The sequence below is a fragment of the Ambystoma mexicanum genome, chromosome 12 (assembly GCF_040938575.1).
Source record: "Ambystoma mexicanum isolate Mex_15411 chromosome 12, UKY_AmexF1_1, whole genome shotgun sequence".
Taxonomy (NCBI): domain Eukaryota; kingdom Metazoa; phylum Chordata; class Amphibia; order Caudata; family Ambystomatidae; genus Ambystoma; species Ambystoma mexicanum.
Genome location: NC_090936.1, coordinates 828,248,716 through 828,537,073, shown reverse-complemented (window position 1 = coordinate 828,537,073; position 288,358 = coordinate 828,248,716).

The following is a 288,358-nucleotide window of genomic DNA, read 5'->3' as shown; positions in this document are numbered from 1 at the left end:
TAACAGGCAGGGCCTTGGTGTTGCAATCAGAACAGAATGGGAAATGGGTTTTGAATTACCTAGCACAACTGCAATGGAAAGAATAGAAAGAAATGGGAAATTCGTTTTTCCATACCTAACAAGAACAGATAGGGCTTTAGGATTTTGGCCAGAGCAAATGGGAAAATCGGTTTTAAATTATCTAGAAAAGCTGCAATGGCAAAGAATAGAAAGGAATGGGAAATTCGTTTTTCTATACCTAACAAGAACAGATAGACAGAAAATGTAAATGGGAAAATTTGTTTTGCAGAGCACAGAGGCAATTTCGTTTTGACCCTTGCATATGCACAGGCACTACTGGGCTTCCCACTCCTGATTTAACATGAAGGTGATCAATGGGGAATTAGTTACACCTTGTGCACACACGTGGAATAAGGCTATGGGGTTAATTCTTTTGCCAGATATTTATGACTATACTGGCTCACAAGACACTGGGAAAAGAGTGTTGGTTTTGAATGCCAACAATACAGATCCTGTGAATGCAATAGGTGAATTAATTGATTTACTTTGATAAACATGCTAAGGATCTACACAGGCAAACAGGATTTTCAATGGGGAAATAACTAAAACATTGCTTGAAAAATATAGGGCCTATACAATCTAGGGCTGTGGTGGTAGTACTACATGCAGGAGAGGTCTGGACTGGGCAACAGGGAGCATCAGAACACACCGCTGAGACAGCAAGGAAGTCAGTCAAGGATCTCCTCCCATTCCTTTAGGGGGTCCCAATCAGTTTCTATGTCTCCTGGCTCCTGTCTCCACTGCAAGATTAGGCCTCTCTCTGCTGGGATGTTTCTCCCCCACAGATTTCGGCAGCAGTTCACCTCTTGGAATTAGTGGTAGATCCCTGCTCTGAGGCAAACTGGCTTAGATATAGGGAAAATGACATCACATTTTTGTCATGATTCCTGCTAAAGGGATTGGTAGATTGTCACTACCCATCTCCCACCTATGTGCTGATAGGAAAAGGGGATGGGGGAGTGATTTGGACTAGCTGCGGGAGGAGATAGCTTCATCATCTCACTTTGACAGATGGGCTTGGTCTGCATTGGGACTTAAAAATATCACCACATCGCAAGTACCCTTAATGTTCACATCTTGACATGTATGAATACATTTTTGAGAAATACATTTTACAGCGAATCAGATGAGACTAGCCTGGCCACTTCATGCCCTTCCTGTGCAGATATACAGTTTTTCCTCATTTACTCAGGAACCATATCAGTGAAAAATATGCTGCATCATAATAATAATTACCGGCATGATCATGCAAACTTTCACATTGCTTGGAATTATGTGAAGGCCCAAATCACAGTTTTATTGATAACTTTAGTTGTGTTTATCCCACCAAAATCGTTTTAGCATGGTTAGAAGGGGTTGACTGTCACCTTTCATAAAAGCCTGGAATGACCATTTAGCGATGTACGCTGTTCATTTTATGCGATTAAATAAATTTCTCCCATTTTAAGTCAATGCAGTTTCATATCTCTCTGTCTCTCTGGCCCCACCTTTTTTTAAGTTTCACTTCTTCTCTTGGTAGGCACATGACGTAAGCAGAGCTACCCAACATCCACACATTTTTTTGTTTTATGAGACTTGTGGCCTGGAGGTTACAAGTGCTTCAGAGCAGACCTCCCTTTATCTGGTGTTCACTGCATTTCTGATCTCAAAAGTATTTCTACTTGTATTTTTAAGGAAAGGCACTGATAGATGGAGGCAACAAGGCCTGTATCTCCAGGGCAACGTACAGAGGGCCTGGGGTTTTAGTTTCACATCTGAAGAAATAGCCCGCAGCCCAAGTCCTTTCAACTCACCCACAATTACTTCAAATGACATCTTGCACGGCACACAATTCAACAATATGTGCATATTCTGAATGGTACATGTACATGAGACACCATGCCCAAGCCTGAAAGTCTGGTGGGCATTTGGCTGAGCATATTATTAATTTAGATGAGGGAAAAACAAAATGACTTTCTTTTCTTTACTTTACATGTAAATGCTCTGTTTTACTGCAGCTGCTTGAACATAATTCTGGCTTCTCATTGAAGATACTGTGCAATGTTTCATATGTGTGGGTGCAGTTCTCTATGATTTTGTCAAAACATAATTCCCACATGTCTTTCTCTTCCTTCGTTAAAGGCATTTTGCATATATTTGCCTTTTGAAATTGAGGCCTACTTTCCTTCTTTTGTGATTTAGGCTCACTTGGCTTTATGTCAGACATCATTTCTGTGCTGGCCTTGTATTTTAGTGTGTCTTCATAACTGACTCTGGCCTCTTTATTTCTGGCATCCAGGGGCTATATTTCATTCACCATACAACCTGTCCGCAGCTTTCAACACAGTCGATTTTGATGTTGATAGGTCTCGATTATCACTACTGTCACAGGTATCCGATGATGCACTGAAATAGTTAACCTCTTTCTTGACAGACCATTTTCAGCAGGTCAAAGCAGGTCCATATCTGTTTGACTCATTACCTGTTACCTGTGGAATGCCCCAGGGCTCCTCTGTTTCTGCTGTTGTTTAATGTCTACATCCATTCATTGCTTAATATTTTCTCCCAGTTTGGTTTACACTATCATTCATATGCTGATGACACCCAGATCTATGTCCGGCTAAAGCAACCACTGGAGGCAATGGAGTGAGTTTTAACATGCGCAGACAAAATACAAAGCTGGATGCTGGAAAACAAGCTCCAACTGAATCCATCCAAATCTTAGATTATTGTCTTTGGGTCAAAAAAGAAGCTAGCTAACATTTTACAATCCATCCCTATTTGGGATCCCAACTAAATTTACCCAGACAGTGAAAAATCTTGGCTGCATATGGCATTGCAGCATGAGCTGCAACTTACATATTAAACAGATTGTCAAGCCTGTATATTTTCAACTTAAACCTCTCAAGCCTTTACTTCCTCTATTTTCGGAGAAGTACCACCCCCTTGTGGTTGGCACACTCACAAATTCTAAGCTTGACTTTTCGAATGCCCTTCTGATGGGCATACCTAGATACCAACTGCAGAGATTGCAGGTGGCTCAGAATTCTGCGTTGAGACTGATTTCTACACTGCCTAAGAAATCAGCCAAAAGGCTTCATTGGCTTCATTGGCTTCCTGTACAGCAGAGGATTTTGTTTAAAATCATATGCACGGTTTTAAATGCATTCATGGCTTGGCCCTAGCCTATTTGTCAACTAAGATAGTAACTAACTGCCCTAACTTATCCCTGTGATCCATAGGACAAGGCCTCTTGGTGGTCCCCTGTTCTAGGACCACAACCCGGGGGGACAGATGCTTTTCCCTCACAGGCCCTCAATCTTGGAACCCCACTCCCACTGAACCTACGGCAAATTGAATCTCTATCTTTCGAGAACAAAAACTGAAAACACATCTATTTATGTAAAATCCTTCCTGCTGTCTAAAGCAAATAATCAATGGGCCTCATCACGACTTCGGCGGTAACCCTTAAATCCGGCGGTAGCGCTATTACCGCCGGATTTAAGGGTCCACTGAAAAATTCACGCTATTACTGCCGGCGGTAAATCCACCGGCGGTATTAGCGTGAAGATTCCCCATTGCGCCCAATGAGGAATGGGCCATTCCCGAATGGGCTCAGTGGGGAATGGGGACTTACATTACCGCCGAACTCGTGATCCGGCGCTATTAGCGCCGGGGAGTTCGGCGGTAGGGCTAATACCGCCCACGCTAATAGCGTTACCGTTACCGCCCAAGTCGTGATGAGGCCCAATGTCTTTGTGACCGATGATCTGTATTAGTGTTTCATCTACGCCCAGATGCAGTTTGTGCCTGGCTCCTTTGGGATATGCGTGCTACCCATTTCGAAATCAAATCAAACCAGAAAAGAAAAAGTGTAAGACAAAGTGTATTGCTGTGCATGCCAACATCAAGAGTGTCAGGACCATCTCCCCGCTAGCTATTCTAATGATCTCAACATTATGAGCCTTTTTGGAAAGCATCTTGTCGTAGCCTGGCGCCTGTGAAATGTTGTTCTACCTTGTAAATCAACATTCCAGGTGTGTCAGTTGATTTCTTGTTGTGGCCCTGCCAGCTGTTTCTGTTCGGGGTCCAGAATAAAACTACTGATACCTACTGTGCCTCAGATCTCTTCACTGGATGGATTAGCTGAGGATGAACCACCTTGCTCTTATCACTAAGCGCACACTCACCACAATCCTTAACCATAATTTCCACATCCCGATCCATAGATGGCCACCAATATTCCACACACAACCTCCTCTTGGTTAACGAGCGACCTAAATGACCCTCATGTGCCAATGCCACCAACTTACTTCTTACACTAACAGGCGGAAATAATCTCTTGCCCCTCGACACACCCCAAGGCGCAACAGCTAGCTCATCCAACACCTGGGCGTAACCCCTTCCTTCTGGTCTACCTCTGACAACATCCCAGCCTTTGAGCAGACCCTCCTTAATCCAACATAACTCAACATCTTTCTCACTTTCCAACTCCCAATCGTCCTTGTCAACCGTAGGAAGAATACTAGCAACCTGCATATCCACCTCTCCAGCTGCTTCTCCTTGTACACCATTAGGCGCAGCCGCCGGTAAACGAGATAAGCAATCAGCCATAACATTTTTCTTCCCAGGCAAATATTCCATGGTATAATTGTACTCTTGTAATTCCATCACCCACCTGTATATTCTTGGAGAAACCGATGAAGTTCCCCGAGTGGAAAATACATGCACAAGCGGTTTATGGTCGGTCCTGACCACGTAAGGAATGCCCCATAAAAATGTTCTAAAGTGCTTGGATGCCCACGTTACTGCTAGAGCTTCTCGCTCAATCACCGAATACCTACCCTCAGCATCCCTCAGGGCCCTGGAAGCAAAGGCCATGGGACCATACTTTCCATTGCACCACTGCTACAACACAGCTCCAAGCCCCACCTTGCTAGCATCCACCGTAAGAATTGTCCCCCCTGCTGTTTAATCTGTACGTTAGGTGTCTATCCACAGTGCTCGATAACATCGGAGCCTATTTTACAAACTAAGCAGATGACACACAGTTGGTGGTGGAATTAAGTGGCTGCTATGATACAAACACTCGTAGGGTGGCAACTATTTACAACACCATTGAGAACTGGATTCAAGCTGATTGGATGTGCTTCAACGGGAGTAAAACCGAGTTCATGATCTTTGGATCACAGCAAGCACGACCCAAAGTAAGTCAGGAATATGAAACATTTCAAATCAAAAACTCCCCCATCCAAGTGCCTGGAAAAGTAAAAACACTCGGATCTACTTAGAAGCATCATTGAGTGCAGAATCACATGTTAGCTATCTGAACAGAAACTGTCAATACTATCTGCGATTATTAAAGCATATCAGACCCCATCTGAATGAAAAGAATAGTGCAACCATAGCAAGGGCCACAATATAGGAGCAAGTAATGGGTGAATTACGCAATGCCAAACCATACCGAACAACTCTCTAAGTATTGTAATGAAGAAAGCGAGACAGCAACACATTACAGCAGACATGAAAGCCCTCCACTGGTTTGCACTGAAGGACAGGATTACGTTCAAGGCTATGAGCATGGTGCATCACTGTCTATTTGGAAGGCACCGGCTTACTTGAAGGAACAGATAACCCACTACAACCTGGGCCATCCATTGAGATCGGAAGCACTGAGGCAGATTATATGTCCAACTTTCAAACGATCAAATGGTCTAGACAGATCTTTCCTAGTAAGAGCCGCTCAAATATGGAACGGACTGCCGAAATCACTGAGCCGAGAGAATAACCACATAGCTTTCAGGAAAGCTATGAAGACAGTCATCTTTAAATAGTGAACCAATAAATAAGAATATGAGGTAGTTTCCCTGCTGTCCCATTACAATATGTTTCTCCTAGTCTAAATGTATGTGCCCTGATGCCTGTGGGCTTCGGCGCAATATAAATAAATAAATAAAGATAAAAATAAATGAACATAACATTCAGTGTGCTCCAGGCAGGTAGTTTCAATGGCCATTAATGGTTCGCGGTTATCTGTTGTGGATATTTAGTTTGTTGCTGAATCTAATGGGTCCAGTCCAATTTTCTCAAGGGATGGCAGCTCCTCTTTTCGGCGTTGTTAACTGCCTAGAGAATGTTTCATAGACTCTCCATACATCGGAATGCTACGTACATTGAAATACATGTTTGATGTCCCACGTTACATTTTTTTTTTGTCGAATGCCTTTGTGTGATTACCGCAGTCGCAGGCCGTTTATTTCTATGAAATCACGCTATCACTGACACATTTCAGGGTGAGGCAAGTCAGAAGGTCTGCAGCTCTGACACCTCTTGTCATTTTCGTGGACGAATCCGAAAAAAATATGTTATTTTCCGGAACTACTCACAACCTATTCACTTGTGGCTGAAAGCTCGTTATTATTAGAATTTTCTCTTCAGACTATGCTTGTTACTTCCACATAAAACTGTTCATTTTACAGGGATTACTCTGAGTGCGAATTGGAAGGTATTTCACCCAGCTGCCTCCTGTCATGCCATAATCTCATTCTGAGCCCTGCCTCTCCTGTGTAGGCACTTGATCCCAAGGTGAAAGGTCAGCCAGCCCTGGCCTAATGCACCTCGTTAGAAGAGGGAAGCAGAACCTGCTAAGGTCATGAAATGTAGCAGAGCTGCTTTTTAATCGCTGTAAACAGTTTTTTTTTTAACACAGCAAAGAAGGTGAGCGACTTCCATTTCCTTTAATGTCGCTGACAGCCCGCGGCAATTATAGCTCTCCCTCAGAGGAAACATGCTCTAATCGCTGGAGAGAGCTGGTCAGCAAGGGCAACTATCGGGCGTGACAGCTCTGCCGTGAAACTCGCTTTCTTTATTAGGCCAGTTAGGAACTCAACACTTTGCTATGATGAGAGAAAACCGACGTGGCGTTAGCCATGTCCGGTTGACGCATCTGCAACCTATCAGTGTGCTCAGAGGAGCCAATCAGGGTTCTCTCATTTTGAGAGGTTGATTCATATGTATGGCACTTGTAGTAAATAATACATTATTATGAAAGAGAGCCAGTTGGATAGGTTGAAGGTAAGGAATCCGGACACAAGGCCTGGGAGAACAAGTGAAGGCGACTAATGTAAATAATGCCCAACTATATCACAGGGAAGAGATCATAGGGAATGACATCACAGCAATAGAATGAGTTTCTACCAGCATCTTTGTTTTATTCCTACTGCTCGCCTTGTCCATTGAGTTTCGCTGTCCCATAAAAAAGTGGAGGTTATTCTGATCCCGGCACTTTTTTGTTGTTGTTGGCAGAAACGGAATTATTGTTGCTTTTACAGCACAGCCGAATTTCGAGTTTGATATTTAAATTGAGGACTTGTCTCCATCATGAGGCTGGAGGTAAATCCTCCACTTTTTTGGCAATTTGGCGGATTTACCTGGCAGCATTACTGCTCATGATAAATCCACCAAAAATCACCATGGAGTCCTATGGACTTCAAAAGTGTGGGGTTACACTGCCATACCACCACCCGCAATCCTGGTAAATGATTTACCACCAGTTTACCACCAAACTCGTAATGAGACACATTGGGCCCCATTACAAGTTTGCCGGTCCGGGAACTACGGTACCGGTAAGCTCGTCGGTACCGTAGTTCCCGGACCGGCAAACTACGAGTTGTGCTTACGGGTGCCTTTCTGCCCCGCCAGATCCGACCTGGCGGGCAGAGCGGCACTCATGAGCACAGCATGTTGGATCCACCGGTAACTTTCATAACGGTGCCTGTGCATCCGGCTTCCCCATGAGCCCTATGGGGAATGGGGAAGAATTTTTCCCGGCACCCAGGAATGGGCAAATACCGGCTCCAGCAAGGCGTAATGACCCGGTAATTGCCTATTTCTGTGCACCGGAAAAAATAAAATACCGACGGCAGCCGTGCCTGTATTACCGCCAGCCTCGTAATGAGGCCCATTGTATTCTATTACTCTTTTATCCACTAACATTTTTTATCATCTTATATTGTGCGTGCTCTGGCACAGTTCCTCACTCTTGCTCTCACTCTGGCTCTGGGGCGCTTTGCCTCTCACTCATCTTATTGTTCACTCCTCAGACTTTGAATTTCTTACTACTCTGCATGGCTTCAAGCCATTATAAAATCTTACCATTTCAGAATACAGTCTCTTCCTGCTGTGATATCGGGCAGAGGATTAAGGATTTCATAATAAACTGCTATGACCTCAAAACAGGGTACACATGACATTTTCTCTGCCAGGTTTGTTTTTCATTTTTGCTTGGCTGCAGGGCGAGAGGGGTGGTACCTCCGAACCTGGTATTTTTTTAAGTGTTTTATATAGTTTGTTCATGCCTCCTCTCTCCACCTCTGTAATGCTGGTCTATGCAGATAGTGCACGTGGTGGAAAAGAGGCACGGTGGCATCCACAACCTACAATTATAGATGGGTAGTTTTCGACTCTGGTACGACTCATGATCCTTCACAATTGATTATGCTGTGTTGGGCTAATGGGAGATTTATTCGAAAACATTTGGAGAGCCAAAGGTTGCAGACCTCTGCACCACAGGGTGCATTCCACCCCAGAAAACAGAGTGACCTGATAACTAAATTCTACATATACTTGCCGGTTTAATTTGTTGTCTTTCATTTCCATTTCTTGCAATTTCCCTTCGTAACCCCCTTCCTTTATATTCATTCCTTTTCCCTCCCATGTCTACACCTTAAGTTCTTTTCCTTCTTTTCTCCTCTCATAAACCCCCATTTTCTTCTACTCTTTTCTCGCTCCTCTGATATGCCCCAATACACTTCTTCATTACGTCATTCCATAATTTGTCTTTCTTCTTTCTTACATGTTTTATTCCTTCGTGTATCCTCTTGTATGGTTGAAGAACTTTTCTTTTCAACTCATTTATTTCCCGCAAGCATCTCTGTGCATTCACATACCTTTTCTCTCGAGTTCCTTCCACTCCTTTCATATGTTCGATTTCAGCTTTTGACGCTTCTATCTTTTCATACGGCTCTTCCTCCGTGACTTTACACCTTCTTCTCCTTTTATTCTTTGCTCTCCTTCCAACACTTTTCTCCCTCCTATTGCTTGATCTCTGACTATTGTTTTGTTCCTTTCAATTCCTTTCCCTATCACCACTGCTTGACCTATCTTCACACACATTCTATTGCTGTATCACATACATTTTCTATCCGTTAATAATTGAAACTAAAATCACATTTATATAGAACTTTTAGCCACATTCGTTCCACTTTAAAACACTAATACCAGGTGTAATTATTTCCCTCTTTTTGGCAGTCAATGTTTTGTCGTCGTGAGGGTGAAGGGATTTGACAGTCCTAATAGGATTCAATCCTCTGGCTTGCAGGCCCGTATCATTTGCTGATCTATCTTTTCTCTTACACTTTCCATTTCCTTCTTTTATGTTTACTCTCATTTCATACATTTACTCTTTTATTTATTTCTGTATCTCCTCAAACATTCTTTCCACTCTTGCTCTTTTGCTTTTGCCTTTTACGAACCCTTATTCCAGCTTTCTATCTCTAATAAATTTACTTTCTTTTACTACGTCCTTTCTTTATTATTAATAATCAGTTCAAAGCACGTGCGAATGTCCGAGTTAATGTCAATTTAGTTTTGCCCAGGAACTGCAGCACCTTGGTCTGTTGCAACTCATTGACCGGAAAGTAGTATGATGTAGGAGAGAACTCATGAAAGCCAATTAGTAGGGAGTGGTGGGGGCCTGAAAAGTAGAGTACAGAGCGAAATATTTTTTTCCTGGGTTGAGGTAAGGTAAATTACATGGCCTGCGTTAGCGGCCATGTATTTATGGTTAAATTGCTCATCTCACATGAAGAGCACTTTTTGGGCGGCTTATGACTTCGCTCCCCCTGGACAAATCCTCACCAAACTTTGCAAAATAGGTATATGGCCCACTCTGAATTGTTTTGCAAAGTTTGGTGAGATTTGGTTCTGGGGTGGCAAAGTTATAGGGATTTGCCAAAATGTCGTTTTTCCCCATAGACATAATGAGAAAAAACTTTGCTCATGCCTACAGCCCAAACCGCTGGATGGATTTTCACCAAACTTATGGCAGGAGCGGCGGCTTCGTCCCGAAAGCGTGCTTTGGTCTAAATCCATCCAGTATTTTCTTTTTTAAATGACTAAAATGTGAGGCAAAAAAATTACTGATTTCTATGTCCACTCTGCGGACTCACTTCCCTGTTCGGTCTGCGGACTGGCCTCTGATTGGCTGTACTGTCCGCGGACTGGCCTCCAATTGGCCAGAAAATTTGCTGACTTTTGCATGGTCCATGGACATCGGGACGCGCTCGCTGATTGGCTGGTGGGAAAACATGAAATGCGTCGTTTTTTGTGAAGCGCCCGCCATCTTGGATTCGCAGACTTTTTTTTTAGGTCCGCAGACAGCGCGGTGTAAGCATTTTAAAAAAAAGCAGCATTTCACTTGTCAAACTCAACAAACAATCTCTGGGGATGTGGGAGGACGGGGGAATGAGGATTCGATTGGATATGGCAATAAGAAGCCAAAAAACAGGTTGTTTCACCCCCTGAAAGTCCACAAACACTCCAGATGTCCTGGGTCAGTCCTGTGGTGTTCGCGGACACTTCAGATGTCCTAGGACATCTGTACCTATTTCTGAATTACAGGGTTGGGGAAAAGCAGTTTTTGGATGGCTTATAACTTTTGCGCCATCCAATGAAACTGCATGTAATTTTGGTTTTGCAAAGTTTTGTGGGATTCTGTCAAGAGGGGGCAAAATTAGAGGGGATCCCAAAATATTGTAAAGGCATATAAATGTGGTGTCATTTGACGAATCTGCACAACATTTGGCAAAACGATTTTGGATCTAGGTATAAATGGTTTTCTAAAGTTTGTTGGGATTTTCTCAAGAGGGGGTGAAATTAGAGGGGAGGTCTTAACATTTTTAGATGGCTTATAACTTTGTTGCTATTTGACGAATGTGGACAAAAGTTTTGAGAACGATTATAGACCCGACCTTCAATGTTTGTGTAAAGACTGAATGGATTTTGTCAAGTGGGGACTAAGTTACATGACTATTGTATGTACATACATTTTGACACTTTTAAAAAATTAAACATGGGCGGGTTTCGAGCAAACTCGTGAGGAGCATTGGCAAGGACATTAAAGCATGGTTTTGCAATTGTGCCTGTGTTTAATTTTTTTACAAGTGTAATAATGTAGGTACAAAAAATAGTCATATACCTTTGGTGACTGAGGTATAGCCTGTGGCAGTAGCCAGATTGTCATGACGTCATGACGAGGTAATCTGGCTACTGGCCATGACTGCTAGGGACGAAACATTTTGTTAAAGTGGCTATGTTTACCTGGGACCGGCTATGTGGTAAAGTTATTCGAAGGTAGGATAAAAGTGCTTGTGGTAATATGTTCATAGGGTTTTGCAGGCTGCCATGGCAAGGGAAGAGGGGCTGTATACGGAGACCCACCTTCTCTTTCCATGTTGGCTGTCTTAGAAAAGGATTTTCCTTCCTACAGTGGCACGCCACAGGCGTCCCGCTGTAGGAAGAATAATCCTTCCCTCTTACAGCGGGACGCCAGAGGCGTCCCGCTATAGGAAGAAAAATCTATGTTTTAACACCCTGGGTTCCCGCTTTGGGAACCAGGGGTGCTAATGGCCTTTATCACCCATTTCAGGTGCTGCAATGGACGATAATGGTCTGTAGCCCTCTTTATTTATTTATTTATTTATTTATTGTGCACCAATGCCCGCAGACATCAGGCTTTGTAGTTACAGTATTTCTTGAAGTAGATGAGGTGGAGGAAGACAGCTTACCACTTGCTGAGAAAGGAACAACCTTTCTGAGAGCATTGCGGTCATTGGATTTGGTGTGGCGGCGCATGGAGGTGGTCCCATAGGAGTACTGTCCAGGTAGTCTACAACTAAGTGCACTCAGTGCATTTCACTTTGGTAGCTTTAGCCTTTGGTACACTCCCGATAGTATCAAAGAACTGACACACCCATGATTCAATCTTGGTGCTAGAAGTAGGCACTTCCTCTACCTCATCTTCTTGGTCCTCTTCATTTTCATTGTCTTTGAAAGTACTGAGCTTTTTTGTTGTGAAGATCCTCCAGCTTGTGGTGGTGGTGGCTCTTGGGGAGGAGGGATGGCAATAACTGGTGCCATTTTTAAGATAAATAGCAGTTTTGATAAAATTCTTCCAAGTATGTACCGTGTACTAGATTGTTAATGGATAATGAGTATGAACAGGTGTAGGAGGTGTGCAAGGGAAATTTTGAAGTTGAAAGTTCCTAGATCAGCAGAAAATGCAGTTCCAAACTGTCCGCGAAGGACGGATCTTATCGTGAAGTGCGGATGGGTTCTCGGACACGTCATCATGCCACGCACCAGCGCTTGGTCATGTGGCGCTGTCCTGAAGGTCCACAATGAAGTCAGATGTTCGGAGACGTCTACAGATGCAAAACTAGTTGAAATAGTTGCAAAAAGTGTATAGAAGTGTTAAAAATGATTCTAGAAGGTGGGAAATTGGACACAAATATTGTTATATTTGGTAAGTAGGATATTAGTAAGTTGTAGGAAAATTGCATACTTTGGTAAAAACACATGAAATTCACTGAAAAAACGTTGTTAAAGTGACGTTATGGTTAAGTTGGACTAATAAAAACCTATGAAATTCAATGAAAAAACGTTGTTAAAAGGACGTTATGGTTAAGTTGCACTAATGAAAATCTATGAAATTCAATGAAAAATGTTGTTAAAAGGACTTTATGTTTACAAGTAAAATTGAAAAACCCTTGAAATTAGCCAGTTATGGTAAGCTAAGCAACCATAACTCACGCCACCACCGTGCACTGCTAAGACTAAAAACCAGGACATCAAAGATGACATCACAAATATCATTGATGACATCACTAATGACATCACATGTGCATTTACTTTTCATACAAGGGGTTGTGAATGTACTGTTGGCAAAAAAGTATTAGGGATTATCGGGAAATGTGTAATAAACTACATACTTCATTACGCAGTGTAGTGTTCTAAAGAACATTCCATTGCAGTGTTCTTTCTAGTACAGGAACCTACTCATACAGAAATGTAGGTATTGACTGCAGCATACACCACAGAGGTGATATATTTGTAATTTTCCAAAGCTACATAATAAAACTGTGAATGTTCTGCATCAGACTTTTCCGTACTGTGAAACATGTACTAAGTAGCTAATAATGCATCACTTACTACATATTTCTACTAACACGCACAAAACATAAATAGACATACATAGCTTTGATTATTTCAAAACTAGACTATTGCAACACCCTCTACGTTGGAGCGACCAAATCCACCATCAACAAAATACAGATTCAGCAAAACAATGCTCTTCGAGCTGCACTGAATATCCCTAAGAGAGAACATATCTCTGAAACTAGAAGGAAGCACAAATGGCTCTCCACCTATGAGACAATTAGACTTAAAACCGCTTCCCTCACATACAAAAGTCTAAATAACAAAGCACCACAATACCTAGCAAACAGATTCTCTAGAACAGCATCTTCCAGAATAACCAGACTAGCTAATACTAATCGCCTCCAGGTACAGCGATTCAAACTCTCCACTATTGGAGGCTCCAGTTTCCCTGTCAAAGCAGCCCAACTGTGGAACGAGCTACCTACGCCACTGAGAATGGAACAATCCTTTTCCAAATTCAGGCATAACGTGATCAGCTGGTTAATAGAATCAAATGATAAATGAATGCACAAATCTGTTTTGGATGTATATACTGCTGAACTTGCTCAATTGTTACTCCGATATGGCTCATTTATACTGTCATACTGCTTAATCCTTGCTCACTACCAACACTATGTAAATTGTAACTTGCACCAAGCTGTACGTTTTCTTATGCCTTTGCGCCCTTATACTCTCGGGTCCGGTGCGCATAATAAATACTAAACAAACAAACAAACGAACATACATACAAGCCCGATACAAATATGGGGCTTATACATGGAGAGTAAAGTGAGCAAACAAGAGGCAGTATCATTAGCAACTGTGTATAATCTACATGATTGTATTCACGCACAAAAATGATTGCTGTGTTTCAGGCCTGCTTTTTCTTCTATATATGTACATCATAAGATGCAATTCAATTCTAAGGAAAGTAGTGTAAGAACATGTGAGAATAGCAATATCTATAAATGTAATACCTTTTGAAAGTTAGGTTTCTGACTGTCAGTAAATAAAACCACCTGACCTAGATATGGCAGTGAACAAAAAAGAAGGGGCTAGACATGTGATGTCATCAATGATATTTGTGATGTCATCTTTGATGTCCTGGGTGTATTAGGAGTGCACGGTGGTGGCGCGAGTTATGGTTGCTTAGCTTACCATAACTGGCGAATTTCAGGGGTTTTTCGATTTTACTTGTAACCATAATGTCCTTTTAACAATGTTTTTTTTACTGAATATATATCTATGTATAGTGTACAGTCTGAATGCTTGGGAGCTCGAGATGCTCTTAGGCTATCCTAAGTATGATTTTGGGCAAGATTGATGGTTTCTTCACTTGGAAAGAACATGTGCTTTTTTAAAGCTCTAGAAAGGATGCATAAAGGCAGAGAACAAAGCTATATGTACATATGTTGCTTATGTAAAATAAAATGAATCAATGTCAAGAGATAGTCAGAGAAGGATAATACTCAAGCATGTTGTATTTCCCAACTTGTTCATCGCCCAACTGCTTTAACTTGGCCCTACTTCCAAGTTGTTTACTTTCCCATCACCGGGGCTCCATCAGAAATCCATTGGCCTATAACAAACTTGTGCGTTTTACCAACACACTGAATCATCTAGAAGTCTAACATGTTAAAAAGTGTCGGGGGGAAATTCTCCCGGGGTCTGCTGGGCTGTCCGCGGACCCCCGGGCAGGGAGGCCCCAACTCCTCCTGCGTATCCCAAAAATGAGTATGAGGCACACGCAAGAAGCAAGGTGGTTCTGCTGTTTATTAAACAACGGCAGGGATGGGTCAAGGATCGTACGCGTCCGTCCTGACTCTCGAAATTCGTGGGGCTCGCAGGCCCTTTTTACCTCAGTATGACGCGCTACTCGCGTCATCTGGGAAAGTTAGCAAAAAACCTATCGTCACTCTGGATTGGTTCCTCGAGTGGTAGGGTTAGTATAGCATACGTATAGAGAACGCTGTTAGTGGTTAAGGGTCAGTCAGGTGGTATACTTGGGTTGTCCCTTCCATTAGATACATGAAAATTGTTACATAAAGACCCCTGATGATTGGCTAATGTTAATGGCGTCAGTGATGAGTGCCCCATGTTCTGATTGGTCCACTCGCGAGCCCCCCAGCCTGGGACCATCGTTGTTCCCAGCTCACGGTGCACCTGTCATTTGCGACAATATGTAACTATGTGTTTGTGCAGACAATGCGTGGATTTGTTCATATGCTTGAGGGCAGACTATTCCCACTGCCGTAGGTGTCCACTGAGTCGCTTCATTGTTGCTGCCTGTGTCTCAAAACGTGGGACCCAGGCGCCTCCTCCCTCCTGGGTCTGGCACCCTGTCAGGTTCGGCTTGGTCACGTGAGGAGAGACCGTGGTTGAGGCAGAATTCTGCACATTTAATGTTGCATTTTCCACTGTGTGTCTGGCTTAGTTTGCAGGTGTGACCTTGGCTTCAGCTTGTGGCATGCGAGTTTGCAACATTGTTCCCTTGGCTGTCCGTTCTCGCCGGGCTCATTCTGCAGGGTCAGCAATTGTACTCTTGCTCGTTCAATGTTCGTGGAGGCTCTTGCTTGCGGCCTACTTGGGCCTGGTGCATAGGTGGGGATGTTTGATGCACGGCACTTTAAGTTACGGTATCATATTGCTTTACCCCCAGTATCATGTCTTCGTTATATTTCTCATCGCAATGCACGGGTTAGGAGAAGCGTCAGCAAGCATTTTAGATGAGTTTGTTGTGCGTCTTGCGTTTCTGCATTTTGAAAAACCTATGTGAAAAATAATAAAGATGCGCGTCAGTGGGTGTGTCCGTCACCTACGTCATAGCACTGAATATGTTCTTCGTGTGGATTGGTGTGGGAGTGTCCAGTGTGCATGTTTGCACGGGTGTTCTGATCGTTGGCTAGGTCGTCATGGCATCTCTAACGATGTGTTTATTTACTGTTGAATGGTTCAGTCGAGTTCATCCATGCCGCAGGTATCGGCTTGGGCAGGGCAGGCTGGTGGGCACATCCGTATGTTCCTGTACCAGGGTATTTGGTCGTCTGGTAGATAGGCAAACTCCTCTCGTGGCGGGTGTCTGGCCTGCGATCCTCTAGGCCAGGGGCGTGAGGGGATTGGTGGGACTCTTTTGTCCCATTCTCCCACTTCAAAAGCATTTCAGCTTGCCTCACACCAGCTAATCACACTGACATCTGTTTTTGCTATTGGGAAGTTCACAACTGCCTCTCCTCTCGGCATCCTTTCCCTCTATCTTTTACATTTTTTAAGACAGCCTTCACTTGTGACACCATTTATTGTCAATAAAGGACACTCCCCTGACTATATGACTTATTATATCCTACTCTAAGCCGATACTCGCCCATCTAGGTAACGATGGAAGTCACAGGATTAATTATTTGAAAGCAAGGCAAGCAGGGCAGTTTCAAGAATGTGTGCTGCGTGTCTAAATTAGCCTCCGCACAATCAGTTGAGGCTTGCCAGTATGTATTCACTTACCTATTGCGTCCCTTGCCTGTAACTACTGGAATTACTTTTTCTAACCCTGCTGTGTGTTTCACATTTAACCTACCTGTAACCACTGGGTTGACATTCCGCAGCCCTGCATGGTTTTTCACATTTCACCTACCTTTAACCATTGGATTGACATTATGCAGCCCTGCGCTGTTTTTCGCATTAACCTACCCGTAACCACTGGATTGTAATTTTGCAGCCCTGCGCTGTGTTTACATTTAACTTACCTGTAACCACTGGATTGACACTTCACAGCCTGCGCTGGGTTTGCCTTCAACCTACCTGTAACCAATCAATGGATTGATATTTCGCAGCCCTGCCCTCTGTTTCACATTTAACCTACCTGTAACCACTGGATTGTCATTTCTCACCCTTCACTGTGTTAACATTTAACCTACCTATAAGAACTGCATTGACATTTCGCAGCCTGCGCTGTGTTTGCATTTAACCTACCTGCAACCACTGGATTGTCATTTCTCAGCCTGCGCTGTGTTTGCATTTAACCTACCTGTAACCACTGGATTGTCATTTCTCAGCCTGCGCCGTGTTTGCATTTAACCTACCTGTAACCACTGCATTGACATTTTGCAGCCTGCATTGTGCTTGCCTTTAACCTACCTGTTACCACTGGAAGAACATTTCTCTGATTATCACTGGCAGCCACATGCTGTTCAATTTACTTATGTATTGAGTCACTGCTCTGCTTCACTGTGCACCCACTCAAATTCTGTATTCCTGATGCAGCCATCCCGCACCATGAGGCGTGGCTTAACCAGATTATGCTACTAAGTGCCACTTGTAACCTGCTTATGTGATCTTGCACCTTTAAATATTCGAATGTTGCACTTACCTACTTGTACCTTCATACTTAATTGTTTCCTCATTATAGCCTTGTGCTGTGTCGAACCTGCCCACTTGCACTTAATGTTCCTTTCAACTCCCTCCTTCCTTATCTTTGTCACTTTCCTCCCAGACCTGCACTTCCCCTCCTCCCCCTCTCCCCTGCATTTCATGCTACTGCACTTGCACAGTAGTTTTCAATGAAGAAGTCCCAAATCACCTATCCGAATGGCACGAGGGCGCAACTAAATGTCCATAACAATCCACCAGGAGCAGCAAAGCGTCCATTCAGGTAATCCAAAAGTGTAGGAAAAAACGTGACCAGAAGGATAATATCAGCAGAGCGTCCAGTACCCTTAGTGGGGAAAATGGTGCGTGGAAATTCAACTGCAGAGCGTCCCAAATATGGAAGGAGCAAGAAAACATAGGACACAGTGAAGAATAGATAAGGAAGCGATGATGAGAACGGAACACAGGAAGTAGTTCAGTAAGGTAAGCAAACAGTGAGACTGGAGGTGCAGTAGAACGCTCTCAGGAAATAATGATGCGAGCGTCTTTACGAAATCAGAAACACAATTTGCGGGGTCCAAGCATGAAGCAGGTCACGGTAGGAGACGAGGCAAAAAGTTCCAAAGGGATTCGCAAAAGAAGCAGTCTCCGGGACGAGGCAGGAGTCAGTAACCGCTAACTTCAACAAAGGGAGGGACCTGGCGTCGGGAAACAGATAAGGCGTAAACCAAGGTTATCCGTAGAACAGTCCAGAGTTGAGGTACCAGGGTATCATAGAAAACACAGAGTAACGTAGCACGACTTAACGAGAAATGCCACAGTTAAGGAGCGCTTGGACTGTGCTAACAGTTCATTCATATAACTTTTTGCAAGCAACGGGAGGCACGTCGTGCGTGAGTCACTTGATCGTGACAGACTCTGGAATGCTGGGAAATGTAGTGCCTAAGGTGTCGGGATTGCATTAAACGCCAAGGCAACCTCCAGGTATTGTGGGCAGGTTTGCGAAACCCAGAAACGATTACAAAGCTTTTACAGAAGACGGAACAGGCCAATCCAGCACCGCTTGCACCTTGGAATGACACATGTGCACTCCTTCAGCAGAGTTACGAAATCCGAAAAATTCAATCGAAGAAGCGTGAAATACACACTTCTCTAATTTGGCAAAAAGAGAGTGTTCACTGAGTCTCTACAAAACCGAGCGAGCATGTTGCACATGTTCCGGGAGGTTTTGAGAAATCATCAGGATGTCATCCAGGTATATTACCAAGAAACAATCCAACATGTCCTGGAATATATCATTGACAAAATTCTGAAAGGTAACCGGGGCATTACATAGCCCGAAGGGCATAACACATACTCAAACAGGCCGAATTTAGTTTTAAATGTAGTTTTCCATTCGTCACCAGTTCAAACCCTCACTAGATTGTACGCCCCTCTTAAATCAAGCTTGGTGAATAAGTGGAAGAACACAACTTGTCCAACAGCTCTTAAATGAGCGGTAGAGTGTATTGATTTTTTATGGTTATCTTGTCAGGTCCACACAGGGATGCAGATCTCCCTCCTTCTTTGGTACAAAGAATATTGGTGAGGCAGCAGGAGAACGAGAAGAACGAATATGGCCCGACAACAAGGCTTTGTCTATATATTCCCACAGATGTTCTTCCTCTCTCTGGGTAAGGGAGTATATACGGCCATGTGGAATGACAGCCCCAGGTACCAGATCAATGGGACAATCATAACTCCGATGAGGAGGTAGTTTTTCAGATAAACCTTTATCAAAAACGTCCACATAAGACACATATTCAGCAGGTAACACAGGAACTGAGGTATGCGAAGTGGCGTGGATCGAAGGAGAGGCAGTAACCATAGCTAGACAGGGTGAGGATGTGGCTGCCAGAGGCTTCTGTAGACAATGTTGAGCATAATACTCAGAGGATAAAAGGACTGTATGTTAGACCCAATCGATAACAGGGTTGTGGGTTCTCAGCCAGGGCATCCCAAGGATAACCCCAAACTGTGGTGTTGAGATGAGGTCAAAAGAGACCCATTCGGAGTGTCCCTCAGAAGTGGACATTATGATGGACTCTGTACTTTCAGTGACATATCCCGAAACCAGACAGGAGCCGTCTATGGCCTGCACTTCTTCAGGTACGGTTTTAGGGAACAAGGACAAGCCGTGTTCTTTGGCTAATTGAATATCCATATAGCTGCCAGAATCCAACATAACAGGGCATGAGAAGGAATACTTAGCTGAGGTAGAAAAACACATAAACAGATAAATGTGTGAAGACAGGTAAGTACTGTCTGAACTGATCTTAAGCGGACTTATCCCCCCGGTTCGGTTCAAGGACGAGTCTTGGCATTTCCCGTCGCCTTCAACGGTCTCTTTGGGCACACACGTTTGTAATGACCTGATTGACCACAATAATACCATAATAACATACATTGTTTGCCAATCTCCATTCCCTCTCTGCCTTGGTTAGCGGGCCCGTAACAGCCCCAATCTGCATTGGATCGGTCTCTCCAGACGTGGTTGCAGTAGGGGTATCATTTTTCAATGGACGCATATTGGGGGCTCTCCGCTCACCCCTTCATTGTTTGAGCCTGGCATCCACCTGTAGTACCAAATCCAAGAGTTCCGGAAACCCAGATGGAATGGAGGGTACCACTGATAAAGCGTCCTTAAGATCGTCTGAAAGCACCTTGTAGAAAACTGCAGCCTTCTTAGATTCAGGCCAAGTTGTTTCAGCTGCCAATTGATTGAAACGGGCGATATACTGCAAGATATCTTTTTTGCCCTGGACGATAGCGAGAAACTCCAAATCAGATGCTTGTGACTTGTAACGAGCATCGAAGATGGGATTCATCGCCTGTATTAAGGTATCAAAATCATATAAGGCAGGATCATTAGCCTCCAGAAGAGGCTTGGTCCAAGCAGCAGCTTTGCCACCCAAGTGGGACAGTACAAACGCTGCTTTCGTGGTTGCATCAGGGAAAACCAGCGGTCTACAGAGTACTTTGGATCACCCAAAAAACACTCCGGTGGAGCCAACCGAAATGGGCCAGGGAGAACAACCGGCTCTGGAGCAGGTGGTGGTGGTAGTGGTTGGGGAACTGGAGGGGATGCAGCTGCAACCGGAGCATCCCCAAATTCCTCATCAGGGGGAAGAGGTTGCACAAAACTATGTAGCCTGTCCATGCGCTGGTGCAGCGTAGCATGGGCAGATGCCATATTGGTAGGTAGGGCCGAAAAGGCTTGCATCAATGCAGCCATAGGGTCCGCCCTGGGTTCCATACCGCTAGGCTAAATTTAGGCTCCTTAATCTTTCCTGAACCACTAGAACGATGAGCCTGCTCAAATTGTTTCCTAGTAGTTGGTTCAGTCGTAGCACATGGACCGATGACAGAATAAACCTTCCCCCCCAAGAGCGCAGCTTGTAGGGTAGGAAATACACCTGACAGGCCAGGGGCTTGGGTGAAAAGTCAGGAGCAGCAACAGAGCTAAAAGGGAAAAAGGGTAAGGTTACATGGTCAATACTCAGAGCATTTGATCATGTAGTGCAACTGCCAATACTCCCCCTCACAACCCCACTCTTACCTGCAGTGTATGGTGAAACTGTGAAGAACCTACTTGATAGTGGTAACAGTAACCCAGGTACTTGTATGTGAAGATAGTGATGATTGAAGAAAAGTCCCAAAATATAGTTTTCAATAAAGAAGTCCCAAATCACCTATCCCGAATGGCACAAGGGCACAACTAAATGTCCATAACAATCCACCAGGAGCAGCAATGCGTCCATTCAGGTAATCCAAAAGTGTAGGAAAAAACGTGGCCAGAAGGGTAATATCAGAAGAGCCTCCAATACCCTTACTGGGGAAAATGATGTGTGGAAATTCAACTGCAGAGCGTCCCAAATATGGAAGGAGCAAGAAAATTTAGGACACAGTGAAGAATAGATAAGGAAGAGATGATGAGAAAGGAACACAGGAAGTAGTTCAGTAAGGTAAGCAAACAGTGAGACTGGAGGTGCAGTAGAACGCTCTCATGAAATAATGATGCGAGCGCCTTTCCGAAATCAGAAACACAATTTGCGGGGTTCAAGCATGAAGCAGGTCACGGTAGGAGACGAGGCAAAAAGTTCCAAAGGGATTCGCAGAAGCGGTGTCTGGGACGAGGCAGGAGTCGGTAACCAGTAAGTTCAACAAGGGGAGGCACCTGGCGTCGAAAAACAGATAAGGCGTAAACCAAGGCAATCCATAGAACCGTCCAGAGCTGAAATATCAGGGTATCGTAAGAAAACACAGAGTAACATAGCGCGACTTAACAAGGAAATGCCACAGTTAAGGAGTGCTTGCACAGTGCTAACAGTTCATTCATATAACTTTTTGCAAGCAACGGGAGGCACGTCATGCATTAGTCACGTGATCGTGAGAGACTCTGGAATGATGGCAAATGTAGTGCCTATGGCGCCGGGATTGCATTAAACGCCAAGGCAACCTCCAGGTATTGCGTGCAGGATAGTGGGAAACCGGGCTTGCGCTCTAGTTCATGACACCCTCCTCCTCTTCACCCTTTCATTTCATGTTACAGAACTTGCATGCTGCGAATATCTCAAGGCCTAGAAGGAATGTTTTTGTTGTTTTTATTCATCCCTGTTCCCCCCATCCCTTTGTGTTGATGCGCCTTAAATCACCTTTTTGGTGTATAGGAGCAATTAAAAATAACCAATAAATAAAAAATAAAATAAATGCTGCACCAAGCAAAGTGCATTTGGTACGCCGTCTCGTACAATGATGCCAGATTTAAGTCTTTGGGTCAACATTGTTACCCATGTTACTCCTTCACTGGGGGTCCATTGGCAGCTGCTTGTAATTGTCATATTGTAGTAGTGGTCTTGTCCTTGCAAGGGGACATGTGTCAAGGGCCCCTGTGGCATTATATATTTTAGAACACCACCTCTACTACTGTGTGTTCTTAAGTAAGGGCCTGGGGATGAAACACGTCTTTTCTATTTCGTGTCCAGCCACTTCGTCTAAAAGCGCTCAGAAACAGCCAAATAGGGATACATGTAAAAGTTCAGAGGCAAGATCCTCACATCTTTATTTGCTTTCGCATAAGCCTATGTACCCACTTGTGTTCTGCAATTTTGTGACCAGCACTTCGTTTGAAAGTGCCTATAAGCAGCTGATTAGAGTATTGTGGGTACATGTTCATGTTCAGACGCAAACTCATCATGTCTTTATTTGCTTAATATGGTCACCCATCTGGACCCTTCTGCTGTCCCCTCTGATAAATCGATCCTAGAGGCACTGGAACGTTCGATTGACTGACTTTATGCAGAAAACTGTGAGGACAGCTCTAACCCCGAACGCAGCACAGTAAGTGGACCACAAGCAACGGAACCCGAACCTGGTCTGATGGAATATGCCCCTGATGAGGAGGTCAGATCCTCCTCTTGCAGAGGTCTTGGTAACACTGCCCCATCCATGACAGCACACAGGCAAACATTTTCAAGATTCCTGCTTACGATGCTATAATCAGCGAACACTCCCAAACTCAACCTAGGATGCAGGGGTTCTCGGCCGCCCCAATCACTTCTACAGTAGGCCCCAGCAAATGTTCCCCTACTGCACATTCTCCATCTGGTCCCTTGGATGCCGAAAATAGTAATTCTCAGCAGGATCTGATTGCCAATGTTACGCTTCTCCTTACTCCTCTGCTAGTGAATGCTGACTCCCCCCTAAGGAATTTAGAAAGAGCATACAGGCCCAACTCATGGAGAGAAACAACGATCTCGCTAGGTTGGACATGTGTATGGAAATTATTGAATGGCTTCTGAAAACCCCCAGCTTTACTCATGGTAATCGCATTAATGATCTGAATGGTGCAATTAGACTGGTGGATAAAGCTTGCCAGAACTCCATGCAGCCCTCCTTTGATCTACTCATACCAACCACTGACTCAGCACCTTCTGCCACCACAATATTAACAAACTCTGTGGGAATATCGACATTGGATCCCATTAAGGTCCCAGGTGTATCGATGAGGGTTAGAGAAGATTGTGTAGCCCTCTGGGAGGAGAGTGTCAAAACCTGTGATAGACCTGGCCATGAACCATGTCTTGGTGAGAGCGAGAACGTCAATGTCATCAAGGAGGTGGCAAATGTCAAAGGAGTATTTGACGGCAGATTGAGAGTTGAGGGTAGCTAAGTGGAGCTGTTTGCCACTTTTGAAGGTCTTCCAAGGAGGGGTGCAACAATGTGGTACACCCGTCGGTGGTGACAGAGAGGCCAGAGGGGTGGCAGATGGAGTAGTGGCAGGAGAAGGGAGGAAGTTGTTGAGATATGGAAGATGTCTATCAAGAAGGAGGAGGTTGGGCAGACAGTGCCATTTAGGTAGACATTATTGATGGCCCTAGAAGAAAGGAAGTATGCCAAGAGTACTTCCCAACAGGTGGCACCATTAATGGGAGAAGAAGAGAAAGGGGAGAGTACTGAGACCATATGGGGAGTTCAAAGGTCTGGAGTTGGAATGACAAAGAGAATGTCGGTGACAGTCTGCCTGGAAGAAGCATTGACATAGGTATCAGCAATGGGCAGTCCTGGATTGGAGACCAGGAGATCCTTTTTTAATTGTTTCCTTCCAGACTTCGAAAGAGGGATAGGATGGGTGATATATTAGCAGTTAGAGAAGATAGGGGAGATTGAAAGCACCAACGAGGGAGAGCACAAAGAGAGGGAGGGGAGAGAGGGAGAAACTGCCATGCACAACACCGAACTACAACACACAGCAAGGCAACAATCTAGAATCAAGTGTCCGGGGTAAAGGCAAAAGGCCTAGGCTTTAGCATACATCAGAAAAGCAAGCCACCTAGATCCTAGATTTCTGGATAGAGGGACAACAATCCTAGATAGAGGGCTCGAGGGAAGAACCGATTTTCGAAACCAACAGCAAATGCAAAAACACACAGATTAGACTTTCCTAGTTGGAGGGTAAAAGCCTAATTTTCAAATACAACAGCAAATGAAAAAAACACACATATTCGGTTTTCTTAGATAGAGGGAAAAAGCCCCACAAGGCTAACTACGACAATTCATCTAATGCCAGATATGGATAACATACAACTGTGATGTGCAGCTGACTATAAAAATAACTAACAGGAGTTAAAAGCCTGGACGTAAAAGCCTAATTTTCATGCGAAACGACAAATGCAAAAACACACAGATTCAACTTTCCTAGATAGAGGGAAAAAGCCCCACAAGGCTAACTACGACAATTCATCTAATGCCAGATATGGATAACATACAACTGTGATGTGCAGCTGACTATACCATTAACTAACAGGAGTAATGAGAGAGGATGGCCAGTTAAATAGGAGGCAGTAATGGATGTTCACCCTTTTCTTACTTTGTCAGTCGCAGCTGGTTGACAGCTCTGCTGCATGCTCCCATGGTGAACACAGGCAAACACAATCTGGAGCTGCTACTGTAGGAGCTGACCTTTGCCTCTGGCCCTTAGCCCCACTAGGCTGCATGGGCAGTGCACAAGGAAGTGCTTGAGGAGTGAAGGGAAGGGACGGATCAGTAGCAAAGGAGTGATTGCAAAAATCAGCCAACACTGGAGCAAGGGAGATGTTGTCCTTGATAGTTCTAGAGGAACAGGGGTGCACATGTTGGGATTAGACTTTCATAGAGCTGACTTGTTTAGAGACCTCATCAGGTGATATGGGATAGAAAGAAGAGAGTAGGAGGGAATGAGAGAGGGGGCCAATGGAGGCCTGAGAGAGGGGGAGGGAGGAGGGAGTGGTGTAGAGGAAAATGAGGACAGGGGGTCCTGAGTTTTAGTAATGAAGTGAGAGGCCAGTGCAGTGCACAAGGCCAGGGAAGGCAGAGAAGAAATTGAAACTGCAGTAAGATTGGCGTGTTCCCTGCAGTTTTGGAAAGGTTCAGTCCTTAAACCGTCCAGGCCGGCGGCTTTGCCTCTTTCCAGGGTCTTCAAATGAGTAGCAATTTCCTCCTGGGAAAAACAAATGGTGTCTTGAGCCTTGCTACTCTTCGGGGCTCTTGAGGTCACATTTCTCTGCATCACAAAGCACTCCTCGGAAGTGGGAGGTCTAAACTTTTTGAGAGGATTAATCCTGCATTACCCTCCTCTGTTACCTGGAAACCCCTTGCTACAAGCTCCCAAAACAATTTCAGTTTTTTTCCTTGAATGTATTGGAGAGCATATGCCATTGCACTTTCTTTTTTTAAGAAGATTTATATATGCTTGTTTCATAGCAAAAAGTTGCTGAGAGTTAAGTGATCTTGTCTGGATGGCAAAATGGAAGTTCCCTTTCTTGTGCCTACATTCGACATCGAACCAAGAGGAGTGATTTCTTAGCACTATTTTCTTGCACCCTGTTGCTTCTGAGTTGGGTGGCAGGTTTTTTCCTTAAATGTATTGGAGAGCATATGCCATTGCACTTTCTTTTTTTAAGAAGATTTATATATGCTTGTTTCATAGCAAAAAGTTGCTGAGAGTTAAGTGATCTTGTCTGGATGGCAAAATGGAAGTTCCCTTTCTTGTGCCTACATTCGACATCGAACCAAGAGGAGTGATTTCTTAGCGCTATTTTCTTGCACCCTGTTGCTTCTGAGTTGGGTGGCAGGTTTTGTAAATTTAGCTCTCAAGTCATTCAAACCGGTACACCACCATAAGCAGGCATTGGCCTCTGAGTAGTTCATCCAGGTTGCCCAGAATTCCGTCATGTTGGAGCATATTTTGCGATCTCAGATCTACTGGCTCTTTTAATTTGGCAGTCTTCTGCCAGAGTATCGTTATCCCTGGGGACATGGGCTTAATGTATACCCCATTTCCACTCTAACACCATAGGGCTGTGATCGCTCTATGAGCGGTGCTGTTCCTCAAAGCGCTTGGCTTTGAAAAAGGCAAACCGTCCACTAAAGAATAGTCTGTGATAGTTTTCCTCTACCCTGTCTTGAGGGTCAAATTTGGCGTGGCATCTCCTATGCATCTTTCATTTAATTCCACAAAGAGATATTTAGACATAAAAGAGTCTGGTTGAGTTACGAGGGTAATCCAGATATGGAACCCTTGCTCACTGTTCTTAGAGAGGCAGAGCTCCACTTCACTGACGAGGCCCAACTAGGCTGAAACACATGTCTGGGGTTGCTGTTGGCACTCTGGTTCAGAAGAGAATTGCCAGGCATTTTGGTGATGGACTGCCCTTGGGCAGGACAAAGACTGATATGCAGTGGAAATTTCTCTTCTGTGAAAGGATTGTGAGCTAAAGACTCTGTTTGAGACTCTTCCCTGGGATATAGGCCGGTAGTAGAGATACTCCCAGAACCCCCCTTAATTTTGCATATTAAGTAGTTTTGGATTTTCACCCTAAATTATGGGGGTAATCCAGAAGTGGAACCCTTGCTCACTGTTCTTAGAGAGGCACAGCTCCACCTCACTGACGAGGCCCAACCAGGCCGAAACAGGTGTCTGGGGTTGCTGTAGGGTACTCTTGTTCAGAAGAGAATTGCCAGGCATTTCAGTGCTGGACTGCCCTTGGGCAGGACAAACACTGAAATGTAGTGGAAATGTCTCTACTGTGAAAGGATGGTGAGCTAAATACTCTGATAGAGACTCTAACCCGGGATACAGGCCGGTAGTAGAGAAACTCACAGAACCCCTCTTGTTTTTGTTATTCGCACACAGCATGCCTCCATTTTTCCAAGTAATCAAGTGCTCCATGAACCCATTCCTGACATAACGTGAATCAATGATTATGACCAGCCTTTGAGTTGGTGTTGCACAGCAATGAGGATGGCTTGATGCACCGCTATCAACTCTGACACCTGACTACTTCAGGGACCTATTTTGTACCCATCAAAGGGCTCTGGGGCATCATTCACCCAGGCATTTCCAATGCCAGCTACTAGTTCTTTTTCCCTGTGATTATCAATATGGTAGGAGCACCCATTCACATAAACTGTGGGTATCCCCTGGCACATGTCTTACCCATAGACTTTGTGCGAGAAAGTAAGGTACGCCTCCATATTGTCTTCGGTCTTTAGACTTTCATCCTCAAGATGTTTTTCTTGAGCAGAGTTATGCAAGTCAGCCAAACCTTGCGCTAGGGGACTGTTCTTGTTTTGGCCATATCTGACCTTCACAGGAAAGCTTTGCGTGGACAAAATCCAGGAAGTAATTCTGGAATTGCTCATGTTCCCTGTTTGGATTGGGTTACTTTGGAGATATTGCAAGGGCTGGTGAGGAGTCTCGACAATGATGTGCTCTACCTAGATGAACAGGTGGTAATTCTTCAATGCACACACTGTTGCCAGGAGATTACTTTGTTGACCTTGTCGTGCTTTTGGTATAATTCTGCCGTTAAGCAGGTATCTAAGAACCCAGTCTCCTAGAAGAATTCCTTGTTCTTTATGGGGTATGGCAAACAAGGTGCTTGGGAAAGTCTTCTCTTTAGTTGTTTTACTGCCTCAGATTGTTCCAGACCCCACTCCCACTTGACCCCAACCTTTAATAAATGGACCAACGGTTGTGCGACCTCTGCATAGTCTCCAATGAACTTTCTACTACAATTAGTGAGTCCAAGAAGGCTTCTTAGTTCTCGCAGGGTTGTAGGGTCTTTTAATTTCAGTACTGCTTCCATCTTTTTCGCTTGCAGACTGAGACCCTCAGGGGTGATTTCATGCCCTAGAAAGTTCACGCAGGTCTTACACCACTGTGCCTTCTGAAAGGACAGTTTTGCTCTGGCTTTCTGCAACTGGGTCAGAACATATCGTATTTCAGGTATGTGTTCCTCCACAGTTGAACTCTTGATTAAGCCATCATCTACATAGGCTAGGTTTCCCCTTTCGCCTAAGTCGGGTATGGCCTTATGTAGGAAGATATTAAATTTGTTGCCAGAGTTTATGTATCCAAAGGGGGTTTGGGTACTGCTGCCCCCGAAGGTAAAGGCAAGCTTGTACCGGTCTTTCCTACTCAGGGGTACGGTCCAGTAACCGTGGGTCAGGTCAATGGTGGTATACACCTTTGACCTTTGAATCTGGGCCAGTCCCTGATCGATGTAGGGAAGGGGCCATCTGGACATGTGGACCCATTTGTTTAACTCCCTAAGGTCTATGCAAAGTCTCCATTGGCCATTGAATTTGAGTATCCCCAGTACTGGGTTGTTAAAGGTCTGTGGACTGCACAAATTAACCCACGGGATTCTAAGTTTTTAATAATCTCTGTGAGTGACTCCATAGATGCGAGATGCAACCGGTATTGCTTCACAAACATTGGAGCCATCTCAGGGTCCATAGGTATGGAGGTTGAATGTATATCTCTGCATCAGCAGTCATACAAATCCACAGCAAAGATATCCTGAAAATCCAAAAACACCTGCTTCAGTTCTGCTTTTGATCTGCGGTCTCACAGGCATCAGCGAGATTGCATTGTTCTTTGACCATCTGCTTAAAGCTTGGAAAGACCTCGGAATTGGCAATTTCAGCGGTGTCCTCCAGTGGAGTGGAGAGTTCTCTTGTTATGGTGTTGGCCTGCACATGAGGTTTCAAGGATGGGAGCTAGTCACTGTTGACTCGAAAATACCACCTCATCCTTCCTGATGTCACAGGTCACCTCCTCCACACCATAAGGGCAGGAAGAGTACACCAATAAATCCACCCCTTGCCAGGTGAAAATATTTTCCAGAGGAATATCGTCATCAAAATTGTTAACAGTCAATTGGAATTGCTCCAAGGATCTCATTACCTTAATCAATAGGATAATATTGGGCATCAACCGCCATTCTAATAAAGGTGTCTTCCGCCCCAAAGGAATACTTCTAGTGTCACTGTCATCCACCAATATTCAAATGGTGTCATGTTCTAGGTCAACTAGGGGTGTTGGATGTAAATACAAACCTTGCTGTTGGAGTTGATAATTCAAATTTATATAAGCGTCCTTGTTTTTGAGGTTCTGTCCTCGCTTAATTTGTATGGGAATTGTAAATTGTCTCACCTGTCCTGGGATGGTGACCTCTTCTCCCACTTGAACTACAACCGCATATGGCAGCAATTGAGCTGACCAAAATGCTTTCTCAGTAATGTGAAAGCCATGGGGTTAGCCCCAGTTGGAACTATGCTTTGTAATTAATTAGGTACAAATTAGTTGCAAATCAATTGAGAATGTCACTGCCTAAGTAAAAGGTGGATCGGGCATCTCTCAAAACCCAACAATTATGTCCTAAGCTTTTGTCGCCAATGGAAACTTTTAGCATGCACCTGCTAGGCAGGAGATGTTTGGAATTTGGAGTTTCCAGGCCCATTTCCCACTTATCAATAAACTTAAACGTGAGGATGGTCTGATCTTTTGGGAGCTGCTGAAGCTTCTTCCGTTATTCAAGCAGGACCCCCCTCCCCCCATATTTATCTGAATGGGGAAAAACAGCTATTCACCCTTTCTCTGGATGTTGATCAAACTTTGAGCTGGTTTTTCATTATCTTTTATCCTGGGATTTTGGTTTCCTTCTGATCGTGGATTGGTAAACAATTTCAGAGTGTTTCCTTCCAGTGTGGAATGCGACTTAAAACTGGGAGGGAGGTTAATTTTGAAAAATGGAGAAGGGTTCCCATCACCAGTTTGTTCTCCTACAGAGATGACAGTGATGTCTGGGAATTGATTGTTCCTAAAGTGGAATTCTATTGTGTTGGACCGTTCTTCAATCATGTGGCATGTGCCATTTGAACTCACATCCTGAATTTAGTTGGTCAAAGGCCTTTGTGGCCAGGACGGTAGCTTGGGATCCAGTATACACCATCACTGATAATGCACATTGACCCTGCACCTTAATTGCCTGAAATAAACCTGAAACCTTATTTCTCTTCACTTTCATTGCCATCATTCAAGTGTTACATGGAATGGGACTGTTGTCTCTGATTCCACTGTACACATGCAAGCTGAATGTCAAACAATTGCGATGGTTCTTCACTGGGCATTAGTCATTTGTCTGTGAGCATTAGATCACATTACTGATGTATCTGCCTAGTTATTAGTGAATAATTAACACTTTCATTTTTTATATAAAACAGGGTTAGATTCTGCTTCTGCTGACTGTTTTGAAGAACTTCTATTCAATGTCATTCAATTTTGCACTTTCTGTGCACTATTTTAGGCTAAACCTGTTGCACACATGACAGGCAGCATTAAGTCCGAGGTGCCCTCACTCCTGTGGAAGGATAGGGGATACAATTTTCTGAGGGAGGATGCAGCAGTTGAGATGAGTGTGAGGGATGCTGTGAGCCCGACAAATGGTAAATTGTAACAACTACAAATAAAGGCATTCGTCGTATTACTCATCATGTCCTGTGTGAAGTATCCTTCAGATCACCACAACCCCATTACAACACTGGTGATGAGGTTGGGATGTGCATTGCTTCTTAGTCTGATCTGATGTGCACAATGTCTCAGACACCCTAATTATTTATTTTCATATTGTAATGAAGTATCTTCGGTAATCACAACCTCATGGGGCCATTAGCTATGTTGTTTCAGAGTATAAAAAACCAATGCCACTCCGCAATGCTTACGGTTGCCATGACAACCATTTGTCAACAATATTGTCTAAATTAACTTTTTAGACACGCGTTGACACTAATCACACCCATAATTGATTGATCTTTTTTTGTGCCCCCCGGATGGAGCAGAATCCATCATTTTGTTTCCCACTCGATCCTAGGGCCATTCCAAGATGGCCGACATATAAATAACTACAGGGACCTAGCAACAGCGTTACCAACACTTTGCAGTCAGGCCCCTGCAGTCTCATCTGTGACCCAGCAGCCTGAGGAGCTCCAGCTCGTACTTTTTTGCAGACAGACTGCCCATGCTGCAACCCTCACAGGTACTTTAAAATAAACCCTGCACTTACTGCTATATATATGAGACAGTTGTTACTAGGTAACCACACTCACCTTGAGCCATATATATTGTTTAGCTGTGCAAGCCGTGTTTGTTTCCCACTGATACCACCCTGGATCAGCATTTTTCGACCTCCAGCGAGAGGTAAGACTTTTATCCCTGAACTTTTTTTCATGCCTTTTTAAACGGGGACATGTTTAGCTTCAACCTCCCTTTGCTTCTCTCGTTCTCTGTTATTTGCTACAGGATCATACAGAGACCAGCACATGCGGCTAGCAGATCTCAAATTTAGCGCCTGTGAAATCTATTAACCCATAGGTAAGTTATGTGCTTTTTGATTTTACATCAACCACACGTGATTCACTCAAACTAAATAATTTTGGCTCAGACACCCCCCTGACTGTAGTCTCCTTCCCCTGCAGCACAGACGTCAATCTACACAGAACTCCGTCCTGATGAAGGCCGTGTTAAAGATGATGCACACCTAGCCCACCTAGAAACGGCTGAACTACAGCACATTAATGCTGTTTACGCAAGAAAAATAATTTTGTGGACCCACCATTGTTCTATGTGTTTTCCACAAATGTTGACTTGAATATGTACACTGTAATATGTGAATTTCTTGGCAAATCCTAATAGGAGTCGGGTTTGTTCCACACACACAATTTGGAGATTGTCCCAAAAAATGTTTTTTTGGCACTGTGTGTTGTAAATATCTTTCTTTTTTTTGTCTGATTGTTCTGTTTTAGTAAACCATTTTGATGTCTTAATTTCTCTAAATGTTGGATTTATGTCTTTTTGCACACAACTCTAATATAAAAAAATGAGATTTATCTCTACAACATACTATTGAAGAGTGATTCCTTCCTTAGCAATGCAGAGTTTGATAATACATGTGGAGGTGTTGTTCTGAGCCTAGCATCTTTGGACCTATTCATTTGTATCTTTTGTTTTCCTAGTTAACCCTCCTGGGTAGAATAGGTTCCACACCAGGAGCCCTATTTTTTGATTCTATGCCTTCTATATCTGACTGACCACATTAAGTGTATGTGTCTTTAATCACACCACTGGCAACTCACAATTATCAGAAATCACCATACAAATCGTTACACTTCCTGCCTTCCAACATTCTCCAACATTCTCCCTCAGCATCTGTGAAATCACACCTTCCACCTTTTATTACCTAAGCATATAACCCCAGACTACAACACATTCTCACCCCCTAAATGGTACATGAGAGGACAACAAAAAAGTGTTCACTGTATGTACACTACCAGTTAGGTGGAATCTTTGTCTGGAGCTGTGCCGACAGAAGTCATTTGTTGCCTGAACATGGTTATCCATTTGTGGTCACCTGACATAGAGCGAATGTCAAGACACAAAACCCCTTAACGATCATCCATCTGTCACGACCCTCGCCCAAAACCCCCTCTGGCAAACCCATTGGCCAGGTGGAGTCAGGACTCGGGCCTCTAGAGCCTGGCATCCTCTTCAAAAGCCCTCATGGGGCCAGTCCTGGCGCATATGGCGCCAGGCTCATACACCATGAACAACAATGTGCTTGGGAACTACTTTATTGCATTGTCAGCCAACATGGAGGCATCCACATAGCTTGGTTCCTAAGAACCAAGCTATGCGGTCTAGTGTTTTGGGTGTGGCAGGCCTGGAACTACTTTCCCTGGTACTACTTTACCTGGGCTATATAAACCACACCCTGACTGCAGAACATGCTTCGTGTTACTTTGCAGCTTGCAACGTGATGCTCACCATGTACAGTTATTCCCTCGAACCTCGGAGAAACAGAACCTGCAAGGACACAAAAGGAACATAATTAGCAGCAGCATCTTACCTGCAGTCTTCATCTTTAAACACTCGCAGCTACTGAGAACAGCTTCCTCGAATCTGCACGCCTCCTGGACCGAACAACCTGAAAGAGGAAGATAGAGGCAACATTAAAGAAAGCTGTAGAGACATTTACAATTACGAACTGCTCAAAAGGCTTACCTGGCTGATCGCCTCTCGGGTGGCACCACTCCGGACATTCCACTCGCGCTGAAGAACACTGCGACCTACAAGGAAGGAAAACACAGGTTAGCAAAGGCAAGACTTTGCAGCGCTGCGCATAGCGCTTACTTACCGCATCATATCGCTCTTAATGCGCCATCATTTACCAGCGAGGCTCAACCAAGCCAGTTCACCGCGCTGAAGCTCTGCATACCTAAAGGAGAAAAAAGAGACATTTTAAACAAAGAAAGGCATGCAGGATAGCAACAAAACTAAAGAACAGCAATAAGACCTACCTGAACAATATCAAACGGGCCGGCGTCAGTGAAGTAACTGGACTGCCCTCGCCCATGAAAGACAACGTGCCCCTGCAAAGAAGGCAGGACAGAGAGCACGCCTAATTCTACCACAAGGTGAGGAGAGGGCGCCAGAGGGAATGAAAGCATACGGGGGTGGAGGGAGGATACTTACCCCAGTCGGTCAGTCTTGAACACAGTCCTCCTGTATTTTCAGGAAGAACCTTCCCTGCAGACCACATCAGGGCAAAGCTGAGAAGCATACCAGCGAATAACCCAGCTGGGTGGCATCCCTGTGGATACCAGGTGAGCGTAACAGATGCCTACCATAACAAATCCACCTGGGCGCCATGGAGACATCAGAAATGGACCAATTGGCCCAATTACTAGGAGAACTTCGTGCTGAGGTTCATTCTGCCCGACAAGAGACTAATGCCCTCCGGAGAGACCTAATAGTGACCAAAGAACGCACTGAAGAGATTAGCAGGCAATACTTGCAATCACAGGCAGGACAGACGCCTCTACCTGGAAGCAATCCAACAATGCAAAACCCTGCCATACCACCCACTCTGGTACAGATCACATTACCTGGAACAGTGCCCCTGGCACCACCAGAAAGGTTCTCAGGTGACCCACGGAAGTATGCGTCATTCATCAATCAGTGCCGCCTTCATTTTCTTTGTAGGCCTGGAGCATTTCCAAATGACCAAGTTCGGGTAGCTTTTGTCTTATCATACCTGAGTGGTAGTGCAGCAGATTGGTCGGTGCCGTTGGTAACCCATGACGATCCTCTATTACATGACTTTGGGGGGTTCCAGAGAGAAATGGAAAACTTTTTGCTCGCCATACCCGGGAACAAGCAGTAGACAATTATCTCTTGTCCCTCCGACAGGGGAATCAGGACTTGTTAATGTACATTGCTACCTTCAAAAGACTGGTTGCCGAAGCTAGGTGGCCAGAAAACAAAAGAACCACGTTATTCCATCAAGGCTTATGAGGCGAATTATCGGACGTCTTAGCCCAGGTGGTTGATCCACCCAGAGACTGTGCAGAATTCATAAATGTGGTTGTGTAGCTAGACCACCGGTTGCAGGACCGAAAGGCAGACCGGTCTAAAATGGACCTTCGGACCGTATATGTTCGACCAAGGGAAAACACACCCTGTGTACCTGAAAATGCTGTAGAACCCATGCAGATTGGAGGGATACGGCCTCCATTAACAAAACAAGAGCGGGACAAAAGAAGACAACAACAGCTTTGTTTGTATTGTGGGAAACCAGGACATTTCCTGAAGGACTTGCAGTAAAACCCCCAACAAGAACAGTCGGGCCACAGAGAAGGATGAAGCTAAGGAATCGGGAAACTACCAAGCTCGACAAACGTAGAGGTCAGTTTGTCGAGTGAGAAGAAAGGGTTGCTGACCACGCACTTTGCAATACCAGTGATCTTAATTAACCACCAACAGTCGTCAAGAATGCATGCTGTTGAAGCATACATCGATAGCGGAGCAGTTGGAATTTATATTGATCAAGAACTGGCAGCAGAGATGGGGCTTCCTTTGTGTTCTAAGCCAACTATGGACAAGGTAACCACCGTGGATGGGACAGAAATCACTTCCGGACCAGTAACCCAGTGCACAGCCAGGGTAAACTTGCTGTGTCAGGACGGACATCGGGAGTCTATTTCATTCGATCTCATCAAGGCACCTAAGTTCAGGCTAATACTAGGGATGCCATGGTTGGTTGTTCACAACCCTTTGATAGACTGGCGGGCATGAAAATTACCTTCCCGGGGAATGCTCCCCTGCCTGCTATTACCAAGAGGAGAAAGCTGATGTCTGTATCCCCATGACTCCCGCAGCGGCAGTATCAACCCTGGGAGCAACTAATACCTTGCCAAGTTAATACCATGATTTCCAGGATGTTTTCCAAAAGGACCAAGCCAATACATTGCCGCCGCACAGGCCCTATGACTGTCAGATCGACCGTGTTCCTGGTGCACAAATCCGTTGCAGCAGGATCTACGCTCTCACAGATCCAGAAAACCTTCATTTGAAATCCTATTTAGACCAGTACCTTGCAAACGGATTTATACGTCCTTTGAAGTCCCCCGCAGCCAGTCCTTTGTTCTTCGTACCGAAAAAGGAAGGAGACTTGAGAACCTGTATTGACTACCGTGCATTGAACCAGATCACTGTGAAGAACCGCTACCCCTTGCCATTTATCCCTGAGATGCTAGACCAAGTTAAAGATGCCCAGATTTATACCAAATTGGACCTTCGAGGAGCATACCACCTGGTCCGAGTCAGAAAAGGAGAGGAACGTAAAACCGCCTTCTGCACTAAGTATGGCTTGTTTGAATATCAAGTCATGCCCTTCAGGTTATGCAACGCTCCTGCGGCATTCCAATATTTCATGAATGACGTCTTAAGGGAGTTAATTGATGTGTGCGCCTTAGTGTACATAGACGACATCTTAGTATACTCAGCCTCGGAAGAAGATCATGTCAGGCACGTTCGTTCAGTCCTCACCAAGCTCCGTCAACATCGCTTGTTTGCAAAGCTTGAAAAATGCTTTTTTCATGTCACCGAAGTAGAATTTCTTGGTTTTATCCTTACTCCAGGAGGCATCAGAATGGACGTGCACAAGGTAGATGCCATTCTGAAATGGCCTTCACTGACATCTCTGAAAGGGGTACAAAGCATGATGGGCTTTGCGAACTTCTACCGCCGGTTCATCCCATACTTCTCTCAGGTTGTGCACCCAGTAACAGTACTATTACGAAAAAACAATAAAAAGTTTGCTTGGACCGAAGAAGCAGAAGAAGCCTTTCAGGAATTTAAACAAAGGTTTACCTCCGCTCCAATCCTGCAACATCTTCGTGCAGACCTCCCTTATGTCGTTGAAACTGATGCGTCCAGTCTCGCAATGGGTCTGTCCTTTCACAAAGAGACCTGGAAACCGGCCAGCTACAACCTGTGGCCTTCTGGTCGAAAAAAGTTCTCACCTCCAGAGATTAATTATGCCATCACAGACAAGGAACTCCTGGATATCAAATCTGCCTTTAAAGCCTGCAGGCACTACCTTCTGGGGGCCAGACACACCATTACAGTCATCACAGACCACTGAAACCTGCAATATCTCAAAACAGCCAAGGCCCAGTCCTCGCGCCTATTACGGTGGGCCCTTTTCTTCGCCCAATATGATTATGTAATCACATTTCAACCAGGAGTCAGAAATGGAAAGGCGGATGCCTTATCTCGCATGGGCATAGATGAAATATTATATACAACTCCAGACCCAGTACCTATTATACCTGAAGACAAACTCTTGGGTATCACGACAGCCTTAACACAAGCAGAGCTACGAAAAGAAATCCAACGGACAATGAATCCTGATGCCTACCTCGCATGGCAAACTCAAGGTGAACAATATACCATCAAGGACCACCTACTCTTTTTTAGGGATCGCCTATATGTACCCAAGAAGGAATTACAACAGCATATTATTTCAAACTATCATGATTCACTGATCGAAGGGCATCCTGGGATCACCAAAACCCTAGCTAAGGTGAAAGAGAACTTTTGGTGGCCTACCTGGCGTAAGGACATTGTTCAGTATATTCAGTCCTGCGGTGTCTGCGCACAAAATAAATCACAGAAACAAAAACCATCTGGTCTCCTACAACCATTGGATATTTCTCCAGTTCCATGGCACACTCTTTCCCTTGACTTCATCACTGATCTACCTCCAAGCCAAGGATTCAACACCATCCTTGTAGTTGTAGACTTATTCTCGAAGATGGCCCATTTTATTCCCCTCAAAGGCCTCCCAGACGCAGCCAATTTAGCAAAAGTGTTCCTGGAGGGCGTGGTTAAGCTACATGGCTTCCCTCCGGTTCTGGTCTCTGATCGAGGCAGGCAGTTTGTTTCAAACTTCTGGAAAAAATGCTGTGCAATGGCGCAGATCGACGTTCGGCTATCTACCAGTCACCTTTCCCAAACGGACGGCCAAACCGAGAGAACCAATCAGACACTCAAGCAATAGTTACGGTGTATGCTGCACCACGAACAAATGAATTGGAAAGACCTACTATGGATAGGTGAATATGCATATGACGATTCTTTGCATTCAAGTACGGGACAAACGCCCTTCTATACCCTTCATGGCAGACATCCACGTACCTCTGAACTAGATCTTCCAGCCAGCTTGGAAATGTCAGCGGTAAAGACTCTACACACAACCATTACTCAGGCTTCCAAAAGGGCAAAGGAACACCTTATTCATGCCAAAGAAAAACAAAAGAGATTCGCCGACCAACACCGGAAAAAGGCCCCTGATTAGCAAGTAGGAAACAAAGTTTGGTTAGCCGCTAAATTCGTACCCATCAAGGGAACCCGGACCTTTCATCCAAGATTCTTAGGACCCTATACCATTAAGGCAAATATCAACCCATCAGCCGTGAAACTGGATTTACCACCTAATCTACACATCCACCCGGTATTCCATGTGTCCCTCCTGAAACCAATGCAACCCGGCACACGGATTGGGACACCACCTAAGCCCATACTTGTTGACGGAGAACCAGAATTCGAAGTCAAAGATATCTTGGACTCTAAATACTATAGGACCAAGCTATATCATCTCGTCGATTGGAAAGGATTTGGACCACAAGATAGATTCTGGGAGCCCAGTGAGAATATCCACGCACCACGTCTAATCAGGAAATTCCATCGGAACTTCCCAACCAAACCTGGGCCAGACAAAAGGAACAGCCTGGGAGGGGCTTTAGGGGGGAGTGCTGTCACGACCCTCGCCCAAAATCCCCTCTGGCAAACCCATTGGCTAGGTGGAGGCAGGACTCGGGCCCCTAGAGCCTGGCATCCTCTTCAAAAGCCCTCATGGGGCCAGTCCTGGCACCTATGGCGCCAGGCTCATTCACCATGAACAACAATGTGCTTGGGAACTACTTTATTGTATTGTCAGCCAACATGGAGGCATCCACATAGCTTGGTTCCTAAGAACCAAGCTATGCGGTCTAGTGTTTTGGGTGTGGCAAGCCTGGAACTACTTTCCATGATACTACTTTACCTGGGCTATATAAACCACACCCTGACTGCAGAACATGCTTCGTGTTACTTTGCAGCTTGCAACGTGACGCTCACCGTGTCCAGCTATTCCCTCGAACCTCGGAGAAACAGATCCTGCAAGGACACAAAAGGAACATCATTAGCAGCAACATCTTACCTGCAGTCTTCATCTTTAAACACTCGCAGCTACTGAGAACAGCTTCCTCGAATCTGCACGCCTCCCGGACAGAACGACCTGAAAGAGGAAGATAGAGGCAACATTAAAGAAAGCTGTAGAGACATTTACAAATTACGAACTGCTCAAAAGGCTTACCTGGCTGGTCGCCTCTCGGCTGGCACCACTCGCATTCCACTCGTGCTGAAGAACACCGCGACCTACAAGGAAGGAAAACACAGGTTAGCAAAGGCAAGACTTTGCAGCGCTGCGCGTAGCGCTTACTTACCGCATCATAGCGCTCTTAATGCGCCATAATTTACCAGCGGGGCTCAACCAAGCCAGCTTGCTGCGCTGAAGCTCTGGATACCTAAGGGAGAAAAAAGAGACATTTTAAACAAAGAAAGGCATGCAGGATAGCAACAAAACTAAAGAACAGCAATAAGACCTACCTGAACAATATCAAACGGGCCGGCGTCAGTGAAGTAACTGGACCGCACTCGCCCATGAAAGACAACGGGCCCTGCAAAGAAGGCAGGACGGAGAGCACGCCTAATTCTACCACAAGGTCAGGAGAGGGCACCAGAGGGACTGAAAGCATACGGAGGTGGAGGGAGGATACTTACCCCAGTCGGTCAGTCTTCAACACAGTCCTCCTGTATTTTCAGGCAGAACCTTCCCCGCAGACCACATCAGAGCAAAGCTGAGAAGCATACCAGCGAGTAACCCAGCTGGGTGGCGTCCCTGTGGATACCAGGTGAGCGTAACACCATCAACCTCCAATCAGACGTGCATTTGATCATCCTTCCCATGGAACACACCTCCACTCCTTCTACTATCACCACGTGACCCCACACTGAACAAATTCTTTTGGGACCCAGAAACTCACCCACTTGGCATTTGGCATTACATTTTTGATTCCACGCCAGCACCCAGTCTCCTACCTCCCATGGACTACACTTCATTGTGTGGTCGACATCAATGCAGGGTTCAATGCCATAATCCCAACTGTTGGTGACTACACTGAAAAAAGCAAAATCAAAAAATAGTCCATAGCCGCCCCTCTTTGAGAACGAACACGGCTAAATGACCGGTTCTTTGTGAAGATACCCACTCAAGAGTCAGCAGCCACACTTTAGCTCACTGTACCTTTCACAGAAGGGAAATACCCATTTGCATATCAGTCTTTGTCCCGCTCACATGGAGAGTCCGGCACCAAAATGCTATGGCAATTCTCTTCTGAACAAGAGTACCAACAGCAACCCTATACACGTGTTTCAGCCTTGTTGAGTCTCATCAGTGAGGTGGAGCTGTGCCTCTCTGAGCACAGTGAGCAAAAGGTCCACATCTGGATGACCCTAGGAAATTTAGGGTGACTAAACCTAAGTCCGTAAAAAAATGAAAAAATAGTCCATTGGCACCCCTATTTGAGAAAGAAAGTGGCTGAAATACCTGTTCTTTGGGAAGGTACCCACTCAAGAGTCAGCAGCCACACTTTAGCTCACTGTACCTTTCACAGACGGGAAATACCCATTTGCATATCAGTCTGTGTCCCGCCCACATGGGCAGTCCAGCACCGAAAAGCTTGGCAATTCTCTTCTGAACAAGACTACCAACAGCAACCCCAAACACGTGTTCAGCCTTGTTGGGTCTCATCAGAGAGGTGGAGCTGTGCCTCTCTGAGCACAGTGAGCAAGGAGTCCACATCTGGATGACCCTAGGAAACTTAGGGTGACTAAACCGAAGTCCCTTAAAAAATCAAAAAATAGTCCATAGGCACCCCTCTTTGAGAACAAACATGGCTAAATGACCTGTTCTTTGGGAAGGCACCCGCTCAAGAGTCCGCAGTCACACTTTAGCTCTTTCACACTGAAAAAATATTATGGTTTTTAGGCTGATTTTGTGTGGCCTTCAACAGCTGGGATTATGTCAATTTCAGGCAGTATTACACTTCTCTCCACTGTTCCTTTTTTCCCTGCAAAAATCATTGTACCCAATGCCGCACCCCTTCCTACCAGGGACATCATTTCACCAAAATTCCTGGGGTAGCGAAAGTGAAATCACATGAACCTTGACCTCTGATTACATCACAGGAAGTGATGTTATTTGACCCCACCCCAAATTGACATCACAGGAAGCGATGACAGGAAGTGGCATCACATAGCATTGTTCCTAAGTAGACTATGAAAAATATGTTTACAATATCAGTGTAACGTGATAAACATTTCATACAAGAACGGATCACCATATGTATCGACAGCAAAAAACATCTTACAGCAAAAAGCAAAGTACAAAGTCCAAAATGGATGCTTATTCTGCTGTAAATGCTTTTTGGAGTATGTTGGCTACATTTTTAAATTGAGGTGTTTAAGAACAGACTAACCCCCTGTAGTGTACCTGAAATAAACCTTTAATGAGTCTAGTAATTATTGTATAGAATTCCAGAAAGACAAAATATTTATTATTCCTATTCTTTCTTTGGTTCACTGCTCAAAGTGTTGCACTTGTGGAGCCCCCTGTTTTTTTAAGAAGCCTGAACACTCTAGAAACAAAGAGCCAGGCAAAGGTATTTGTTCTGTTTTGCCCGCAATCAATAGATCATAGGAAAAAGGCACAATACCCAAAGCACTGCTTATAATTATAATGTGCCTCCTGAATAGCTTTCATGCTTATGGGTCTGTCCACCCTGACTGGGTTTGCTAATCCCACCCAGTTAGGATATTGCAATATGCCAGGTTCCCTACACTTCAGGGAGATAAAATGTGATACCTGTGTTACCATGTGTGGTGTGGTGTTGTATGTTCGAATCATTTGCCTCAATACTCCCTTCGAAGGCAGACCCACCTTGACAGCTAGTTGGATGCCATCCTTTCCAGCCTATTCACTCGCAACACTAAAACGCTGGTAAGGGGTAGTATTGACCAGTTATTGGGCCTCATTAGGAGGTTGGAGGTAGCCTTGCCGGTTTTACCGGCAAGGCTACTCCCAAACTCGCATCCGTCTCCGGCACATGCGAAAGGGGAATCACCGGGCCATTCTGGCCTCGGCGGACCTGGTAATTCCCCTTGCGCAGGTGCCGGAGCTGGTACGTCCCCATTTCCATTTGCATAGCTCTCAACCATTTGTGTTGCAAAGGCGGGTGAAATCACCCGATTTTGTTTTTGGCGGGTGAGACGCCCATTTGAATGAATGGGCGTGCAGGAGGCTTGGCGGGTGAGTCAGCCCTTTACAAGGCGGGTGACACCCGCCAAAAGCGTGTGAGTTGAGAGCTATGCATTTGAGCCCCCATAGGGCTCAATGGGAATGGGGAGGATGGTAGCAGCTGTACCGTTCATAACGGTACAGTTGCTACCATCAAGTTTTGCTCCCGGGTGCCGGCACGGCCACCTGTTCAGACCAGGTGGCTGTAAGGGCACCCGCGAGCAGAAGTCCTAGTATGGCGGTACTGTAGCAACGGTGCCGGTAGCAATACCAGAGCGGTTGTTGCCTTACCACCATATTCCTAATGAGGCCCATTGTGCGCTTAATAGCTGCGTAGTTCAGGAAACCTGTCATAGCTGCAGAAATAAATTGCACCTTATTATCTCACTCCATTTGGGATGGTAGTTCAATTAGACAAAAATGAACCTTCTGCCCCAAACCACACCATGCATGGGTCCCATCACATACCACCACTTCCACCCATGGTTCTGACGCTACCTTAACTGGACAAAACAGGGCCTTCCTGGTGACATTTGTTTTGTTGTGGGAGGAGTACACCTGAAACCCCTTTAGAATTTTATCAGCCATTAATTAAATCCATACATGGCCACCAAACGATTTGCCTTAGCTGCCCCTTGATGAGACTGCATTTTATGTGTCCCTTATGTGCTAACTGTACTATACTTTCATCTAAGGTCTCTGGGGAACAATCTTACTGTTTCTTCTTAGTTTGCTAACTATTAGGCATAATTCCTCCCTGACCTCATACAAGATCCAGAACTCCTTCTGCAGATTGCCTGGTTCAGCCACCCACTGACCATCCATTACTTGAGGCCCCTTATAACTCTGTCTCCACCCTCAGCCACATCCCATTCCTCTTCAGAAGAGGCTGGTAATCCTACACTCATTACAGTCCCTTCACTGTCAGCAAACTCATTCCATTCCTGCACCAAAGTAATAGCAAAACAGGAAAAGCAATCAGCAGCTGAATTCTGTTCCCATGGCAAATACACAGCAGAAAAGTTAAAGGCTTTCAGTTACAGTCCATCAGACAATACCTGGGAGGTCTTATTCCATCCCTTTCTGGAAAAGACTTGCAGATGTGGCTTGTGTTCACTTAACTAAGTGTACTGTCATGCAGTACATCGTCTTGAAATACCATTGTGTTCGTCAATCCCTTGAGAACTCTTTCCCTGAGCCTTTGAAAACAGCTGCCCCGAGTGTAGGCCAAGGGGCATGCATCAGAACCTGAAAGCTCTCAAAGGGGCACAGAAAGGAATCAAGTGTGGGATTTCTCTGAGAGTTGTACTGATGATAAGCTGATGAGGGGTCTAGCACGCCAAATACGTTGGCCCTTCTCAGGGTCGCCAAGGTCTCACTGATGTTGGGTGGGTAATGTCTATTTACCCATATGCTGTTGTTAAGACCTGTGAGATCAATATGAACTCACATTTTGCCATGAGGTTTGGTGTCCAGTACCATCATATCTAGCCATTCTGACCTTTCAATAAGCTCAATCACCCTTCACTGCCACATGGCGTCCAATTCTTGTTCTAGACCACTTTGAATTCTATGTGGTATCAGTTTGACCTTATGTACAATTGGCTTAGCATTCTCTTTCAGTTTGATATGATGCGCAAAGTTTTTTTTAACACTGCCAGGATGTTAGAGAATAATTCAAGGTAATCTCTTGACCATGAATCCATCACTTCGGAGACGTACACCAGAAGCATAGCACAAGCATGGAAGCAGAGATAAAGCATCATTTTCCAGCCTACTAGAGACAAACGTTTCTCAGCCACTTATATTCATGAATGTCATACTTGATCCTTGTGAGTTGTGTTAGAACTGAACCTTCCCTTAAGGTCTATACCCACCCCTCCACACACCATCGGGACTATGTCTGATGGCAAAAGTTTGTCTAGAGTTTATTGTAGTTCTTTGGTGTATGCTGTTTTCGAAATTATGGTCCACCATGATCAGTATCAACTTCTATCATTATCTCAGTTCCATCAATCTTGAAATTGTCTAAGGTTTCCTTATGACTGCACGGAATTGCTACTTCAAAGACATGCCTCCCAAATTCCACTGTTGCCTAATCAATGCAATTATCTTATCTGTCAGCTGTCCCCTAGTTTCTTGTGCAAAATGCCCCCATTTTTGCATCTAAGGCAAGTGGCTGATTTCATAGGGAAGAGCTGACTAGGGGTGAAATGTTTAGGACTCCCACATCAAAAACATTTGGTGTCTCTAATCCATTCATTCATTTTGTTCTCATTGGATTCCACCACAAATATTGAATCATTCTCATTCTCGCCTATCTTCATTTGTTTGATGTATGTGGCTCTCTGCTCAGTATTACCGGATACTGTTATTGCTTACTCTAAAGATTGGTCTTTAGACAAGATGTTTTCATGTTTTCAGGGGTTATTAGTGCATCTCAGAAGTTGGTCTCTGATGAGAGACTATGTCAATTCGCCAAAATCACATGCCTAGCTAAGCCCCCTTAAGGCAGCCACAAAGTTTATAGTTTTTGAATGGTTCATTTGGGCCTTGAGCACTTTGAAATAAAGTGTGTCATTCAAAAATTGTTTTAGTCTCCGGACCAAAATGACTTTGTACTTTAGTCTCAGCTTCAACAAATTCACCTCTGTCTCCTGCACTTTTTTTCAATGGGGTCTGCTAGTCCATTGTAGATACTGTATCTTCCGGCACCTAAGGTATGCAACAATATACCTTCTCTTCTGGCAACCGACAATGTTTCGTCCGCCATGGCATTCAAGTAAGCATCAAAATGTGTATTAATCTCTTCCATTGAATAGGTGGAGGACCTGATTCAAGTACAAATGTGGTGGTGGTAGCGCCATGCTTGCTGTAGCCATTGCAAGGACTGTGTGAAGGTGCATTGTGCCTCGCTTATGGGATACTGTATAATTTATTGCAAGAGTGGTTTCTTTGTAGGAAGTGTTTCCAATTGATACGCAGTTCATATTGGACTAATCATGTTGAATTGAAAGGCACAGTCTAGTGTTCACACAATATGGCTGCCAGCTCCATAACAGCTTCACTTTGACTGCAAGGGCTGCTGCGGTGCACTATTGCCAGCGCTAGCTTGCACTTTGAAGGAGGAATTTTCTTCCCTGTATTGGTGTCTGCTTCATGGTACTTCACAGAAGTTTTGTGCGCACCCTGAGCATACAGTTTTTGTGGAAGGTGCAACACGGGGTGAGGTGGCTGTGCTGTGAGGGCCTGGGGAGTGTTGAGTGCTGTCAACCCCTCACGACCCTCATCATAAAGTGATAGTAAGTAAAATTTACTGTAGCCTTCAAGGTAAGTATGTATGCCTTTAATGTCACCACTGGCAACTCTCAGTTATCATCCATCACCATTCAAACTGTTACCCCCTGCTTCCCAACATGCTCCCTCAGTTCCTATGACATAATGCCTTCCACCTTCAAAAACCCCAGACTACAGCAACAAGATCAAGCATTCTACTAGAGGCGAACAGCTCCATATGACTGGTGTATGCTTAACCCACAACCATTAAAACATTAAAACAGGAAATTAAAATGTACTCTGAAACGTACACGCTCGGAAACACATGTGTATGAGTGCGATACAAATAAAATATCATATCATACTGCTATAAAGGTGTGAAATGGAAAGGTGGTGCCACATGAGTTGCCCCTATTCCTGCATCCCGTGTGCCAGCATGTTTTTATTCAGACCACTGTTATCTCCAGTTTACCTCCAATGTCAGATACTTAAAGGAATGGTTCGGTCAGAAATATTATTGTCCCTATGGTTCGGCCATGTGCTTTTAACCATAATTCGATCAATCGTACAAACATTTCATATGCACCTTACCCGAGTTTTCGTCTCATGAACACAAGCAAAATCAGGCAGCAGGGCACGGCCATCTCGTGATAATCTTATCACTTGCCACATCGCCCTGGGTGACCTGCGTTTGCGGCACTAAATCATATCCCCCGCCACTGAGCCTGAAATCACCAAATCATTTATATTCTCCGCCTCTCTCTGTGACGTTGCTGGGCAGTGTGGCCAAACGTGCCCAGTCGTCACCTACGCGACTAGACGTGGAACCCGGAAAACATCACACATCGTCTCACAGCGCGGCGCGTCACAATTAGAAATATGAAATTGTACTTTAAAAGGAAACAACAAGACTGTACAATTGGTAAAGTACATTTATTTCACATTAAATGTTTCGATAACATTCGGCGTGTGACCAAATCAATTAAAATGGAACTTTTTTTCTTTGCTCTCGTTTCATAAATCCGCAAATGTTTATCGTGAGTCATGTGCTGTTCCTTTTGGGTGCACAGGGTGCTTGTTTTGGGTAAACAAAGCACTTCAGTCGCACGGTGAATTGCAAGGCTGGTGCTTCAACTTGCCACTAGACCACCGTAAAGGTTGTTATGTTGCTCCTAATCGCCGGTACCGCGTGCGGACAGATTGGACCTTGTCTGTCGTCCCAAAATACGGTCAAGTAGATCCAGTGATTGACATGTAGCTGCAGCTGGTGGTTGAAGAAGCCATCGGTCGGGTCTGGAATAGATGACAATCGCAGAACGGCACGATGTACCTGTTTGCAAAAGATAAAAATCGAAAAGTGTCTCAGTAGCCGATCTTTATTACAATTAATCATTTCCTTTATTGGTGCAGAGGTGACACAATGTGAACCAAGAGAATACAACATGAAATATCAAAGTACTCTGCTATTTTCTTCCGAGGATAGTGCGAATGAGAATGTTGAGCTCTAAACATAATGCGTAAACTGGGGCAAGATTTCGAGGTGCAAAAACAATGTAATGATTTATTAGTGCAGAGCCAGGTAGAAACGAGTGGTAGTCTACATGCGTCTCGATGCTGGCCTGCCCATGTGCCCGGTAGATAGCCCTGCACACAAAGGTTGTACTAGCACTTCATTGCAATATGCCAAACAGAATTAACAAGTACAATGTTGCCCAGCAGTAATGGTCAGCTATTCGTATTTCGATTAGTTCGGGTATGAAATCGGCTTAAGAGAAACTTACATTATATTCGGCCTTTCCATTCTCTAGGTGTAATGCAGACCGTAATGCAGACTCCTCTGTTCGTGTCAAAGTTTTCTCATAAACTGAACATATATGTAAGTAGGTGCAGTTTTGGAATGGGCAACCTTATCATATCATACGTTATTACACCCCCCTTCAATTCAATCCCTTTCGGAATGGTCCCTGCCTCTCAAGGTCAAAAAACAATAGATCCTTATACTGTGCGTGGGAGGTGTGGGCCTCCCAGCTCCCAAGCAAAAATTCAAAGCTGGTGACCTTCACTCAATTTGAACATACATTTTTACTTTGCAACAGCCCGTGTCAACGCATCCATGAGAACATGAATTTTGAAGCACAGGCACAGAAAATTGGGGGCTATCATTGATCGCTGTTCGTGACGCTGCTCAGCTGTAGGTGAAATTTGCCAATGACAGAATGCCCCCTATTCCCAAATTATAGTCGGTGTAACCCAAAAACGGAGTCAAAATGTGTCTAATAATAGGGCCACCGCTGCTTATCTCATGGCCTCCTACCGCATGGCATATTTTCACAGTCAGTACTTCTTGCGTGCCTAGAATGTTTTGTGGCCTAGGTTTAATCCCTTTTGTAGGTCCAGCAGTTATTCAGCTTTTTGTGGAACTTTACTGCAAGTCAACTGCCAAAACCCAAATATTCTTACACACTGTTACCCATTGGTCATTAACACGAAAAATGAAGGTCCCACAATACCTGAACTAAACTGTGAAATGTGAAAGCAATTGTAATAATTGTAATATATTTTTTAAGAAAAGGACTGAGAGGATAGATTTCAAAAGACAAAATGCATACTTTATTTGTACAGTTTATAGAAATATTTTTTGCAAAAATGAAAACAGACGGTAATCATTTCAACCGGGATTTGAACGATTTAACAAGCTCTGCTTTCGGTGGACATGGCACGCTGGCAATGTTTTGTGGCAATGTATGTGTGCTCTGAACAGATTTTTGCGCGATTCCATGCGTATGCATCTCAACGACATTAACAATACGATCTTTCACAAAATCAAATTCCATTTTCTCATATACTGGTCTGACAACCCATTTTTTGCTTCTTTTCATAAAGGCCATAGTGTAGCAAAGCATACCTAAGTTTCCTGCAGTCCTAGATTGTTCCCAGCCCATATTCCTGTTATGCGCTAATACCGCAAGTAAAGTCCGACATTTCATCCCCTGGATGCCAAAATGCAATCTCTTTGGCCTGTACTTTAGGCACATATTGTGGAACACCTCCAAATCTCCTGTGTGAGAGAATTCTGTGAGTCCCTTAAGATCTCTTGATAGAGGTTTATCAAGCACAATCTTCTCAAGGGCTTTGTGTGGCGGTGAAGATGGGATTAACCACTTCTTCTTCCGTGCCTGCTCTGGGGACAAAGGGCCATGTTCACATTGGTGGAAATGTTGGTTGTCTGTCCAGTGGTGAACGTTGGAACAGTGGTGCATTAGTAACCGCCCTTTTTCCAGTATAATTTCCACAGACCGATCACATGTTTTTGAGCTCCATCAAAGATGGTTGCTGAAAGACTGGGACCATTGCGAAATACCTTCCAAACCTTTTTTTTTTCCCTGCAGCCAAGATTTTTTTATTGATTGATTTGGCAATATGCCATACATCAAATTGATGTTTAATATTTGGATACTGCTCTCTCATTGTCTTGGCTATTGAAACGTGTCTGTCAGTGGCTATGAGGTCGATTTGTATTCCCCTCGATTGTAGATCTTCTAGCGATTTTATAAAACCAAGTTTCTCCATGGCCACCAAGGATTTACATTGGGACACCTGCACGACCGTCGAACACACAATTTTCTTACTTTCCATGTCCTGAAGATGGTAGGTGCAGTACTTAGCAGAAAATCCGGGGCTGTCACACTGTCCATCGCCGGCTAGCCTGAACCGTTTGTTGGGGAATGTACTTTGAATAGCCAATTGTTCAATTCTCCAAGCATCACTAATGGCAGGGAATAGATAATCACGTTGGTATTTGTAGTATTGCGTTTTAGAAATGAAATGGAGTCCCACAAACTGAAAGAAACGGATAACTTCATGAAACTGGAGCCACTGAAAAGTAAAGCTGCTGCACACAGTAGATTGCCAGCTGGCAGTTTTGCCAGGATCGGTTGAGTGGACCATGAAAATGCTTTATGTGACTTTTCACAGGTGGCATGTATTTTGAGGTTACTGCCTTGTGTTAGACGAGTCACGCTCACCAATGGCTTTCCACATACTTCCCCTCCCACTGAATGCACACATTTCAGCATCGGTATAATCTCCATCAAGCTGCTGTCGAATACTATGTGTTTGGCCTCTTATATTATACAGTCATCTGGCAACATTGTGGTTTCGGAGTGAACCGTTGTGGACATATCAGCCAAACCGGACATACTATAGTCGATATCTTTGTCTGTTTCGTCGGTCAATAGTGTTGATGCTTCAGTTTCTGTCATTTCAACATCTGTTACTTGACGATGGATAGGAGAAAAGATCAATGTGCACTGTTTTTTGGGGGCATTTATTTGGCGGGTGTAGATTGTGTCAAGTGCTCATCTAATAATGTTAAACTATCATCTATAAATTCAATTTCACCTTCCTTTGGCGGAGCGGGCGCATTGTAGCAATAGTCCAAGAACACTTTGCTGGAATCGCCGGTCTTATTAAATTCATTTTCTGGCCATTGAACATAGGCATCTCGAGTGTGAACACGACGCGCCTCAATGAATAGTTCCTCCATGGTGAAAACAGTTTGGCAAGCAGCATCTGTCATTTGTATCGCTGTTTGTGTCTGCATAGTCCATACTCCATCGGGCAACTACAGGAGAGATAGGAAAAGGGATGTTCAGTGTAAATCCAACATACAGTGTTGTAAAATTGACATTAAAAAAGCATATAATGAAGGCCTTAACACAAAACTATTGCCAACAATAGAAAGTGTTTATAACTAACCTTATTTTTATTTTTTTTCTCTGAAACCTTCTTTTCTATAACATCAGCAAACTGGTGCACCGACTCAGATACATGTTCCTCCGGTTCAATATACAGTTCTTGTATACATCCCTACAAAAAATAGTATCCATTTAAAATAAGTAATTGGCATTGCACATCTAATTAGACCGACTTTCTTTCATTCGATGGTACTGTCAGTGTGCATACCTCTGGGTCCAGATCAACTGTAAGGTCTGATTCCGGAACAACCACAATGGATAATGTAATTGTAGAGGACGCTGCAGCATCTCCCTGAAACACAGTACTTGCATTAGTAAGGACGAAAAGATTGGAAATGGGACACACAATTTGGAAAGACGACAAAGGTACATATCAATAGTAAAGTAGGAATGAAACATTGTGTAAAACAATTACACAATATGAAAATATGATCAGATTGTCTCTTCCTATTGAGCTATGAAGACTCATACCACTGGCACCGGATCGACTAAGAGGGATGTTCTAATTGTAGTGGACGCTGCAGCATCTCCCTGGAACACAGTACTTGCATTAGTAAGGACGAAAAGATTGTAAACAGGACACACAATTTGGAAAGACGACAAAGGTACATATCAATAGTAAAGTATTAAAGAAACATTGTGTAATGTAATGATACGTTGCGAAAATGTGATCACATTATCTAGAATTCCGTGCATAAAACCAGTCTGGAACAGAATAGCTAGGTAACATTACCTGATACACGCTCGAAGTGGTTGATGACTCCAGGCAAGACATGGATGTTGAATCTTATTCCTTCATATTCGGTGGATAGTCATGGAGTGGTAAAGGGAAAGTATTATTCGATTTAGAAATTCCAACATTACAAAATGGCATGTAAGGAGACTGAATACGAGAAAATTACACTTATTGAAATGCATAATATAGAATAGTTATCTGTCCCCATAAATCATTTTCTATGTGGTTTCTACAAAACAAGGACTGATGTTTAGCAAAAAAGTCATTATTTCAACAGCTATTCAATCACATAAATATGGAAAGTACTATAAGTGGCATTTACACCGAAAATACAGGCGTAAAGCTAAATCTGGAAGAGTGACTCACCTGTGGCGGCATTTTCACGAGTAAAGTCGGAATAGCGTTTGGGAGCAATTTCCAAGTTGTTGTCAGTTGATTCCTCTTTGTGTACAAGGATGTGTCGTACATATCCGGGGAGAAGTGTAGGCTGCAGATGCGGTATCGATGACCCCTCTTGTCCTCCAATACTTGTTTGGCTCTACTTTCAAGGTCTTCCAGTGGATATCCGCAACGTCTGACCCATTCTCTTATTCCATCAACAGTCTTAGGGAATACATGCATTGTAATGCCTTCGGATTTGTCATGGGTCTTCGAAGGGCAACCCCTAAAATAGAACATGCAGGCATTGCTGTAAATTCTGCAAAATAAAGGTCAACATTCTTAAAAAAATATTTTGCATAAGCATGTGAGAAAGAATGAATTGGACTATACATTGTTCATTCCACGCTTTCTTTTGGGCACCACAGCAAATCCAGTACAGTGTGTGCGGCTGTATTATAGGATAAATTTCAGAAACGATTCATTGATGTGTTGAAAATCAGAACATGTTGCTTGTCCCTTGAATGTTCTATCATGCACGAAAAGGAAACATGGTTATACTATAGAAATGGTCCGCGAAGGATGCAATACGATGCCAATTGACACTTATAAAAATTGATATATCGATAACATAACAAAAGAAACTCAAGTCAATAGCAATGATACAAATTAACATAGCAGCAATACAGAGTTAGATACATCGGAATAGTTATAAATTTACAAATGAAGGAGATATGATTAGGATACATGCCCTTACCTTGACCAACAAACAGTTGGATTCAACAAGCAGAGTAATTAGTGGCAGGAGAACAGGGAGATGTTCACAGGTAGCACACTGACGAGTTTACTCGAAGCAGTCACAGAGTAGCACGTTCACCAGTTAACTTGCTGTGCTCAAAGATGTTCTCATGGTAAATATCCAGTGGTTTATAAAGAATAACAAAAAAGGGGTGTGTTTGTGAATGAATGATGTGTATATGTCATGGTATTATGTGGATTGCAGGGGCACGGTCTGCTTCAGGGGAGGCCTGCCTGGAGACACGGGGTCTGAGGAGGCCATGTGAGCAGTGGCCCCTGGGCATCGGATACCTTTTGAAGTGTACATGTTGTTTGGCACCTTGGCCGTTCGTGCCCCTGACAGCACTCCATGGCAGCGCACATCCACTGGTGCGAACTGCCTTTGATAGTGGGGGGTGGGATGGATGGGCTTGGAGGCGTGCAGACAAGGCACCGGAACACTGCTGAATGAAGACACACTTATGTGGATTGCAGGGGCACTGTCTGCTTCAGGCGAGGCCTGCCTGGAGACACGGGGTCTGAGGAGGCCATGTGAGCATTGGCCCCTGGGCGTAGGATACCTTTTGAAGTGTACATGTTGTTTGGCACCTTGGCCATTCGCGCCCCTGACAGCACCCCATGGCAGCGGACATCCACTGGTGCGAACTGCCTTTGATAGTGGGGGGTGGGATGGATGGGCTGGGAAGCGTGCAGATAAGGCACCGGAACACTGCTGAATGGAGACACACTTGATACCTTTTGAAGTGTACATGTTGTTTGGCACCTTGGTCGTTCGCGCCCCTGACAAGCCCCAATGGCAGCGCACATCTACTGGTGTGAACTGCCTTTGATAGTGGGGGGTAGGCTGGATGGGCCGGGAGGCGTGCAGACAAGGCACTGGAATACTGCTGAATGGAGACACACTTGATTCACTTAAAAACTGAAACAACCATTGATAAAAAATATGTTGCGTTTTATTTGGTTTCTTATTTTGATGGCACAATAATACTAGTGATTGTAAAGGTCTGGTTGAAGCTCAGCGAAGGAAAATCCCCTGTACTGACCACTGTCGCTGGGGAAAGTTTTTCTAATTGCGCCAACAACACAGGCGAGTATTACTCATCGAACGCGGTGTCCAAGCCTCCCAAGAAGCCACCATGTGTACAAACGATAGGCCACCAGCCGGTACCACCTATGAAAGAGAAAGATACAATCATTTTTTAAAAGACCAAGATAAGTGTATTAAACCTTAGTTGTCAATGACAATTCTTGTATGCAATGGCATTTTTGCCTTGAAAAATGCTAAGTAGACACTGCACAATATTGAACGACTTTTATGCGACTATTACTAGAGAATTGCAAGACTAAACAGATATGACAATGATATCTTGAAGTTACGAGAATATAGGGGACAACCAAGAAATAATAGTGGCCTAACTGACATCACAACCAGACTACACTTACTTGTTACTTGGATTAAGAGGGCGAACTGTTGCGTGAAGTTCGTGCATAAGCACCATCAAAATCCTCAACACGGACTGTGTGAGACAGACTGCCGTGAAGTCTGGCAGCTCGGTAACGCATTGCGGCTGTGGATCGCCTTGCGATATGTAGGACAAGCATCCAGAGTTTTCTCGGCAGCAGCAGTTCTCCACCTCGGTTGGCATTAACGCGCACTGATTGCAGGTACACCAGGTGTAAACACCGTCCATGCGACTAGGCCCAAGCTCTTCATCTGTTGAAACGTCCACCCAACTGTTGTCCAAATCCCCATAGTCTACAGAGCTTGCTCTTTCCAGTAATTCCTCCTCGAAATACTCGGGCTCATACAGGTAGGGCATTATTTTTGCCATTGTGTGGTAAAGAAACTAAAATAATTTATAGCGGTCGTACTGGTATCTGTTCACACAGGCTACAAGCAACAAAGGTAGCTGACCAGAGCACAGAAACGAGTCACAGAATACTCAAAGAAATACAGCGAGAGGAATGGAAAAGAAAATCTGCTGTTGTGTGTTGTGAAACGCTCTGTTTATACTTGTCGAGGAAAGAGGCTTCCTGCCGTTTCCATGGCGACATGTCATTAGCTGAGGTGCAGAGAATGTTGACAGGAGTTGTGAAATGGGCGGTACGCATATAGTGATGTCAGGCTCAGGGGCGGGGGATATGATTTAGTGCCGCAAACGCAGGTCACCCGGGGCGATGCGGTAAGTGATAGGATTATCACAAAATGGCAGCGCCCTTCTGCCTGATTTTGCTTGTGTTCAAGAGACGAAAACTCGGGTAAGGTGCATAGGAAATGTTTGTACGATCGATCGAATTATGATTAAAAGCACATGGCCGACCCATAGGGACAATAATAATTTTTTGAGCAAACTATTCCTTTAACAGTGTCTTTCTGTTGTTTTCAGAACTCCAAATTTAGAAGCAAAAGGCAAGGAAAACCATTGAAATTAAGAAACTGAAGAAAGACTCAAACTATTGCCAGACTGCTGCCATAATCAGCAATAAAGAAAGCCCCACAGTGAAAGTGAAGCCACTACTTGCAGGGCTTAATAACAGCCACCGCACACAAAGGGAAATGCCAGGTTAGGCCTCTTATTTGAAATACAATGTTCTTATGGCAAGGCACCCCTGTGAATGGAAAGTTTGCCTTAAAACGTCCATACTGCTAAACGTGCCTAGTAAATCCAAATACAGGTAGTTCTGCAGTTGACACAGGAAATAGGTGAAGATGGAAAAAGCACATTGTTGGTTGAGAGACAAAAAGTGGCATTTGTCATTGAAACTGTCACACTTGCATATGCTGTGCACCCTGAAATGTAAGCAACTAAAAAACTGACATTATGGCAAATGGGAAGGCATGTGCTTTTTGCAGCTACAGTCACAAATACATGGAGTAAAACTGTTGCTGAGGATGAAAATGCACATGGTAAATGACAATAAACAGCAGGGTTTCATTTTCCTTTGCCCCATTAATAAACCAATGCTGTGCAAATCAAGAAGAAAATACACTGATTCAAAAGTGCATTGAACAAAAACGCAGTGGGGATCTCATCAGAGTTCAAAAACTCTGCCCTCTTCACTAACAGAAAGTAAGTTATTGTCATTAAAGTAATAGGGTGCATTTATTTCTCCGGTCAAACCCAGACTTCTATAAAGAGCAGGGGTTTATTTGTCCCGAAATTAAATTCCCAACTGTTACCACTTACCAAACCTTGCTTTTAAACAAAAGGGTGTTTTTGTCCCAAAACGAAATGTTTAAACTGTCCCCACTCCCTAAATCTGACCTTTAAACAGAGTGGTGCCAGCATTTTCAAGTGTGCAAGGAAACACTATTGGCCTCATTACAACCCTGGCGTTAAGGGGTTAACGGCGCCGTAAAAGGCTGCGGCGCCGTTAAACCCTTAACGCCAGATTCACACTTTAACGCCTGCTTTTTGCAGGCGTTAAAGTCCAAGGCGCTAAGCGACCTTGGTGCTAATTACGGCACCGTAATTTACGGTGCCGTAATTAGCACCTTCCCTATACCCATTGAGCCCTATGGGGCCAAAATGGGAATGGGGAAGGGGCAATGGTGAATGGGGATTTACCGCCCCGCCAACCTTGGAATGAGGCGGTAAATCCGCCATCCACCATGGCTGAATCCGGCATGGACCATGGTGCTAATAGCACCATGGTCCAACGCCAGGGTTGTAATGAGGCCCTTTGTATCAAGCTCTGCATGTGTAATCTGTCACTTGCTTTAGAAACCAAACTGTGCTTCATGTTAAATCTAATGTGTATCAAGTGACATTTATCTGCTTATTACAAAAAGGAAAAAAGTGTGTTACCTTGAAGCTGTGTTTTGTGCCACAGAGAAGGTGGTGTGTGTAACCATTAAAGGAAATTATTAATTCAACCTATACCTTAAACAAAGATATATTTTCTCTATACCCCGGCCTGGTTCTCAGCTCATAGTTGTAATGGGGGAGGGATCTCTGTGGCTCTTTATGGGTCATAGATAGTGCTTGCTGAACCCAACATGAATTATATATTGTGGGGCATCATAATTGTGGGGAGGGTCTCTCTATGTTGAGCGTGGTCTCCCAATATATCGTTACACTACCGGAGATGGCTTGAGGCTGAGAAAGAGAGAGATGCACAGCTGAGCCAAAACCAGAGACAATGGTGCTCTGTGGTGGGGAGAAGCAAAGCTGTACAAAGAAGCCACCCTCATACACAGCAGACCAAAGGACCTCAAAGAGCCACCGAGCTACAATGGTAAGCTTGCACAAGAACCCAGATGCCCCCTTGACCATTGGTGATCGAAACAGGAGCCATATCTGCCTTCTCACAAAGAACTTACTTTGGGACCAGTCAAAACCGAGTACTGGAATCCGAAAAGGAACACTAGCATTCACAGGCCAGCATCTCTGATAGGCGGTGAGACTGCATGGAAAAGTGAGTGGTGATTAACCCATTATTTATGACTTTCCACTTCACACACACCCTGGGTGGGAAAGACATGATTAGATTGGCCATGGAAAGGGACCAAACCTGTCTAAGAGAAATGGCTATAAGCAGGAAGTGAAGACAGCTCATAGGCAACATGTTTGTCTTTGAATCAAGACAAGGCAGAGCAATACAGGTTTGAATCCTGGTCCCATGCTTAGAGACTGGTCTCTGGTACTAAACGTGTAATAAAAGATTAACTAATTAATTAATTATTCGGGTGAAGCCAGAGGTGGAGCACGACCAAGAGACCAAGAGGAGGGGGGAAGAAGCGACAAACAGTGGAGGGGATGATTTATTGGTTATAGAGTGGAAGTTGTACTGGAGTGCGAGTGTGCATGTTTGTGTGGCATTTGTGTGGAAATGTTAGTGTAAACAGTGGTTGGGAAGCACATGCTACTGAGTGAAAGGACGGTGTTTGAATAGTAGTGGTGAGGAGGAGGGAGTAGTAGTAAGGAGGGGGAGTACTACTGGGGAGGAGGGAGAATCAGTAGGGTGAAAGGAGTATTAGTGAGGTCAAGGACTTAGTAATATGAAGGAGTGGAGAGAAGCTTGGCACAGGGAATAAAGAATTGAAATGAGGAGTAACATCGCAGGGAAGAGGCAATAACTAGGATGAGTGAGAATATCGAAAGGATAGCAGATTGGTGGAGGAGAAACGTGAAGCAAAGAATCGAAAGGGAGAGGTGAGAGTGTGCATGTTAGACTGCCTGAACCAAACAGAGTCCATGAAAGGCACAATTCCACACTCTGATGAGCACACTAACTGCTGGCTAGTGTAGGGAGCGTTAGGAAGCCCGAGGTTAGTGAGATAAGGCAATTGGCCTTTAGGTCCTCATCACTAGCGGGAAATAGATTTAGACAGTATGGCTCAATCGTCTGTATCTACTAACCTGGCGTCAGGGACCCCCTGGCTTAGGGTGGAGGTTCAATGCTAGACGAGAGAGAGAGATGAATGGCCCCAGGCCCCACAAACCTTTTCATAACAACGCTTGATCTGTCTCAAAGATTGGGAGTAATGTTTGTGCCATCTGTTACAGCAGTTCTGAAGTTACATGCAAAAGTGTATTTCATAGGGTCACTCAACAAAAAGCTGAATTCAAAGTTTCGACCATTTCCTTGTGTAATGTGGAGCCTGGTGGCCAGTTAGGAAAACCGCTGTGTCATTGTCCTAGGCTTACATTTCAGGTTATCTCATGTTTTAAACTGTGGGGCCTATCAATGCACTAACATGCTTTTAAGTAATTAGAGAACCACTGTGAGTTGGCATATTCAAATCAATATCAATACCTTTAGGAATGGTTCTAAAATGAGTTGTTAATGTTGCCATAATAATACAGGACATATGGGTTTTAGTTTATTCATTCCATTGAAGATTTAGTAGTTTTGTGAATTTGGCAGCCTGAGTGATGCAGGGTGGGGGGGAGCAATTGAATGCTGTACAGAAAGGGAATTCAGAGAGAGGACAGTGAGAGCCAGAGTAGTTAGTGGGGGCCAGGCACAGTTGCTATGCTAAGGACAACAAGTGATGAGGTGGTCCTTGAAAATGAGGATATTCTTTTCCCTCATTAATTGCCAGAGGGATGAGACCAGACTGATGTGTATTGACATCCAATTCCAGAGTACAGGTGGATAGCAAGAGGAAGTATATTTTCTCGCTCTATCCTTCTTATATCTCCTAGAATCTAGCCTGGTGATGTTGCAGCTATTGGTGGCGTGGATCATGATGCATCCAACATAGGTGAGTTTCTAGTGATGTGGGATGGAACTTTGTTTGTCATAGCCTTGTATGTGATGCATTTCATTTTGAAGGTGATGTACCTGTTTAATTGCCCAAGGATTGTAGTGACATGCTCCTAGTTCTTCAGTCCACGATGGGACAGGCTATGTGTGCTCGATAGCTTTCATCGAGGCCAGCAAGGCGGATGGGATTATGCACTCAAGCGAAACTCCCACCCATTATCATGTAGTTTCAAACTCCTCAAAGCATTTAAATCCTTACAAATACCGTTGCCCATTTCTGAGCACTATTTCGGGCGTTGGCATTCCACAACAATATTCTGAGCACAGTCAATTGTATGGAGAAAGAAAATCACACATAACAATCTCCAAATAGCTGAAGGGTGTGTGTCCTTTTCATACCATTGTCCTTGTCCCCTGATTACTGCATCATATCAGTCTATTGTCTACAGTTGTGATGTCACTAGATGTTCAATTAATTTAGATAAAACAACAAGTTGTTTCTCCTTTAGAGCGTGCCACTTGTAACACGAGAAACATGAGTAGAACTTCTTGGATTCTGACAAAATCGTAGAAAATCGTAGAAAATCCTTTTCATTTTGGGAGGCAAATCTCAGACCAGAGATGTGCCACATCTGTGACTGCAAATTAAAGGCAATGGGCCTCATTACGAGGTTGGAGGTAACCATGCTGCAATTTGCGGCATGGTTACCTCCTTAGCGCATACTGGGTCCGGGTTCCTCAAATGAGGACTTACCGGGCCATTGCAACCTTGTAGGACCCGGGCCCATTGTTAGCTCCCTGGTCTCCTCGCGAGACTTGCTAAGGATGCCTGATTTTACCCGTGAGGAGACATCTTAATAGGGCGGTAAGGGGTTAACGGTGCCGGCACCATTACTGGCGCCGTTAACCCCTTACCCGGACTTCTATGGTGGGGTAATTTCTACCTGCTGCGGTGGCACCCAGTTTCTATAAAAAATTAAATGTTCTTCTATCGTACTAGCATTATATATTTTTAACCTCGACATAACTTGCACAAGTGCGTCTAGTGATGGGTATAGCTAGGTGAGAGGGAAGAATTGCTGCCCCAACTTTGAATACGCTTGATAGATTGATTGATATTTTATTTCTATCGCGCTCATACACAAGTGTTTCAGAGCGCGACCAGGCAGGGAAAGGGAACAGGGGAGAACAAAAACAACGATCTTACTAGGCCCAGTGACATTGAGAACATGCAAGTGCAGGGTAGAGGGAGAAGGGGGAGAAGCGCATGGAAGGGGGAGCAAAAGGAGAGTGCGGAGCGAGAAGGAAAAATAAAATAATAATAATAAAATAATAAATAAAAAGGCAGCAAACAATGGGAGTGCAGCCAGCAAGTGGCAAGTGCTGGGTTTATGGCAGCAGGCTGTGTAGGTCTGAAAGTGCAGGAAGAAAAGGGGAGGGCTGTATGGGTACAGATACAGACCCCAGTGCAGGGGGTGGCCCTGAGGCAGTGTGTGAGGCTGGCAAGGTGAGCAGGTACCTGGGCCCAGAGGACAGAGGGTGGCCAGGTTCATGGTGCCGAGGGAGAGCAGAATCAACAGGGGAGAGGGGAGGAGAAGGCAGAAGCAAAGAGGAAGGTTTTGAGGTGCTACCGGAACCAGAGATGGTTCTCCTCAAGTTTTAGAGTGGCAGGAAGGCTGTTCCAGAGGGAGGCCCCAGCCGAAGACAGAGATCTTGCCCCTGTATCCCTTGATGTTAGGTCAAATGACTTTGAAGTCGGTTTCTGGATTATGAAGATGTAACTGCTACTGTGGAGTCACTGAATGATATCGGCAAGAGTGTATTTCAGCATGTGTCCAGTGTTTTTTAAATGACATATCTGGGGTGCCAATTCACTTGGGACTAGTTTATGGTACAACACACCACTTGGGTAGAATGTTCTAAACTTGAAGGAATATGGGTAACATAATATTTAGTGCTGCAAATATCACCTCATCATTGGCGATGAGGTCTAAGCCACTTGTTAATCAGGGCATGCACTTAGCAATTGATTCTTTTAAAAAGGGCCAAATCAGACTCTTCGGTCCATTTCCGGCATGTGGTGTGTAGACCACATACACAGCAGCCTTGCCTTTTGGAGAAAGAGGAGGGGCACTAGTCAGCTAAATTCAGATGAGGCAAAGGGTATTATTTGGACTACCTCAAAGCAAATCTTTGATGATGTCACACTGCTGAAAAAGGTGTGCACCTCATGGTCATAGATGGATAATTTAGAAAGGCTCCAATGAGGATGAATCCCAGAACATGCCTTCACATTGTCAATGTGACCTGACCTCAAGCCTGCTATAGCCTTTTGGGATGCACCAGCAACTCAACTTACAAGAAACCACAGATGACAGGTCTCTATTCTTATCTGTCAAATATACCTACTTTCCAGAGATGAACCACTACGTTACAATTACCCATTTGAAAGGACAAGTGAAAGAGATTCCTCTGCATGTCTCATGACCTGCCTTGGCGGCTGTGCAGCTTCTTGCCTGACAATGCATGCCTGAAGCACTGGGAGAGCCAGGGTGATTCAGTTGTCAATCACTGAAACCTTGTGCCTGGCAGAAGCCCCTGAGAGATGAAGAGCTATAATCTAGCGCTCTATGCCTGGGTGGGCCAGCTAGAGTGTTGCACTGCTTGACTTGCATCCTACAGTGCCTCCGGTCAAGTGGTCTGTGGACAAGCAAAAGCGTCCCTGCATTTAGATCTGCATGCCCTGAGCAACCTATTTATACTTCTATGGGTAAAACATTGAAAAGAGTTTTTATCATCCAACATCTGAGTTGAGGGCCATGTTAATCTGCAAGTGCAATGCCCTACACGTAAAGGGAAATACAGACTGCGAGAAACGTGAGGATTCCATGTTGCTTTAGTGATTCTTATATAAACAGGTAACACCACCCAAATTAGCACGTGGCTTACACCACAGAGCTTTCCTCTCTACTGTCTGGGCAACCATACAATGGGTATATAAAGAAGAGAGGACAACACACAAATGAAACAAAAGATACGAGCGTCTCCCATCCAAAGCCCTAACATGCTTCTGTACGCAAAACTATTTTTCATTAAACACATTCTTTTATTGTAAAAATTCATATGTTTAGAAACATAGTTACAAAAAAGGTAACATCACAGAAAACCCACTGCACATAAAAAACACATATTGCACAAAATGCATGTATACGACTAATCATTTACATTAATAGTCAACAAAAGCACCAACACGTAGGCCCAAGTATAAATCTATCATGGACCATACTGTGTGGTAATGTAAACAGCCCGACATTTTTCAGCCCCCAAACACAAATACTGGGACATTCTTCAAGGCATTATCTGCCGTTTCCAAATTCTATGCACGATTCAGACGCTGTGGAGGGACTGATTTGTGCACAGAATTTGGAAACGACATATTATGCCTTGACTGATTTAAGAGTGTTGCAGCTACCAGGAGCCATTGTGCCGAAACTAACAGGCCGATTCATGGAATAATTAGCGCGGCGCAAGTGGGCAAAAACGTGCGAATCGCAGTGGAATAGCGAAAATCGCAGTGCAAGTGCGAAAATCGCACGAAAAGCAGCGCACGTCGATTCATGGAAGTCTGTGCGCGAGAAAACCAGCGGATGTGCGATAAAAAGTGCGCCGCGCACGTTGGTGCACAGGCCATCTAACAGCGTGCGCCAGGTCACAGCGAAAATCGCACAGGCCACAGCGAAATTCGCACATAGCGCGGCGCATGCAACAAAAGTAGGCGGAACACGGGCATAACACTCGGAATGGGGAACAACTTGCAAAAACGTGGGCGTCACGGGGGAAGTACAGGGCACAAGTGCGCGGAACGCCCACACGCTCGCCTACAACACGTATTCATGGAATAGAATAGGGCAAAAAAGCGCACGCTCAAACCAGCGCACAGGCACAAACACGACCGCCACAAGAAAGCAGGCGGTAGCGTCTCTGCGGCTGTAAGAAATGTGCGCCAAAAGGTGCGCCAACAAATAGCACCCATATACTGCCATGATGAATGTCCAATACTGTGGCCCTCCAGGACAAATGACGTGCAAAGGGGTACCCACAAACACGGACACGCTGACAAAAAATACGTGTGCGTGTATACCGGGGTGCGCGGGAAGTCTCACACGCAATTTGGCCGGGTACGTGGATTTCAGGGGTGCGCGGGAAGTTCCAAACGCGATTCCATCAGGGTAGGTGTATTTCAGGGGTGCGCGGGAAGTTCCACACGCGATTCCATCAGGGTACGTGTATTTCAGGGGTGCGCGGGAAGTTCCACACGCGAATAGCCTGGGCGCGTGTAATTCAGGGGTGCGCGGGAAGTCCCACACGCGATTCCATCAGGGTAGGTGTATTTCAGGGGTGCGCGGGAAGTTCCACACGCGATTCCATCAGGGTACGTGTATTTCAGGGGTGCGCGGGAAGTCCCACACGCGATTACAGCAGGGTACGTGTATTTCAGGGGTGCGCGGGAAGTTCCACACGCGAATAGCCTGGGCGCATGTAATTCAGGGGTGCGCTGGAAGTCCCACACGCGATTCCATGAGGGTAGGTGTATTTCAGGGGTGCGCGGGAAGTTCCACACGCGATTCCATCAGGGTACGTGTATTTCAGGGGTGCGCGGGAAGTCCCACACGCGATTACAGCAGGGTACGTGTATTTCAGGGGTGCGCGGGAAGTTCCACACGCGAATAGCCTGGGCGCGTGTATTTCAGGGGTGCGCGGGAAGACCCACACGCGAATAGCCTGGGCGCGTGTATTTCAAGGGTGCGCGGGAAGTCCCACACGCGAATAGCCTGGGCGCGTGTATTTCAGGGGTGCGCGGGAAGTTCCACACGCGAATAGCCTGGGCGCGTGTATTTCAGGGGTGCGTGGGAAGTCCCACACGCGATTACAGCAGGGTACGTGTATTTCAGGGGTGCGCGGGAAGTTCCACACGCGAATAGCCTGGGCGCGTGTATTTCAGGGGTGCGCGGGAAGTCCCACACGCGAATAGCCTGGGCGCGTGTATTTCAGGGGTGCGCGGGAAGTCCCACACGCGAATAGCCTGGGCGCGTGTATTTCAGGGGTGCGCGGGAAGTTCCACACGCGAATAGCCTGGGCGCGTGTATTTCAGGGGTGCGCTGGAAGTCCCACACGCGATTCCATGAGGGTAGGTGTATTTCAGGGGTGCGCGGGAAGTTCCACACGCGATTCCATCAGGGTACGTGTATTTCAGGGGTGCGCGGGAAGTCCCACACGCGATTACAGCAGGGTACGTGTATTTCAGGGGTGCGCGGGAAGTTCCACACGCGAATAGCCTGGGCGCGTGTATTTCAGGGGTGCGCGGGAAGACCCACACGCGAATAGCCTGGGCGCGTGTATTTCAAGGGTGCGCGGGAAGTCCCACACGCGAATAGCCTGGGCGCGTGTATTTCAGGGGTGCGCGGGAAGTTCCACACGCGAATAGCCTGGGCGCGTGTATTTCAGGGGTGCGTGGGAAGTCCCACACGCGATTACAGCAGGGTACGTGTATTTCAGGGGTGCGCGGAAAGTTCCACACGCGAATAGCCTGGGCGCGTGTATTTCAGGGGTGCGCGGGAAGTCCCACACGCGAATAGCCTGGGCGCGTGTATTTCAGGGGTGCGCGGGAAGTTCCACACGCGAATAGCCTGGGCGCGTGTATTTCAGGGGTGCGCGGGAAGTCCGACACGCGATTACAGCTGAGGTACGTGTATTACTGGGGTGCCCGTGAAGTACCACACGCGAATAGCAAGGCGCGTGTATTTCAGGGGTGCGCGGGAAGTCCCACACGCGATTACAGCAGGGTACGTGTATTTCAGGGGTGCGCGGGAATATCCACACGCAAATAGCCTGGGCGCGTGTATTTCAGGGGTGCGCGGGAATTATCACACGCGATTTGGCTTGGTACGTGTATTACAGGGGTGCGTGGGAAGTTACACACGCGATTAGGCTGGGTGGGTCCTCACAGGTGTTCCCTGTACACCCTCGACGGCCCCTGCAGGCAGCCCACAAAACAGGGGACTACCCTGCACACCTGCTCATGCCTCCCACCACCCCCACCATCCAGGGGCACCCTCCACCAGGCCCCCACTCATGTCTCCCACCACCCCCACCCCCCAGCAGTGCAGGGGCAGCCTCCACCAGGCCCCCACTCATGTCTCCCACCACCCCCACCCCCCAGCAGTGCAGGGGCAGCCTCCACCAGGCCCCCACCCATGTCTCCCACCACCCCCACCCCCCAGCAGTGCAGGGGCAGCCTCCACCAGGCCCCCACTCATGTCTCCCACCACCCCCACCCCCCAGCAGTGCAGGGGCAGCCTCCACCAGGCCCCCACTCATGTCTCCCACCACCCCCACCCCCCTGCCACCATGGGCACCCTCCACCAGACCCCCACTCATGTCTCCCACCACCCCCACCCCCCACCATCCAGGGGCACCCTCCACCAGGCCCCCACTCATGTCTCCCACCACCCCCACCCCCCAGCAGTGCAGGGGCAGGCTCCACCAGGCACCCACTCATGTCCCCTATCACCCCCATCCCCCCAGTCACCAGGGGCACCCTCCACCAGGCCCCCACTCATGTCTCCCACCACCCCCACCCCCCCAGTCACCAGGGGCACCCTCCACCAGGCCCCCACTCATGTCTCCCACCACCCCCACCCCCCAGCAGTGCAGGGGCAGCCTCCACCAGGCCCCACCCATGTCTCCCACCACCCCCACCCCCCAGCAGTGCAGGGGCAGCCTCCACCAGGCCCCCACCCATGTCTCCCACCACCCCCACCCCCCACCATCCAGGGGCAGCCTCCACCAGGCCCCCACCCATGTCTCCCACCACCCCCACCCCCCACCATCCAGGGGCAGCCTCCACCAGGCCCCCACCCATGTCTCCCACCACCCCCACCCCCCAGCAGTGCAGGGGCAGCCTCCACCAGGCCCCCACTCATGTCTCCCACCACCCCCACCACCATGGGCACCCTCCACCAGGCCCCCACTCATGTCCCCTATCACCCCCACCCCCCAGCAGTGCAGGGGCAGCCTCCACCAGGCCCCCACCCATGTCTCCCACCACCCCCACCCCCCAGCAGTGCAGGGGCAGCCTCCACCAGGCCCCACTCATGTCTCCCACCACCCCCACCCCCCCAGTCACCAGGGGCACCCTCCACCAGGCCCCCACTCATGTCTCCCACCACCCCCACCCCCCAGCAGTGCAGGGGCAGCCTCCCCCAGGCCCCCACCCATGTCTCCCACCACCCCCACCCCCCAGCAGTGCAGGGGCAGCCTCCACCAGGCCCCCACTCAAGTCTCCCACCACCCCCACCCCCCACCATCCAGGGGCACCCTCCACCAGGCCCCCACTCATGTCTCCCACCACCCCCACCCCCCCAGTCACCAGGGGCACCCTCCACCAGGCCCCCACTCATGTCTGCCACCACCCCCACCCTCCACCATCCAGGGGCACCCTCCACCAGGCCCCCACTCATGTCTCTCACCACCCCCACCCCCCCAGTCACCAGGGGCACCCTCCACCAGGCCCCCACTCATGTCTCCCACCACCCCCACCCCCCAGCAGTGCAGGGGCAGCTTCCACCAGGCCCCCACCCATGTCTCCCACCACCCCCACCCCCCAGCAGTGCAGGGGCAGCCTCCACCAGGCCCCCACCCATGTCTCCCACCACCCCCACCCCCCAGCAGTGCAGGGGCAGCCTCCACCAGGCCCCCACTCATGTCTCCCACCACCCCCACCCCCTGCCACCATGGGCACCCTCCACCAGGCCCCCACTCATGTCCCCTATCACCCCCACCCCCCAGCAGTGCAGGGGCAGCCTCCACCAGGCCCCCACCCATGTCTCCCACCACCCCCACCCCCCAGCAGTGCAGGGGCAGCCTCCACCAGGCCCCCACTCATGTCTCCCACCACCCCCACTCCCCCAGTCACCAGGGGCACCCTCCACCAGGCCCCCACTCATGTCTCCCACCACCCCCACCCTCCCAGTCACCAGGGGCATCCTCCACCAGGCCCCCACTCATGTCTCCCACCACCCCCACCCCCCAGCAGTGCAGGGGCAGCATCCACCAGGCCCCCACCCATGTCTCCCACCACCCCCACCCCCCAGCAGTGCAGGGGCAGCCTCCACCAGGCCCCCACTCATGTCTCCCACCACCCCCACCCCCCACCATCCAGGGGCACCCTCCACCAGGCCCCCACTCATGTCTCCCACCACCCCCACCCCCCCAGTCACCAGGGGCACCCTCCACCAGGCCCCCACTCATGTCTCCCACCACCCCCACCATCCAGGGGCACCCTCCACGAGGCCCCCACTCATGTCTCCCACCACCCCCACCCCCCCAGTCACCAGGGGCACCCTCCACCAGGCCCCCACTCATGTCTCCCACCACCCCCACCCCCCAGCAGTGCAGGGGCAGCCTCCACCAGGCCCCCACCCATGTCTCCCACCACCCCCACCCCCCAGCAGTGCAGGGGCAGCCTCCACCAGGCCCCCACTCATGTCTCCCACCACGCCCACCCCCCACCATCCAGGGGCACCCTCCACCAGGCCCCCATTCATGTCTCCCACCACCCCCACCCCCCCAGTCACCAGGGGCACCCTCCACCAGGCCCCCACTCATGTCTCCCACCACCCCCACCCCCCCAGTCACCAGGGGCCCCCTCCACCAGGCCCCCACTCATGTCTCCCACCACCCCCACCCCCCAGCAGTGCAGGGGCAGCCTCCACCAGGCCCCCACCCATGTCTCCCACCACCCCCACCCCCCAGCAGTGCTGGAGCAGCCTCCACCAGGCCCCCACTCATGTTTCCCACCACCCCCACCCCCCACCATCCAGGGGCACCCTCCACCAGGCCCCCACTCATGTCTCCCACCACCCCCACCCCCCCAGTCACCAGGGGCACCCTCCACCAGGCCCCCACTCATGTCTCCCACCACCCCCACCCCCCCAGTCACCAGGGGCACCCTCCACCAGGCCCCCACTCATGTCTCCCACCACCCCCACCCCCCAGCAGTGCAGGGGCAGCCTCCACCAGGCCCCACCCATGTCTCCCACCACCCCCACCCCCCAGCAGTGCAGGGGCTGCCTCCACCAGGCCCCCACTCATGTCTCCCACCACCCCCACCCCCCACCATCCAGGGGCACCCTCCACCAGGCCCCCACTCATGTCTCCCACCACCCCCACCCCCCCAGTCACCAGGGGCACCCTCCACCAGGCCCCCACTCATGTCTCCCACCACCCCCACCCCCCAACATCCAGGGGCAGCCTCCACCAGGCCCCCACTCATGTCTCCCACCACCCCCACCCCCCTGCCACCATGGGCACCCTCCACCAGGCCCCCACCCATGTCTCCCACCACCCCCACCCCCCAGCAGTGCAGGGGCAGCCTCCACCAGGCCCCCACTCACGTCCCCTATCACCCCCACCCCCCTGCCACCAGGGGCACCCTCCACCAGGCCCCCACTCATGTCTCCCACCACCCCCACCCCCCTGCCACCATGGGCACCCTCCACCAGGCCCCCACCCATGTCTCCCACCACCCCCACCCCCCAGCAGTGCAGGGGCAGCCTCCACCAGGCCCCCACTCATGTCTCCCACCACCCCCACCCCCCAGTCACCCGGGGCACCCTCCACCAGGCCCCTACTCATGTCTCCCACCACCCCCACCCCCCAGCAGTGCAGTGGCAGCCTCCACCAGGCCCCCACTCATGTCTCCCACCACCCCCACCCCCTGCCACCATGGGCGCCCTCCACCAGGCCCCCACTCATGTCCCCTATCACCCCCACCCCCCAGCAGTGCAGGGGCAGCCTCCACCAGGCCCCCACCCCTGTCTCCCACCCCCCCACCCCCCAGCAGTGCAGGGGCAGCCTCCACCAGGCCCCCACTCATGTCTCCCACCACCCCCACCCCCCCAGTCACCAGGGGCACCCTCCACCAGGCCCCCACTCATGTCTCCCACCACCCCCACCCCCCAGTCACCAAGGGCACCCTCCACCAGGCCCCCACTCATGTCTCCCACCACCCCCACCCCCCAGCAGTGCAGGGGCAGCCTCCACCAGGCCCCCACCCATGTCTCCCACCACCCCCACCCCCCAGCAGTGCAGGGGCAGCCTCCACCAGGCCCCCACTCATGTCTCCCACCACCCCCACCCCCCACCATCCAGGGGCACCCTCCACCAGGCCCCCACTCATGTCTCCCACCACCCCCACCCCCCCAGTCACCAGGGGCACCCTCCACCAGGCCCCCACTCATGTCTCCCACCACCCCCACCCCCCACCATCCAGGGGCACCCTCCACCAGGCCCCCACTCATGTCTCCCACCACCCCCACCCCCCCAGTCACCAGGGGCACCCTCCACCAGGCCCCCACTCATGTCTCCCACCACCCCCACCCCCCACCATCCAGGGGCACCCTCCACCAGGCCCCCACCCATGTCTCCCACCACCCCCACCCCCCAGCAGTGCAGGGGCATCCTCCACCAGGCACCCACACATGTCCCCCTGCCCCCAGGTCCTGACGATACTCAATCATGGCAGTAATGGGCAGCATACCCAGCACAAACACCCAGGCAAGGATTGCATCCACCCACATAGTGAATGCAATTACATGATACAACCCCAATGGCAAGTATGTAAATGAACACATGTCCGTCACACACACATACACAACGGGTGCAAGTGAATGTCAAAACCCATATCATGACATGTATGAAACCAATGAGAAAATACCACAAGTGAAAGTTAAAAAAACATGTATTAAAGATGAAAAATAAGAAAACAAATGAAACATACAACAATGGGGATAACAAAATAAATGGTCCATGTCCGAGAACAAATGTAAAAATATAAAAAAAAAAGTAATCCAAAAACAAATGTTGTCCAAAGCAATGTCATGTGGAAGGAAAATAATGAAAAACCATTTCCTCATGGTGAACACAATAATCAATAAAAAAAATGTTTCTTCAAAAAGCAAACTATATACACGAATATTCCAGGGTCCATGAGCCCAACACCATAAATGAAACCTACTACTACCTAATGAAAAAAATATCTACAAAAAAGTGGCCATTGTCCGAGCGGTCCAAAAAAATAAAAATGAATAAAGGAAACCTAACACTAACTAACTAAATAACTATATACAAAGGCAGCGGGCAAGTCCTGCGGCTCACTCGGTGATGTTGCTGGCCAGGGCATCATCGAACTCCATGTCGATGTCCTGGAGGCGGGACTCTGTCCTGGCCCCGAGGTCTCGCAGGGATAACCCCATGTTCAGCTCAAACTCCCTGCGAGCTTCCTCGAGGCACTCAGCCCGCCTCAACGCCCGACGCATGGAGAACTCCGCCCTGACCATGGTGAGCCGCTCCTCTTCCGCCCGCTGCCGCTCCGCACCTATCCGCTGGACCAACTGCTCCCACACGGAAGACACCACCATCCCAGGGTTGCCCTGCCCTCCGGCCGGTGCCTGCCCCTCTGATCTTGATGGCCCCGAGCCATGATGCCTCCCACGTCGAGCCTGCTGCTGCCTCCGACGCCACTGCCTCTGCCAGCACAACGGCATCCAGGCTGATGGAAACCACCGACGCCGTCGTGCACGTGCCCTGCCCGATGATGCTGTCACATCTTCCATCTGCTGGGGTCCAGTTGCTGTGTTGTCCACCCCTGCTGGACCTCCGACTCCCAACTGTGGCAGGGATGGGATCCCCACCGAGCTGGCTGCATTGGTCGGGGCAGGTCCACAGGGGGCCCTGGTGTCATCTGGGCCGGAAGACGGCAAGGAGAACGACTGGTGTATAGCCTGCACAGAGGAGGAGAGGGCCGCCAGATTGGCCAACACATGCAGCAAACCCCCGAACATGGCCGATCCCAATTGGGCCACGTCGGCACGGTGCACTTCGTGATGACGTGCGTGCTCCTCCCGGGAAGCATGCACGGCATCACGAATCACAGCCGTGCGCATCGCGACCCCAATCAGGACCTTCTCCACACGGCCAGGGGTTCCCACGTCCGCAGGTGGAGGGGAGTCAGGTGACATGGACATCCCCTCTACCTCCGGACGGGCCTGGGACGGGGCATCCCTGCTGGTGCATGGTGGTGCACTCACAGGGTCAGGGACAGCGACATGCACAGGCCCCTCCACGGTGACCTGTGCTGCCTCCTGCCCCTGGCCCTGGACTGCACCACTTGCACCAGCAGGGATGCCCCCACCAGGCCCCATGTGTGCCCCAGTGGCGGCCTCCTCCTCCTCTGTGCAAACCACCAACCTGGATGGCTCCTCACCATCTCCCACCATAGCAGGCCCCTGTGGGGGCTCACCCACCCCTTCCGCTGCAGCCGTGGGGGCATCCCCGCCGCCTTGCTCCACAGCGCCGTCTCCGCCCTCTTCTTCACTAGCCGCTGTGTAGAGGGAGACAAAGAACACAAGCATCAGGGTACTGTACAATGGTCCCCTAGACAGGAAGCAATAGCAGATGAGCACCACTGTCAAAGTACACTTCCATCATGTCCCTCCACAACACATGGGTCAGTCCAGGCAAAACACACACAGTAACAGGCATGGTGCATGCCATGGACATTTCCATGCATGTCCAATGGACTCTTGAAACATTCAATGATATGTAACTCACATGCATCATGGCTCATGCCTATCACATGCACACACTTCACCTCAGTCACATCCATCTGGCCCCAAACACACCAAACACAGCGGATACAAGGGTAATTTGGCTGCTTCCCTGAATCTGTGCATTGTCACACACATGTGTCATGCATCCATGGCATGCACAAGTCACAGACACGCAGGTCAGGCACACAGACATGGCTACCATATATGTACCTGGCATCAGCACCCATCCCTCACCCCCACCCATGTCCAGGTACAGAGACTGGCATGCTCTCATGTTCAAAATATGCATAGGGCTCCCCATGCGGCATTTGAACACATGCAACAACCATGTGGGTCACACATCACTGGTCGCACATGCATTACTATGATGTCCCTGCACACATACATGCATACATGGCCTATGGCACACATACAGGCAAGTATCATAGAACCAGCACACCGCAACATGCCCTGTCTCACACAGTAATGCTTGGACACTTACCGCTCAACTCCAGACGGGCCTCCCTCTCAAGGATCTGGGCGTGGAGCGCTGGGCGTACGCGTTCCAGGACCCTCATCTGGATGGAACTCATGCGGCCCCGGCCCCCCTCCACGAGGCGCCGGGCCTTCACAAGGGTCCTCGACCTCAAGTCCTCCCAGCGCTTCTTGATCTTCAGGACGTTGCGGGTTGCCACCCCCTCCGCGTTGATGGCAACCACACAGTCGGCCCAGATCCTCTCCCGTCCTTCCTTGCTGGCGCGGGACGATCCAAAGAGGGCATCATACTGCCCCAGGACATGCTCCACCAGGACACCAACTTCGGTGGCAGTGAAGCTGGTGCCCCTCTGCCCCTCTGGCCTGGGGTTGCCACTGGTGCCAGATGTGGAAGTGCCCGACATGGCAACCCCAGAGGCAGGTGTGGGTGGGCAACTGGGTCCTGGGGCTGGGCTGTGGAGCGATGTAATCCCAGTCGGGAGTCTTCAGTTCCAGCAGGGGTGGACACAGCAACTGGACCCCTGCAGATGGCTGATGTGCAGGCACCAAATGGCAGGGCACGGTGGCAGCAGGCAGGCAGGCAGGCAGGCAGCAGCAGATGGCACGTGGGAGGCTGCTCGGGGCACTGGGGGCAGTAACTCGGCCTTCTGGGCAGGAGCGTGGTCTTCCGTGTGTTTTCGCGTGGCCAGCTTGATACGGAGTGATTTGGCACGTGAAAATCCTGCACGTCAGCGTGAAATCCGAGGAAAGGCCCTTAGCGCGTAAGCGCGTCAGCACGCATACGTGATTCTATTGGACCAGAGTCCCTCGGCGCGTAAGCCCGTCTGTGACGTGACCCGCACGGGTGTTCCCCACTCAGCACGTGATGACGGAGCACACGTGGAAATACTGCACGTCAGCGTGTAATTGGACAAAAGTGCGCGTACACGCGATTGGCCTATGTACGTGTATTTCATGGGTGCGCGGGCACTTACACACGCAAGTACGTCAGCGCACCTGTATCCCGTGGTGAGTGGGAATTTCCACACGCTATTGGACTGGGAACTGGATTCCAGGGGTGCGCGGGTCACACGCTCGCCTAGAACACGCGCAAAGCATAAATTTGCGCACTTTAACAATAACAAGCTCAGACGCCAGGATGAACATACCGTTCCTAGCAGCAGTGGCAGTGGGCTACCAAAGGAGGAGGAGGAGGATAGTCAGGGCCAGAATATTCACACCCAGAACCAGCCTTTTCGGGATGCCTGATGACCAGGTGTATGGGAGGTACAGGTTTCCACCACACATAATACTGGACCTGGTGAGTGAGTGGGAGGATGACCTCACATCACCCACCCTGTGCTCCCAAGCACTCAGCCCCCTGGAGAAGGTCCTCAATGTACTGCACTTCTTAGCCACTGGATCATTTCAGCGGACAAGTGCCATAGTGGGTGGGGTGTCACAGGCCACCCAGTCACGCTGCCTACACCAGGTCTTGAACATCATCACTGCACGCCCATCAGTCCGCAGGCACATATACCTGCCCAGAACACCTGCAGAAAGGCATGCTGCCGCCCTGGATTTTTACGGTGTGGCACGATTCCCCAAAGTGCTAGGTGCCATCGACTGCACCCATGTGGCTCTCCGTCCCCCCAGGGCATCTGAGCACATCTATAGGAACCGCAAGCACTGGCATTCCATCAACGTGCAGGTAGCATGTAATGCCAAGGGAATCATCACCTCAGTATATGCCAACTATCCCGGGTCCACCCACAACAGCTTCATTTACCGAATGTCCACCCTAAGCCGGGACCTAGAAGCTGGGCGGCATGGCGAGACATGGCTGCTTGGTGAGTATGTATGCCACTGCACATGCATGCATGTTGGATACTGAGCAAGGTCACAACCCCACCAATGATACCAATCACCACCTCCACAGGGGACAGTGCCTACCCTCTCACCCCCACATGATGACGCCAATTCGGAACCCCACCACGCCACCCGAGGTAAGATATAACACAGCCCACATTACGACCCGGGGCATAGTGGAGCGCACATTCGGAGTGCTAAAGTCGTGCTTTCGCTCCCTTGACCGTTCTGGCGGCCAGCTGTTATACGCTCCCCCAGTAGTGTGCAGGATCATAGTGGCAGCATGTGTCCTGCACAACGTTGCAACACGCCGGGGCCTGGCCGTGGACATGGTGGTGGCCCCACATCCCCAACCACATGCACAGCCGCTGCGCATGGGAGGGGAAAGGGCACGGGGGGAGGCAGCCCGTACACAGCTAGTAGCTAATTACTTCACATAGAAATCACACCCCTGTGGAGTGCACACTGCCCTGGCACATTCCATCTGACAATCAATGATGACTCAACCTGACACTGATCCAGAATGTCTGGAGAATGAACCGTGAATACCATATCAGCCTGAGATTGTTCACCTGGAAGTGTCACAATGTGTGCATCCCTACCCACACAGACACCACCAATGCAGTTTGGTGGAGTTACACATTCAAGCAGCTAAAAAGAATACCCACTTGCAAAATGCAACAAGAGGACAGTGCCATGTCAGCCAACCCAACCCCAGCACCACCACACGACACACCATGCCATGTCATGCTATTTGCAGGTAAACAAAGTAATCCCCACAACATGACACTAGTGTCACTATGGACAGTGTCCCTATTAGAAACCTGCAACACCTGAAATGCTCACAGCAATGCCGGACCAACAACATACTTGAGCACGTACTACCATTAACATGACATCACAAATGTTACATATTAGTAGTCTCACCACCTGGAAATGCCTGCACTCCCACCACTACCAATTGTGCAGTGTTGGCACCATGTTGAGTTGTAGGTGCACTGCTGCCAACATGGACCCCATCTCCAGACTAGAGGTCCTTGTGTAGACATGAGGAAGGGACCTGCAAATTGGGAGGTAGACACAGAAGATGAGTTACACATCAATGCAACATGCAGTGTACAACACAACAGCAATATGCACTAGGAATGTATACACAGTATTGACTACAGACTGCCCACACAGCTCATGGGAGTCCAACGTCACTGTGTAATTCACTGTCACTTGGGCACACCCTTTGCAAGCCCAAGGAAACGGGAAGCAGGAGGGGTGTGTGTGACTCAAACCCAAGCATCTGAACCAAATACATTACAAGCCTGCATGTGCCCAGCCACAATGCAGCGTATGCCCACAGGAACCACGGAAGCCAACAAATCGTCCAAAAAAATAGGGAATAAAATAAATAAAAATAAAAATAAAAATAAGAAACAATCAAAAATGGCCATTGATGGGCCCGGGGGGGTTGGGGAGGCCACCCAGGAGGTCCGAGGACAGGATGCACACCAGAACCCACCTGCGTGGATCCTGGGAAAATAAAACACCTCCATGGGCTCATGGCCCACACGGCTACCCTATTCTGGGAGTATCACTGCTGTCGCTATTATCACCCTGTGCAGCTGCATCCGGAGGTGGTTGCACTATGGGAGGCAGCCCACGCAAGGCCCTAGTCTGCTCCTCCATGGCTGCAAGCATGCGGGTGTGGTAGGTCTGGTTCTGGAGGATGAGTGTGCGGAGGTCCCCATGCAACAACTCACGGGATGCCCGGACCTCCGCCCTCGTTGCCTGCATCTCAGCTGAGAGCGTACGGGTGAGACGCTCCAGCTGCTGTTCTGTCCTTTGGTGTGTTGAAGCCTCAAGCTCAACAAGAGTCGTCCTGAGGTGAAGGAGCTCCTGCCTCAGGGCTTCCCTGTGGCCCTGGGACTCAATGGAGATGGCCTCCTGCAGAGTCGCCAGTGCCGCCCGCCTGTCCCTGTTGGACCCCAACATGCCCTCCCTGTGTGACTGGCAGATGGAGTCGGTTGCCTGCTCTAGTCGCTCCATCAGCCTTTCTGGGGGGACAATGGAAGTGGCCACCCTATCCATGGCCTGAGCCATCATCTCGGATGATGCAGCCTGTTGGGTTGCCATACCGTAAATGGATTGCTCCCATGCGGTATTGCCAGGTGGCGTACGGCCACCACGTCGGCGGGCACCACACCTGTCTGGGGCAAGGCGAACTGCGCCTTGCTGTGCCGGCACTGCCTGAGGCTGCAGGACTGCATTCCCCCTCTGATCTGCTGGCCCAGGAACAGGATCAGATGTCGCGGAGTGTGACCCTGCATCCGTAACCACCAAAGGCGTAGCTGCCAACACTGACATCCCCATGGAGGGTTCTGACCCTGGTGCAGGTGGGTGAGACAGAACAGAATCCCTCCCTGGAACACTCACCTGCGACGGCACGTAGGTCTCATCCGAATCAACACCTGAGTACAGCTCGGGGGAGGTGCAGCCAGAGACACCCCTTGAGAGCACGACCTGCAGCAGTTGTGGGTTCTCCCCCACCACCACACCACGTCCCTCACTGGTGGTTGGTCGGCCCTCGGACCCCTCCTGGGTCTGCACCATCTCCACAACCCCAGCAGTATCAGGTGCGTCTTCCCCTGCAAAGACATGAAAACAAAGAAATGGAAACAGGCATTAGTACCATGGCACACAATGAGGGCTGAGAAGCAAGAGAACCAGTACTTGATTGACACATGTCCCACATGACTAAAACCCTCCCATGCATGCACCCTCACTGCGTATGAAGTGCAGGCAAATGGCACACACTGATGACACCAAGATGGAAGATGAACACATTTTCTGCATGCTGCCTGGCAGTGGCATCACACATTGGCCTGTGATTGCCAGGTGAAACACACATGCCATCACACAGATGGCATGTACCATTGCTATTGAGTGAAGATGGAGAGGAGGGCAGCACCTATTCATTCAGTCCAGTTCCCGCATGTAATTGCTTTTCTAATTCTAACAGGTCAGATTTTTCACCTGGAGCTGCCAGTCTGAAATGGTCCAATTGCACAGGGACATGTGTGTACAAATGATATCCAGGTAACAAAGTCACTCCACTTTACCATAGCCATGTCAGACATGTGACTAGTGGACAGCGTCATGGCTAGTAAAAGTGGGGGAATGCAAACAATCTGACTGAATGAACAGTGAAAAATAAGCAACTATGTTGTGGCAAGGTGACACTTCAAGGGCAACTGGCGTGCAGTTGGGCTTGATGTCTACTGTTGGCAGAAGGGATACTGCTATGGCCAAATGCAGCTGCGCAGGAAGTATTGCATGAAGCACATGGCTGACCCATACGACTCAGGCGCACACACTCTCACCTGGCACACAAACAGAAGCCCTCACACACACACCATGCACATGGATGACACACACATGCATGTGCACTCACCGGACAATGCCTCGTAATCAGCCAGATCTCCCACGCCTTGGATCTGTTCCTCCGTGACGTAGGTCCCAGCGACTGACTCATGTGGAGTGAGTTCCATGTCTACTACTGGAGACCCACCTCCAGTCACTAGAGTTGCGGCATGACTTGAGGCCAGCTTACTCTTTGCCCTGCGCTTAAGGTCATTCCAGCGCTTATAGCAATCATTGGCTGTGCGCCTCACGATTCCAAGGGCACTTATGATGTCCGCAACGGTCTGCCAGTGTGCCTGGCGTTGTGCAGGTGTGGTCTTGGATCCTGCAACAATGACCATCTCGTTGTCATGTCCGGACACATACTCGACAAGTGCATTCAGTTCGTCATCCGTGAAGCTGGGCTTCCTGGACGGGCCGGACTGTGTAGCCGTGTCTGGGGCATCAGCCTGTGCCGGACGAGCACTCTTCCTCTTCCGCTTGGAAGGTGGTGGTGATCCTGAGTGTCCTGCGCCGCTCTGGACACTAGGGGCAGGAGCCCTGGTGGACTCTGTATCAGGAGTGTGGGATTGCACACTCAGCATGGGAGTTGGTGCAGGCATTGGCTCTAGTGTGATGGTGTCAGGGGGAATGTCAGCAACATGGACTAGGACCGACACTGTCCTGGCTGGGTGTGTGAGGGCTGGGGTGGATAGAGCCGCAGCTGCCCCTGCAGCCTCTCCGCCCTGCCTCCTTGGTGCAGCAGATGACCTTGCTGCCCCAGATCCACGTGGCATGATGGCATCAACGTGCACCAGCGCACGTGTCGTAGCCCTGCTGACCTGGAAGTCAGCCATGGAGTCAGCCAGGTCTGGTGCCACAATGGGCTGGTCCAACAAGGGCTGAGCATGGATGGTGTCAGCCACATCAGCCTCAACGGGAGGGGGGGAGGTGGGGGGATTATGGGTGCCCGTGACTGGTCCTCCACACATGGGGGGACAGGCTCACCCTGCAAGTTACGACCACGTCCCCTACCGGATCCACCACGGCCACCACTTGTGGCTCTTCCACCTTTGCCACCCTTACGGAATCCTCGCCTCCCCAGCCATGGCACTGATGTTAATGTGCGTATGGGAGTGGATGTAGACTATTGTCCTGGGCAATTGGGGGTCAAAGGGGTTGGGTACCAGATGGTAATTGTACCCTAGTGCTCTAGCAAGGCTGAATGTAACCCCTGGGGAAAGATGACGGGTCACGCAACGCACAGGAGGCCCAAAAAAGGGAGATGACGTGCACGCAACCCCTCCTAGACCACGTGTGCAGAAAGAAAAACCTGCACTACGCTGTGGCACCCAGTAACATAAGAATGAACGTATGCGTGTCACACGCAGCCTAGAATGACCTCTGAAGGGGTAGGCTACACATGGGGCAAGCACAGATGTTAGATACGTGCGTGACTCACCGTCTGCCAGGTAAAAGAGCGTGAAAAATGAGCGCGTTTGGTTGGCAACACCCCCGCCAAAAGAAGATATGTACGCTGTCTGAGGAGACAGGACAACAGTAGAAGGGAACACTGTTTGAGGGAACAGGCCCAGGTAAACCAGTACAAGAGAAAAAATAGAAAAAGCTGTCAGAGGTAACAGGGAGTACGAACTTGAAACGCTGTGAAGTAAATCGCGTGTGAAACGACAAGAAGTACAGAATTCACCCACTCGCTCTCCACGAAAAGCAGTACAAGGAATTGGTGTTCTACACGTACCTTATATGCAGGCCCACACGTACAGCGTCACTTACGCGGCGTGTACGTGCTAGGGCCATTCCCACCAATTACACGCTTTGTCACTTCTGCGTGTAGGTCCATTTGCACCAATTACACGCTTTGTCACTTCTGCGTGTATGTCCATTTGCACCAATTACACGCTTTGACACTTCTGCGTGTAGGTCCATTTGCACAAATTACACGCTTTGACACTTCTGCGTGTAGGGCTATTTCCACCAATAACACGCTTTGAAACTCGGACGTGTCACGCAACTTTTTCCTACGCGTGCACGTGACTTCATAGACGCGCATACACGTTTACGCGCTAAGGGCCTTTCATCGATTTACACGCAGACGTGTGGGATTTTCACGTGCAAAATCACTCACTACGTATCAAGCTGTCCACGCGTTCACACACGAAAGACCACGCTCCTGCCCAGGAGGCCAAATTACTGCCCCCCAGAGCCCTGAGCACGCTCCCACCTGCCATCTGCTGCTGCCTGACTGCCTGCTGCCCACGTGCCCTGCCATTTGCTGCCTGCACATCAGCCAGGGGTGCTGTTGCTGTGACCACCCCTGCTGGAACCAAAGGCTCCCGACTGCTTTTCCATCGCCCCACAGCCCAGCCCCAGGACCCAGTTGCCCACCCACTCCTGCCTCTGGGGTTGCCATGTCGGGCACTACAACATCTGGCACCAGTGGCAACCCCCGGCCAAGGAGGCAGAGGGGCACCAGCTTCAGTGCCAGGGAAGTTGGTGTCCTGGTGGAGGGTGCCCCTGCACTGCTGGGGGGTGGGGGTGGTGGGAGACATGGGTGGGGGCCTGGTGGAGGGTGCCCCTGGATGCTGGGGGGTGGGGGTGGTGGGAGACATGAGTGGGGGCGTGGTGGAGGCTGCCCCTGCACTGCTGGGGGGGTGGGGGTGGTGGGAGACATGAGTGGGGGCCTGGTGGAGGGTGCCCCTGGTGGCTGGGGGGTGGGGGTGGTGGGAGACATGAGTGGGGGCCTGGTGGAGGGTGCCCCTGGTGGCTGGGGGGTGGGGGTGATAGGGGACATGAGTGGGGGCCTGGTGGAGGGTGCCCCTGCACTGCTGGGGGGTGGGGGTGGTGGGAGACATGGATGGGGGCCTGGTGGAGGGTGCCCCTGCACTGCTGGGGGGTGGGGGTGGTGGGAGACATGAGTGGGGGCCTGGTGGAGGGTGCCCCTGGTGGCTGGGGGGTGGGGGTGGTGGGAGACATGGGTGGGGGCCTGGTGGAGGGTGCCCCTGGATGCTGGGGGGTGGGGGTGGTGGGAGACATGAGTGGGGGCCTGGTGGAGGGTGCCCCTGGTGGCTGGGGGTTGGCGGTGGTGGGAGACATGGATGGGGGCCTGGTGGAGGGTGCCCCTGGTGGCGGGGGGGTGGGGGTGGTGGGAGACATGGGTAGGGACCTGGTGGAGGGTGCCCCTGGATGCTGGGGGGTGGGGGTGATAGGGGACATGGGTGGGGGCCTGGTGGAGGGTGTCCCTGCACTGCTGGGGGGTGGGGGTGGTGGGAGACATGAGTGGGGGCCTGGTGGAGGGTGCCCCTGCACTGCTGGGGGGTGGGGGTGGTGGGAGACATGGATGGGGGCCTGGTGGAGGGTGCCCCTGGTGGCGGGGGGGTGGGGGTGATAGGGGACATGAGTGGGGTCCTGGTGGAGGCTGCCCCTGCACTGCTGGGGGGTGGGGGTGGTGGGAGACATGAGTGGGGGCCTGGTGGAGGCTGCCCCTGGTGGCTGGGGGGTGGGGGTGATAGGGGACATGAGTGGGGACCTGGTGGAGGGTGCCCCTGCACTGCTGGGGGGTGGGGGTGGTGGGAGACATGGATGGGGGCCTGGTGGAGGGTGCCCCTGCACTGCTGGGGGGTGGGGGTGGTGGGAGACATGGGTGGGGGCCTGGTGGAGGGTGCCCCTGGATGCTGGGGGGTGGGGGTGGTGGGAGACATGAGTGGGGGCCTGGTGGAGGGTGCCCCTGGTGGCTGGGGGGTGGGGGTGGTGGGAGACATGGGTGGGAGCCTGGTGGAGGGTGCCCCTGGATGCTGGGGGGTGGGGGTGGTGGGAGACATGGGTGGGGGCCTGGTGGAGGGCGCCCCTGGATGCTGGGGGGTGGGGGGGGTGGGGGTGGTGGGAGACATGAGTGGGGGCCTGGTGGAGGGTGCCCCTGGTGGCTGGGGGTTGGGGGTGGTGGGAGACATGGATGGGGGCCTGGTGGAGGGTGCCCCTGGTGGCGGGGGGGTGGGGGTGGTGGGAGACATGGGTGGGGGCCTGGTGGAGGGTGCCCCTGGATGCTGGGGGGTGGGGGTGATAGGGGACATGGGTGGGGGCCTGGTGGAGGGTGCCCCTGCACTGCTGGGGGGTGGGGGTGGTGGGAGACATGAGTGGGGGCCTGGTGGAGGGTGCCCCTGGTGGCTGGGGGGTGGGGGTGATAGGGGACATGAGTGGGGGCCTGGTGGCGGGTGCCCCTGCACTGCTGGGGGGCGGGGGTGGTGGGAGACATGGATGGGGGCCTGGTGGAGGGTGCCCCTGCACTGCTGGGGGGTGGGGGTGGTGGGAGACATGGGTGGGGGGCTGGTGGAGGGTGCCCCTGGATGCTGGGGGGTGGGGGTGGTGGGAGACATGAGTGGGGGCGTGGTGGAGGCTCCCCTGCACTGCTGGGGGGTGGGGGTGGTGGGAGACATGAGTGGGGGCCTGGTGGAGGGTGCCCCTGGTGGCTGGGGGGTGGGGGTGGTGGGAGATATGGGTGGGGGCCTGGTGGAGGGTGCCCCTGGATGCTGGGGGGTGGGGGTGGTGGGAGACATGAGTGGGGGCCTGGTGGAGGGTGCCCCTGGTGGCTGGGGGTTGGGGGTGGTGGGAGACATGGATGGGGGCCTGGTGGAGGGTGCCCCTGGTGGCGGGGGGGTGGGGCTGATAGGGGACATGGGTGGGGGCCTGGTGGAGGGTGCCCCTGCACTGCTGGGGGGTGGTGGTGGTGGGAGACATGAGTGGGGGCCTGGTGGAGGGTGCCCCTGCACTGCTGGGGGGTGGGGGTGGTGGGAGACATGGATGGGGGCCTGGTGGAGGGTGCCCCTGGTGGCGGGGGGGGTGGGGGTGGTGGGAGACATGGGTGGGGGCCTGGTGGAGGGTGCCCCTGGATGCTGGGGGGTGGGGGTGATAGGGGACATGGGTGGGGGCCTGGTGGAGGGTGCCCCTGCACTGCTGGGGGGTGGGGGTGGTGGGAGACATGAGTGGGGGCCTGGTGGAGGGTGCCCCTGCACTGCTGGGGGGTGGGGGTGGTGGGAGACATGGATGGGGGCCTGGTGGAGGGTGCCCCTGGTGGCAGGGGGGTGGGGGTGATAGGGGACATGAGTGGGGGCCTGGTGGAGGCTGCCCCTGCACTGCTGGGGGGTGGGGGTGGTGGGAGACATGGGTGGGGGCCTGGTGGAGGGTGCCCCTGGATGCTGGGGGGTGGGGGTGGTGGGAGACATGAGTGGGGGCCTGGTGGAGGGTGCCCCTGGTGGCTGGGGGGTGGGGGTGGTGGGAGACATGGGTGGGAGCCTGGTGGAGGGTGCCCCTGGATGCTGGGGGGTGGGGGTGATAGGGGACATGGGTGGGGGCCTGGTGGAGGGTGCCCCTGCACTGCTGGGGGGTGGAGGTGGTGGGAGACATGAGTGGGGGCCTGGTGGAGGGTGCCCCTGCACTGCTGGGGGGTGGGGGTGGTGGGAGACATGGATGGGAGCCTGGTGGAGGGTGCCCAAGGATGCTGGGGGGTGGGGGTGATAGGGGACATGGGTGGGGGCCTGGTGGAGGCTGCCCCTGCACTGCTGGGGGGTGGGGGTGGTGGGAGACATGTGTGGGGGCCTGGTGGAGGGTGCCCCTGGTGGCTGGGGGGTGGGTGTGGTGGGAGACATGGGTGGGGGCCTGGTGGAGGGTGCCCCTGGATGCTGGGGGGTGGGGGTGGTGGGAGACATGACTGGGGGCCTGGTGGAGGGTGCCCCTGGTGGCTGGGGGGTAGGGGTGGTGGGAGACATGGGTGGGAGCCTGGTGGAGTGTGCCCCTGGATGCTGGGGGGTGGGGGTGGTGGGAGACATGGGTGGGGGCCTGGTGGAGGATGCCCCTGGATGCTGGGGGGTGGGGGTGGTGGGAGACATGAGTGGGGGCCTGGTGGAGGGTGCCCCTGGTGTCTGGGGGTTGGGGGTGGTGGGAGACATGGTTGGGGGCCTGGTGGAGGGTGCCCCTGGATGCTGGGGGGTGGGGGTGGTGGGAGACATGGGTGGGAGCCTGGTGGAGGGTGCCCCTGGATGCTGGGGGGTGGGGGTGGTGGGAGACATGGGTGGGGGCCTGGTGGAGGGTGCCCCTGGATGCTGGGGGGTGGGGGTGGTGGGAGACATGAGTGGGGGCCTGGTGGAGGGTGCCCCTGCACTGCTGGGGGGTGGGGGTGTTGGGAGACATGGGTGGGGGCCTGGTGGAGGCTGCCCCTGCACTGCTGGGGGGTGGGGGTGCAGGGGGACATGAGCAGGTGTGCAGGGTAGTCCCCTGTTTTGTGGGCTGCCTGCAGGGACCGTGGAGGGTGTACAGGGAACACCTGTGAGGACCCACCCAGCCTAATTGCGTGTGATAATTCCCGCACACCCCTGTAATACACGTACCTGGCCAAATCACATGTGAGAATTCCCGCGCACCCCTGTAATACACGTACCCAGCCGAATCGCGTGTAGAACTTCCTGTGTACCCCTGTAATACACGTACCCAGCCAAATCGCGTGTGATAATTCCCACGTACCCCTGTAATACACGTACCCTGGCCAATCGCTTGTAGAACTTCCCACGCACCCCTGTAATACACGTACCAAGCCAAATCGTGTGTGATAATTCCCGCGCACCCCTGTAATACACGTACCTGGCCAAATCGCATGTGAGAATTCCCGCGCACCCCTGTAATACACGTACCCAGCCGAATCACGTGTAGAACTTCCCGTGTACCCCTGTAATACACGTACCCAGCCAAATCATGTGTGATAATTCCTGCGTACCCCTGTGATACACGTGCCCTGGCTAATCGCATGTAATACTTCACGCGTACCCCTGTAATACACGTACCCTGGCTAATCACGTGTATAACTTCACGCGTACCCCTGATATGCACGTTACCCGCTTTGCGTTCCTTGTTTGGCCGCCCTGTAGACTGGTCCAGGGTTAGCGCAGCCCTTTGCGATGATTTAGCGATTTTGATGGCTTTTCCTTGCGCGAGGGCGTTCTTGGGGGCGTTACTGGCGCTGCTGCAGGGTCGCTGCGATACTCTGCGCCACGGCTGGTTTGGGAGCCTAAAATCCATGAATACGCTGTGCGCGGAAATCGGTTTTAGCGCACGTGCCTGGCGCAGACAATCGCACGCGGACACTCTGCGCCAGCCGCTTGCGACACTTTTCTGCGAAATTCTATGAATTACCCTGTAAGTGTTTTGGTGTGGATGATCTGGTGATGCCCTAATGAAATTAATATCAGTCCTACTTACGAGGAGCATGCCTGCTCTGATGCATTAAAAGAAATACCGAGCATTGGAAGCAGTTCATGGTGTGGGTGCTAAGCTGTGGAGACCAGTCGTTCCCACTCGTCAATCTGTGTAGAACTGTGTCTTGTGAGCCTCTGAGGAATGTCCCAGTATTTGTGTTTGGGGACTGAAACATGTCTGGCTGTTTACCACACAGTATGGTCATCTCACATCACACACGGGGGCAGCTGCACAACTTTAAATCCTGTTTGATAAACTCAGGTCAGCGCTGCCCAGACACACACATATTGTGACCCAGCAGCAGTAGTCCGAGGCCAGGCACATCTATTGTTTTCCCTTCACCCCAGCCCTCACGCTTCTGTAATACAATCCACACGTTTTCACCCAGGAGGGCAGATGCTGAAACTCCTGCCCTGTGATTATTTATGTGGCAGGTTTGGGGCGCTTGAAAGCAGTGCTGACAGGTCACCTTTAGCACCGTGCCACATGCAAGATATGTAGCCAGCCTTTGCTTGGTACCCCACATAGCCATGCGGTTTGTGCATTTCAATATTGTGTTTACAATGTGAAAATGAAAATACAAATACCAGAATGCAAAGAGAGGCATGCTGAATGAACAATTCTACATTCTTTGGGGAGCGTTTTTTGGGAAGAGCCCATAGGTGGTTGTGGTTCATGAAGTGCAATTAAATCGGACACCCAGCTAGGACCAATCAGATGCCATTACATCTTATATTAATATTGTAGTTGAATTACACATAAAGCTAAAAGAGAGAGCGAGGCAAATCGGGCTCTGAACTGAGAATATCTGGTTGACATAGCAACCAGCAATGCCACACCTACATCCCACTCACTCTACGCCCAACCACCCATCCTACTCTCACCCGCCCTACCTCCACTCTCTCTTACCCACCCTATCTCCACTCTCTCTAGCCCCACCCAAACTTCACTCTCTATCCCCACCCACCCTACCCCCACTCTCCCTACCCCATCCAACCTACCCCCACTCTCCCTACACTCTTGAACCCCACCCTACCCCCACTCTCTCAACCCCCACCCACCCTACCCCACTCTCTACTGCCACCCACCCAACCCCCACTCTCTCTAAACCAACTCTCTCTATCCCCACCCACCCACCCTGCCCTCATTCTATCTCGTCACCCACCTACCCTACCAGCACTCTCTCTGCCCCACCCACCATACCCCCACTTCACCTCATCCACTCTCTCTACCCCACTTTCTCTACCCTCACCCACCCTACCCCCACTCCTCCACCCTACCCCTACTCTCTCTACCCAACCCATCCTACCCCTGCTCTCTCTACCCCACCCTCTCTACTCCTCTCTCTCTCCCCTTACCCAACCTACCCCTGATCGCTACCCCAAACTGTCTTCCCACACTCCCCCTACCCCCTCTTTTTTTTACCACCATCCACCCTACCTCTACTCCCTCTACCCCCACCCTACCCCATTCTTTCTACCCCCACCCACCAACCCCCAGTCTTTATACCCCTACCCCAGGTCTTTCTATCCCCACCCATCCAACCAACCCTGACTCTCTCTACCCTCACTCACCCTAACCCCCTCACCACCCTATCCTCCCTCTCTCGCCCCACCCACCTTACTCAACTCTCTACCCTCACCCGCCCTCTTTCCCCAACTCTCTCTACCTCCACCCAACCAACTCTCTCTACCCCATCGATCCAGCCTAGCAGCTCTCTGTACCCCCACACGCCCTACCAACTCTCTCTACACCGACCCACCCTACCCCGTTTTTTTAGCCCCACCCACCCTACCTCCAGTCTTTCTATCCCCACCAACCCTACCCCCATGTTCTACCCCACCCACTCAACTCTGACTCACTCTACCCTCACCCATCCCACCCCCACTCTCATTATCCCATCCACCCACCTTACCCAAATGTCTCACCTCTCTCAATCTGCACCCACCCTACCAACTCTCTCTACCCCCACCCACCCTACCCTCACCCTCTCTTCTGCCACCAAACCACCCCACCCTCTCTACCCCACCCACCCGCACTACCACCTTTATCTCTATCCCCACCTACCCTACCCCTAGTCTCTCTACCCTTACCCAACCTACCACCACTCACTACCCCACTCACCCACACTGCCCTCACTCTCTTCCCCCACGCACCCTACCCCCTTGTTCTACCACCACCCATGCTACCTCCACTCTGTCTCCCTCCCCCACCCATCCCCTACTCTTCCTACCCGACCCACCCCACCCCGTCTTTCTACCACCATCCACCCACCCCAAGTCTTTTTACCCCCACCCATCCAACTCTTACTCTTTTTCCCCTCACCCACGCTACTTCCTCATCCACGCTATCCCCACTCTCACTACCCCCACCCAACCAACTTGCTCTACCCATCCACCCAGCTTAGCAACTCTCTCTACCCCCACACACCCTACCAACTCTCTCTACCCCCACCACCGTACCCCCAGTCTTTCTAACCCCCACCCACCATACCCCAGTCTTTCAACCGCACCCACTCGTCCTGCCACCACTCTTTCTATCCCCATCCACCCTACCCCCACTCTTTCTACCCCCACCCACTCTGACTCTTTCTACCTTCACCAATCCTTCCTCTTCACCCAACCTTGCCCACTCTCATCACCCCCAACCAAACCCACCCTACCAAACTCTCTCTAACTCCACCCACCCTACCAACTCTCTCTAACCCACCCACACTACCCTCGGCCTCTCTTTCACCACTAAACCACCCCACCCCCTCTCTCTACCCACATTCACCCACCCTACCACCTTTATCCCTATCCCCACTGACCCTAACCCCTCCTTCTCTACTCAACTCTACCACCTCTCTCTTTACCCCACCACCAAGGCTACACACTTTATTTCCCCACCTTACCCCATACTACCTCCGCTATTCCCCCACCCACCCATCTTACCCCCTATCCCCTCTCATCCTTCCTCTCAAACTCTCGCTTTATTTCTTACCCTTTCTAGCTCACATTTCCTCTTGTTTATCATGATGGCACACGCTATCAATGGTTTCCTCCCTTGCTCTGTTCCCCTTCTCATTCTACTGCACACATGCACCCCTTATCGCACCACCCTTTGAACCTTTGCACTCTCCTCCTTGCACCCTGTTGCCAATAAATGCAAAATGCAAAGAACAGCAATAAACACCAAAACTATTGGCATTGCGAATGCGTGTTTGATTGGTTAATTGCACCTTTCTTTCACAATACCACATCTTCCTCAGAGTTAGCTTTGCTCAAGCTACCCCATGATGTGCCAATGATAGTTTTGAGTTCTTGGAATGCGTTCATGAGGTTCCCTTAAGCTTAGCTATCACAGACATCACAGTATTTTTTCGAACTCTTGCGCCCCCTTCAGATAGCCACATGGCCTCCTGACATTCTGTATTGTAGCCTCTCGTGTCAATCGATACATGCAGAGGCTCTTGTGTTCATTGTTCCCTGCCTTGACAACGAATACTATGATGACTACACAATTCTCTTGCTGCAAGGTGTGTGGGGGTACGTTATGAGGATTGATCTGTGCCACAAATTAGATTATTTAAAGAAATGCTAAAGAAAAGAGATTTACCAATAGTATTACTTATTTGCTGATCAAAAATGTCTAATGCCTATCAAATGGACTCTTTTCAGCATACTTACTTTCTAACCTCCATAACTACGACAGACCAGAGAAACTTTAATGACCCTGCATTTCTCTCTTCTGCCTGCAGCATAAACAAACTCGCTAATGACCCCCGTGACTGCTGTCTTTTATTTTGAGGACACAATTGCTCCTCCTTTCTCACTACCCTGCACTTTTCTAACATGAAATACAAATTCTAAAATATTCCATGGCCCCTTACTTACCTGACTTCCGCTTCTCTCTCCTTGCTGCCTCTCTTCCTCCTGCATTCAGCACAGACCAAACTTTAAACGACTTCAACCAAGCCCCGCCCCCCCCATTAAACTTTGTTGCCCTGCCCGCACCTTCACCCCTTAGTGTACCGTAGTGTGCTGGTTGTTTTTCACAGCCAATTGCGAGTGTTAGTTCTGCCATGTTCACCCATCATTTCTGTCGAAACCTGACAGCTTAAGACGTAAAACGATTCATCTGCCTTTACTTAGGTAGCTGACACCCATTCCTGTCTATCACTCTCCTTACTCTCAAGATCGCTCATGTAACTTTACTCACTATTGCCCACTCCCGCCTTTTTACTTCCCTCTCTTCTTTCTCCTTTCGTCCCCAGAAGCTATCATCTCCCGTTCAGACTCCACGTTTGCTGCATTTCATCTTCTCTCCCTGCCAATTACTTTGCCCTTTACTTTTCCTCTAAAATATCCACGAATTATGACATCCTCACCACTCTCTTTCCCTCTCTATCGTCCCCCTCAAATCCCTCTTTCATCTTTCAACCTGCCTTTGTTCCTTCCGCAGTAAGTCAACCACTGAACTTACCCTTATTCTCTGAACTGCTAAACCAATGTGTACTCTGATTCGTGCACCCCTCCACTCAATAGTTATTGCACCTTTTACCTGCAGATACCTCTCCTCATTCTTTAACCCCTCACCATCGTCAGGCATCTTTTCACTGCCTTTAAAATTGCTAATGTTTTACCCACCTTTAAGAAACCTTAAGAACCCCTCAGTTAACCCAGATAATTCTGCTAAATTTTGGCCCGCCGCTCTTCTCCATCACTATCAAACGCATGACATTTATAGGATCACCCACTACCTTGAGTAAACTAGTCTCTCAGAGTCACTGTGATCAGTGTTACACCGTCTCCACTCAACCAATACAGCTCTTGCCCATGTCTATAACTTTCTCACCACTGTTCATTTCAAACTCTCCCGCATTCTCCTTTTAACCCAGCAATCCAGGATACAGCTCTCACATGCATTGACTCCTACTTCTTAGAACCACCCTTCACCATTTCTTGAAACACAATATGCTAATGCTAGCCCCTGCCTATCAGAGATGCACAGAGATCTGGCCGCCCCCTGAGCCCTTGCTCTTAACCTTGCGTGCCTCTATCCTAGGTAAGCTTATTTCCTCGTTAGGCTTCTCCTGCTATCTCTTTGCTGGTGATTGCCAGATATTTGTATAATTCCATATCTTCCCGCCTAGCTCTCTCAGAAAATCTCTGATTGCCTCTTGGCCATCAGCTACCGGATGGCCCTCCAGTGCCACATGCTTCGCTCCCCTTTACTCTTCTCCAATGACATTCTCTCCCTAGCCCCCAAGGCTCACATATATGCGATCCTCTGACTTCAAAATCATTCCTCTCTCCAACCTTTCCTCACCGATTGCTCCCTCTTCAAATTCCTACTCCTAATCTTAAAAAACAATTCACATATCATCGCTATTCTCTTCCTACTCTTCTACTCATTCCCTCTGATCCAGAAGTACTCTTATCCTACAAGTACCTCACCCTCCCTGTGCTGCCTCCCATTTCTGTCCTTTCTGTCTACTTACTCTTCACTCCAGACATCAAAAATGCCACCAACATCCATGCTTTTTTTCTTGCACTGAAACGCCTCCTGAAAAATGCACCTACAAACTGCAGGCTGATCTTTCTACCTCTCCAATCTCCCTTTCCTATTCTCATTATGGCACTCCTTTCGTCCCAGTGCATATTCTCCTAGGTTTTTCAATCGTGTCTTTGTTTTTTGTCCTGTGTATCCCCCTTGAACAATGAGTTTCCCACTCTTGCTCACATTGCTCTGTAAGGCCCCTGGCAGCCTGATTATCTGGTTGATGTACGTATGTGAAGAACACGTTTCTGTTATACGCAGTGTTCTTTTCATTAAATACAAATGGTGTTTGGATACGAGCTGTTGCAAAAAGGAAAACATACAACATTGATGGTTTTCCATGCCAAATATCTACAAGCATCCAAAGTAATTGTGTGATATGTCCTGGAAGATTATGACAGTGGGCCTCATTGCGAGTTCAGTGGTCCAGAAATAAGGGTGCCGGTAGCAATGACGTACTGGCACCCTTTCCAGACCGCCAAACTAAGAGTCTGCTGGTAGGGGCACAGAATCCCGACAGGCCTGACCTGCCGGGAGTTCAGTCCTCTCCCGGCATGCTTTTCCATGAAGCACGGCACGTTGAGCAAGGGTGCCGATGCTTCAGTGTCCCCATTCCCGCTGAGTCCTGCGGGACTCCACGGGAATTTGCAGTTTCCGCTGCCTGCCATAACATCCCGGTGGCACCGGGAAGAGCTCAGTGGGTTTTACCGGCAGCCCCGTAATGGGGCCCAATGTCTACTTGTTATTTTCTAGAGGTCATTTCTGCCGTTCAAGGTCATAGAACATAAACGTTGCACCAGTGCAAGTTCAATTCGCACTAGAGATCACATTTCCCACTGGGTTCTGCAACCTTTGGTCTCCAGATGTTTTGGACTACAACTCTCATCATACCAAAGAAGCATAGTCAATAGTCCAACATCATGGGAATTGTAGTCCTAAACATCTGCGATCCAAAGGTTGCAGAACCCCACCTTACAGCACAAATAAGTATTCTTTAAGTGTATTTTTTCACTAGGCCCACAGGCTAGGACTGGGGCAAATCAAATATTTCCTTGGTTAAAAAAAAAAAACACTGAAACAATGTGTTTTAATCACTTGACATTTTTGCTGTGGCTCTAATTGTAATTGCCACCCGTGCACATTTTCTGTAAAACCGCCTGATATGTTTACTGTCATGAACAGTAGGCACGTGCCCTGCAGGAAGTACCTTGCAGTAATTTCACATTCATTACTTGCCCACATTCGAGATCCTTTACAATTCGTCAATTACGCTCGGTAGAATATGAGGCATTTAGAGGTTCACGGATTGAAACAAAAAAAACAAGAATTGTACAATATGCGATACAAGGGATTCGATTTAGTTAGCATTTACAGCCGTCCATGAAATATTTTTCATGGTGAGGAAACGATAAAGCAAAAACCAAAAGCACCCTATTCTGCTACCACTGTTTTCAATAAAAACATAATTCGTTTATATTTGTTTTCATATTTTGCAGCGTGCAAGAGCCACAGTGCGCAACTGCGGCCAACTTTGAAGAGGCACTATGAATGCACACTGATATAAACATTTAATGAAAGTAACACGATTATAAAATGCCACACCATTTTGAACGAGGAGTGAAATAATACTGAACGTGTTTGCTTTTACCAAGACACCACAGAGCAATAAAAAGCCATTTAAGATCGTTCGGTTTTATGGTTTCCAAGTCACTCGTTTCAAATCGGATTAAAAATGTGTTTAAACTTAGCCCTGGAATGTGTATTCTTTGAAAGTAATGGGTGTGCAAAGCCAACTTGCGGATTGAAGAATGTGTTTAATATGGGCGAATGGAGAGATGTGAGCTCTGAAACCAAAACAGCTCAGGAGTGGTCCAGGTTGAGATCAACCCGGAGCAGAAGTAGCGGCTTGAGCCAGGAGAAGAACATGGATGGACTGCCAATGTCCCATGATGACATGGGGCTTCATTATGGCTATGACGCTCATGCTAAAACAGACAGGGCCAGTACTGTCAAACGGTATTACGGTTCCAGCCGCCTGATATGCCAGAATTACCAGCATTTTACAGGAGGCGGGAATACCAGTAAATCCCCGGGCCTGATTTACTTCCAGCTTTTGGGTCTTGGAGGTACACCAGGCTACCTCATCGGCAAATGGTCTAGAAACGTTTCCCGGTAAACAGAGTTACCGGCACGTTAATTTCTGGACCGGCAAATTTATAACGAGGCCCAGTATTTCAAAATAGTGCCTTTTTCAGCACTTGCCTAATTATACGGTTTGCAACCCATGAGCAAAAAAAAAAAAAACCTGCTTCTGACTGGAGGCGTTAACTCCACTCAAAATGCTGGAAGATGTGTAGACGGTATTACTGCATGGTTCATACCAAGGCTTTTCAATTTAGCCCTTTGGGACTTCAGAATGGGGAGTAACAAACACCGAAAATCTGACTGTGAACTACAATTACCGCTGTCAGTATTAGCAGTTCACTTTGGAGTTATTAGCACCACTACATGGCATGATATCCTGTTCTGTGTTTTTTTCCCACTTTGAGACTCCGCAGCCATCGTTTTTAGCTCACTGTACTTTTCACAAAGGAGGAATATCCATTTGCATATCAGTCTTCGTCCTGCCCAACAGGCAGTCCAGCACTGAAATGTCAGGCAAACCTCCTTTGAACAAGAGTACCAACAGCAACCCCATATACGTGTCTCAGCCTTGTTGGGCCTCATCAGTGAGGTGGGGTTGTGACCAACCCCACGTTCCCTACAAAAATACAAAAAAAGGTAGCGGGCGCCCCTCTCTAGAAAGAACATGGCATGACAACCTGTTCTTTGAATCATAATGAGGTCCTAGGTCACCAAGACCCATGTTAATGACCGGGTTTAGAAATTCATTTGTATTAGGCCGTGTCGCTGCCAGGGATACACTGTTTGGCTGCATTCGCAGGAGAGCTACTAATTATAGCCCAGACTGTTTTCTTTTTTTTTAAACGAGACTCGCCCATTGGAAATGACCTGGTGGGTGCACTTACCAAATGTTCTCTATAGATAAAACGCAGTAATCCCGTGGTAATGGCTTCCAGACTGCAGCTACTGTTTCTATCTGGGCTAGACGCGCGTATCTCAGCTCATTGTTTTCTTAGGCTGACTAATTGTCTTTGCCTTTAATGGCCCTCCTCTGCATGTCTGCTTCATGTTTTGCAAATACTTCATCATTTCTTTCTTTTATCACAAAGGACCTCCTTTCCTCGGCCCATTGAAGTAATGAAAAATAACCCAACAGCAGATCCATTGCTGAAGCAGGAGTGGTGCACACTCGGCTCCGTAGTACGCCGACGATCTTGCTGTTTCATTGAGCTGTTAGTGCTTCAAGTCGATATTTCATTTTTTTTTAAACAGTCTATATTTCTCACACATTGAAGCGTCAAGGGACCGTCAAACGGGCAATGGATGTTTGATACAATATCAGTGTGACACTATCCGTTTTTATTTTAGGAGGTCGGATTTGAAGGTGCCCACGGGCAGAACACATAGCCTGATGCTCCCTGCAGACAATGCAGCACCTCACCTGCGAAACATTGAGAGTGGGAAGGACATTGTCATTGTAAAAACAATTTATGGTTGGAATAGTTCGTGTAGAAAGGAGGCTGTATTCTATCTCTTAAAAAAATGTCTAATAGGTATATCAATCCAGCATTATCAATAGGAAATATTATTTTATGAATCACTCACTTGAGACTTTGATAATAATCCTAACAAGAACCAATATTTCAGTATTTATTAAATACAAAAAGTTGGTGAACCTGAAGTTACTGAAGCTGTGTTTGGGAATTCCCACTAAGTTTCCAGAGTACAGTGGGGCACAACTGAAGGTCATCATTTTACCACTCATTGGGCCTCATTACAAGAGTGGTGGTCTCGAAAAAAGGGTTTACTGGCACCCTTGTTTCTGGACCACCACACTACGAGTCTGCCTTGGCCGCTGCGCCTGACAGGTCTGACGGGCAGGCAGAGTTCCTATGGAAGCACTGGCACCGTCAGCAGGTGCTGGTAAACCGAGTCTCCATTCCCATGGAGTCCTACGGGACTCCAATAGAATGGGGACTTACATTTTCCAGCGCCTGACTACCCAGACCGCCGGGACTTGTAATGTCCGGGTGACACTGGGAAGCTAGGTGCCGAAAACAGTGTTACGAGGTCAGCGGCAACCCACTGGTTGCACCGGTGGGTTACCCGAAAACCTCATGAGACCCATTGACTTTTTGATTGTTCTAAGCAGACTGGGCCTCATTACGAGCATGGCGGTCCGGGAACTACGGTATGCATGCTGGTACCATAGTTTCCAGACCGCCATACTAAGGGCTGTGCTCGTGGGTGCCTGACAGCCCGCCAGGTTTTTCCTGGCGGTCTGACCGGCACCCGCAAGCATAGCACGTCGGATGCACCGACACAACTCTGCATGTGCCGGTGCATCCGACGTCCCCATTCCCATTCAGCCCTATGGGGCCGAATGGGGATGGGGAGTCCCATGTTACCAGCAACCGCAAATGGGCAATTACCGGGTCCGCTGAGCTCAGCATGGCCCGGTTCTTGCCCATTCACGGGTGCCATAAAAATCGCAACTCCGGCGGCAGCCGTGCCGTTTTTAACGACACGGCTACTGCCAGATTTGTAATGAGGCCCACTGTATAGTAGTCACGCAAGCTGTCACAAACTTCCCCCTACCGTTTATCCCTTTCATACCTATAAACCTTACAGATGTTATTAATCTTGCTACCCCCATGTCCTTTCTCCTCCGCTTCTTTTTTTAGTTTGTTGAACTTCCCCCAAACAGAATTACTGTTACCGCCACTTGGTACAGTTGATTTATTGCCACATTACAAGTGGTGGTAGGTGGTGTTAGTCCCCATTTATTGGAGTCCATAGGACTTCTTGGGGACTTCGGCAGAATTGCTGCTGGCCCATTTTTGGCACGAAAGCAGACGATTCACCTCCAGCTTTTTGATGTAGGTGAATCCTTCACTCTACTGCAATACCTATGGTATGGCGGTGCAGTAATGCAGTGGTAATGCAGTAGTAACTCAATTACTGCAACATGACTGCCCCGCCATACTCGTAATGAGCCCCCAAGATCTAGGTGCTGTTGAACGGGCACACTATTCCACTTTCTGGACAAACCTTAGTGGTGTTAGACCTCTTCGGTCAATACTGGTGCAGTATCGAAAACTCTTAACCTAGCATAAAAAAAGTCACACAATTTATTTCTTTTGAATGTCATAACAACCACTTATATTTCAAAAGATTTTTGCAACCATTAAAAAAGGGACTACAATACCAAATGTCCCTTCACATGTATGGAATAAATATTTATATCAAGTACCCCAATTGTTGTATTTACAGTTCTATTTTGGGAAATGTTGTCACATTCAAATGTATTAGTGGTTCTAGTATTTAGGACCAGACACATGTCATGCAGGGTTTATAATATATTGAGGAACCCATTCTCCTAGGTCAATTTTGGGAAATGCTGTCACTTCCCAATGTATTAGTAGTTCTAGTATTTAGGACCACACCCATGGTATGCAGATTTTATAATACATTGAGGAACCCATTCTTCTATATCTGAGTCTGGTGGGCTTTCAGTGCTCACTGTTAAGAGTTTGTAATTAGTACACTGAAAATAATTTGAAAATAAATCTAGATAAAACAAAATCAATGTACAGAACACAAAAATAATGTGCTAGTATATTTATTCAGCTAAACCCGAAACAGAACGTAAATGCTCCATATTCCAGACTGCAGTTTAATACTGTGTGTCATTGAAAATCCCACAGAGAGAAATAGCAAATAGAGAGAGAAATAGGAAATAGGAGAATATAGGAGAATTGCTGGGAGTTGGGATGTTTATTTATTTCATTATTTTATTATTTATTTATTTGGCACTTGTAAAGCACGCATAACCCGTAGGTAGATATCTGGGCGCTGGACAGATATTTACAGACATTGTTACAGAAACATAGAACATAACGAGCATATAACATGAAATAAAGTGTGATTTGCAATGTAAAATATTTACAGTTCTAGCAGATATTTACAATAAGCCAAGTTGTTTTCTAGGTACTAACGTTTGAAAAGGAGGAGTCAGCATTTGTGTTTTCTGCAGAAGGATATGTGTGACGGGTCAGATCTGATGGCCAATGGGAGAGTTTTCCATTCTTTGGCGGCTATTACTGGAAAACTGTGTCCACCTGACTTGGATCTTTGGGGACTGTGAGGAGAAAGTCTGTGGAAGCATGTGTATGTTTCATGGTTTGTGAGGGGCTTAAGAGGTTAGTCAAGTATTTGGGGACGGTGCTAATAAGGCATTTGTGTGTAGTTGCCAGAATTTTGAATCTAATTCTGTCTTGGATCGGTAGCCAACGTGCTTTGCGTCTTGTCTCTGAGATATGTTCTCTCCTAGGGAGGTTTAATGCAGCTCGAAGGGCGTTATTTTGAGTAACTTGATTTTTTTTTTATACTGTTGTTCAAAGCACCAGCCAGGAGGATGTTGCAATAAGCAAATTTGGACATAATAAGGGCTCTTGCTAAGGTTAGACAACTGTCAGGTGTGAGGTAAGGTCTGCAAGCATTAATGAGCTTGTCTGTATATCTTGTCTGTACAGGAAGCTGAAAAGATACTAGCGTTAACTTGTCTTGCTTAGGTTAATGAGGAGTCCAGGTATACCCCCAAAGTTTTGACCACTTTTGAGAAGGTGATGGTGTTCCTGTCTATTGTGAAAGCTTTACACTTCGGGTCTAGTTTTTTTAGGCAGGTTTGTGTGCCGAATAGCAGAAGCTCAGTTTTGTCATTGTTTAAACAGAGTTCGTTCTGGGCCATCCATGTTTGAAATGTCATAGTTTCCTGAGAGGTGGAGTAGGATCTGCGTGTTATCCTCGTAATTAGTGTATGACACTCCAAGTTCCACTAATCGATCAAACAAAAGCTTGGTAAAGATGTTGTAAAGCGTGGGTGACACGCAGGATCCCTGAGGCACTCCATAGAGAACTGCGGCTGGGGCGGTGCTTGCTAGGTTATAATATTAGGATATAATAATATTTTTAGTAAAAATGGCCAGGGGTATAATTGGGCTGGATTTCTTTGGGTTCCATGTGTATAGTGTCAGATTGCTGTAATATGTAGTTTGTGCACGTAACCACTATAAAGCAGAATATTACTGTAGCCCTGTATGTTTCCCTTTTCACAAGCAAATCACTTGTACTCAATGAATAGCCCATAGCCCCTCCTACATTGCTCTGGCCATTAGCCCCTCGGCATGGTAAAGGATGACTGGTGGAAGAAGTAATACACAAGTGGGACAGGCTGGATCTGAACTTGGTTGCTAGCATGGCGTTCCTCAACTCATGGAGGGAAACACTGTAGCAATTAATTTGTATATGTGATGTTTGTCTTGGAGCATAGCTCATGGGCAACGTGCTCGCCTTGGAAGCAATCCACAGGTTCGATCCCCGGATCTGCACTTTGAAACCTCTGGGTATTAAGCACATTATAAATAACCTATCATGTCATATGTTTGTATTTTAAATCAGGCTGTGAAGCATAGGGGGTACTGTTGGATGCAAAGGAGGTGCACAGGAGAAGTCACTGCCTCTCTCCCATCTTGGCCCTAACACTGAGCAAGGACAAAGTTGGGGGAGGGGACAGGGGAAAACAAGAACTGTGTGGGGCCAGCCAGGAAAACACAGGGCATGGGAGGCTGCAAACACAAAGAAATAAAGAGAAGCATTGTTACGCAACCCTTGCAGGACTGTCTATTGAGACAAAATACAACAGTGCTCTTCAAATTAACAATGGTTTACCTCCCATCATTGCCTCCTCATCTACACAGCAGAATTACCGACAGAGTTGCAAGAAATGGAAACCCATTTATAGCTCAAGTGGACCCAAACACAGCCACCTTCACCCAATAGCATGTCAACCAAGGAGCATCACTACTGAAGGTATACCATGTGTTCCCTGCAGAGAACACAGGTAGTACACAATCATACATGTAAACAGCACATTTAATGTATGAACTGTGCATGAAATAACACTTTTCTCTGAAGCCAAAGTAAAAATGCAGCATATTATTATAGAAGAAAATGTAGTGAAGCCCATCCACTCGCGTTTCTACTTGCGTCAGGGACAATTATAAATAAAACAAGTGCAAGAAGTCCCAGCCAGAATGAAAAACAAAAATCAGAACTGAAAAAGCAAATCGGTCCAACATGTAGCAATTTGTGAACTTTGCCGATGCACAATATCATATGAAATTAAGCCTTCATGGCTAGAAATGTTCGCATTTTACAACAACTTAAGACTTTGTTCCATTATCATCATCCATATTTTTGTTTGTTTATAAATAAATAAATCCCCTTGCTGTGACAGAATGCCATCTATTTATTATTACTATTCAATTCTTATTCCGCACCACATCCCCATGGATCTCAGGGAGCACACATAACAATTAAGGACAGACAAGTAGACAATTACATAGAATGAAGGAAAAAAGGTGGTGGTATCATATCTACTCAATCCGGCATCAAAGAGAATAGACAAGTTTTGATGGCTTTTTTAAAGACGACAAGGACGAAGACATCCTCAAGGAAAGGGGAAGGGCGTTCCATTCTTTGGGCGCTTGCATGTCGAAGCTCGTCCTGCCAGGGGCGTTGCTATGGGGGGCCAAGGGGGCTATAGCCCCTGATCTTTTGGTTGTAGCCCCGGATAGAATCTCAGGAGCTACAGCCAAAAGTCTAGCCAGCCCCCAGTCCCAACAGTTCCGACATCAGCGTAGCCCCGGGTCTTTTCCAGACTTAGCAACTCCCCTGCGTCCTGCCAAATTTCACAAGCTTAAAGCCGTGGTTGGAAAACATTGTGATTATCACTGGAGCGCAAATTACACCTGGGCTGATCAACTGCCAGACGACTCATTGGATATTGAGGAGCCAGAACTGTCTGACATTTATATGTCAACAATAGCAGTTTATGAGTCATCTTGTGCTCCACTAGGAGCCAATGCAGGGCCCTACTTGAAGGTGTAACATGATCACGTTTTGGTAGACCATAGATGGCCCTAACAGCTCAATTTTGCACAGTCTGGAGATAATGTAGATTAGTTCGAGGAAGTCCAATCAGGAGACTATTACAGTAATCACATCTTGTATTGACAAGGGCGGATGCAAGAAGGGATCTGTTTTCAAAGGACAAATGTAGCCCTATTAGGTGCAAGAGCTTTGTGACATAGCCACAAGAAGAACGAAGATGGGAAATATGAGGTTTCATGGACAACACAGCATGCAAGTAAACTCCCAGTGTTTTAACCTGCTTGACTAGTTATCTCACAACTCATAATTGTGTAATGATTTTAAAGTGAGTCCCGTTTCTTTAACCGAGGGCCAGAAGCAATAATAAGCTCTGTTTTTCTGCCATTGAGGGCCAGGGATACGAGGGCCATCCAAGATTGAATATAAGTGTAAAATCTATTCACAGCCTTGGTATCTTGGGAGTGGTTACATGATAGATCAAGGATAACCTGCGTATCCTCAGCATAGTTGGTGTACTGTAAATCCAGATTATCCAGGATATTGAATAAAGGGTTGCCGATAACCAGGAGCCTTGTGGTACTCCACAGGTGATGATAATGTGGGATGCTTGTGCCCGCTCAATCACTACTCTGAAGGATCTTAGGCCCAGAAAGGAATAAATCCACAGAGGCCCGTAGCAATGAGTGGTGCCCTTGAGTCTGTTCACCAGGAGAGTGTAGTCCATGAGGTGGAATGCTGCTGAGAGGGCCAGTAACATCAGCAGCCCGGATGACCCCTCTCCACAATACTGGGGATATTGGACTTTAAGTCCAATAAAGCAGTTTCAGTACCAGTTTAGATCGAAATCCCGATTGGCGTGTGCCTAAGATGTTATTTGCCTCCATGAATTCCTGGAACTGAAGGTATGCAACACAGTCGAGGATCTTCAGGAGGTACGGCACATTGAGAATGGGATGATAGTTTTTTGCAATAGAAGGGTCCAGGCTGCTTTTCTTTAGAATTGGAGTTATCCAAGCTTCTTTGAGACATGAAGGACCTAGACAATCTTGGAAAGAAGCATTCATAATCTTTGTGAGCCAAGAGACCCACAAGTCAAGGGACTCCTTGAAAATGTTAGCTGTGAAAGCATCTCTGATGCAAGAGGTCAGTTTGAGGTTCAACACTATCATGGCAATTTCTGCTTCAGTACATTGGGCCTCATTACAAGTTTGCCGTTCTGGGAACTAGGGTACTGGTAAGCTTGCCGGTAGGGTAGTTCCCGGACTGGCAAACTACGAGTTGTGCTCACGAGTGCCATTACGGCTGCCAGGTCTGTCCTGGCGGCCGTACCGGCACCCGCGTGCAGAGGATGTCGGATGCACCAGCACCATTTTGAATGGTGCCGGTGCATCCGACCTCCCCATTTCTATTGGGCTCTATGGGGCTCAAATGGGAATGGGGAGTAAAGGTTTCCGGCCCCTGGCAATGGGGAAATACAGGGTCCACCAGGGTTGTAATGGCCCTGTATTTCCCCATTGCCAGGGGGTGGAAACATTTGCAAGTTTGGCAGCAGCCTGCCGGTTTTACCGGCAAGCTGCCACCAAACTTGTAATGAGGCCCATTGTCCACGTTTAAACTCAGGAAGGTTGGACTTGATGTTAGGACTACAAGTAATCTGTGAAGGTTCTGTATCTGGGAAGAGTCTTTCAACCAATGCTGCTGAGATATAATAATTGCTTATTGATGGTCTGGAATTTTCCTCGAGAACTCATCCTGTATTTCCTGACACCAGGCAGCATTCCTTAATACTGTGGGTAAACGGGGGATTTACCCTCAATCTACTTCAAGATTTTAGAAGGTTCACTCAATCTAGACCTGGCATTATTAATTCTGGTGTTGACACTGGTACATTCAGTCTAAAAAATTACACATTTAAAACGCAGCACTGATTCCTTATAGGCAGCCAGTGTACAGAGACAGGGATTTTTTTCTCCAATCCCATTCCAAGGCTTTTATCTGTTTCCTGGCCAGAATGATATCATCACTAACCATGAATACTTAACAATCTCTGGCTTAATTGATTAGATTTTTTCTGGCGCTAAAAGACTAATCGTAGATGAGATAGAATGTAACGGATGTGATACCAAATCAGTAGGATCGTGAAGCGACTCCAGGGCTTTTAGTTTTGGAGTTGAAGTTGCTGCGAAGGCAGATGCCATCATATGCTTGAAATTCTTACTCTTTTTTTTTATCATTCTAGGCAATTTATCCCTTCTAAGAGGTTTTGAGGGTAATCATATTGGGAACTTGATTATTACATGGTCCGATTATGGGCAAAGAAGCGTGGTAGTAGGGGAAATAGTAACATTCTGAGTCGGGACCCAATCTAACGTGTGACCATCTTTATGTGTTTACTCGTTAACTGACTCAGTATAGCCAGTATTTTCAAGGGTGGCAAGTAATGATGACGGCTGAACATCCTGCTTATCCTCTGCCCAGAGGTTGAAGTCTCCCAGCACAAGCACCGGTGATTGGGGCTTGGTAACATCTTTAAGAAGAGCAAGAAAATGTTCCTCAAACTGCAGCATACTGTTAGGAGGATTATATAACATGAGAATACTCACTGATATATTCTGATTAACCCTACTTTTTGCAAGCAGAATTTCATAGCCCTCAAGGTTTACTGTGTTAACTGAATGATAGTGTAAATGCTCTTTTATAATCAGAGCAACCCCTCCACCTCTCTGCCCAGATTAGTCTGACCTAAACATCTTATAATCAGGCGGGAGAGCATGAGAGGCTGTAAGAAAGGCCACTTCATGAAGCCAGGTCTCTGAGATGGCTAAATTTGATGTAGCAAGATAGTCTGCAATCTCAACGTGTATTGACTAGGGCGATGGTAAGATGCTGTTCCTGACAGATGTTGTTAACAATCAATGGGCCCAATTAAATATGTGATGGTTCTATTCTAACCTGGTTCTTTTCTGAACATTCAATAGTAAAAATAATGTGTCCGTTTTGGGTGTTAATGACTTAAATATAGGGAAAGAGGTTGACCCAGATTTATTCTCACAGAGTGAATTTTTTCTGGAGGGCAATAAGGAAATAGCCTGCGAGACACACCTATAAAATTGCAATGATTCTCCAGATTCTTGCTGGAGTACCATGACGTTACTAAGAGCGGTTGCTTCAGGGTAGTTTTTAGTAACTAAGGCAGCCGACTCGAAGGGATTTTCATCACGCTGTGTTCCAATGATCCGAGATGAAATATCCCACAGCAGTTTTAGATCCTCTAAAGTGTGTACTTTCCTAATCTCACTAGTGTGCCTGGTGTCGCCCTGGGGCAAAATCCTGTAACCAGGTTTTACAACTGAGAAAGAAAAATCCATGGGCAGATAGCGAGATACAATCGCTGCATGCTTTGTGCGTTGTCTGGTGTTTTTCTGGTGAGGGGCGGTCACACCCGTGTAATGAGGCATATTATCTAGTAAAGCCAGGATGTCAGACATAATATCATGCGGCAACAAATGCATCTGAAAGAATGTGCATATAGCAGGTCAGCGGGCTAAAGTGAAAATAAGGCACCAAAATACCTGACCGTATCAGAATCTGAACAGTAGCTGTCAGTCCATATCAATGTACACACGCAAACCAGATGCAAACTGGATTGGCAATGCACAGGTGGCAATGCTCCGCCAAGGAGAAAAAAGCAGCTTCTGGGTTGCTGGGAAATGTAATTTCCTTAGTTATAACCAAATAACGTGCCACACAATTGTACAATGCATAGACAGACAATTCCCTAACTCAAAATGATTCAAATAATTCTGCTAAGCAATCTAAGTGGCAGTAAACAAGTAGAACACAAATTAGGAAGCGAGCAACCTGCTGAGTGAAGTTGGCTAGCTAGTTAACATAGCTAGTGAAGACCGGCTTGTCATTGTGCCAGTGCTAATGCACTGCGAAGGAGAACAAAGCAGCACCTGTGTTACTGGGAAATGTAGATTTCCGAGTTATATCCAAACAACGTGCTACATGATTGTGCAATGCACAGACAATTCCCTGACTCAAAATGGTACAAATAATTCTACAAAGCAAAATAAGTGGCAGCAAACTAATAGAAAATAAATTAGGAAGCAACATAGCCTGAGAATTTTGATTTTTATTAACATAAAATGATGAAGCTAAATATGTTTTTGAAAGGGAGTCCTGCTAATCAGAGCCCACTTTCACAAACACTCTCAGGAAAAATGATAGTGCATATATGTGACTTTGCTGTAATCAGTCTCCTGACATCTACAGCTCCAGCTCTGCAGTGGCAGAGAGCAGACTCAGACCAGGTGAGAATCCATGGCAGCTGCTGAGACACAAACTCCCTGTAAGTAGTGCTGACTGTTTACTCTCCCGCACCGATGATGTAAATAATAATGATTTGCTTTAGTCAGTCTGGTGGCATGTCAATCTTTAAAAATAGGTCATACCATGATGTGGATTGATGACTGGCAACAGCCCACAATTATACAGCCATAGCAATTTGACATTACACTAGTGTCCGCTCTAAGAGCAGGGCCCAGGTATGACAGGATTTATGTTTTTTAGTGTCTAAACTGACTGCCTCCACTACAACCACATGAAACAAGAGCCAAGATGCTGCCCTTTTGATTCTCCTACAGGAAAGGTAACAACTTTGCCTATATCATTGGAACTTCTTCCAGGAAATCTCCCGGGAACCAGTACTTCAGAGGCAGTACTGAGATAACAAAGCCACACACACGACAAGGTGTAGGCTACTAGAGTCTATTTGAAGTCAGCAGGCATGGGAAGGGTGGAGGTAGAGTAACCAGAAGGGGGAGGTAGGCCAAGAGATAGGTCCTACCATCTTGATTTCTGTTAGGGCTATCTTCCTTTTACTCTCCCATCCATTTCCTGCAGGCAAGGTACTTCGTTGAGATGCCACGAGGCAAAGGGCTATTGTTGCAACAACCTGAATTGTATCCCTTATAGCAAGCATGATTTGGACCAATGTCCTGTGCAATTTTGCCTATGAAACGAGAGGGGCACCCTCTCATTTTTGTATTCATCTTTGCAGTTCAAAAAGGACAAGAAGAGTCCATCTTGACCACTGCTGGAGATACAGTATTTCCCAAAGTCCCATACCAAAAAAGTGAAGACAGAATGCATCCAAGGCAGGAGAGAGTTCTGTCCCCTAACCATCCCCAGGGAACTGTGGGAAAGACTGATTTTGGGCCAAGGCCTGTGTACTGGCAACTTTCCCTAGAGTCCTTGGATTAGAACTTCAAGCAACCACATAACAAAGAAGTGATCCTGGCTCTTGATGCCTTTGATGCAGTCCAAGCTGCTGCACTGGATCCACAGAGGTCCTCACTGATCTCAATGCCCAATGCCCTCTGCTTCTATGGATTCCCTTGACACTGATGCTGAAGCTCCACTGTCTCTGCATCTGGGACCTGCTGAGTCTTCTAGCATCTCCAACTTGGGTACCTTCGACACAGTCAAAGCTGCTTCACAAGAATCACAGTAGTCTTCTCTAACCTCAATGCCAAACCACCTCCATGTGTCAGAGTTTTGCCTGCACCAACTCCAAAACTACACTGTCTTGGCATCTGAGAACCACTGGGTTTCTAGCATCCCCAACTTGACACTACCTCCGGATCACCAGATTCATTGAGCTCCAAGCCAATGCCACTGCAATACCCAGATGATGTGATGAGCCAGCCAGTCTGCTCACATCGAACTACAGCCTCTGCTGCTGTGCACCCGCTCCTCGACTTAATGCAGGCCTGATGCTGAAAGCACCTAAACTCTTGGTTTGAAACTGAAAAGCCTGACCTATTGCTGTTGATCCCCAAAGACAGGACCATAAGGTACTGTGAAGAGCCTGTGCCCGGTTGGTCCAGCTTTCGGGACCATCATTACTTCTGAGCCCCCGCACTCCATCTTGTCCTTCAAGACCTATCTTTGAACAGTGACATTGTCCAATGTTGTGAATGAACAAAGCGTCTCATCTCCCCAGAATGCCAATTTCACAAAAGCTTGCATTCTATGTGTTCTTTTGCAGAGATCGTTTTTCCCAATGTTTTCTGGTTAGTTGATTGCATTTTTCTGTTAATTTAAAAATCTATTATTGATTCAATATTATTTTATTTTGGAGCCATTGTACTTAAGTTGTTTGGGTTGCTACTCTTGTCTGGTCACACCCCTCATGAATGGTATAGCCTGCCCTCGTCCTGCACTATAACAAAAGGAGAAGGAGGTACACCTGTTGGGTTGTGCCTTTTTTCAACTTTATGATTGGATCCCTGCTGGTTTGACAGTGGTCTGCGGTTGAGTATGTAGTTTTGCCAGTACTCATCTGTGTCCTCTTTCAGAGCAATAGATATTTTGCCACATTTATACATATATATATTCAAGAAAAAAACTTTTTTTGCATGGACGTTAAGGTGAGAAATTAACACAACAACACCCCTGAAATTCAGTTAAAACCACCTTCAACTTCATGCCCCCTGTTGAGCAGCCTATGACCACAATTTGTTAAGCTGCAATTCCCCCCTTTTTCTCAGAAAAAGACATTAATTAAAAAAAGAAAATACCAAACAAAATATATTTTCTTTTCCTTATATTTCCCTTTGTTATATGTTTCTTGTGTTTTCCATCCCTGTTCAACACCTTTTTTCCTTCCCCCAAAACAGCCCTTTGACGGGCCACCGCCTAAGTCACCAAAATAGATAAAATTAAACACAGACTGCTAAAATATATATATATATATATATATATATATATATATATATATATATATATATTATAATTTATTTCATGCAGTTTCAGTGACTAATGCACAGACAATTCCCTGACTTTTTACTTTTAGCCGTGGTTAGAATGATGCAGCGTGAGCCAGTATTCACGGGTAGAATCAGCCCAGTCATTGCTCACCTTAGTCGCGCCTACAAATACCTGCATCTCATTGGCTGGTGTTGTAGACACAGCTATATATATATTTAGATAAAAAAATACAAATCTTTGTGTATACATATGTGGATTGTACATATATATTATATTTAAAAATATGTCTTCATACCTTTTGCATATTGTTATCTTTTATGTTTTATAATATTAATTCGGAAACAGAATGAAATGTATTGTATAATAAAATACAAAGAAGAATCTTGAAGTTTTTTTTTCTAATACTAAATTATTCCTAGTAGATAGTAAAATATAATTACGATATACACACATAGGGGGTCATTACAGCTATTAGCGGCATGTCTACCCCTTACTGGGTAGCGGGTTCGGGTTCCTTAAATGAGGAGTTACCGGACCATTCCAACCTTGGAGGACCCGGTAATTCCTCATTCAAGGAACCCGGACCCTGTACCTCCCCATTCCCATTCGAGCCCCCATAGGGAATGGGAAGAGTGCTAACAACAGGCCCGTTAATAATGGGCCCGTTGTTAGCACCCTTGTCGGCTTGGGGGAAACCAGGCGCCCATACCGGGTACTGCGAGCAAACCTCGTAATGCGGTGGTAGGGGTTTAACGGGGCCGGCAGCTCTACCGGCCTCATTAAACTCCTACCGCCAACCTTGTAATGACCCCCACTTTTAAATGTGCTCTAAAATGTATTCCTAAAAACCAAAGTGTACCTCTTTATGCAGCAAATTCTGACAAATAAATAATTTGGGGATTCTTTTACATAATCAGAAATGCCACTACTGAAACCATTCTAATGCTGGTTATCTGTCCATATTTAACTAATACGCATATTTTGACTAACATTGCATATTAGAAAGTGGCTGACTTTGCCTTGCAGTAGAACTGAACAAATGTAATCACAAGCTGAACCCTATTGAAGAACTGAAGCCAAATGAACCAGGTCAATGGTTTCTGAAAAAATGTGAATCAAAGTGAAGCAGCTGATCTCACAGTCGCTAAGGCCTCATACTTTGCATTTCAGCTTGTCTGCAGTAATCTATCAAATGTCTTTGCTTCTTTTTGTATAGGTATGACCTGGCAAATCCCATAGTTTTTGCTTATCTTTCACTTCATATGTGCATGCTTTATCTTGAATTATTAGTATAGTTCTACATGGGGCATTTTTTAATAGTGCAGCACTAGCTCTCTAATGTAATCATTGTATTATGTACCTCATCTAGGCACAATTTCCTCACCAACAATAAATGCAGGGTGCAACATTTCAAGTTATAAACTACTAGACACACATAAAAATGACTCAACCTCATATTTAAAAGATGTCTAATGGATGACATGAGCGTGCACACACCAATACTTAATTGTTTTACAAGTGTACCCCTACCAACAACCGTGACGAGTATGTATAATCCGGGCTTCCACACATCACAAAACTTGTGTGATCCTTTGCAAATAAATTTATCGCAATGCACTCAGTCCACGTGTAGAAAAATAATTAATTCATACGACAATGACCTTAAAAAAGACCTATGCTGTATACAAACTAAAAAGAAAATTGAGGGAGTGCCTGACAGTGCTTTACTTCCAAATTATAAATGGTTTAACTAGGGAGGTTTTGCTCAAATCTTGGATTCCCCGACTGTCCAAATTATGCAGTAATCCTGGGCAAACACCTTCATCTCACCATAATATTTTCACAGGATGTTAATACTAGGATAATATAAAAGCTTTCAGTGCTGAGCTATGTTAACATTTCCTGACTTGAGGACCTCAAATTTGGGGATCCCGCACCCTCTGTTTGTGCTCAGAGAATTAGTATACCATTCCACAAGGAATTGTTTTTTTATCAGAAGCAACTTTGACAAAAAGGCAGGAACCACAGTTGTAAAAACATCAACTGCAGAAATGCAGCAGTGCACATTTTCTGATTTAATACGTGTGTGTCTTTTGTGATTATTCCCTCTTCATCTTGTCAGAAGTAGATGGAGCAGCATGTAAATAGGCTGTAGTAGTTCCCCTCAAATCTTTACTCGTCATGTCCTATTCTCCCAGCCCTTTCTGTTTTTTGTGGTTGTCCACGTCAACCAACATATCAAGTGCCAGTATGTGAAAAGTGCAAGCAAACAAGCAAATAAAAATGTATGAAATTATTTTTCTTGATTTCATTTATCAAAGCCATTTTTGCACATGTGACGCTATGCAAGTGTAACATTTTGAGTCACTAATATTGCTGGGCTGCTTTGGGTATCTTATGGGACTCATGTTCTTTTAATTTTAATAGGATTGAACATCTGTTCTGTGCACTCTTTGTTCCTGCTGGTATTATCTTTCAGTTCAGAAACAGACTGTTATGTTTTTTGAGGAAGAAGATCAGATGTTACATGCACAGAAAAGTGAACTCCCTGTTTAGTCTTTATATACAAACTGAGAAAAGGATGGGAGACTTGGAGAGCCAACAAGAGGAGATGGACTTTGGAGGCTGTAAAGACTGGAGGGAGGTATCTGTACTTCTGCCCTCAATACGGTAGGGTAAAGGTACAGAACAACCCCAGCAAGGCTCTCAATTTAGTATAACGTGGAGAGCAGCCAGGCTTAAGCTTTCAGGAGGTGATGTAGGCAGGTTCTTAAGTATGGTGTTTCCCCAAAGCCCCCACAAAGGAATGTCCACGCACTATGTTAAGTGAACGCACAGCTTCTGTATATACAATAAGGTTTAGCAATATATACACATATAAATAATAACACTTTGTACTTGGAAAGACTTATTCAAAGAATGGTAAATATATACACTTTATGTGGTACCACACAAGTTTTAAATTCAGTAATATCTTCACTAACTGCAGACAGTTGTAAATGATAGGTGAATTCTTAAATACAGTGTAACCAGCAAAGACTAGGAAAGAAAGGCAGGTTAGTTATAGACAGTGGCAGAATGCTTTATTTAGACTAGACAAGTAATTCTGAGTGAGGATCTCCCCACCTGAGTAACCTGTAATAGAAAAGTTAGGAGTAACTAATGTTGCCTTTTACAGCCCAGTCCAATATTGTTAATTAGCGTTGTGCTTTCTTTTAAAAGGTTCTACCACTCCAAAGTACCCGAGACGCCACAGGGAAACAGGATCCAAGACGAATCTGGGGCCCCTGAATGACTCCTGAGTCTAGAAGATACTCTTCCTTGTCACAGTACCCCTGGTGCCTTGGCAGGCGAAGTGGCAGAGTTTCTCGGCTTTACTTGATGATTCCCTCAGAGGATGGACCCCCTTTGGAAGAAGGAGCCACTGGGATGCTGAGTACAAGAATGAAAAGGAACCAAAGTCTTTCGGAATGGCAGCAGTTTGGCTCTTCGCAGTGCTCTCCTTTGGACAATGATTTCTCTGACTGTAGAAGTCCTGTGAAGAAGAAACTTGCTGTGGCCTCTTTAAAGGATTGTTGGATGAAGAAAATACCCCTAGGACCATTTAATGACTTCTGCCGGCGACGGGTTCATAGGACACTTTTGTTGTCAGGTTTCAAAATATCGCATTTTTCAGCTTTCAGTTCTTTAGTGCTGCAGCCACAGAACAGATGTCTGGACAGCTTCAGGCAACCTGGACTCCACCACTGGAGGGGACCTCAGACCCTCACAAAGTCTGGACCCTCAAGACAACTTTGATAGCTTCTGGTGGTGGGAAACCCACCAAGAGACCTTCCACGGCACCCAGCGACTCTAGGCTCTCTCCGGTGGGAGAAAGTGGTCAGTGGTGACTGCAAGGATGTCCTTTCAACTATTCTTAGGCAGTTTGGAACTTTTGCAGCTCTGTCTATCCAGCAGCACTATGCCAGGGTATCTCCTCTTCTGCGCAGTAGACAGCAATGGCTTTCAACGGTCACAAAACGCACCTCCGGACCCTGGGTTGCACCAATGGATTTTTCTGGCTTTCCTGGCACTCCTCTTCTGGACTTGAAGACCCCTTCTCCTATGGCAGGCACACAGGATTGGCTTCCCGGGATACTTCAATGAAGAGTAGCTGTTTTGCACGATTGTCCTCGTAGCTCGGGAGAGGCCTACTTTGCAGGTCCTCACTGGATCAGTCCTTGGGAGACACGACAGCTTTATTGTTGAAGAAATGCAGCAGCAGATTTCTCTTCCAGCTGTGCTTCAAGGAGCAGCTTCTTCTTGCTAAGCTTCGACTTCAGCTACTGAACAAATTGGTAAGTGAGATGTCCACAGATATACACATCTGTCATTCATTGGCTCTGGCTGGGTCAGGCTCAGTCAGCCAATCTCACAGTAGGGCATGTATGCAGGCAAGCAGCCAATCAGGCTCACAGGCATTCATGCCATTCGCTCAACCCAGACACCCATAACAAAAGATGCTGATTGAGGCAAGTAACCAACCTTTCAGCACATTACACTGCATATATGTCAGTTTCAAGCAGGGCTGTCTCATTCATTGTGTCTCACACACACATAAACCAGACACCCACAACAGAGAATGTGAGTTTAATTCAGACTCCATTCACACAGGTCCCACACCTAGGGTGTCACCACAACACACAACACCTGGGAAGGCTCCAGTCAGACTGACAGCAGGCAGCCCCAGATACATATATAGTGTTTCCACCCAACAGCCATTCAGGAGGAAGGAACAGAGTCAAGGCTTCCCAGGACGTTGGGAAACAAGGTAACAGGCAATAGAAACCAAAGGGCCACAGGGGCCCTCTTGCCTTCTGTCAGGAACCCACTGATTCCTATGGCAGGGCCTGGGTATCCCAAAATGAAGGACACTAAGAGCCACTGTCAAGTCAGCCTGTAGCTGACGCTATGCAGTGATTATGTGGAATCACAAAATCACAAATCCAATTACAACTAATCCAAAATAACAAATTCTGAAATAACATATTTTGGGAAAAATTAAACAGGGTGATGGGAGTGGTAATAGTGGTTTTGGAGGTGGGGGAAAGTATTAGAATCAAAAACAAAAGGGGGATTCTGGGGGGACTCCCCTAAAACAATGAAAAGGGAATTTGTTATGTTGGAATTAGTTGTTTTGGTATTAGTTGTAATTGGGTTAGTTATTTTGTGATTCCACATAATCACATGTAACCGTAGCTTCCACCAGCCCATACCCTGCTCTGTGGGCAACACACAGGTGCCCAAAAACACACATAAGGGGTATAAGGGTGTACCCTCACCCCCCATGGGTGCCAGAAGAATATCCCATGGGTGATGTTTACCGAAAGATAAGAATCAGGAGCTGCGCTGCCAGAGGTCCAAGCGGGACCTCAGTGGCAGATAACCTAGATAAAACACACACAGAGAAGTGGTAGGACAAGGACAGGAGGCCCTGTCCATCATAAGGCATTTTCAGCATCACCGAGGCAAAGTGACTCAGAAGAAGGGAAAAAAAGAGGCAGAAGGGCTGAGTTCTGAAAGGAGATAGGAATTAATTAAGCCTTTAAGGATGAGGAGAGAGAAATGTTTAATTTTGGATTAGGATTCAAAACCCAGCCATTGCCAACACAACCCCACATCCATGTGAGATCAATAAGAGTAACTGCCAATAACCGAGTGTTATGTACAAAGGGAGGCTTTCACATAACCAGTAGTTTAAAGGTAAAGAACCTTTTATTTGCAAGTTGATGAGATAAGACGACCCCCAGCAGGAGGAGTACAATCTTCCCACTAAGGCCCTGCTTCTTCACTGGCTCTCCTTGGAACCCTGCTACATAAGATGCAGTTCTATGTTCTATAGTATCTAAGTGACAATAGACATAGTGAAAGAAATATTATACACTCATGGTTTAACAGGTAAACATTGGAAACACTGCACATCCTAACACCTCTCCTCCTTAAACATAACAAGTAACTGTGTGGGTGAGGACCCACTAAAATTGAAACCTGTAAAACACATATTGAACAACTGAAATTGAAACCTGTAAAATAAATATTATACACTCGTGGTTTAACAGGTAAAACATTGGATGCGCTGCAAGTCCTGGCACAAATCAAGAGCATAGATATATGACATCTAGTGGTTGATTAGGTAGAGTCACAAGAAAGTCCCTGTCTCCAACTAACTGAAGACAAATTAACATTGAAACGGAAAAGCCACCCTTTCCTTATTCCAAATAGCTCCTCCTTTGACCAACACTGACGAACCCAAGTCTTTCACAACTTGCTTGGGTTCAGAAAACAACGAGGCTCCTTTACGAACTTTGGTGGGGAGCTTGACTTTAATCCAATCACCCTCTTTGACCTTGAGTTCCCTACAACAATTCTTCTGATCATACCTCTCCTTGGATCAAACTCCAGCTTCAAAAATTCTCCTTTTTACACTCTCTAGATCCACATCCACCATTTTTGATTTGCCCATCCAACCTGGACATAAATGAGTATTTGGTTTTCTTCCTCTCAAGATCTCAAATGGACTCACGCCTGTGACACTATGGGTAGTTAGCCTATACTGGAACGTGCGTTCCATCACTGTTCTCACCCAATCTCCTCCAGTAGCCACCGCTATCCTAATAGCCTCCATCAGAGTCCTATTAAATCGTTCCACACACCCATTACTCTGGGGATGATATAAAGAAGTATTCACCTGCTCAATCCCATGATTCTCTAAGAATTCTTTAAACTCTCTGGAAACAAGTTGGGTCCCATTGTCAGACAAACACTTTCTTGGAAACCCTTCTCTCCAAAACAGTTGTTCCAAAAATCTGATTATACTACTACTGGATATGTCCTTGAGTACACATACCTCCGGCCATTTTGATAATAAATCTATGACTACTAATAGGTAGCTATCTCTGCCACCACCAATATTAAATGGACCGAGGAGATCCAACGCAATTTCGTCCCAAGGGACACGCGGGGACTCCCTCACTACCATGGGAACTTTTTGCACTTTCAAGCCTTTGTTTCCCTCAATACATTCCACACAGTCTTTGACTTGTTCCTCTATGTCCTTGTCGATACCAGGCCACCAAAATTCAGACCTCACAAGTCCCTTCGTCCTGGCCAGACCTAAATGCCCAACATGGGCCAACTCCAAGACAGACTTCCTCATACCGACTGGCACAACCATCTGGTGACCCTTGTATAAATAACCATCCTGAATCCATAGCTCCTCCCTCACTTTGGCGAAACCATTCATCTCGCCCCTGTGGCTCTTAATTTTACCTTCTGCAACCAGAGCAAGTACTCCTTGATATACAACATCCTCCGTGCAAGACACATCCCACTCACTTTTCTTTAATGTTTCATGCACCTGGAATATTTCTGCACTCTCCTCTGAACTTGTAAAGTCACTATCGTCAGAAATTTCCCTCTGGACAGATCTAGACAAGGCGTCTGCAACCACATTAACCTCCCCCTTTACGTGGAGCATGGTATACTGTAACCCTTGCAATGCCGTGACCCATTTCATAATGCGTCTTGACACTCCCTCCAAACCACCTTTTGTAAAAATTCCAACCAAGGGTTTATGGTCAGTGCAAATGGTGAAACTCCTCCCCAACAAGAATCTTTTAAATTTCTCGACACCCCAAACGCATGCTAGAGCCTCCTTCTCAATAACTGAATATCTAGATTCTGGGCCCTTCAAAGACCTGGACGCAAAAGCCACAGTCTGTAAACCTGTCTGATCCTCCTGCATCAGAACAGCCCCAACACCATAATCACTGGCATCAACAAAAAGCAATGTGGGTTTACTTTCCTCAAATATTTTCAAAATGGGAGCATTGACAATAGCCTCTTTTATCATCAAAAATTCTTTCTTGCACCGGTCACACCATTTAAAAACGACTCCCTTGCGAGTGAGAAATCTCATATTCCTCGACATTTCTGCTAACCCCTTGACAAATTTGCCGTAAAACTCCACCAGTCCCAAAAATGATAGTATGTCCCCTTTAGACTTAGGCTCCTCCATTCTTTTTATGGCCTCAATAGCCTCCTCCTTGGGTCTAACCCCTTCCCCAGTGATCTCATGACCCAGGTACACCACTTTGTTGGCTTTAAAAGTACATTTTTCCAAGGCAACGGTGAGGCCTGCCTCCTTCAAAATATCCAAAACTCTTTTCAAACGAACATCATGCTCCTTCTCATCGCTCCCACATACACGAACATCATCCTGATAACACATCACCCCTTTTTCACCCCCAAGTAATTTATGCATAATACTCTGAAACACACTTGCGGCTGAGACCAAACCAAATGGCATGCAAACACACCTGAACAATCCAATCGGGGTGATGAAGGCGGTGAGATCCCTGGAATTAGGGTGCAATTCAACCTGATGGTAGGCCGATTTAAGATCTAGTATGGAGAACACTTTTGACCCAGCTACTCCCACCATCAGATCATCTATTCGGGGAAGGGGAAACCTGTCTGCCACAACCATGCTGTTTAGATGTCTAAGATCTATACAGAGCCTCAAAGACCCATTGCCTTTTCTGACTACAACTATAGGACTGACCCATTCAGATGCTTCTATCTTTTCAATGACACCATCTCTTTCCATTCTCTTGAGTTCTTCCTCTACATCTCCTCTAAGAGCAAGAGGAATAGTTCGCAGTTTTGCAATCTTAGGGACAGCTCCTTTCTTTAGGCGAATTACATGTACAAAGCCCTTGAGACACCCCAATTTCCCAGATAACGTGGTTTGTATCTCTGTGGGCTCTCCTCCCGCAACAGACATTACCTGCTCGGGATGACTTGCCTCAAGCCTTATCTTCAATTCAGCTTGATCACTCCATGACAACAATTCACCCCCTCTGTTGGTAACATACACACAACCTTTGGCCTTCCTGTCCTTAAACTGTAATTCAGCATCAAAGCAACCTATAATATCTATGGGAACATCTCCATAAGCATTTGCTTTAACAGTATTTTCCCACAGAGTACAACTATCGAATTTGTTCCTCCACACTTCCGCACTTATCAAGGTGTAGTCAGCACCACTATCCATTAGCATGCGTACGGGTACACCTCGAATTACAACCTCAGCATAAGGTTTCTGCATTTTCACTCTGCCATTGACAGCATTCACTGTAAATACCACTTCTCTGCCATCCTCACAATATGACTCATCTTCATAACTTGCACTTATTTCATGCACTTGATTTGACCCAGCATTAAAATTTCTACAACATCGGGCAATGTGCCCTCTCACACCACACTCATTGCATATGATATGAATAGCAAAGCAATCCTTATCAGAGGCTATATGCGACAAGCTTCCACATCTAAAGCATCTTCTCCCTGGAAAACCTCTGGATTGTCCTGAATCCCTAACCATCTTGAAAGAATTCATGTCTTTGGGAATCCCTCTGCTATCTTTTGCAGGAACCCATTGACGCCATCCTCTGCCAGTTGCCGGTCTGTTCTCTTCGCTCCTTTTAGCATTCTGCGAGGCGCGTCTTGGATTCCACGTACTCTGCCTCTGAACAACCTTTGACACCTTCAGCACTGAACCCTGACTCTCATCCAACTTGGGTTTACCATTGTTCACAGTATCCGATTGAAGAACTTCAATGCACTTATCTGTGTGTTCCACCATTTTCGCTATCTCAATTGCTCGATCCAAAGTGGGGTTCCTCTCTTTCCATAGTTCTTTCCTAATACTGTCATTGGAACATTTAATCATTAGCTGGTCTCTCAAGTGCTCATCCTGACAGTGAGTGAATTTGCATTTCACTGCTAAGCCCCTTAAAGCCGTGACAAAATCCTCGATACTTTCCCCATTCTTCTGCTCTCTCGTGGCAAATTTATATCTTTCCAATATAATGTTCTCCTCCACTCTAAAATGCCTGTCCAGTTTGGCTAATGTCCTTTCATATGGACCAGCATCCAAAATGTCAGAAGGCTCCGGCAATCTCTTTAAGACCTCTTGGCCTGCAGTTCCCAAACAGTGAAATAGCAATGCCTCCTTGCGCTCATTGGAGTAGTTGGCACCAAACACTGCTAAGGCATATTTGCTGAATCCTTCCTTCCAGTCTTCCCATCTAACCCTGGGTTCACCTGGCACTGCCAGAAAAAACACAGGAGCAGGCACATTTGCCATGTCTCAAAGTTGCAGAATAGAATAACAAGCTTGCAATTCTGGTTTAACCAATAGAGCTCCCACCCAATCAGGTAGGTGACACTAATTAAAAGATAGCTGCTTGGTTATGTACTCACCCTGGAGCGCCTCACCAGGGTCATCGGCGGCGACTCCTTTCTCAACCTTGCTCAGTGTGGGGCCAGGGTGTCCAATGGCCGCTCAGAAAACACACAACCCAAAATCCAATTATAAAAGTGCCAAAGCCGTGTCTTTGCCAGCCCAGTCTCCACAAGTTCAACAAAATTGCAGGGGTCCAATTCCAGCTCCCACAGACCACGGAGCCTCCAGGGGTTTTCCTCTGGCGCTAGCAATGTCCCTCCGGTGGATGCCACACACTGGATGTCAGGCCGTCAATAATCCACTGAAAAAGGCCCTCCCTCAGGCAAGTCAGGCTGGCTCCGCTCCACAGCCAGCACACTAGATCTGTAGAAAAGGCGCTGGGGGTCGTCCTCCGGGTCCCAATCCCATCCTCGTCGCCAAATGTTATGTACAAAGGGAGGCTTTCACATAACCAGTAGTTTAAAGGTAAAGAACCTTTTATTTGCAAGTTGATGAGATAAGACGACCCCCAGCAGGAGGAGTACAATCTTCCCACTAAGGCCCTGCTTCTTCACTGGCTCTCCTTGGAACCCTGCTACATAAGATGCAGTTCTATGTTCTATAGTATCTAAGTGACAATAGACATAGTGAAAGAAATATTATACACTCATGGTTTAACAGGTAAACATTGGAAACACTGCACATCCTAACACCGAGCAACAAACTCTTGCCCATAAAATCAGTCGATTTACGACACAGTAAAAACACTACCGGCAAATCAGTCAAAATCCCCATGCACTACAGAAATGGAGAACTGCCACCATGTGTAATCCTTTGGTAAACCCTCATATACAAGTGTAGGTAACGGTCATCTAGTTTGGTGGTAATTTTGTGGATTTACTGCTGAATTACCATGAAACTCGTAATGAGACACTTTGTCACATTACAAAGTAGCACATTATATCAAGCGCTACAAATTAAAGGCAAAGCTAGAGACCATTCTTTGTCAATGCAATGTGGGCCCTTCTGTTGTGTTTGATAATAGAAGCTGAAGGTGTTTTTTTTTATTAACTTTGCCTAACTATTGGTTGCATTTTACCTGCATATTTAATGCTGCATTAGCAGTGCTCAGGCTTTAAAATGTTTCTAAAATAACTCATCACACATAGCCGTGGCTAGAGTTCATTGACTTTTTTCCTACCCGTGGTTACAATATGATACCAAAAGAAGCAAGTCACATAGGATTTTATACATATGTACATATTTAAATAATAATTCGTAGAAAGGACTCTTTCAGCGACAGAGTACCTTTTTACACATTTAATCCTATAGCCGCGGGTAAGGTCAAATAAAACTGTGGTTACGACCCTCCCCAGTCATTGCTGTGGTTGACAGCGCCTCTGAAATTCAACACCTCATTGGACGACATGGTAGCCGCGGTTATGCATCTATGTTTAAACAAATATATATCTTTCTATCTTTAAAAAAGGAAATATCATTAAAGAACACACATTTTCAGAAACATAATTTAATACATGTTTTTATGACCTTCATATCTCGTATCCAGTGCATCACATGCACTATATAGGATACAACATGTGTGCATACAATACTGTTGTTCTCTTTGCACATACTAATCATTGGTTCATTTGGAAACAAATTCCAACTTGAATAAATAACAAATATACTAATATAAAAAAGTATTAAAACTGTCACTACAATAAACAGTGATACATAAACTGGGCATGAATAAACAGTGGAGATTATACTAAGTAGTTGTAATAGAACGGATGAGGTAGGGTAAGTAAACTTGCAGACAAAGAGAATATTAGTTGGTGTAAGTAAACATGGAGAACAGAGGATAGAAAGCTATCATACAGGTAGAAACACTAGAACTTTAAAAATATTTTTTTTCATTTTTTGTAGCATTGTCTTCCACTGCAATAGTTGGAAATATTTCAAGATAAAAGAACACTGTTAAAAAGAAAATGTACACAATCCGATGCACCTTGTTCAAAAAGACACTTAGACGTGGGCATCCAAATGTAAAATTTCAAATATCCAGTTTCAGTACGACGCCACCGACAGTGAATGAACCCTGAACTATTGCAGCATTGTCAATCCACCTGTTCCAATTTGACTGGCTTCCAAATTTTCAATTATGAGATTAATGTGATGCCTAAGCCACAAAGGACTGGTTTCGAAAGATGCCACACTAACCCATTGGGAAATGAGTCTCTCCAAACATAATGTACATAGCCATCACTAAATCACTATCACATGCCACACTAACCCATTGGGAAATGAGTCTCTCCAAACATAATGTACATAGCCATCACTAAATCACTATCACATGCCACACTAACCCATTGGGAAATGAGTCTCTCCAAACATAATGCACATAGCCATCACTAAATCACTATCACATTAGGGTACAATACAAGTATTTAAAACGATTACTATAATCAATGAACATACATATATAAAGTGGGTGAGAACAAACAGGGCACATTATGCTAAAGAGGTACAATAGAGTGAATGGAATAGGTTAAGTAAACTTGGAAAGCAAGAGAGGATGGGGTAGATTAAGTAAACTTGGACAACATGGTAAACAAAACAGTCACATAGGTAGAAACAGTACCGATGACCAATCAGAACCAACCATCTGTTACAGTTACAGAGGGACAATGAATGTACAAAAGCAATACCTCCTCCGTCCACTCTTATGTTTTGAATATGGGTTGGCCTTTCACAGGAGTTAACTGTAAAACATTTCCAAAGACAATCACATATGGTACAGGTCCACTAGAACAATGTGATTAATACTATCACGTTGCCCAATTACATGTAGCATGCACTCTCTATGACCATGCTTCTGAGCCTTTAAGAACCAAGGTTCGGACCCTCTGCGGCAAAGCCCTCACAGGACAAGGCCACAGTGTTGAGGGATGCAGGTGTTTGGCGACGATGGTGTAGCAAGGCATATTGTGAGCACAGATGACTTCACCCTCCTTTCAATGGCCACAAGGTAAGAAGGTATGGGGAGCGTTAGCACTGCTACACTTCACGCACCCCTCTGACCTTGTGCCCCTCCCAACTTGCAACTGGTCCTCGCATCCCTCATCCAGGTCCTCACACCCCTTCCCCCATGGACGAACCTTCTGCCCTGCCTATTTGCGCGCCCTCACCCTCCAAGGTCACGTGTGCTCCCTCACAATTTAGGCCATGCACACTCCTTGCTACTCAGGCCGCATGCGCTTCCTCTCATCAGGCCGTGACACAACTTAGGCCACTTGTACTATCTTGCATCTTAGGCTGCGTGCACTCCCTCGCAACCTAGGCCATGGGCGCTCACTCGCTACCTAGCCCGCACACGCTCCTTGCTACTCAGGCCGCATGTGCTACTTAGACGGCGTGCACTCCCTCGCAACCTAGGCCCTGTGTGCTCCTTCGCATCCTAGGTCCCTGCATCCTGCCTACGCTTCCCCTCCCAGCGTTTTCCCTTTCTGCCTCTCACATCTTCACCCCTTAGTTCTCTGAACTATTGCATTGATTTCCCCTGTGCGGTGTTCCCTGGTCATTCCATTGTTTTGTTTCTCTACTGTGCCTTGCATTGCCTGCATTCCTCTACTTCCAGGTTCCTTATTTGTGTACAGTGCCTTTGTTAGTTTTTTCCCTACTGTATTGTCATTGTGTTGTTCTCTTTGGTATTGGCACTCCATTGCATTGCCTGCATTCTTTTCTTCTAGGTTTCCTTGTTTGATTATTGTGCTGTTGATGGTTTCTGTAATGCATTTGATTTTTTAGGTTGACATTGTGTTGTTCTCTTCATTTTTGGCATTCTATTGCATTGCCTGCAGGTCTGGCTGGATGAAGCCGAAAAGAGGCATCCTGGTCCCGAACCCAGGCCCCCCTATCGCTGATAACTACCCCAGTGCTTCCTCCAGACAGACCCTTACCGACATACTCTTTACTCTTTGTCGTTCCCTCTCCAGGCCTATGGACCCCCCATATGGTCTCTGTTCTATCTCCTTTTTCCTCATATCCCATTAATGGTGGCACCTCCAGGCCCCCTTCCACTCCTCTAAGACCATCATTCATTTTTACCTAAATGACACTGTCTTGGTCCATAGCCCTCCAGCCAAATTCCTTCTCTTTGATAGATGCTTCCCGCACCATATCAACTTCCTTTCTCCTGCTATCCCTACTTACCTCTCTCTGGCTCCTCTGCCGCCTCCTACCTTTGCCATCCTCTCTGGCACCATTTGCTGCTTCCTTGGCCACCCTGTTGCCTCCTTCCTCTGCCACCTCTTGGCTCTCTTCCTCTTCTCTAACTATCCTGCCATCTTTTCCTTCTTCCTCTGCACATTCTCGGGCGCCTCCAACACTTTTGCAGGGCGTACCTCTGGCCTGTGCTCCTCCATGGAAGCCCTTCAAAGGTGGCAACCTGTTCCACATCGCTACTCTCAACTCTCGCTCTGCTGTCAAACATTTCTCTGACATCTGCCGTCTCCTGGAAGAACTTGATTTGGATGTACTTGGTCTCACTGACACCTGGTTCACGGCCAGCTCTGTCACAGGTTTTGACACTTTCCTTCCTGATGGCTACAAGATCCTCTCTGAACTCAGAACTAACCATCCCAGCAAACCTACTTTGAATGCATGGTCTGCAAGCTCTATATCTCTCCTGGCCTCTCTCTCACTGTGGCCACCATCTACAGGCTGCCTGGCCAGGTCAGGTCACCCTCTTCATCTCTGATCGACCTCTCCTCCCTCCTTGCCTCCACCGCTCACATCTTCTACCCAGACATCTGAACATCCACCTTGATGCTACAAGCCCCTCTTCTGGGCTCCTTCACAACCTCTGTGACTCTCTCTCGCTCTCTATTCTTCCCTCTGGCCTCACTCACTCTGCAGGGTATACTCTGGGTGTTCTGATCTCTTCAGACCTCTGCTTCTCTAACCCACTCACCACTCCTCTCTCTTGGAGAAACCACTTTCTTCTTACCTCCCACCTCACTCTCTGTAACCCTCAGGCCAAGCTGACCCCAGCACTGCCACCTACCTTCTTGGTCATCCAACCCATGAAGCGTGTGTCACTTGAGGCTTTTGCCACTACTTTCTCTCCTCCTATACCTTTGACTGACTCACACCGCCCTCTCTAACCTTCATCTCTCTATCTCTAACACTCTTGACGTCCTTGCTCCTGTCATGAGGATCCGCTTGTAGCCCACGTTTGTAGCCCACTTCCAAGTGCAACTCTTTGGCATGATTAAACGCAAGTGTAGAGTGGCAGAGAGGAAGTGGAGGGCATCAGGCGCACCCCTCAACAAACTGGCCTGCCTCCTGCTCAAAGGCAGTACAGACTCTCTGTCCTCTCTAAGAAGAGAGCCTACATCGAAGCCCACGTCTGTGCAGGATCCAACAACTCGGCTGAGCTTTTCAGAATATACAAGGAGCTGGCCACTCCTGTTGCAGTCTCTACATCTCCTTTCCCCTCCCAGGACCTCTGCACGTCCCTGGCATCTCATTTCACCACTTAAACTCTGGAAATCCTGTCCACTCTTCCTCTATTATCCCTGGCCCATTTCATCAATTTCTCCTCCTCCATTCTCCTCCTTTCCCCTGTTCACCCCTGACGATGTTTCTAGACAAGTCTGATCTATGAAAGTCTTGTCAAAGCAGGCTCTCCCCTGCTCATCCAGAACCATCAAGGACCACATGGACACCCTTGATCCAGCCTTGGCCGATTTCTGAAATCAATCTTTTGCCACTTGAACCTTCCCCTCCCCCTTAAGCACTCCCTTGTGCACCCCCTTCTCAAGAAGCCCTCCGTCTATCCTTCCTTTCCTGCTATCACCCGATCTTCATCACTCCTTTCCTGGGCAAACTCCAGGAAAAGCTGGCCATCTCACCAGCTTAATCTTCATACTGAATCTGTTGGTAGTCTCCACGACCACCAGTTTGGTTTAGAGCTGCAGAAGCACATAAACTGCTCCCCTGAACATCCGTGAAGACTTGCTCTCTAATCTTGACTTTCACCTTCCTTCTGTCCTCATTCTCCTCGATATATCCTCTGCTTTGACACGGTCAACCCATGCCATCCTTCTCAATCCCCTCTGCTACAATCTGTATCACTTGTCAGGACCTGGCCTGGTTGACCTCCTTTCTCACTGACTGACCCTCCCAGATCCAACTTCAGTCTTTCCTCTCTTCTAGCTCTCCCTCTACTTGTGGTGTTCCCCAGGCGTCTAACCTCTTTCCATGGCTTTTCAACCACTACCTGGTACCTCTTGCCCACCACATTGATACTTTATGCTCTAACTTTCAGTGCTATGCAGATGACACCCAGCTCCCCTTCAGGCTCCCCTCAGCCACCTCTGCTGAAACCTGACTGTCCACAATTCAGGAATGGTGTGCCACCTATGATCTCTGCCTTAATGCTAGTAAGACTGAGATCCTGCTCATCGGGACACCTGCTTCCTCCTTTCCTCTCTTTCTCTGGCCACACACCCTAGGCCCTCTTCCTGCTCATTCCTGTCAGGCTAATAATCTTGGCATCATCTTCGACTCTGCCCTCTTCTTCTCACACCTGTGATGTTTCTAAGAAGTCTCACTATCAGCTGCATCTCCTCAGAGGTACTCTGCCTTTTCTCACTCTCCCCCAGAAGCTCACTGTCTCCAGAATCCTGTTCCTCTTTAGGCTGGACTATTGCAGCAGACTCTTCCTTAATCTGCCTGTCTCTACTCTTTGACATCTACAACTTATCCAGAACAGAGCAGTGAGACTTGTCCTTGGCCTCAAGCACAGGGATTGCATCCCTCCAGGTCTGAAATCTATCCACTGGTGCCCTGTGGCTGCAAGGATCAAGTGCAAGACCCTTTGCATCATGCACAAGGCTTTCTGGGGCCTCGGACAGCTCTACCTCCAATGCTCTCTTCCTAAACACCTTCCTTCTCGAGCCCTGTGCTCATCCACCACCAACTCTCTGAGGGTCAGTTGCTTCTCCAAGCAGAGTGGTGGGTAGATCTCTTTTCCTCGGCTGGGGCCTCCCTCTGGAACAGCCTCCATGCCTCTCTAAAACTTGAGCAGAACCACCTCTGGTTATGGAAACAACTGAAGACCATCGTCTTCCCTTCCGCTTCCTCTCCCTTGCTAATGTCCCTGACAGCTCCACACACTGGTCATTTGGCCACCCACTGAAACTCAGGCCCAGGCTCTTGCATGTCCAGTTACCCTTGAACTGCCTCTGGGCTCCCCCAACACTTAAGGGTCTGTATCTGCAACCCTACAGTCCCGGTTCTTTCTGCACTTATGAGCCACCATCCGGCAGCACTTATTGAGTTACCTGCACCCCTCTCCCTTTGGCACTTCTCCCCCTCCTCCATGCACTTGCACAATCTGATTGATACAAGGTCTAGTAAGATTATTGTTTTGTCTGACTTCTATCCTCCCTCCCTGTCTTGCTGGGCCTAGAAACACTTGTGTACAGGCGGATTATAAATATCATATCATAAACACAAAATCAACTAAGCCAAACTTCAAATAAAACTATGCAACACCTAGGCACATAGAATAACAAACACAAATAAATGTATAATCCACATAACAATATGATTATTTCACAGAAAATGTATGGTTTGATAGACGTGACTATGCATAGCCGCGCCTATAGGTGCAACTAATAAAATTATGGACAGCATTGATGCACCTTCGCATAGGTTTTTTCGGTTGTAGAAAAGCCCCATCATGGCCGTTTGCTGTTATCAACGGCAATACAATGCAAACTATAAATATAAAAACGTTCTTCCCACTCCCCCAAACTCTAAACAAGTGTCCTTAACTTGCCTACCAGCCCCCATTTCTCCCCCCATGGGCCTCCTCCACTCCCCTGGTCTCTCCCAATCCCTCAAACACTCCATGTATTTATGGAGCTGCTCACCCAAAACTTTGGATAGCCACAGATACCACGTGTTCACAAACACTTGATGTGCTATTTGCTGGTATATAGCTGTGGCTGCTTGGCACATCACATTTACCTGCAGCTACCACACATCCACAAACAGACAGTGTGGGCCTCATTACACGGACGGCGGTAACCATGGTGCTATTAGTGCCATGGTTGCCGCCGGTATTTTACTGTGTCCGCCTTGGTGGATGGTGGAATTACCGCCCTACTCCAAGGTGAGCGGGGGCGGTAATTCCCCATTAACCAAGGCACTTCCCCATTCCCATTTTTGCCCCCGTAGGGCATAGTGGGAATGGGGAAGGAGCTAATTACGGTACCGCAAATTGCGGTACCGTAATTAGCACCAAGGTCCCTTTGCGGCACCCTACTTTAACAGCTGGTAAAACCAGCCTTAAGGTCGGTTCCCGCAAACGGAACTCGTATTAAGGCGGTAAGGGTTTACTGGTACCGGTGCCCTTACCGGTACCGGTAAACCCTTACCGCCTAACGTGTAATGAGGCCCTGTGTCTTTTGCCGGCATAGAGCCATGGCTGCACGGGGGTGTCACTTGTACCCGAGTAGCAAAGTTGTGTGCCAGTTGATTGTGCGGTAGTCCTGTGTAAACACCCCAGCTGTTGCTTTTGCTAAGCGCGATCCTAAATACACCAATCACCTCCCTTTTTGTATAGCTGTGGCTATAATAATTCTATTTTTTAAAAGAAAATAGGAGTATGGAATATAAATGACGAAAGAGACAGTAGTGATACAATGGTACTTAAAAAGTGTAAATACAATAAATGACTGCTTATGGATACATTTAAAGAGGATGATGATAAAGAAAATTATGGCGTTTATACTTTTCAAAATCAAAACCACAAAAATAGGACTATATTTACTAACCAAAACACTAAAATGGCTGACACATTTTGACTGTAACCTATCACAGACAAGTCGAGAATTGCAACATCAACCAATTACAAACACAAAAACACACACATCATACATACCCTACTATTACAAATTACTATAAAGTCAAAACAGAAATAATTTTGTGGAAACAGGGAAAGACTGCAGATATCATGGCTGTTCTGAAAACGGTGTGGCTGATCAGAGACAGTTGACTGTTTTGGTTACTGGCTTTTTGTGAGAATGAATAGGGGGTCCTCTTCCCATGCCATCAAGCTTCTGGCATGTATGTACACTTCCCAGGGACAGAGACAAAGGGAAATCAGGACCTGGCAGTTTTTTTCAGCATTCTTTATTAAGTGTGGTTCCACAACACACTCTGGATCAGCACTCAGCAACATGTTGTCTTCCAACTGCTTATATAGGCTACTTGGATGATAGAACATCCTTATGCAAATGACTACTTTGTTTGGAGCATGTTTCTAATAGGTCCTCTTAACCAGAAAAAAACCTCCTTCACTGCGATTGGATGACTTATCTGATGCACATCAAGCCCACATTAGCAAAGTTTGCATCCACTATTTTTCCCTGACGCACAAAACTGAGAAGCTTATTCTTAGACTTGGCTGGACATTATGACAGTTCTCAACTCCTGCCAAAAAAAACTTTGTTACACCAATGTCTACACCTTATCTGATTTTCGTGGTTAAGACAAGTTTGTTAGTACCTTATACCATAGAAAAATAGATATGCTCTATTATATGTTGCCAATCAATACAGCTGGTCTCTCAAATAGTCTGCAGGAAACACACTGTGCCCTTCTCATTATGAATTTTTTCTGCTTTTCCTGCCAAGTTCCATTTTTGGCTAACAAACTCAATCATCTCACCGCGAGATGCTGTCAAATACTATTTCAAATGTGCCAGCCTCTGTTGCTTATCAGTATGAGTCAGGGTTTTCAGACTTGCCCTTAAAACTAGACACTATTTTGTGCTTGAGGTATGCATTTTGAAATATATCTCTGTCTGCCACTGTATTAATCCTTCAGGGAGTCATTATTTATTTATTTAAGCATTTCTCACTTTGTATCCCATTTTCACAATTTATCGTTTTATACTCATGATATGTGTGTGTGATATTTAAAGCAACCTTCACTTCCTGGGTCATTTTAACCAAAATATGCTCAGTGCCATGTGCACTTTTTACCTGATTTCTGCAATAATGGAACCATTTGATCCGCCTATCATGTTATTTGTACTCAGTTGAAGGGTGAGGGGTTGGCACCCCTATACAACCCCCTCTCGTCGATATGCAAACACTGTTTAATATACAACTACTACACCTAGTGTCCACATCACCCATATACAGTGTACCTATGCATCCCTATCTCAGTCACCCACTAATTGTAATGCTCTATTTTAACATGATAGGTTACTTAAAAGATACTTCTAAAGAATCAACAGTGCCTTCAACCATATTGTATTCTCCTAATCTAAGATATATAGGTATGTATTTTTTTCTGTCAAAAAAACATTGCATATGTTTTGTCCTCTTTTAATCTCTGCATGTAGATATCCCCAAACAATAACTTTGATCCTATCTAGAACCCACCCCTGTTACCCAATTAAATATAAAATAACATGCACAACAAGTGATTTCAGCCACCACGAGAATCAGGAGAGATCATTCCTCGAGGGAACCCACCAGCCCATTTTCTACTGTTCATTCTGTGTGCAACATTGTACTGTTCATATACGCTTTGTCCTTCCTTCTGACCCCACATCACTACCTTGGTCCCTACCCTTTCTCCATGCATATTTAGTTTCGTCTTCAACATATTTGTATTCCATCAGCACATCTTCCACCCGATCCATCCTATTTTCCTTATTCCAAGTCCAAGGACTTTCTTGATTCAGTCTATACTTTATTTTATTTGTCTTTTGGGCTGTTTTGCAGCAAGTTCAAGGGTCCCTTAATTCATAGGCCAGTCTGTTTGGATTCACTGTTCTTGTAACCACAGATGACTCAAACTCTCAATGTTCTTTATTCACATAAAATAGTCGGGGGCATTTGATTGTTTCTGGGGAATGCAAGGATGGGGGAGTCTCATGGAAAAAAGGTCTTCAATTGTAGTTGCAACTGGGCATCTGGCTGGGTCCCTCAAAACCCTTTTCACGATGGGTTTTTCTCCCTGCTCACAGTATCTGTTGTCGTCAATCACCGGGAGTGCAGGTACCTCCAGCCCATCTTCAATATAAAAAACTGAACAAGTTCCTTTAAGAATAAGAACATTTTCATCATCAGTACTGCCTCCTCAAACCTAAACCTTATAATAACCATGTCCTTCCTTTAAGCATTCCTACCTCCTAAAAACAATTACTACTGAATGTTCTCTTTTTCTAATATAGAATGACAGCTTCTCCTTCCCTTTCCTGTATATCTTAGTATCACCTATGCTTCATATATACTGTCTGATACCAGAATATGGCTATGACATGAGACCATAAAGCACATATGATTTGCTTTTTCTTTTTCTCACTCGATATTTTCATGGACTTCCATTCCAAAAATGTTGTAGTGGACTCATTTTCGAAGTGACAAAAAAAACATTTTCTCTGTGGTTGTGTCATTCTTCACACTAATAGAGTTTATGCAGTCTCCTTCTTCATGATAAAAATAATAAAAGAAAAACAAACAACTTAACAAATTCAAAGGATTTTTTCAAAAAGAGTATGTGGTCTTCAGCCGCTCCCTACCTTTCTTCTTGGTGTATCTGTAGCTGAAGAAGAAGACAACACTGGTGTGGTTTCTTGTGTCCTGTAGAAACCAAAATAGATGCAAAGTCATGATAAACTGGAAAAGTGATCAGTTACTTTCTTAATGTAGGCCTTTGTTTTTTTCCTTCGCCATGATGCTACTGAGGTCATCTCTTGGCATTCGCAGCCAATAAAATGTAGGCTTGCTTTTTTGGAAAAATAGAAATGTTGGTGCACTTTTAGTTGAATTGTTATTAGTGTAGTAACAGGCCTGTTTAAGTCTCTTCTGCTATGCTGAAAATGTTCTCTGTACTTTTGGAGTCCTCCTCCTGATGGCGTGGAACCACACTCCCTTCTTTATTTGCAGTATTTATTCTGTTGAGACAATTAAAACTTTCCGTTGCCCTTCCTACACTAATCTTACCTATCTGTGTTATTTGAAAACAAGCACTGATCCTATTAAGTTCATGCAAGTGTGGCACATAGATATATACTGTTTTGCATATCCTTAAACTTCCATGGATTTGCCAAATGTATATATATGGCATTTCCTTATCACCAAGATTATAAAAAGGTTGCTCCACCTTCAATACAAAAGTCATCTTCATTCTCGTCATTAGATATGGCCATAATCGCATACATGTGCTATCCTACACTCACACCTGCTAAGACATTTCTTGGGACAAATACTATCTATTAAAAGGACTGCATCACTTACTAGCTTTTTTCTGTACTCACATGAGTCTTCTTACTCCTAATAATGATCAATAAGGTTGTTCACATGCTTACTATGTCAACTGGTACTTACTTTTTCATTCTCTACTTGTCCACTTGTACTTACTTTTGTCATAATCTTTCTTCTCATTATATCGCTATATTCCACTAAGGCCATATAGACATTCCTCCTGTGCTCCAAAAATGACAATATTTTTCATCTGTGATACATAAATAAACATCTTCATATAAACACAATGTTCTTGCTACTTACTCTCATATGTTCCTTTGTGCAGTTCTACTAAAAGTTCTCTCATACTGTTATATCAATCTTGGCCATCCCACACCTTCTTGGCCTTTCATTAATCACATTTTATTTTCATCAAATATAGTACACTGACCAATTGAAACAAGCACCATCCATTGTGCTTATTATTTGAAATCTTAATATTTGACCCACACCTTTCTCCATCACACTTGTCTGTCAATGTTACATTTTGTACCTTTATTTACACCTTCTATCAACGTGTGTTTTTGCTGCTTTAATATCCAGTCATTCATTCAACATTTTGTATTTACTTATTTATTTATTTCACCCCTGGATTGACATCAATCATTTGGTTTTGAACTTCTTACTTCAGCGCTTTTAGTTTTAACTCTTTATTATTATCTTATGTTAATTAGTATAATCACAACACAAACTCTCATATTTTACATATTGTAATCCCTTACATGTGTGTCCTTTTATTTTGTTCCCCTATTCCTTTCAATAGACCCATGTCATAAGGGCATGTGGTCCACAGGACACTCGGCACCTTTTCCAAGTCCTCCTGAAATGATGCTGGGCACTACCGCATTATTGCCATATGCTGTGAGATTTCCCTCTTCTCTATTTTTATACAATATGTGATGCTCATGAAAAACACCACTTCATTATTTGTTTGGTCTTCTCTAAACATGTCATCATCAGTGTTGTCAGTCAATCTATACCCTTCTTCAAGAGCTATTACTGTTCGGCATGGTCTACTCTCATCATCTTTTTTTAGCAAGAGATAATGTCTCTAACTGGTATTCCCAATGTAAATCGAAAGCATCCTATGTGTGTGTGTGTGTTCTCATTGCAGTATTGAATTCCTTCTCTGACTATGTAAATGTGCTTTTATGTGAATTGAGCCTGTGATCCATTGATTGCCTGTGCTTTCGCAAAATCATGTGTGTGTGTGTGTGTACATGTATGTGCATGTGTGTGTGTATGTGTGTGTGCATGTGCACATGTGTGTATGTGTGTGCAGGTGTGCATGCATGTTGTATGTACATCTATGTGCATTTGTGCATGCATGTGTGCATGTGTGTATGTGTATGTGTGTGTTTGTGTGTGTGTGCATGCATGTGTCACTCCTCCTCTCCTTATAAGCATATCATGACAGGGACTCTGACCTCATTACCTCTATTTTTTCCCGAACTCATGAAAAATGTCTTCTCTTTTCATATCTCCAAATTCGACTTCTCCCAATAAATCAATTAATCATGCATAATAGTAATCCATATTATACTAAATAATTGTGCTAAGCCTTCCTTTTTTTCCTTGTCAGTGGCCAGCTGCTCATATTTATTCTTGAATATGTTTCATTTAAACAAACTGTGCAAGAACCCCAAACAATGCACACCTTATTCTTGGAAGTCAGAACAATCAGGGTGTGTGCTCTATAATAAATACTCCTTTGACCTAATGGCACACTCTTTTACATGTTAAGATCTTAAAAAATACTTAGTGTGATTTCTTGTGTGTCCTCATAATTAATCCCTAAACTAATGCATGTTATTTCCTTAGTTATTTACTGAGATCTCTCCTCAATAGAACTGTTAAATATATCATGCTTTTCATCTATATTGTGTGTAACCTTATCCTTGGTGCGTTTGGGAGCACTTCCTCTCATTAGTTACTGCTTCCACATTCTAAATGCACATTTTTGCATCAATACATGCACTTTTAACATTGTTGCGGAAAAAGGTGTTTTATCTTATTAATTCTTGCTATTCCCCATATAAATTCACTGTACTTAATTTAATATCATTCACTAATACTTTAATCTACTTTTTAATGTAATTTGTACTCATAATTATATTTTTTATTCTCAGCGCATGTTTTCACAAATTGTGTGATCTTAGGCACATTCATCCTTTTTTTATTTTGCTGTGGCATGGGGGAGATGCTGACCCCCCTCTTGAAGATTGCCTGATTTGCTGTGGATTTGGTGCATGTGATTGAGCCTGCATGTGTAATATCTTTATAACTCTAATGTATTATGAGGCATATCCCATCTCAACTCTCTATGTCTTTTATTAACAATTTTCCCACTGTTTTGGTTACTTATAACACTCTCCTGTGCTTTCATTTGCAATCTGTCTTTCATTTGCTCTTCTAATAAATAGTGTGTCTTTCCCATTCTCCTTATGCTGACATACTTCCTTGCCATCTGTTTCAATTTCTATGAAAATGAACTGTGTGCATCTTCTCTTCCTTTTGGTAGTACAATTTTTATGGAAGAACCTTTCCTCTTTTCCTCATCTGTGTGATTGGCCCATGCATGTCTTATGATCTATGCTCTATGCTCTTCCATAATGTTCCATTTATCACTAATGAAAATGCCTACATTCCTTAAAATGAAATTAACAAATCAGGGACTATCTAGTGTGTGCTTAACAGAGAAAGTATCTAGCATTAACTTTAAATATCACTAACAACCCCTTCAAATTAGAAGTGACTTGTGTGACTTTTAAACAGTGACCTAATGGGACCTCCTTACTTCACATATGTGCAAAACTGGGGGCAGCTTCTACTATACAACAGTACATTCACAATAGGGTTCAATCATGCATAGTTCCTTTGGCAAAATCAACTATTTTTCAAAATATATCTCTTTGCTTAACCTAAACATCCAGGGGTTTACTATCCCATAATGTCCTATAATTCAATCCAGTGTTTCTCTAGCACCTGCCTCCAATAAACATGCACAAATGCCATGAAAACATACTGTTCTGAAAACCTACTCAATTGATTCATAGTCGCTTTGACTCGCAGGGCTTTCGAAGGCGCGCATCCTTGGCTTTCTGCAATTATTAATTACTTCCTGGTTCTGTGTCAGTTATTATCTTAGTTTTGAAAAAGAGAGCCTTTGCTAACTTCAGCGGCGCGGTTTTGAAACATAAATCTCACTCTTCATGATGTGTAGCTTCTATCTGCTACACACTTTCGGCTTTTTCTCAAAATGAACACATTTCATTCTTCTGTTAATTTTAGAGCATGCCATGTACAAAACTGTCTTCATTTCTTCAAACAGATAATGAAATCACTGTCAGGTTTTGGCTCACAACCCAGTTTAAGTAATTATTATTTGTTTATTTTTTTCAAATGCACACTTTTTTCGTAGCCAGGAAAATGCTTGCAGAATCTCCAACATGTCCTAACTGTCGTTTCAATGTTTCGTTTGTCAAAATTTCTACCGTTCAAAGCATTTCAATCTGTCAAAAGCCTTCTCATTGTGCATATATAATTTTTATTTGTCTGTAACCCTTCACTTTATTTCATTAGCTTGTTTAAAAGTGTAGAATAGAGTCACAATTGACTGCATACTTTTACCAGATCCTTAAACAAAGCCTCCAAACATTTCAAAACAACAAATATGAGCTCACCCCATCAATTGCAGCTCAAGCCTTTAATTTCAATAGCCTATCTATTCTCTTGATTGGCGCCAATCGCTTTGCTATACTCAATTATTGCTGCTCCTCAACTTTTCTCAATGACTTCACAATTTATTTTACCACTTTTTCAATATTTCTACTAATTACACAGACTGACTTGTCGACTTTCCACAATTACATACATAAAATACTCTGTGATCACCTTTTTTTCATCTTGTCCCTAATTAAATATCCTGTCATAGGATTTAACGTGTCTCTGTATATGAACCTGTTCATACGTAGCCTAGTGACTCTGACTGGAGGGTGAGATGAGTTATTCTAGACCCCCCTTAGCTCAGGTTTATGGGCACTTCTTATCTCTATCTCCACACAATATTTGCTGTTACTTTTGATTTACCACAATCCCCTTGATATGTACACAACATTTTTTTTTCTGTTGCTTCTGTCCCTCATAATACATACCATAATTCACAGATGCCAAGCATGCCATGCTGATGGTCATGGGGAGACGCCCCTTCCAAAAATCAGAGCATACTGCAGTTTTGTCACTCACCTTGTCATCTATTTCAGGCATCTACCCCTATCTGTCAGCACATCAAAATGAAGCATGGGTCCTTGTCAATGAATCTTATGCAAGACTTTAGGGCCCCATGGCTGAGCGTAAAGTAACAGGGGGTCCTGCCAAGTTAGTGCCTTATACCATAGAAAAATAGATATGCTCTATTATGTGGTGCCAATTAATACAGCTAGTCTCTCAAAATAGTCTGCAGAAATAACATCATGCCCTTCTCATTATGAATCGTGTCTGCTTTTCCTGCCAAGTTCATTTTTGGCTAGTAAACTCAATTATCTCACCACAAGATGCTGCCAAAGACTATTTCAAATGTACCAGCCTTAGTTACTTATCAGCATGAGTCAGGGTTTTCACACCTGGCCTGAAAACTAGATGCCATTTTGTGCTTGAGATATTCGTTTTGAAATATATCTATGTCTGACTCTAATAATCATTCAGGGAGCCATTATTGATACTCATGATATGTGTGTGATATTTAAAGCACTCTTCACTTCCTGGGTCATTTTAACCCAAATATGTGCAGTGCCATGTGCACTTTTTAACTTAAATAAACACACTATAATTCTGATTTTTACAATAATTGAACCATTTGATCCTCCTATCATGTTATCTGTACTCAGTTGAGGGGGGAGGGGTTGGCACCCCTATACAAGAAAATAAATATTAACATGGACCATGGTTTGAGAAATGTTACAATTACATAGTTTGTATTGCAGGCAATGCGTTGGTTGCAAGTGTTTCCCAAATTGTTGTTCAGTCTAACAGGGCAGACAGACGTCATACTTATTCATTGTGGAGGCAATTATTTGGAGAATGTGCGAGGTGTGTCCCTTACTTTAATGATGAAACAAGACTTGGAAAAACTAATGAAACTTTTTCCTCACACCAACTTAATCTTTTCCAATCTGACTCAGAGGCAAAAATGGAGATGGATCACTAGATTTAATGATAAAATTGAAAAATCACAGAGAAATGTTAAGAAATAAATAATCTTGTCCGTCACTGTGTCGTTATTTTTGTGTTTATGTAAGCACCCCGATGCCTGCAGGTTTTCGGCGCTATAGAAGTAGATAAATAAATAAAGTCGTTTCGGCATTCATGAGTGACCACAACCAATTATGGATTTCAAACAGCAACATACATTTCTACATGGCCACTTTCTCTAGACATGATGGAGTACACCTAACCGATGAAGGAAATGGAAATGCAGTGTTCCTTCATAACATCAAAACAGTACTCCAAATTTGCTAAAATACCACACCCAGTGTACTGCAAAACAGTCCTTTTAAGGACTACTTATCACATATACATATACAAATACAATTAAATTATACCAAAAATATTTTTGTGTATATCCGCGGCTAGAGTTAATTGATTATTTTCATAACCGCTGTTACAAAATGTTAGTTGGAGGTTGTCTCAAACACAGTTTTATACATATATGCTTATTTATATAATAGATAGTTCTTACAAAGGACTATTTCAGGTACAAACATAACTTTTTCAGTGCATAGAGTCCGGATCGCTGTGGGTAATGATGACTGAACCTGTGGTTACAACCTCCAGGCGTTGTTGCTGTTGATCGCATCTCCAAAGCTCAATACCCTATTGGGTTGTACGGTAGCCACTGTTATGAATCTATGTTTAAAAAATAAATGAAAATACATATATATATATATATGTAAAGTCAATGAGAATAAAGAGGTGGGACTATGTTGAATCTCTGAGGTACAGAAGCAGTGAATAGATTCACTAGATACAGAAAAGGGAAAATACAATAATATCCTTCTATCTGTAAAAAAGAAAACATTATTAGTTAAAGAACATACACACTTTAAGAAACACATTTTAATACTCAAGTTTTATGACTCTCATATCTCGTATGCCATGCATCGCATGCACTATATCAGATGAAACATTTGTGCATACACCACTCTTGTTCTCTTTACACATAGTAATCATTGGGTCATTTGTAAATAAAATCCAAGGTGGATTAAAAAAAAAACATAGGGGCAGGACACCATTACATTCCACTTCTGCCACCACTGTCACTTCCTCCAACCTCATCTCATCTTGTCCACACATGATCTGCAAGACTGCCAAGAACATGACAAAAAAGACCCATTCAGTTATTGGGGAATAAAACATGGTGTGGGTGTCTTCTGCTTTACCTCTGCTCAAAAACAAACCAAATGCTCAGAAAACTGTTGCTGAAAAATCTCAGTATTTTCGGGCCAAGGAGCAACACAGTAAGAATGACATTCAGGAAGTGCAGTTTTATTTTGTACAATAAACCGTCTCAAAGCGTGAGAACCTCAACTTTAATCCACCACATTGTTCAGGTCCATTCACATGATGTGGAGGAGCCCTATAGGAAGGCTCTTGTTCAACAAAATGTCAGCACATAGTCCACAATCAGCATGCCAATGTACACGTACAAAAAAGTTAATGTTCACACCTCAAATCCTGCATACAAAAAAATAGATACATAAACATACTATTGAATTTAAACAGCATATTACTAAACCTTTAAAAAAATCAAACATTAACTGCCATTAAATTTGAGTATATGAAAAATAGTACCAAATTATACTAACTGACAATATTATTAAATGGAACTGACACACATTTTATTAAGCAGCATTAAAGTAAAAGGTAAACAAAACATGAATAATAAACGACTACTTTATCTAACTAGGCCCAAAATAGTGCCAATATATACCATCTGATACCAATGGTAATTTAGCTGACAAATAACACCCCAATTAAACTTTTAAATATTTAAATATTTACTGGTATTTACTTCCACAACAGCCACACACTCAGCATACTGTACTGTGGAAGTTCTGCAATGAAAATGAGAATAATGCACACAATTGTGGCTTTTAAACTTTCAAAAATGAAAACCACAAAAAGAGGACTAAATTCAAATAAAACTACTAAACTATCACAGACAGCTACACAAATGGAACAGTAACAACAACCAATAATAAAGAAACAAACTCACAGACATCTTGTTCATCCCTGCCCGACATCTCTCGTAACCGCAGCTATCCAACGCAGCTATGAACCTTGCCTTGTAGCTGCGGCTACAAGTACATTTATTTTGCAAACTTAAAATCAAACTAAGCCAACCTTCAAAACTTCAAATGAAACAAGGGAACACCTAAGCACATTAAATAACAAACACAAATGATATGATTTACTTTTTCATCCATATAACCACATGATGATCACACAGAAAATGTATGGCAATAGACGTGGCTATTGTCCATAACATGGCTATCACGCGCCTGAAGAACACACAATGTACCATTTGCGGGCATATAGACGCGGCTGCACAGCAGGTGGGAGGTGTCCATCTATGCCTGCAGGTAGCAACACCAAGTTATAAACAGGTATCGGGTAGCCACGGGTAAACACACCAGTCGTTGCTGTAACTAGGCACAATCATGAATACACCAATCACATACCTTTTTGTCTAGCTGTGGTTATGGATTTTTTCTTTTTTAAACATTTAAAACAAAAATCTAAGTACGGAATACGAATAATGAAAAAGACAGTAATGAGTCAATGTTAATAAAAAGGTTAATATTATAAATGTCAGCGGGAGTTGTGTAAGATAGATTGATGATGAAGAGTGCATAGTATACATTTCAGTACACTAACTGAGGATACATTTATGGGTACAATTATACAAGACATAGTAACATGGGTAAAAATACACAACCTGCAATACATTGGATAAGGCAGCTAAAACTAGAGCAGTGTGGCTGAATCAGCTACCTATTATGTTTTAAAAATGTTATATTATATTGTATATAACATATATGTAAATAAACAGTACTCGGTTTACTTCATTGTATTTTTTTTCAAAGTATTTGCATTTTAATAACCACACTCCTTTTTCGTATTGAGTGTTCATTTGATAGTTTTCTTCTTTTTTTCTCCACAGTCTGCCATGTAATAAAATCTGGAAACACACAGACAAAATAAATAACACTCCCAAATACCTACTAAAAGCCAATGATTTTTCACTCACATCACCATACCTATAAAATTACTTAAAAAAAGAAATAAAACACAAACATCCCAAAATCTATAGCTGCGGGCAAAGAACTACTGATGCCCGTGGCTATCTGTAGTCATTTATAGCCTTGCATATAGCCGCAAATATCAGAAAACGGGTGGAAAAAATATGCTTTTCTGCCCCGTAGGCCCTCAGCAAGTGCCCCCTTATCTGTGCCAGCTCACCCAAATATCCAGATGGCCTCCTCACCTCCCCTGCTATCTCTGTTTCCCCCACAACACATGCTGTTTCTGTGACGCAGTTTGTTTTGATATCTTGGCTATTTGAGGCTATAGCCACAGCTACAGAAAGCTTTGTGTTGCAAATTCAGTTCCTCAATGTCCTATAACTTCCCAATTTCAGTTGGTGTCCTTCAGCAAACTCTCCACCTCTAGACAAATATTATTAGGAATTATTTTAACCTGCAAATAGCTTTTGAACTACTTTTCTTTTCCTTTTCTCCTCTGCTTTAACCGCATTTATCTCTCGCATTGAGAGAAAAACAAGATGGCAGTTGTTTCATTTCTAAATAACCCTGGTTTTGGTAATTTACACCAAATATAGCTAACTATTTTTGAGAAGGGTCCCCCCTTTTCCATCAAATATTTAAATAACTACTGCAGGGAATAACCCCAAACCATGCATGCATCGCAAGTCAATACTTTGTGCTTAAATTATTTCTCACTTGGTCCAAATCCATGCAGTGGTTTTGACTGTACACTTTGCCAAAAATGCACCTTGTATGTCTATGGTAAAATGAATGGGAAGCAGGCTGCAACTTTGGAAAAAGATTTGTTTTGTCTTCTTAATATTTTTTTATTTTTTGACTAATCCTTATGAAACTTTGCAGTATGCGGGTGCGAGTTGCTAATCACTTTTAAAATTTCGGTCATATACGTTACTCAAATTAAGTGTTTTTAAAAATAGAAGTTTGAGGGATTCCTGTGGGAAACTGACAAACCTTAACTATCGCCTATAATACAGTATGCTGTCTTTAATGTCGAAGCTACCTGGTTCTATGTGATTTTACTGAAAACCTTTTATTCAAGGCATTTATCACTGAAACAATTTTGCTGAAAAAATATCGAAATTGTTACCATTTTTTATTTGGGGTACTCACCCCTCCAAGCCCCCTGTTTATCCATGTTTTAACACCCCCAACCTCCTCTCCATCTTATTTAAGCCATTACCCCCATATATGTATATACTTTTAAAAATCAATATTTGTTCAGTAATATTGATTCGGTAAAAAATGCCTTGATATTGATATTTTATTTATATCGCGCTCGTACACAAGTGTTTGAAAGCGCAACCAGACAAGGGAGGGGAAACAAGGGAGAACAAAAACAACAATCTTACTAGGCCCAGTGACATTGAGAACGTGCAAGTGCATGTGAGAGGGAGAGAGGAGAAGTGGAAGAGATGAGGGAGAAGTGGATAGTGCAGAGCAAAGGAGAAAACAGATAAATAATAATAAATACAATAAATAAAGGACAACAAATAGTGGTAGTGCAACCAGCAAGCGGCATGTGCTGGGCTTAAAATAGCAGACAGGGCATGTCTGATAAGTGCAGGAAGAAAAAAGGGGGGGCTGTATGGGTACAGATACAGACACCAGTGCAAGGGGTGGTCCGGAGGCAGTGCAGGAGGGTGGCAGGGTGAGCAGGTACCTGGGCCTGGAAGACAGAGGGTAGGCCATGTGCACGGTGCCGAGAGAGAACAGATCAGCAGGGGTGAGAGGGGGCGAAGGAAGGAACAAAGAGGAAGGTCTTGAGGTGCTTCCGGAACAAGAGATGTTTCTCCCCAAGTTTCAGAGTGGCAGGGAGGCTGTTCCAGAGGGAGGCCCCAGCCAAAGACAGCAATCTACCCTCAGCTCGTTTCTTTGAAATACGACTGACCCTGAAGGAGCTCGAGGTAGAGGAGCGAAGAGCTCGAGAAGGGAGGTATTTGCAGAGGAATAGCTGAAGGTATTTTGGACCCAGGCCCCAGAAAGCCTTGTGGACAATGCAGAGGGTTTTGAATGTAATCCTGGGGCAGGTAGATTTAGAAAGAGGTTGTTACAATAGTCCAACGTAGAGAGAACCAGAGCTTGAGAGACAGTGAGCTTCCGGGGAAAGGAGAGGAAAGACATAGTACCTCTCAGGAGGTACAGTAGCAAATCTTACTTTATAGAGACATCAGAGATGTGAGCAAAGAAGGTAAGTGTGGAGTCAAAGATGACCCTGAGGCTCTTAGCGTCACAGTAGGAGGTAGGAGGAAGGCCGGCCACAGAGTGAGGGGAAAGGAGGGTGAAGGTATGCCGATGAGGATCTCCGTCTTGCTGGCATTAAGACAAAGATCATTGGTGGCAGACCAATCTTGAATGGCAGTTAGGCAATCAGAGATGAGACGAGGTGGCCGAGGGAAGCCTGAAAATGCGTTGAGTGTCGTCAGCATAGCACTGGATATTGGAGCAGAAAATGACAAAGCAGTGGGCAAGAGTTGCCAGGTATTGGTTAAAAAGCCAGGGCGAGAGGTTAGACCCCTGGGGAACACCACAGGTAGAGAGGGAGATAGATGATGGGAAGGATCCAAGTTGGATCAGAGAGGAAAGAGGTCAGCCAGGCCAGACCCTGATCAGTGATACACATGTTATCATGGAGATGGTTGAGCAGGATGGTATGGTTGACCATGTCGAAGGCAGAAGAGGGTTCACGTAGTATGTGGACAGAGGGAATGTTAGGGTCAAGGTTGGAAAGCAGATCTTCACGGATGTTCAGGAGAGCAGTTTCCATGCTTCTGGCAGCTCTGAAGCCAGACTGGTGGTCGTGGAGATAGCCAACAGAATTAGAAAGGAGGTTAAGCTGAGAGATGGCCAGCTTTTCCAAGAGCTTCCCCAGAAAAGGAGTTATGGAAATTGGGTGATAGTTGGATGGACAAGAAGGATCAGCTGTGGGTTTCTTGAGAAGAGGATGCACAAGGGAGTGCTACAGAGGGGAGGGGAAGGATCCAGAGGCAAAGGAGTGGTTGCATAAATCGGCAGGGGCCATAGCAAGGGTATCGACATGGTCCTTGATGTTTTTAGACGAACAGGGATGAACCTGTTTTGATGAGGCTTTCACAGATCGGACTTGTCTAGCGACCTCATGATGGGAGTAAAGAGGAAAGGATAAGAAAGAGGATGGGGCAGTGGCTGAAGGAGGGTCAGCAAGAAAAGACGGAGTGGGGAGAGTAGGGCAGGTGAGGAGAGAATGGATAGGATGTCCTAGGTTTTTGAGATAAAGTGAGAGGCAGGGGGCATTGCAAAGAGCCTGGGGGGGAACAGTAGGGGTAGAGACTGCAGCAGGGTTGGCCAGATCCTTGCAGATTTTAAAGAGTTTGGCTGAGTTGTTAGATGCCGCAGAGGCACATACTTGAATAAAGACTATCTTCTTGGTGAGGACAGAGAGTCAGTATTGCCTTTGGAGCAGATGACAGGCTAGTTTGTCAGAGGATTAACAAGAAGCCCTCCATTTCCTCTCAGCCACCCTACACAAAGTTAAAGTGTAGCTAGGTCGGATTCATACCGGAATTGCATTTGGCTTTGGAATTCAAACGGATCCTCATGATAGGGGCAAGAGCATCAAGACTATCAGAAATAGAGGAGTAGATCATAGTCAGTGCTGTGTCAAGATGCAAGTCATCCAGGGGTGGAAGGGAGAGAGAAGGTGGCGGTGAAAAGCCTCAACTGACATATGCTTCATGGGCCAGATGTCCGAGAACGTAGGTGGCAATATTGGAGTAGGCTTGGCCTGGGGGGAAGAGAGGGAGAGATGAGAGGAGAGGATGGAATGATCGCTCCAGGAGAGAGGAGTGGTCAGAGGGATGGAGAGGGGGAGGTCAGAGGAGATCAAGACATCAAGTGTGCGCCCTGCAGAGTGAGTCGGGCCAGACTAGAGGATGGACAGGGAGAGGGAGTCACAGAGGTCACAGAAGAGTAAGGAAGAGGACAAGGAGAGTCTAGATGGATATTGAAGTCACCAAGGTGAATAAGTTGAGTGGTAGAGGCCAGGAGGGAAGAGGAGAGGTCCGCCCAATCAGAGAGAAATGAGGTGATTTGACCAGGAGGCCAGTACATAGTAGCCATGGTAAGGGAGTGGCTAGGAGTGAGAGAGCCTGCAGACAAGGCATTCAAAAGAGGAGTCGGTCTTAGTGGAAATGATAGAGGCAGGAATCCACTCAGGAAAGATCACAGCTTCCCCCCACCCCCACCTGACCGGGGGGATCTGAGTGCAGAGAGGATCTTGAAGCCCTTTGGGAGGAGGGTGTCGAAGCTTGTGAAAGAGTTGTCCGTGAACCATATTCTCAGTAAGACCAAGGACATTAAGGTCTAGTTCTTCAAGGAGATGGCAGATGTCAGACAGGTGTTAGACAGCAGAGCGAGAGTTGAGAGTGGCAAGATGAAGAAGGTTGCCAGCCTTAAAGACCTTCCCGGGAGGGATACAGATCAGAGGTACAACCTGTGGAGGTGAAGGAGGCCTGGGAGGGGCAGAGGAGGAGGAGGAGAGAGAGGGGAAGGTAGCCAAGGGGGGAGAGGTGGGGACAGCAGGAGATTAGAGGAAATTGATAAGGTGAGGGAAACGCCTATCGAAGAGGAGGAGATTGGCCTGAGGGCCTTGGACCATGATTATGCCATTAAGGTAGACATTAATGATGACTTTAGAGGAGTCGAAGGAAGCCATGAGAACTCCACAGCGAGTGCCACCATTAATGGGAGAGGAGGAGCTAGGACAGAACACAGAGATCATATGAAGAGTCCATAGATCTGGCGAAGGAACGACAAAGAGGATGTCAGTGAGAGTCTGTCTGGAGGAAGCATTGGAGTAGGTGTCAGTCATAAAGAGACAAAGGTTGGAGGCCAAGATATCCTTTTTGAATTTCTTCCTGCCAGAACTAATGAGAAGGGAAGGATAGTCAATGGAGAAGCAGTTGGAAAAGATAGGAGAAACAGAAAGTGCCATGGGAGTGGAAGCAAAGAAAGGAGGGAGAAGCAGGGAGGGATAAGACTGGTAGGTGTGGAACAAAAGAGAGTGGCAAGGTCACTAGGCCGGTAAGTTACAGAGAAGCAACCGTTTACAAGCAAACTACAGAGAAATTAGCAATGGGCAGCAAAATGTCACTTTCAAGCAAAAAGCAAAAAAACTGCGCAATTTGTCTTTCCAATTACGGATTCAGATGTTAGCAAAAGGTTTTAAGAAACAGTGTGAATCAGAATTACAACTTTGGAGAAACAAGCAGAAAGAACAGTGATAGTCAAAGGTGGAAGGAGTGAGTCAAGAAGGAAGGAACTAACCCATAGTTCAGTAGGTTGTAATGTCAATGAAGTCCAGATTTCTTAGAGGGGTGAGGTGGCAGCATCATTGATGTTTAGGTGCTAGGTTGCAGGCAGGACCCCAAAGACCCCAAATAGTGTCAAAGCATCCTGGAAGCACCCTATTGCCCTATAGCCCTATAGGACAGTCCGAGCATGGCGACTCATCCATAATGGCCGAGGGGGCCTCCACCCAGTGGCCCCCTCACCCATTATGGTTGAGCCAAGGAGGCAGCGCAGTGAAACACTGAGTACTCCCTCAGCTGCTTTTTCCAGCTGTGGGAGTGCTCTTGGGCTGGCTGAATTGTCAGAGGGAAACACTGTTTCCCTTTGACAGTTCAGTTCCCCAGCCGCACATGCTCTCTGAGCCATGCAAGACTGGGGGCATTTTGCTTCACCAGCCTTGCATAGCTCTTTGGAAGTGGTGGCTGGGGCACTGCATGTGTGTATGTGCGAGGGGGAGCTCCTGCGCCTGATTGCACATACGGACAGAGCAAACAGGAGGTGGGTGTTTCAGCACCTGCACGCAGGCCCCTGCAGAAGGTACATTCATGCTAATTTATTTTTTATTTAAATATGTGTAGGGATGCGTGTGTTACGAGTGAGTGTATGGTGATGGGTGCTCATATGAATGATAGAGTGATTGCTGTGTGTGTGTGTGTGTGCGTGTGTGTGTTCGTTTTGGTCTGTGGAGCTGATTTTGGCGAGATGGGGGGGTAGAGAGGGGAAGGAAGGTTGTACAACAAAGGCCTTTTAAAAATGTCTTCGTTGCACAATCCCCCTGCCAAAATCAGCTCTCCTTCTGAGGCGCTCTGGAGCCCAGGGGACAGGGATCATATTTTTTTTACTGGATATCCCTCATAAATGTCCAGTAAAAAATACCATGCTTACCCCCTTGGCCTCCCTGCGCCTTGCAAACTGTTCGGCTTTTTACCTATTTTATATTAAAAGTATTCTCTAAAATGCAACATTTGAACCCATTATTTAAAAAAAAAATCACGTGGGGAAAACCCCCAAACCCACGTTGATCGGTTCGGGCTACCTCTCTGCGCTTGTTTGCTATGGTATATCTGATGGAAATATTTATGCACCTCGACTTAAAAAATTGACCAGCCACCTCTGGCCCTGGGACTGTGCTGGGAGCAGGGGGGAGGGAGCCCAGGAACTGTAGTGGAAGCAGGACGGGCGTGAGCCATGGGATAGTGGTGGGAGCAGGGTTTGGAGAGCCCAGAGTCAGTGGTGGGGTGGGGAGAGCGCAGGGACTGGGCTAGGAGTGGGATGAGGGAGGTCAGAGACTTTGATGGGTGCAGGAGGAGAAGCCCAGGGACTATACTGGGAGTAGGGTGCGGTCACGGCGCGCAATACTTCACAGCCATTTGGACTTACTGTCCATTTGGCATTTTTAGGAGGGCCGGGCCTGGCCACATTTTGCTCAGGGGGCTGCGGGGACAGGCCTAAACATTTCAAAGACCACTGCTCTACAGGAACAAAATAGAAAACCAAACTATGCTTTATCCCTGACTTACATAAACCCAAAAGCAAACACGTCATAGGACTACTTTGGCCAACCTTCAACTAAAACACTAAAATGCATTAAAAAATACCTTAGTAATAACAGTGAGAACATGCATTTATGGGTAAGTGTGGAGGGCTGGCAAAAAGTAAAATTGGAATTTGAACTAGATGTCCTGAGGTTTGTAGAATCAAGAAACCAGTTGAAATTGATTTTGATGGAAAATGCAGCCAACACATGTTTTTCGTATGACATCGGAAATTGCTAAAGGCTTAAGGGAAATATTGAAATAACAGTTCCTATTGAAATTGATATTTGCCTAATGCATAAGTAAGTGAAATAATTGGATTTGGAGTTGGAGTTGGAGAGGCCTAGTCAGGTACATCGTGCCTTGAAAGAATGTTCCCTCTTTGTACACAGGCTTTGCAAGATATTGTCCATAGGCTAGTTATGTGTAACATTGTTCCATGAAAGAACATTGTATTAGAGTAACATCATTGTATAGTATTGCACAGGTAAAATTCTATAAACAATTACTTTATTGCTCAGGCTATAGAGAAAGCAGGATGTTTTAAACAAGCACATTTTTAAAATCATTTATGGGCCAAATTATGTAAATAATTGGTTGTTAATTTCGTAACTATATTAATTTGTATGGTTAATGCTAAAAACCCAGGAATACATAAACGTTAAAAAATAAAAAATAAAAATGACGCTTTTATGTAACAATTCAGGCTAGAGAGAAGCCTCTATGAGTAAGTTACCTTGTTTGCAAGATAAATGTGTAACCTCTGAGCTATCCTCACCTGATTTGTATTCACCATAGTAATTCAGGACGCTTGTGCATCATTGGCGATAGAACATGATTGCATGGAGCTGTCTTTCCCCTATTTTCTCAATATAAAGAATCCTGAAAACCCTATGAATGTCAAGCTTTAAGGAAAACTGAGCCTCCAGAGACTATAACAAATTGTAACTGTAATTGTAATTGGTTAGTTATTAATACCCAGAGGTTTCTAAGCGCAGATCCGGGGTTTGAATCTGTGTTGCTCTGCTTTTTCTTGCTTCGATGAGGAGTGCATTGTCCTTGAGGTATCCACCCCAGTAGTTCTTAGTTCACTCGCTTCACATGAATTTCGATAGTCTAATTGACAATCTTTCTAAATGAACTTAACTTGATCTAGATCAATACACAATGTAGATATCTTTGGTTGTCTTTGTAGTAGAATGTGTAGCCTATACTCGTCCTCTACTTTTATTTGATTTTCTGCCATTCTCATGCTCAGATTTCATGCAAGTGATTTCATCAAAGATGGCTGACAAAAAAGGTCATACCAGATGGCATATGTCAGTCTTGCAAGCCTGGGTTATTCTTTCAGTTCTGTATTTATTGCACCACACTATTGGTTATTGAGCAAGCAAGAATGTATTTACTTACATATCAGCAGCCATCTTTAACATGCAACATCCTTTTCTGTAATACAACTGACACACCAATAGAGCCTCTCACTGTCAAAGCAGACTCTGGGTAAGATTAACGTGAAGAGCTTTGAGGTAAGATACTTGGCAACGTTGTAACAACAGTCATCAGAAATATCCCTTAATGGCTAAAGTGCTATGTCAGCTTTTCTTTCTGTTGTGGCAACTATAAATGATTACCACTATGAAATACATGTTTAGCAGATTAACCATCAGCAGAGCAAGAGAATGGTGACAGGCTTAACCAAGGGAATACATGCAGAATGGAAACTCATTAACATGTGCCAGAGTTATTTGTCTCTACATGTGTTGTGTTTGTTGAACAATGCATTACAAGAGCCGGGTTTAGTGGAACAATGTTCCGGAATGGATTTGTGAAGTGTCTGGCATTCTTGGTGTTGACCTCAGGAATGTGGTAAAACAAGACATTTATTGATAGTTTAATTTTATGGAGTACATTTCTCATGATCCACCTCTCACATTTCTGCAGAGAAGTGAGCGCAGGCTGCCTACTTCTAATTAAGTGTCAGTATCTTATGGTCCCATTTTCTTGTCCCACTTGATCACATATTCCTCTTTAAATGTCTTTCACTTCCAGAGGGCAATCCAGCCTTAATAAAAATGGGTACCTCCTGTTGGAATCAGGGCAGGTATCTGCAAATGCAAATGCCCTATGTTAATAGTCCCCTCCATACTCATAATAACATATCTCCTTTTTATTACACAACTAGAAAACTCAGAAGTTGGAGCCTGTTATTATGTAACTATAAATCTGGCCCCATGCGACAGCCAAAGCATGGACAGAAGATTTGTAGCAGAATGCACTGAAAATCGATTTATTTGACCAGTCAGTAGACCTGAGGAAATCTTCCAAATATTCTCCAGCACAAAAGACCTAAGAAGCCATGGCGACTCTGGCAGTGTGGGATCTGATCGTCAAATGCTTTGAGACAAATGACAGCACACTTGTGTATATAGACGCGTTATAAATGTCATATCTTATCATATCATTCGATGACGATCAGGAGGTCTGGATTTTCTCTGTATTTACTGTTATGCCTTTGAGTGATATTGAATGTAAAACCTGAAGATAAAAAAAAAGAGTGGCCCTTCAAATGCAACTTCCTGCTTTAGGATATATGTTTAAAAGAAAGAAGATGGAACAAGTTCACCAACTTGACAGGCAATAGACATAGAGACGTTGTGTCCCCAATCCCGAAAAAGGAAGAGGACCAGATTTATGTCCCACAACACTGAATACATATGTGTAGGTGGATATATAAAACAAAGGACCTGTAGCAGTCTGCAGATGAAAAGTTGTTGACCATGGTCAATCCATTCATCCTGTCGTTTTGGGCTGAAATGGCTGGTCTATAAGCATTAACTGCTCTCGAGAAGTTTGATAACGACGGATCACCCAACAATTACTATTTTAAAGCAACCAAGAAGAATGAAAAGATCTCTCTTCACTTGGGTTCAGTCATTGTCGAAAGAGTTACCAACTTTAAGTACCTTGGTGTCAGACTAGATAGCTCGGCAAAGGAAAAAGCTATGCAAGAGGTACTGTACGAGAAAACAAAAAAGTTGGCCATCCAAGGGAAAGCCATCAACATCAAAATATGGACGCTATTCTTCGATCCCGGTAAGAGACTTCTATAAAATGAAGGTTATACCATCTTTAACCTACGGTGCAGATGCAATGCCTAATCTCCCTAGAGAGTTATGGTCCAAACTAGAAGCAATCTTCTGGAGAACCATCTTTGGCCTACCAAAATCAACTTCTGTCGTACTGATCAGACGCAAACTCAGCCTCTCATCGCTGGAAACAACAGTAGACTTAAACAGCACATGTTATACAGGAAATGCATAATAAAAGACGCTCCATACTTCTACTGCTTGATATACCAAGACATTTGCCTTGGATCCTGTACAATGCTGTCCAAATGGGAAGCCAAGAACATGGCTCTTCTACATTCAGTGGAAAGCATTGAAGACAAGCTTGTAAATAACCCAGTCAAAGTCACAAAAAAGATCCGGGAACTAGACTGGATAAAGACCCTCAAAACAGCAAGCAAAAACAAACTGGCTATTCACCTTCCCCCGTTAGACTGTTCCCTGTTCTTTCTGAAAATTCGCCTGAACTTATTGTAAACAAACGAATTTCTGGCAATTAGAGGTTTAGCTCCAGGAAACTGTTGTCGGCTTTGTAAATCCACATCGAAAAAGGAAACCAATGTCCACCTCCTCTTGCTTTGCCCTGCGACCCAGGATATCCGCTTGTTATATTTGGAAAACAGCTTCTCCAATTTTATTCTTCAAGATGAGAAAAATTGTTGGCACAAATTGATTGGAGGGGACAAACCAACTTGGTTACTGGCAGCAGTGAACATCATGCAACACATCACTAAAGAGATGCTCCCTCTTCAAAACTTAAACACCGCCTCGATTACACCAATTTAAGACTCTCCTTCCTTTTTATTCACTTAAAATGAAAGGTTATCTCAAGTACGTTTGTCACCTTCTACTTCTACTTTTTGTCAAAAAATCTGTTTGGATTAAACACAAATAAAAATAAGGCCAGAATGGGCTTACCCAGACAGTGGATGCTTTTTGATTTGTGTCTGCACCAGAAATTCAGAAATGAGGCAAAATGAGAGAATGTCTACAGCAAGTAAGGACCCAAGGTCTGAAAACATGCATCAGTAAATACAATATTTAGGTCTGATCTCCAACTGAAGATTAATAATAATACAGTGTTCAGGATAAATGCAAATCAAGCCATACTCATAGATTCCATTGGGGGACCAGACAGCCTAAAAAGTGTGATGAAATAAAGGGCACACACTAGAGTCCCATGGTTTTCTAGAGCACCAGTCTGTGGCAGTGTTGTAAGCTCCTAGGGGAAATTCTGTATTTACATGATATGAAGTTGTTGTACATTAAGTCCCCAAAGGCTTTTTAGCCATGTCTGTGAGGTATTTTGATTAAGTCCCCCCATTTCTTTATGTTCTGAATAGCTGACATGTTTATAAAAATGCTAAGCTCTGTAGAATGTGTCCGTTTTTGTCTTACAACAAGGCCATGGCTCACCTCTTGTGCTTTCAGTACAGCTGGATACCCAATCTATCTGACTTGCATTGCATTCCAATAGTAGATTGGGGAGAAGCTAAACATTAGTCTGCCATCCTGTGCAGGAGCCGCCATCTAACCACTGCTTCCACCTTCAAAGACAGAGGTATTCAATCTGTGTAAATCCTGCTCTGACATATATGTTTGAAGTTTAGCCTTTGTAAACATCATAATATCAGTACTCCGGGAAGATCTCATGAATTAACAAAATACAACCTATACCCTTCATGCATATTGAATACATTTATTTTCAACACTTTGGTAAAAAAATGTTGTAATCACTTTAAACTTGGTTCATGGAACGTGTAGGGATGATTGGACTGCATTAATGGGAAACTCAAGAAATCCATCTGTTGGAAAAAGGAATTTCTGAGTTGTGATGATGCCCCTAAGTCCCTGAAGAGGGTGGGGCCCATCCCTAGATGTTTTTCTCTCTAATTCTTTCGTAGACACAATTATCAGAAGGTCATCCAGATACTTCAAGAGATGGATCCCCTGACCTTGCTAATGTTGTCTGTCATATTATATGGAGAGCACCGTTAACCTAGGGAGTTCCCCCAATAAAGGAGCCCTGCAATACTAGCGTACATTTTTTAGCACTGGCCTTACTGAAGACTCATATAGAGCTGCTAAATCACCCCCCCCCCTTTGCCCACAGTGAGCCAAGCACCAGGCCGGCGGGATAAAAAGAATATATATTTATTTTAATTATAAACTCAATGAATAATAACTTTGTTCAATCACAGTGGAAGAAAACACAGCTTCAATTACAAAACACACTTGGTCTATGTTTACTTTTGTCCTACAAACAAGGAACAGAGGCTGAATAAAATGTCAAAGCTTTTCCCATGAATCCAGTGGAATGTTGAATGTCAATAATAATAATAATATGGCACAATGCTAGGACATACTCTTCAACACTAATGGCTTAGAGGTTTAGTATCAAAACAGAAGCTTCATTTTCATTTTGTGGAAAAATGTTCACCACCAAGGCTTGCTATATGGAGTTCCATGCACACTCAAAATGCTAGCAGACATACATCACGCATTCAGTGTTGAATACATGAGGTTTCACTTTGGCAAAGCACTTCTCCCCCAGCCCCCAAAATACCAGTATCTATGATGTACAACACCATTCTGTTCAAAGGCTAGGTCTAGGGAGTGGGGCCAATTCAGAAGTTTGTTTTTCTGATCCCCCTTCACTTAAAGGCCTGTGTCGGAGAAGTTAGACGGTAAAATGGGGATGATTTTGAATTTTGGTTTTTCAGACCCCCTTCACTTAGAAGCCTGTGTTGGGAATTGTCTTTTTGTGGGGCCAAGGGCAGCCCTTGGTTAAATAAAATATTGAAAGAGTGGTGACAATTGGGAATTTCGTTTTTAATATAAGAATACCTTTTATTTAAAAGCAAGTTTGGGGAAATTCTCATTTTAGGGACAGACACCCTTTCTCATTAGAGAAGTCAGTGGTGAAAAGGAACATCAAGGCACCCCAATCACTTTACATTACTATCTTGTATTTTCCTGCTAGGGGGGAGGACAAACCTTTTGAATTCTTCCGAACTCTCCCCTGAGTCAATCTATTTGGGAATTAATTAAATTAATATAGTCAAATATGCTAAGGGTCTACACAATTCCACCCGCCCACTAATGGAAGAGAACCCACTATGAAATCGAATGGGTGGATGAAATAGATCCCTGCACTGGCAATTTTTTGTACAATCCCTTTACTTTTGGAAATTCCTGGGCTGGCACTCTTGGAGTGGGCAGGACTTCACTCTTAGGGAAAACAGGGTTCTGGCTAGCACTTCAGTCAATTGTCCACAGAAATCCTTCCTCTATGGTTCCAAGGAAGTCTCACAGCCTCTGTGTTCTAGTCTCCCCAGCAATATTTCCACTGACATGAAGTTTCAGCAGACCACCTTTGGTAATTTTAGGCAGCTGTCCCTTAGTACTCTTTTTGCAGCTCTCCCCTTTTTCCGTGGTGCAAGACCTTTTTACCCTCTAAGCCCCTCCGCACATCAGGAGGTGCTAACCTACGATCTCGCAACAAGGATTGGACATTCACATTTCTCCCCAATCCCCAAGCTCAGCCCCTGTCTAAGGATTGGTTCAGGAGTCTAGAAAATAACTCCCATTTGAAATTCAGGTTTTTCTATCATGTCAACCTTTTGTCAAAAAGTACCTTTATGGCAAAACTTTGTAAATCACTAATAACTGCCATGATATTCTTTGCACTTTGGGAGAGCCAAACTTTGATGGCTTTTTAACTTGTTTGTGCTGTTTGCAAGGCACTAATAAAAACTGTTATTTTAACTCCATTTGGTTTCCGGACTTCGTTTACATTAGAGAAGTGAAGAGTACTACTCACCCTGCCTGATTCAATCAGTGCGAAAAAGATATATATATATATATATATATATATATATATATTCAATGAAAAAACTTTGTTAAAGGGATGTTATGGTTAAGTTGCGCTACTAAAAACCTATGAAATTCAGTGCAAAAACTTTGTTAAAGGGACGTTATGGTTAAGTTGCGCCACTAAAAACCTGTGAAATTCAGTGCAAAAACTTTGTAAAAGGGACGTTATGGTTCCAAGTAAAACCGAAAAACCCTTGAAATTCGACAGTTATGGTAAGCTAAGCAGCCATAACTCGTGCCACCAGAGTGCACTGCTAAGACTAACACCAGGACATCAAAGATGACATTACAAATGTCATTGATGACATCACTGATGACATCACATGTCTGGCTCACTCTTTTTTCCTTTACTGATATATCTAGGCCTATGGGAAAAAAAACATTTTGGGACACCCCTATAACTTTGCCCCCCCCCCGGACCAAACCTCACCAAACTTTGCAATTCAGAGTGGGCTATATACTTTTTTTGCAAAGTTTGGTGAGGATTCGTCCACGGAGAGCGAAGATATAAGCCACTCAAAAAGTGCTCTTCCTATAGAAACAGCAACTTAACCATAACTACACAGTCACTACTCCACTTCAGCTAATCATGGGGGATTTAACAAAATTACAGCTGTGTTCGCACCATGTTGCCTGCGCAATTGGTGTATTTTTCTCAATTACATGAACATGATAGCAATGATTATGATCAGACTTTACCACAATGATACATTTAGCCACTCTTGTCCCAGGTTTCAGCTTCTTCTCACTTTCTGGAGAGATGTGATCACTTCTTGCCTAGGTACCAGAGTTCTGAAAATCTAACATGTATGCAAATTACCCCCACAGAACCGCCTTGAAATTAGCTTTCAGATAACACCTCAATGGCTTTTCATGCCCTTAATGGAGAAAATCACAAAAATGTGGTCCTTTGGACTATTCAATAGCAAGATACATGATACATGATGCATATTGATACATATTCTCTCTCAATGATTCCACAGCTAGCTTCACTATAGCTCTGAAGAGTTCCTTTCTTGGAACCCACGTGTTACAGGGCCTCATTACAAGTATGGCAGTGTGGAAAAACATGGGCAGTAACAGAATTACTGCCACTTTTCCCGTACCGCCATACTACAAGCATGGTCCTGGAGTGGTGGATTTACCCCCAGCATGATGCTGTAGGTAAATCCTCTGGCTTTCCACCAAAAATAGGCGAAACCAGTGGAATGACCTCAGCAGTAATTGCACCCATGGAAATACTGTAAAAACTGCCCCATGGAGTCCAATGAACTCTATAAAAATGGGGATAAGCTCTGCCACAGCCACTTGAAATCCGGCAATAATTCTGTCGGACCAAGTGGCTGTCACAGTAATTCCGTTGGGTTGTATTACGGCAGATGTACCACAGGAATACCGCTCAACTTGTAATGAGGCCCTCAGAGTCTCTTAGGCAGCAATGTTGACACTGATCGCAACAAATCCTGTAGCCTTTTGTACTTTAAAAGTTAATGAGCTGCTGGTCATAAATAGTTGGGATGCATCAGCCACACAGAGATCTCTCATTGCAGATAAGGAGCCGGGCCGGCCCTATGATGTTATGAGGCCAGGTTGACATCTGCCATTCTGTCCTTGTATTCTTGAGTCAACCACAATTTTGATCTAAAAACCCTATATTTGTTTTTATATTTTCCCACCAAGGACTTATTGGCCCCCATTACAACTCAGGTGTTAAGGGTTTAATGGCGCCGTCGGCGCCGTTAACCCTTAACGCCTGATTACAAGTGTCCCTTTGCGGGTTGGTGTTTAACGCCTGCTTTTAGCAGGCGTTAAAAATCCAACCCGCAAAAGGGACTTTGGTGCTAATTACGGCACCGTAATTTACGGTGCCGTAATTAGCGCCTTCCCCATTCCCATTATGCCCTATGGGGGCAAAAATGGGAATGGGGAAGGGCAAATGGTGAATGGGGAATTACCACCCCACTCACCTTGGAATGGGGCGGTAATTCCGCCATCCACCATGGCGGAATCGTAACCTTAGCGGCATGGACCATGGTGCTAATAGCACCATGGTCCGCCAAGGTTTTAATGAGGGCCATAGTCACTTTATTGCAGTTCTAAATAATTGATATGCAGGCACTTCAAAGGAATTCCATTTCCATATACAAAGTGCTAACAGGCCTGCATATGGGGAAGCCATTTGCAAATTCTGCCCAGAGACCCACACATTGTCCTTGGCTGAAATGAACTTACATATTGCATTTTCAAACATCAGCCTTTATTTTTTTTAATACTGTGTATTTTACTGACCATGGTTCACTTTGCTTTTGCATCTGTAGATTTTCTATTTCTTTGCACACAGCAATGGTTTTTAAATGTGACAGCTGAAATTACAGGGCTGTTTATTTTAGTCTTTAATATAATATATTTTCAATTATCTGCTGTCTGTTTTTATGCTGAAAAGTGGGTCTCACATAGCGCGCTGCCTTTTTATGGGTGGCAGTTTCACTGAAAAATTGTGCTTTTCAGTTTGACCTTTCCTTTTACAATGAAAGATAGGTCTCTTGATTTCCAGTGCTTCACCCTTCACGCAGCTCTTCCTTGTGTTACTTGCAGAAACCCACAGAGTCTGCCTTAATAGGCCATTTTCAGTGTGAAGGTGTTTGAAGTCTGGCCGGTCATTCCTCCAGTGGGCCTTTCAGTTATGTTTGTTTGTGCTTTTGATTGAAACCGACATGTCCCCCCTCCTGGTTCTTCCATAATTCTCTCATTGGAAATAGCAGGGCAGGGTGGGGTTTTCTTCTGTCCTTTTTTTTCTTTTTGATATTTTTTTCTCTTGGTTAGATCCCATCCGGCTCCATTTACTTCTCCAGGGAGTGGGCACTCCCGCCGCCACTTCTGTCTTACTGTCTGGGGGTGTGGAACGGAACCCCACCCTTCCCTTTCCTTAGGGAGTGGGTGCTCTGACCTCCAACTCCGTCGTTAGGTTAGAGGTTGTAGCATGGAACACCCTTTCCTTCCTTCTTTGCGGGGTCCCTGGGGTACTCCACAGACTCCCCTTTTGCCCACAGGATGGAAGTGAAGGAAGTTAAATATCTAGCAATAGAAAGAAAAGAAAGGTTCAGTACTTTTTTTAACAACATAATTCCCTAGCAGATAGGACATTACCTTTGAGAGAAAAACATTACTGAGAAATAGATAAAACATTTCAATGCATAATACATTTTTGTTAACATTTCCAAAGAATATTAATCTACTCACCCGTTATAAGTCTCCATCTGGGGTTTTCACCCTTTCCTTTCACTCCTCAGTTGGTTCCCCTGCTCAACTTTCATTTGGGTCATCAATCAGTCATAAAGCTTGTCTGGGATGACAGCTTTTCAACTGATTGATGTGGACAGATTTTTCATCTGTCTGTTGTCCTTTTGGGATGTGGATCTTGTAGGCAACATGTGATATTTTATCTACAATTTGAAAGGCATCACGTCAAGATATTTATGCTCCTTGGTCTGATTCCTTTGAACATTGTACAGCTACACCTTGTCCCCTACCTCGTACTCCTTCTTGGTGGACTTTAGATAATAATATGTTTTCATCCCTTCAGTTGACTTTTCTAAATTGCTCTGAGCATATGCAAAAGCATGCAGAAGGTGCTTCCTTATGTTTTCAATGTACGCACGAGTGGTGGGCACATTTATCAGTGTCTGCTCCTGAGTTCTGTAAAGTAGATGCTGAGGTAACACCATTTATCATCCGGTAATGAGCACAAATGAAGACATTTCGTTGCAGAATTTGGTGTAGACTTAATGACCATCAGGACAAGCGGTAATTGAAAGTTCCAACTGGGTCCAGAGTCTGCCACATACTTCTTTAAGATACTCCCAATTGTCTTGTTGTAGTTCTCTACCCGCCTGCTCAAGGCCAGCCAGTAGGCAATGTTGAGTTTTCTGTTTATCTTTAGCATCTCCTACATCTTCACCATCATCTCACTGATAAAATGACTTCCTTGATACAACTCAATAATTTGTGGGAGGCTGAAAAGAGAGAAGATGTGGTTGCTCATAAGTGCAGCAGCTGTCTCTGCCTTACAATTTGGGGCTGGAAGACACTCTACCCACTTTGGAAACATGCATGTTGCAGTCAACATGTACTTGTTTCCCCAAGAGAAATGAACAACTGGCCCGATGAAATCAACTTGCAAATCTGGCCAAGGCAGTTTCATTCCTCTTTTTTGTAGGGGGGGGCTCTGTGTGTGAGTGAACTGGGTTGGGATTGAACACACACAAGACACCCCTTAAGGTAAGTGTGAAGGTACAGGCCCATGCGTGCCTAAAGGCAACCTCGCATAAGATTTCTAATGTCATATGTCATAAGAAATCCCCTATGACCGGCAGTGGGTGTGTCCTGGGTGTGGTTCAACATCAGATTTCGGAATGAGATTGTACCACCCAGATAGGGCTTTCCATACCAAGTAACTGTCTTGGACCTGGACCATTTTGGTAAACTTCATCAACACCCGGATATCCTCTTTACCAGCATAATCTGATTCAGTTAGATGAAAACTCACGATTTGGCCATATCTGACCTCCACAGGAAAGCCTTGCATGGACAGAATCCAGGAGCTAATTCTCGAATTACTTAAGTTCCCTACCCAAATTCTGTCACTAAATGTTGCAAGGGTTGGTGAGGAGTCTCGATAATGAAGTGCTCCCATGAATGAATGAGCTGTACTTTTTCAATGCCCACAACATTGCCAGGAGTGCCTTCTCGCAGTCATTGAACATTTCCTCCACAGAGGATAAAGTTTGCTTGCATACGAGATGACTTTGGTGATGTTATCATGCTTTCTAATCAACATTGCTGTTAGCCAAGTGTCTGAGAACCCTGTCTCCAAGAAAAACTCCTTGTTCTTTATTGGGTAAGCCAAACAAGGAGCCTGGGAAAGGCTTCCTTTCAGCTGTTTAACTGCCTCAGACTGTTTGGAACCCCACTCCCACTTGAGTCCGGCATTTAAGAAATGGGCCAAAGGTTGAGTGACCTCTGTGTAGTCTTCAATGAACTTCCGACTATAATTAGTGAGTCCAAGAAGGCTTCTTAATTCTCACAGAGTAGTAGAGTCTTATAATTTCGATAAGGCTTCCACATTCTTCACCTGGGAATTAGGACTCTCAGGGGTAATCTAGTTTATTTTGTTTTGCTCATTAAGTGGCAAAAGCCCTAGGCATCAGGGCGCTATACATACACATGGGCCAGGGAGGAGAAAAGATGGGACAAACAGGAAAAATATTCAGTACAGGTTGGCACAGGTCTGACAAGTCAGAGTAAGTTATTCAAATGATAGAATTTTAAGTTGTTTACTAAATGTTGGATAGCCTGCTACCAGACATAATTCCAATCGTAGCGATTTCCAGTGTAGAGGGGTTAGGATGAAAAAAGAACATCACAGACCTAGAGCTCTTTTTGATCTGGGAACGGACAATAAGCCGCATGAATCAGAGCAAAGATTGTGCTGAGGAGTATAGAGTTTTAGTTTGTCCTTGAGAAAGACAGGGGTGTTGCCAAAGACACACATATGGGCCACTGATAGTGAGTTAAAGCACATTATTGCTGCCACACTCATCAAATGCAACCCCTTTCTAGCCAGTGTAATATGTTCTCTCCTCGGGAAACAACAAACAATGCAAAAAACATCATTTTGTAGTGTTTGAAGTCTCTTATGACAATTGTTACTTGCTCCAATCCGGAGAGCATTACAGTAGTCAATATACCGCATAATAATTGCTCTGACCAAAGAGGCACCATTTTTCTTGTAGAGAAATGGTTTGATGTGCCTTAGTACTTTCAGGTGGTACTGAGTGTTCCCTATGATGCCTTCTACCTGGGCCTCAGATATTAGCCAGGCATCAATATGTACTCCCAATGTTTTAACTTTGGTCATGATTTTTATCTGGTTCTTTTCAATGGTCATATGAGAGTAGTCAAGGTGTGGCTTAGATCTTGCTTGCATAAACCCAAAGATCATCAGCTCAGTCTTGGCTGGATTTAGTCTCAAACAGTTTTGGGCTATCCATCTGTTAACCAGGTCATAAATGTTTGTATGCTTGGTTGAATCGGAGACATAGTCATCACTCAGTTCCCTAATGAGCTGGGTGTCATGAGCATAGTTGGAAAAGTGGATATCCATGCTGGTAAGGTCTGACATATAAATTAAACAAGGTCGGAGACAAACATGCTCCTTGTAGAACCCCAACATGTATTTGCTTTGGGCTTGAAAAGGCCTCTCCCCAGCATACACATGAGCTCCTATTGCTCAGAAAAGAGCTCATCCAATCCACCACCTCACTAGAGCATTCCCCATAAGAGGTTGGGCAGTCGAGCAAATGGCTGTGATCAATCAAATCAAGTGCGGCTGATAAGTCTAACAGAATGAGCAAACTAGGTATGCTCTGTTCAATGAGATTCAGCATGTGTGTTTGGAGCTCGAATAGGGCACTTTCAGTTCTTTGATGGGCATGGAAGCCGTATTGTTTGGGATGGAGGATATCAGCATTTTCCAAACGTTGTTGCAACAGAGATGTGGCTAATATATCGATGAACTTCAGCAGGAAGAGCGAGTTCGTAATAGGGCACAAATTACTCTGGTACTTTAGGCAGGAGCCAGGGTTTTGGGGTTTTTGGGCAGTAGTGTAACATCCCCATGTTTAATGATGTCTAGTACATTGCCGTGATTGAAGGAGGAGTTAACAAATCGAGTCAGAAAAGGGGCAAAGATATTAGGATTTTGCAAGATAAGTTTAGATGAGAGTATCTCACCTGGGCCGTGCGTGGGGCACAGAGATATAAGCATCACAAGCATTTCAACCTTTGATATGAGACTGAAGAAAAAAGTGGAACCTGGCAGTTTCTCTTTATGGTTAGCCAGCACTGGAGTATGTATAGTACCCTTTGTGAGATCAAAAGGTTTAGTACGTGCAGTTTCATTTTTTTTGGGAAGTCCTGCTGCACCATCTTACAGTCTTCAATGGTAGGTGATGTTGACTAGTGATGCAATTTGGGTTTTTTGAGGTTTCTATAGACTTTGAATAATTGTTTAGAATTATACTTGCCAGCCTCTATTTCTTGATTGTAAAAAGTTGGTTTTGCCTCATAAATGAGATCTTTGTATGTCTTTTGTAAAGATTTCCATTTTCCATGTTCTCTTTAGTTTGAGTTGTTCTCCATCTACGTTTTTTCACAAGCCTAAATGGAACTGTACCATATCTGTTTACACTCCCTATCTCTGACCACCTTGGATTTGAGAGGAGCCACTTTATTCAAGCAGTGATTTAGTGTGCTATTGTACACTTCTACCAAGGTGTTGAGGGGGTCAGTGTTTGATGTAAGAGCCATCACCTGATTAAGACACGTTTCTAAGTCAACAGGAGTTATCCTTGTTAGGTTTCTGCTGACAATCCTTTTTGGATGATTGTGCACCTTGAAAGCTTTGTTAGGGAGACCTATATCACACTCTACAAAATATTTGTCAAACCGCGGGCACGGTCTGGTGTTTGTAATTTCCATTATAATGTTTCTGGTGGCAACCCAATCCAGAATGTTACCACTTGAGTGAGTTGACTCTGTATTGAGGACTATGAGATTTAGATGTTTAAAGTGGCTTTCTAACTCGTTCGTGTCCTTGTCCTCTGAGTTACCCAAACAATTATTTAAGTCTCCCAGTAAAATTGTAGCACGGTTAGGTTTATTTAGGGGGGCAAGTAGATGTGTCAGTTCTTCTATAAAGGTTGGCATAGTCTATTGGGGATGGTAAATCAGTATACTTATACAGTAGTTCTCATTTGGAAGGAGCTTTAGGTGCATGATTTCGCAATTACCACATTCAATGGCGCATTCAAAAACATTTAGGTGAGATTTTATCAGGAAAGCCACACCTCCACTGATACCATGGGCACTTTTTTTCCATAGAAATTATAACCTGGGGGAGTGGCAAGGCATATCTTGGGAGTGCAGGAGTCATTTAGCCAGGTCTCAATTACACCCATGTTATCCACATTCAGTTCCTGGATGTAATCATGTATATTTGTGGCATGCTTGCTAAGTGATCTAGTGCTTTAGTAATGACATTGTAATTCCAATGTAGTTTGTTGGTTCTACCCTGGATGGACTGGGCTTTTCATCTTTTAGTTCCATGTTGCTGTTGTTTTTAGAATTAACTTCTGTGGTGGTCTGTGGGCGGGCTGACTGTACCGTCATAGAATTGATTAGGCATCCCTATTTGAGTATTTGCTTGGTATTCAATTGTACATGTCTTGATTGTGCTGCCTACATCGAGAGCCAGATCACTAGTGATTGAGCTGGATACCATGGGCGGATAGTATGAGTTTATGACAATGTGTCCCCTGCAAACTCAACTCTGCTTGTGGGGTCTCTCAGTAAGGCACTTTTCTACTATTTCCTGACATTTTAATCTCTGTGCTGCAAAATAATATTTCCAGATCAAGGTGGGGACCCATGTTAAGGCGAGGTACTGCAAAGTCAGTAGGTTGTGACATAGATTAGGGTCGTAGTGGCGTCCTGGAGCACATCCGGTGCGTACTGGCCAAGACTGGCTGGACCCAGAAGCACTGGCAGTGAAGCACCTGACATTTCAATATGAATCCTTAAGGGATGTTGGGATGTGAAGTCCTAGAACAGAGTGATTTTCTCTGAGCAACGTGAGAGTGTTTGATCTCTCTGCTTCTAAACTTGCACTCAGAGACAAGTTAGATGTAACTACGGGCAAAAGCATAGGTTATGAAACACACGAACAAGCACAGCAACTGAGTTGTCAAAGGTCTGCTAAACACCTGTCCACACAATTACCTGCAGATCCCTAAGAGGTTCACTCAGGTATTACACCACTATGCCTTCAGAAAGGACAGTTTTGCTCTGGCTTTCTGCAACTGTATTAGAACATAGCAGATTTCTGCTATATGTTCCTCCACAGTTGAGTTCTTGATCAGAACATTATCTACACAGGCCAGGGTTCCCCTTTCACCGAAGTCGGCCATGGCCTTATATAGAAAGATTTTGAACTCATTGCTGAAGTTGATGTATCCAAAGTGGGTCTGGGCCCAAGTGTACTTCTGCCACATAGGTAAAGGCAAGCTTGTACTGGTCTTTCCTACTCACGAGTACTGTGCAGTAGCCACTGGTCAGGTCAATGAAAGTGCACACCTTTGACCCTTGGATCTGTGCCAGCCCCTTATCGATGTAGGAAAGTGCCCATGTTGACATGTGTACCCATTTGTTCAACTCCCTTAAATCAGCTCATAGTCCTCATTGGCCGTTTGGTTTGAGTATCCCTGTGAGTAACCCCATGGACGCAAGAGGTAATTGGTATTGTTTCACAAATAATGAAGCCATCTCGAGGTCTGTGAGTATGGTGGTTGAATGAATAGTAGTGCGTCCACAGTCATATGAGTTCACTGCAAAAATATCTTAGAATTCCTGAAAGACCTGTTTCAGCTTTTGTCTTTGCTCCTCAGTCTCAAAGGCATCAGCAAGATTGATCCTTTCCTCAACCACCTGCTTCAAACCTGGAAAGACCTCAGACTTGGCAATTTCAGCAGTATCCTCCAGTTGCGTGGATTAATCTCTTTTGATGGAATTGCCCTGGACAGGAGGTTCCAGGGATTTGAGGTAATGGTCTTTGACTCTGAACACTACCTCCTCCCTCCTAATGTCACAGGTTACCTCTTCCACGCATTAGAGCAGGATGAGCATACCAAGAAATTCTACCCATGCCCAGTAAAAAACTTTTTTCGAGGAATACTGTTGCTGATGTTGAAAGAGTCATTTGGATTGGTCCGATGATTTCGTTACCTAGATCAATAGAGTAATATTGGACATCAACCACCATTCCGATAAAGGTGTCTTCACCCAAAGTGATACTTTGAGGATCGCTGTTATCCACCAATATTCAAAAGGTGTCATGTTCTAGGTCTAATAGAGGTGTCACATTTAAATACAAACCTTGTTGTTGGAGATTGGAATTCAAATTTATATAGGAGTGCTGATGTTTGAGGTTCTGTCCTCGCTTAATTTTTAGGGGAATAACACATTGTGGAACCTTTCCTGGGATGGTAACCTCTTCTTGCACTTCAATGGCCTAAGGCAGCAATTGAGCTAACGGGAATGCTTTTTCAATGCTATCAAAACACCTGGGTTACCCCCCCAGTCCTGTCCAGGCTTTCTCGTTAATTAGGTCCAAATTGATTGCAAATCATTTGAGAATATCACAGCCTAAATAAAAGGCTGAAGGGACATCTCTCACGACCCAACATTTATGCTCTATGCTATTGTTGCCAATGGACATTTTTACCATTCACCTGCGAGGCAGATGTTTGGAGTTTCCAGACCTACTTCCCATTTGTCAATCAATTTAAATGTGGTAATGGTCTGATCTTTTGGGGGTTTCCAGAATAATCCTTCACTGATGAAGCTCCTTCCATTAAACAGACATACTCTGGAAAGTGGAAAGACCAGACTCCTCCCCTCATTTGTCTTAATGAGGAAAAAAAACGTTTTGCCTTTTTTATGTTTGTCAGACTTTAAGTGGGTTCTTCATTGTCTGGGTTCACAGGACTCAATGTTTCTTCTGACTTTGGACTGGTGTGAAATTTAAGGGTGTTCCGTTCCAGTGTGGATTGCCACTTAAAACTGGGAGGAAGGTTGATTTTCAAAAATGGAGAAGGATTGCCATAAACAGTTTGTTCTCCTACAGAGGTGACAATGATGTCTGGGACCTGGTTATTCTTGAAATGCAATTCTACTCTCTCGGACCGTCGATCAATTAAATGGCAGATGCCATTCATGCTTAGAAAAAGTTAGGGGTCGCCCCTTAACCAGCCATTCACTCACATCTTGCCCTTTTAACAAGTTGCAGGCATGTTTACAATATTATTTCAATACTTTTACTTCTTATTCATTCAAGTAATCCTTAAGTTATAAATCATCAGTCCATATAAAGTGACCCAGTGGGCCTCATTATGACCCTGCCGGTCTGGAAACCGGTGGCGGTAAATCCACCGCCACCATTGTTTCATGACCGGCTGATTCCGAGTTCTGCAGACGGGTGGTATCACTCGCGCCAGGTCTGACCTGGCGGGAATGACGCCACCCACCTGCAGGCAGAAATGGAAACACTGGCTCTGTCAAAGACGGAACCAGTGTTTCCATTGTCCCCATCCCCGACTCCATGGGAATGAGGATTTACGGAATTCCGCCTCTGGAATTACCGGGTCACTGGGGTTGTAATGCCCCGGTGATTCTGGTAATCACAGAGGAAGAATGGTCTTTCGGGTCCGGCGACAGCCTGCCAGATTTTCCAGCTGAGCTACCGCCGGACTCGTAATGCGGCCAGCGTCTCTTTTATTCCTTCATAAAAGGCAATATCAATCCAAAAGTGTCCAAACTATGCCAATGCATTTCGGAACCAAGTCTGTCTCAAGGCTGGACAATGTCTGCTTTTAAAATTATGAGCATCTGAGTCAATACAATTATTTGTGCTGAATGAGGGAGCAAGACCTGTTCAAGTAGTCTACATCAATCTTCAAAATGTAGACATGAGTGTACAGAACTCTCAAAGCCTTGCGTAACATTATTAAATAAAATTGTAAACATGGTTACAACTTGTTAATAGGGCAAGACGTGAGCGTCTGGCTGGCTAAGGGACGACCCTTAACTTTTCCTGTGTATTGTATATCCCTGTGCCTAAGGGTTTTTTCCAATATGCTCCAATTAATTCAACATGTAAGTTTATTGACTATTAAAGTTTTAACACTAACATTAAGTTATCATAATGGTGCCCATCCCTCACTTCATCAGGTACCATTCATGCATGCATAATTGGTACTAATTTTTTATGTATTGGCTGGTTAGTCTGGGTCCAGCGGACATTGTTTACACAGTCGATCAGAAGTGAGAACCTCCTCAGGAGATTGTTTCCCAGTAAGCAAGGTGTGCCCTCTGGAATCAGGACTATCAGTGGATGTTTTTATCGATGTCGGTCAATTTTTTTATTTCCACTTCGCAGTGCCTTTGACGGATTTGCCATTCCTGTCGATATTTTGGAGTTGTCCGGGAAGTCTTCTAAGCTCACGTTTTCACAAATTAACTTCTTTATCAAATGTATGTAAGTGTAATGGTTCCCTCGAATAGGAGGGCCCATAATGGTTGTAAAAGGCCTCAGAATCTAACCTTTCACATAGTTGTAGTTTTGGATGGAAAATCCTTCTAATCAGCTTGAGTGCTGCCCCTTATAATACCTCTTCCAACTTTGTTTGCAATCTCTCTCTTATACGTGCTTTCCATTGAATTCTCAATCCTTTAAGGTTAGCTTCAATATCAGCTACTGTCATACAGATGGATGGAAAACTCAGAAATCTAAATGGAGGACCAAGTATGCATGATCACTTTGACATGTCATGTCATTCATCTGGAGTGAAATTATTCGATCTAGTACAGATTTAGATCGAATACATATCCTATAGTAGAGGTACTTGTTCCCTTCCTCCAAGTGGATCACCCCGGGATATCACCCTTCACAATTCCATTGAAAACAATTGCCAATTTCCCATCAATCAGGACCATGACACCCTCTGGATGCTTCTTCATGAAGCATCTCAATTTTTGATCCCCATCATATCATTGGACTAGTCCGAACACATGCAGTTAAGGTCTCCCATAACCAAGCTATGATTAGAATCCATTGCACTGTACCAATCCATCAAGTTCAAACCCAGGGCTAGGACAGCTAGGACAGCAATGGGGTTTCAATATATTTTTGCCACTTACAAGTGAAAATCACCCAATTTTAAACTCATGGTCAACAATGCAGTACAGTCTGTGTGCCATTCTCTGGTGATACATCTGCAGGCAGTATCATCCCCTATCAAGAGGCTCCCAAAGGGTCACTCTTTGTTACCCTTCAATGCCTTTTTCTTGAATAGTTTATATCCATCTATATCAGGAAGTGTCAAAAGCCAGGACTATTGGAACATAAGATCCTGATACCCGGACCAATCGAATCACCCCTCCGCCCATTTAAAAAACTATGAAATCACTGGAATTTAAGCAAACAATATTCAAGTTCTCTGGCATAAAGTTTCTATCTGTTCAATGTGACCTTGGCCTTGCTACCAGAGCCCTTGAGACCCAGGACCAATCTTTCACTATCTCCTCTCCTATTCTTGCCTCTGATGAAAACTGCACCCCACCTTCCACCATTTTCATCTATAGTACATTTAATTAGGGGATTTTGTTTTAAGTGTCTAGATTTGTCTGATGTGCCCCTTTGTCCTAGACTATCCTCTTCATTTCCCTTTCTTTGAATGCTGTTCCATTCATAGACATCAATTCCAAATGTGAGAAAGTCATCCAATTCCTTCAATACGAGGTTATAGTTAATTTTCGATTACATGATCCACTCTCTATTTCTCAAGGAACTCCACCTAGAGTATATCATTGCGAGTTAAAGCTCTTTGACTGGGGATAAGTGCGAACATTCTCAAAAGTAAGATCTGTTTAGTAAAAGTTGACATTTCTTTTCATTTATAAAGCACGCTAAACCCAAGGGCATCAAGGCGCTGTTACATAACAGGTTACTCGTATGGCTTTATCAAGTTGGTGGGTTGCAAGTCCCCAGGTCCAGGTATACGTAAACAACTAGGATAGTAGGGATCATCAAAGGCCCAGGGCACATGTGGAAGTCCCCAGGTCCAGGTTTATGCAAACAGTCAGGTTTCTAGGGCTCTTCGGAAGGCCCAGTAAGATTGTTCAGCTCGCAGGGCAGGCGATAGCATGTTCCAGCCTTTAGCTGCCATAAAGGGGAAGCTTGAGCCACCTTGATCTAAGAAAATCTGGTCAAATCATATTAAGAATTTTCCTGAGTAATCTCTAACTCCCTCTTTAGTAAGATACCTCAATAGTTCAAAGTTACGCCCTGTTGATCTTCTATCAGAGGGGCTTTCACTCGACTTTGATCCCATTTTCGAATTCGCTATTATATTATCAGGGTTAACTTTTGTTTTAGGACTCTCATCTCCTTGATCACATAATTCTTATTCCCCAACTAGAGACAAGATTATTCACATCTTCCTGTGGCATTTCACTTGACTCCTCCATAGTGTTTGTGCTCATTGGCTTCCTGAAAGGATCGGTACTATTGACCTAGTCGAAGAAGCACCTTTAACAGACTTCTTTGCCTTCTTCTTTTTCCAGGATCCTCATATCTCCCTTCATTCTCCAGGCTGTCGCACAGGAGAAGAAATGAGTCCTCAATTTCATTCAGTGGTCTATCCTTTGAGTTTAATGATTCTTCTACTTTTGGTTTCTCGGTAGAGGAATTTTCTGGCCTATGTATTTGGACAACTGCCTGAGGAGGGCCAGGGGTCACTGCTTGAAAAATTCAGTAATCTTTCCCAATTCTGGAAATGCTGGGGTCTTTCGCATACATGCCTTTCTATTGGCTACATCTGCAGCTCTCTTCAGAACCATCAGGCTTCCCGCCTTTGTTATGTAATTGTCACGGTGGCCTCCCACCCTTGCTCCGCTCCTTTTTCCTCCAAGTTTCCCCTGTACAAATCCATACAGGGAGCATTCCACAGGTTATATACCTCACAGAGTCAACATATGACATAGTCACTCACACTGAAAAGAATCTTTGTCACTGACCTTGATGGCCAATGTTTAATGTAAGATAAGTCTGTGCACTTCCTTAAAGGTAGAAGAGTTCTTCCCACTCCTCTGTACTAACTGCAGTAACTGCAGCGGCTCGCGGGGCACTCAATGTCAGCTCTCAGCACTTGGCTTACATCTGCCTCTGTTTGCTCTGAAAAGGCATCCATGGTACAACAAATGCCTCCCATCATACAGGTCCGCTCGTCTTACTATTTTATTTGACATGCAGGAGTCATGATTGTCAAAAACAGTCAACCCACAGAAACATGCACTGGTACACTGAATACATAGATAATGCAGCTGGTGAAACATTACTGCCCACGCCTTAAGACCCTCCTCTTCAAGGAATGGCTCTTCCCTAACACCCTCAGTCCATACACTATACATTCCACACCATATCTGCTACTGAGTGATCTGATCCCCACTGTTTCTTACCTTGGTTACTTTTAGGCCCATTACTGATAATTACCCTCCCTCCTTGATGTTAGATCTCCACTCCTTTATTTCTCTGCTCCCTAACCTTTGTCTTCCTGCTGTGATTGTAAAGTGCTCTTTTGCTTCCCGAAGCTAAGTCCACACTCAATAAATACCTGAATAATAATAATTAAAAACGTCTCTGTAAATGGATGTCTTTTGAGGCAGAGCCAGGAAGTGACTGTTGACCATTGTAACAGCTCGCTTTAGTATCAAATGCTACTGGCAGACAAGGAATCAACGTAGCTGCATTTAAAATGGCCGCCGCCATCCACGATGTGCTTTTGTTTACTTTGGTTGCCTAGCAACCACCTTGCCGTTCGGCCTCAGGGAGCGAGGCAAGCCGGAGGCGGAAGCCGGCCCTCCTCTCCCAATGCCCACTCTGACTAAGGCCCCTTCCTGTCTGCCCCTCAGCCCCATTCAGGTCCCGGGCAGGAGCCCAGACACAAGCAGTAGCACTGCCTCATAGTCTCTTGCTGAGGAGCGGTGCTGTCGGAGCAGCTCGCCCTGTGTGCCACTCGCTGATCCATGCTGCATGGTGCCTGCTCTGTGCCGTTACCCCATTGAGGTACATCTTCACTACGGCATGACCCCAAGCACCCTGGCGCCCTCCTACGAGCACCTACCGCCCTCCAGCCTTGAGCCGCAACGCAGCATCAACGTAGCTGCATTTAAAATGGCCGCCGCCATCCACGATGTGCTTTTGTTTACTTTGGTTGCCTAGCAACCACCTCGCCGTTCGGCCTTAGGGAGCGAGGCAAACCGGAGGCGGAAGCCGGCCCACCTCTCCGAAGGCCCACTCCGACTAAGGCCCCTTCCTTTCTACCCCTCAGCCCCATTCAGGTCCCGGGCAGGAGCCCAGACACAAGCAGTAGCACTGCCTCATAGTCTCCTGCTGAGGAGCGGTGCTGCCGGAGCAGCTCGCCTGTGTGCCACCCGCTGATCCATGCCGCATGGTGCCTGCTCTGTGCCGTTACCCCATTGAGGCACATCTTCACTACGGCATGACCCCAAGCACCCTGGTGCCCTCCTACGAGCACCTACCGCCCTCCAGCCAAGAGCTGCAACGCAGCATCAACGAAGCTGCGTTTAAAATGGCCACCGCCATCCACGATGTGCTTTTGTTTACTTTGGTTGCCTAGCAACCACCTCGCCGTTCGGCCTTAGGGAGCGAGGCAAGCCGGAGGCGGAAGCCGGCCCACCTCTCCCAAGGCCCACTCCGACTAAGGCCCCTTCCTGTCTGCCCCTGTCCTCACCGGTCCGCTACGGCGCTGGACACTGCTCCCAGCACCTCCTGATTTAATTCACTCCAGCTGCAGACGCACACCTGACTTCAGAACACGCACAAACCTTGCTCGACCAACAACAAACGTGGTAAGACTCTTCGCTGCCCTAACCAAGCTGAGCCCAGCCTGAACAAGACATGCCTGATATCCTCGTTCTAAATACCGGTTAATAAGACACTCCCCACACTCGCTCGTGAGTGCACACGCCAATGTGGTTCTATTCATATCTTAGCAGTAGACTACCCATGACTGCCTCTCCTAAATTGCGCATATGCATGCTGTATAGCTGCCTTCATGTACAGTACTCGCATAGCGCCTGACGTTAATCTATCTGCCTGCAACCAGTTGCATTTACCTAGTCGGCCTAGCTGAGCCACTGCCTTTGAGTCATTGATTGTATTTTTGTACATGTACTTACCTAGTCAGCCTAGCTGAACCATTGCCTTTGAGTCATTGATAGCATTTTGCACATGTACTTACCTAGTCGGCCTAGCTGAACCATTGTCTTGAGTCATTGACTGCATTTTTGCACATGTACTTACCTAGTCGGCCTAGCTGAACCATTGTCTTGAGTCATTGATTGCATTTTTGCACATGTACTTACCTAGTCGGCCTAGCCGAACCATTGTCTTGAGTCATTGATTGCATTTTTGCACATGTACTTACCTAGTCGGCCTAGCTGAACCATTGCCTTTGAGTCATTGATAGCATTTTTGCACATGTACTTACCTAGTCGGCCTAGCTGAACCATTGCCTTTGAGTCAATGATAGCATTTTGCACATGTACTTACCTAGTCGGCCTAGCTGAACCATTGTCTTGAGTCATTGACTGCATTTTTGCACATGTACTTACCTAGTCGGCCTAGCTGAACCATTGCCTTTGAGTCATTGATAGCATTTTTGCACTTGTACTTACCTAGTCGGCCTAGCTGATCCATTGCCTTTGAGTCATTGATTGCATCTTTGCACATGTAACTTGGACACTTGGATCACGACATGCGGTCACTGCCTACTGTCGCTATCATCGTAGGGCTCTTCATCACCACATCCCTTTGCTCCCAAACGTCTAGCATTGTTAAGAGCAACCTTCATCACTGGCCCACATACTATCCCACAATGCTCATTAGCAACCCATACCTCAATGACCCCGCCCTATGGCTCCAACACTTCGCCACTAAACCTACACCTAATCAACCTTGCACGCTCCAACTCAGGAATCTTAGACTTGGATCTAGACTGCCTCCGGCCCATCGTGCCCCTTGCACTCAGCACATACACACTACTCCTACTTTCCCCACTACGCAGAAGATACCACCTTCCCACAGCACCATCTCCACCAAAGAACTCAAGGGTGCCCTTATTAATGCCAGATCTATTACGGCCCATGCGCTGGACATCTCTGACCTTATCACCACTCATAACCTCGACTTTGTGGCCATCACCGAAACTTGGTTACATGCAGCCTCAGGCCCACTTCTTGCCCACGCCATCCCCAACGGTTACTCTATCATTAGAGCTACAGACAATCAATATCCAAAGGAGGTGGAGTCACATTCATACACAGAAACAACATCACACTTAGAATTATCCCCAACACTGACCTTAGCTCTGCAGAATCCCTTTCTGTGAAACTCACCCTCTCTCCTACCAAAACTGCAACTCTCCACCTCATCTATAGAACTCCTGTTCCACTCGGTGCCTTCATAGATGAGATCACAGCCATCCTGAGAGTCAATACTAAACCCAACTCTCAGGTACTGCTTCTAGGAGACCTCAACCTTGGCCTAACCAACACTAAGGATCACCTGGCCTCTGAGGTCGCTACCACACTAGCTAATTTAGGCTTCCAGAAACGCATTGACAAACCCAACCATATCAAGGGCAGAACGCTCGACTGGATTACTGATCTTAATTGTAACACCACCATAAATTCCGACCACGCCTGCACCTGGTCTGACCACCACATCAACATCTTCCACTTACCAGCAACCAACCCACACACCACTCCTTTGATAGCTCCTGCCATTCCCACAAGGAATAAAAAAGACATCAGGGATAAACTACTCCCACTTATCCTTCCCATCCTGAATAACAGCATGACTCAACACAACGACCCCACAGTCTTAGTAGATATCTTCAATCAAACTCTGCTTAAAGCCATCGATAATATAGCACCGCTCAAACTACGGAAAGCCAAACAACAAGCCCATCTGAACTCCTGAACCCCATCTGAACTCCTGAACCCCGCAGTTAAGAACTTTACGTAAAGAAGAATGTAAGGCAGAATCACTCTGGAGGAGCCACCCATGTGAGTCTAACAAAGATCGCATCATCATCACCACCCACAACTACAAGGAAGCGATCTTACAAGCCAAAAAGGAGACTTACAACCAACGGATCACCCAAGCGGAATCCAACACCAAGGAGTTATTTAAAATCCTTAAAGAATTGGAATCCCCCGCCCCAGCACCTGATACCTGCATTAAAGACAGTAAATGGTGCAATAACATCCAAAACGCCCTCCTCAACAATGTCGCCACATTGCAATAGAAAATTAATGCCAAACAAATCACCTTACTCACCAACCCTCCCACTAAATCGTCCATTACTCCGACGGCATCCTTTTCTCACACTCCTTTTAGCTTCACCCCACTCTCTATCCTCGAGGTCGAAAACATCATTCATAGCCTTAAACCATCTAATTTCCAAGGCGACTCTTGCCCAGCACCTATCATTAAGGAAGCGGCACATGACCTCGCTCCATTTATAACCACCTTCCGTTTTATAAAGATCTTAGACTCTTCATTCCTAACTGGAACGGTACCCAACAGCTTAAAGGACGCCTGCGTTATCCCTCTCCTAAAAATAAACGACCTTAGACCCTGAATCACCAACAAACTACAGACCTATCACTACTGTACCGTTCTTACTCAAAATACTTGACAGAGCAGTATAGCTGCAAATTCAGAACTACTTGGAAACTTATAACCTCCTTGGCTCAAGACAACCTGGCTTCAGACCCAAGCACGGGACTGAAACAGCTCTTCTTGACCTTAAAACTCATGATCTTAAAGACAACGGCAAATTGGCCCTCTTACTACTATTGGACTTATCCGCTGCCTTCGATTTGGTCAATCACCAAATATTATGTTGGCACCTGAAGTCTGCTGCCCACTTCTCTGACAATGCTTCCAACTGGATCAGGTCATTCCTCGACAACAGGCACATGAGAGTTTTTTCACCAACCTCATCGGCCGATCCTACACCAGTCCCTTGTGGAGTCCGGCAAGGGTCCTGTGTCCCCCCAACTCTCTACAATGTTTTCACCAAACCTCTATTTGATGTGCTTGATTATCTGGGCGTCACCTACATGAATTACGCTGATGACACCCAGATACTCATACCCATCACTGGTGACTACATTGCTGACTCTAAAGCCCTTACTGACATCTACCTTGTCATCCAAGCCTGGATGGCCCAGCATGAACTATGTCTCAACAATGACAAGACTGAGCTTCTCATCTTAGGGACGCAACAGAGACTCAACAAACTGAGTCCCCTATTTGGTTCCTTCAATATTGATGGCAATCTAATTAAAGTATCCAAAGACACCAAAACCTTGGGTATTTACCTTGACTCCTCCCTGACCCTCACTAGAGAAACTAATGCAGTGGCTGCTGCATCTGCTTACACCTGCAAATTGATCTCAGTCTGTCGCCCATTCCTTACCACGCAGAACTGCATCACCTTGGCCAGGACCTTGATTATGTCCAAATTGGATTACTGTAATGCACTGTACCAAGGCACTAACCAAGGCAATCTCAACAAACTTCAGACTACCCAAAATAATGCCATTAGAGCGGCCCTCAATATCCCCCGATCTGCCCACATCTCAGATACCAGGAAGAACCTCAATTGGCTTTCTGTCGCCCAAAGGATCTCCCTGAAAGCACTGGCCCTCACATACAAATGTGTAAACCATCAGGCCCCTACATATCTAGCCTCGCGATTCACTCAGTACATACCATTGCGAGTACTTAGATCTGCACAATCACAAGGTCTTGCAATCCCTAGATTCAAAGTCCAAACTCCTGGGGCACCAGCTTCCCTGTCCTGGCAGCCAAGCTTTGGAACACCTTAACACTCTCTATCAGAACTCTACCTTCATTCAACCTATTCAAACACAAAGCCAAGCTCTGGTTAGCTACATCTCACCAATAACAGCTCTTCTGTACTTGACGGGCCACCTCTGAGACCCTGATTTGTTTTACTCTTTCATTACTGCTTTTGCTGTCATCCTGACCTGTAACGTCAATTGTATACTTTTTGACAATTCTGTTGACCACTGTGATTATATGTCATACATGTAACGTTCGACTAAGATATGCGCCTGGTTGCCCTTGGGCCTGGTCTGCGCTATACAAATAAAACAAATACAAATAAATACAAATCAACGTTGAAGGTGAATGCATGTTCTTATGCTCTCATGAGCGTCATCATTTTACCCACTCCTGCTTACCCTCTACATAGGTCTTATTTCAAATTAATGAATTTAGCAGCAGGCATTTGGTGTACAAGCTGGTTCAATGTGTGCAGAATCACAGAAATACCCTAACGCTAGTTTTGAGGATGAAAGTAAATATATTTAAGGGAAAGCAGACACAATGATTTCATCGATTTTTGCACAGCCATCTTATTTGTGTGTCATTTGACTCTCTTCACCACTTTGGTTTGATTCACACCTTTTGGTGTTCGTTTGATATTTTTTGTTTAGGACGACTGTGTATGCCTCCAATATTTAATAGTTTGACATTTTTTCCAGTTGATTCCATTTCGTGTTGCTGGGCATCACTCCTGCTTTGGGACTACTTAAGGTTGCAGTAGTTTAGTTTACAAACCATTGATCCTTCGGCCATGATGCACAAAGGTTTTTTGTCGCTGCAAATGCATTTGTTGCCTCAAAATGTGCACATCACACTTGGTGTAAATTGCCCCAGATTTCTATCACTTTATTTTATTTGTGTACATTATTTCATCATTGCGAGCCATAAAAGTAATACATAATAACTAATACATAAATACAACATTCATGTAAACAATCATTCATGACTTCTCCAGAACGTTATTACAATTTCATATTTACCGTTTTTTTGTTATATAATGTCAAATGTATACAACAAAATCTAATATAATATGTTATATAGCACATGTCATGAAATCAACAAGAACATTAGAAATAAAATCCACGCCAAGTTCTATATAAAATGTCATAATCACCTTCCACAACAGATTTTTAATAATCTCATAAATCATATAACTTTCAGCAGTCGCAATTCTCCTGGACCAGGCATCGCCAATATAAGGTGAGACAGCAATGACCACCACTGTTAAATTTGAATTCTTACACAGAGCATCTGGCACTTTTAAAGTTCAAAATCCAAGGTTAAGCAAATATGGCTTCAGATTCCTACCTCGTAGGTGCTCATATTTTGGACAAATGAAATGTGAGGAAAAGATTCAACTGTCTCAAGGAAAAGGGGACAACAAATCAAATTGAATTTGTTCCAATGGGCTTGGAAAAATGTTACTGATAAACTACCTAACCTCAATGTAAGGTAAAGATATCTCAAATAATGCTTATTTATAATCATCAAATACCTTTACAGTTCATTATCATGCTATTATTTCAATAAATAAATCAAAACTGCAGAAAGATCCAGGCATTTGGAGATCGTTTTACCATGGGCCCATTTCACATGCACATCGGTTATGAGTTGTTTACAACCAATATTAATCCTGGTTGTGTTGGACTACATATCCTCATAATTCAATGTTCTCAATGAATCCCTAATGTACCAGATCTACACCAGAGTAACAGCAACCAACCAACTCAGCACATCAATCAGGGCATCTCTGTATTCGTTCAATCTCGTACACGACCACAGTTATACACAATATAACAGGAGCTTCAAAGCTATTTGGTCTTTAATCAGGGTAAAACAGAGCTCTGTCTATAATCTCTCATTGGGTGTTTTCATCGGCAGAAGGAAGAGTCTTTTAAGGAATATATTTTCTTTAGCAGTCAGATTAGAGACTTTACAAAATCCCATATTGCAGCTCTGTATAGAGCAGTGGCAGAAACAGGGCGCAATATTATTACCATTAGATTTTGAGAAACCTATGATCACATTACTCTTTCTCGCTCAGCCTCAGACAAGCTTTATTGATATGCTTTCCCAACTTCCTGTTGCAGCTCAACATAATTTCTAGGTAATCAAAGAACATGAACCTCTTCAATTCGGATTTCTTTAATTTGATGATGGGACTGCTAGACCGAGATTTAAATTTTTCCCACATCTCAATAGTTTTGATTTGTCATTTAATCACACAGCCATTTTGTATGCAAAAGCTAACAAAATGCTCCTTGATCTTGAGCTAACTACTCTGGTGCATGACATGAGAATGACATCATCTGCAAACATCAATATACAAATGTTTTCTCCTCACAGGGGTGGGGTGTCTGAGGTCATAGGCAGTAAGTGTGTTACTCCATTAAAAGATATATTTTAGAGGGTTGATGCCAGAATACAATCTTGTCTTACTCCCTTTTCTACTCTGAAAATATGTGTGAATTCAGTGCAGCCCTCAATCCTACCGAGGCAAATCTGTTGCCATAAAATTAATTCAATGATGGCCTTCAACAGTGATGGGGTATATTCTTGTGGTTTTACATTATTTAATTGCGTGACTTTTCATCGCTGGGTTTTTTACCGCACATTTTTTTTCGTAAAAAAACCCATCACATTTTCTTTTTGGGGGGGGTTACCCCTCCAAACCCCCCGTTCACTGTATTTTTTTATTCCCTTACACAATTTTTTTACATTTTTTAACCCCCCCCAAAAAAAACGACAAGTTTTTTTTCGAAAATAAATTTGCGGTAAAAAACCCTGCGATGAAAAGTCCTGCGATCAAAGGACGGTATACCATTCTTGTCATCAATTCTTAGCATAGTTCTAACCATATAATCCCATCAAATGCTGACCTCAGGTCGATGAACATCAGGTTCAACAAACCACTCTTAAGAAAGATATATTGGCACATAAATACAAAAATCCTAAAAACCTGATCTATGATGCGGACATCTTTAGTGAACCAGGCTTAGATATGGCTTATAGAATTAAATTGATGGGTCCACTCTTGAAGTCTAATTAGCAAATCCTTCCCATGTATCTTACCACTTTTGTCCAGGAATGAAATTGGGCAATCATTTTCAGTGTTATCAAAACCTCTTTTCTTGTAGGTTGGAACCATTTCCACAGTGTTCCACGTGGCTGAGAACTTATATAACTTAATTAAAGTATTAAAAAGTAATAAGAAATATAGTGCCCAGACCATGAGCTTGATCCTTAAAGAGATCCCCAGGTATCCTATCAGGGCCTGGTGCCTTGCCCTGCGATTGACTCCTAATACCAGCTTAAATGTCAGACACAGTAAGTTCTCATGGATCGTGTTTATATTGATCTCTTATGATATTTAACAATTCTTCAGGATTAATAAGGAAGGATCATCTATCCTCCTTACAGAGCATGGACAAGTTTTTATACCAGGTTTTTTTTAGTAACTACCACTTCAAGTGGGTTACTTTTGCTATTTGTTCCTTCATAAATTATTATTTGTCAGAAAGCCCTAGGGTCCTTCAGATTGGAGGCCTGCATTGAAGATACTCATTTATTTTTGTTCAATAATAAACTTCTGAGACTTTTCACAGCTCCATACTCATCATACTCTCTTTTTCCCTCTACAATCACTGCCAAACCATCCAGACCTTGCATGTTGCTTAACAGACACTGCTTTAGTTTGTTTTGTCAGTAAGGGAGCTAGTGTTGTAATACATTCCTCAAGACAATTCCATATATGCAATTATCATCGTGATTAATCAGATCACCCATTCAAATATAGGTATCAAATCACAATATATTATAGGTCTAATTACAACAAGGTTTCAATCAGGTCACTTTCTTCTTATTCTATTATTGACATAATGTAAGTCTTGCCCTCCACTGCCAGAATTTACTGGCTCATTATCTGTTTGCCATTTTCTTCATGGCATCATTATCACTGTCACTTGTTAGAATGATTGCCATCTTATGAACATACTTCCAGTCTAAAACACTTATTAAGATATAGTCAATACAGATAGTTTTGGGCAATGTGGTAGATGGGAAAAGGAGGTATGTCAAATCGAACCCCTAGCTTAAAGAAATTGTGTGCTGTCTGAGGTGCATATGTATAGTACCTTTTAGAGTTTGGAGTAGTTAGAGAGGGGATATCCCAATTGGGATCCTTCCGTTCAACAAGGTTAAACATCTTAGCTAGAAGTTCAAACTGCGTGTTTAGCTCACCCATAATAAGGATGAATGGTATTCCCAGGTATTCTTTTCTCCATCTGTTCACTATCCTTTCTAATTTGTACAAGGTTTCCATACCCCTGGCCCCATACGGGCAATTATATACGTTAAACAATAAAAAGGTATAGTGTTTTGCAATATAGTACTTACAAATTGGGGGAGTCAGTTGCCAGAGCTACCATAAGTGCATTTAACCCAACGTTCACACATGTAGTAAAGGCTCTGCTTGGCCAGAAACCGCTACCTTTAATTTTGACTGCCAGAGTAGCAAAACTAGGGTAGTCCTACTGATGCTATAGTTATTAAGTTCTATACTTGGTAAATGTACCATATAAATCACACTGCTTTGCATACAGGGAGTCTTGGGGTGGATGATGACTCTCACTACTTTTATGGCTATTAGCCCCCCCAACAGATACAACATTTGAGGTATATGATGGTGAGTAATTACCCACCCCTTCTTGGTGGCAGGTATTCAATGATGTCATTATTTATAACTTTGTTAATTGAATCAATCTTAGATAAATTAGATCAATCGTTTGTCTATGTATTCTTGAGTTGATTATTCTCCCTCGTTATACTAATAATATCTTTAACTTCTTTTTTAATGGAGCAAATTTCATTTTTCAGAATGTCCACTAATGAGTGCAGTCACAACATGTCTGCTAATAGGGTAGTGTAGGACATGGTAGTATGTGGTGATTGAAGCACAGTGTGATTTTGATTTCACCTCTTGCTAGCACCAGCCTTTGTATTCTCCCCGTTGATCTTCCCATCTATATAAGTGGTTCCTTGGGTCAATGTACATGCATAGGCTCAATATTGCCATTAAATTGGAGCTCCTCATGAGCAACGGACAAACATTTGTTGGATACATCTATCCCCTCCACAATCACTCAATTATCAGGGGTTCATTCTGCAGTGCATCCAGCAAAGTCTCTTCCATTCTTATCACGTAAAAGGGAAGGGGGTCTGGCTTTGACGACTGTATCGTGTGCCTTAACTGAAATATTAACTTTATATCTGTCTTCTTAATAAGGTGCTCTTGGGGTCATAACATAACAGCTTCACAATGCAAAAGGTTCAGAAGAGATTTGTCGGATCAGTGAAACGCAGCTTATATGGCTTTATTTTTGCCTTGGGCTTAAATTTAACTTTGGCCAAATGATCTAGTTTCTTGATCTAATCAATGTTTTCCATGCCCGGCATCTCCTCTGTATGATTGATGTCACCCAATAACCACTCAATTTCGCTTATAGGGCATAATATATGCACTATTCCTTTGGAATCATTGACTGGGAAGATATCAGTCATCTCCTTCCATTAGACATTTCACAGATTAGATACTACAAATGAGCTCTGTAATATGGTTTATCCACTGTGATTTTAGGGCTGTAATGAGGCACGATCGGGATCGGGAGGTTTAAATTGATAGTGACTTGTCAGTTTAGCAGTGAGGAATGCCTAAATGGCTATCTCCCCTCTTCCACTGCAGCAACACATGCATATGAAATTTTACAGAAGTCAGCTAGCTCTCAGCCAGGCTACACTCTCAGTGGGTCACTTATGAGCACCCTATGTCTCGGGATGATAGCTCAGGGGCAACGTGCTTGCCTTGGACGCAAGACGACACAGAGCAACATAGGTTCGATCCCCGGGTCCGCGCTTAGAAACCTCTGGGTATTAAGCATGTTATAAATGACCAATCATATCCTATCATACAGTTATCAGTTAAGAGAGATTTTCAACACCCAGTTCCAATTGCAGATCCAAGAGAAAGGTTTCCTACAGTAAAATTCTATTTGCATATGCATTTATAAACTGAATGGAGGTGCATTTGTAACGGGTTAACTTCAGAAACATTACAAATTGGCACCTCGCAGTAGGCGTTTCTGTATGGTTTCATCATAGCTTTGCAAGGATATGCCATCTCCTTACTACTCTGCACAAGTCCGCTGACCAACAAGGGATCGGCAGTTACACAGCAGTTGAAGGTTTTAGTGGGAGCTGGAGCCATCAGGTGTGCAGGGAAGCCGAAACACTCCCCCTGAGCGCAACGGACTGCCGCAGACTGCCCCACTCGTTCCCTCGGGCTAGCACTATGGAAAACACCGTTTTCACAATTAACAAATGCCTACCTGCGAATTGACAGGAGGGAGCGGATTGTGCACCCAGACACGCACCCACGCTCTTGTAGCAGGTTGCCTCTGTTTCAATGTAGCATAAGTCAAATTTGGCCCATGAGCAAATCTGCAAGGACAAGTGTCACATGTTTACAAAATGTTTCCTGAAAGTGGTTAACTTTTCCCAAAATGTGTTGCAACTTTATAGAAAATAATGTAAATTCTGTTCTCCCTTTTCTGCCAAGTTGCAGGAGGATGGAGGTTCACCATACTTTTCACCTTCATATTTGTGAGACTCAGGCCATTAGCAATAAATATCCATTGCTCATTTTTAGGCATATTTTAGGAAATGTCATTGTTGAAACAGGTTGGTATTAGTAACACTGAGTTACTCCTCAAGGAAGTCACGATTACTCTTAGTATCGCCTTTGAAAAACATTTACCAAGTCATAGGCTGGCAGATATTTTCTTTTTTTGGTCAAATATCTACTTCGAAAAATCAGAGGCAATGACAAAATAGTGACATAGACACTGCTAGCCAAATGCTTGCAATTCCAAATGTAGTGACCATTTCAAACCTCTCTTACTTCTCTAACCTCTCTAGAAGTCAGAGATTGGTAGTTTGGAGTGAAGGTGTTGGTGAGAGGTTGTAAGTGTACCTTACATGCTAGCAATATATTTTTGTCCAATGTTCATCATGAAGATGGAGAAACATAATTTCAGATTTTTCTTAGACATGAACAGCAAAAATGATATCATTTTTGGATATTTTAAAATGGGTTACCACGTCTAATTGTCAACGCACTCAGATGCAAGGGATAGAAAAGCATTGGACAAGTTCAAAACATTCTACAGAGGATCCATTGATTGACTTTTATCTTTCTTTCTCTGTCAGCTATCGCCTTTGCTGTCCATCCTCTCAATTTCTCACTTTTCTCTATTTGTCTTTCTCATCGTTACTCACTTTTTTCTCCTCTTTTCCATTTTTTGGGGCTTTGTCTCATTGAGTTCGCTATGCGACACCCAGAAGAGACATAACATAACACTATGAGAAAGAAGGATGGTGGCATCCTCGCATGGATACATTTATTCCAGTGCTTTGACCATGTGCCTCCTCTCCATTCTCATGCCACATGGCCCACGGCACAGCAGGACATGCCATTGGTTCTTTCATTAGTCCTTCAGATTTAGAAGGTGCAAGGTTTTGAAGATAGGTCTGTTGCTTGTCTTCTCTAATTGAATTGTCTTCCTAACCTGATTTATGTCTTGCTAATGAACTACATCCATGTTAGAAGAAAACTCTGCTGGGTGATGAAACAGCTTTGGGATGTAATACATCGGTTGTTTTTCATTGTTTACCTGCATTGGCCTATATCACTTCTGTTCCGACATTGTTTAGTTAAAGGAGAACCTGTTTACAAAGAGAGATAGAGTGTTGGCACCATACAAGGGGATGATTGACAAAAGCAGGTAAAAATCCACTGGAGTTGACTCAAACTGGTCAATGTTACCGACCCTAGAATCTAAACCAGTCAACATTTTTCTCAAGAAGGCAGGCTACGTTTCCAGTTGTAAGCCTGCATTCCAGTCTTCTGACTCACCTCATTTCCTGAAGCTTTCTTTTTTTTGCCTGCCCCCACTGACCACCTCTCCTTCCTCACCTCTCCCTCCACATCGTCTTAACTTCTCACCACAAAGCCTGCACCTTCACCTCATCCGGCCTCCTTCCTAACTGGCACCACCCTCCACTTCCCATGAAACTGGAAGAGTTGCTCTGCTCAAAGCTCCAAGTCAATTTTCCATGGTGGCCTTGTGTTGTATTATATTTACTTCAGACACAAACATGGGGGGTTCTGGGAGTTTCTCTACTACCTGCCTATATCTCGGGTTAGAGTCTCAACCAGAGTCTTTAGCTCACCATCCTTTCACAGAAGAGAAATGTCCATTACATATCAGTCTTTGTCCCAAGGGCAGTCCAGTACCGAAATGCCTGGCAATTTTCTTTTGAACAAGAGTACCAACAGCAACCCCAGACACGTGTTTCGGCCAGGTTGGGCCTCGTTAGTGAGGTGGAGCTATGCCTCTCTCCCAGGATATAGGACGGTAGTAGAGAAACTCCCAGGGCCCCCCTTGTTTTTGCATATTTAATCCAGACACCATGGGTTGCACAGTTTATTGTGTTTCCCTAAATTTCACTGGAATGTTGCACCCCAATGATTTCCCCCATGGTGCCAATGACAATGGCTGCACTTGGTAGCGTTATCTTGGATCGCAGGCCTTTACCGCGTTTTCGAATGGGGAATTATTGCAAACGACTGCCCAGCTTCTATCAGTCAGCTTAGTGGTATTTATTTTGTTTCCCAGTCCATCATTCCCCCATGTCAACAGCTACACAGCATTCTGGTTCCTCTTGGCAGTTCAGCTGACATTGCACGTTGACTCTGGATGATGCAATTCGGAAGCACGGCACTATGACTCAATTCGGGAATAGATGTCAAGTCTTAGTCTCTGAACCCCTTTCTCGTGCCAGTCAAACCTCCCAGATTCATATCCCACTCCCAGGTGCCTAGTCAAGCACTCGCCCATTATAAACAATTCACACGTGCGGGAATTTAGCACCTGTATCATCAAGATGTTTAACGATATTTAATAAATGGAACTGAAACAGTGTAACGTTTCACTATGCTAGAGTTTCATGGTCCCGTTTGATGTAGAAATACTCATTATCACAACGCGCGAATCATCCACTTTGTATGTTTGATGCATAGGTTGGAATCAAAATGCTCACATACTCCACCCTTATTGCACCGTTTACAATCAGGAGTGTATGCATTACACATATACTTCAGATAAGAGACGCCCTCGGAGAACTGGCGGCCATATACTTTTCCCTTATTGCACATTCTAGAATTAGAAGTAGGAACATTACAAATACTTACAAGTCTACACTTCTCTGTCATTTAAAATTAAGTGCCGTACTAAGATGTTTTAGCCTGGCATGTCTTTTCCGTATAGAATCAGTGTTTATCACAAGTGACAGATCGGCTGAAAAGTATTATTTTCCCTTGGCATGTACTCTGCAGTTATGGTAAGAATTTCCATTCACTCAACAGACGAGTGCCAATCAGAATGGCAACTCTTGCTATTTATGCGAACGATTTAATGCCAAGTTTCCAGATTTACATCATGCTTCCTCCGAAGATCCTTGAAACAAGACGAATTGAAAGCTGAAAGCAAACGGGATTTGGTAATGGGTATGTTTATGTTCATAGGTTAGAACTCATATTCTATGCAAGCACGTTGATATGTAGCTGAGTATATGAAATAAGCCTGTGTTCTATAGCCCTCGAGTTGTTAGCTTGATCCTATACATCATGGCTTGTAACTTTCAATTAAATGCATGCTTAGCATCCTTTATTTGACAATGACTACACAAAAGGTGCATGTAGAGGGTCATAGTCAGCCTAAATATACACATTTACACACTAGTTGATTCACAATGAAGTTAATATGAGGTACTCCTGGAGAGGTCTATTGAATTCATAAATAAGTTACTAAGTGTCCTGCCAAGTACCTGCAGTCTTGCACAGATGTTTGCTGTGGGTGGATCCTAGACTCTGTTATTCCTCCATGGAGACTCTGCTATCCGCATACCTGGAGAGCATAAGTGCACTGAACCAGCATGTAGCGCACGTGTCGTGCTAAGTGTCCTGCCAAGTACCTGCAGTCTTGCACAGATGTTTGCTGTGGGTGGATCCTAGACTCTGTTATTTCTCCATGGAGAGTCTGCTATCCGCATACCTGGAGAGCATAAGTGCACTGAACCAGCATGTAGCGCGCATTGTGCTAAGTGTCCTGCCAAGCGTCTGCCGTCTTGTACGGAGGTTCACTGTTGGTGGATTCTGGACTCTGCTATTCCTGCTTGGAGGCTCTGCTATCCACATACTCACCTGGAGAGCATAAGTGCACTGAACCAGCATGTAGCACGCGCCTTGTGCTAAGTGTCCTGCCAAGGGTCTGCCGTCCTGCATGGAGGTTCACTGTTGGTGGATTCTGGACTCTGCTATTCCTGTTTGGAGGCTCTGCTATCCACATACCCACCTGGATAGCATAACTACACTGAACCAGTGTGTAGCGTGCGTGCGTTGTGCTAAATGTCCTGCCAAATGCCTGCAATCTTGTTCAGAGGTTCTCTGTGGGTGGATCCTAGACTCTGCTATGTCTGCCTGGAGGCTCTGCTATACACATACTCACCTGGATAGCATAGGTGCACCGAACCAGCATGTAGCGCGCGTTGTGCTAAGTGTCCTGCCATGTGTCGGCCGTGTTGCAGGGTGGTTCACTGTTGGTTGATTATGGACTCTGCTATTCGGGCCTGGAGGCTCTGCTATCCACATAGTCACCTGACTGAGTGGGTAGCGCGCATAGTGCTAAGTGTCCTGCCAAGTGCTTGCAGTCTTGCAATCATCAGCTTGGCAGAGAGTGTGAGTAAGCTTGGATTGTTCAGTGACAGCAGCAAGTAAGTCACCTGCTCTAACCTGCGCTGATTCTGTTTGACTCTTTCGACTTAGCAAAAGTACTACGATGCCATGCAAAGTGAGTTTGAAAAGCGAAATTACAATCTGCGCCGCAAACATGGAAACCGGGAAGAGCGCGGGAAGAAGTGGTAACTATGCCAATGAAGTGGCGAACTCCTAGACTCTGTTATTCCTCCATGGAGACTCTGCTATCCGCATACCTGGAGAGCATAAGTGCACTGAACCAGCATGTAGCGCGCATTGTGCTAAGTGTCCTGCCAAGCGTCTGCCGTCTTGTACGGAGGTTCACTGTTGGTGGATTCTGGACTCTGCTATTCCTGCTTGGAGGCTCTGCTATCCACATAGTCACCTGGATGACATAAGTGTACTGACTGAGTGGGTAGCGCGCATAGTGCTAAGTGTCCTGCCAAGTGCTTGCAGTCTTGCAATCATCAGCTTGGCAGGGAGTGTGAGTAAGCTTGGATTGTTCAGCAACTGCAGCAAGTAAGTCACCTGCTCTAACCTGCGCTGATTCTGTTTGACTCTTTCGACTTAGCAAAAGTACTACGATGCCATGCAAAGTGAGTTTGAAAAGCGAAATTACAATCTGCGCCGCAAACATGGAAATGGGGGAGAGCGCGGGAAGAAGTGATAATTATACCAACTGAAGTGGCGAACTCTGAGAGCACTGGTAATAAAGTAAAATCACCCAGCAAGTGGGGGGCGCGCAGTAGACCGGAAAGGGAAAATCACTGCTTTCTTTGCAATTGAGTCGCCCGTGATTGTTAGCTATGGCTCCTATGTTGCAGAGGCCAAACGTCTCAATGATAAGGCTATGGAGGCAAATGGTACTATGGATCCGAACACCACGAGATCCTCGATTATTGATAACAATTCCATGCTCGAATGGTGTTATTCGTTACAGAGAAGCATCATTGGTAGCAAAGAGACATTACGACCCAGGCGCTAATGGGTTAACGGCACCGTAAAAGGCTGCAGCGCCGTTAAACTATTAGCGCCTAATTACGAGGTCCCTTTGGGGACCCACAAAGGGACCTTGGTGCTAAGTACGGAACTGTAATTTGCGGCACCGTACTTAGCGCCTTCCCCATTCCCATTGAGCCCCATGGGACAAAAATGGGAATGGGGAAGGGCCATGGAGGAAGGGGGAATTACCGCCCCGCCAACCTTGTAATGGGGTGGTAATTCCCCCTTTCTCCATGGCAGAGTCGGTAATTTACCGGCATTGGACCATGGTGCTAATAGCACCATGGTCTTCCGCCTGGGTCGTAATGAGGCCCAGAGACAGTGAGTAAGGGCCTCATTACGACTCAGGCGGTAAGGGGTTTACGGCAGCGTAAACAGCGCCGACCCTTACCGCCTGATTCCGAGGTCCCTTAGCGCCATGGCGGATTTAACACCTGCTTTTAGCAGGTGTTAAAATCCATGGCGCTAGGGGACCATGTTGTTAATTACGCCACCGTAATTTACGGTGGCGTAATTAACGCCTTCCCCACTCCCATTATGCCCTATGGGGCAAAAATGGGAATGGGGAAGGGTAAATGGGGATTTGTGGGATGTATTTACCCATGCATCCGAGCCCTACCTCAAAACTGTGCAGTACTGACATGAAAACATCATGATGGCCAGAGCTTCCCAGAAAATGCACAGGGAAATGCATGAAGAATAGGCTGCCACTCATTTTTGCCGATGTTATGGGCACAGAAGGAAACTGCCTAAAACCACCATTGGACTACCCACACAGTAGTCTGAAACCATTGGGAGTGGCAATGCTGATTGCCAAAAGCAAACCCATAACTGTTGGGAATTCATTTTCTTAAATCCCAAAAAGGGGTGCAGTACCAGTACTCACCACTATCATGAAGCCGGCGTTTTAAAACCACCAGATTTTACTTTTTTGTAGAAAACTGAATAAATGAACTCAAAACAGGCCAAAGAAAGACTTACTGAGAGGTGGATACAATGTAAAGTTATATTCTGAAGTGACCTGAAGGTTTATAACAAGACTGGCTGAGCTGTGGATTTCAGCAGTTTAAGTAAATTTGGACTGAAAGACACTAAAAAAATCTAAATGTTTAAATTGACTGAGTGACCTACTTTTGAGTGTCACATAGGTTGCAATTGTTTAAATGTCATAGTTTTAAACTTAGAATCAGCCTTCTAGCTGCATATGTGAAAATGTTTAGTTTTATTTGAATGCAGAAACTGGGGAACAGAAATGACATGTAGCTAAAAACTGGCTTAAAGAGATTCCAATTTGCCTGGCAACTACCCCCATCAGGAGTGAAACTTGAGTCACAGCTGTGTTCCCAGGCCTAGCTGCCCTTTTGCTGCTCACACCAAAAGGGATATGACACTTCCCTGATTGAATTACCTGGGCTCTGCAGGAAATTGAACAAAGCCCTGTCTTGACTCAGGCAAATGTTTTATGGCGGGAGTCGTAAATGGAGATTTCTCCTGGAAGCACAGGGGATGGGCACTGCCTGTGAGAGCAAGCTGGCTTGGCAGAACTGGAAAAACCAGAAATTCAACCTTGTGCTGGAGGAAAACCACACCCCTTTGGGGCCAGAACATAACTCTAAAAAGATGAATAACTCATAGAGCGGACATGTGAAAATTGTATAAATGACACCATAATTCTTGTGATTTTTCTGCCCACATTTTAAGAGGTTTTTAGAACCGGTGGCATGTTCAGGGGGGTTTTAGCGGAAAAATGGATATTACTCAAAATGTGTGCATGTGAAAAATCTGACACTTCATCAACTAATGTCCATACTCCTTGCGCACATGTGTGTAAATTTGGGTTAATGTCCGAAATTGCGAAACCAGTTAAAAAGTGAAATATGTGCCCTTTTTGAATGCAAGCCCCCAGGAAGAGCAGATTTGGACAGGGTATACCTCCTGTGATATGTGAAGGGTGCATGTAATTTTAAACAAATGTGTACCTGTGCAAATATGTTTTTTTGAGCAAATATAGATTGTGTGTAAAGTTGACAGGGGTGGGTTCTCTGTATCATAAACAGACCTCATCATGATGACACTTCATTTCATTCCCCCATCAATCTCCAGAGAAAGCTGTGCAGAAAGATACAGACTTTAAATCCCTCAATCTTCAGAATCCAGAGAGAGAGCAGACCCAGATCACTGTGAAGTGCAGAGACCAGAGTCCCGTCTAAAACCTGACCAGATCCGTGGCAAGGCATATTTCTAAATATATTGTGAGTACATAGCAAAACTGTGCAGAACCAATCTCTTAGTTAAAATAATATAATTCAATCTATTTTAATCTAAGTAGAACTGTCTCCTAACTGTCACCTGTCATTTGTAAAGCTGTCACTTGTCATTTTCTAGTTGCAAGCTGCACTTGTCTTTTTGAACTTTAAAATTTCAAATCTGAAAAATGACCTTTATTTAATCGCTCATATCTCCGTGACCGCTTGTGCTAGCGACTTGCAGTAACTTTCATCTGGAAGCTGAGATCCTAGGCTTTCCTAGGACCCCAAAACGATATTGCTAGCCCTTGTAGTTCCTCTGTAATCGCACCAGACGCATTCGCGAATTTTACCGCGATTTGCAAATTTCTCCACTTGCAAAAAGATAGCTGCTTTTGCTTTCCTCTGAAAGAAATTCGTTTGCCTCATAAAAACCATCCCTGCATCATTGCTAGTGTGAGCCTGGACTAATATTAACTAGATACCACTCACCCTGAACCTCTAGAGGGAATTAAAAGCATTTTAGCATATTTTTTCTTCATTTCCAGCACATTTAAAAGCATTTGGGCCTGTGTTTTCAACTTCTGTAGTCTAAGTTGCTGGGGTGAACTGAATCACATTTGATTGCATTTCTGAGAACTGTGTGCTTCCCTCCATTTCCTTGCATTGCATAAAAAGGGGGGGTGAATTGTCCAAGAAAGTGATTACATTGTCTTTTGCTGAAATCCTATCAAGTTATTTTCTGTACTGCATTTCATTCCACATTGCATTCATTTGAAACCATAAAAGTATTGTTGCTATCTTATCCATTTCATGTCAACTCCTTAGTGATTATAAAGAAGTGTGCTAGTGCCAGATTCTCCGTTGTTAATCTTTATCATATCAGATTAAGTGTGCTATTCAATTATTAATTTATTATAAAGCGTGATATATATATATTGTTTAAATTATCAATTAAACCTTTTAACTTGCAAAACAGAACTACTTCTTGGCTCAGTGGGGTCAGGAGGATTCCAAGAGAGGAGTGTTATATAGGGGTAGTCATCCAGAACGCATGAACTGGACATAAAGTTATATCAATAAGGGTTTTCATTCAGTATTATAGACTAGGCGTTGACTTAGCTGTAGTGTTGAATTGAATCCTCTTACAAATTGGGGGCTCGTGCCGGACGTTTGGGTTAGATCTACCATTTGTGCAGATTAATACAGCGTGCCAGCTGACCAGATACACATATCCGGTCGGATCACCACGCTGTGTTACGCTGTAAAGCACTTCTCAAAGGAACGCTCTAAGAAAAAGGTCTGTTTTGCTAAAATAAAATACAAACTTCTGTAAGTCAGGACAGAGACCAATCTCTAGAATGACGACCTTAGTAGACATGAAAATAGCCAGAGAGCACTTCTTACATAAGTTATTTGTGAGAGGTGAGTGGACTCACCAGGACCAAACAGTCTGGTTGCAGTCCATCACACCCCAAATCACGGAAACAGGGTCAGATATATGGAGAGACCAGGGTCCCTTACATGTGGCCCTGAGTGAACTATATATGTCCTCTAAGGCCAAGGATGAGCACAACAAGATTGCCAGGGTAGCGGCATATTTATATTTACATATGGGAGCCATGCAGGACAAATGTGCTGAAGGCCAAGATCTGGCGAGTAGGCAACTGCTGGCATTACAGAAGGCCCAATCTGAGCTGGACTCTTCTGAGCAGAGGCTGCTCAGGAGCCAGGAGTCAGAAAATGACAGTAGGCAGTATATCATTAAAATAAAAGAGGACATGGATATACTGCAACAGGAAAAGGCTGACCAGGATACTAGATTTCTGGCCCTGCAGAAGGAGCACCGAGACAGTTTGGACTCCTTACTGCAGAGCCAGAAAAAGTTGGAGCAACAATTAGACTTTAACAGGGCATGCACGGAGCAGGTAGCCACCCTGCAAAGTCATCTAGATAGAGTGAAGGTAGAGAGCAACAAGCTGATTTCGAAAGACCTGGATACCCAGGCAGAGTTTGATGAAGAACGCCAGAAAGCTGGTGCCTTTCAAAGGCAGAGGGACGACCTGGCGGCACAAATGCAGGCTCTTAGTCAGGAAAGAGACGCCTTAGGCCAGGAAGTCTGCCATTTAAAAAGAAAAATGGAAGAAAATCACCTGGCCCACCAGGGACTGGGTGACCTTCAAAAAGAACACCAGAACTTGTTAGAGCACACCAGGAGGGCAGAGGATGCTCTAGCAAGAAAGGAGCAGGCCAATAGGGACACAGCTCAGGAGGTAACCCTCCTGCATCAAAGACTGGCCCAGTGCTCTAGGACCAATCAGGAAACACAGAGAAAGAATGAGGCTCTCTGCCAGCACAATGATAGGCTCCAACAACAGGTAGCGATGCAGGAGAGACTGATAGAGTCTAGTAAGGCCTTAACTGAGGAACTGAAGGCGCAGGCTCTTGCATTGCAACAGGGAGCAGGGGCGGATAGAGACCAGGTTCGCTGGGAAAGGGAAACTCCTGAGCATAACCTCAGGAGCCCTAGTACCAGAGGCCTTTATCTCTCTCAGTCCCTGGACTCTGCCACCCCCATGTCCCCTGGCGCACATGAGCACAGGGCCACAGGGATGGCAGATTACTATCCAGCTAAAAGTATGGGGCTCATAGGCCAGTACCACTCAGGAATGGAGGGGTGGGCATCCGGGTATGGGCACCCAAGTACAGTACAGTTCAGTGGGAAACCCCAGGAGAGTAGGCCCCTTAAGGGCATCCTGAAAACCTCTGCCCAGTTAGGTCAGTGGAGGGGGTACCCATCAAATCCTGGCAGCAAGGAGGAATCTGAAGACTCCTCTGAACTGCGCAGGACACAGGAGACCAGGTCCCCACATTCTGCCAGCCATTCCCAGGCTCGCAGAATCTGGGAAAACCTGGAAGAGCAGACAGGAACCTCTGGGAGCAGTGCCTCTGAGTCAGAGGATGAATGGACAAGGGTTACCCAAACCAAAAAGGCCAATAAGGCAAAAAGGGCCTTGCTTAAGGACCCCTTAAAGCAGATTAAGGCGATCAGGAGCGTCATCATGCCTTACCATAAGAACGCTAAGTATTCTGTTTGGGAGCACTTAGAGTTGTTTGAGCAAATGATGGAAACTTTCCATTTGAAGGACAGCCAAAGCTGTATTCAATATGTAAAGTGGACCTTCTCCCCGGAATACTCCAGTTTCTTTGCGGGGCTGGAGGACCAAAATCATTTAAGATGGTCCACCTATAAGGCGGCCATCTTGAAACATTTTTCCATTCATAGAAATCCTCAAGAGGCTCGCAAGGCAGCCTACAATTTGCAATGTGGGGAGGATCAGGCCCCACAAGAATTTGTGCAAGAACTGAAACGTGCTTTTGCGCAGACCACCAGAAGGGTGCGCACAGACAGTAGAGAATTCATCAATACATTTTTTCATGCCTTGCCCAAATACATAATGACCCAGCTCGTGAGGGATTTTCACGAGAAAAGATCTTTAGACTAGGTCATTGAACAGGCTACCCGGATCTATGAGGTGCAGAAACCAGTAGATAGCAAAAGTAATGCCCAGAAAAACCCCAAAGCCAACAGCACCCCTGCTGCTGCCAAGGTGGCAGAGGTAAAGGTCACCCCCGTTTTGGATTTGGAGATGGGGGGGCCTAAAAACCTACCTGCACCTAATAATGCTAGGCCCAGAAGGTCCTCGGGCCAGTCACAGACAGGGAGCCAGGGAGGCAGCCCCACAAATGGGGTCCCTCGCTCTCCTGATTATGTAAGCCCCCGTTACAAGGGAAACAGACCCATCCTGGGTTATGTGTGGACTCCTCCAGCCCAAGGGGGGAGATCCAGCCAAGAACCTAACCCAGGGAACTTTCCTCCTAACTTCCCACCGGAGGGCAGAAATTCTCCGAATCCTGGGCAGAACTTTTTCCCCAGGTATCCACCCAATTTCCAGCCCCAAAATCCTCCACCCTTCTTTCCCCAATTCCCTGAGCCCAGACAATCTAATCCGGGAGAGGGGAGGCCAAGGGTGGAGGGGTACCCAAATCTTCCCAACCCGGGGTATTACCAGAGGAGGGACAGCTACCCTTCCCGGGATCAGCCCAGGGGAGAAAACAGGGCCCCGTATCAGCCTGAGCGGGTTTCCCAGTTAGAGCGCCAGGTTCAAAACATGGCGCGGGATCTGGGTCACATACTGAGGGCTCAGCAGAACCCTCAGATCGGCATGCCGGCGCAGAACGCACCCAACTCTGGACCTGGTGCTCCAGAACAATGACGGGGGCAGCACCCCGATAACTCACCGGTTCCCAGGGAGGAGGCACAAAGGGAAGGGGGGTGTAAAGCCTTGGAGGAAGCTTCCTTCCTCACTTGTAAACAGCCCCTGGAAACCCAGGAACCGGAAACAAAATCTCTTGCCCCTGAAAGTCTGCCTCCTAAGGAGCAGAGGGGTGGTAGGAGAAACAAAAGACCCAAACAGACACAGTTTGAGGAGGAGGTACAGATCTTCCAATTTGAGGGAGAGGGATCCTCAGAGGATCCTGGGAAAAGGATCTTCTCCTTCAGAGAGGGGGGAACTCCTCCCAAAGAAAAATGGGTCCCTAGGGGTGCAAATCCAGACTGGGGAGATGTGGAGACTGAGCTACCGCCGCCCACTATCTCATCCCAGAACCAACAGCAAGAAAATCCCCTGGTTCAAACCCATCCTGGTGACTGCCTCCAAAAAGGGGGGGGCGGCCCAGAACCGGAGCCAGGGGAACCCAAAATGGCTCTGATCTCCAGTTGCCAACTTTCTCTTTCAGATTCCCAAGGCTCTCCACAGAAGTCTGCCCAAATTTCTTCTCTTGCAATGTCCAAAACCAGAAAGCTAGCCCACCATTTGTCCAAAAATGTGCATTATCTGTGTCCCCTTGAGGAAAAGGAGGGAAGATACTATGCCCCGGTACAAGTACAGGGGCAGGGTACAATTTTGGCACTGGTGGACACTGGATCTCAAGCTACCCTTCTGTCCAGAAGGGCCTTTGATGAATTGAATGCAAGAAGGGGAGGGAATTACCAAATTCCTCTCACCTCACTTCCTGGACAACTCCAGAACTTTGACGGGAAGGAAATTCCCGTCGAGGGGACGGCAGATTTGGACATTAAAATTGGGCGACACAAGTTGAAACACCCGGTCATAGTTGTGACTCCAGAGGGCACCCCTTGTTTACTAGGGAATGACCTCCTGAGAAGGTTGTCACCCCTAATAGATTGTGTAAACAAGGTCCTCTGGACCCAGACTAGCCGACCAATAAAATTAAAACAGAGTGTCAACCATGTTAGTTTAAACGGCACCTGCCACATGGTTGAACAAAAATCTGACCAAGTAGAATTTCACTTCCAGAATAGCCAAATTCCAGACGTGACAGTAATAGCAGTAGGACAAGAGACTGGTGGTGGAGGGTCCTCTCTATTTCTGAAAATCAACCTTCCTTCCAGTCTAAAGTGGTACTCCACGCTGGAAGGAAACACTCTGAAATTCTATACTAATCCACAATCAGAAACTCCCACTCCTATAGTCCAGAAAGATGTGAAATCAGCTCAGAGCCTGGCTGATATTCAGCAAATTGGAGAGCAGTTGTTCATCCCTGTTCAGTTAAATGATGGGAAGGACTCTGTTCTCGCTCGAGTGTGTGTGAACAACGGTAAGAGCTTCATCTTCGAAGCCATGTTCCGCCAACTCCCAAAAGATCCAGCCATTCCCACCTTCAAACTGATAGACAAATGGGAAATGGACCTGGAAGCACCTAATTCCAAACATCTCCTGCCAAGCAGGTGTATGCTCAAAATCTCCATTGGCAACAAGAGCATAGTCCACAATTGTTGGGTCGTGCGAGACGTCCCTGCCGCCTTTTACTTAGGCAGTGACATTCTCAATCGCTTTGCCATTAGTTTGGACCTAATAAACTTCAAAGCTTGGTCCCGATTAGCGGATAATCCCATGGGCTTTGATGATCCAGAAAAAGCATTTAGGTCAGCTCAATTGCTACCTTATGCAGTTGAAATTCAGGTTAAAGAGGAAGTCACCATCCCAGAAAGGACCCGACAATTCTCCCTGGGAGTGAAAGTTAAAAGAGGACAATATTTGCAAAACCCTGATGCTTACATACATCTAAATGCTTCTCTCCAACAGCAAGGGTTAGGGGTAAACCCAACTCCATTAGTCAACATAGAACATGACACCATTCCAATAGAGGTGGATAACAGCGACTTAAAGAGTATTACTCTAGCCGCAGGCACCATTATTGGAATGGCGGTTGATGACCGACATTTCTCCATTGATCTTGGAAATGAACTGTTAGGACCAATCCCCAAGGACTGTTTTGACAGTGACATTGAAGACAATACAACACGAGACAGGATTTTTACCTGGCATGGGGGGAACTTCCTGGTGTACACTTCCTGCCCCTATGGTAAGGAAGATGTGACTTGTGACTTCAGGAGGGATGAGGTGATTTTCCAGGTTCATGAAGGCTGCCTTTCCCACCTGAAGCCTCCGGTCCAAATCAGCACTCTGACCAGGGACTTCTCCACCCAGCTGGAGGAGGCCGCGGAGATAGCCAAACCAGAAGTCTTTCCAGGCTTCAGGCAGATGGTGGAAGAGAGAGTCAACCTAGCTGATGCCTGTGTGACTCTGGAACAAAAGCAAAAGTTGAAACAAGTTTTCTTGGATTTCCAAGATCTCTTTGCGGTAGACTCATATGACTGTGGTCGCACTGACATCCACACAACAACCATCCCCACGGACCCTGGCATGACTCCAGTGTTTGTGAAGCAATATCGCTTGCCTCTCGCATCAATGGAGTCCCTTACTGAAATAATTAAGAACCTTGAGTCCAGGGGAATAATCCGTCCAGTCCACAGCACCTTCAATAATCCAGTGCTGGGAATATTGAATCCAAACGGCCAGTGGAGAATCTGTGCTGACCTCAGGGAGCTCAACAAACGGGTCCATACTTCCCGATGGCCTCTGCCCTACATTGACCAAGGGCTGGCCCAGATCCAGGGGTCACAGGTATTCACTGCAATAGACCTGACCAATGGATACTGGACCATGCCTGTCAGCAGGGAGGACCAATACAAGCTGGCTTTTACTTTTGGGGGCCAGCAGTATACATGGACCCGGACTCCCTTCGGATACCTCAACTCTGGTAATGAGTTCAATATTTTCCTACATAAGGCCATGCCCGACCTGGGTGCGAGGGGTAACCTGGCTTATGTAGATGATGTCCTCATCAAAAGTTCATCTGTGGAGGAACACATAGCGGAGATCCGTTATGTTCTGACGCAGTTGAGGGCCGCCGGAGCAAAACTTTCCTTTCAGAAAGCACAGTGGTGTAGAACCCGTGTTAATTTCTTGGGGCATGAGATTACTCCTCAGGGTCTCTGTCCCCAGGAAAAGAAAGTGGAAGCCCTTCAGAAACTGAAAGACCCCACAACTCTGCGAGAACTAAGGAGCCTCCTTGGACTGACTAATTACAGCAGAAAGTTCATTGAGGGCTACGCAGAGATTACCAGACCCCTGATTCATCTCCTGAAGGGGGGGTCAAGTGGGAATGGGGTCCAGAACAAGCCGAGGCAGTAAAACAACTCAAAAGAAGCCTCTCACAAGCGCCTTGCCTAGCTTACCATGTCGGAAACAAGGAGTTCTTCCTGGAGACAGGGTTCTCTAATACGTGCTTGACGGCAGTATTATACCAAAAGCATGACAAGGTCAATAAAGTAATCTCCCATGCGAGCAAAACTTTATCCTCTGTGGAGGAAAAATTCAACGATTGTGAGAAGGCACTCCTGGCAACGGTGTGGGCATTGAAGAATTACCGCCCGTTTATCCAGGGGGAACACATCATAGTGGAGACTCCACACCAGCCTCTGCAATATCTCCAAAGTGATAGAATCCGGACCGGAAATGTGAGTAATTCCCGAATTACTTCCTGGATTCTGTCAATGCAAGGCTTTCCTGTGGAGGTCAGATATGGCCAAAACAAGAAGAGTCCCCTCGCGCAAGGTCTAGCTGACTTGCATGATTGTGCCAGAGAAAACTGTCTCGAGGACGAAAGTCTGAAAATCAAGGACAACATGGAGGCATACCTTAATTCCCCCCACAAAGTCTTTGAAGAGGACAAGTGTGAGGGAATGCCCACTGTGTATGTGGATGGATGCTCTTACCATGTTGACAACAACGGGGAGAAAGAACTGGTGGCCGGCGTAGGGAATGCATGGGTGAATGAGTCCCCAGAACCCTCTGCTGGATACAAAATTGGTCCCCGAAGTAGTCAGGTGGCAGAATTGATGGCTGTGCATCAAGCCATCCTCACTGCTGTCCAGCATCAACTCCGCGAACTGGTCATAATCACAGATTCGGATTATGTACGGAACGGGTTCGTGGAGCACCTGGTTAATTGGAAAACCAGAGGCATGTTATGTGCTAACAACAAACCCTTGAAACATGGGAAGTTGATCCAAAACATTGATGATCTGGTCACCTCGAATGAGATGACCATCTATTGGAAAAAGATCAAGGGTCATTCCAAAGTAGAGGGACCAGACAAAACTGGAAATGACTTAGCTGATCAGCTGGCCAAAACCGGGGCCATCCAAGGGGATCTAATTGAGATTGAGTCCCTGTTGGGGGAAATCCAGGTCACTGCTATCACTAGGTCCCAGACAAATGCTCACAACGACCTTTCAATTGCACAAAGGAGTAAGGAGACCCCTGATGCTGATGTGATTACAGCTCAGAAGGGGGATCCAGTTATTGGTAAATTTTACCAGCACCTTGAGGACCCTGAGAACTTTCCCCTGACGGATACCGATTACATTGGGAAAGAGGACCTAAGAGTGTTGATGAAATGTCCAAAAATGTTCCGGATCCAAGACGGTTTGCTGGTAAGGAAATCCAAAGCTGGCCACGATCAGTGGGTGGTTCCTACCTCATTCCGAAGCCTGATGTTAAGTCACGCCCATGATGCGGCCACCGCCGGTCATAGGGGGTTTCACACAACATTGGAAATCTTAAGAGAGGTTGCATACTGGCCACACATGGGGCAGGACCTCGACCAATACTTGAAGGGATGTCTTGTGTGTGCACAATTTCAGCCATCATCCCTCACGCACCGCGCGCCTCTCCAAAAGCGGGGGATGACACTGCCATGGTCAGATTTACAAATCGACTTTGTAGGCCCCGTGATTCGCTCTGCTAGGGGGAATAAGTACATGTTGACTGTGACATGCTTGTTTACCAAGTGGGTGGAATGTCTCCCAGCCCCAAATTGCAAGGCAGAAACGGCAGCTGCCTTGATGATTAACCACATCTTTTCCCGTTTTGGTCTACCTCAAAGGATTGAGTCAGACAGAGGTAGCCACTTCACCAGTGAAGTAATGACAAAGATGTGGGAGATACTGGGGGTCAAAAGGAAGTTGCATATTGCTTACCGGCCAGCTTCTTCTGGGGCAGTAGAGAGATATAACCGGACAATTGTGAGCATCTTAAAAAAGTTTGTGGCAGATTCTGGGCCAAGTTGGGATATCCGATTACCTCTGGTCCTAATGGCCATCAGATCTACCCCTTCATCTGCAACCAAAATGTCACCATTTGAATTGATGACTGGGCGCAAGATGGTGCTTCCGCAGCATTTGCTCTACAGGACCCAAGAGCAGACACTGATAAATGCCTCCACAACTCACGAGTATGTGGAGAATTTAAGGAAACACCTTCAACATGCTTTTGCTTATGCTCAGCGGAATCTAGAAAGATCGGCTGATAGCATGAAGACCCACTATGACCTGAAAACGTCCAGGAAGGAATATCAGGTGGGAGACCGGGTCTATCTATACAACTTCCAAAGGAACCAGGCCAAACAGCGGAAATTTTTGCCTACGTGGAAGGGACCCTTTGAGATCATCGACAAGATCTCCCCTGTGGCCTACAAAATACACATCCCCAAAGGTCCTTTGGCAGCGGGGGAAGACAAGTGGGTCCACATAAACCAGTTGAAATGTTGCCATCCCAGGCACGCTCTGCAACAACTGGAGGAATCCTCTGGAATCCTAGCGGGTACTGTCTCAGACTAATTCAGTTCCAACCATAAAACATACCACATCTAGTCTCTAAAATATTGTGATTTGCATGAAACTGTCTCTTAGTTATACTGTTTTTTTTCAAAATAAGAATGTAATGTTTCGTTATGATGAAATGCATATGCTGCCCCACTATATCAATGGTGGGGTAAAAATGTCTATGGATAGGTATTGCCGCTCTTCCTTTGTCGTCCTAGGAGAAAGAAAACCTGGAAACGGGCCAAGGAGGACGATCCGGAGACCGGGAGCAGAGACGCAATGGGCCCGGGGTACCGCCCAATATTCCCATCAGGACAGGCGAGGAGAACCGATCGATCAGTACCGGATGGAGGAAAAGATGCTGAACTGTGCCATCTACCGGAAGAAGATGAGAACTACATCCCAGATCTTGCGGGTCCCACCAGTGAAGGATCAGATGGCCACCGCAAGAAGGGGGCTTGTGGGATGTATTTACCCATGCATCCGAGCCCTACCTCAAAACTGTGCAGTACTGACATGAAAACATCATGATGGCCAGAGCTTCCCAGAAAATGCACAGGGAAATGCATGAAGAATAGGCTGCCACTCATTTTTGCCGATGTTATGGGCACAGAAGGAAACTGCCTAAAACCACCATTGGACTACCCACACAGTAGTCTGAAACCATTGGGAGTGGCAATGCTGATTGCCAAAAGCAAACCCATAACTGTTGGGAATTCATTTTCTTAAATCCCAAAAAGGGGTGCAGTACCAGTACTCACCACTATCAGAAAGCCGGCGTTTTAAAACCACCAGATTTTACTTTTTTGTAGAAAACTGAATAAATGAACCCAAAACAGGCCAAAGAAAGACTTACTGAGAGGTGGATACAATGTAAAGTTATATTCTGAAGTGACTTGAAGGTTTATAACAAGACTGGCTGAGCTGTGGATTTCAGCAGTTTAAGTAAATTTGGACTGAAAGACACTAAAAAAATCTAAATGTTTAAATTGACTGAGTGACCTACTTTTGAGTGTCACATAGGTTGCAATTGTTTAAATGTCATAGTTTTAAACTTAGAATCAGCCTTCTAGCTGCATATGTGAAAATGTTTAGTTTTATTTGAATGCAGAAACTGGGGAACAGAAATGACATGTAGCTAAATACTGGCTTAAAGAGATTCTAATTTGCCTGGCAACTACCCCCATCAGGAGTGAAACTTGAGTCACAGCTGTGTTCCCAGGCCTAGCTGCCCTTTTGCTGCTCACACCAAAAGGGATATGACACTTCCCTGATTGAATTACCTGGGCTCTGCAGGAAATTGAACAAAGCCCTGTCTTGACTCAGGCAAATGTTTTATGGCGGGAGTCGTAAATGGAGATTTCTCCTGGAAGCACAGGGGAGGGGCACTGCCTGTGAGAGCAAGCTGGCTTGGCAGAACTGTAAAAACCAGAAATTCAACCTTGTGCTGGAGGAAAACCACACCCCTTTGGGGCCAGAACATAACTCTAAAAAGATGAATAACTCATAGAGCGGACATGTGAAAATTGTATAAATGACACCATAATTCTTGTGATTTTTCTGCCCACATTTTAAGAGGTTTTTAGAACCGGTGGCATGTTCAGGGGGGTTTTAGCGGAAAAGAGGATATTACTCAAAATGTGTGCATGTGAAAAATCTGACACTTCATCAACTAATGTCCATACTCCTTGCGCACATGTGTGTAAATTTGGGTTAATGTCCGAAATTGCGAAACCAGTTAAAAAGTGAAATATGTGCCCTTTTTGAATGCAAGCCCCCAGGAAGAGCAGATTTGGACAGGGTATACCTCCTGTGATATGTGAAGGGTGCATGTAATTTTAAACAAATGTGTACCTGTGCAAATATGTTTTTTTGAGCAAATATAGATTGTGTGTAAAGTTGACAGGGGTGGGTTCTCTGTATCATAAACAGACCTCATCATGATGACACTTCATTTAATTCCCCCAATCAAGTGGAAGCGGATGAAGTGGCCAATGACAAGTGGAGAGGGGCTGGCTAGTGATGCTGCTCACACACACCCATTTTCAAAACACATAAAAGCAGAGAGACAGGACAGATAGGGACCTTCAAATCCATTTGCAGCTGGAAGCTCTGCCGGGAAAATCCATACTTTACCTCCATCAATCTCCAGAGAAAGCTGTGCAGAAAGATCCAGACTTTAAATCCCTCAATCTTCAGAATCCAGAGAGAGAGCAGACCCAGATCACTGTGAAGTGCAGAGACCAGAGTCCCGTCTAAAACCTGACCAGATCCGTGGCAAGGCATATTTCTAAATATATTGTGAGTACATAGCAAAACTGTGCAGAACCAATCTCTTAGTTAAAATAATATAATTCAATCTATTTTAATCTAAGTAGAACTGTCTCCTGTCACCTGTCATTTGTAAAGCTGTCACTTGTCATTTTCTAGTTGCAAGCTGCACTTGTCTTTTTGAACTTTAAAATTTCAAATCTGAAAAACGATCTTTATTTAATCGCTCATATCTCCGTGCTAGAGACTTGCAGTAACTTTCATCTGGAAGCTGAGATCCTAGGCTTTCCTAGGACCCCAAAACGATATTGCTAGCCCTTGTAGTTCCTCTGTAATCGCACCAGACGCATTCGCGAATTTTACCGCGATTTGCAAATTTCTCCACTTGCAAAAAGATAGCTGCTTTTGCTTCCCTCTGAAAGAAATTCGTTTGCCTCATAAAAACCATCCCTGCATCATTGCTAGTGTGAGTCTGGACTAATATTAACTAGATACCACTCACCCTGAACCTCTAGAGGGAATTAAAAGCATTTTAGCATATTTTTTCTTCATTTCCAGCACATTTAAAAGCATTTGGGCCTGTGTTTTCAACTTCTGTAGTCTAAGTTGCTGGGGTGAACTGAATCACATTTGATTGCATTTCTGAGAACTGTGTTCTTCCCTCCATTTCCTTGCATTGCATAAAAAGGGGGGGTGAATTGTCCAAGAAAGTGATTACATTGTCTTTTGCTGAAATCCTATCAAGTTATTTTCTGTACTGCATTTCATTCCACATTGCATCCATTTGAAACCATAAAAGTATTGTTGCTATCTTATCCATTTCATGTCAACTCCTTAGTGATTATAAAGAAGTGTGCTAGTGCCAGATTCTCCGTTGTTAATCTTTATCATATCAGATTAAGTGTGCTATTCAATTATTAATTTATTATAAAGCGTGATATATATATATTGTTTAAATTATCAATTAAACCTTTTAACTTGCAAAACAGAACTACTTCTTGGCTCAGTGGGGTCAGGAGGATTCCAAGAGAGGAGTGTTATATAGGGGTAGTCATCCAGAACGCATGAACTGGACATAAAGTTATATCAATAAGGGTTTTCATTCAGTATTATAGACTAGGCGTTGACTTAGCTGTAGTGTTGAATTGAATCCTCTTACAGATTGGGGACTTACCGCCCCGCCGACCTCGAAATGGGGCGGTAAGTCTGCCAACCACCATGGCGTAAACATAGTTTACGCCATGGTGGTAAAGGTACGACCCAGGCGGTAATTTACCGCCTGGGTCGTAATGAGGCCCTAAGTCGGTTAATGTCTTGTGTGTAGAGCCCCAGACGACTAAGACCGATCTTCAAGGGAGCAGCCTAGACATAAATATAAGACTATCTGTCTCACCTACTTTGTTTGGGGAATCAGATGAGACAGAAAACATGACCATTGGTAATGAAGCGCATGTTGAAATGCAATCGTGAACCATAATTGTACAATTTGCATGAACGTCTTGCTCAGTCGCTGTGGCAAGATGCATGCGAATATTAGGGCTATTACTGTTAACAACTCAGTGAGCAGTTCGGATGATAGGAATCTGGGCGGGTTTATAGTAGCAGCCAAGCCGAGTGCTGCCCTAAGGCCTCCTCCAAAAACCGACGAAAACGTGAACGCTAAATTAAATAATGAACTGCCACACATCGAGAACGAGGAATCCAGCACAGCTGAGGAATTCCTGACCTGTAAACGAAAGCAGAGGCTAAAAAGGCAAAATGTTCAGCAAGCAAGGAACCCCCGACAGACATACGAGAGTATTCAAGAGGGTTTGTATAGTTCGGAACAATAAACGAAAACATTGATATTGTCAAAGAAGGCAAAAACATTGATATTGTCAAAGAAGGCAAGAAGCGTGCTAACTGAGAAAGAAGAAGGGTGGTTGCTGAAACTGGCACACTCACAAGATGGTCACGTGAATGTGCAAGAGAATGGCGGAATTAATAACAAAGAACACAAAGAAACACAATCGGAATGCGCTAGTGTTATTTACGAAGAACACTCTTCCACACCGGAAGCCAAAACGACCAAGTCCTGGAATGCCTGGATTACGCCAGCAAGAGGTTACTGTGTGTCCTAAGGTGCTAGAATCTGCTACAGTTAAAGAAATATTCACAATAAAGTGATTATATCTGCAAGACAACAGATCTGATATTTTGAACCTAGTACAACAAATACCGCAATTGTGAGTTCTTTACTCTATGGATTTCGACTTTGTTGAACCAATTGACTGTAGAAATCCAAATGTTTCAAGAATACATTGTCTGTCATTGGAAACTGCCAATATGATATGAGCTCACAGGGATAACATTCTGAGTTTGGGATTTGAGTTGGATAAATGAAGGGCCAAAGATTATTGGAGAGAATAATAATGCTCCTAAATTTCTCGAAAGCCTAAAACCCCATATTTAACGTCTGACAATAGGCTTGGAGCCAATAACATTTCTCAGGGTGATATACTAACTGTGTAAAACGGTTGCCAGATTCCATATCTGCAAAGCCTACTACTCAGCCATAAATGCTATCTGTTGCTTGTGGAATATGCAGGGTTATACAAATTTGTTGCATGCGCGTGGCTCTCCAGGAATCCTTCAATGTAAGGATATTTTCTGATACCGCAGAGCTGGTTAACTTCCGGTTTGAATATTGACGGTTACCAAATTTTCAACAATTTTGCAAAGAAGAGGGAGATAGGGCGTCCATATGATGGGATGATTGTATGAATCAGGAGTCATTTGACTGCACAAAGATTTGCATTTTCAAAACATTTGTACCAACGGAGTGCACCACTGATAGCTGTTGACTGATTGTTGTTTTAGCGTTTTTGATATGAGCATTATGGAATGCAAGTCATACACAGCGAGGAGAATGCTTTATTTCAAACATTGTGGTTTTATTTCACCCAAAAAACTGCCCGCGATTTGGACACGGCCCCTGTTCAAACCGGCTTCCATAAAATCTGCCAGCCACGCGCACCAGTGTGCACGCACCAACAGAGTGCACCACCGAGTGCGGTTGGCTGACTGTTGGTTTAGCGTTTTTGATATGAGGATTACGGACTGGAAGTCATGCACACAGAAGAGGTACTTTCATCAAGGATTGCCCATGAACAGTGCTACTAGTTCAATGGTTATGATCTAGCCCCTAATATATCTCTCTTCCCTTTTTAGAACGCTTAATTTCAAACACTGTGGCTTTATTTCACCCCAAAAACTTCCAGTGATTTGGACACACAGCTTTTGAAATCAGCTTCCATAAAATCTGCCTGTCACGCCACCTGCGCATGTGCATGAACGAAGTGCACTAATAAGTGCTGTTGGGCATTGGTGGTGAGTGGTGGGGGGGTGTGAGTGTTTTTTTAGTAATCACTTTAAAGTTTTTTTTTGTTTTATGCTTTGTTGTTACCCCGTAGTATCTGCAAAATCGCGGGCAAGTGTTGTTGTATCAGCTGAGAAGTTTCTTTCTTTCTGGAGGCTATTCTTGGTCAATATCACACATATATACTTTAAAAACGGCTATGCCCAGTAAAATAGATCTTCAATTTACAAAAGAGATGAACCGCATGAAATTGACAAGTGAGATTTCTAAGGGTGACCTGCAAGGTCTTACCGTAAAAAGAGAGGAATCGAAAATATCGAACAAAGTCCCTAACTACTGACATAAAGAGATTGTTGGGCAAAACCCAAAACTATGCAAGCAATGGAACCAGGTGCTATAATGGACGTAACACAAAATCAAAAAACCTTGATTGATTTTGGGGACATACTTGACTCACTGTTTTTTGAAGTGCTGCCTCATATGGAAATAATATCCCAAATGCAGCAGTCGGGAGAATTACACCCCCCGACGGCTGGGAAGGAGGCAGCTATCGGTCTGCAGTTGGATACAGCTCAGGATGCAGTCACCAGTCAGCAGCTCATTACAGCTCAGGTCCATAAAGAAGGAGAGAACAAGGGAGAGCTGGCACCGCAAGAGCAACATAACAACGCGGAGCCGTTTGGAGTTGAAACATAGGAGGAAAACTTTCCCCACTTAAGAGTGAAAGCACCTGAAAAATATAGCTCCTCCAAACCCTTAAAAGGAGGAAAGCATATTGACCTGGAAAGGAGGGGCTCCAGTAGATCAAGGATCGCAGCCTCCCTAACTTTTTACACCTACTTCTCCTTTGGACCTTTCAAATTCTCCCATCTTATGTTTGGACTCCCTCGAGACTTCAACAAGATCCCCTGTCTCATTTTTCAATTCTACACCTAGGAGATCTTTGGGCCCGATGCCCAAATTGTGTGAAGGTTTAGATAGTAAATTTGAGGTGTAGTCCGGAAGGATGAATGAAGTTTTAATGAAACTTGCTAAGGTGGAAAACATGTGTTACGAGAATAATAAGCACTTGGCAGTAAACAGAAAAGGGCTAGAGTGGGCAATGCATTCATTCAAGAGCGTGGGGAATGATGGGCTTAGTAGAAGTAAAGAATTGCAGGAAGAGCCTGCGTAAGTGAGGATCACCAAACTCTCCCAACTTTGGTCCCTCTTACTCTACATTCTGTATCTCCCTTGTGCCCGCTCACGCCTCCCTTTCCTTCACCCTCTGTTTACCCCCCTGTTTGTCCCCCATATCTTTTCCTTGCCCGCTATCATTCTCTCTGCCCCCCCTTATGAGTACCTGGGTTGTCAAGTCCTGGTTTGTCCCGCCCCTCAAATAGCAATCTATTCTGCATGCACTTGAATCCATTGAATCTACTTTTAAAATCTTTGATATAAAGAAAAGAGGGGCGAATAAGGGGCTATTACCCAAGAAGCCTAAAAACCCAAAGCAATCTGCAAAGTCGGTAGCTTTTGGCTCAAGAGCATTTTTGCCTGCCCTCTCGACTCTTCCAAAGGAGCTTTGGAGAGGGATTAAGAGGAGAGGACTGAACCAGAAAGGGAATAATGTGGTGTCTAGAAAATCAAGAGCAGGAGAACAAGTCTTGGCGCCTCTGCCAAGAGAATGAACCTTATGTGATATTGACACAGAAGAGGACTTGGGGGTGGAGGATTTGCTTCTTAACACTCCAACAACCATATACAATCAGGTTTATGTGGCTGATAGTGAGCATTCCCTAAATAATCAAACATGGGATTATGAAAGCTCAGATGAATGCGAATCAGATCAAGAGATCGTAAGTATAGAAAGTCGATCACCCGAGGGGTATCCAATCGCTCCCCAACAAAAAAGAACCAGGGACCGTAATCATAGAAATAACCGAGAAAGATTATAACATCCTGTATAAAATGCAACCCACCAAAGAAATCTAAATTGGGGAGACAAGCCAAGTGTATTCGAGCAAAACAATAATACTCCACAGAGGGTATTTAAGTCCACTCATACGTCAGTTTGGCAAGGTCACACAAATTGGGGAGATACAGTTAGATCAAATGCCCATTTGAATGAAGAACAGGTCCTCAGGGAAAACACAAAAAGCTGGTGGGACAATTAAGTTACCAAAAGAAAAGAGGTGAGAGCTGTAAATAGTCCTCTGCCTGCAGGGAGATATAAAACGATAAGCTCTTTCTTCCTGGAATGTAGGAAAGCCTCCTTCCTGCAAAACATTATGGATAGGGAAAGTGTTATGACCCTTTTGCAGGATACACCTGGCTTAGCAGACTTTCAGTCAGCAGATCTAGCCCAGGTGGAGTTTCTGAGTGAGTTCAACCTAGCAAGGATGAGGATTACATTACCCTCGCAGTTTGTGGCAAGGGCCTTGTGGAGAGTTAGAGAATATCTAAAATAACCAAATATATAAAAGATCCTTCCCTGTATAAACCTTAAAGAAACACTAGAGGTAGGCAGGATGGTAGATCACAGAGGAAACAGATAAGACAGGAGCTTCCCGAAAGGCAAACCGACAGAAAGGTGAAACCGTGGGCAAGATATGACAAGCGTTTAGTGGGTTCTCTTCCAAATCATAACTATTACAACTAGACAGACAGAGAAAACTGAGAGACAGAGAAAACCACAGTGTGGAAGTTGGGATGCTGGAACACCAGGGATTTTAAGCATCTTTTAGTAGTGGAACAGAACCCTCTGGTAGATTTAGACATTGTGGTTCTGCAAGAGACCTGGTTAACAAATCAGCCAATGTGGGAAGGGCACGCAGTGTCAGTGGTTCCAGCAATCAAAAGCAATAGCGGTAGGCCAGCAGCAGGATATTAGGAGAACATTCGAACAGAACTAATCGATTGGGCCTCTGCGAACCCATTTACGCAACTTTCAAAGTTAGTCATGGTGCAGGGGCACTTAGCATTGATAAATGTGTATTGGAATCGCAACACTATACAGGATGCCGATTTTCTAGAAGGGATTGAAGTTAGATTTAGTATCAGAAGATAAGGATGTCATGTCTACATTGATAATGGGTGATCTAAATATTAATGAACCTGGACATCTAACGATGGCAGTGACTAACGGGGCAAGTAGATGGATCACTCTAATGGAGAAACGTAATTTTATTATGCTCAATGGGACTCTAAAGGGAGATATCCCCATGAGACCAACGTGGTCCCGAAATGAACAACCTTCGACAATCGACTTCAACTATGTCGATAAAAAGTGCCTTTGGAGAGCAAAAGACTTAGAAGTATTACAGGAAAAACATAGCGACCATAGTCTGTTACTGCTGACTTGGGCTATCACACTTCCAGCCCCTAAAAGAGCATGTTATGATTTTGACTTGGAGCGAACAGGGGGCCAAAATAGATTCAGGTGGACTGCATCATCACTGAACCAATTAAACTCCCTCATAGATGAAGTGTACATAACAGGATTAAGCTTCCCTAGGCTACCCTAGGCCCAAGGAGACATTATATATAGCAGCCCTCTTCTTATACAAGGAAATGCAAAGGGGATGTGGTAAACAGAAGCATAAGAATAAACATACTCTGGATACTGAAATAAAAAACAAGAGGCCCATATTGAGAACGCAGCTGAGAGATCTCAAGTTCTGTGCCAAAGGAGAGAGAATAACACAAACTAAAACGTATAAGCAACAATATGAAAATTGGCTGGAGGCCTGTAGAGCCTGTATGCATCAGGCTGATGGTGAGCAAATGCTTCAAACTATAGCCTCATAGAATAGTGCTCAGATATGGTTCCACTTGAATACAGTAGCTAGTGGTTCACAATTGCCATTTCAGATTAACCCTATACAAGATGGAGTCTGGGCAGAGTATTTTGAAAAACTATATGCTAAGTGCCTAAGCATGGATTTCAAACTGGAATATAGTGGGGATGATGAACATTTTATATTTGACCAGGAGGATATATTATTCCAAATAAAAAAGTTAAGTTCTTAGAGGGCCGCAGGTCGAGATGGTCTTTCAAATTTAATGATGAAAGAACATCCAGAACAATGGTCAAGGATATTATACTTGATTTTTACGGAGGTGATTAGATCAGGACTGATTCCTGATTCTTGGAAATCAGTAATTGTCCCGATATTTAAGAAAGGCGACAGAGAGAAGCCGGAAAGTTATCAGCCAATCGCGCTCCTGGTTGTCCCGTGAAAGATTTTTGCTCGCCTGCTGCTCACATATCTAACGTTGTGTATTGAGAAAAGATCCATGGGTGACAGGCAGCAATCAGGTTTTGTTAGAGGTTTGGGTACCTTGATACATTTATTAACGTTGTCACAGGTTGAAAAGAAGGTAACTCAGTCGGTACAAACTGTCTACATAGCTTTTATAGATTTTAAGGTAGCGTTTGACTTGGTGTCAAGGGAACTCTTACTTTTAAAATTAACAAAAGCAGCATGCACAGCACAAATCCTAGCTTTCATTGTCCAGCTCTCCACGGGCACCTCTGTACACTTTTGTTTAAATAAAGCATGCCTTTTTCCGCATGAAATAAGGACCAATAGAGATGTTTAAAGCAGGGGTGTATCATGGGTCCGACGCTTTTTAATTATTTTATATCTGATATTGGCAAATTCCTGACTTGTATTGTGTCTAACCCGTCAAAATTAGGTAATAGTCCTATGCGGTGGCTGCTTTATGCAGACAATCTAGTTATTATGGACAAACCACAAATAGGTCTACAAAGATCATTGGCAGCTTTGGAACTGTACGTGAAGGTCAACCATCTGACTATTAACATGGAGACAACTAAGGTCTTGGTCTTAGCATCAAAAAAGGCTCAAAGATATGTATGTTTAAATGATACTTGTATAATAAGCCTCTGTTGATAGTAAATGAGTATGGGTACCTAGGAATGAGTATGAACAACAGCACGAAAGAGATACTGTACTGCCTAGGTATGAGAAAGAAAGTCTCATGAGCGGCTGCACAGGCAGCTGTTACATATAGGAGATACTCATTGCATTCTCATGCAAACTGCTGATGAAGTTTTATGGGCAAAAGGTAATACCAACGGTTCTTTATGGTGCTGAGTCTAAGATGGTAGACTGTGTCCCATTATGGAAAAAAGGTTTGTTCTGGACAAAAGTTATAAATCTCCCAGTATGTGTTCCAGTGGAAGTAATACGGTATGAACTGGGTCTTCTAACTTTGGAAAGCTCATATAGATGGCAATTGATTAATATGTACAGAAAATGTATTGTGTGTGGTCCAGATCACAGATCTATAGTCCAAAGAAAAGCCACGGTACTCGTTTCATCAGAGGATCTATCACTGCTAGCATAGAAATCAGCCTGCTTGGATATAATGGAGAAAGCAGACATTGGGGGTCATTACGACCCAGGCGCTAATTGCGCCAACTTTACCACCATGGTGTAAACTATGTTTACACCATGGTGGATGGCGGATTTACCGCCCCATTCCAAGGTGAGTGGGGCGGTAAATCCCCATTTCCCATTTTCCCTTCCCCATTCCCATTTTTGCCCCATAGGGCATAATGGGAGTGGGGAAGGCGCTAATTACGCCACCGTAAATTACAATGTCGTAATTAGCATCATGGCAGGTTAGCGCCATGGATTTTAACGGCTGCTAAAAGCAGCCGTTAAAATCAGAATCAGGCGTTAAGGGTTAACGACGGCGTTAACCCTTAACGCCTGAGTTGTAATGAGGCCCATTAAGTTATGTCTTTAGATAGAAAATCTTAATAGAGCCAAGACTAAATTATGGATATACAATTGGAGAGTGGCCTGGGAACAGTGTAACAGATATGACATTTTCAAAAGAGGTCATTTAGCTTGAAACTACTGCATAGGCTTGAGGGGTATCTTACAAAGTTTCATTCCCCAAAGATAAGGGTGTTATTTTTAAGATTGCATTTTAATCTGTGGCCCACTAAAGAAGGAGTTAGATACAAGTTGCATGAAGAGGTGAAAAGCTGTCAATTTTGTAAGAATGTGAACAAAACAGAAACGCTAAAACATCTAGTGGTCTTCTGTCCGGCTCTGTTGTCTAAGGGGAAATTATTTTTACAAAGTATTTTTAGGGATTTTAGAAATTTGACTGCAGATGTGTTATGGAAAATGATTTTCTCGGGTCGCCGACAGGTGGTAGTGCTGGCGGTGATTAAATATTTCATATCTTTGGACATTCTGGTAAACTTTTTTTAGTATTAGATTTTGTATTTTATCTCATTTTTATGGAATACGATGAAAATAAGAACAAATATGAATTGATTGTTTTAACATGACAGTGAGGATGAGTTGTGTAATATTTATGTTTTGTATTATTAAAAGGTTGGTGTAACGCTCACCTGATTCCCGCAGAGGCGCCGGTCTTGACTGGGCGAATACCGTATCTTCAAAGGTGATGTGTAACACATGGTTGGCTCTTTGGGCTGGACCTCTGTGCACTGTATGTCTGACTCGAAGAGTAAGATGTCTGCAGATAGAAAATATGGGATTAATGAACTGGGGTTATTGGGTGTCTCTCTCTTCTTCCCCTTCTCTTCTCCTGTAGAACCCCAAAGGTTAACGCTCTCACCTTAGGTAAGTGAACGCCGAGCTCTCCATCTGCCTCGGGGCAGGGTGCCGTAACCAGTTTCTTCACTGGATAAGGGTGCAGGCCTCTTGACCTCAGAGGACTGCTGTCCGTCGTTTACTGCACGAACGGTAAGTTCTGAGTATTTCAAATGTCTTTAAAAGTCTTTTGTAATGATGTCTCTTGTTTTGCAGGGTTCCGGCGATGGCAGATGACGGGCTGAAGTGAGTTGAGGATGGAACCCGTGTGAGGAATAGAAGCGCCTGGAAGCACGTAAGTAAGCGCTTGTTGCCTGCTTCATGATGCGCACTAACTGTCCTTTTATCTTGCAGGTACAAGTTCGGAGCTGCTGAAGGGTGCCGGAATACCCACTGGGTTCGGCGTGGGAAGGAGTACTGGCACGTGAGTAATAAAGTTACCCAATGTCTTTAAACGCACCATCTTTTGTCTTTCAGATGCGGGATGCAGTGCGAGGCGTTGGTGACAGCCGATGGACCAGGTAAGAGAAGCGCTGTCACTGAAGACCGTAATGCTAACCTGTTTTTTCTTGTCTTTATAGGTGTTACTGAAGACTGGATTCAGGATGGTAAGCCTTATTCCCTTAGGCCCAGGATCAGATGCAGAAGACACGATGAGCGTTCTGCTGCAGAGGATGCAGAATAACGCAAAGCAAGATTCATCCATCGGGTGTGGTTTAAATAGCCTCCTGTAGTGCTTAGGTGTCTCCTTCCACAGCCACGCCTAGGTAAGAAAAGAGTTCCTGCTTTCCAGAAGAGTTCCAGTGTTCTGAACCTAGGGAGTGGCTCCTGCCCCACCCAACAGGAAAAGTAGTCCCAAACAGAAGAGGATCAGGGGTTCAACTGGCAGGTAAGTAAGCAGCATGGTCTGCTGCAGGTAAGTCCACCCAAGCATTATGAGCCCGGCGCTTCCAGCGCTGGGACTGGGCATCTTTAGGAGCCTGGTGCCACTGGCGCCAGGACAGGGTCCAAAAGGTCCCAATTGGGACTGGCTGACAATCGGAACCGGGGTTATGGGTCAGCTTCCAAGGGAGTCGGGCAAGTCCTGATCTTTTGGAAGCAGAGATCATGACGGCACCCCCCCTCAAGGCCCCTCCCAAACCGGGCTTCTCCGGGGGTTTGGGCTTGTTAGGAAATGTTCAATTAAATCTTTTGATTAGACGAGGCGTGTGGACATATTCTGCAGGTTCCCAGGATCTTTCTTGGGGACCGTAGCCTTTCCAGTCAATCAGGTAAAATAGTTTAGATTTGGAGATCTTGGAATCCAGGATGCTTTTGACTTCAAACTCGAGTTCTCCATCAACTAGAATAGGTTTTGGAGATGTAGTTAGTCGGGTTTGAGGTTGCACGGGTTTTAATAGAGAGACGTGGAAGACCGGATGTATCTTCATGTGAGGGGGCAAGTCCAACTTGACCGCTACTGGATTTACTATGGTAGTGATGGAATAGGGACCAAGGTATCTTGGGTTGAATGTGCGTGGTCCTTTTAGAGGTAGATATTTGGTGGATAACCAGACTTGATCTCCTACTTGATATTGGGGGCTTCCTTCCGATGTTGGTCTGCTCCTTTCTTGTATTGTTCTTTAGCCCTTTGAAGGTGAGAAACGGCTTCCTTAAAGGCTTGGGTTATTGTAGAATGAGGGTGGTCTACTGCTGGTGTTCCAAGATCTTGGAGTGGATCCAACTCCGAGGTTCGAGGGTGACTACCGTATAAAAGAAAAAACGGGGTCTTCCCAGTTCCCGAGTGGACAGAGTTATTGTAGGCATATTCGGCTATCCAAAGGATATCTTTCCAAGTTTTTTCAGTTTGTTGTAGCATGCAGCGCAAATACTGTTCCAGAGTTTGATTGGTCCTCTCGGTTTGTCCATCGGTTTGAGGGTGGTGGCTGGTCGAAAGTCTCACATCAATTTGAGCCGACCGACAGCAACTTCGCCAAAAATGAGAAATAAATTGACTACCTCGATCCGAAATTAGAACTGAAGGAAAACCGTGCAGTCGGACGATGTTTTCGAGATATTCTCGGGCCAGAGTTGCTGCTGTTGGTAAGCCTTTGAGTGGAATGAAATGCGCCATCTTGGAGAATAGGTCCACGATTACCAGGATCGTATTGTATCCGGAGCAGGGAGGTAGATCGGTGATGAAGTCCATAGAAAGCGTATGCCAAGGGCGAGGCAGGATGTCAATAGGGCGTAAGAGGCCGGCTGGTTTTTCCTTTTGACTCTTGTTTTGGGCGCATACTCCACAGGACATTATAAAGTCTCTGATATCTTTTTTCCAAGACGGCCACCAGAAGTAGCTCTTGATCTTTTCCGAGGTCTTGGTCATACCGGGATGTCCTTCCATTAAAGAATCGTGATAACAAGAGATTACCTTTTTCTGTAAATCTGTGCTGGGCAGGTATAACCGTTCTTGGAAATATAATAGGTTGTCCTTCACAGTAAAGTCCTTTCCCTGCAGATGCCAATTCTGTATGTCTGCTGGAGTTACCAGTAGCCTGGCTTTATCCTTAACTTCCTCTATGGATTGTGTGGCGATTACACCTAGAATTCTTTGTTCGGGAATGATAGGTACAGGTTTAGGATTGATCAAATGTTCTTCCACTCCCATCCGAGAAAGGGCATCAGCTTTACCGTTTTTTGTACCAGGTCGATAGGTAATTATGAAGTCAAACTCGGCAAAGAATAGTGCCCAACGGAGTTGCCTAGAGGATTGAGCTTTTGCAGTTTTCAAATATTGCAGGTTTCGGTGATCTGTAATCACAGTAATGGTGCGTCGGGCCCCCAGAAGATAATGCCGCCAAGCCTTAAAGGCGGACTTGATAGCTAGAAGTTCCTTATCAGTAATAGTGTAATTGATTTCAGGAGGCGAGAATTTGCGGGACCAAAATGCCACGGGATGCAACTGATTGGTTACTGGGTCCTTTTGTGATAGAACTGCCCCCATGGCAAGGCTCGAAGCATCAGTTTCAACGATGTAGGGGAGTTCTGGGCGAGGATGTTTTAAGATCGGTGCAGAGATAAATCTAGTCTTCAAATTCTGGAAAGCTTGTTCCGCCTCGGTAGACCATTCAAAACGTTTGTTTTTCTTTAACAAGGCGGTGATGGGCTGGACTATTCGAGAGAATTCGGGGATAAACCTGCGGTAAAAGTTAGCGAAGCCTAACATGCTTTGAACACCTTTTACGGAGGATGGCGATGGCCATTTGAGAATTGCATCAACCTTCTTTGAATCCATACGCACTCCGCTAGGTGATAATATGAATCCCAAGAATTCAACTTCAGTCACGTTGAAAACACATTTTTCCAACTTAGCGAAAAGTTTGTGTTGACGAAATCTCTCGAGGACCATTTTCACGTGTTTCCGATGTTCAGTTTCCGATGAAGAATAAACGAGGATGTCGTCAATGTAAACAACAACACACACATCTATGAGCTCTCTGAGGACATTGTTCATAAAATATTGAAAGGCGGCCGGGGCATTGCAAAGTCCGAAGGGCATGACCTGATATTCAAATAGCCCATACTTGGTGCGGAAGGCCGTCTTCCATTCATCGCCCTCCTTTACTCGTACCAAGTGGTAGGCTCCTCTAAGATCCAGCTTTGTATATATGCATGCTTTTCTGACTTGGTCCAGGAGATCAGGGATCAAAGGTAACGGATATCTATTCTTAACGGTGATCTGGTTCAGGGCGCGATAATCTATACAAGTTCTAAGGTCCCCTTCTTTTTTTGGAACGAAGAACAAAGCTGAGGAAGCAGGGGACTTGGAAGGACGAATAAACCCATTCGCTAGGTATTGATCCAGGTATTGTCGGAGGTGAAGATTCTCAGGCTCGGTGAGGGCATAAATTCTACTACAAGGAGGAGTAGATCCAGGTATCAGGTCTATCTGGCAGTCATAAGACCTATGAGGAGGTAGAGAGTTAGCCTGATCCTTCCGGAAAACATCTTGGAATTCTAGGTATTCAGGAGGTAACTGGGGAGCCTCTGAGGAAATTGCTGCCAGTGCAACACCAGGTTGAGGGTGACAAGTAGAGACACATTCTGGAAACTGAACCGTTCTTGCTCGCCAATCGATCTGAGGATTGTGCTTTTCTAACCTAGGAATTCCTAGAATAATCTGGAACTGAGGGGCCTTGATCACATCGAACACGAACTTCTCATGGTGTCCATCTTGACTTACTAGCGTCACTTCTTGGGTGGTATGCGTTACTGGTCCGGAGGCTATCTCCGTACCATCCACCATAGTAATGACGTCCTTTACAGCCTTTGGACAAAGAGTCAGATTCATCCTCAAAACCATTTCATGATCCACATAATTGCCGATGGCACCGCTGTCGACGTAAGCTTCAATCGCATGTAATCGATCCGGATGTTCAGGGCTAATGAGGACCATAGGTATCACGAAATGCGAGGTCACGGAACTGGTTTTAACGCTCGGCAAGAGGACCTCTATTCTTGTCGGGCGAGGTCGTTTCCCTGCTCAGAGTTTGTGACCTTGGTAACTGCAGCTCCTACTGCCTTCTTGGCTGGTTTCACCGGACAGTCTCAAAGAAAGTGCCCTGAGTTTCCGCAATAGAGGCATAATTGCAACTGTTTTCTCCTTTCCCGCTCCTTTTGTGTTAGTGGTCCTTTCAGGCCCCCTATTTGCATGGGTTCCCCGGAGTCTACTCCTTTGGAAGGAGTTGGTGGTTTGGAAAATACTCGAGCATCAAACTTTGAACGATCGGCCTTCCTGTTCTGCAGTCTGTGATCTATTTGAACGACTAAGTCTATATAGTCCGAACAGTCTTGCGGGGGATTCACTACTTGGGCTAACACATCTTTGAGCTCTCCACGTAGACCTCTATAAAACAGCGTAATCCTTTTGTCCTCAGGCCATTGAGTTTCCACTATCAGTCTGTTGAAAGACGCAATATAAGCCAAAAGGTCTTGATTACCCTGTCGCAACGAAAGAAGCTCATTGTCCAAGGCCTGTGTGATGCGGAAATGCATCTGAGGGACAGGGCCTATGAATCCTTGTCCTGTTACTGTTTTTACCGTGTGTTCTGTTATGTTTTCTGCCCCGGAGTCCATGTGGGACTCCTGGCAGTGCAGCTCTCTCTTTTGGTTTGGTGAACAGACCCATGGGATACCCTTATGGCACCCATGGGTAGGGGTACAACCCTGTGCCCCTAGTGTATGTTTTTGGGTACCTGTGGGTGACCCCAGAGCAGGGTATGGGCTGGTGGCAGCTCCGTGCTGAATTTGACAGGTGCTCCGGGTGTCCTCCATTTTGGGATACCCCGGCCCTGCCATTGGGATCTGTTGATTCCTGATAGGAAACAAGATGGCCCCTGTGGCCTCTTGCTTTCTATGGCCTGTTATCTTGTTTTCCCAAAGTCCTGGGAAGCCCTGTCTCTGTCCCTTCCCCCTGACTGGCTGTTAGGTGGAAGTTCCATGTATGGTATTGTTGTGAAGGCCCAGCTAGACTGACTGGAGCCTTCCCAGTGTCTGTATGTTGTGGGTACCTCCTGTGGGTGGGACCTGGGTGAATGGAGTGTGTGACCAATATACACTCCTTGTTGTGGTTGTCTGGTTTCTGGCATGAGAGACAAAGACTGAGACAGCCCTGCCCGAAACTGGCCTGAATGCAGTGTGTAGTGTTGAATGGCTGGGTACTTGTCCCAATCCACATTCCCTGTTGTGAGTGTCTGGAAGGGAGGAGTGTGGCCTGAATGCACTGTGTGCCTGATTGGCTGACTGACTGCATGAATGCCCTGCAGTATGATTGGCTGCTGAGTGTGTGCCAGCAGCGTGGATGAGAGAGAGGATAGTATATCTGGGGACCTCTCACCACTGGAAAAGTGTTCAGAAGGGACCTTTGGTTGTGAAGCGACCATTGTGCTCCTAAAGCAGCCAGGGAGTTGAGTCTCCACTCTACGAGTAACTGGAACTGCTGATCCTCGACGTCCAGCTGGAAGAAGAAGACTTGCTGTTGCATTTGCTTCGACCGATCCGAAGGCTGCCGAAATCGTCGAAGACTGACCCGAGAGAGGACCTGGTAAGGCGCCCTCTTCCCGTGCTCCGAGGGACCATCGAGCACCACTCCATCTTCGCCGAAGCGCCCTGGAAGACAGACCCTCGAAAGGCTGTCGACCCGAGACGGGACCGCTGAGGAGATCGAAGTGAAGCACCCGGACATCGACGCCGTCGAAGTCCATTGCCGTCGACCAGGGTTCGCAGGTTTGTGTAACCGCTGGAGGCCCGTCGAAGTTGTGTTGCCCAGCCGTGGGAACCACTTGACGCCGTGCCGCCGACGACTGGAGCCGTCCGCTCCTTTGCCTAAGAACATTCAATCGAAGGAATCTCTCGACCGCATCGTCGACCGCTTATCCTGCCGGAGAAAGTCGAGGACGACCAACGCGCCGAGGAGAAACCTGCCGGTGGGTTTCCCGCCACCCGACGACCTCAAAGACTCGGACGACTCGACGCCCTTGCTGGGCCTCCGTCTCTACAATCTTTGCGGTCCAGAACTATTGTCACCGAGGTGCCCCGCACGCCTCCGCCTTGCAGGACGCCGACGCTCCGACGCCGACGAGCACCGCTCGGACGAAGCTGCCACCTCATCGACATCGTTCTACCTCGTTTGTCGACGGACGTTCGACGCCCCGTGCCTCCCGCTTGAAAGGGAAGGCATTCAAGAAGGGCCGTCGATTCCCCGTCGCCGAACAGCGAGTTCCTCAACGTTTGTCAACGTCTCTTCAAGGAGCTCGACTCCACCAGGTACATTGGGGGGGTAAAAACATTATAGGAGAGAATCAGACTTGTAGAGCAGTATATGGACTGGGCGTGTGCTATATCTTGTTTTACAGGTTGCCCAGGTGGGGGGATCTCCACACAGAACTGTGCCTAGTGGTAGGGGCCAGTATTCTGCCTACTGCTCAACCATCTTGTTTTCTCTCCTCTCTCTATTGCTGGTTTCACTCTATTGGTCTGTGTGACATTGTACAGTATTGTTAATGCACTGTAATGAGATCTAGGGTGGTACCACTTTAGGATTGTATATATTTGCCATTGTTGATTTTTCCGGAGTACAAAGTGAGTTATTATGATAAATGTACATAACCTTAAATATTGATTATATAAAGACTGTGTCCTAACCAATACAGAGTGTGGATATTCCTTTGTGGGGGCTTGGGGACTACACTGTACTTAAGAACCAGCCTGCATCACCTCCTGAGAAGCTAGGCCTTGATTGCTCGACCATTGCTACCGAATAGAGAATCTTGGCTGGGGTCTCCTGTGCCTCTCCTCCACCATATAGGGAGCGGAAGTACAGACACCCCCCACCGGTCGTTGAGGCCCTTCTCTCACACTGGTGGCAAGCGGTGGGATGCTTATGGTTTTAAGAATCAGTGTATAACCGTGCCACTTACAAAGGATATTTGCCCTTTATTAAATTAAGGTTTAGTTGTGTACAAGGTAACTGCATTACAAACGATGGAGTCTATTGCGAATGTCAAATTAACTCGGATGAGCTTGGAGGCTCTCCAGAGTGCTTGTGAAGCTAGGGAGTTAGAATTTGTGGATAAGTCTAGGGCTGAGCTGATAGCTGCCCTGGTGGACTACCAGACTGATAGTGAAACTCTTGATGAGGGGGGGAATGCAACCAATGAGGACTCTGCCCCTGGGGTTTCTGCTGAATCTGTTTCTGGGAATGCCGCCATTCCTGCTGCCTCTATTCCAAACAGCAATTCCTTAGAGCTTGAGTTATTAAGGATGAAATTGGCCTTTGAATACCGCAAGTTGGAAATAGATGCTGAGCTTAAGAAAGAGGAGTTGGCTCAACAAGTGGAGCTCAAGAATAGGGATCTTGAACTCAAAAATAAGGACCTTGAACTCAAGAGCCAGGACACTGAATGTCAGAGGATCCAGCTAGAGAAAGCTAGAGTGGAGACTTCAGCTAGAACCAGTGAGAGTGTCAGGTCCCCAGCCACCAAGTTTATGAAAGATTTGGTTGGTGTATTTGTGGAGGGTTCGGATATCCTCCAATCAATGGATTGAAGCGTTTGAAATGGCTTGTGCGATTCATGATGTGGATAAAAGAGATTGGGCGAAGTGTTTGTTAAGCAGAGTGCCTCAAACCGGGTATGACTGTATTCTGAAGCTGAGTGTGGAAGAAAGGGGTCAGTACGAGTGTATGAAGTCTGCTTTGATTGCCAAGTTCGGCAAGACACCTACCCAATACCTTAGAAGGTTCAGGGATTTTAAGAAAAAGGAGAATATGTCTTGGGTTGACTGGGTGAGTGCTGCGCACATGAACATGATGGGGTGGATCGATGGATACAAGTTTAAGGCTTTTGTTGAATTGTCCCACCTTTTGTTTTTTGAGCATTTCTCTGAAGCCTGTTCACCAGAGCTGCGTCAGTATGTGGCTGACCAGAACATTTTGGACCCCTTTAAGCTGGCTAGGTTGGCTGACAAGTGGGTCTCCCACCGGGTGTCCCCTAAGGACTCCAGTGGGAAGGACAAGGACAAAGAGAAGGGGGCCTCTCAGAAAGCTGAGAGTCCCCCAAGCAATCACAGTCGGGTAAACCAAAACCTTCCTCTCCTAAGACCCAAAAATCTAGTGGGGATAAGTCATCTGGGGGTGGGAATAAGAGTAGTGGTCCACCTGCTGCAAAGCAGGCTCCCAGTGGTTCCAGTACCGTACCCCGCACTCCTGGAGCTTGTTGGGACTGTGGGGCTCTGGATCACAAAAGGGGTGACCCCAAGTGTAAAGGTAAGGCACTTGGAGTACAGGCTGTCAGCCTGACCTACCCTTACCCCGTGTCTGAGGTGGAGGCCACTGTCCTCCCCTCCTCTGCCGGGATCACATTTGGTGCTCCGGTGGAGATTTCCTTACTGTCCCTTGGGGCCTGGGACCAGTATGCGGAAGTACTGGCGACTATCCCACAGAACACCCGTAGGTTTTTGAGAAGTGTCCTCTTGAATGGCCAGCCTTCTACTGGTTTGATAGACACTGGGGCAAGCATGACAGTGGTGGACAGGACCCTGCTCAGGCCAGAGGACTATGAAGGTGCTCCTCTGCAAACCACCAGGTTAGCTGGTGGGCCTCCCAAATTATCACCTGTAGCCTTAGTCACACTCATGATTGGAGACAAGACAGCGAAGCTTCCTGTCCTGGTTCAGGACAATGTCCCTGCTAACATTTTGTTAGGGAATGATCTAGTAGAGTTGGGGTTGATCTCGGATGGTCTTCCCATGACTGCTGCTGCAGTCACTAGGTCACAGGTGACACCGGGTCTGGCTATGGGTCAGGAACCCGAGCCAAAGGCGAGGCCTAAGGCAAGAAGAAGGAAGACCAAGAAGGCCACCTCTGTGGAGGGAGCACCTTCTCTTCCTGCTGTTCCGACAGCACCTATTGGGATCCATGCTCCGGACGGGCTGGGTCCAGTGGAAAACCCAAACTCAACTCCTTTGGGGGAAGAGACAGAAGACTCTCCTGTGGGAGAGGTTCTCAACCCGGAGGATCATCCCGACCTTCAATGCTTGTTAGCTGAAGGGGAACCCTCCCGGGCGGACTTCTGTAAGGGACAGAGAGAGTGCCACTCTCTCGAGGGACTGAGGAAACAGGCCCTGGCCCAGGCACAAGGAGAGGTGCCTAGGACATTCCGGATTTATTGAGAGGGTGAGCTCCTTGTTAGTGAGCCCACTAAGCCTGAACCTGGTGCCCGCAACAGGTTGGTGGTACCCCAGGTTTACAGGCCCTTCCTACTGCAGTTGGCGCATGAGGTGCCCTTGGCTGGTCATCTTGGGACCAAGAAGACTAAGCAGAGGCTCTCTGCCCATTTCTACTGGCCACGGGTGGGAGTAGAGGTGGAGTCCCACTGCAGGACCTGCCCAACTTGTCAGTTGTCTGGCAAGGCTGGAGGCAGTGTCATTGCCCCACTGCAGCCGTTGCCAGTGGTTGGCACACCATTTGAGAGGGTGGGCATCGACATCGTCGGTCCCCTTGACCCTCCCACTTCAGGTGGACATCGGTTCATCCTGGTCTTGGTAGATCATGCCACCAGGTACCCTGAGGCGATACCCCTTCGGACTGTTACTGCCAAGGTGGTTGCCAGGGCTCTCCTGGGCATTTTCAGCCGTGTTGGATTCCCCAAGGAGGTTGTCTCTGACAGAGGATCCAACTTCATGTCTAGTTACATGAAAACCATGTGGAAAGAGTGCGGGGTAACCTACAAGTTCTCCACCTCTTACCACCCCCAGACCAATGGTCTGGTTGAGAGATTTAATAAAAACTCTCAAGGGCATGCTAGGGGCTTTGGAAGAACCCCTAAGGAGGAAATGGGATCTCCTCCTGCCATGCCTGCTGTTTGCTTACAGGGAGGTACCTCAAGAGGGTGTTGGTTTCAGCCCCTTTGAGTTACTCTTTGGACATCCCGTGAGGGGGCCCCTCGCCTTGATCAGAGAAGGCTTGGAAGCCACCCCTCCGGGTCCCGCCAAGCAAGTGGGGGACTATGTGTTAGGCCTCAGATGGAGGATGACACAGATGATGGGTCAGGCAACAGAAAATCTCAAGGCCAGCCAGGAATTGAATAAGTACTGGCATGACCTTAAAGCCTCGCAAATGGATTGGACTCCGGGACAGGAAATCCTTGTGATGGAGCCTACCAAGCCTAGAGCTTTGGCAGACAAGTGGACTGGACCCTTCAGGATCATCTCCAACATGGGCGAAGTCAATTATCTGGTTGACATGGGAGCCCCTGGGGTAGCCCCTCAGCTATTCCATGTCAACAGGCTCAAGCCTTTCCACTGGCGAGCAGAAGTCTCATGTCTCTTGCTAGCTTCCGGGCAAGAAGAGGATGAGAGTGAGCCCCTTCCTGATTTGCTGCATAGCAACCCTCAGGATGGCTCAGTGGAGGGAGTACAGCTCTCTCCAGATTTGACAACAGAGCAACAGAGGGCCTGTAGGGCTTTGCTCCAACAGTATGCCTCTCTGTTTTCACTGAAGCCAGGCCTTACACCATGGTGTAAGCATGAAATTGACACTGGTGACAGTGTGCCTGTCAAAAGCAGGTGCTACCGTATGTCAGATACCGTCAAGAACCACATCCAGGCTGAGGTCGCCAAGATGTTGGATCTGGGTGTTATTGAACCCTCAACCAGTCCCTGGTCCAGTCCAGTGGTCCCTGTCCCCAAGGCAAGTTCCCAGGCGGGTACCAAGGATTGGAGGTTCTGTGTGGACTACCGAGGAGTCAATGCCGTCACCAAAACTGACGCGCACCCATTGCCCCGGGCTGATGAGCTCGTGGACACCATCGGTGTGCCAAGTTTGTGAGCACCTTTGACCTTACCTCAGGCTATTGGCAAATAGCTCTGACGGACCATGCCAAGGAAAAGACGGCCTTCTCAACACCTGAGGGACTCTACCAGTTTAGGGTCATGCCTTTTGGGTCGAAGAATGCCCCTGCCACCTTCCAGAGATTGGTCAACCATGCGCTCAGTGGGCTGGAAGCCTTTTGTGTGGCTTACTTAGACGACATTGCCATCTACAGTTCCACCTGGGAAGAGCATTTGACACATCTGGATAAGGTGTTGCAGGCCTTGAAAAGGGCTAACCTCACTATCAAGGCCACCAAGTGCCAGATAGCTCAGGGGAAAGTTACCTATCTTGGTCATGAGGTAGGAGGGGGTCAAATCCAACCTCTCTCCAGTAAAGTACAGGATGTACAGAACTGGGAGACTCCCACTACTCAAACCAGGTGAGAGCCTTTTTGGGCCTCACTGGGTACTATCGCAATTTCATGGCAGACTATGGGACCATAGCTGCCCCCCTGACAGCTCTAACGTCACCCAAGAAGCCTAGGAAGGTTAATTGGACCGAAGACTGTCAGAGGGCCTTTGATGGCTTGAAAGAAAGTCTGTGTAGGGCACCTGTGTTGAGTGCGCCTGACTACAGCCGACCCTTTATCGTCCAGACGGATGCCTGCGACACCGGAATTGGAGCTGTCTTGTCCCAGTTAGATGACAAAGGGAGAGAACACCCTATCATATTCATCAGTAGACAACTCAAGGGTAGAGAACTTAGGTGGGCTACTGTTGAAAAGGAGTGTTTTAGTATAGTTTGGAGCCTTAGGCGTTTTAGGCCCTACCTTACGGGGTCTACCTTCAAGGTCCAAACAGATCATAAGCCCCTGAAGTGGCTTATGCAGATGAAGGGTGAGAACCCGAAATTGCTCAGGTGGTCCATTAGCCTGCAAGGGCTAGACTTCACCATAGAGCACAGACCAGGGAAGAGTCACGATAATGCAGATGGCCTTTCCAGAAGGTATGTTGACCGTCTGGATGAGGGTGTCTATCCCGTGGGAGATTAGACACCCTCCACCTCAGTCTGGGGGGGGGCGACTGTGATGCTGGAAATGCATCTGAGGGACAGGGCCTCTGAATCCTTGTCCTGTTACTGTTTTTACCGTGTGTTCTGTTATGTTTTCTGCCCCGGAGTCCATGTGGGACTCCTGGCAGTGCAGATCTCTCTTTTGGTTTGGTGAACAGACCCATGGGATACCCTTATGGCACCCATGGGTAGGGGTACAACCCTGTGCCCCTAGTGTATGTTTTTGGGTACCTGTGGGTGACCCCAGAGCAGGGTATGGGCTGGTGGCAGCTCCGTGCTGAATTTGACAGGTGCTCCGGGTGTCCTCCATTTTGGGATAACCCGGCCCTGCCATTGGGATCTGTTGATTCCTGATAGGAAACAAGATGGCCCCTGTGGCCTCTTGCTTTCTATGGCCTGTTATCTTGTTTTCCCAAAGTCCTGGGAAGCCCTGTCTCTGTCCCTTCCCCCTGACTGGCTGTTAGGTGGAAGTTCCATGTATGGTATTGTTGTGAAGGCCCAGCTAGACTGACTGGAGCCTTCCCAGTGTCTGTATGTTGTGGGTACCTCCTGTGGGTGGGACCTGGGTGAATGGAGTGTGTGACCAATATACACTCCTTGTTGTGGTTGTCTGGTTTCTGGCATGAGAGACAAAGACTGAGACAGCCCTGCCCGAAACTGGCCTGAATGCAGTGTGTAATGTTGAATGGCTGGGTACTTGTCCCAATCCACATTCCCTGTTGTGAGTGTCTGGAAGGGAGGAGTGTGGCCTGAATGCACTGTGTGCCTGATTGGCTGACTGACTGCATGAATGCCCTGCAGTATGATTGGCTGCTGAGTGTGTGCCAGCAGCGTGGATGAGAGAGAGGATAGTATATCTGGGGACCTCTCACCACTGGAAAAGTGTTCAGAAGGGACCTTTGGTTGAGAAGCGACCATTGTGCTCCTAAAGCAGCCAGGGAGTTGAGTCTCCACTCTACGAGTAACTGGAACTGCTGATCCTCGACGTCCAGCTGGAAGAAGAAGACATGCTGTTGCATTTGCTTCGACCGATCCGAAGGCTGCCGAAATCGTCGAAGACTGACCCGAGAGAGGACCTGGTAAGGCGCCCTCTTCCCGTGCTCTGAGGGACCATCGAGCACCGCTCCATCTTCGCCGAAGCGCCCTGGAAGACAGACCCTCGAAAGGCTGTCGACCCGAGACGGGACCGCTGAGGAGATCGAAGTGAAGCACCCGGACATCGACGCCGTCGAAGTCCATTGCCGTCGACCAGGGTTCGCAGGTTTGTGTAACCGCTGGAGGCCCGTCGAAGTTGTGTTGCCCAGCCGTGGGAACCACTTGACGCCGTGCCGCCGACGACTGGAGCCGTCCGCTCCTTTGCCTAAGAACATTCAATCGAAGGACTCTCTGGACTGCATCGTCGACCGCTTATCCTGCCGGAGAAAGTCGAGGACGACCAACGCGCCGAGGAGAAACCTGCCGGTGGATTTCCCGCCACCCGACGACCTCAAAGACTCGGACGACTCGACGCCCTTGCTGGGCCTCCGTCTCTACAATCTTTGCGGTCCAGAACTATTGTCACCGAGGTGCCCCGCACGCCTCCGCCTTGCAGGACGCCGACGCTCCGACACCGACGAGCACCGCTCGGACGAAGCTGCCGCCTCATCGACATCATTCTACCTCGTTTGTCGACGGACGTTCGACGCCCCGTGCCTCCCGCTTGAAAGGGAAGGCATTCAAGAAGGGCCGTCGATTCCCCGTCGCCGAACAGCGAGTTCCTCGACGTTTGTCAACGTCTCTTCAAGGAGCTCGACTCCACCAGGTACATTGGGGGGGTAAAAACATTATAGGAGAGAATCAGACTTGTAGAGCAGTATATGGACTGGGCGTGTGCTATATCTTGTTTTACAGGTTGCCCAGGTTGGGGGATCTCCACACAGAACTGTGCCTAGTGGTAGGGGCCAGTATTCTGCCTACTGCTCAACCATCTTGTTTTCTCTCCTCTCTCTACTGCTGGTTTCACTCTATTGGTCATGGTGACATTGTACAGTATTGTTAATGCACTGTAATGAGATCTAGGGTGGTACCACTTTAGGATTGTATATATTTGCCATTGTTGATTTTTCCGGAGTACAAAGTGAGTTATTATGATAAATGTACATAACCTTAAATATTGATTATATAAAGACTGTGTCCTAACCAATACAGAGTGTGGATATTCCTTTGTGGGGGCTTGGGGACTACACTGTACTTAAGAACCAGCCTGCATCACCTCCTGAGAAGCTAGGCCTTGATTGCTCGACCATTGCTACCGAATAGAGAATCTTGGCTGGGGTCTCCTGTGCCTCTCCTCCACCATATAGGGAGCGGAAGTACAGACACCCCCCACCGGTCTTTGAGGCCCTTCTCTCACAGCCTGCCCCTGTGAATGTCTTGCGAACAGTTTTTCCATACTGAGCTGAAAAGCTTGAAAATCATGGAGAACCGGATCATCTTGATTAACTAGAGGGATCGACCAGTCTGCCGCATTGCCACTAAGGTACGAAAGCACAAAAGCTACTTTAGCTTGATCAGTTGGAAAGGCTGCTGGCCGGCATAAGAAATGCAACCGGCACTGATTAATAAATACTGCAAACCTCTTTGGGTCACCAGAAAATCGCTCGGGCGGAGCCAGAGGTACATTCCCAGGTAGGTTGATTTGCACTGGATTCATAGAGGATGTTGAAGGAAGATTTGCCCCTGATGCGGGTAATGGGGTCTGTCCGGCTTGTGACTGTAGCAATTGTCTAGCGAGATCGTCTGTTCGCTCCTTGGAAATAATCAGTTCCCTTCTTAGAGCGTTCGTTTCCTGACGGGCTGCATGCACTTCTGCTCTTAGTTCCCCAAGTAACTGGGCTAGCTGGTCGGTATTCGAGGTTTCCATAGCGCCTGGGCGGGAGTTTTGCGGTAGGCTTTGCGTTCTGTAACGCTCACCTGATTCCCGCAGAGGTGCCGGTCTTGACTGGGCGAATACCGTATCTTCAAAGGTGATGTGTAACACGCGGTTGGCTCTTTGGGCTGGACCTCTGTGCACTGTATGTCTGACTCGAAGAGTAAGATGTCTGCAGATAGAAAATATGGGATTAATGAACTGGGGTTATTGGGTGTCTCTCTCTTCTTCCCCTTCTCTTCTCCTGTGGAACCCAAAAGGTTAACGCTCTAATCTTAGGTAAGTGAACGGCCGAGCTCTCCATCTGCCTCGGGGCAGGGTGCCGTAACCAGTTTCTTCACTGGATAAGGGTGCAGGCCTCTTGACCTCAGAGGACTGCTGTCCGTCGTTTACTGCACGAACGGTAAGTTCCGAGTATTTCAAATGTCTTTAAAAGTCTTTTGTAATGATGTCTCTTGTTTTGCAGGGCTCCGGCGATGGCGGATGACGGGCTAAAGTGAGTTGAGGATGGAACCCGTATGAGGAATAGAAGCGCCTGGAAGCACGTAAGTAAGTGCTTGTTGCCTGCTTCACGATGCGCACTAACTGTCCTTTTATCTTGCAGGTACAAGTTCGGAGCTGCTAAAGGGTGCCGGAATACCCACTGGGTTCGGCGTGGGAAGGAGTACTGGCACGTGAGTAATAAAGTTACCCAATGTCTTTAAACGCACCTTCTTTTGTCTTTCAGATGCGGGATGCAGCGCCGAAGGCCTCCGGAGCGTGCGAAGAGTTGGTAAGCTTTTGTCTTTCAGATGCCGGAATGCAGTGCGAAGACCTCCGGAGCACGTGAAGAGTAGGTAAGCCTTTGTCTTTCAGATGCCGGAATGCAGCGCGAGGCGTTGGTGACAGCCGATGGACCAGGTAAGAGAAGCGCTGTCACTGAAGACCGTAATGCTAACCTGTTCTTTCTTGTCTTTATAGGTGTTGCTGAAGACTGGATTCAGGATGGTAAGCCTTATTCCCTTAGGCCCAGGATCAGATGCAGAAGACAAGATGAGCGTTCTGCTGCAGAGGATGCAGAATAACGCAAAGCAAGATTCATCCATCGGGTGTGGTTTAAATAGCCTCCTGTAGTGCTTAGGTGTCTCCTTCCACAGCCACGCCTAGGTAAGAAAAGAGTTCCTGCTTTCCAGAAGAGTTCCAGTGTTCTGAACCTAGGGAGTGGCTCCTGCCCCACCCAACAGGAAAAGTAGTCCCAAACAGAAGAGGATCAGGGGTTCAACTGGCAGGTAAGTAAGCAGCATGGTCTGCTGCAGGTAAGTCCACCCAAGCATTATGAGCCCGGCGCTTCCAGCGCTGGGACTGGGCATCTTTATGAGCCTGGTGCCACTGGCACCAGGACAGGGTCCAAAAGGTCCCAATTGGGACTGGCTGACACTCAGATCCGGGGTTATGGGTCTGCTTCCAAGGGAGTCGGGCAAGTCCTGATCTTTTGGAAGCAGAGATCATGACAGTTGGTATGTATTTATTCAACTAAATCAATAAATATTACAAATAAATAAAATGCGGAATCTTTTACCTGTTGTAATCAAATACCCTGGCAGAGCACAGAACCTGTTAATGCTCAACGTCTATGATCCACCAGATGGTTCTTCAACCGAAAGACTATTTGAAAATATTGCAGAGATTGTGATAGACTGATTCAGGGAAAACAACGATAATGAAATTATCTTGGTAGGCGAATACAATGCCTATTGCTTGTGTGAGGATAAATGTTTAGGAACCACATTTTTTCACAGCAATAGTCGGATGGTGCAGAGTAAGGCAAACAAGCAAGGTCGAGCTGATCTTTCCTTAGCGAATGGGAATTCATAATGTTAAATAGATGGGTGGATGGTGACTGTCCAGAGAATTATACATGGTCCTGTGGACAGAAGATGGAGACCCTTGAATTTTTCGGTGTTATCCAAAATACATTGTCTAAAGTTCGCTGTTTAAACGTGGAGGCAGCTGAGCAAAGTCACCATTCTGTTTTTACTATTCATATCCATACTACCTACGATAATAACATGCAGACAAAGATTGGTGAATTAGACGTAAATCGTGCAGGAAACCGTATTCGCTGAACTGAAAGGAGCATGAACAAGGATACAATATACTTTGCTAACATTTCTTCAGGCCGACTGTATCTGTTAGCCAGTGCTACATTTGATGACATTAATTCATGTTTGCATGAATCAATTGCAAACATCGTGATTCAGATAGGAAGCCATTTAGTCCTGGAAAAGCTATAGTCCAATAAAATGTATGACAAAGAAATTAGAGACGCAAAGCATGTAAAGTGTCAAGATAGTCGTTGTATGATTAAATCTTGAGTTAATAATAAAAGTTAGAGCCATCAAACAAATCAAAAATAAATATAGGAATTGGGTGAAGAGGTGGAGGTTTTCATGTAAAAATGCCCAGTGGCAGAGAATGTTAGCAGCTATAAACAGTAAGAATTTGCGAAGTATATAGCTTATGCTGGGATCGGCTAAAGGCACAAAGGAAAAGCTGGTAGGTAACCCGATGGGTTCAGCACAATGGATCAAGTACATAACTGAGAACATTACACAGGGTTTTAGTAGTGTTCAGCAGTGTGTTTCTTTAGGTTCTAAGAACATTGAAAGAGAGAGCATAATTAACAAAATAAAAAAAAACGTGAAGGTTCCAGAACCCCTGGCCCTAACAAGTTAGCAAATGCCGTTTTAAAGAATGATCCCGAGACCTGGAGCACTTAGCTTGAGAGTATGTTCTGAAAAAGCGATTCCTGCATTTTGTAGGAAATCATACTTGGTTCCGATCTGCAAGAGAGGTGTGAGAACTGTGTCGTCCACCTACAGACTTTTTTCTATGTTCGACTTCACAGGAAAATGTTTTGCTTCTTTTGTATTGGATGAATTACAGAAAGGAGTCAAATCAGCCCAGCTCCTAGACACATTTCAAATTGGGTTTAGAACATGCTCAGGAACCACGCATAATCTAAGGTTACTTGATAAACTAATAGCGAGATCTAAGAAAAAGGGAGGTCCTGGGTTATATGTAGTTTTTGTAGACTTCTGTGCTGCATTTGGATCAGTGGACTGGTGGAAGATGGAAAAGTTTGGCTGCCCGAAAAATCTGTTGCATGCAGTCAGGTCTTTCATGAGGATACAATTGTGCAAGTAAGGCCGGATAATGGGGGTGCCATCATGGCACACATGCACACAACTAAGAATGATAAGCAGGGGTGCATGATGGCGCACGTGCTATTTAATATACACATGGCTGATATTCCAGCCTCAATATCCTTGGCGTGCAACTGTCCACCTAGAATGAAACAGACTCCTGTCATTTGATCTTGTTATTTTCGACCATACTTTTTCTGGTATCCAAAGAGCGTTGCAAAAATTAAGTAAATATGCTGTTGAGAATAGCCTAACAATCAACACAGACAAAACTAAAGTCATGGAATTTTCAGGTAAATTGGTTTGGACCAAGTTTGGTTCTGGCAAATGATTTAATTGACTATGCTGTAACTTACAAGTATCTGTAGATTGAGATAAATCCTACGCGTCATTACAAGGATATGATTGCAGCCAGAAGTGGCAAAGCCATGCAATTGACCTTGTTGATTGCAAGTTTTGCAAAAGATACAGCTGGATACAGTTTGAAGGGTATTTTTAAGCTCTATAAGCAATGGTTCTGCCATGGGGTTTTTGTATGGAATTGATGCCTTGACAATGGTTACGTGTGCTTTAAGGCAAGCTCTGGAAAAGGATAGCGGGCTTGACTTCATCTGTACACATAGAAATCTTGCAACTAGAGCTTGGGTGTATCTCATTGCCCACCCTGGCACTTTCGACTGTGTGTACACTGTATATACAATCTAAAGCCAGACCAATCTTCCCTCTGCTCTGTATGCTCAGAAACGAGGAGGACAAGAAAAAAAGGCGTGGATCTGTATATTGATATTGGTGAAAATACCTTTTTCAGATTGGATGGAAACCTGACTGGGAGTGTGATTTGTATACACTAAAACGGTCGTTTACAAATAAAATTGAAAAATGGAACTGGTGTTCTAACTATGAATACTTATCGAAATTAAAAAAAACTATACTGAAATAGAGTGTGTGGTTCATACATTTAAATTGCTCCAGTTTTATTTAACATTATGTCCGTCTCCTGCAGTTAGAAGATTCCTAATGTTACTGTGTATAAACCGATTGCCTCTTGTAGCTGTATGTACATTTGCTTTGGGATCCCAGTGGAAGAAAGATTCTGCTGAATGTGTCAAATAGCTACGATTGGAGAGAATGCTAAACATGTAATGACAGTGTATGACTCTGGGACCCTCTGAGGCCCTCTATATGTGTATTTTAGGCAGTTTTGTGAGACAGTACGACTGTATAAAAAGCGGTGTCCAGTCAACTCGTCGAAAAAAAACTGGTCGACTGCAATTTGGTCGACGCAATTTGGTCGAAAACTAAATGGTCGAATTTTTTTTTTTATTTATATATTTATTTTTCAGGTTTTCGTTTAGTTAAAAAAGGGGTTTTTAGAGAAAAAAAGGGGCTTGGGGGGGGACCCCCCCCAAAAAAAAAAAAAGGGTTAAAATAAAAAAAAAAAAAATTTCGACTATTTGGTTTTCGACCAAATTGGTTCGACCATTTGTCTGGTCGACCAATTTTTTTCGACGAAATGTCTGGCAACCTTAAAAAGCAACTAATTTTGGCAATATTGCCTGAATTCTGAAAATAATGCACTGCATTTAGCACTGTTTCAGGTTTGGAAGCTGGTGAATGAGCGTTTGTGAACATTTGGTAACTGAAAAAAAAATCTTTTTGCTGTTCAGAAGGTTGTTGTTGTGCAGAAGATTGATTTTGATTTTAATGGGAATGTGGGAATTTTAGTATCATGGTGCGATTTTACATTTTATGAAGATCTTAGATATTTTAGTGTGTTTATTATGTGTTTATTATGTAATATGGAAATAAGATGTTTTATGAATTTTAAATGTGTACAGTTTGTAATGAACTAATCACATTAAAGGTAAATAAAAAATAAGTTACTATCAGTAGCTTTGACTTACTGTTGAATTGCTCCTAGCAAGTCAAAACTAAAGACGCATTTGCTTATTGTAATTCTTTGCTAATGGAATAGCACTCCGCCGGAGGAAGTCATAGGGCCTCATTACGTGTCTGGCTGTAACCGTGCCGGTGAAACCGGAAGATTGCTGCCGGACGACTAATGAATTACCGGCACCTGACTTTTCAGTAACACCAGGGTATTCTGACCCCCGTGGCCAGGAAGTCAGGCGCCGCTAATTTTGTAAGTCCACATTCCCATGGGAATGGGGACCACAGAAGCACCAGCACTGTTAACAATGGTGCCGGTGCTTCCGTGAAACTCTGCGGGCAGGTGACGTTCCACCCGCAAGGTCTGACATGGCGGCGGGATGGCACCCGCCTGCAGAGTCGTACTGTGCCAGTCCAGAAACACTGATGCCGGTATGAGTTTTCTTTCACTATTGTTGGCCACCCAGTCTTGCCTTCACCTATTCGATCATTCCGCATTATGGATCAGACTCTTAGCTTCACAGAAGAGCAGATCCTAGAAATCATTCAAGGTCCCACGTTATTTAATATAGAGGGTGCACAACAAAACTTAGCATCTACAGCATCAGGAGATGACTTACTCAACCTTAAAAAACGATGCTTTAGAACCGACGTACACAGTCACTTCTTAAGGGAATACCTTAGGGTGAACCTAGTACCGGTCGGTTTGGTAGTTCGTAATGAACCAGCTTTATTCCTGGAGGACTAAGACTATATGCTTGGTTTTAACAAAATTGCTACTAAATGTAGTAGGGACCTTATGGTTCTCACTATTACCACCTCCCAGAGGATCCATCAAGACATCTCTAAAGAACTCAAAGAACAAGAGAACAAATTTCTTAATGATGCAAGCTTGGAAAACGCTTGAGACAAACTGAAATAAATAAATAAAACGATGGACACATTTATGAACAGCACACTGGAAAAAAAGCACAAAACACTAGCAAAAGACATTAAAAATGTCCAACTTGAACTAGTATATCCATACCTATCAGCTGAATACAAGGACAAAAAGGAAAAAGAAAGATTAATGAACCAAAGAGGACCTTCAAGAAACAGACGTAGAGCGGTATTGTTTTGGAATACATCGAGCTCAGGATCATCTGATGATGACCAAGCTAACACTAATGGAAGACCAACTAACCATGGTAACCAACCACAGCCACAAATGTTGCCTTTTTTATGGCAAGGGGGACCCAGGGGAGGCTACTGGGGCCCTCCACAGTTTCAGCCAATGCCTCCTTTCAACAACCCACGGTGGCGGGCACAGAAACACAACAGGAGACGGAGGAGGTATTAGAAATAATACCTATCTTTAACCTTTCAGGGATTGCACTCACCAAAGAGGAAAAGTCTCTACTATCCAAAGGACTGTCATTTGTCCCATCAAACCATACGGATTGGTTCTGACTTGACCAAGAACTCACTAACTTTTATAGAACTATCAGAAGAAAGATCTTCTTCCATGATAAAGAAAGCCCTTTGGTACCTGAAGATTCAGGGCTGAGGAAAAATTCTGACTTCTTCCCGAACGACAATGAGATTCCGGCATCTGTTCTTGCCTTCGAGAAATGCATTAAACAAGAAATGAAACAAGTACAGCATGCCACTTCACATATAAGACACAATCTAAATCATGGTGAACAGAAAGCATTGAAACTGCTGCCTGAGAACACTTCCATTGTCAGTAAAGCAGCAGACAAGGGAGGTGGAGTTGTAGTGCAGATCAGAGATCAATATAAGCAAATGGTGCTGGTACTCTTAAATGATGAGGACAACTATAGAAAACTGTGCAAAGATCCCACTGCAGAAATAAAAATAAGAATTAAAGAGACAACAGAATTCTCTATGGCCAATAAATGGATCTCTGAAAAAGAGGAAATCTTTTTGAACAACTCAGAAGGGTGGACCCCTGCATTTTACGCTCTACCGAAACTCCATAAGAACCAGACAACGCCACCAGGATGACCCATAGTGTCGGGATGTGGTTCAATACTGGAACCTATCGGGAAGTTCATTGACTACTTCTTAAAACCTCTGAGTCAGGAAACACTGACATACCTGCGAGACACCATGTCAACCATCAATAAATTTGAACATCAACCCGTTAATCCATCTGAAGACATACTAGTCACTATGGATATTAACAGCCTCTACACCAGTATCCCCCAAGATTCAGTGGTGGAATGTAACAGGCACCATCTTACGCATCATATGAGACAATCAAGAGTCCCGACCAACTTTATAGTTGAGCTGTTGGAACTAGCGCTTACAAACACCTTTTTCCAATTTGAAGAGACCTTCTATTTACAAAACCGTGGGACATCTATGGGGGCAGCATTTGCCCCGAATGTGGCCATCATCTTCATGGCAGAATATGAATATAACAATGTACTGAACACACGCAATCCATTTCTTGACAACATAGTGCTTTGCAACAGATACATTGATGATATTATCTTTATCTGGAAAGGGGAGAACAATACCCTCATGGACTTCTTCGACTGGATCAATCATTGCACGGAAGAGATAAAATTCACCATCAATAGCAGCAATACCAGTATCAACTTCTTGGATTTGACTATCAGACCCAAAAACAATCAATTGGAATGCACCATGTTCAAAAAGGAGACCGACCGCAATACAGTACTTCACTACAAAAGCAACCATCCATGCAATCTGAGAAATAGCCTCCCATACGGCCAGTTTTTACGAGTCTGTAGAAACTGCACAGAGATCTCAGAATTTAAAAAGAATGAGCCAGCCCTGGAAGACAATTTGAAAGCTAGAGGCTACCCTAAATAACTGCTTATAGACACCCAGAAGATGGCTAGATTTATGCCTGGAGAAGCTCTACTCTTACCTAAAGTCCATGACACCCAGGAAGATAACATCATGGCTTGCGCCACCACATTTGGACCTAGTACTACTAAACTTAAAGGACTAATAAGAAAATTCTGGCCACTTATTCAGCTCAGCTTACCTGATGAACCCATGCCAAGAATGGCATTGAAGAGATCTAAAAAATTGAAGGACATGCTCACCCATGCCAGGATGAGCAAAAAGACTACCAGATCCTCGTTATGGAACCTGAGAGAAATCAACGGGCACCATCCTTGTGGAAATTGCACAGCATGCAAACAGACTAAAAAAATGACCTTCTTCCACATAGGCAGTAAGGAGTGGAAATTAAGGCACTTTTCAAATTGCAAATCAAGCAACGTGATCTACATCGAGACCGGTACATAAAAGAATTGGGGAACACCGGTCCCATATTCGGTGCAAAACCTTCACGGCACCACTGGTACCACACTTCCTTGAATTTCAACATGGCCCAGATAATTTCGTATGGTGGGTTGCAGACAAAGTACACAACACCAGTAACATCACAAATTCCCTTAACTTCAAAGAGTCATGGTGGATGTACAAACTCCAGGCCACAACTATGGGTCTTAACGAGGCACAACCCCAGAGCCACTCTTAATGGTCCCTCTCACACTGTATCCTCGAGCCTGCATTGCCAGGCCACACACCGTGTACCCTGTCCTGAAGCGCCACCCTCACAGTGGAACACGTACCTCCCAGCGGCGCCTAAAGCAGGACTTTTCCTCTGCTGTAGCTCACACCGGCATTAGGAGATAAGCTCCTTTCTCCCGTGTAGCATTTGGTTGCCATTACTCCACTTCCATAACGCATGCGCGAAGGCGCAGCATTCCCTTTGATGCACCTGCGCATTAACATTCTCTGGAACACAGCTCCATTCTGGGATCCAGCTACCTCCCGAATAGACGCATTTACAGCGGCTCTTGAACGGCAGGTACAGAATCCCCCACCTTTTTTCGTCAGCCTGCTAGTGAGGGGCTTACTACCTTTAACACCCTGCTGTGACTGTGGACGCCCGCGGACCAATCATTCTGCTTTTCTTCTTCGATCTCACAGACTCATGCAGCACCGCTCTTTCACCGCGCGCTAGACCCCTCCAGCATGCATTTCCAGTACTTTTAATGTCCAGAAAATACAGATGTCAATGCTGGATTTTTGTTTCACAACCTCAAGGTACTTTCTCTCACTTTCTATGTAATCACATGTTACCAGTTTATGTCTTCTGGTATTGGTGAAACATAGGGGTCCATCACTCATCATAGCCCTTATCTGTTTCCCTCCATCCAGCTCTTCGCTGCAGTTTAATGCACCACATCCCAGATGAGGAATACACCAGATTCTAAACATCCATAGCCCCTGGCTCCCAGTTAGGACTCAGTCCGGTGAAAGGTCAGTACTTGACCACCAATAGGAGTAAACTAGTGTTTTTAACTATTTGGGTCCTGTACCTTTGACAATGACATGTTAATGTACATGGCTTTTTAACCACTATGCTTTTACATGAATCTTTATACACCTTATATGGTAACTTTAGTTCCCCTTTATTTTCTACAGGGGACTCCTTTCCTTGGCTACATGAAGAAGGCTGTGACCCACTGAAAGCCGAAACATCCAGGGACACCTTCACCCTCTTGTGGTGTTGTTAAATACCAGATTTTCTGTTCCCAGATTTTCTGCAAGCCAGTCCACCCAATGAAATATTGTATATTTGTGACTTTTTGAGTGTGTATTTAATGCATGGGATTTGGAATAATGGAATGATGTTGCTGGCATTCAATTCACTTAGTCAGATCTCCACAATACCAACAGTCCTTCTCTATTCTTCGATTGGATTTGCTTTAATGTAGGTGAGAGACACTTTACAGCTAGTGTGATTGCTTAACACTTCTAATGCAAAGAAATACATCATGCCACAACTCCTGAAAAAAGACAGGCCCAAGGAATTTACTGTGTCACTTAAGAGGTGAACGTTTCTCTTACAATGGAATTACTTCTTTATTTGTCAAAGTGGGGGTAAATATTCCCTAGCCTAACAATCCAGTTCTGGGTCCTGACATTTTCCACCAAATAGCAGGTTTAACATGGATGGATACCTCCATGGAGAGGGTGTTCACTTCTTACTTCAACACCATTTCAAATAATGTGATGCAAATCTGTGTTTATAACCCTAGCTGCTGACAGAGAGGATGCCACTGTCTGTCAGAAATTATGATTTACCATCCTAGAAAAACACCATCCTGGTGGCAATCCAGACCACGCCAATGCTGTTACAGTTTGGGAAGAAAATGAAGACTTACTCTTCAGGCAATACGTAGGTGCCACCCTGGCTCCTTGTGTTCCAACATTAGGCCCCAGACCCATGGCTGGAACATTCTGTGACATATATTACAATCCCCCTTCCCTCATATGATAACCTTAACATGTTCAGTGCTTCATTGCTTCTTATCAAGGTTTGTGCAATATAAATCAGCACATACAAATACAAATGCAATATTTATAGATGAGGTATCGCTCTTTGATTTCCTTCTCCTATAATATTTTCTTCCTTTCCGAGTATTACAGGAATGGGTAAGGAATTCTATCTGTGATGATACAGATGAAATTTGTACTGGGTCTGTCCACACTCCCACCCACTACGGAGCATGAACGAAAGTACAAGCTGAGAAATGTTCAATAAAACCCCAATGGTCAGGCAGCCGCCATGAAGTGTAGAATAGGTTGTGCAACACAAGGAGGACGAGAAGTAGTTTGTATTCATCGAAGCAGGGAAAGGTATCAGAACACCCAGACAGCGTTATATAACTAGTATAGAGATGGGCAGGTAGGGAGAGGTTACCGCATACACGGGCAGGGAAAAATGAAGGGTTGTATGCAAGACACAAAGAAAACTAACATGGCAGAGAAAGAGAAGAAGTACAATCATTATTCAGACTGAACCTTGCAAGGCTCTCAATCCTGGAATACTGCATCTTAACACATAATTCCATGCCTTACAATGTTCAGACAGCAGCCCAAGCACCAAGTCAGTATGCAAAATCGAGTTCTGCCCAACAGTTGAAACCGAATCAGATCATGTTTCCCAGGACACAACGTGCAAATATGCCAAATGATCACATACAGAATGAACAGTAGAAAATCCAATAAATGCGCAACAATTGTTTTAGCACAGCGGTCCCTCATCATGTGGTCGGAACAGTGACCATTTATTCCAAGCTCAATTAGATAGTGCACCTGCTAGGCTCATTGCGTATCTAGGGAGGGGGATGGCACGTCAAGGCCATGAGCATGTCTGGAAGAGAGATCCTCAGCATGGGAACGAGATGGGAGTATCTTTCAAGGCCGGCTCACAGCGGTTCGCCCCTCTCTCCTTCCCCACCACATACCTTGCCACTGCATAACAGAGCCCAAGGCTAGATAAATACATTATTAACCAATCAGAACCTTCTTCACCTTATCAGCTAGTGCAGTAGAATGCCAAATAATGGCAATTTAGAATTAAATTAATCAATTTTAGAAGGATAAACCTAGGAAGAGTTATTAGTTGTGAAAGAACCAATAGAAGATGTTTTACTTATAGATAACTATATGTTCCATGTTGCATTAACCAATTGAATAAGCAAAAAGAAGTTTTATGAAAATTATTAACCATGACAACAGCTGTGATGTTTTTCTATCTTAAAGCCTTGTTGCTCCTAACACCATTTTGAGATTGTCTTTTTCACTCTATCCCGGCTGTTCGGATCTGAATGGAGCTGCGTTTTCTCAGTGCTTGAAGTTACTCCGTTTATTGAGTTTTCTTCTCCTCTTTATTTGTATACTTGGGCCTTTGGAGCCAAAACTGAGACCCCTAGCGTCTGGCAGAGGGTCAAGGACTCCTCGCTGTGTCCCGCTAGGACAGTGGTGTTTGTCTGCTGGGAGCGATTTATGTGCACAACTAAAAAGAGGTTGGCAGGAGCTTAGTTTCTGAAAGTCCTGCCCGATCTCACAGGCGGCACACTGGGAGCAGAGGGTTGAGCAGACAGATAGAGGAGGCTTGACACTGACAGACCTCTGGGTCCTATTGCGTGAGTATACTTGTGTGCTACAAATTCTGTGGCTCAAATATCGGGGAGGGAATTGTGTATTCCTATCTTCTATCTCCATCTCCACATGTGGTGTCCCCCAGGGGTCTATCCTCTCGCCCTGGCTTTTAAACCAATACCTGGCAACTCTCACTTTCTGCATATGAATGTTCTGCTCAACTTTCCAGTGCTATGCTGATGACGCCCAAGTCATTTTTAGGCTTCCTTCAGCCTCCTCCTCTCCTTTCCTTATCTCTGATTGTCTAATTGCCATTCAAAATTGGTGTATCGCCAATGATCTATGTTTAAATGCCAACAAGACTGAGATCCTCCTTATTGGTACACCATCTCCATCCTTTCCTCTCACTCTCTGGCCGGCCTCCCTTGGCCCTCCTCCCACCCCCACCTGCGCGTCTAAGAACCTTGGGGTTATCTTTGACTCTACACTTTCCTTCTCCGCACACATCTCTGATGTCTCCAAAAAATCAAACTTTTTACTTCACCTCCTTAGAGGTACTCTGCCTTTCCTCTCCTTCCCTCAAAAGCTCACTGTCTCCCAAGCTCTGGTTCTTTCCAGACTGGATTACTTTAACAGTTTCATTTAATGTCATTGTTGTTTTAAGCTTAAAGAGTATTGAAGTGAGAGAAAAAAGAGATAATTCCAAAAGTAGATGGGGAAGACCGCTCGGTCGGGTGTAAAGCTCAGCCTCCTTCAGGGGCAGTAAAAGAGATAAAAGAGGATATACCCCATATAAAGGGAAGACAGCTTTGTAGAATAGATTTTATTTAATGTTGATTATCTGTGGGTATTGTCTTGCTATACAAATGATGGTAGAGGTGTTTTGTGTGTAGGTAGAGTAGTAGCTAGCATTGTTTGGAGATAAGCATGGAATAGATTGAATTTGTGTATTGTTGGTGTGATTTAGGGCAGGCATTGTGTTGACATTGTAAATAACTGTGAGGGAGGGGGTTGAGAAAAAGGAAAGAGAGAGTGTTGAAATGGCAATTGTTGAATGTTATGGTAAGTTGAGTTTTTATATTATTATAATGGCAGACACCCTCATTGCCCATTTGTGTTAAGCGTTTGCCCAATGTAAGGGAAAGATAGTTAAATATGATGTACAAGGAGTCAAAGATACTGCCGGCAAGATATTTCAGCCATGGCCTCAAGCAGGGATGCATTCAAAAGATCAGATGCAACATATGTACATGTACCTGCATACCACACACAAGGGAAGGAAATTACAAAGCAGACTGAGCATACTGGAATTATTGAAAATTTTTGAGGAGGAGGAGTAGATCAAAAAAGAAAATATAGGTAAAAGAGGGTGTGTACAGGCCACAGATTCTCCTCCGCCTAAACCATGCACTCCATTCTCGACCGAGCCAGGATTATATCTGTTGCAAGCCACCGCTGCAGGAGACACTAATTCCTGATTTGAGCCCCCGTAGGAGAAAGGTGATATTGGGGACAAAGAAACACAAAGTGGCACAGAAAGCGCATTAGCAACACAAGAAGAGAATGATAAACAATGCAGTTTAGAAGCACAGCTAATGGAAGCAAAAGACGAGATGAAGAAAGTGAAAAATATGAAGGAAGGGGGGAAAGAAGCAGCAGTTACACCAGACAAATGGGTGGAGGTAAGATATTATTTAAAATAGACGTACAGGACACTGACAATGAAAATGTGAAAGTTCTGGAAAGAGAGGATGAGCAGGAGAGGAGAAGGGAATAGAAGGGACGTTAATGATAGCATTAGAAGCAAAGTAATAGAGGACAGAGAAGGAGAAGAGAACATGAGGGAGACTGCTGAGAGTGCTAGCAGAAAATAGAAAGATGAGTGTATGTGAGGGAAGGTCTTGGAGGTGTCAGCAACAAGGTGATTGAAGAGATAGAGCAAGAGGAAGAAGAGTGGAAACATGAAGAAAAGGAAAAGGAAGAAGAGGCAACACAAGCTCCTCATGCAAGTGAGCCTGAAAGACTAGAATATCCACTAAGGCGTTATGAGTTGGGGCAGGGCAGGGATCCATCAATCCCAGGCCTTCTCCCAAAAAACTCAGGAAGAAAAACGCCATATGTAATGAGATTAAGGAACCTACTAGGCTGTCAAACAGGCCATATGGTGATAGCGTCAAAAGGGAAGAAGGGTGTGGTTGCATCCATACACAAGGCAGAGATGACATGATTACCCTTGCTCCTATAGGGTAGGGGACTGGCTCAGTATATATCGTGGCCACAAACAGATAAGGAAAATGTAAATGTAATTGCTAATTTACCATCATTGACAACAGGGTTAGGAAAGTGTATTTATGAATTAGAGAAAGCGACAACAGGGATGACATTGGCAGTAAGAGATGTGAAGAGTTTATTTGCTTTGATATTGGGAGAACTATCAAATGATGTATGACAAGTGAAGGGCATCCCAATGTGACGGCACAAAATAGTGCACATGATGGTTCGCCTTCTAACAATTGCAGAGAAAACATTTGGTCAGCGTTGAGGGTGCAATTCCCAGATACATCAGACATGAGTCCGATTATGACATGATGAGGATCCAGTGGTATGTATATATATATATATATATAAGAAATACAAGAGAAGTGGCGCTTGGAAACAAAGGCATGTTGGGACAAAAATATAACTGTGTGTTATCACATTTTATGCCAGAGTCATCCCAAAGAAGTGCAGAAACAGCTAAAGAAAATTATAGGGATTGAAATAAAACAATGGCCCGAAAATTCTGTTGAATATTGTTCATTATTGGTGAATGAAACAAGAAAAGGAAAGAATAAAGTAGGGGACAGGCCATGAGAGGATGCTAAATTGGTGCAAAAGAAATTGTCAAAAATAACGGTAGAAGAGCAATGATAACAAACGTTGGGGGAGAGAATTATGAGCAAGAATATCAACAGCAGGGGGATAGCAGATATTTGGGAGGGAGAGCAGAAAGCAATTATTAACCCAGGGTGAGGGGCTATGTACCAAGGGGAAGAGAGTATGGGTTTGGAAGTGGTTATGGATGAGGGTGTGATGGAATGAGTCCATGGTTTGGACGTTTTGGTGATTTTAAAGGACAATGTTGGACGTGTGGGAAGTAGGGGCATTGTGCACAAGAATGTAGGCGCAGAGGGGTAATGAGTGAAGGATGTCAACAATATGGTCCAAGAGGGGGGCCTGTATACCCCCTGATGTAGTATGCACAGTCACAGCAAGAGCAGGGCAAATTTCAATACACACAATAGCAACCATTTCTGCAACATAACATGCAGCCACAGAGGCACTAGACACCACAACAGACACCCCAGATACTGCAGCCACAGATACAATAGGCATAGCAGCATACGCCCAAGATACAGCAGCCACAAGTACAACAATCACTAAATCCATTACAAATGCAATCACAGCAGTCCAGACAGTGGGACAGGAACATATTTCACAAACTTCAGTGCCCACGACAGGGGGTGCGAAAGTGGTGGGAGGGAAGCCCTTTACCTGAACAGGGATGAACATTTATCCTCAATATGACAGCCCACAGAGAAGCTTGATGTGTCTTGTGCTATCAGTAACTCCTGACTTGGATGAGGAACTTCACCCGGGTGGGCGTGACAATGATAGGTAGGACATTCTCTTTTTAAGTTGACACCGGAGCAACAAGATCTTGTGTCAGGGAGGGAGGGCATCCACTGTCAGGAATAACAATGGATGCACAAGGATTATCTGGCGCTATGGCAAAGGGTCCATTCACAGAAGAGTTACCTGTAAAAGTGGGAGAAAATACGATGGCTGTGCCATTGTTATATTCCCGAAAGACACAGATTAACTCATTAGGAAGAGATTTGATGAGTACATTAAATATGATGAGTTTCATTCACTGAGGAGGGGATAATATGTTCAACACCAGGCATTCATTATGCAAATGCGAGAGAGTGTATGCGAGCAGTCTATGGTCAGAAAGCATTACAACCGATGCCACTAAATTCAGAATTATTCCTTTATGGAGTACATATATTGTTAGGTTGTCTCCCGCGAATACAGTAAAATTTACTATGACTAACCACAGAGTTTTTGTTCAGAGCAGAATTACTCATGGATGTGGCAGAAGGGGAGATAATAACAGTACATCTAGAGGCAGTAGTGGTACAAGAGGACAGAGTATTGTTACATGGAACAGACAAGGAAGGTGTCAATTGGCACACAGCAATAGCACTGGCTTCAACATAGCTGTTTGAACACAGTGAGACAGATGTTGTGGTTGGTTTTGAGATTTGTATTCCATACCAGTTGCAAATACAGTATAGGGAAGTATTAGGCTCCAACATGCAAGACTGCACAGGGGTACTGTGAGTCCCCCAGTGTCTTCAATAGGGTGCTACACATGGATTTGGGAAATATACAGGCAGCCAGTGAAATTATACAGTAAGGTGATGATTTGCCTGTGTGTAGCACCACAGAGGAAGAGTACAGAACAGACTCAGTGACGTTATTAAAATTACTAGCTGAGAAGGGATATATGGTGACAAGAAGAAATTGCAATATTGCCAGGAAGAAGTACTATACTTGGACCAGATAATATCAAATGAAGGTAGAAGGCTGACACCTGAAAGAGCAGAGGCAATTGAAAATACACCCAGCCCAGTGTGGCAAATTGCAGGATGTCTGGGGGAGGGGGCCTTCAAATGTGGCCAGGGAGGTGAGTATAACAACTACCACTCTAAACACCAAAACACATCCCCCCACACTGTTAGGACCAAAACACACCCATCCTATTTACCTCCTCTTTCTACTCATAGTTACTTTATGCAGAGTAGACCTGTTTCTGAGTATGAGAAAAATCATAATGTGGCAAGGAATAGTAAGGAAAGCTATGGTTCGATGGGTACTGACATGAGGAAGAAGAAAAGAGGATTAACTAGCCTGTTGAGCAACCAAAGCGAGCATGCTAGCTCTCAATCACACATGAGCCAGCCAACGATAAAAAGAGAGGAAGGACTTCTCTCATTGTCTGATCCTCCCTGGAGGAACTGCAAGCTGGAGGGAGCTGCTATGCAGAGAACATGGACCGAAGAAGACAGAGATGCTACCCAGACAACAAACTCATCACAGTGGAGCACACCACTGAGACATGCTGACACAGCGGAAGAAACAGGTATCCGGCAGCAAGCTGGAGAGTGGAAAGAGGAACCACTGTACCTGTGAGGGACCCCACACTGTCGGACCGCCGCACAACTTCCAGAGGTGAGAGAAGCCTGGAGAAGCTGGGTGCCGGAGAGAGAAGGAAACCGCAGAGCAAGGTTAAGGCGCAAGTCTCTGGGGTTGATAGAATCTATAAAGAGAACTATGCTAATGAACTGGGAATTGCTCTATGACACAGGAGGAAGAGCAAACACACTTCTGAGACCCTGAAGGGCAGAGTTGAACTAAGTTGGGGCAAAAGAGAAACCCCTTTGGGGAAAAACAGTTATTGAGAACATTCAATCCGAGTACATGAATCATCATCTTCCTCATCACCGTACTTGAAAGAATCCCAGAGAACTTTATATGAAAACAGTGCCTGGCAGGATAGTGAACTGCCCCTGCTTAAGAGGTACTGCAAACCATAAAGAAGGGTCTAGGACCTATATGTTGAAGATACCGGAGAATACCAGATGAAAAATAGTGCCTGGCAGGTTAGTGTATCATGCCCGATTGAGAGACATTTTCTTGAGAATGGTGTCTGGGACCCGAATGCTAAACAGATCAACGAACTGCAGATGCAAAACTCTGCCTGGCAGGATAACGAGTCGGCTTGAGTGAGAGACATTTTCAACCTGAGAAAGGGTTCTGGGAACCACACAACTGAAAGAGAAGACTAGGGAAGAGAGAGTGATATCCTTTGGCAAAAGTCAAGAGAAGACGAGGCGAAGGAAGGTTGTATCCTCTGGCAAAGCCATGGACATCATCAAGTACATTGAAAGAGAGCCTAAGGAAGGCTTGGGCAAGGGAGGCACTTTTCACCCCTCTTTGTTGAACTGTAAAGAGTTGCCTAAGAAGGCTTGGGGAAGGGAGATCCCCCCCCCAATCTCTGTCAAACTATATCAAAGGACTAGTAACAGCCAGGGCAAGAGGGATATTCCTCCACCCATTACAAACTGCTCAGACCGGCCGCCACGTGAGGTCCCTGCTGTTCTATGCCTGTCTATAGCCGCAGTGTGCAGGCTGCAATCCCTGGTAGGTGAACATCTTCGCACAATAATTGTTTTAAGTCCGGTATGCTGTAGAGATTGCCTGCTTGTGGAAGAAGTACTGTGTTATCAAACACTTGACTTTGTTTGCTGGCCAGCGTGACAGCCTTGACCTGCAGCTCAAAGAGGGAAGATATATTGGAGCTGCAACAGCAAATCCCAATGGGAAAGACTGTTGCTACCGCAGTTTGAGCGCCTTGCTTGATAGTGGGGTAATATTGCCTTTCTGTTAATTTTTGTTATGCTTTCTGGCACCTAATTATATTGGCTTATTCGGCTACTGTACAAGGGCTATAGAGTGTGGAAGAAAAACACAATCAAACTTTAACTAAGGATAATGCGCCGCATCGGAAAAACATGAGTGCCATTTTGGAGTCTTGAACTTGTTTTGTTTGCCTAAACGGCCTACACAGTTGATTTGTTTTATCCTGTTGTGTGGATCGCCTACGTTTTGCTTGACTCTTGATAGAATTCCAGGCATTTCAAACACTTTTATGTATCTATTCTGCTATCTATTCTGCATATTCCTCTGCCTCTTAAAGCATTCAAGAACTGCCTTACAAATAAGATAATTGGAACCTCGGAGTCCTGAGCCTTGAACTCCATCCACAGATGCAGGCGAGGGGGAGGAGAAAGACTCTGGCTGCCTCTCAAGCAGTTGAGCGTGCCTTGACTGGTCTGTTTAACAGGAGCATACATGACTTTTGTTTTTTTAAGGCTATTTTAATAATTGCATGTTTTTAAAAGTTTTATTTGGCATTCTCCTAAGTCAACCGGACGTGCTTGGCCCATACCAGACACACCGATTCTATTGGCAGCATTGTTGGACTAAGGAAGGCTTTTACACCTGGAAACTGTCACTGTTGCGACAAAGAAATAAAGGAGGTGTTGTTAAGCATACAGGGACAGGTAAAGGAAATGGTGAAAGGGTGGGCAGAGGGCTGATGGCGAGGGCGGAAAGACAAACCAAAATTTCACACTGTTTTAAACCAATTTCAGATGTCAATCTGTTAATTACAGAAATTAAGGATTTATTGTTTGACTTGAATGGTTTGAATCCTGAACAAAAGAGTGTAGCGCTCCCACCCTTGCCAACAAACCCGAAGCCAAAGTTAAAATACAATGTCTACTGTTGTCTGTAATTGTATTTTTTCTAAATTTTATGATTTAATCTCATTTTGTGAGTCTAGCGTTCCTAGTAATACTTCAAGGGTAGGTTCTGGGCCAAGTAGTATTAAAGAAGACTGCTTGGTGCTATTTGAAGTGGCCAAGAACTCCGCCTGAGAGAGTGGAAAAAGCTTTGTTTTTTTCAGGTGAATAGCAAACATAGGTGTCCGGGGGAGAATACTCTGGATCATATCCCTGAGATGGTGGAAATCTACCATCAGGCAGGTGCTACCTGTCCCTCTACTTCCTTGGAGCTTATTTCTCCTGTGGCCGTGAGTAATTCCAACACTTCAAGATTTATGTTGGTAAATGAGCAGGAGGGACATAGCACCTTGGAGGGAGATCTCAGGGTTACTTGCCCGCTCCCCTTGTTGAACCACTTTGAGCCTTTGGTCGATTGTCCCTTGGCTGTTGAGTGTTCTGGTCCTGCTCTTGGTTAGGACCAAACATGGTGAGTGGTGACACAGAAACCTCTCAGTGCAGCACCTATGAAGAGGAAAAAAGGACCGTCCGTGCACTGCAGGATACCACCAACATGTGAGGTTGGTGTTCAGACTGGTACTCCGGAGATGGAAAGTGTCACCGTAGGTAATTCTAAGCCTGTGGCTGTAACCAGTAAGCAGGCTACTGAGCCAGCTCAAGGGGCCCCTTTTATGCAAGTGCCCAACCAACTGTCCTGTCTCGTTAACGCATTTAAAGGTATTAAGGCTCAGCTGGCTTTCATGTAGGGAAAATGGGCATCCTAGTTGCCTGTCCTCCTGATGGAAATGTTCAATCTGCCTCCCTCTCTATTTCTATCACTAAGGGGTCTGATCTTCAAGGTCGGGTTAGTCCTGATAGGGGCATGAATAATGTGTCCAGAAACTCTTTCAGCACTGTATCTTATACAAGGATGGGCTTACCCATAAATGTAGAATGGACTCCTCATAATTACAATGTGACTCCCCCTCTGTCAGGAGCTAACTTAATTCCACTGAGATTCCAGGCAGAATTTCAGAGTCTGAAACTTCAAACTAGCCACGTAGGAATTGGCGGGGTGGCATCTGGGCCATCTATAGTGATGTCTAATATCGCAAAGCTTCCCTAGAATGCTTTTGAGGATCTGGATAGTTTAAAAAACAAAAGTATTTTTTGGATCTAAAATACAAGGGGCTGTTGCTTCATTATTAGAGACAACATTGTTCCCTGCTTCAGAGGTCCTGTTCCTAATTTAAATTATGATTATATCCATGTATTTTTGGCTTCACAAAATTTAGTTGAGGGATTTTTATCAATTGAGTTTAGAACTTATCTTCCAGAGGCGTTAACAATTGTTAAAAGGTCACTTGAATTTCTAGAAAGATGTATGGCAAGGCGTGATTGTTCTTCCCTTGGCATCCATGGTAATGGGCCCCATGCAAGCAAATGTGTGGCTAACTATGCTGGCCATGACCCCATGAGAGTTACTAATGCAACTAATCCAAATTTAGATTCAGTGGATTGATACGGTCAGGTCCCCCAACAGTCCGCTGCACCAAAAAATTGCTATAGAATGAGCTCTAGGGATATAGCCGGGGGTGAAGAGATTGTTGGCAGACCCTGGATGGTGTGCTTACTTTCCAGGTTTCCAAATTATAAACTTGCAGGAAACATGGGCTATTGATCCACTTGTCCTCCAGGGGTATCAGACGTTTCACATAGCAGCCATGAAGTGTGTTTGTTGTAGACCGAGTGGTGGCCTTTTGATATGAGTGGATATTGCCTTAGGCTGGAGGATTGCAGTTATGGATACTAGTTCTCCTGATCTTCAGATGCTTCTAGTATGGGCGACTGAGAGCGATCCAATGTACATTTTTAACATCTATAATAGACTAATGGTGGGATCGCCAACTCTGGCCCGCTTGCAAGACTTAGTTACTGATGTGCACTCCTCAACCCGACAGCCTATATTCACCCTTGTGGCCGGGGATTTTAATTTACAGCTTGAGCCGATAAAGGAGATTGAGGACATATGGAAGGACCAGGATATAGCTGGGAACATGTCCTGCTTAAGTGCCACAACTCCTGCATGAATACACTGTTTGGCAAAAAATGTGGCCTGCACTCTATATAACATAAATCTGAGGGGCTGTATGGGAGATGGACCAAGGATCAGCCGGCTATGATCACCTTTCACGGCCACAACAGTACCTCATTCATTGACTACCTGTTGATTTCGGGGAGGACTGGGATAGGCTGAGGGATTTTATGATTGGAGATCAGTTAAAGAGCAACCACTGCCCTTCGGAGTTTGAGATCACAAATAAACCAGCAGAGATTGGCAAAGCTAGAGCGATCCATCAGGACCAGCCCTTAGAGTTGAAGGGTCATTCTTGCAAATGTATGAGGGTGCTGAAGCAAGTCCCTTAAGCTGAGATATATGCGTCAATAGTAGATCAATTGTCTGTCATCCGTGATGGGCAGTCAAATGACAGATTTATACTGGAAGAATATGAGAAGTTAAATATTAATCTAATTGCCCTAATCTTAAGTAGTCCTAGAGCAATTAAGGACCGGCTATTACATAATTCAAAATGGTTTGACATGGAATTCCGGGCAGGAAAAGGGAAAATTGAACTGCATATAAAACAACCAGTCCAAGCAGACAAATCTATTTTACGTGGCTTACGACTCAATTACAAGGTGTTGATCCAGGAGAAAAAAAGGAAACATGGTAGGGAGAAATGGTCTACATTGACCAATGCCTTGAAGTCTGGAGATATGGGTCTTTTTTGGAAAATGGTGTCAGGGAAGAAGCTAAAGGGGGATAGGGTTGTACACTGCATAATATGGAAAGTACTTGGTGGCAGCATTTCTCCAGCCTATACAGACCTCTGCCTTCACAGGGTTTAATTTTGAACATCAGGAGCCTACTTTCTAGCTCCAAAATAGCCTTTACAGTTAGTGAAGTAGCTACTGCTATTAATAACTTAAATACCATGAAGCTGGTGGCCCAGATTGAACTCCGGCAGACCTTTTTAAGGATGAACCAACAATTTGGGCACTGGTTCTCTGCAAAGTGTTTCATACGATCTTAGTTAGTGGCGAGATACCTATTTCATGGAGGTAAGCTATTATAGTTCCCCTCTACAAAAACGGTGCAGAGAAGCTTGTTGGCACGCCTTCAGAACTGGGTAGAAGCAAAAAATATGATAAGACACCTTCACGTTGGGTTTCCGGCAGAATAGAGGCACATTAGATCGCTGCATTTTGTTACTTTTGTTGATCCAAAAATATACAGTTTGAAATAAAATGCACTTCTATGCTTCTTTTTTAGATTTAAAGACCGCCTATGACTCGGTCTCTAGGGAGGTTTTATGGCAAATAATGTTATCACACCTTGCCCCTATTAAGTTGGTTTCTATTATCTCTGCTTTATTTTTTTAACAATAAGGCAAGAGTGCATTATGGGCAGGGAGGGGAGACAATAAAGGAAATAGATGTCTGCTTAGGAGTCAGACAGGGTTGTGGCCTGGCACTCTTACTCTTTAACATAAAACTCAGGACATCCTGTCCTCTCTTTCTTCCTCTCCCCATGTGCCCCTACTCCCTGCTCCTCCTCTGGCCCTTCTTTGCCCACCTCTCCTCCGTCCTTCTCTGTCTTTCCCCTGTTCTCCCCTGACGATGTTTCTAGACAAGTCCGATCTATGAAAGTCTCATCAAAACAGGTTCATCCCTGTTCCTCCAAAACCATCAATGACCACATTGACACCCTGGCTCCTGCTCTGGCTGACTTCTGTACCCACTTCTTCACCACTGGAGTCTTCCCATCCACCCTGAAGCAATCCCTTGTGCACCCTGTTCTTAAGAAACTATCTGCTGACCCGTCTTGCCAGGCGAACTATCGCCCAATCTCCATCACTCCCTTCCTGGGAAATCTCCTGGAAAAGCTGGCCATCTCCCAGCTTAATCTTCACACTGAATCTGTTGGTTGTCTTCATGACCATCCACCTGGCTTCAGAGCTTCCAGAAGCATGGAAACTGCTCTCCTGAACATCCATGAATACCTGCTCTGCAACCTTGATTCCAACACCCCCTGTGTCCTCATCTTACTTGATCTCTCTTCTGCCTTTGACACTGTCAACCATGCCATCCTGCTCAACCTTCTCCATGATAACCTGGGTATCACCGGTCAGGCCCTGGCATGACTGACTTCTTTCCTCACTGATCAACACTCCCGGGTCCAACTTGGGTCCTTGCTCTGATCTATCTCTATCTTTACCTGTGGTGTCCACCAGGGATCTAACCTCTCTCCCTGGCTATTCAACCAATATTTGGCACGCACAGCATTGCCACTCTCTGCCCCAACTGTCAGTGCTATGCGGATGACACTCAGCTCATTTTCAGGCTACCTTCGGCCACCTCTTCTCCATCTCTCATCTCTGAGTGTCTGCTATCCAGGAGTGGTGTGCCGCCAATGATCACTGCCTTAATGCCAGTAAAACTGAGATTCTCCTCATTGGCACACCCACTCCCTCCTTTCCTGTCACTCTCTTGCCAGCCTTTCTTGGCCCTCTTTCTGCTCCCACCTGCGAGGCTAAAAACCTCAGGGTCATCTTCGACTCTACACTCTCCTTCTCTCCTCACATCTCTGACGTCTCTAAGAAGTTACATTACCAGCTGCACCTCCTCCGAGGTATTCTTCCATCCTCCCCTTCCCCCAGAAGCTCACTGTCTCCAGAGCTCTGGTTCTCTCTAGGCTGGACTATTTCAACAGCCTCTTTTTAAATCTGCCTGCTTCTACTCTCTGCCCTCTGCAACTTATCCAGAACAGTACTGCAAGACTTGTCCTTGGCCTCAAGCCCAGGGATCGTATCTCTCCAGGATGGAAATCTCTGAACTGACTCCCAGTGGCTGCGAGGATTAAGTTCAAAACCCTCTGCATTGTCCACAAGGCCTTCTGGGGCCTGGACCCTTAATATCTTCAACTCTCTCTTCCTAAATATCTTCCTTCTCGAGCTCTTCGGTCATCCACCTCCAACTCCCTCAGGGTCAATCGCTTCTCCATGCAACGAGTGGGTGGTAGATCTCTTTCATTGGCTGGAACCGATCTCTGGAACAGCGTCCCTGCCTCCCCGAAACTTGAGGAAAACCATCTCTGGGTCCGGAAGCACATCCAAATCTTCCTCGTTGCTTCTGCTTTCTCTTCTCCTCTCCCCTGCTGAATTCCTGGCTGAAACTGTACTGGGTACCTGGCCACCCTCTGATCTAGGGCCCAGGTCCCCTTCCCTGCCAATTAAACACTTGCACTGCCTCCCTGGCAACCCCTGCACTTGGGGACTGTTTTCTGTATCCCTACAGTCCCCCACCAGCGCTTGACATCAGATGCCTGCACTTACCCTTGCACTTGCCACCAGCTGGCCCTACTTCTCTTATTGTTTTATTTATTCTATTACCCCATGTACTGCACTGTCCCCACACCCCTCCCACTCTGCACTGGTTCTCTTCCCCCTTCCCCTGCACTCGCTCAATCTGAATGGCAGTGAATGGCAGTTGGCCTAGTATGATCGCTGTCTCTGTCTTTCTCTGTCTTCCCTCTGTTCCCCCCTCCCTTGCATTGTGCCTTGAAACACATGTGTATAGGCACGTTATGAATGCCATATCATATCATATCATATCATATCCAATAAATAATTGATGCATTGGGGAAGGAGTGCCAGGATCCACCAAGATTGGCTTGTGATAAATACCCTCCACTATTTTATGCAGACTATGCAGTGCTACTTGCTACCTCTCCAGCCGGACATAGAATGGGGCTGACCATATTAAAAAATAAGTCTAAGTTCCTTTGTTTAAAACCAAAAAACGGAGAAATTAAAAGCAATGATTTTTAAACCGTCTTTCTCTAAAAATATAGCTATTCCTTTCACCATCAATGAGGTTGTTAATGAGCAAGTTACACACTACGATTATTTAGGTGTGCTTTTTCAAGACAACAGGAATGGGGTGGAAATCTTGCTAATTCAATTCTCACACTTCAGAAGTATTGCAGTGATATTATTTCATTTTTCAATCGATATGGGAGTGGTGCTATATTTCCGGCCCATGAATTACTGAAGAAACAAGCCCTGTCACCAGCCCCGTATGGGACACAACTGTGAGGCCATACCAAGTTAAATAAGCTTGGGCCCTGTGAGAATAGATTTTTTTTAAAACTGCTATTGTTCTCTGTTAGTGCACCATCTGCGATGCTTCATTTGGAACTTAATCATCCTTCACTAATTACCTACGCTTTGTCTAAACCTGTTTTATATTGCATAAAGGTATGGAGCTCAGATGATCTTTTAAAACAACGTGAAGGGCTGAGCTACATTATGAGCGTAGCGGGTGGAAAAAGCCTCAAATGACTTGCGCACGTGAATGCAACTGTTCAGAATTTGAATATGTTACATCTCTAGGAAAACCTATGCCTGTATCTCCGGTTTAGGCTAGGCATTTTACTGGTGGCAGATTTTGTTTTAACTTGAAGCACAGATGCCTCGACAAGGTGCCTTTGTGCGGCCGTTTTAAAGAAACATTAACACATTTTCAGGGTAATTCATAGAATTTCGCAGAAAAGTGTCGCAAGCGGCTGGCGCAGAGTGTCCGCGTGCGATTGTCTGCGCCAGGCACGTGCGCTAAAACCGATTTCCGCGCACAGCGTATTCATGGATTTTAGGCTCTCAAACCAGCCGTGGCGCAGAGTATCGCAACGACCCTGCAGCAGCGCCAGTAACGCCCCCAAGAACGCCCTCGCGCAAGGAAAAGCCATCAAAATCGCAAAAACATCCCAAAGACTGCGCTAACCCTGGACCAATTTACAGGGCTGCCAAACAAGGAACGCAAAGCGGGTAACGTGCATATCAGGGGTACGCGTGAAGTTATACACGCGATTAGCCAGGGTACGTGTATTACAGGGGTACGCGGGAAGTTTAACACGCGATTGGCCAGGGTACGTGTATTACAGGGGTACGCGTGAAGTTTTACACGCGATTAGCCAGGGCACGTGTATCACAGGGGTACGCGGGAATTATCACACGCGATTTGGCTGGGTACGTGTATTACAGGGGTACACGGGAAGTTTTACACATGATTCGGCTGGGTACGTGTATTACAGGGGTGCGCGGGAATTCTCACATGCGATTTGGCCAGGTACGTGTATTACAGGGGTGCGCGGGAATTATCACACGCGATTTGGCTTGGTACATGTATTACAGGGGTGCGTGGGAAGTTACACACGCGATTAGGCTGGGTGGGTCCACACAGGTGTTCCCTGTACCCCCATCCACGGCCGCTGCAGGCAGCCCACAAAACAGGGCACTACCCTGCACGCCTGCTCATGTCCCCCTGCACCCCCACCCCCCAGCAGTGCACGGGCAGCCTCCACCAGGCCCCCACTCATGTCTCCCACCACCCCCACCCCCCAGCAGTGCAGGCGCAGCCTCCACCAGGCCCCCACCCATGTCTCCCACCACCCCCACCCCCCAGCATCCAGGGGCCCCCTCCACCAGGCCCCCACCCATGTCTCCCACCACCCCCACCCCCCGGCAGTGCAGGGGCACCCTCCACCAGGCCCCCACCCATGTCCCCTATCACCCCCACCCCCCAGCAGTGCAGGGGCACCCTCCAACAGGCCCCCACTCATGTCTCCCACCACCCCCACCCCCCAGCATCCAGGGGCACCCTCCACCAGGCCCCCACTCATGTCTCCCACCACCCCCACCCCCCAGCCACCAGGGGCAGCCTCCACCAGGCCCCCACCCATGTCTCCCACCACCCCCACCCCCCAGCAGTGCAGGGGCACCCTCCACCAGGCCCTCACCCATGTCTACCACCACCCCCACCCCCCAGCCACCAGGGGCACCCTCCACCAGGCCCCCACTCATGTCTACCACCACCCCCACCCCCCAGCCACCAGGGGCAGCCTCCACCAGGCCCCCACTCATGTCTCCCACCACCCCCACCCCCCAGCCACCAGGGGCACCCTCCACCAGGCCCCCACTCATGTCTACCACCACCCCCACCCCCCGCCACCAGGGGCAGCCTCCACCAGGCCCCCACTCATGTCCCCCTGCCCACAGGCCCTGACAATCCTCAAGCATGTGCCTCATGGCCAGCCACCACAGCCCAAAGACACAACCAAGTATTACATGTGCCCATGATACTACTCCAATGGAAACAATGTAAATCAACATATGTGTCTCACACACACACAATGGTTGCAAGGGAACCTGAAAACCCATATCATGACATGCATGAAAACAATGAGATGAAACCACACATTGAAGAATGAAAAAATCAAAATAATGTATTAAAAACAACAGCAATGGCTATCAAAATCAACCAAAATACACAAGTAAAATAATTAAAAAATTAAGCAGGCTGTCTCTTTTCAAAATGAAATCAATAAATGACAATACGAAAAAATATCTTCCAAAGTTCAAGTCCATGAAAAGTAAATTAAGGTAAAAAAGAAATAGAAAACCATTGCTCCATGGCAAAAAATATTCATAGTTAAAAAAATATCCAAATCCAAAGTCCAACTATGTACAAAGTATTCAGGGTCCATCATCCCAAGAGAAGAAATGAAACCTACCAAAAAACCTATCTAAAATGGAACTATACACAAAAGGTGGAGCAGTGTCCGTCGACTCCAAAGAAAAATAAACTGCAAATGAAACCTATCACTAAATAACTATATACAATGGTGGCGGGCCAGTCCAGCAGCTCACTTAGTGGTGTTCCGGGCCAGGGCATCATCGAACTCCTCGTCTATGTCCCGGAGGTGGTCCTGTTCCATGGCCCCGAGAGTCCGCAGGGACGCCGACATGTTCACCTCCAACTCCCTGCGGATTGCCTCGAGGCACTCGGCCCGCCTCAGGGCCCTCCACATGGAGTTCTCCGCCCTGACCATCGTGAGCCGCGCCTCTTCTGCCTGCCGCCGCTCCGCATCTATGGCCTGGCCCAACCGCTGCCACATGGAAGACACTTCCCGTCCAGGGTCCTCCTGCCCTCCGGCCGATGCCTGCCCCTCCGATGTTGAAGGCCCCGAGCTATCGTGGCTCCCACCTACAGCCTCCTGCTGCTGTAGCTGCTGCTGTCCATGTGCCCTGTACGATGGTGCCTGCACATCCTCCTCCAGCTGGGGTGCAGTCGTTGACGTGGCCACCCCTGCTGGACGTCCGACTCCCGACTGTGGCAGGGATCTGTTGTCCACCAGCCTGGCCGCACGGTCGGAGGCAGCTCCACAGGGCACCCAGGTGACACATGGGTGGGAAGATGGCATGGAGGACGACTGGGGCATAGGGGGTTCTGTGGAGAAGGGGGTCAGAACAAGGTCCAGGAAACGGAGGAATCCAGCCCTGGTGAGCTGTCCCAGTGGGTCAACGCGGTCAACGAGCCATGCGAGAAGACGTGCAGACTCATCATGAAAAGACTGCAGGTCAGCTCGCATGGCCCGTTGACGCAACGCCACCCCACCCTGGACAGGCACAACCTGGTGCAGGATAGCCACATCCGCAGGGAGTGGAAGGCCAGGTGTCGTAAGCCAATCCTCTCCCTGAGAACGGGTCTGGAGGTAGGCATCCCCGCTGGTGCAAGATGATGCAGTGACAGGAGCAGGGACAGGATTGCACACAGGCACCTCCGCGGCGGCCTGTGCTGCCTCCTGTCCCTGATCCTGCACTGCACCACTAGCACCAGTGGAATCCCCACCTCCAGACCCCGCCACTGTCGCTTGCACGGCCTCCTCCTCCACCAAACCCCCCACCAACCTGGATGACTCCGTGCCATCTTCCCCCGTTGGGCCCTGTGGGGTCCCAGCTGCCCCTTCTGCTGCCGAGGAGTCCAACTCCAACCTCCGCCTCTTGGACCTCCCCTCGGCAGCTGCGGCCTGGGACTCCTCACTCCCCGACGAGATCACAACCTGGGAGGGGATCCGGGCCTTGCGACCCCTGCCGCTGTGCTCCACAGCACCTTTTCCGCCCTCTTCATCAGCTGCAGACAGGGAGAAAGAAAACACAGGCATCAGGGCACTGTAAAATGGACTCATACACACATGACAGTTATACATGAGTGGCATTGGTAAACCTCAGACATGGCATCACAATCCCCAACACACATGTCATTTCAACTTGCACACATGAGCCATACCACAGCCATAATGCAACAGCCAGCACCATCCATTCACATACAACAGCATGAGCAGCCAAAGGTCATCCACACATCACATGCAACATAGGGAGTACACTACACATGCACACACAACACCAAACTTGCATGCATGTGTACACCTCCGCCAGCTGTCGCAGTGTTTTGATCGACATCCATGTCACACCTGACAATCATTCCTCCACATCCTGTGCCATGGAAGCCCACACACACAAGCACCATCCATGTGTCACACATGAGACCCCTCGCATGTGTCACCCTCAAGGCCCTATACACCCCCCCTACTTGGCCACATAAAAATACATGTTCAACCTGCACACTCCTGGCACACCACCACTCGTACAGCTTACAATCAGTATGCATGTACACTTACCGCTCGACTCCAGACGGGTCTGCTTCTTAAGGACATGGATGTAGAGCGCTGGGGATATGCGTTCCAGGACCTTCATCTGATCTTACGACAAGTGGCCCCGGCGCCCCTTAGCATCCGCTGCCTTCAGGAGGCGCCGGGCCTTGTTGAGGGTCCTGGACCTGAAGTCCTCCCAGCGCTTCCTGACACGTTCGTAGTCGCGGACTGCCACCTCCTCCGCTTTGATGGCAGTCACGATGTCCATCCAGATCCGAGTCCGTCCTTCCTTGTCGGCGCGCAACCTTCCGAAGAGGGCATCATACTGCCCCAGGACATGCTCCACCAGGACACCAACTTCGGTGGCAGTGAAGCTGGTGCCCCTCTGCCTCCTTGGCCGGGGGTTGCCACTGGTTCCAGATGTTGCAGTGCCTGACATGGCAACCCCAGAGGCAGGAGTGGGTAGGCAAGTGGGTCCTGGGGCTGGGCTGTGGGGCGATGGAAAATCAGTCAGGAGTCTTCGGTTCCAGCAGGGGTGGTCACAGCAACAGCACCCCTGGCTGATGTGCAGGCAGCAAATGGCAGGGCACGTGGACAGCAGGCAGTCAGGCAGCAGCAGATGGCAGGTGGGAGCGTGCTCAGGGCTCTGGGGGGCAGTAATATGGCCTTCTGGGCAGGAGCGTGGTCTTCCATGTGTGAACGCGTGGCCAGCTTGATACGGAGTAATTTGGCACGTGAAAATCCAACACGTCTGCGTGTAATTCGAGGAAAGGCCCTGAGCGCGTAAATGCTTTGCCAGCGTATGCGCGTCTATGAAGTCACGTGCACGTTGAATTGGGCACACGTTGGAAAATGTTGCGTGTGAAAAAAATGAAAGACACGTCCGAGTGTCAAAGCGTGTAATTGGAGGGAATGGGCCTAGCGTGTACACGCGGCAGTGACAAAGCGTGTAATTGGTGAAAATGGACCTACACGCAGAAGTGACAAAGCGTGTAATTGGTGGAAATGGCCCTAGCGCGTACACGCCGCGTAAGTGACGCTGGACGTGTGGGCCTGCATAAAAGGTACGTGTAGAACACCATTTCCTTGTACGTGCTTTTCGTGGAGAGCGAGTGGGTGAATTCTGTACTTCTTGTCGTTTCACACGCGATTTACTTCACAGCGTTTCAAGTTCGTATTTCTTGTTACCTCTGACAGCTTTTTCTCTTTTTTCTCTTTTACTGGTTTACCTGGGCCTGTTCCCTCAAACAGTGTTCCCTTCTACTGTTGTCCTGTCTCCTCAGACAGCGTACAAATGTTCTTTTGGCGGGGGTGTTGCCAACCAAACGCGCTCCTTTTTCACGCTCTTTTACCTGGCAGACGGTGAGTCACGCACGTATCTAACATCTGTGCTTGCCCCATGGGTAGCCTACCCCTTCAGAGGTCATTCTAGGCTGCGTGTGACACGCATACGTTCATTCTTGTGTTACTGGGTGCCACAGCGTAGTGCAGGTTTTCCTTTCTGCACACGTGGTCTAGGAGGGGTTGCGTGCACGTCATCTCCCTTTTTTGGGCCTCCTGTGCGTAGCATGACCCGTCATCTTTCCCCAGGGGTTACATTCAGCCTTGCTAGAGCACTAGGGTACAATTACCATCTGGTACCCAACCCCTTTGACCCCCAATTGCCCAGGACAATAGTTTACAGCCACTCCCATACGCACATTAACATCAGTGCCATGGCTGGGAGGCGAGGATTCCGTAAGGGTGACAAAGGTGGAAGAGCCACAAGTGGTGGCCGTGGTGGATCCGGTAGGGGACGTGGTCATTACTTGCAGGGTGAGCCTGTCCCCCCATGTGTGGAGGACCATGCAAGGGCACCCATAACCCCCCCCCTCCCGTTGAGGCTGATGTGGCTGACACCATCCATGCTCAGCCCTTGTTGGACCTGCCCATTGTGGCACCAGACCTGGCTGACTCCATGGCTGACTTCCAGGTCAGCAGGCCTATGACACGTGCGCTGGTGCACGTTGATTTCATCATGCTACGTGGATCTGGGGCAGCAAGGTCATCTGCTGCCCCAAGTAGGCAGGGCGGAGAGGCTGCAGGGGCAGCTGCGGCTCCATCCACCCCAGCTCTCACACACCCAGCCAGGACAGTGTCGGTCCTAGTCCATCCTGCTGACATTCCCCCTGACACCATTACACTTGAGCCAATGCCTGCACCAACTCCCATGCTGAGTGTGCAATCCCACACTCCTGATACAGAGTCCACCAGGGCTCCTGCCTCTAGTGTCCAGAGCGGCGCAGGACACTCAGGATCACCACCACCTTCCAAGCGGAAGAGGAAGAGTGCTCGTCCGGCACAGGCTGATGCCCCAGACACGGCTACACAGTCCGGCCCGTCGAGGAAGCCCAGCTTCACGGATGACGAACTGAATGCACTTGTCGAGTATGTGTCCGGACATGATAACGAGATGGTCATTGTTGCAGGATCCAAGACCACACCTGCACAACGCCAGGCACACTGGCAGACCGTTGCGGACATCGTAAGTGCCCTTGGAATCGTGAGGCGCACAGCCAATGATTGCTATAAGCGCTGGAATGACCTAAAGCGCAGGGCAAAGAATAAGCTGGCCTCAAGTCATGCCGCAACTCTAGTGACTGGAGGTGGGTCTCCAGTAGTGGACATGGAACTCACTCCACATGAGTCAGTCACTGGGACCTACGTTACGGAGGAACAGATCCAAGGCGTGGGAGATCTGCCTGATTACGAGGCATTGTCCGGTGAGTGCACATGCATGTGTGTGTCATCCATGTGCATGGTGTGTGTGTGAGGGCTTCTGTTTGTGTGCCAGGTGAGAGTGTGTGCGCCTGAGTCGTATGGGTCAGCCATGTGCTTCATGCAATACATCCTGCGCAGCTGCATTTGGCCATAGCAGTATCCCTTCTGCCAACAGTAGACATCTAGCCCAACAGCACGCCAGTTACCCTTGAAGTGTCACCTTGCCACAACATTGTTGCTTATTTTTCTCTGTTCATTCAGGCAGATTGTTTGCATTCCACCACTTTTACTAGGCATTTCTCAGTCCTCTAGTCACATGTCTGACATGGCTATGGTAAAGTGGAGTGACTTTGTTACCTGGATATCATTTGTTCGCACATGTCCCTGTGCAATTGGACCATTTTGGACTGGCAGCTCCAGGTGAAAAATCTGACCTGTTTGAATTAGAAAAGCTATTACATGCGGGAACTGGACTGAATGAATAGGTGCTGCCCTCCTCTCCATCTTCACTCAATAGCAATGGTACATGCCATCTGTGTGATGGCATGTGTGTTTCACCTGGCAATCACAGGCCAATGTTTGATGCCACTGCCAGGCAGCATGCAGAAAATGTGTTCATCTTCCATCTTGGTGTCATCAGTGTGTGCCATTTGCCTGCCCTTCATATGCAGTGAGGGTGCATGCATGGGAGAGTTTTAGTCATGTGTGACATGTGTCAATCAAGTACTGGTTCTCTTGCTTCTCAGCCCTCATTGTGTGCCATGGTGCTAATGCCTGTTTCCATTTCTTTGTTTTTATGTCTTTGCAGGGGAAGACGCACCTGATACTGCTGGGGTTGTGGAGATGGTGCAGACCCAGGGGGGGTCCGAGGGCCGACCAACCACCAGTGAGGGACGTGGTGTGGTGGTGGGTGAGAACCCACAAGGGCTGCAGGTCGTGCTCTCAAGGGGTGTCTCTGGCTGCACCTCCCCCGAGCTGTACTCAGGTGTTGATTCGGATGATGAGACCTACGTGCCGTCGCAGGTGAGTGTTCCAGGGAGGGATTCTGTTCTGTCCCACCCACCTGCACCAGGGTCAGAACCCTCAATGGGGATGTCAGTGTTGGCAGCTACGCCTTTGGTGGTTACGGATGCAGGGTCACACTCCGCGACATCTGATCCTGTTCCTGGGCCAGCAGATCAGAGGGGGAATGCAGTCCTGCAGCCTCAGGCAGTGCCGGCACAGCAAGGTGCAGTTCACCTTGCCCCAGACAGGTGTGGTGCATGCCGACGTGGTGGCCGTACGCCACCTGGCAATACCGCATGGGAGCAATCCATTTACGGTATGGCAACCCAACAGGCAGCATCATCCGAGATGATGGCTCAGGCCATGGATAGGGTGGCTACTTCCATTGTCCCCCCTGAAAGGCTGATGGAGCGACTACAGCAGGCAACCGACTCCATCTGCCAGTCACACAGGGAGGACATGTTGGCGTCCAACAGGGACAGGCGGGCGGCACTGGCGACTCTGCAGGAGGCTATCTCCATAGAGTCCCAGGGCCACAGGGAAGCCCTGAGGCAGGAGCTCCTTCACCTCAGGACGACTCTTGTTGAGCTTGAGGCTTCAACACACCAAAGGACAGAACAGCAGCTGGAGCATCTCACCCGTACGCTCTCAGCTGAGATGCAGGCAACGAGGGCGGAGGTCCGGGCATACCGTGAGTTGTTGCATGGGGACCTCAGCACACTCATCCTCCAGAACGAGACCTAACACACCCGCATGCTTGCAGCCATGGAGGAGCAGACTAGGGCCTTGCGTGGGCTGCCTCCCATAGTACAACCACCTCCGAATGCAGCTGCCCAGGGTGATAATAGCGACAGCAGTGATACTCCCACAATAGGGTAGCCGTGTGGGCCATGAACCCATGGAGGTGTTTTTTTTTTCCCAGGATCCACACAGGTGGGTTTTGGTGTGCACCCTGTCCTCGGACCTCCTGGGTGGCCTCCCCAACCCCCCCGGGCCCATCAATGGCCATTTTTTATTTTTTTTAATTTTAATTTTTATTTTTATTTTTATTTTTCCCAATTTTTTGGGACAATTTGTTGCCTTCCGTGGTTCCTGTGGGCATACGCTGCATTGTGGCTGGGCACATGCAGGCTTGTCATGTACTTGTTTCAGATGCTTGGGTTTGAGTCACACACCCCCCTCCTGCTTCCCGTTTCCATGGGCTTGCAAAGGGTGTGCCCAAGTGACATTGATGTACATGGTGACATTGGACTCCCACTACATGTGTGGGTAGTCTAGTCAATACTGTGTATACATTCCTAGTGCATATTGCTGTTGTGTTGTACACTGCATGCTGCATTGATGTGTAACTCATCATCTGTGTCTACCTCCCAATTTGCAGGTCCCTTCCTCATGTCTACACAAGGCCCTCTAGTTTGGAGATGGGGTCCATGTTGGCAGCAGTGCACCTACAACTCTACATGGCGCCAACACTGTACAGTTGGAAGTGGTGGGAGTGCAGGCATTTCCAGGTGGTGAGACTACTAATTTATTACATTTGTGATGTCATGTTAATGGTAGTACCTGCTCAAGTTTGTTGTTGGTCCTGCATTACTGTGAGCATTTCAGGTGTTGCAAGTTTCAATTAACGACACTGTACATTGTGACACTTGTGTCATGTTGTGGGGATTACTTTGTTTACCTGCAAATAGCATGACATGGCACGGTGTGTCGTGTGGCGGTGCTGGGGATGGGTTGGCTGACATGGCACCGTCCTCTTGTTGCATTTTGCAAGTGGGTATTCATTTTAGCTGCTTGAATGTGTTTCTTCACAAAACTGCCTTGGTGGTGTCTGTGTGGGTAGGGATGCACACATTGTAACACTTCCAGGTGAACAATCTCAGGCTGATATGGTTTTCACGGTTGATTCTCCAGACATTCAGGATCAGTGTCAGGTTGAGTCATCATTGATTGTCAGATGGAATGTGCCAGGGCAGCGTGCACTCCACAGGGGTGTGATTTCTATGTGAAGTAATTAGCCACTAGCTGTGTACGGTCTGCCTCCCCCGTGCCCTTTCCCCTCCCATGCGCAGCAGCTGTGCATGTGGTTGGGGATGTGGGGCCACCACCATGTCCACGGCCAGGCCCCGGCGTGTTGCAACGTTGTGCAGGACACATGCTGCCACTATGATCCTGCACACTACTGGGGGAGCGTATAACAGCTGCCCGCCAGAACGGTCAAGGGAGCGAAAGCATGACTTTAGCACTCCGAATGTGCGCTCCACTATGCCCCGGGTTGTAATGTGGGCTGTGTTATATCTTACCTCGGGTGGCGTGGTGGGGTTCCGAATTGGCGTCATCATGTGGGGGCTGAGAGGGTAGGCACTGTCCCCTGTGGAGGTGGTGATTGGTATCATTGGTGGGGTGTGACCTTGCTCAGTATCTGACATGCATGCATGTGCAGTGGCATTCATACTCACCAAGCAGCCATGTATCGCCATGCCGCCCAGCTTCTAGGTCCCGGCTTAGAGTGGACTTTCGGTAAATGAAGCTGTCGTGGGTGCACCCGGGATAGTTGGCATATACTGAGGTGATGATTCCCTTGGCATTACATACTACCTGCACGTTGATGGAATGCCAGTGCTTGTGGTTCCTATAGATGTGCACTGATGCCCTGGGGGGACATAGAGCCACATGGGTGCAGTCGATGGCACCTAGCACTTTGGGGAATCGTGCCACACCGTAAAACTCCAGGTCGGCAGCATGCCTTTCTGCAGGTGTTCTGGCCAGGTATATGTGTCTGCGGACTGATGTCGTGCAGTGATGATGTTCAAGACCTGGTGTAGGCAGCGTGACTGGGTGGCCTGTGATACCCCACCCACTATGGCACTTGTCCGCTGAAATGATCCAGTGCAGTACATTGAGGACCTTCTCCAGGGGGCTGAGTGCTTGGGAGCACAGGGTGGGTGATGTGAGGTCATCCTCCCACTCACTCACCAGGTCCAGTATTATGTGTGGTGGAAACCTGTACCTCCCATACACCTGGTCATCAGGCATCCCGAAAAGGCTGGTTCTGGGTGTGAATATTCTGGCCCTGACTATCCTCCTCCTCCTCCTTTGGTAGCCCACGACCACTGCTGCTAGGAACGGTATGTTCATCCTGGGTCTGAGCTTGTTATTTTGTTAGCGCGCAAATTTATGTGTTGCGCGTGTTGTAGGCGAGCGTGTGACCCGCGCACCCCTGAAATCCAGTACCCAGTCCAATGGCGTGTGGAAATTCCCGCGCACCCCGGGATACAGGTGCGCTGACGTACTTGCGTGTGTAAGTGCCCGTGCACCCCTGAAATACACGTACATAGGCCAATCGCGTGTACGCGCACTTTTGTCCAATTACACGCGATGACACTCTGACGTGCTGTCCAATTACACGCGATGACACTCTGACATGCAGTCTTTCCACGTGTGCTCCGTCATCACGTGCTGTGTGGGAAACACCCGTGCGGGTCACGTCACAGATGCGCTTACGCGCTGAAGGCCTTTGGTCCAATAGAATCGCGTATGCGTGCTGACGCGCTTACGCGCTAAGGGCCTTTCCTCGAATTTCACGCTGCCGTGCAGGATTTTCACGTGGCAAATCACTCCGTATCAAGCTGGCCACGCGAAAACACACGGAAGACCACGCTCCTGCCCAGAAGGCCGAATTACTGCCCCCCAGTGCCCCAAGCAGCCTCCCACGTGCCATCTGCTGCTGCCTGCCTGCCTGCCTGCTGCCACCGTGCCCTGCCATTTGGTGCCTGCACATCAGCCATCTGCAGGGGTCCAGTTGCTGTGTCCACCCCTGCTGGAACTGAAGACTCCCGACTGGGATTACATCGCTCCACAGCCCAGCCCCAGGACCCAGTTGCCCACCCACACCTGCCTCTGGGGTTGCCATGTCGGGCACTTCCACATCTGGCACCAGTGGCAACCCCAGGCCAGAGGGGCAGAGGGGCACCAGCTTCACTGCCACCGAAGTTGGTGTCCTGGTGGAGCATGTCCTGGGGCAGTATGATGCCCTCTTTGGATCGTCCCGCGCCAGCAAGGAAGGACGGGAGAGGATCTGGGCCGACTGTGTGGTTGCCATCAACGCGGAGGGGGTGGCAACCCGCGACGTCCAGAAGATCAAGAAGCGCTGGGAGGACTTGAGGTCCAGGACCCTCGTGAAGGCCCGGCGCCTCATGGAGGGGGGCCGGGGCCGCATGAGTTCCATCCAGATGAGGGTCCTGGAACGCGTACACCCAGCGCTCCACGCCCAGATCCTTGAGAGGGAGACCCGTCTAGAGTTGAGCGGTAAGTGTCCAAGCATAGCTGTGTGAGACAGGGCATGTTGCGGTGTGCTGGTTCTCTGATACTTGCCTGTATGTGTGACATAGGCCATGTATGCATGTATGTGTGCAGGGACATCATGGTAATGCATGTGCGACCAGTGATGTGTAAACCACATGGTTGTTGCATGTGTTTAAATGCCACATGGGGAGCCCTATGCAGATTTTAAACTTGAGAGCATACCAGTCTCTGTTCCTGGACATGGGTGGGGGTGAGGGATGGGTGCTGATGCCAGGTACATATATGGTAGCCATGTTTGTGTCCCTGACCTGTGTGTCTGTGACTTGTGCATGCCATGGATGCATGACACATGTGTGTGACAATGCACAGAGTCACTGATGCAGCCTAGTTACCCTTGTATCCGCTGTGTTTGGGGTGTATGGGGCCAGATGGATGTGACTGAGGTGAAGTGTGTGCATGTGATAGGCATGACCCATGATGCATGTGAGTTCCATATCATTGTATGTTTCAAGAGTCCATTGGACATGTATGGAAATGTCCATGGCATGCACCATGCCTGTTACTGTGTGTGTTTTGCCTGGACTGACCCATGTGTTGTGGAGGGACATGATGGAAGTGTACTTTGACAGTGGTACTCATCTGCTATTGCTTACTGTCTAGGGGACCATTGTACAGTACCCTGATGCTTGTGTTCTTTGTCTCCCTCTACGCAGCGGCTAGTGAAGAAGAGGGCGGAGACAGCGCTGTGGAGCAAGGCGGCAGGGATGCCCCCACGGCTGCAGCGGAAGGGGTGGGTGAGCCCCCACAAGGGCCTGCTATGGTGGAAGACGGTGAGGAGCCATCCAGGTTGGTGGTTTCCACAGAGGAGGAGGAGGCCGCCACAGGGGCACACATGGGGCCTGGTGGGGGCATCCCTGCTGGTGCAAGTGGTGCAGTCCAGGGCCAGGGGCAGGAGGCAGCACAGGTCACCGTGGAGGGGCCTGTGCATGTCGCTGTCCCTGACCCTGTGAGTGCACCACCATGCACCAGCAGGGATGCCCCGTCCCAGGCCCGTCCGCAGGTAGAGGGGATGTCCATGTCACCTGACTCCCCTCCACCTGCGGACGAGGGGACCCGTGTCCGTATGGAGAAGGTCCTGATTGGGGTTGCGATGCGCGCGGGTGCAATTCGTGATGACGTGCGTGCTTCCCGGGAGGAGCACGCACATCATCACGAAGAGCACCGTGCCGACGTAGCCCAATTGGGATCTTCCATGTTCGGGGGTTTCCTGCATGTGTCGGCCAATCTGGCGGCCCTCTCCTCCTCTGTGGAGGCTATACGCCAGTCGTTCTCCTTGCCGTCTTCCGGCCCAGATGCCACCAGGGCCCCCTGTGGACCTGCCCTGACCTATGCAGCCAGCTCGGTGGGGATCCCATCCCTGCCACAGTCGGGAGTCGGAGGTCAAGCAGGTGTGGACACCACAGCAACTGTACCCCAGCAGATGGAGGATGTGCCGGCATCATCAGGCAGGGCACGTGCACGACGGCGTCGGTCGATTCCATCAGCCTGGATGCTGTTGTGCTGGCAGAGGCAGTTGCGTCGGAGGCAGCAGCAGAGTCAACGTGGGAGGCATCATGGCTCGGGGCCGTCAATATCGGAGGGGCAGGCATCAGCCGGAGGGCAGGAGGACCCAGGACAGGAAGTGTCTTCCGTGTGGCTGCGGTTGGGCTAGCAGATAGGTGCGGAGCGGCGGCGGGCGGAAGAGGAGCGGCTCACGATGGTCAGGGCGGAGAACTCCATGCGGAGGGCCCTGAGGCGGGCCGAGTGCCTCGAGGCAATCCGCAGGGGGTTGGAGGAGCAGATGGCGTCGTCCCTGCGGACCCTCGGGGCCATGGAACAGGACCACCTCCGGGACATAGACGAGGAGTTTGATGATGCCCTGGCCCGGAACACTACGGAGTGAGCCGCTGGACTTGCCCGCCGCCTTTGTATATAGTTCTTTAGTTTTAGGTTTCATTTGTTTATTCTTATGATTTGGAGTCGACGGACACAGCTCCACTTTTTGTATATAGTTGCATTTTTGTTAGGGTTTTTTGTAGGTTTCCTTTGTTCAGTAGGGCTCATGGACCCTTGGATATTTTGTACATAGTTCTTCATTGGATTGTTTTATTTTTTAATTTTTTATTTCTTCTCCATGGAGCAATGGTGTTTGGATTTATTTTTTTTCTGTCGGATTGATTTCATTTTTAATGTGACTTTGAAGTACATTTTTTTTGGATTTGGTGTTTTTAATTTTTTTGGACGGACATGCACCTTTTCTTTTTTTCATTGGCATTGTAGTTTGTTTCATTTCATTTGCATTCATATTTTTTTAATACAATTTTGTTTTCATACTTCACTGTGTGGCATCATCTCATTGGTTTCATGCATGTCATGTTGGGTGTTTTCCAATTCATTTGCAACCATTGTGTGTGACAGACATGGGTTCATTTGCTTTATGTACGTTGGGGGTGTAACATGTAATTTCCATTTCCATGTGGGTGAATGGGTTACTTGGTAGGGCCTTTTGGCTGTGGAGGCTGACCATTACGCACATGATTGGTGATTGTGAGGACCTGGGTGCTGGGAGACATGAGTGGGGGCCTGGTGGAGGCTGCCCCTGGTGGCTGGGGGGTGGGGGTGGTGGGAGACATGGGTGGGGGCCTGGTGGAGGGTGCCCCTTCACTGCTGGGGGGTGGGGGTGGTGGGAGATATGGGTGGGGGCCTGGTGGAGGCTGCCCCTGGTGGCTTGGGGGTGGGGGTGGTGGGAGACATGGGTGAGGGCCTGGTGGAGGGTGCCCCTGCACTGCTGGGGGGTGGGGGTGGTGGGAGACATGGGTGGGGGCCTGGTGGAGGCTGCCCCTGGTGGCTGGGGGGTGGGGGTGGTGGGAGACATGAGTGGGGGCCTGGTGGAGGGTGCCCCTGGATGCTGGGGGGTGGGGGTGGTGGGAGACATGAGTGGGGGCCTGTTGGAGGGTGCCCCTGCACTGCTGGGGGGTGGGGGTAATAGGGGACATGGGTGGGGGCCTGGTGGAGGGTGCCCCTGCACTGCCGGGGGGTGGGGGTGGTGGGAGACATGGGTGGGGGCCTGGTGGAGGGTGCCCCTGGATGCTGGGGGGTGGGGGTGGTGGGAGACATGGGTGGGGGCCTGGTGGAGGGTGCCCCTGCACTGCTGGGGGGTGGGGGTGATAGGGGACATGAGTGGGGGCCTGGTGGAGGCTGCCCCTGCACTGCTGGGGGGTGGGGGTGGTGGGAGACATGAGTGGGGGCCTGGTGGAGGGTCCCCCTGGATGCTGGGGGGTGGGGGTGGTGGGAGACATGGGTGGGGGCCTGGTGGAGGCTGCCCCTGGACTGCTGGGGGGTGGGGGTGGTGGGAGACATGAGTGGGGGCCTGGTGGAGGGTGTCCCTGGATGCTGGGGGATGGGGGTGATAGGGGACATGGGTGGGGGCCTGGTGGAGGGTGCCCCTGCACTGCTGGGGGATGGGGGTGGTGGGAGACATGAGTGGGGGCCTGGTGGAGGGTGGCCCTGCACTGCTGGGGGGTGGGGGTGATAGGGGACATGGGTGGGGCCTGGTGGAGGGTGCCCCTGGTGGCTGGGGGGTGGGGGTGGTGGGAGACATGAGTGGAGGCCTGGTGGAGGCTGCCCCTGGTGGCTGGGGGCTGGGGGTGGTGGGAGACATGGGTGGGGGCCTGGTGGAGGGTGCCCCTGGATGCTGGGGGGTGGGGGTGGTGGGAGACATGGGTGGGGGCCTGGTGGAGGGTGCCCCTGCACTGCTGGGGGGTGGGGGTGGTGGGAGACATGAGTGGGGGCCTGGTGTAGGCTGCCCCTGGTGGCTGGGGGGTGGGGGTGGTGGGAGACATGGGTGGAGGCCTGGTGGAGGGTGCCCATGCACTGCTGGGGGGTGGGGGTGATAGGGGACATGAGTGGGGGCCTGGTGGAGGCTGCCCCTGCACTGCCGGGGGGTGGGGGTGATAGGGGACATGAGTGGGGTCCTGGTGGAGGGTGCCCCTGGATGCTGGGGGGTGGGGGTGATAGGGGACATGGGTGGGGGCCTGGTGGAGGGTGCCCCTGCACTGCTGGGGGGTGGGGGTGGTGGGAGACATGGGTGGGGGCCTATTGGAGGGTGCCCCTGCACTGCCAGGGGGTGGGGGTGGTGGGAGACATGGGTGGGGGCCTGGTGGAGGCTGCCCCTGGTGGCTGGGGGGTGGGGTGGTGGGAGACATGAGTGGGGGCCTGGTGGAGGGTGCCCCTGGATGCTGGGGGGTGGGGGCGGTGGGAGACATGAGTGGGGGCCTGGTGGAGGGTGCCCCTGCATTGCTGGGGGGTGGGGGTGATAGGGGACATGGGTGGGGGCCTGGGGGAGGGTGCCCCTGCACTGCTGGGGGGTGGGGGTGGTGGGAGACATGAGTGGGGGCCTGGTGGAGGCTGCCCCTGGTGGCTGGGGCGTGGGGGTGGTGGGAGACATGGGTGGGGGCCTGGTGGAGGGTACCCCTGGATGCTGGGGGGTGGGGGTGGTGGGAGACATGGATGGGGGCCTGGTGGAGGCTGCCCCTGGTGGCTGGGGGTGGGGGTGGTGGGAGACATGGGTGGGGGCCTGGTGTAGGCTGCTCCTGGTGGCTGGGGGGTGGGGGTGGTGGGAGACATGAGTGGGGGCCTGGTGGAGGGCGCCCCTGGATGCTGGGGGGTGGGGGTGGTGGGAGACATGAGTCGGGGCCTGGTGGAGGGTGCCCCTGCACTGCTGGGGGGTGGGGGTGATAGGGGACATGGGTGGGGGCCTGGTGGAGGGTGCCCCTGCACTGCTGGGGGGTGGGGGTGGTGGGAGACATGAGTGGGTGCCTGGTGGAGGCTGCCCCTGGTGGCCGGGGGGTGGGGGTGGTGGGAGACATGGGTGGGGGCCTGGTGGAGGGTGCCCCTGGATGCTGGGGGGTGGGGGTGGTGGGAGACATGGGTGGGGGCCTGGTGGAGGCTGCCCCTGGTGGCTGGGGGGTGGGGGTGGTGGGAGACATGGGTGGGGGCCTGGTGGAGGCTGCCCCTGGTGGCTGGGGGGTGGGGGTGGTGGGAGACATGGGTGGGGGCCTGGTGGAGGGTGCCCCTGCACTGCTGGGGGGTGGGGGTGGTGGGAGACATGGGTGGGGGCCTGATGGAGGCTGCCCCTGGTGGCTGGGGGATGGGGGTGGTTGGAGACATGAGTGGGGGCCTGGTGGAGGGTGCCCCTGGATGCTGGGGGGTGGGGGTGGTGGGAGACATGAGTGGGGGCCTGGTGGAGGGTGCCCCTGCACTGCTGGGCGGTGGGGGTGATAGGGGACATGGGTGGGGGCCTGGTGGAGGGTGCCCCTGCACTGCTGGGGGGTGGGGGTGGTGGGAGACATGAGTGGGGGCCTGGTGGAGGCTGCCCCTGGTGGCTGGGGGTGGGGGTGGTGGGAGACATGGGTGGGGGCCTGGTGGAGGGTGCCCCTGGATGCTGGGGGGTGGGGGTGGTGGGAGACATATATGGGGGCCTGGTGGAGGCTGCCCCTGGTGGCTGGGGGGTGGGGGTGGTGGGAGACATGGGTGGGGGCCTGGTGGAGGGTGCCCCTGGATGCTGGGGGGTGGGGGTGGTGGGAGACATATATGGGGGCCTGGTGGAGGCTGCCCCTGGTGGCTGGGGGGTGGGGGCGGTGGGAGACATGGGTGGGGGCCTGGTGGAGGCTGCCCCTGGTGGCTGGGAGGTGGAGGTGGTGGGAGACATGGGTGGGGGCCTGGTGGAGGGTGCCCCTGCACTGCTGGGGGGTGGGGGTGGTGTGAGACATGGGTGGGGGCCTGGTGGAGGCTGCCCCTGGTGCCTGGGGGGTGGGGGTGGTGGGAGACATGAGTGGGGGCCTGGTGGAGGGTGCCCCTGCACTGCTGGGGGGTGGGGGTGATAGAGGACATGGGTGTGGGCCTGGTGGAGGGTGCCCCTGCACTGCTGGAGGGTGGGGGTGGTGGGAGACATGAGTGGGGGCTTGGTGGAGCCTGCCCCTGGTGGCTGGGGGGTGGGGGTGGTGGGAGACATGGGTGGGGGCGTGGTGGAGGCTGCCCCTGGTGGCTGGGGGAGGGGGTGGTGGGAGACATGGGTGGGGGCCTGGTGGAGGCTGCCCCTGGTGGCTGGGGGGTGGGGGTGGTGGGAGACATGGGTGGGGGCCTGGTGGAGGGTGCCCCTGCACTGCTGGGGGGTGGGGGTGGCGGGAGACATGGGTGGGGGCCTGGTGGAGGGTGCCCCTGCACTCCTGGGGGGTGGGGGTGATAGGGGACATGGGTGGGGGCCTGGTGGAGGGTGCCCCTGCACTGCTGGGGGGTGGGGGTGGTGGGAGACAAGAGTGGGGGCCTGGTGGAGGCTGCCCCTGGTGGCTGGGGGGTGGGGGTGGTGGGAGACATGGGTGGGGGCCTGTTGGAGGGTGCCCCTGGATGCTGGGGGGTGGGGTGGTGGGAGACATGGGTGGGGGCCTGGTGGAGGCTGCCCCTGGTGGCTGGGGGAGGGGGTGGTGGGAGACATGGGTGGGGGCCTGGTGGAGGCTGGCCCTGGTGGCTGGGGGTGGTGGGAGACATGGGTGGGGGCCTGGTGGAGGGTGCCCCTGCACTGCTGGGGGGTGGGGGTGGTGGGAGACATGGCTGGGGGCCTGGTGGAGACTGCCCCTGGTGGCTGGGGGGTGGGGGTGGTGGGAGACATGAGTGGGGGCCTGGTGGAGGGTGCCCCTGGATGCTGGGGGGTGGGGGTGGTGGGAGACATGAGTGGGGGCCTGGTGGAGGGTGCCCCTGCACTGCTAGGGGGTGGGGGTGATAGGGGACATGGGTGGGGGCCTAGTGGAGGGTGCCCCTGCACTGCTGGGGGGTGGGGGTGGTGGGAGACATGAGTGGGGGCCTGGTGGAGGCTGCCCCTGGTGGCTGGGGGGTGGGGGTGGTGGGAGACATGGGTGGGGGCCTGGTGGAGGGTGCCCCTGGATGCTGGGGGGTGGGGGTGGTGGGAGACATGGGTGGGGGCCTGGTGGAGGCTGCCCCTGGTGGCTGGGGGGTGGGGTGGTGGGAGACATGGGTGGGGGCCTGGTGGAGGCTGCCCCTGGTGGCTGGGGGGTGGGGGTGGTGGGAGACATGGGTGGGGGCCTGGTGGAGGGTGCCCCTGCACTGCTGGGGGGTGGGGGTGGTGGGAGACATGGGTGGGGGCCTGATGGAGGCTGCCCCTGGTGGCTGGGGGGTGGGGGTGGTGGGAGACATGAGTGGGGGCCTGGTGGAGGGTGCCCCTGGATGCTGGGGGGTGGGGGTGGTGGGAGACATGAGTGGGGCCTGGTGGAGGCTGCCCCTGGTGGCTGGGGGGTGGGGGTGGTGGGAGACATGGGTGGGGGCCTGGTGGAGGGTGCCCCTGCACTGCTGGGGGGTGGGGGTTGTGGGAGACATGAGTGGGGGACTGGTGGAGGGTGCCCCTGCACTGCTGGGGGGTGTGGGCGATAGGGGACATGGGTAGGGGCCTGGTGGAGGGTGCCCCTGGTGGCTGGGGGGTGGGGGTGGTGGGAGACATGAGTGGGGGCCTGGTGGAGGGTGCCCCTGGATGCTGGGGGGTGGGGGTGGTGGGAGACATGAGTGGGGGCCTGGTGGAGGCTGCCCCTGGTGGCTGGGGGGTGGGGGTGGTGGGAGACATGAGTGGGGGCCTGGTGGAGGGTGCCCCTGGATGCTGGGGGGTGGGGGTGGTGGGAGACATGGGTGGGGGCCTGGTGGAGGGTGCCCCTGGATGCTGGGGGGTGGGGGTGCTGGGTGACATGAGCAGGTGTGCAGGGTAGTCCCCTGTGGTGTGTGCTGCCTGCAGGGGCCGTGGAGGGTGTACAGGGAATACCTGGGAGCACACAGCCAAATCACGTGTAGAATTTCCTGCGTACCCCTGTCATACACGTGCCCAGCCAAATCGCATGTGGAACTTCCCGCGCACCCCTGAAATCCACGTACCCGGCCAAATCGCCTGTGGAACTTCCCGCGCACCCCTGAAATACACGTACACGGCCAAATTGCGTGTGGAACTTCCCGCGCACCCCTGAAATCCACGTACCCTGACAAATCGCGTGTGGAACTTCACGTGCACCCCTGAAATCCACGTACCCGGCCAAATCGCGTGTGGAACTTCCCGTGCACCCCTGAAATCCACGTACACGGCCAAATCGCGTGTGGAACTTCCCGCGCACCCCTGAAATCCACGTACCCTGACAAATCGCGTGTGGAACTTCCCGCGCACCCCTGAAATCCACGTACCCGGCCAAATCGCGTGTGGAACTTCCCGCGCACCCCTGAAATCCACGTACACGGCCAAATCGCGTGTGGAATTTCCCACGCACCCCTGAAATTCACGTACCCAGACAAATCGCGTGTGGAACTTCCCGCGCACCCCTGCAATCCACGTACCCAGCCAAATCGCGTGTGGAACTTCCCGCGCGCCCCTGAAATCCACGTACATGGCCAAATCGCGTGTGGAACTTCCCGCGCACCCCTGAAATCCACGTACCCTGACCAATCGCATGTGGAATTTCCCGCGCACCCCTGAAATTCACGTACCCTGACAAATCGCGTGTGGAACTTCCCGCGCACCCCTGCAATCCACGTACCCTGACAAATCGTGTGTGGTACTTCCCGCGCACCCCTGAAATCCACGTACCCGGCCAAATCGCGTGTGGAACTTCCCGCGCACCCCTGAAATCCATGTACATGGCCAAATCGCGTGTGGAACTTCCCGCGCACCCCTGAAATCCACGTACCCTGACAAATCGCGTGTGGAACTTCCCGCGCACCCCTGCAATCCACGTACCCAGCCAAATCGCGTGTGGAACTTCCCGCGCGCCCCTGAAATCCACGTACATGGCCAAATCGCGTGTGGAACTTCCCGCGCACCCCTGAAATCCACGTACCCTGACCAATCGCATGTGGAATTTCCCGTGCACCCCTGAAATTCACGTACCCTGACAAATCGCGTGTGGAACTTCCCGCGCACCCCTGCAATCCACGTACCCTGACAAATCGCGTGTGGTACTTCCCGCGCACCCCTGAAATCCACGTACCCGGCCAAATCGCGTGTGGAACTTCCCGCGCACCCCTGAAATCCACGTACCCTGACAAATCGCGTGTGGAACTTCCCGCGCACCCCTGAAATCCTGTACTTCCCCCGTGACGCCCACATTTTGGCAAGTTGTTCCCCATTCCGAGTGTTACGCCCCGTGTTCCGCCTACTTTTGTTGCGTGCGCCGCGCTATGCGCGATTTTCGCTGTGGCCTGTGCGATTTTCGCTGTGACCTGGCGCACGCAGTTAGATGGCCTGTGCGCCAACGTGCGCTGCGCACTTTTTTATCGCACATCCGATGGTTTTCTCACGCGCGGCCTTCCATGAATCGATGTGCGCTGCTTTTCGTGCGATTTTCGCACTTGCACTGCGATTTTCGCTATTCCACTGCGATTCGCACGTTTTTGGCCACTTGCGCCGCGCTAATTATTCCATGAATCGGCCTGTTTATGTTAACCTGCAAAAAAACACTTAATTTGAGACGATGCTACTTGCGCCAAATTTGTATTGATCAAGGAATCTGTCAAGGTGTTTCTGCGATACAGTTTTTAAAACAATTCTACATTTCTGGGGTACGGTGGCAGAGGAACAGGACCCTGAAGCAGGACAGGGGCAGGCCTGGGATCAAGTGATGCATTGGCTTTATTACCCCTGACTGTGTTTGCCATCCTAAATATAGGTCTTACCATGTCTGTCTTTGTTTGATTATTTTGACTGTTGAATATTTTAAATCTTTGGATGTGCTTTTAACCAATTTGTGGAAATTATGAATTTCAAGTGGGTCTTTTTAGCTTTTGTATAATTTTAAGTCATATTATACTTTTAGAATAGAATTGTATGATGTTATGAACTTGTATGACTGTTTACCTGAAATAAAGTATTTGACTGACTGACTGAAAAACTGCTAAAATACATTGAAAGGCTTGGTGACAGCCAGGGGAAGAGGGATAGTCACCCAACAGTTACAAACTGATTAAATACATTGAAAGGCCTTGTGATGGCCAGGGGAGAGGGATAGTCACCCAACAGTTACAAACTGATTAAATACATTGAAAGGCCTCGTGATGGCCAGGGGGTGAGGGATATTCTTCCAAAAGTCACACACAGTGTAACGATATTGAATCAAAAGACCTAGTGATGGCCAGGAGAAGAAGGATATCCGCCAAAGATCACAAACTGCTAAAAACCATCCAGAAGAAAGGAGCCACTTTTCTGGAGTCAGGCTGGAGCCAGTTATTTAGTTTCATGTTTAATTGTAAGGGACAGAGTTAGGTTTGGAACATAGGACGGTGGACTGTTTTTTCTTTTGACGGACATCTGACACCATCCTTAGTTTTCTTTGAGGCAGGCCAACCCCTCTTAGTTATAGGGACAGACAGGGTTTTTGCTAACTTTTGGTTAAATAAAAATGTGTACCCACAAACATACCATCTTTGTGTCTCACATCTACTGCTGCACCCTTACACCAGAAACATTGAAATAATTAAAGCAATTCCTGGGTCTATGTAACTATTGTCACGTGTGGGAATTTGACCACAGCATATACGTTCGACCCCTTTTAGCAGGATTAAAAGAAGCACAGAAAGACAAGAGCCCCATAATGTGGACAGGAAAAAGAGATTGATACATTTGAGGAACTGAAACAAGCAATAATTACAGCCCCCGTGTTGGGAATACCAGATTACAAGGAAGAGTTGTATCTATTCTCACATTAAAATGGATATGTGATAATGGCTGTCCTCATGAAAAAAACTTCAATGGGGCACAAACCATTGGTGTATTACAGCAGGAGCTTAGATCCAGTGATGAGAGGGCATTTGCCATGTGAACAAACACTAACTGCAGCAGCCTTTTCAATATCCACGATAACGATGGGCTGCACAGTAACATTGTACGTAGAGCATGTCCTGTTTGCCATTCTTCAGAAACCAAAGTCGATGCTCACTACACAGCCAGCATCTGGATATGCCGTTATATTGTCCAATCCATCCATAAACATTGTCAGATGGTGCACAGTGAATCCTGTGAGATTAGTTGCTGAACCAGTGCAGGTGGGACATGGGTTCATGAGTGTTCTACATACACTGACATACATGACAACATACCCCAGTAAGAGAAAAGAAGATAGCGGGGGGAGAGGTGGTCTTCGTTGACAGGTCATTGATGATAGACCAAAGCACAGGATTGAGATTGTCAGGCCCAGCAGTCGTAAAGAGTAGGGACAATGATTTTTAGTTTGTGACAATTGCCAGATTACCACACATTTTTCCATGCAGCTGAGTTAGTAGCAATGATACCAGCAATAACACTAGCATTCCAACAGCACATGGACCAGGCAGTGATGATGTATTCAGACTCCGCCTAAGTGACATCTACAGTACACTCAGGACTGTCATGGTAGAGAAGGAGGGGTTTTCATCATGCAGGAGGCACACCACTAAAGTATGCCCCATTACAAGAGAGATTACTCAATGCACTGGCATATCCCACAGCGGATGCCGTGGTAAAGCCTGCAGCTCACACTAAGGGCACAGACTTGATTTATCATGGTAATGAAGCAGCAGTTGCAGAAGCAAAAAGGGCAGCATATTTCCCACAAATATCTGAGATAAGAATTGCTCTGCAAAAAATTATGCTCACTACGATGTTAAGAGAGGGCTATAATGCATTTATCTTGACATAGATAGTGGAATTGCAGGGAGACGCACCACAGGCAGAACAGGATCTTTGGATAAATTGTGGATGTTTATTGTTCCCCACTGACCTGGTGTGATGACAGAATATCACAGGTAAGCCTGTGATGCCCTTTGAGTTACTTACAGTAGCGCTAGAATGGTTGCACTACCCAGCACACACACAAGAGAATATGTGGAAGCAGATATTTCACAAGAGCGGTTCATCTGCAATCTGCACATACATATTGTTTTATTAACTATGCCATATCCCAACAGTATTTTGCTAGACATGCCTTGAGAATGGTGACAGGAACAATACCCTGTCATACAGACCCATTTCAGCATTTTGTTGATGTGCGCCAAAGTTGTAATTGATGCCAATATATGATTGTGGCAGTATGCCCCTTTTCATGCTGGATAGAAGCAGAACCATCTACCCATGAAGATGCCAAGTTGGCTGCTAAGTTCCTTGTATGCGAAGTGTGTCACGTATGGGAGTGCACAAAGTGTTACGATCAGATAATGGACCACACTTTGCAAATGAGTTATTTTCTGAATTGACAGCCCTACTTGGCATTAAGCAAAAGCTTTGTTCTGCCTATCATCTCCAGGCCAACAGCATTGTGGAACATATAACTGGCCTTTTGAAGGAACACTTTGCAAAATTGTGAGATATGTTAAATACAAATTGGCTGCACTGCCTTCCCCTGGCTCCTTTTGCCTTATGAAATTAGCCAGGTTCTGACCACCCTCTCATGTCCCACAAATTGGTGAGAGGTCAAAGAATGCATGTCCCTTTTGCTCCTCCCACACATGCTGAATCAGATGCAGAAAGTTCAACAACTGTGCTTGGTGAAGAATTCCATGTATATTTTACTTCTATGACAAAATCACTGAACTTTATTTTCGACAGGTCCAGGTGTGACAGTGGGGCAGAGGTGTCGCTAGTCGGGCAGCTGAAGGAGCTATAGGTCTTTTGGTTGCAGCCTCAGATAGAGGTTCAGGGGCTAAAACCAAAAGGCTAGCTAGTCCTGGGTTCCAACAGTCCTGACATCAGTGTAGCCCCAGTTCTTTTCCAGACCCAGCAGCACCCCTGCAGGGGGTGGCCAGCAACAACCAATGAAAACGGAAAAGAGATAACAGATCCAAATGTTACAATTCCATCCCTGACATTGTTCCCAAATGATCATGTATATATTCACAATCAAAAGCCATGATTCACTGGCCGTTACAATGTAGAATACGCCACACCCTCATTTGTAAAAGCAAGAGGGCAGAAAACGTGGCTGCACATAATTGAGTATGGAAGTGATGGGACCCCAGAAGAGAGTGAGAGCGGAAGCTTATCAGCTATGTGATATGTGATGTCACACCAACGAAGAATCAATTTTTCAAGAGCAAATGACACTGGGACTCATAACTGTGCCGGTCTGGTAACAACAGTGCCGCTATGCCTACCAGCACCGTTGTTACTGGACTGGGACAGTACGGGTTTGCCTGCCGGGGCCACTGTGCCCGACAGCGCTGACCCTGCCGGACACAGCAGTCACAGTTAGCAAGCCATAACGGAAGAAACAGTACCGTTATTAACGGTGCCGGTGGTTCCGTGTTCCCCATTTCCATTGAGTCCTATTGGACTCAATGGGAATGGGGAATTGCAATTTACTGGTGCCTGACTTTCCGTAATGGTGGGGTTGTGCCGGTAAGCCAGGCACCATTAAATCTTACAAGTCAAGCGGCATAAGAAGAGATATTTGGAGACAATTAACTCTATGGGCCTCATTACACGGATGGCGGAGAACCATGGCGCTATTAGCGCCATGGTTCATGCCGGTAAAATACCAGCACCGCCTTGGCAGAAAGGGGAATTACCGCCCCATTCCAAGGTTGGCGGGGCGGTAATTCCCACTTCCACCATAGGGCATAATGGGAATGGGGAAGGCGCTAATTACGGTACCGCAAATTGCGGTACCGTAATTAGCTCCCTGGGTCCCTTTGCGGGTTGGTTTTTAACGCCTGCAAAAAGCAGGCGTTAAATCCCCCAACCCGCAAAGGGACCTCGTAGTAAGGCGGTAAGGATTTACCGGTACCGGTATTTTACCGGTACCGGTAAATCCTTACCGCCATCCGTGTAATGAGGCCCTATATGTATAATAATTGCTGCGTTTTTCTTTTCCTTTTGTTTTTTTTTGGTTTGCATATACTATGGCAGTGAGATTTTGTAGTGGTGATAGCATTAATATTGCTGTTAACATGAATGAAGGAATTAAAGGCATTAGGAGAGATGTGATAGATGTCAAACACCTCCTGAGATAAAACTTTGCAGGTTATAGCAAAAAAATTAACCATCTATGGTATAGCCACATGGATAATTTGGGAAGGGAGAAATTGGATGAAAACTAATTTGTATGCTCTCTCCTTCCATATGCCTTGAGTGTCTCCAGGTTGTTTGTGGCCAAGGAAATACCAGCAAGCAGGGCACATTGCCTAACTCATATTGCAATGTGCAAAACAAGGGGGCAATTCCAGGAATGTTGCACTTACTTAAAATGAGTGACAAAAGCAGATTCTCTTTATGAAGATAATGTTATGAAAGAAAAGAATATGGTGAAAATGCTGATGAAATATACATAAACGTGTGCTGTGCTTTTGCTTCGATGCGGATAAGGGACTTAGTTCAATAGTCTTGGGGAGGATTTTTATGTAGTGTTGGAGATAAGAAAACAAAAGAATGACTGTTACTCTTTAAATTGCAATGCCCTTTTTAAAATAAAAAGGTTAGGGCATGCTAGATTAATATATTGATGCAAGATCCTTATAATTAAGAAGCCTGGGTAAATGGTGGTCTACCTTCTGATTGACTTTGGCATTGAGGAAACATCAGGAACAGCATCCTTCTTGGGAGAGGCAGATTAAATCAGGAAACATAAATTCATAATCCTCCAAAAGGTAGGTCAACACTGGAGGCTATAAATTTAAAACAGATAATTAGATTGGCAGGTTCACTTTCATAGGCTCTGGAGGTAATTAGGAGATTGACCGATATACATTCTATACGTTCTAGAGGGGGTTATTAGAAGACAAGAAACCAGCAATTGGACTTAAATCTCTGTTTTCTGACATTTTTGTTCATTCTGAAGATTTTAAGATAAATTATTAGGTCTAGTCTTAGGAGTGAAAAAACGAAGAGGAAATCGAAAACAGTAAAAAATATATGATTCAACAAAGAAATTAGTATGATGTCAGAGATGAGGTTTAAGTTTAGTCTTGATGAATAAATGTAGGGAGTCACCCACTGCATGATTTCCATCCCAGGGAATCAACTACTGGTACAAGCAACACATACATGGGTTAATAAAACTAAAAGAGCATGACTTTAAGTAATTTAAGTCGCATTGTATACTGTATACTGTGCTGGCTTTCCTTCTGGGGTTTTCTCAGCACAAAGGCTTGACGACACGTTGGCGAATGGTACCCCTGCCAAGGATGTCCAGCACATAGTCTGAAGACAAGTTGGAACTATAGGCGCAAACTGGGAGCAGCTAAGTGAATATGATATGATATGATATGATATGGCATTTGTAACGCGCCTATACACAAGTGTTTCAAGGCGCGACGAGGCAGGGAGGGGGGGAACAAGGGGAGACAGACAAACGATCCTACTAGGCCAGGTGTCATTCAGATCGCGCAAGTGCATGGGTAGGGGGGATGGGAAAAGTGCAAGGGGGAAAGGGAGAGGGGAAAGTGCAGTACAAAGTGATTAGTAAAATACAAGATAAATAATAAGGGCCAGCTGGTGGCAAGTGCAGGATAAGTGCAGACAAGTGCTGGGAAGGTGGGCTGTAGGGATACAGGGACAGTCCCGTAGTGCAGGGGTTGCCAGGGAGGCAGTGCAGGGGAGAGTGGCTGGGCCAAGGGCCGAGATTGGCGAGTGGCCCAGTTGCTGATTCATTACAGTTTCAGTGATTTAGCAGGGGGGAGGTGGAGAGAAAGCAGAAACAAAGAGGAAGGTTTTGAGGTGCTTCCGGAACCGGAGATGGTTCTCCTCAAGTTTCAGGGAGGCAGGAATCGCTGTTCCAGAGGGAGGCCCCTGCTGCGGAGAGAGATCTCCCCCCAACTCGTTGCTTGGAGAAGCGGCTGACCCTGAGGGAGTTGGAGGCGGATGAGCGAAGAGCTCGAGAAGGAAGATATTTAGGAAGAGGGAGTTGAAGGTATTTTGGCCCAAGGCCCCAGAAGGCCTTGTGGACAATGCAGAGGGTTTTGAACTTAATCCTCGCAGCCACAGGGAGCCAGTGTAGCGATTTCAGTCCTGGAGAGATACGGTCCCTGGGCTTGAGGCCAAGGACAAGTCTCGCAGTCCTGTTCTGAATGAGTTGCAGCGGGCGGAGAGTAGAGTCAGGCAGATTTAGATAGAGGCTGTTACAGTAGTCCAGCTTCGAGAGAACCAGGGCTCTGGAGACAGTGAGCTTCTGGGGGAAGGAGAGGAAAGGAAGGATACCTCTTAGGAGGTGCAGCTGGTAGTGTGATTTCTTAGAAACGTCAGAAATGTGAGGAGAGAAGGAGAGTGTGGAGTCGAAGACGACCCCAAGGTTTTTTGCCTTGCAGGTAGGAGCAGGAAGAGGGCCAAGAGAGGCCGGCCAGAGAGCTGCAGGGAAGGAGGGAGTGGGTGTGCCGATGAGTAGAATCTCAGTCTTACTGGCATTAAGGCAGAGGTCGTTGGCGGCACACCAGTCCTGGATAGCAGAAAGACAGTCAGAGATGAGGGAAGGAGAAGAGGAGGCCGAAGGTAGCCTGAAAATGAGCTGGGTATCATCCGCATAGCACTGAAAGTTGGCGCGATGCAGTGGGCAAGAAGTGCCAGATACTGGTTGAAGAGCCAGGGAGAGAGGTTAGAACCCTGGGGGACACCACAGGTAGAGAAAATGATGTCAGAGAGGAAAGACCCCAGTTGGACCTGGGAGGGTCGATTTGAGAGGAAAGAGGTCAGCCAAGCCAGAGCCTGACCAGTGATACCCAGGTTATCACGGAGACGGTTAAGCAGGATGGTATGGTTGACAGCATCAAAGGCAGAAGAGAGATCAAGCAAGATGAGAACACAATGTGCTTGCTTCTGCGTGGATGTGTGGAGTCTCAAACATGCTAATTTGATCTTCGTGGGATGAAGAGGAGCAAGGTAATCTTAGAGCACAAAATGCTGGGGTGGCTATAGCTGAGAGGCAGAATATTGGTACACCAATATATAACACTGTTGACAGCATTGTGGTTGTTAAATAGGCTTGATTTGTTCATAAGCATTCCTTAGAAGCATGGAGGCTTGTTTGTTTATGGAAATGCATATCCCATAACTCCATCTGAAGTAGGATAATCAGGTGTTTGGTAAGCATTAGGCTGTCCCTGAAGACAGTGTCAAGAGGTGACAGGTTATTCATTTGAAGGCGACTGCAAAGCATGGATTGGACTAGAATCTATGTGCAAAACTTAATTAGCGACTTGGGGTGGGTTCCTATATGTTTCTCTAAAGTTAATGCTCTGTGAGGGAGTGGACTGGCCTATAGGGATCTTTGGAAATTCCTGGTAGCCTTCTGCACCCTGGACCTCTTTTGTGTGGTAACTTCCACATTTTCTAATAGGAAAAGGGTTTCGCTTGTAGGAAATATGTAATATGGTTTCACTTTGAACATTATTTCCAGGGCTTCTTTTCGTTCCCAGTTCACCCCTGGTTCTGTGTGTCAGGCTTTTGAAGTGTTCTGGATATGGGCAAGGATCAGGACAGTCAGGCCCAACGTGAAGAAAATGAGATTATAAAACAAATGAACTTGCTCCTAAATGGACTCAAATACAAGCTACGTTTCTGCTAGGAAAAAGAAATGGTGATACAGGCTGCAGATAAGTATTGGGTTCCTTTCAACACCCCTTAACATACAAACAGGATTGCATGAAAACTTGTGAAAAAACACATACATTCGATCCAAAATGTACTCACAGAAATGGACCTTTGGTAGCAGCTACAGAAATGGGTATTTGGGAAGCAGATACATTTAGACACCCACCGCAAACCCTTCAAAAACTCTGGTGGAATGCCATTAAAACATGCCAAAACATAATGTAATCTGTTTCGAGAATGACTCATGAATGAAGTAGCACTCACAACAAGAGGAGGGGTCTGATGTTACCTTATGTGGTTTTTGTAAAGCACTTCACTTCTATTCATATAGTCTCTGATTGCTAAATCAGCTTGTAAAGGCATGGCATTACACAATCAAGCATAATATTGCATGTATGGGCGAAGAATTGCAAACAAACATGACATCGTCAGTCAATCTGTTGACACTATGCATAAGAGTAATGCATGCTTGATCGTTCATATCACATCTAGCTATCCCAATGCAGCTAACTGCAGTTATGAGCCCTTCAAAATAGAGAAATGTTTTTAGTGATTTCAAAAGATTTCCAAATATATTTCTCCTTTTAAGGATTTACATTCAGCCCACTAAGTATTTAATGGAGGAAGGAAGCAGACACAGAGTGGGCATGCTGTTCCACTTCCACCCATACACCCAAATGCCACATTTGCCTCCAACCTGCAGTAGCTATCGTCCTTTTCACTGTAAAGTGCCCTGCCCCATCTGTAAGAAGAATAACTGGGAGGTCCATTTGCATTGGTAAGGTGAGGATGCCTAAGACCAGACAGTTCACCATTCTGAGGGGAAAGGAATTGAGAGGATGGAGAATTGAAAAAGATATAGAAAAACAGATGATAGAGTAATATATGGTTACGTTGGTTAGTTGTGTTGCACCTCCATGGCCCTAAGCCTATGTCAAACCATTGATAGTGTAGGGGAGAGAAAGGAGCAGGAATAAGGACACAGAAAATTGTCACTGTCTATGTCAAAGATGTTTTCCATAGCACACCACTGTCATTGGCATGCCTTTAGCTCACAGTACCCTTGTCTGAGATTGCAGCCACTGCACAGTTTAGGGTTCCTGTACAAGAGGGCTCTGTGTGTTACATGCCTCTTGCCACATACGCTTGATAATGCTTGCTGCTTGTACAGTGCTTTATGCCACAGTAATTCAGGCTCACATCACTGAGGTTGAAGAGCATGGAGGAAGTCTTTGAGGATGCAGCCCAACAATGTAAGCAGGAGTGCACCAGTCCATGTGCAATGAAGGACTCATCGGTTATTAAGGGGCAATTTTACATTGGGGATAACTGGGTGACCCTAAAGACACTGGGCCTCATTACACGGTAGGCGGTAACCATGGCGCCGGTATTTTACCTTGTCCACCTTGGTGGATGGCGGAATTACCGCCCTACTCCAAGGTGAGCGGGGGTGGTAATTCCCCATTCACCAAGGCACTTCCCCATTCTCATTTTTGCCCCCATAGGGCATAATGGGAATGAGGAAGGCGCTAATTACGGTACCGCAAATTGCAGTACCGTAATAAGCACCAAGGTCCCTTTGCGGCACCCTACTTTATCGCCTGGTAAAACCAGCCGTTAAGGTCGGGGTCCCGCAAAGGGAACTCGTAGTAAGGCGGTAAAGGTTTACCGGTACCGGTGCCCTTACCGGTACCGGTAAACCCTTACCGCCTACCGTGTAATGAGGCCCACTCCCATGTAAGGGTGGCAAGCCCTTGATGAAGGCGGATATTGCACTCAGAGGAAAAAGAAGACAGCTTGTTAAATAAAGGTTTTTTAAAAAGTAGAAGAATCAGTCAATCGATCTCTTAATTCATCGACAGACTGAAGGTACATTAGAAAACTTGCAGTCAATGCATTCTCGCATACCAGAAGCTATTGCAGAAAAACGTAATTCATTAAGAAGATAAATGAGATCCAGAAATAGTATGTACGCTCCTTTTAATTAAAGACAATTTGTAAGTTTGAAATCTAACAAAAAGATACACATATGGATAAGCCTCCATTAGAAATTAAAATCATATGTTATTAATATCTTCTTTTATATTGTGTGAACAATCTTTAAATAGCTTGTCAGGTAGGATTTGTCACCTATCCAAAGTGCTTGTTACCATTTGAAACCAATAAACAACAAATTGGTCGATGCAATGAGTGTGTGCTTCAGCTCTGAACGTGTATGATCACTATTGTTGCTGTAATCAGCTGCAGATTAATTGGGAAGGAATCCCTCTGCCTTTGCTGCATACACTCAAGAAAACAGCACCAGAATTACTAAGATAAAGCGCTGAAGTGAAGAAATGCAAGCCTTGCTAAATGATAACTTTCATGATAAAATATAATGTACCTCTCAAGCCACGTCTGCAACCGTTTGTGTTTAACTGTCTTAATGTGTGAAGGACACATTTGAGTAGTTAGATGGATGGACCTCGGGATAAAAAGTGTGATTTTTCTTCCTGTAAGATCCTGGTGCATTCTCATCTTTATGTTTGCTCCACTGTCAACTTCATGTTGTTTACTCTTTACTCTTTCTTTTTTCTTCTACTTCTATTTTTGAATTACATCAATGATGTCTATTGTGGTCTTTAATTTGGGCAATTTTGACTCACAGAGGCCTTGATGAAGGTAAATTGCAAAACATGCCTGGGCCCTTGATTCGCATCATTGTGAAATTTGAATGAAACTGGGCTAATTTATATCACTTTTCGGAATAGCTTCACTTTAAGCAAATTATCTCAGGAATTATTATGTTTGCTTGTTACCAACTGGCTTATCTACGGAGAGGATTTACTCCTCGTTTCACTTCGCGGACCCTCATGTATGAGAAGAACTAATCAGTGTTCTACTATTATAGAAAGCAGACCTTGTGTCATACAATATCCTTCCTACAAGCAGGAGGGTCCGTGTTGTTGACCTTCTGCTAGTATTCTGTTTACCCACTGTAGACCACAGGACATTTGATTTTGCTTTGCATTGCTCACAGAACGTTCCATGGAAATTGTTGCCCATGCATGATATCAATGTGTGCTTTGTCACAAAACATGAAAACAAACACAGATCGCCTGGAAATAAGTTATTTTCCATTCAGTTTGCAGACCTATAGAAGAGTCATTCGTGATCTTTATGCTGAATTTGCAGCTGAATGGGCCTGCTGTTGCCCTGTTATGCGCTCTCAAACAGCATCTCAATATACGCCAAAAGTGTTTCCATAAAAAAGTAGAACTAATTGATTTTGCCCAACTACTGCATACGGCCTTCAAACCTGCCTTGGAATTCTCAATTCTCGAGAAAAAGAGCAGCGTTGATCTGATCCATGACGTCACACAATGTACATGAACTTGTAGATGCCATATGATAACGATGTTGAGGATTCCTTTCGATAATAGGGAACAGCATCTGATTCTGCCCGTCACTGCAGAGCATCTGTGATGCAGAGTCATGGATCATTACAAAACAGTGCCGAGTCTCCCGGGCCCATTGTAGCGACTACTTGAAGGTAGCAGGCATATAACATAGATTCTAATGAACTTCCAAATGCACCTTCTATTATATAGGCGATAAAGTACCCTTTGCTTTACATTGCAAGGATATTGTATGTCGCAGAAGAGCTCCACGGCTAACTGGAGGAACGAGCGGGAAGCTACAGGACTCTGAATTGACTTGCAATGTGCTTTTAATGTATGGCAGAGTATGATACATGTACAATGCACCACGATCCCCTTTGATCTCGTGTTCGCTCTGAAGCAAGAGATTTCCAGTAATTGTAATGAGGAATGCGTGTAGAATTCGGTTGCAAACGATACTAATATGCAGCTTGCAACGTGTTTCAGGCAGCTTTGTTGGCTACCTTAATTACAATGAATCAAAAGGGGAATTGCGGTTCTGAATGATCGGTAACACGCACTTAGGTTTCTGGTCTCCTTTGCTAAACCCCACCAATACCCTAAATTACCATATTACTATAAAGGCATTCTTTTTAGTGTAAACTTAGAATTCCCAGAGCCAGCTATACCACAGTATCCCTGTGTATATGGGCTTCTAAACTGAGGTAAGGTTACATCGAAGCCCGCGGGCTGTGTGAGCAAATAAAATAAATACATTTTAATTTGCCTCTTTTTGAATGCTTCGAATGCATCCAGTCTTCCTTGCCATGATGTGGTTTTCTTTGAGGTGTACACGTGACCTATCAGTCTGTGTGTTTTATTGTAATGCATCTTATCGTGCTTTTTCTTGTTGTTTACATTTTCGCGTGCATGCATTCAATTATTTGTTTTTTTCTCGATTTTTTTCTGTCTGCTTTGTCCTTTATAAAATGTCGCAATTGCATCAACCCCCTGTCTACGAAACTGCTGAGTGCCTCGAGTTTTCTATAAAGACTATTTGAAAATGTATGCTGGCGACAACAATCAGTCCACACAGTTCGTCAAGGCACATCTGTAGAGAGCCTTGCTTTTATTCATTTTGCCCTCATTGCTTCCTGTTGCGCTGCAGCAGTCCTTCTACACTACCTGCACCCACGTTATTGCTGCCTCTCACACTGCACAAGGAATCATGAAAACATCACTCCCCTGTTCCCTTCTCGTTCTCGTTTCTTAAGGAGGCTGCCTTGGACAATAGCCTGTGCCTCTCTTATGCTAGTTTAGAATGGCCGTCAGGCATCTTGCATTCTGTGGTGGTGATCTGTGTCTCCCAAATTCCCACATGGTGATTTAGTAACTGATGCCCAACATAGTGCACCGGACAGGAGCACCCGATGAATCTACTCCGTAGGTCTGGCTCTGGGCTGGGAGAGAGCATGGTCCCCAGTCCATAGCCAGGAGGATAGATCAGGACAGCCAGACTCCCAAATGGAACTGGATTCTCGCAGGCAGGCTGGAAGACTAAGGGCTGCAGAGGTTCACTTCCTTCATTGACAGACACTCTGGAGCCTGTGCGGGCTTGACCAAGGTCTCAGCCGAAGATAGAAATCACACAAAGGAATTTCCCAACCTGGAGGGCAGAGGAAAGACCAAGAAGGGAAGAGGAGTGCGAAAATGGCAAAAAAAGAAGACACGGGCCATTTTGATGAAATGGGCCTCCATGGGTGCCTTTAGAGCAGCTGTGAAAACAGCATGCGGTAAAGGCACACCGAGTTTGTAAAAAGCTCAATGCCACCAGCCATTTAAAGTAAGCTTGTGTCTGTAACAACATTGTTACAGTGCTAATGAGAAAGGGATACATTGCATCTCCCCAGCTCTTAACATAAGGAGGGTGTGCTGGTTTCACCTAACAAAATGTAGAAGGGATAGAACTGCACCAGAGAAAGTAAAATGGGAGCTCAAAGGGCAACGCTGTGACAATAAAAAGGTATATAACAAAAGTTGTCAATAAGGATACAATTTAAAGGACGCTACCCTTAAAAAGAGTAAATGGATCTGTGAGTGTGGAAACAGGTTCCCACTCAATGAGGTATGGGGAAAAATAATCTACCATTCCAGCAAAAAGTTGTGGGGTCCGCACAAATGAGGTAGATTTAGCTCTTACCTAACACATGGCACACGACAATACCACTGCATGAAAATAAGGTACATTTTTCAAACTCCTCCACCGTACACCCCAATGAGGAGCTCTCTAATGATATTTGTTCCGTTTTGACAGCTTTGTAAAATGCATGTCGAGCATTGGGCTTTCCATTTCCCAGCCGCATAGTAATTTGAAAGATTGCCAGGTTAGGCTATTTTGGGTTATTTCACAGACAATTGGCCTAGTTTGGGGCTAATTCTGATGGCAGGTCATTTTTAGTCACTCTGAGGCTGCCTCTCTAACCCCGGCCCCATCCCACAGTCACTATCTCTATCCCAACTCTACCCCCACCCACTGCAGCCCATCTCTGTCTAACCCTACCCACCCACCTCCACCCCGTTCCGTGTGCTGGTTGGGTTTTGCTTTGGCTATTTTGGGATACTTTTCTCAAGTCCTCCGAGGCTGCTTTGTTCATCAAGTTTTCTGGCACAGGACACAACACCAACCAATTACTGTCACTCACCCATCCCACCACTACAGTCTCTATAAAAAGCCACCCACCCAACCCCCATTCTCTCCAGCCTCCACCCTACCCTACCGCCAGCATGCCCCCAACCACCTACCCTACTCCCACTCTTTCAACTCACCCCATCCCCAATCCCCATTCTCTCTACATGCCCCCACTATCTCCACCCACCTCACCCCCACTCTCTCTACCCTAACCACCCACCCAAACCCCATTCCCTCTGCCTCCACCCCACACCCTACCAAACCCAATCTCTTTTATGTCTCCCACCCCACCCTTCTCTAACTCCACTATCTTACTCTACCCCTACTCTCTTTACCCCCACCCACCCTATCCTCACTCTCTCTACATCCACCCATCTTACCCCAAGTCTCTCTACCATACCCTCACTCTCTCCACCCCATCCCTCCACCCTACTCTCACTCTCTTTGCCCCCACCCATTCAACAGTCACTCTCTCAACCCCTGACCACCCATCCTACCACCACTCTCTACCAAAACTCACCCACCCTACCCCAGTTCTCTCGACTGCCACCCAGCCCCCACTCTCTCTACCAAAATCTACCCACCCTACCCCCACTCCCTCTACCCCATCAACATACCCATCACTCTCCCTACCCTACTCACCCATTTGTCCCTCTTCTCTTTCACCAAATCCATCCACCCTACCCTCCTCCCTCTAAACACACCCACCCTACCCCCCTCTCTACACCCACCCACACTATCCTGACTCTCTACACCCCTCTCTACCATACCCTCACTCGCTCTGCCTCACACATCCACCTTACTCTCACTCTCTTTATCCACATCCAACCACCCTACTGTCACTCTCTCTACCCACACCCACTTTAAACCCCCTCTTTCTCTACCAAAAACCCACCCAACCTACCCACACTCTCTCTACCCACACCCACCCACCTTACCCCACGCTCTCTACCCAACCACCCACCCAACCCCAATCTTGCTGCCCAACCCCACTCTCTATGACCCCAATATCTCTAACCCCACACTCTCTACCACCACCTCCAACTCTACCCCTACCCTCTCAACCCCTACCCACCTACTCTACCCCTACTCTCTCTACCCCCACCCATCTACCTTACTCTCACTATCTTTACCCACATCCACCCACCCTACTGTCACTCACTCTATCTACACCCACCAACCCTACCTCCACGCTCTCTTCGAATATACACTCATGGTACCCCCTCTCTCTCTACCAAACACCACCAACCCTACCCCCACTCTCTTTACCACCATCCACCCTGTCCCCACTCTTTCTACTATCAGCCACCCACCCATACTCTCTCTACCCATGCTCATCCACCCAACAGCACTCTCTCTACCACCACCCACTCAACCTGCCCCCACTCTATCTACCCCCATGCACCCGACCATCACTCCCTTGACCCTACCCATTCACTGTTCACTCTTCTCTCAAACTGAACCCAACCACCCATCCCCTCTCTGTGAACAGAAATCTCTACACCCACCCTGTCCTAACCCCACCAACACTACCCCACTTTCTATACCTCCTCCCACGGACACTACCCACATTCTCTCTACCACCACCCACCCTTCCTGAGCCTTATGTTTCTCGGGCGAGACAATAAGTGCTACCAATTCTGCTGCCTGTGCTGAAAATTGGGACGGTAGTCTTGAACTGGCTACTTCTTAAAATTCACCAATTAATCTGTGTCTTACAACTGCGATCCTGAATGCCTCTCCCCACTAGTTTGGTGAATTATCGAAGAACCATCAATAAAGAGAATTGTAAGAGGATTCAATTCAACACTACAGCTAAGTCAATGCCTAGTCTATAATACTGAATGAAAACCCTTATTGATATATCTTTATGTCCAGTTCATGCGTTCTGGATGACTACCCCTATATAACACCCCTCTCTTGGAATCCTCCTGACCCCACTGAGCCAAGAAGTAGTTCTGTTTTGCAAGTTAAAAGGTTTATTTGAGACTTTAAACAATATAGATATATATATCACACTTTATAATAAATTAATAATTGAATATCACACTTAATCTGATATGATAAAGATTAACAACGGAGAATCTGGCACTAACACGCTTCTCTATAATCAATAAGGAGTTGACATGAAATGGATAAGGTAGCACAGTGGTAAATAGGTACAGAAGTATAATGTGGTAGAGAATGCTTTACAGGGTTCAAGGAAATGCAAGGTTGAATGAATGAAATGCAGTATAGAAAATACTCAATATGATTTCAACAAAACAATGTAATCACTTTTCTCTGGCAATCCCCTCCCCCCCTTGATGCAAGGCAAGGAAATGGAAGGAAAACACACAGTTCTCAGAAATGCAATCAAATGTGATTCAGTTCACCCCAGCAAGCTTAGACTACAGAAGTTTGAAAACACAGGCAAATGCTTTTAAATGTGCTGGAAATGAAGAAAAAAATATGCTAAAATGCTTTTAATTCCCTTTCAGAGGTTCAGGGTGAATGGTATCTAGTTAATATTAGCTCAGGCTCACTCTTGCAATGATTCAGGAATGATTAGCAGGTTAAACGAATTTCTGGCAAATGGAAGGCAAGCAGCAGCTGTTTTTACACGAAGAGAAATTTGCAAATCGCGGTAAAATTCGCGGATGCGTGTTCCGCGATTGCGGTAAAACTATAGGGGGTAGGAATGCGGTTCTAGGTTCGTAGGAAAGCCACGATTCTAAGCTTTCAGATGAAAGTTATTGCAAGTCTCTAAGACAAACGGTCGCAGAGATATGAGCGATTTTGTGAAGGTCGTTTTTCAGATTCCATTTGCGCTGCTTGGCCTGGTTCCTTTGGAAGTTGTATAGATAGACCCGGTCTCCCACCTGATATTCCTTCCTGGAAGTTTTCAGGTCATAGTGGGTCTTCATGCTATCAGCTGATCTTTCTAGATTCCGCTGAGCATAAGCAAAAGCATGTTGGAGGTGTTTCCTTAAATTCTCTACATACTCATGAGTAGTGGAGGCATTTATCAGTGTCTGCTCTTGGGTCCTGTAGAGCAAATGCTGAGGAAGCACCATCTTGCGTCCAGTCATCAACTCAAATGGTGACATTTTGGTTGCAGATGAAGGGGTAGATCTGATGGCCATTAGGACCAGAGGTAATCGGATATCCCAACTTGGCCCAGAATCTGCCACAAACTTTTTTAAGATGCTCACAATGGTTCGGTTATATCTCTCTACTGCCCCAGAAGAAGCTGGCCTGTAAGCAATATGCAACTTCCTTTTGACCCCCAGTATCTCCCACATCTTTGTCATTACTTCACTGGTGAAGTGGCTACCTCGGTCTGACTCAATCCTTTGAGGTAGACCGAAACGGGAAAAGATGTGGTTAATCATCAGGGCAGCTGCCGTTTCTGCCTTGCAATTTGGGGCTGGGAGACATTCCACCCACTTGGTAAACAAGCATGTCACAGTCAACATGTACTTATTCCCCCTAGCCGAGCGAATCACGGGGCCTACAAAGTCGATTTGTAAATCTGACCATGGCAGTGTCATCCCCCTCTTTTGGAGAGGCGCGCGGTGTGTGAGGGACGATGGCTGAAATTGTGCACACACAAGACACCCCTTCAAGTATTGGTCGAGGTCCTGCCCCATGTGTGGCCAGTATGCAACCTCTCTTAAGATTTCCAATGTTGTGTGAAACCCCCTATGACCGGCGGTGGCCGCATCATGGGCGTGACTTAACATCAGGCTTCGGAATGAGGTAGGAACCACCCACTGATCGTGGCCAGCTTTGGATTTCCTTACCAACAAACCGTCTTGGATCCGGAACATTTTTGGACATTTCATCAACACTCTTAGGTCCTCTTTCCCAATGTAATCGGTATCCGTCAGGGGAAAGTTCTCAGGGTCCTCAAGGTGCTGGTAAAATTTACCAATTATTGGATCCCCCTTCTGAGCAGTAATCAAATC